Genomic DNA, 259,036 nt, shown 5'->3' with positions numbered 1-259,036 from the left:
ACCCGAAGTTAAAGGGAATCCCCCTTTGTGATTTTGTGGCCCGTCACAGCCCTGGTGGTAAGTGGGAATTCCTCGTACCTTGGTTTTCTTAGCCTGCTTTTTTTAATGAGCTAACATATTCTTCTTTTGCAGACTTCTCTTGCTGCCGTGAAGCTCCGAGCTTAGTACAAAGATTTTGAGGAGCAGCTTCAGTCGGGGAGCATGTCCCGTCAGGCCGAAATAGCAAAGCTTGAGGACGAGAAGAACACCCCAAAAGGCCGAAATAACGAAGCTTCTTGGACGAGAAGAAAGATCTCCAGGTCGAGCTCCTTGCCACTCAAAAGGAGGTGGAGGGTTGCTTGACGCGTCTGAGGATGGAGGTCCAGAAGAATAAAGATCTCGACGAGGAGCTTCGCAGGTCGAAGAACATGTGGGAGTAAGCCAACTCCGGGCTCACCGGTGAGCTAAATGGAGCGAAGGCGGAGGGCTGGGGAGCGACTCAGATCAACCGAGGCAGAGCTTAGGGCGGCAAAGGAGGAGCGGACACGGGCGGATGATCGTGTTGTCCGATGTGAGGAGCTTGCCAAGAGGACCATTGACGATATAAGGGCGGAGGTCGGAGAGCGGATGGACGCGGCGCGTAGGGAGACCAGATCCGACACCTACTCGGCATTTCTGTACACCCTTTGGGTGAACCATCCTGAGATGGATTTCTCCTTCTTTGGTGCGCAGGCTGTCGAGGAGGTGGCTCGGTACGCTGCCGAGGCGCGGAGGATGCTGATGATGCCAGTCCCCTCGACTCGTTTTTGGTCGCAACGCAAGCTCCTCAGGTCGGGGCCGAGCCATTCGGGGTCGCCGCGGCTCAGTCTGGTGAGACTGCAAAGGAGCCTCCTGTGGAGGTTGCCGAGGTTTGTCCAGCCGGGGCTGTCGAGGTCGATCTCCAGCCGACCCTATCTACTGAAGCTCGCCCTGTCGAGGTTGATCCTGTAGAACCAAACGCCCCTCTTAGCTAGGATTCCCATCTTGTATTTTTTATTTTTATTTTTATTTATTTTTTTTTTTGTAACGTGAGCTTCATCTAATAATAAAAATTGGCATTTTGTGCACGTTGCCTCAGATTTCTTCGCGAACTCAAGTTAACTCTGACGAGGTTTTGGCATGACGATTCTTGAATCAATTTGATGAGGTGACTTGAAAGTAACTTCTTCATGGTATAACTTGAAAACCATTTCAACAAAGTTCCCGTATTTTTGAAAGATTCACTGATAAGAAACTTTTGAGTATGTAATTTGATAACGAACTGTTCGAACATAGGTCCAGGTAGATCCGGAGTTTATCAGCTCGTAGACTAACGCTCTTTAACTAGCTCGTTGATGATAGTTGTAATAATCAGCGCGAACACTCATACTTAGGCAATTTCCAGGAAACCCCGTTCAGCATATTTTGACAAAATAACGAGAGCCTTCCCGAGATATTAAAAGTCGGATGGCCTTGTGATCTCGTCTAACATGTAGTGGCTGAGAAGCTCGTTATAGGGCGTGTGCCTGGTAGGTCGCGAATGGTCTTATTTAGCCAAGTTAAGACGGACCTCAGCTGATAGGGTCCAATACGCAAAATTTGCTAGGATATGAGATTATGCCATAGCCCTCGGCCGGCATGTTGAGGCTTTAATAAGTTTTCAATAAATTGGGAGCGAACACTCAGGTAGGTCGCAGACCATGGCTTTAAGCCAAGATAGGAGGACCCCAGCTAGTGAAAGCGCAGCCTGTACCACCAAGTTATATGTTCAGGCGGGTCATAGAGTGACCCCAGCTAACACACCATGGCTTGTTATCTCGTTTGACTTGTACGGCCAGGATATGTGTCCAGGTAGGTCGCGTTACGGCCTCAGCTAACACCCAGTGACTTCTACAAGTTTTATTTGAACTGAGAGGGAACACCCACCCAGGTAGGTTGCAGACCATGGCTTTTAGCCAAGATAAAAGGACCTTGGCTAGCGAACCTAAGCTCGGGGTTACTTGTGGAAGCGGTTGCTCAGTAGGTTCCAAACCATGACATAAAGTCAAGATGATTGGTTCTCAGCTCGCAAACCACGACCTGAGAGAGGGACCAAGGTGAATGCTCGTTTAAGCCGTTGACCGTAGCGCCGCGGCTAGGTTATTTAGGCCTCAGCTCGCAAACCATGACTTCTCGACCCCTCGTTACGGGGGCATTCAATCGAATACCAATAAGAATAAAGTGCAATGAAAGTTCATAAATTCTGACCAGAATCATGAAAGTCATTCGTAATGAAAAAGACGGAGCATAGGCAAGAACGATTACATTTATCTGAAGTAAGGACGAAGGTGTTCTGCGTTCCAAGCTCGTGGGAGAGGAGACCGTCCATGTTTGCCAGATGATATGCTCCGTTATTCAAATTTTCTTTGATGATAAATAGACCTTCCCAGTTAGGACCTAAGGTGCCATCGCTTGCCGCCCGTGCTCCTGGCAGTACTAGGCGTAGTACCGGATCTCCGACGTTGTAACGTCGGATTCGGACCTTCCTGTTATAGTATCGTGCCACCCTTTGTTGATAAATGGCTATCCTCACGTGAGCTACATCTCTTGATTCCTCGAGCAGGTCCAGATTAGCCGCCAGTAGCTCGTTATTGCGATCTAAGTTGAAGGTGGCCCTTCGGTGGCTGGCCATTTTATTCTCAGCGGGGATCATAGCCTCCGACCCATACGCCATTGAGAATGGGGTTTCTCCAGTGCTGCTTCGGGCTGTCGTTCGATAGGTCCATAGCACTATTTGCAGTTCATCCACCCAGGCCCCATTTCTAACCTCAAGCTTTGTCTTCAGGGTCTGCTTGATTATTTTGTTGACTGCTTCGACCTGCCCATTGGCCTGGGGGTGATCAACGGCGGTGAAACTCTTTTGAATCCCCATTGACTCGCAGAATTGGATGAATTGCTCGCTGGTGAATTGGGTTCCGTTGTCCGTTACTATTTGCTGTGGCACTCCAAATCTGCAGATTATGTTATCCCATGTAAAAGCTTGTGTCTTTGCACTGGTGATCTGTGCGAGCTCTTTAGCCTCTGCCCATTTGGTGAAGTAGTCAACTACCACTATGGCATGTTTGCATCCTCCGCGAGCCGTGGGCAGCGGGCCGATTAGATCCATGCCCCAAATGGTAAAGGGCCAAGGGCTGCTCATCTGCTGCAAGTAAGCCGGCGGAGCTCGCGGAACCTTAGCGAACCTTTGGCACTTCTCGCATTTCTTGACTGTCTCTATGGCATCTTGCTTCACGGTGGGCCAATAAAACCCTTGTCGGAGGGCCTTTTGTTCCAGAGAGAGTGCCCCTGCATGATTACCGCAGTGGCCTGCATGAATTTCTTCTAGCACAGCCTGGCAATCGGTGCCGTCAATGCATCTCAGGAGCGGGGTTGCGAACCCCCTCTTGTACAGTCTTTCATCGTAGATGCAATATCGGGCGGCTTGAGCTCGCAGGCGACGTGCTTACAGCTTGTCTTCCGGTAGTTTCCCGTCTTGCAGATACTCCAAGATGGGGGTCATCCATGAGTTTTGTGGCGCCGTGATCAGTAGGGTTTCATCTCGTTGTTCCGTGCTCGGGGTGGCCAAAAAATCGACAGGTATGTCCCCCAAGAATTCTGCGTCCCGGCAGTTGCTAGGAGAGCCAGAGCGTCCGCATGAGAGTTCTGGGAACGGGGGATTTGATGCATTTCATATTTTTCGAAAGTGGCTAAAAGTTCGCGTACCTTCTGCAAGTATGCTGCCATCTTCGTGTCTCTGGCCTGGTATTCTCCCCGCACCTGGTTGACAACTAGCTGAGAGTCGCTGAAGATCTCCAAGAATTCAGCTCGTATTTCCTTTGCCAGGCGGAGTCCTGCTAATAAGGGTTCATACTCGGATTCATTATTGGTGGCCAAAAAACTGAACCTCAGGGTGCAGAGGATTTGTGACCTTCGGGGCTTATTAGCATAACCCCGGCTCCCGCTCCTTGTTCATTCGATGATCCGTCGACGTATAGTTCCCAGGACGGTCCTTTCAGGTTTTCCGGCTCCTCGTCAATTGGCCCAGTAAACTCGACAATGAAGTCTGCCAACGCTTGACCCTTTATCGCCATCCTTGGTTTGTACTTTATGTCGAACTGAGCGAGCTCAATAGACCATTTTAGTAAGCGGCCTGAGGTATCTGGTTTTTGGAGGATTTGTTTCAATGGGTATTTGGTCAGGACTTCGATCTCATGAGCTTGAAAATAGGGTCGCAGCTTCCTTGATGCCACTATTAGACAGTAAGCCAATTTTTCGATTGGTGCGTACCTTGTTCTCTCTGCATCGATTAGGCTTTTGGAGACGTAATAAATGGGGTGCTGCACCCCTTCTTCCCCCCGAACGAGGGCCGCGCTGAGAGCCTGTTGGGATACTTCTAAGTACAAGGTCAACCTCTCTCCCTCCTTAGGTTTGGCGAGCAGTGGGGCCGTCCCATGTACTCCTTTAGTTGTTGGAATGCGAACTCGCATTCTTCTGTCCATCTGAAGTCTTTCTCCTTTTTTAGAAGCTCGAAGAACGGGGCACACTTGTCAGTTGCCTTTGAAATGAAACGGCTCAGAGCCGCAACCTGACCATTGAGGCTTTGCACCTCCTTCTTTCTTATGGGCGACCTCATGTCGAGCAGAGCCTTAATTTTGTCTGGGTTGGCTTCAATGCCTCTGTTGTTTACCATAAACCCAAGAAATTTTCCAGAGGCTACACCGAAGGCGCACTTGAGCGAGTTGAGCTTCATCTGATATTTCCTAAGAACTCCAAACGTTTCTCTTAGATCAGAAACGTGGTCCGTCACTTGCTCGAATTTTACTAGCATGTCGTCAACGTATACTTCCATGGTTTTTTTCCGATCAGTGTTTCGAACATCGTATTGACCAGCCTCTGGTAGGTCGCGCCAGCATTCTTCAATCCAAAGGGCATGACCTTGTAACAATAGAGCCCCCGGTCGGTTATGAACGAGGTGTGCTCTTGGTCCGTGGGGTTCATGGGGATCTAGTTGTAGCCTGAATAGGCATCCATGAAACTGAGGAGGCGGTGACCAGCCGTTGCATCCACGAGCTGATCGATTATGGGGAGATGAAAGCTGTCTTTAGGACAGGCCTTGTTCAAGTCGGTGAAGTCGATGCAGGTCCTCCACTTCCCGTTTTTCTTTTTTACTAGGACTGGGTTGGCCACCCAGATCGGATAGTGGGCTTCTTTGATGAAATTATTTGCCAAGAGTTTGTCCACTTCTTCTTTAAGAGCGGTATAACGCTCCGGAGTCATTGGCCTCCTCTTCTGGCGCACTGGCCTGTAGCTTGGATCTACGTTGAGCCTGTGTGACATGACTTCTGGGGCGATTCCCACCATATCTTCGTGGTTCCATGCGAATACATCAAGGTTAGCTTTAAGGAAATCTGTAAGTTGGGATTTTACCTCGGGGGCTAGACTCTTGCCTAGCTTGAGGTGCCTTTCCTCGTCTGCCTCGCTGACTGAGATATTTTCGAGCTCTTCCATGGGACCGGTGGGCTTTTCGCAGTCGACCTCGCGTGGATCCAGGTCCTCCCATCGGCCGGTTGATCACGGGCCGACTTTTGCGATGATATTTACTTTCTTTCCCCTTTGCTCCCATTTTCAGGGCGTCCTCATAGCAACGTCTTGCGACGTGCTGCTCGCCTCGTACACACCCTACACCGTCGGGGCGGAATTTCACCGTAAGCGACCTGGTTGAAGTGACTAGATCCAGGTCGTTCATCGCCGGCCTTCCGAGTACGACGTTGTATGCTGAGGGGCAGTCAATTATTAGGAATTCTGCCAAAGTAGTGGCCCGGCGGTTCGCATCCCCGATGGTGAGGGGAAGGCTGATCCGACCGACGGGAATCACTGCGTCTCCCGTGAACCCATAGAGTGGCTCTGGGGACGAGCTCAACTGTTCCGGCCCAAACCCATCTGATCGAAGCATCCTCTGTACATTACATTTACCGAGCTGCCCGTGTCCACCATTATCCTTCGCACTTCGGAGTTGCCGACCTGGGCTCGTATAACGAGTGCGTTGTTGTGCTGCCAATGGACGTCTCTGGCGTCTTCTTCCGAGAAAAACATCTTCTCTGGGATTGGGTTACCCTTAGGCCGCTTCGCGGGAACCGGCTGTTCGCCCGATCTTGCTAGCAAGACATGGTTGGCCTCTTGTATGTATTTGTCGCGGGATTTGTGGGAGGATCCAGCGAGGTGGGGCCCGCCATGGATCGTGTAGATGGTTCGTACAACCGGTGATTGGTCATCATCGGTGGGAGGCTGCTGCTGTACCGGCGGCTGGCTTGGTTGATTAGTCGGCCGCACCACGTAATCTTTCAAGCGACCTCTTCTTATCAGATCTTCGATGGCGTCCCTTAGGGCCCAGCATTCCGAGGTGTTGTGACCTGCCTCGTTGTAGTATGCGCAAAATTTTTCTCTGTTTCGAAATTTGTTTGGGGTTCTTAACGGGTTGGGCTTCCCGAATTCCTCTTTGTTCCTTTCGATGGCGAAGATCCTTTCTTGGGGGTCTGACAGGGCACAGTAGCTGTCAAAGCGCTGTGATCTACGAGGTCGCTCATCTCCCTCTGCCTTCCGAGCTCGCTTGAACACTTCATTGCTCGAGCGCTCCCCCCGAGCTTCTCTTCCGGCGTCTCCGTTGTGCCTTCTCTTATTCTGGCTGGAGCCCCCAGCTTCTTCTTCCGACCCGACGGGTTTCTTCGTCCCGAAGGCGTCTTACCATCGGATTTCCTTGGAAGCTCGTTCATAGAATTCCCCCAGGTCTTTAACCGGGGTTCGGTAGATGCTCTCGTAGAGCTTTCCGTCTTTTCGGAGGCCGGCGGAGATCACCGTTAGGATACTTTCATCCGAGGGATCCTCGACGTTGCTCACCTCGCGCCTGAACCTGGCGATGTAATCCCTTAGTGGCTTGTTTGCTTTCTGGAATACGGTGGTGAGGTGGCAAGGTGGCGCGAGCTGCCTCCTTAGAGCCCTGTATTGGTTAAGGAACCTATGTTGGCACTCTTCCCAACTATTGATGCTACGAGGAGGAAGGCTCCTGAACCAAGCTCGGGGGATGTCTCCTAGGATTGCTGAGAAGGCGCGACATTTAGCCAGCGAGCTGGTTGTCTGTAGATCCATTTGCACGTTGTACGCATCCAGGTAATCATAGGGGTCGCTGTCCCCATTATATTGTGGCATGCTCGGGACCTTAAACCTCCGGGGCAGGGGTTCGAGCTCAATCTCTCTGGTGAACGGCGTCCTATCCCCACGGCCATTATTCTGGCTGCGGACTCTTTGTCGTTCTTCCAGCTGTCGCACCCTTTGATATAGCTCTTCCACAGTTGAGTCCGGTCCTACTGATTGCTGGGTTTGCGATCGCCTGCTTCTTTCTCGGACTGGGGAGCGGTGAATTGGGGACGTATAGTTATCCCCGATATCCTCTTCCGCGGGTGGCGGACCCTGTGAGGCGACGCCGGTGGGTCATGGACAGCCTATGCTTGAGCTTGGGCCAGAATTCTGACCGCGTCAGCGAGTTGCATTACCGTATTCTCCAATGCTTCTTGGCGCTGCTGCCAGTCCCGGATCGTCCCTGTCCCAGTGATTTGGACAGTAGGCTGGACAGGACCCGTGGTGGTATGCCGGGAGCGTCTCCGGCTGGCGGCGGCAAAGGAGTATCGGCTGTCGGGGCAACGGGTCCTCCATTTGGTGGTAAGTCTCGTGGTCGGTCGTGGTGATTTTCAGGTGGGTCGACCGCCGCCTCGGAACTTCTAGTATTCCTTCCTCTAACCATGGCTATTGATCAGAGCGGCCCCTTCCTCTTGCGCCAAAATGTCGACGTTCGATTTCGGCCGACCGTGATTCGTTTTGGGCCGCGGTGAGTCAATCCAAAAATACCGAGAAGGAAGGAAAACCTCCCCCCAAAATTCCAAGCGTGTACACCAGAATCTTTTACGTGGTTCGGCCAGAACGATGCCTAGTCCACGGCCGCCGTCTGATTATTCTCTCAGAGTGGCGGTATCTGATTATTCTTTTCGTCATTGCCCCTCATGGTCTCTTTGATTCCCATTTATATTGAGGGCTTTTACAATTTAGATAATATATAAAAATACAGTGATTGTGTAATGGGGGACAAACAGTTCTTATCGCCTTCAGTGGGATTCTCATTACGAGGGGCATGAGCTGTTACAGATAAAGTGATCGGACCCTACCTCTGACTTCTCAGCAGTTTTGCCACTCATGCGAGCTGGAGGTTTTAGGCCAGCGACCTGGATGGGCCAGCGATCTGGAGGATATTTCAGGAGCTCGTTAGTCGATTACTTGGAGCTCGTTGGGGGATTACCGGGAGCTCGCCATATGCTCGCTTTACGAGTTCCGGATCTTTGATGGAGGCTGGACTTTCCTTGACGAGGTCGTCCGGGCCTTCTTGGCCTTGGGTGATTGGGCCGGTCTATCGGACCGAGTCTGGCCCATGCGGGGTGATGCGAGAAATACATATAACAGGTACAATAATGAAATTATTTAAAAATTTAATTATAAAGACTTTATAATTTCATACGCACTTTCTAAGATGGAATAATTTAAATTTTAAACATATGATCAATTTTTTAAGTTCGTGGGGTCAATATAATAATAACTTTGTTATTTGAGCAAGATTACATTACAAGTTCATCTAAATTGTACAATAATATTAGCTGTTATTTATTTTTGATAGTTATAGAATTAATAATATTTTTTACACCTTATATAATTAATTTTAGTCGATTGTGTTCCCTTGTGCTTCGGATTGATTGGTCATCAACAACAGCATGGATAAGGAGAATAAATGGAAGATTCTACAATTTTTAGCTATAGGAGGCTAAAATCTTTATCTATATAAAAGTAAAATACTTGAAAAAAAAATCCTCTCAAAATTTGCATTAATAATTTACATTTAATACTTATTGTATTAATAATTTGTATTTGATATTTTGCATTAATAATTTAAAATTTTCAATTATTTTGAAATAATAAGTATTAATTACTGTAAAATTAATAATAAATTTTAAATACATGATTTTTCAATGCTGATCATAGGTAGGGTTGGTAATGATTCGGTTTGATTTCGATTTTTTCCAAAATAATAAGCAAACCAAACTTAAACTACTAAAATCAAAATAAATCTATTACCCATTAATTTTAAAAATTAAAACCATAACCGAATGGTTCGGTTTCGGTTTTAATCATGATTTTTTTAGTTTGATCCATACCAACAAACAAAGACAAACTCTTACAAATAGTATTCATAAAAAATTTTGATAACTCCTTAACAAATAAAGACAAACTCTTAGAGCAATTTTAAGGAATATACCATTTTCAGCGCTAACTTCAATTTAGTGCTGAAGAGCTCTCAAATGAATACACCATTTTGGTGTTGGGCACAATTTTCAATCATCAAATTTGATGTTGAGTGAATAGTATATACTATTAACCAACACTAAATTTTATTTTTTATTTTATTTCAATTTTACCTCTCTTTGTATAACTTCAAAATAGCATATTCCCTATCCTTGATCACTTTTATTATATTTGTATATTTTGATTAATAATTTAAAATATAAATTAAATTGTTATAAAAAATATATACCGATGTAAATATTTTATTAATATTTATAAAATGAGTATAATATTGAATATATTTTAAAATATTTAATATATTTTATAAATACCATGTTAATATTAAATAAACTATTTTTGTTTATCTATATGAAAGTTTTTTATTTTAATAATTAATTAATATAAAAAATTCTTAATGTAAAAACTCAATAATATAATAAAAAGGATTAAAATTTTCATTAACTTAAATTAAAAATACATGATGAAAATAGAAAAAAAGTTTAAATAAAAACAACAACAACATGACTTCAAAAAAAATGCTTTCTATTCTTATATTATACTAAATGAATAAATATTTATTTATAGAATATTCTTTAAATATTATCTTTTACACCAATTTAGTATTACACATTGGAGACAACACCAATTTGGTGTTTAAAATTTTGGTATAAAACACTGTTGGACACCAAATTAGCGCGAATTTGATGTCCAACGTTGGAGTTACTCTAATAAAGTTACCTTATTCTTACATAAACTTACAAATTAACTTCAAACTTCTTGGATATAATTATTTGATTCATAAAAATAAAATAATTTAATATTAGGTTTTATTTTTATTTATTAATTATTTTATAAATGTTAAATATTTTATATATTTGTAATGCATTAGTTAAAATACTTCTAAAAAAATGCATTAGTCAATATATATATATTATGTGTATATATAATATATTAAATAAATAAATATCTATTATCTATATGTATATTCGGTTCGGTTTAGTTACCACACATTCGGTTCAGATTTTGATTTGAATTTAGTAAAAACTATAACTAAACCATACCCATTAAAATAGTATTCGATTTTTTTCCAAACCAAACCATTACCCAGTCAAACGATTTTTAATCGCGTTAACCAATTCGATTTCGATTCGATTCCCCATGATTTTGGTTGCAATTGCTATCCCTAATCATGCGTTTTTCAATACATTATTATATGAATATTAAATATTTAATTAATTCATCAATCAATCAAAAATAAATACTATTTATGAAGAATATGAATTGACACTTAAAATATTAATTAAGTTATAGAAAATTATTTATTAAATAAAATCTTATTTTTATATAATATAATAATATATAATATATTTATCTTTATATATATAAAAGTAGGATAGTCTGAAAAAAAATTCCCCCAAAACTTGCATTAATAATTTGTATTTAGTACTTATTGTATTAATAATTTGTATTTAGTAATTTGCATTAATAATTTAAAGTTTCCAATTACTTTGAAATAATAATTACTAATTACTATAAAATTAATAATATATTTTAAATACATAAATTTTTCAATACTAATCACGAGTTTTCTAATATGTTATTATGTGAATATTAAATATTTAATTAATCCATCAATCAATCAAAAATAAATATTATTTATGAGGAATATGAATAGACGCATAAAATATTAATTAAGTCACATAAAATTGTCCATTAAATAAAATTTTATCTTTATATAATATAATAACATATCATATCTTTATATATATATAAGTTGGATAGTCTAAAAAATATATATTTCCCTCAAAACTTGCATTAATAATTTGCATTTAGTACTTATTGTATTAATAATTTAAAATTTTCAATTACTTTGGAATAATAAGTATTAATTACTGTAAAATTAATAATGAATTTTAAATACATTAGTTTTTTAATAGATAACTTGAACTATTAATTAAGTCATAGAAAATTGTTCATTTATTTAAAATCTTATATTTATATCTTTATTCTATATATATAATAATAAAATATGATAGTCAAGAAGAGTATTTGCCAAGTGTCAATCAATGATGAATTTTTTCTCTCAAAAACTTGCATTAAATCATAGATAGTTATTAATTTTACTTTAATAATTATATTATAGTTGATATGCCCAGCAAACTTGGAGAATCACAAGACCTAAAAAAGTCGCGAGATATGGACATGAAACCCAAAGGCCCAACAGGTTGTAGGAGATTAAGGAAACAAGCCGAATGAGCAAGAGGTCGAGCCGAGACCAAGTGGGGAGGACCTACTCGCTTATGTTGAGTGGGTACGACACTACTTTGGTTTTTTAGGCATAACTCTCTCATACAAGCTCCGATTGAGCTAATTTAAAGTCTTGTGGAAAAATAAAAGAATTATCTACAACTTTCATGTTTTGAGTTTTGAGAGATTCAAGCTGAATCAATGTGAAAGTCGGGAATGAAGTTGAGGTACGGGAACCACTCAAAATCAAACCAAGGAAAACGGCAAAAGAAGGCATGACCGAGTGGCCCCCCACTCGATCATGGTCGAGTGGGCTTGGGCCAATCTCTCATCTTTTTCCTCTCGAATGGGTCGCGAAATCATCTAAATGGGCCGCGAGATTCTCGCCCCGATTCTTGCATGTCTTATCTCTCTCGTCCGTTATAAATAGGAGACCATGCCTTCATCACAAGGTACGTACTCTTGAGTTATTGAAGTACCATTTCGCATTTTCTCTCGAGATTTGACTTAACCATCAGATAGTTTGCGCGGGGACCCCCACCCGCATCCTAACAGTGCTCTCGTTTTGTAGGCCACTCGTCACCTCAGATCACTCGGTTATCCAAGGCCACTCATCACCTTAGGTCACTCGGTTATCCAAGGCCACTCGTCACCTCAGGTCACTCGGTTATCCAAGGCCATTCGTCACCTTAGGTCACTCAATTATCTTGGGCCACCTGATCATCAGCCCTATCAGACCATCAACTCTGTTGGATTACCATATCTGCACATCTACCAGATCCACTTGCTCGTTAAGATTCTCATCAGTGAAAGCACGACTCCCAAGACTTTTTGCCCACAAGTAAAAATAGATTGTTGTATTTTGGCAACAACAATAGTCTTGAAAACGTGATATCTTAACAAATTCATAAAAAAATATTTAAAGTTGTCAAATGTTTGAATTTTTTAATGTTAATTAATATTTAAGGTATCACTTTTTTAATACTATGAAAGAAATCAAAATTTATATTTTTAAAGTTTTGTTATTATTGAAAAACTTATTCTTACTCACATTTAACAATTTTAATTTATATTTATAATATAATAAATAGAAAATAATGAATGTCGAGTGGATATATTATAAATTTTATAATATTTATTTATAAATAAATATAATATAATAAATAAATACATTTATAAGTATTTTACCAAGTGACCTATTTAATGTGTTAATTATTTTTTAGCATATTAAATGGTGGTACATTGAATTAAGAGTGATATCTATTAGTATATTGAATAGCGAAAAATTAATTAAACTTAAATTTTGATAAAAGACGGAGTATTAAAAGAAAACAAAATGTAATTATCAATTCTATTAGAATTATTTAAAATAATGAATTTAATATTTTATTTTTAAATAAAACTTTCTTGTGCATCGCACGGGTTTACCACTAGTTGACCATTAGCAATCCTCAAGTATATGTGATTTCATGTGCAATGTTAATTGGACCAAGAAGTGTGTGATTGTTCAAAAATTGAAAGTTGAGATGTGTGATTGTTTTAAAATTAAAATTTCAGAAACATGATAAGATTACTTTAAAATTGAAAAGCCCAACTGTTATAAGTACTGCTATGTATATGTCTCGCACTACTTCTGATGGGCTGGGTTTGACCTAGTAGGCTAACCCAATCGTCTGGACCCAAATAGGTCCAAGCTCATTAGAACAAGCTCATACGTCGCTAAAACCTGAGCTCGGATTGTGGAACCAAGCAAACTCCCAACAAAGTTTTTGACGAGCTCTCAGCGACATACCCAACAAGCTTCCAACAATATTTCTAGCTCGCTAGTCTAATCGTTTAGTTCGCCGGTTAAACTATTCAGCTGGTATAACAACATTACTGTTGAATAATCAGAGGTAGGGACTCACCTATTTTATCTAATGCAAACCAAATTCTTAGGTAATACGAAACCCACGCCCGCTTTTATGGACTTTATAAAAATATATTGTCTCCATGATGTCATTATTATACTTTTATGTTTTATATAATTGTAAACATCACTCACTATAAATAGGGGTCAAAAACATAATTGTAAATGGAAGAACAATAAGAATAACATACTGTTATTCTGTCATAATACTCAGAGGACAGTCATGGAGTAGGCATTATTCTTGCCGAACCACGTAAAATTCTTTTGTCTTTGCTTCTACTTTGTCCTTCCCCTTTGTATTTGGGTTTATTTTCTCATCGTGAGCCTACGAATCACAGTCGACTAGTTTTGAATGTCAACAAGTGTAAAGTTAGAAGCCTTTTTATACCTTTCACCTTCAAACTAAATTATATAAGAAAGAGAGAGATCTTAATAAAGATTCATGCTTGTATGAGTAGGGTTGGACAAATTATAAAAAAAAAATTAAAAGTAATTTGTGAAAAATTATTTTTAATTAGGTAAATATTATATTTTTTTTTATGAAGCATATAATTATAAAAAAACATGATTAAAAATTAAATACTAACACGTGAACATGTTACTCTTAACACATACTATATTAAAGATGGTCACCTAATATTAAATAATCAAGCAAAAATTTTAAATTACGATAAATATATTTCTATTTTCCCTCATTCAATATTATAAAATAAAATGATTCACATCACATCTATAAAGGAATCTATAAAGGAGTATTACAAACCACATAAAAATCAAATCCGACTATATTGCCTTAAATATATAAAGACAAAAACTCCTAAAATATATTGCATCCAAACTTGTCATTTCACTGTAACAATTGGTACTCTATATTCACGCATTCACATACTTGCTCGGTATATTGTTCATATCCTCATATATTACAATGATTATATTCATTTTTTTGACAAATTCTAATTTAAGTGTAATGAAACTTTCTCAAGTGCACTCCAATATAACTTTTTGTTGCTATTTTAAGTCTTTCACAAGACACTAACTCTTTAACCATTAAGCTAAGTAAGTCACTATTATTTCATGTCCGTAATTGTTTACATCTTCACCAAGCTCCCCGTTGTTTTTCAAAGAGATCGCGAATCCGCAACTTACTTCCTAATTAAACGCGAAAATTTCATCTATTGTTCACATATCTGAAGAACTAGACAACTGCATATTCATTGTGCCTCAGACTTAGAACAATCAAAAGGAAAAAATTAAAACAAAATGTTGAGATAGAAGAAACAAAGCCGAATCCTTCAATCTCTTCTAAGCAACTTCATGCTCCAGGCTATTGTATCATTAGGGATTCAAGAAACATAACTGAAATCGATTCTTTCATATAATTGCAGTAAGTTCATCCTCTCTGCAACACTGAAGAGCAGGCAGAGGGAGGGAAAGAGGAGTGAGGAAAAAGAAGCCCCTAAATCACAACAAACCAAAAAAGTATTTTAACAGCAATGGCAGCACTCACCCATTCACCAGGGCAAAGGGGCCGACCGATAATACTTTGCGAATTTCTCGCACTCGCCATCTTCTTCTCCCTTTGCTGCCACACACCTGAAGTTTACAATTCAAGGATTGTAGAAGAAAGGGAGAAAGTTCTAAAACAAGCTGATAGAGTGTCAAAAACTCTTTAGATTATCATATGAAGCCCAGTACTCAGGAGTGAATGCCATAGAAAGTGCCTGTGAAACTCAAATGTAACTTGTGAAACAATGTCTAGTTTGATTTGTTGTAGGAAAACAAAAATCAGCTGGGGGCAGTCTTCTGTTCAATCTGAAAAGGGCAACATAAACAAGTTCACTATCTGGTTAAGTAAAAGACCAAGAAACAATCCCAACAAAATTTTTGGGAGATGTGAGAGGTTTTAGCTGCTGAAATTGACAGTATGACACTTAAACAACTCTTGTGCAAAGTTTCTCAGGGCATAATAGTAGATTGAGAGGAACATGTGAACTATATATATGCACAGCAAGAAATATATATAATGTGCGTGTAAAATCAAAATTGTCTTGAATTAATGAGTGGCACTGGAACGGTATTTCTTTTCTTCTGTGTTAAAAGCTCAAGCAACAAAGAGTCTTTCTCAGACATTTTCACCAAGCACCATGAGAATCTTAATAGCTCACGATTTTCCATCCTTGTCATTGAAATTTCACAAGCCACACGTAGCAGTAAAACACATATTTTCCTACTGAAATTCTCAATCCCATCACCAGAGGCATCCAGAAAGTGATGTCAATTAATATCCTACACTATTAGCATTCCCTAAATAGATTCTGACAATCACCAGTTGTGTAATGCCAATTAATGACTTCAGTGGACGCTAAATGCTGAGTCGTTTCCTGAACCTTGATTCACGTTGAACTGATTATATATATATATATATATATCTTGCAAGGCAGATGGTATTTGAGAAGGGGTGGATGGGATCAAAATGCAGAAGAGACAGAATGTTTCCAAATTAGAAAAGACGATGGGATAGAAGGATGATAAAAAATTAGGCCCGGTTTGACCGATCCGGCCCGCAAACCGTGACTCTCTGTTAGGGTTAGAGATGGTCGAACATTGATCGGGAGGGGTAAATCGCCTTTGATTGGAAACAGAGTTAGAAAGAAATTATTAATTTTTTTCTCACCTTATAATATATATTTATATAAAGTTGTATTTTTATTTTATAAGAATGTTAAATATATTTTTCATTTATAAAAATTATTTGTATATAAGTTTACTTGGCGCTCGCTAATCCAAATCCTCAAAATTCAAATTTTCAGAGAGAGAGAGAGAGAGAGGGGAAATGGGGCACTCGCATAATCGGCATAGTGTAGACAGCCAGCAGCAGCACCATGAAGCGGTGGACGGTTTGCTGAACTTGTTCACCAGGGCCAACCACGACCTCACCCTTGTCCAGCACAAGCTCCAAATGGAGTTCCAACATATCTACCCTGACCACGTAATCCGATCCATATCCGCATATCTTCTCTTTCTTTTCTTTACTATTGGAAAATTTCCGCTTATGTTGTTCACTGTAATTTGTTGATGTTTAGGGTTTGCTTTCGCAGGCAAACCCGATGAAGCTCGTGTCTCGGATAAAGAAAGTGCAAGAAGATTTGGCCTCTTTGAAAGAGCAGTGCCGAGAACTACTCGCAGCCAAACAGGTGAATTTTGCCCCCTTTGTTTGTTTGTTTGGTTGATCAGTAAGTGTTCGAAGAAATGACAGAGCGACGCAGATCGAACCATATTTCGCTTTAGGGCCTGTTTGGTGGTAGGAACATGATGAACCGGAACTAGGGACTTAAATAAAGGAAATAAGAATTGAGGGCCACAACACATAGAAAAATTGAGTAACAGACGAAACAACGCCACTCTCTTCACTTGCCTTGACAAACTGTGTGTTGAGAACATCGCTGCCCTCAATTCTCAAACACTCTTCTTAATCAATCTCCTTACCTTTCACATTCTCGTCCTCATAAATCATCATAAATGGACTCCAAACGCTCATCTATGTGCTCCTCCTGCTCTTACTCCTCGTTTACCATTTTTACTTGGCGTTTTGGACGATTGCAAGCAATATGACCAGCTTGTCAACACTTGAAACTGGTGGTTGGCTGGTTGGTATGGGTATTTTGCCTGCCAACTAGCTTACCATAGGTTGGTTTGGTTCTACATAATGCTGAATTTTGCAGGTTTTTATACTGATATTACCCCCATGACCAGATTCACCCTTAGAAGGAGAGTAGGGGGCATCACAACATTTACCATTTGATTCTATTGATGAAATCTATCTCTCCTTGCTGCCTTGGGAGAGAAGTGAAGTCAGACCAAGAGCACATGGAAAGCTATGATACCAAATGATGAAGTAAGGACTTCAGATAATAAGGGGAACGATTAGAAAAAGAGTGACAGGCACAACAAGAAGAGAAAAAGAGTAGTATCAGAGAAAAATATGCTGCAATTACATTCATCAACTGATTAGAAAAGAAGTTACCCCCTCTAGAATGCATTACTATATTTTCTGTAAACTCATCTTGCACAACTCTCAAAAGACATCAAGCACATTAACTTTGTGCAGTTATCAAGTAGGAATAGAAGTTACTATTTGACTCTTTGTAATTACTAGCTAACACATTTACTCCCCTTTCCTCCTCTTTGACTAATCTCTGGGCCGGCTATCAAAACTTTCTGGTTTACAGCTGCAAATTTCATTATGTTTGACCGCTGCACCACTTCAGAACAGTCACATTATCTGTTGAAATTTTGGGTTATGTATGGAAACCTTTCGTTTTTGGAAGATTATTGTTGTTAGGACTGCTCTGGCCACATGCTCTATGCCCCAGAAGATGCAAAAAACCAGACTTAACCAATCTATTGATGCAATTGCCAGCTGTCACACTGCCATCTTCTCAGCCTCTCTGCCTCTTCCTCTTCATTCCCCACCAGCTTTATGTATTCCTCTTCTTCTTCCTCCTCTGCCTCCTCTTTCTCTCTCTTTCCTTCCCCACCATAACCTACCCATTTCTGCATATACACCAAAATATAAGATGCATAGAAAAAGGTATTTGTGTGGTTGCATAAATTCTTTCACAGCAGGTCATTTTAGATATACGTTCTTTTTGGCTGGTTAATGCACGTCATGTGAGTTAATTTCATACATTTTTTGTTACGGAAGTGCTAAGGGGTATAATAAAAAATCACATGTAAAAAATGAAGGTAGTGTAAACATATTATTTTTTTTCAGTTTAGTGTAGATGTAAGTAAACTTATCTTTAATATGGAACAAAGGTTATAATTCTAACTAGGATGGTTGATTATTGGAATTTAACATATTCAGTTCATTCAATCTCAGGATTTGATTGACAAGGCCAGGATGACTCTAGTTGGGAATAGATCTTTACTACAACGTTTGCAAGTATCTGCTGGTGTTCATCTAACTAGTGATGTTGATGATCCTGCATACACAAACTTCAACCAGGTGATATCTTTTATGTTCCATTACATGAGAGTAGAAGACTTAAAACAATGTGAAAGTTAAGAGCGCCTCCAAATTAATAGTACCATAATGTCTAAACACTTCTGCTGCCGAAAGAAAATATTGTAAAAAGTAGTAATGGAAAAAGCAGAACACAAGGCAATTCAAATAGTGTGGTGATTTGTAACAGGTGAAGGACATGATTATTCAAATAGAATAAAAAGTTAACTTACACATGGTACCCTTGCCCCTCCTCAAATTGTTCAATTCTGAAAAATTACATTGATCCTTATTATTTCTAAGTTTTTGTAACGAGTTGCTCTTTCTCAGCAGAAGACTTTTAGTTGACTAATGGAAATTAGAAAATTGACCAAGTCAACTATTCACCCTTTTGAAATTCCTAACTTACCCTAATCAAGCGAATAACAAATGTAAAACTAATTAAAATCTAATTAAATATTTTTTTCACCTTGTCCCCCCCCAAACAAGTTTCCACCACTCTCAATTTTGTCCCCAAATTGAATTTAGAAGAATTCTTGTGACCAAATCAAGTTTTTTGGTGAAAACTTTTATTTCTAGTATTTCTAAAAATTTTATAGCTTTATGTAAGAAATTCTGGATAACTCTGTATAAAAATTTCCATATGGCTTTGTTTCTTCAGTTTATTTCTCCACACATTATTCTTAAAAAAGATTTGGTTTGCCGATACCCATAGTATTATACGTCTAGGTTTGATTGCTGTAGACCCAGATTACAATCTAAATACAAACCCAAACCCAAAAGACAAATTAGACACATACCCGAACTAGAAATCTTTGTCATGCCCTCTGGAGATGGCATGATTGTCAATGATAGAAAAAAAAGAGATATATTAACAATTGATTTGGGTATTGATGTGGCATTGCCCAAATTACCAAAATACCCCCTGTGCGTGAGTAGTCTCGCTCGCCACATGGATCGCCCGAGAGTTTGATACGTGGCAGGTCTACGAGGCAGAGCGAGGAATAGTCTTATATGACCAGTAAAAGGACACGTGGCAACGCTTGCAGAGCAATCTGGAGTGGAGTCCGAAAAATCCAGATTGGACCGCGAGACTTGTTCCAGCTTAACTGAGGTCCTCGGGAGCCGTGACTCCCCATCTTGGGTACCTTATAACGGACCTATCTATAAAAAGTAGGGTCCTCACCAAGTATGACAAGCTCTTACATTTTCTACTACTCGCATTTACTCTACTAACTTAAGCGTCGGAGTCTACCCCGGGGAATCCTAGCCTCGTCACTCCGTTGTCTTGCAGGTTGTATTCTCGAGGCCCGACATTGCCAACTCCTCAGTTCTATTCTCAAGGTCCATTTGTCAAGGCGGCACGAAGTAAAGTTGCTTTGCCTTTGTCTCTATGCTCCTATGGGGTAATGACTCCATGCAGACAACTTGGGAATTCTTGGGGAAGGAAGAAGCAACTATCCTTGAGAGAGCATCAGTCATTGCATTCTGTGCTCGTGGGGCATAATTGATTTTCACTGCCTGAAATGGTGCCATAAGATCTTTGGCTATTGCCAAGTACTGGGCCATGGCGTCTTCTTGGGCTTCGAACTCTCCTGTTACCTGCTGTACAATCAAATTCAAGTCAGAATATACCTCCATATCCTTGACTCCCATTTGCTCTGCTAGTATGAGCCCGGCAATGAGCGCCTCGTACTCGGCCTCATTGTTAGAGGCATTGAACTCGAAGTGGAGGGCATACGATCAAGCTTGCCATTGGGGCCCTGGAGTAGTAATCTAGCACCACTGCCCCTTATGCTAGAGCTCCCATCCATAGAGAGAGTCCAAGCCCGGGAAACCCCTTCGTTTTCTTCCTTCGGTAGGGTGCCCTCAACTATGAAGTCTGCCAGAGCCTGTGCCTTGATGGCCTGTCGAGGATGATAGTCGATTTCGAAAGTGCTTAGCTCCACTGCCCATTTGAGCATCCTTCTTGACAAGTTCGACTTTCCTAACACATGCCTTAACGGTTGACTAGATAGGACAATAATGTGGTGTGCGGTAAGGCCTCAACTTTCAAGCGGAGATGGTTAGGGCATAGGCTAACTACTTTGTTGGAGTGTAGTGAGTCTCGGCCGTGGCCAACCTCTTGCACATATAGTGGACCGGCTTCTAAACTTTGTCCACCTCCTGTACCAGAACCAAACTGAAAGCTTCATTCGAAGTAGCCAAATAAATATATAGTGACTCTCTTGGCTGTGGCTTAGCCAGGACTGGGGGAGAGACTAGATATTGTTTCAGCTGCTCAAACGCCTCCTGGCATTCTTTTGTCCATGCGAAATTCCGAACTCGATTCAAGGCCTTAAAAAATGGCAATTGCTTTTCCGCGGACCTAGACAAGAACCTCCCTAATGTCGCCATCCTCCCAATTAGTCTTTGCACCTCCTTGATACTTTGAGGAGGAGGCATCTCAAGGATGGCCTTAATCTTTGAGGGGTTGGCCTCAATTCCCTGGTAATGCACCATGAACCCCAAGAATTTACCAGCCGTAACCTCGAAAACACATTTGGCCGGGTTGAGCTTCATTTGATACTGGCACAAGGTTCGGAGGCACTCCTCCAAGTTGTCTGGATGCTGCTCAGCCAAGAGACTCTTGACTAACAGATCGTCCACGTAAGCTTCCATGTTTCGACCAAGTTGAGCTTTGAACAGGTTGTTGACCAACCTCTGATACGTAGCTTTGGCGTTCTTCAGCCCGAAAGGCATGATTCGGTAACAAAAGGTGGCCTTGTTTGTAATGAAGGCGGTTTTTTCTTGGTTGTCAGGGTGTAGTGGAATTTGGTGGTACCCCTAGAATACATCCAAGAAACTCATCAGCTGACACCCCATTGTTCCGTCAATCAATGCATCAATTTTGGGCAGAGGATAACTATCTTTCGGGCAAGCTTTATTGAGATCTTTAAAATTAATACAGAGCCTCCATTTTCCCAACCCCTTGGAGATAAGAACCACGTTAGCTAGCCACTCTGGGTAGTCGACTTCCCGGATGTGATTGGCCTCGATAAGTTTTTCTACCTCCGCCTCTATAGCTTTAGCCTGCTCCGGGGCAAACTTCCTCTGCCTTACCAGTACGCAATCCGGGTAGAGCCCTAAGCCATGGGTCATGATTGCCGGGTCTATCCCCAGCATATCCAGTGTAGACCATGCAAAAACATCACGATACCGACACATGAGTGAAATGACTTCAGATCGCAATGTCTCATGTAGCTTGGAACTGATTCGCACTGTTCGATCATGCTCTTCCCCCAACGGGACTTCCTCAAGCTCGTCCATCGGCTTTGAGGTCTTAGGCTCCTCCAAACCCTCTAAGATGAAATTGGTGACCACACCAGGAAGGGTGCTAGAACTTTGTTCCACCCCCCTTACCAGTCTCTGATCTGCTCCTATACTTGGGGCTCTCGCCTGTTCCAGCTCCATCTGGACATGACTGGCTTGAGGAACAACATTTTGATTTGGTCTTGAGTCTGACTTTGACCCCTTGGCAATAGTTGCATTCAAGGAGGCCACGTAGCATTCCCTAGCCTGCCATTGGTCTCCTCTTACCTTGCTAATCTCGCCCGGAGTAGGGAATTTCAACACCATGTGATACGTGCTTGGTACCGTCCTCAGAGCACTAGGCCCAGACCTACCAAGGATCGTATTGTATGCTGAGGGCACATTGGCAACCAAAAAATCTAGCGTCACTTGGGACTTGCGAGAGCCACTACTGACTGTCAGGGGTAGCCATATCAACCCCTACGAATGAATCACTATTCCATCAAAACCAACCAGTGGGACTCGAACTGGCCTAAGCTGATCGAGCGTAAATCCCATTCCCAGGAAAGCCCTTTTGTAGAGAATCTCCAAAGACCTACCAGGGTCCACGAGGATTTGCCTTATCTCCCACTCTCCTACCTGAGCAGTGATCATCAAGGGGTCTGAGTAGTTGGGATAGCTCGGAAGATCCTCCTCGGAGAAAGTGATGATCACCTTTTCTCCTTTACCGGACTCCTGGGAGTGGTGGAGTCTAACCTACTATGGACCCCTAACCAATTATCTTGAGGCCCGAGAATCGTTCTTGCTGCCAACGTGTACAAGATAAATTTTTGTCCTCCCTCCCCAGCGGGCTATTTTCCTTCTCTTCGGGGCAGTGTTCGACTTTGCTCTCGGAAGTGATCACAAGTAGGAGACTGTTGGGTTTCTTAGATCCAAATGCAGCGGAAATTTAAAAATTATTTGGATCAACCAAACTCTTTTGCTAATCTTGAAACCCAAAATGAACGGATCTAGTTTGCAAATATATAATCTTTTCAAAATGAAGAACATATAATAGAAAACCAAACCTTTGGTAATCTAATGTAGAATAGATGAATCTTTGTGCCACGAGGTGTTATCCACCCTCTATAAGTGATCCACACCAAAGAGAAACTTCAATCGATGTCCATGAGCATTACCCCTCGATCTTCTTGCATCAACCATGCAAGATCTAATCCAACACTTGAAAATCTCTTGGTTTTTCACAAAAACCACACTTTCTCTCTTTAGAAAGCAAAGGGGTTGAGATAAAAATGGAGAGCTTACACCAAACCCTAGTCAAACTAGGGATTTATAGAAAGTCCATGCATGTTATAAACATGTTGGGCCAAGGCCCAACCCATTTGTGGGTTTTTCACATTGTTTTACTTTTTGCTCATTTTGTTGACATGCCGTGGACTTTTCCGCGAGTGCTAGCTTGCCTAAAAAATCCATGAATTCTTTCGTGCCCAAAAGAATTTTCGGTTCCACTGAAATTTCATGAAACTCCTCTTTGTTTGTGTGTGACCTTATAGGTTCATTATGAAGATGGCAAAGAGCAATTTATGGAATCCTACTCCTAGTAAAACTCCTTGATTATGATCCTTAATTTATTTCATCTCATGACAAAAATTATTATCTTGCCCTTAGACCAAGATTGACGTTTAACAACGTATCATGGCCCCCATATCATAATGAAATGCAAATGACACTTTTAATGAACCTTTTCGTTGCGAGTTTCAGTGTTATTTGATCCCTCTATCATAATGCCTCGGTATAGTCTAGAAGTATGGTAAAATGTCAAACTTCTAATAACTAACTCTATGTGTATGAATGTTAAGTTCACAACTCATATAGTCGAATTAATAACTCTTATTAATTCTCAACTATCCGCATTGGCCAAGCACTTCTCGAGTTGTGACTTCATCATTCACATAGGGCATATGCCTTTTAAATCTTACTAAGGTCGATAGATTCCATCTTGCGTACTCACCTACCTTTCTATGAATCAGATCATACTCAATAACCACCCTATTAGGGATCCATCTTACTGGACCCCGTACAGTGGCATCAAAGTATGACACTTATCTTACAAGATAACTGTGGTACCTCAGAAAAAGAGATTACTAGCACTTGTCGCCGCATAGAATTCCCAATTGACATTTAGTAAGAATTACCATTTGGGTGTTCTCAAGTTAGGTCATTCAGTGAACTCATTCAACAATGAACACTTACACACTTGTATTAGTGTCACCACACAAGTAGTCAATGAGATCAACTACCCTCCTTACAAGCATGCATAGTGTGTACCAGTCTTGACGGTATTATAGAGGCCTCACTTTATAGTTCTATGACCAGGAATAGTTTAAGAATGAAGTATCAGTCATTCGATCTCATTAGTATGATCTTATCATAACTCGATTGACATTGCTATACTCTTTGGGATTCATCTAAATAGTAAAATACAAAGATGAACGTATATTGCCCCGTATTAAAAGAGAAATACTGATATTAATTAAAATATGTCCAAAATTAATTAGAAATGCAACCAACTCACAACTCTTATGATTGGCTCTAGGTTATAACTCTATCAGAGACCTCCCCCTATTCTCCAACTTGGACTCTACTCTGCTTGAGCTCGCGAGGCCCTTAGCCAATGAAATCCCGGAGGTAACCCCGGTTGATAAGCTCCTGAATCTCTTCTTTTAATTGGGTGCAGTCCTTTGTATCATGGTCGCGGTGGAATCGGCAATACTTCTTTTTGCTTCGAGTGTTGGGTGGAGACTTTAGCGGGGGAGGACGCCACAAATAATCCTTATCCTCCAGTGCCAGTAGAATCTCTGCTCGACTGGCGTTAAGGGGAGTATAACTCACCGGGCTTCCACGGGCACCCCCAAAACCCAGGTGATCTTGGGTTCAGGAGGGGCGATAGTCTGTCTTCTGTTCCACCACTGACTTTTTCTTCTCTTTTTCTCTTTCTTTCGTGTCAGGTTGTTCAACCCGTTTCACCTTCATCATCTCTTCAGCGTTGATGTACTTGTTAGCTTGAGTAAGGACTTCTGTGAAGGTACGAGGTGGAGTCTTGGCCAAGGACTAAGTGAATGGCCCAGCCCTCAAGCCATTCTGGAGAGCCACCATTGCAATTCGTTGATCAAACTCGTCGATGCTCAAAGCGTCCTCATTAAACCTAGCCACAAAATCCCTTAAGGACTCACCTTGGTTTTGCTTGACGTTAACGAAAGCTATAGAAGACTTCCGATGACGCTTCAAGCGAGCATAATGAGCTAGGAAACAGGTCTTCAATTCTCCCCAGCTGTTGATGGAACGATGGGGAAGGCAAGAGTACCAAGTCTGGGCATGACCTCCCAAAGTACCCAAAAAGGCCCGACACCACATCGCATTTAACCCCGATTGCACCAGCATGTGAGAGGAGAAAAGCTCTACATGATCATAGGGGTCTGTGCTTCCGTCATAGATCTTGATGGATGGGATGCGAAACCTCTTCGGAGGAACCTCTGCCATGATGTTCTTACTCAGGGGTTGGTTAGAACCAAAGTGGGGTAGCTATTCTTTTCCCTTCTTGAGTTCTTGGACTTGCCTCTCCAGAAAATGCAACCGCCTCTCCTGTGAGGTCCCTTTATCTCGTGAGGGGGAAGAAGTAGATCCCGTTGCCTAAGAGGGATGGATTTCTTGGCCTGACTGGTGGGTTGGACGGGGCTCCCAAGTACGAGGAGGTGACTGGTGTTCCTCCCGCTGATAGGGCACCTACGGACAACGCTGTTCATTCTGGTGTAGATAACTAGTCAACAACTCAGTTAATTATTGGACTTGATTTTCCAACTTGGTGAGTTGGTCCTCTAACATTGGATTGGCCGGAGGCGGTGGATTCCCCTTGCGTCGGGGCCTCTAAATTGGCACCAGCCTGGCTACGGGTCACGTCTCTTCGAGGAGCCATGCAGTTAGTTATGGCCAGGAGCAAAAATCGTTGACATTGGGTTAGAGGTGAGGAGACCGAGGTCCAAGGTGAAGAGGGGAGTTTGAAGTGCGAGATAAGGAAAGAAGAGGCTGACGAGTATGGACTTTGGCCCCACGGTGGGTGCCAAATGATGATGGTATTTGAGACCGACCACCACGTGCCGCCTCAACAAATGGACCTCGGGAATAGAACTTCGGACTTGGCAATGTCAGGCCTCGGGAATACAACTTGCAAGACAATGGAGTGACGGGGCTAGGATCCCCCGAGGTAGATTTCGATACTTAAGTCAGTAGAGTAAATGCGGGTAGTAGAAAATGTAAGAGTTAGAGAGCTTGTTATACTTGGTGAGTACCTCTACTTTTTATAGGCAGACCCATTATGGGGTACCTGAGATAAAACTCGAGATGGACGGGCACGACTCTTGACGACCCTTATCAAGTTGGAACGGGTCTCGCGGTCTGGCCTAGATTTTTTGGACTCCCCTTCAAATTGTGGACTTGCCATGTGTCAGTCTCTCGACCAATCCATGTGGCGAGCGAGACTACTAGCGCGTAGGGGTATTCTTGTAATTTAGGTAGTGCCACATCACTTGCCCCCCACTCCTTTAGCTAAGCTGAAAATCATGCTGGGTCGAGGAGTAGCTTAATTTCTAAGGTTATTTGACTGTAGATTTTTCTCGAGATGCACAAGAGTATTTTTAAGCATGAGGTTAACGTTTAATAACGTCATTTATTACCTTAAAATTATAAGGGTGGTTTGGTTGGAGGGCTTGGGTCCTTCTATATAAGCCCTAAGGCCCTACCCCTCAATTATCACTTCAAGGCAAACTCTGAACTTTTGAGGTTAGTCTTTCCTGTTAGAACAGTAGATTCTATGACACACACCAAGAGGGAGGGTGAATTGGTTATTTTAAAAACTTAATTGATAGAACTTTGAAATCCTTTTGATTGAAAATAAAAACTCAATGCAAGTGATAAACAAATAAAAAGAAACATAAGCAAGAGAGAACACAAAGATTTATAGTGGTTCGACTTAACCCAAGCCTAATCCACTACCTTAGCTCCTCACCAAAGATTTTTCAAACCATCCACTATCAACCCCCTACTCAACCCGAGTAGGTCCTCTAGTCCGAGACTAGGAATTACAACCTCCTACTCAACCCGAGTAGGTCCTCTAGTCTGAGACTAGGAATTACAACCTCCCACTCAAATGGGCTCTCTAGCTACACAAGTTAGGAAAATAACAACGATACAAATGAAAGAGAGAAGTTAAGAGTTAACACTCTTAGTTACAAGTTCTCTCACAATGAAAACTAGGCTTAAGAATAGATTTACAATGATAGAACAAAGCCTTGCATAGAAAAATATAACAATGAAAGCACAGAGAACACTGTAAGCACGAATAAAATGATTTGTAATATTTAGATCATCTCGTTTCCTTCCATTAGCCTTCTCTTGATCATCCATGACTTGTATTTATAGGCTTCCCAAAAGATTGAAGAGAAATGTAGCCGTTTGTGACCGTTGGAGTTGAAAAACTAGCCGTTGGAAGCTTTCTGCAAAACACATAATTGACAGAAGAAAATGCATAGTTGACTATTTTTACAAATAAAACAAAACATAGTAGACAGACAAAAACGCATAGTCGACTATCTTATAACACAGAAATCCCATAGTCGACAGATACATATGCACAGTCGACTATTGCAAAATTGTGAAGAAAATTTTGAATTTTGTGAACAAAAATAGTCGACAGATGAAAAGTCATAGTCGACTATCCTTATATGATAGTCGACAGATACAAAAATAGTCGACAGATGCCTTAAATAATCGACAGATCAAATCAGCATAGTCGACTATTTTTAGGCATAGTCAACAGCATTAAACCACATAGTCGACTATCCTTTTGAAAACATTGAAAACTTAATAAATCCTCATTTTGATCTTTTGAAAGCAAGTTGAGATTATCAAAAGTATATTTTGAAACAAAACCTCACTCAACCATACTCAATATTTCTTCCATTGGATTTCATACCTTGCTTCAAAAATCATATATTACAAATTTGTTTTTTCATTCATATAATCCATAGAGATTGATTTTCATATAGTCATTATCAAAACTATTTTATTACCAAGAGTAAAATATCATTTCCCTCTCTTCTTCTTTGCTTTTCTTTTCGTTTCTTCCTTTGCTTTTTTTTTTTTTTAATATTGTTTTTTTATTTTAATTATTTTTTTTCACCTTCTTCCTCGGTTACGCAGACCTCTGCTTGGTCAAGGGCGGCTTGGTTGAGCTCGGCCTCGCTAGATCTTGGCGGGGTCGAGGCCAGATCTTGGCCATGGCTGAAATTGGCCCCGCTGAGCTCCTCAGCCATAGCCCAGCGCTAAGCTTGGACTGGCTGAGGTCGACCTCGGTTGGGGTTGGCCATGGCCAAAAAAGAAAAAGGTAGCAGCAGTGGAAGGGCACCAAGGGTCTTTTTTTTTTTTTTTTTTTTTTAATAAAATAAGCATTGACTTGACTAACCTATTTCTTATGATTTTTTTGTCACAGGTGTGGTTTGAGATTTCTCAAGCTAAGCCGTGCCTCTTGAGCTCTTTTTGGCTCGTGCCTAGTTGTGATTTTTCTTTCTTGACCTTTGTCTTTCTTCTCCTGGTCAGTGATTCCTTTTTGGTTAATCTTACTCATTTTTAGCATGTCTTTTTCTTTCTCCTCGGATTCAAAAATCTCAAGTACTAGCTCTAGTAGTGAGGAATTGAATGTCGAATTATCCTGTCCTTCCCACGGCCCCCTTTGTAATCCCAAAAAAGGAGGTTTGAAAGAGTTTTCTCCTCATCCTTCCTTGGAGTCTCGTTTGAGTAGTGACCCCAACTTAGAGAACTTGCTTGAACATTTGACTATCGATCACTCAACTATAACTGAGAGAGAGTTTATTCCCTTCCTCAAGAAATGCCACCTCATTCTTGATGATTATTGGTATAAAGAACCCAGAGGTCTAAAAGCTCACCATGGTTGTATCACCGTATATGAGCAAACCCTTGCTGTCGGTCTTAAGTTTCCCCTCTCGGCCCCTATAGTCGAGGTGTTCTCTACTGTGAAGTTACATCCCTCTCAGTTGACTCCCAATGGATGGAGGTGCCTTGTTGCCTTCGTTTTCTATTGTCGAGCTCGAGATATTTAAGGTAATCCTTATTAGCAAGACTGAACCTCGATTCGCATTTTATCCCGTCAATCAAGGCCAGTTCATAGTCGATAATCCCACCTCAGTAAAACGATGGAAGGGTAGATTTTTTTTTGCTGACCTGAATGACAAGGATATTAGTTTCGGGGTGCCAGTTGAGTGGGTTTTCCAGCCCTCAAAGATTCGTAGTCGCGAGATCTCGCATGATGAGCTTCGCAATATTCAGATTTTGAGGGAGTTGAACCTTATTTGCGCCCGGGCATTGATATGTGACTGTACCTTTTACGTGAGGGGTCTATCCACTCACGCTTGCTCCGAGCCTGATGTCACTTTGGGTAGTCATTTCTTCCACTATTTTCGTACATTTGATTTGTTGTTTTCCACCATTTCAACTACAAAAGCAACAAATAGTTGAAGAAATGACTACGTAGAGTGATATCGGGCTTGGAGCAAGCGTGAGTGGATAGACCGCTCGGGTACAAGGTACAGTCACATATGAATGCCTGGGTGCTGATAGGGTTCAACTCCCTTAAAATCTGAGTATTACGAAGCTCATCATGTGAGATCTCGTGACTACGGATCTTTGAGGGTTGGAAAACCCACTCAATTGGCACCTTGAAATTGATATCTTTGTCCTTCAGGTCAGCAAAAAAAAAACTACCATTCAATTGTTTTACTGAGGTGGGATTATCGACTATGAACTGATGCCGATTGAGGGGAGAAAATGCGAACAGAGATTCGGTCTTGCTAACAGGGATTACCTTAAACATTCTAAAAACGGAGTTGGGTAGTGGATTCAATATCTCGAGCTCAACAACAGAGAACGAAGGCAACAAGGCACCTCTAGTCATTCGGAATCAACTGAGAGGGATGTAACCTCACAGCAGAGAACATCTCGACTATAGGGGCCGTGAGGGGAAACCTAAGGCTGACAGCAAGGGTTTGCTCATATACGGTGATACAACTATGGTGGGCTTTTAGACCTCTGGGTTCTTTATACCAATAATCATTAAGAATGAGGTGGTATTTCTTGAGGAGGGGAATCAACTCTCTCTCGGTTATAGTGGAGTGGTCGATAGTCAAATCTTCAGGTAAGTTCTCTATGTTGGGGTCACTACTCAAACCAGACTCTGAGGAAGGATGAGGAGAAAACTCTTTCAGGCCTCCTAAGCTTTTTTGGGCCTACAAAGGAGGCCGTGGGAGGGACAAGATAATTTGACGTTCAATTCCTCACAATTAGAGCTAGTACTTGAGGTTTTTGAATTCGAGGAAGAAGAAAAAGACATGCTAAAAATGAGTAAGATTAACTAAGAAGGAATCATTGACTAGGAAAAGGAAGACAGAGGTCAAGAAAGGAAAATCATAGTTAGGCACGAGCCAAAAGGAGCTCAACAGACGCGGCTTAGCTTGAGAAATCTCAAACCACACCTGCGACAAAAAAGTCATAAGAAACAGATTAGTTAAGTCAAGGCTTATTTTGTTGTTATTAATAAAAAATATATTTATACATTAAAAAAAAAGCAAATAAATAAAAAAGGAAAGGAGGGCAGCAGGGCAAGAGCCCCAAGGGGAGATCGGGCCAAGGCTGAGCTTGGCGCTTGCCCTAGGAGGTTGAGCCCTGACCTCGGCCAGGCTACCCTCGGCCCCTGGATCAGCCTGGCCATGGCTGACTTTGGCCTTGAGGGGGCTATAAAAAATATATATATATATACACAAAATAAAAGCAAAGAAGAAGAGAGAGAAAGACTAATCTTAAAAGTTTGGAGCTTGGCTTGAAGTGATAATTGATGGGTGGGGCCTTAGGCTTATATAGAGGGATCCAAGCCCTCTAACCAAACACCCTTTATAAGCCCTCCAACCAAACACTTCTTATAATTTCAAGGTAATAAATGATTTCCTCCAACCAAACACCCCTGGTAATTTTAAGGTGATAAATGACTCTGTTAAACATTAATGTCATACTTAAAAAAAAAAAAAAAACTCCTACGCATCTCGGGGAAAATCTACACTGAAAACAATTCAAAAATTAGGTTACTCCTCGACCCAGCATGATTTTCAGCTCGATTCAAGGAGTGGGGGGCAAGTGATGTGGCATTGCCCAAGTTACCAAAATACCCCCTTCGCGTAGTAGTCTCGCTCGCCACATGGATTGCCCGAGAGTCTAACACGTGGGGGTAGGTCTACGAGGCGGAGCGAGGAACAGTCCTATATGACCAGTAAAAGGACACGTGGCAACGCTAGCAGACTAATCTGGAGTGGAGTCCGAAAAATTCGGACCGAACTGCGAGATCCGTTCCAGCTTGACCGGGGTCCTCGGGAGCTGTGCCCGCCCATCTCGGGTACCTTATAACAGACCTACCTATAAAAAGCAGGGTTCTCATGAAATATGACAAACTCTCCAGCTCTTACATTTTTACTACTCACATTTATTCTATTGAATTGAGCGTCGGAGTCTACCCCGGGAGATCTTAGCCCCGTCACTCTATTGTCTTGCAGGTTGTATTCCCGAGACCCGACATTGCCAAGTCTGAAATTCTATTCTCGAGGTCCATTTGTCGAGGTGGCATGTGGTGGTCAATCTCAAATACCATCATTAGGTATAGAATGAAAAATACATATGAATAGTTGATTCTATGTAGATATGATATCATATAGTACATAATGATATACACGCATATCATTGGGTATATGTATTTGTAGAATTGAATATGGTGAATGTTGAAATTCGACAATAGTATAGATCATGGAAGCACCAAGTGAAGGTTATTTTTTGGGGGCTTTGGCAAGAGTATCGCCCAGTCCATGTGTGCGTCAGATGGGGGCCATACTTATCGGAGGAAGAAGAGTGAGAACTGGCGGGAGAAAATGGCTCGATTGGTGGCGAGAGAGACAGAAACGACGAGATCGGCGACGACAAGTTTGACCAGAGAGTGAACGAGAAAGCGAGAGAAAAGGGGAAAGCAGTGAGAGATAGAGAGTAACGACAAGAGAGAGAGGGAAGCTGAAACATAATTGGCCCAGGCCGCTCTAGGCCCAGGTGGCTAGGCGCCAATCGGGCCCGACGCCTAGGGGTGCCGACTAGGGCTTCATTGCGGCGGCCAAGGGCTACCTAGTGCCTAGGCGGCCACCTTGGCTGCCTTTTAGTTCACTCCGTAAGGGACTAGTCATGTGAAGCCTAGAGCCCCTGGATTACTAAAAAAGAAAAAAAGAGGAAATTAAGCAATAGAGGAATGCTTACGGCCGAATCTGGGGTAAACAGAGGTAGTGAGAGGAGGAACATGTATATATCTAGGCCATTGATTCATAAATATCAACAGGCTTCTGTTCATTCTTTTTTGTTTGGTTTTTATTTTTTCTTTCTTACACCTTGAGTCTGGAACCTTTTCTTTGTTGTTTCTATCTATTTTCTTTGATACTTCTCATCATTAATGGAAAAGTTAACTCTCGTTCCCCTTATTCTTAACCAATGCCAGTCATTTTTATAGAATTTGATCAGCTATTTTGCCAAATGGCTGGAGATCTATTAATGTAGCAGGCCACATCTAGTGGGATTAAGGCTTGGGTTGTTGTTTCCCAAATAATAAAAGAAAGGAATTGTGGAATTTTATTTTATTTTCTTGACCAACGTGCTAGTTCTTAAAATTACAATACCATCTCTCATTATTTTTTACTGTTCTATGAGGAAGGTTGTGTATTTTCCAAATGGTGTCTAAAGAATTTGCACCATTTGCCAGCAAGCAACCAAAATTAAACCAATGCAAGGTTTTTCACACTAGTGACTACTGATGCATCTGTAGGGCTCTGTGTGTGTTATGCCTATAAATTCGGCAGACAAAGGCTTGCAACATCTTCTTGTCATCATATATTCCCTGCACATTACGTTGTTATTATAAAATATGTTGATTTTTTTTACTTGTGATCTCCAGATTATAGATGAGTGGGCTGTTCAGGTGCGATCAAGGACAGGTAATGTATTCTGTACTACTTTTTTTTATCAGAAGTGGTACATATTAGTTGCAATGAAGGTGTTGGACACTGCAAATTGGCTTAAAACTTTGTATCCTCATTTCTACAAAAGAGGGACTGAATACCTGTATGCGCCCTATATGGAAAAATTGAGTTTTGTTATATCATCAAGTACTGAGTACATGTAAAGAGCTTTTAGTTGTATGAATGGTAATGAAGTAGGCCCAAACATGTCGTAGCACTAGCAAGAGGTCCACCTTTAGATGCCTGAGCAAGTATGAGGGAGTTACTTGAGCTTTCATTGGCCATGCCTACAGAACAATTTTAAATGGCAAAACCTAACGAAATAGTTTAACCCGCACACTTGTGATCCCATAAAATAGGTATGCGCCTTGGATATACGGTTATTTAGGCAGGATAGCTTTGTTTCATATGCAATTGAGGGAACCAGTTATACTAAGGTAGGGGAAAAAGGGTCATACATACAAGATTAAGATCATGGCTTATATTGCAAGATGGACCAAATATGATAATATTGCCTGCAATGTGGTGTGACTTTGAAACAGCGGATGGGAAGCAGGACTCAAGTTTTGAGGATATCAACCAGCTTCTCTTCTCAGCAGTTGTTCAGGGCAACTGAAGAATCAAAGAAATCATGGCAATCTATACAATCATTATCGAATCCTCCATTAGAACTGTCTTCAATAGTTTATGGCTTTGTCTCTTATTTTCTCTAGACTGAAAACAGAACCTTTCTGTTTGCCTTCTAGCAAGTACATCTTATTGATTTCAGTTCTCGTACCTCAATGTAATGCAAGGTTGACTATGGCAGATGTGATGCGTTAAACACAAGGGGTTTGATTTTTCTGGCTATCTAGGCCCCCAAAGCTTCAATGGGAGTCTTTTTTTTTCTTTTTTTGCCTTTTTCTTTATTTTTTTCTTTTTTTTTTTTGGCGGGGGGGGGGGGGGGGGGGGGGGTGTGTTAAATTTGAATGGTCTGCCTGCCAAAATCATTTACAGAATGCCATGAGAAATTGCATGGGTTCAAAAATGGCTAATTTCATCTCCATGCTGTGGAATGGGTTGTAAATTCATTAGCGTTATTTTTTTGCTTAAAAAATATTAGTAAATTTTCCTTTGCCATTAACGCGTGACAGCAAGCCTTTGATTTGGGCAGTGCGCCGAACAATAAAAAAAATATAAATGATATAAGATATATATTTTAAAAATAGTTTCAGTCTCAAAATAATTTTATTGGTTGAATTAAAATATTTTAAAATATAAGCTTTGAGTTAATTTATTTATAAAGAAAATAGATAGAATGATGAATGAAATGAACACAAATATCAGGGATATTTGTTGAATTCTGTGGGATGGTCGGGTTGGGTTGGATTAATAAAATTCATAGCCGGGTCAGAGTAGTTATCGCTTTGGAAAACCGACGGTGGATTCCGCCACAAGGAAACTCAGAAACGACTGGCTTCTCCTCCTCGTCTTTTTCTCCATTTCCCCTTTAAATTCATAATTTTTTGATCCCTCTCTGGAGATTTGAGATACCAGATAAAAAACTGTTCTAGTTCGAAACAAATGTCGAGCTGTGTATATTGCGGATGCAGGCCCATGATTTCCGTGAAATTGGTTGAGAAAAGTAGTGGGTTCGTGGTGCCACAGAGAGGGCTGGCAACTGGCGGCGCCCTGATGAATCAGCGGAGAAGTAGGGTTCTTCGGGCTTCAATGGTGGAGAGCTCCTCCAATTTCATTAAGCGCATGGAGACGGCTTGGTTAATCTCTCAGGTATGCGCTTCGCTCCTAGGGTTTGCTTGCGTTCCCCAGTCTGTTTGGTCGCGGTTGGCGACGGCGATATCACTATCGGGTAAAACAACAACAATAACATATCTAGCCTTAATTTATGATTTGATACAAAACTTTAATTCATGCACTTGGTTGCAAAAAATAATGTCATCGATTCGTCCTAAGGTCTTTAGAACCAAATGATCTTAAACGAGGGTTCTTTCTTTTGTTGATTTTGTTTTAATGATGATAATTTTTTGTTTCCCTGATGAATGTTCTGAAATGAACATATGGAAAAGCTCCATTGTTGCATTTGGTTCGTCATGTTGAGGATTGCCCACCAAGATTGTTTAAAATGTTGGAGGGATTGCTATTCGAACTCAGCTCAAATTCCTACTTTTGTAATTATTTGAAGCATTGCAAGAATTGCTAATCAAACTCAATCCCAGTCCCTACCTATAATTGTTTGAAGTGTTGCCGGAATTTCTATCCAGGACTCTACACTGTTACAATTGTTTACAGTGTTGAAGGAATTGCTAATCAAACTCATTCTCAAAGAATAAAAAATAAATAAATAAGAAAGAAAATCAGTGAGGAATGGTAATGGTTGCATGCTTGTCCTTGCCAAATGTTGCCATCTATCCATGTCTACCTTTTAAGATTCCTCTCAGTGTATTTAGCGGGTTGGTGTTATGGGATTAGTTTCTGTGTTGGTGTAGATTTCAGGAGCCTGCTTTGAGGCAAGTGTGTCAATATGTTGGTGACCGGTGGTAGCTCCTCTAGTTTGGTGAATTTAGTTTACTGTCAACTGTGTGGTAACTTCTCTAGTTTTTGTATCTTGGTTAAGCAAGAATGGTTTAGAGCCACAGTCAAGGGGACCTTGGTCTGAGTCACAATTGTACAAGACCAAGTTATGCCTGAATTAGGTTATCAAATAAAAAAAAAAAGAGTTATACTGAAATTAGAGCCGCTGGAGCATCTAATGAGTTGTAGGATTGGCAGAGTTTAGTTTGCTGCTTGGTCCCTCTTTATGCATGGGATAGGGACGTGGTGATAACTGGTTGTTTGCTCTGAATTGCTAAACCTGTTTCATACTCATTCTGTTGAGCTGAGGATAGAGGAAGCTAAGACATAGTTAGAGAAAAGTAAGACCGAAAAAAGAAAGGTGGAGTCTGCTGGTGGTGGTGAGAAACGCCTGTTATGGTTCATCTTCTTCTTCTTCCCTAGTGGAATTCTTTTTTTTTTTTTTTGTGGGTACTTGAAACTATTAATTAGAAAGATCTGGCAGTATTTATACTATGCTTCCTTTAAGGGGCCTTCAATTCATTCATGGTAGCGGTGTTGCTTCATGTAGAGGGTATCTCATCCTTTGTATATGTCTGTGATATACTTGTAGCAACCAAGGCCCATTGTTTGCACTACCTGTGACTCGAATGGGCATGTTGAGTGCAAATGGTGTGGCGGCACTGGCTTCTTCATTCTCGGTGATAACATGCTTTGCCAAGTCCCCTCCAGAAACACTAGCTGTGTTATTTGCGCTGGAAAGGTAATACATTCCCAGACGAAACCTCCAAACCCCTCCCCTCCCCTCCCCCCCAACTCTGTTTGTGATATAATAATAATAATAATAATAATAATGCTCTCTCCCAGGGGACGACATGCTGCGTGGATTGTAAGGGAACTGGCTATCGTGCTAGGTGGTTGGAACAGCCTCCCATTCCCAGGCGCTAGATCAGTAGTACCCTACTACTAGCTTCTAAGAAATGGTTATAGTTTCGCTAAGCTTGTACCATCCTGCTGCTTCTCTTGATCTACTACTACTAATTCACACTTTCCTTGTACCAACCATTCCGGCTCTCTTGAGTCTTCACCTACTAATTAATTTTTTTGGGGGTCCTGTATTTTCATTTCATGCTCAAGTTATCTTTTTCTTTTTTCCATTTTTTTTCTTTTTAAATTACGGATTACTTGTATTCATGGTTCTTCAATTGATATTTAAATACTGGGCATATGCTGCTTTCTTTTTTCGTCTGAAATTTTTTATGTTAATTCAGTACAGTATTAAACTATGGCCTATGGGTCAAATTAAACATCATCTTAGTCACTCTGACCAAAGCTGGCCTGTGCCATACCTGTGGAACCATCTTCGGAGACATGCCCATTAGATACTGCACTTCATACCAAATTGATCTATCATACGCCTAATTTTTGTCATCATGTTAACTAAATTTTAATTTCTTAGTCACTTATTTTATTTTTCATCAAAATTCTATTGACCAAATTAAGTTATTGTGACATAGATATATAAATTTTAAAATCAGAGTTTAAGTGGTTATAGTAATAACAGTTAAAATAGGAACTAATTTGTTATGATTCATAGAGACTTTAAAGATTAATAATATAATTTAGTTGATATTTTTATTTGATTTTAATTATATACTATAGAAAAATAGCTACAACCATCTTGGCCTTTTTAAAAAGAAGTTTCAACTTGAAGTTGTTAATCAAACAAGTAGGGAAAACATTTTTAAATTGAAAAAATTTGAGTTAAAAAATAAAATCAACATTTTAGGAGCTCATTTATAAAATAGCGTTTTATTGTGAAATTAGTTAAGACTCACTAATATTACATAACAAGTTGATAAACACCTCAAATCAAACATGTTATGTTCCCACTAGTTATTTAAATAAAACATTATATCAAAATAAAATTTATACAAAAGTAAAAAAATCTAATTCTCAATTTTAAATTATAAAACAAAAAAAGGAAAAAAAATAAAAATTTACACAAACCCACAAGCAAACACGGTTTAATTTACAAGCTGCCAACGTTTGTGATAACAAACTCCTCGTTTATATCACTCACTAATAATAACAATTTATTATTTAAATATAATAAAGTATTATTTAATTGTGATCTAAAAAATATTAAAATTTTCACAAATTTATTTGCAGTGAATAATCCCAAATAAATAATTAATCATTAACATTGAATCTCACGACAGATATCCAACACATGCCATCATCAATTCAATTCAATTCAAGGCAGGCACCTACTTTGGAATATTTCTTCTCTCCGCTAAATCCTCTCTCTGCGGCTGCAAACCCCCCTCGATTTTTCTTCCCTCTTTTTTGTCCCATCCTGCTCCAGCTGGTATTGTTTCTGTTTTGCCATGAAGAGAACACCCATTTGAGTAAGCCTGATAAAGACCTCTACCCATTGACGGATTCATGTCCTATCTCCTCTGCAAGATACATACTGCCATGCAAGTCCAACCTTCCAGCTTGACCCCTCTAGCAAGTGGCAATGTCTTCAGTTTTCTATCCAAATTGAGCGACTTTGCATTTGATTCTAGGTTTCACAACTCGAATTCAGATGGGTACTCTTTGCTTTTGTCTAATTACTTGTACTTTGACGGGCTTGGGGGTTGGGTTGGCGAGAAGAAGAAGAAGAAGAAGGGGAAGGCCAACGTTGTGGCTTCGCTGAGTTTGAGCGCGCGAAGTGCTTCCAGGATTCATAAACTGTTCAATGACTTCAATAGGTTTGTTAAGTTTAGTTGTATCAAAATCCCAATTGGATTCGCCTCGGTTCGGCTTGGTGATAGTGATAATAATGGATTTGGAGAAATTGTGAATGGAGTTTTGGAAGACGAAGGAATGAATGGAAATGGGGTTGAACCAATTAAGCCCAAGAAGGTTCTTATTTTGATGAGTGACACTGGCGGTGGTCACCGGGCTTCTGCAGAAGCCATTAAGGCAGCATTCAATGAAGAATTTGGTGATGAATATGAGGTCAGTTTTTGCGGTTTGGTTACCATGAATTAGGAAAAAGATCAGTGTGCATGTGATGATTTATTGGTTGCCCGTGTTCTGCGTGTTAAGAGTGTTTGTTGCAGGTTTTTGTTACTGATTTGTGGACAGATCATACTCCTTGGCCATTTAATCAATTGCCAAGGAGTTACAGCTTCCTGGTGAAACATGGGCCATTGTGGAAGATGACTTATTACGCATCTGCTCCGCGTGTGGTGCACCAATCCAATTTTGCTGCAACTTCGATGTTTATAGCTCGGTAGGACTAATTCCTTCTTCTCACATGAAAACCTTTAATAAAATTCATGTTAGATATGTGAAATGTGGAATAATTAGGTTACTTCATGATTGTAGCACATTATTCTATGCCTAGGGTTCTGCAATTCAATCAGCAAATTACTTGGATTGTTAGTGCCACGAAATCTTTTTGCTTTGTACTAAGATAGGTGACTTTCATACTTGGTTTTATTTTCATTTCATCATTCTTCTTAAATTACAGTATCTGCTCACTTCGGAAAATTTCACTTGGCTGCTTATGGTTTTTGTGTGTGAGAACAATTTTTCATTCATGTAGTCAATGCATGCCCCACGGTAACCATTTTATATGGTCTGTCCATAAGAATGCCTGTCACAATGCATTACCACTCCCCACCTTTCTGGAGTCGGAAGATGGTCATTTTGTACTGCAATATACTTAGGTAATATACTTGAATTAGAGCTGTGCATATAACATTTCATGTTTGGTGTACTAATTTTCAGACCCTAGAATACAAGATAGTTGTTTGTGCTTTTATACTTTCGCCCAATTTCCCCTAATCTTATCAATTGATGGTAAAAATAACCTAGAGCAGTAAGCCTCATTTGGACTTTGTGCTGTTAGTCATGGACAGTGAAGAAAGGTAAGAGACAAAGGTGGCTTAAGACATTTGTGAGGGGAAAACCTTCTTTTTTACTAACCTTTTCTCATAGATGAATTATGATATGAATTGCGCTTTTTGAAAGTTGAAATTCTTATTCTTTTAGTCCACATGAATAATCTCTCTTTGATCCTGTCACTCTTTCTATTAATATATACAATCTTTTGGTAAGAAAGATTTCTCATCATCTTGAGTTCCATGTTCTTGTTTGTTATAATCTTGGGAAATTGTCTTTGGCATATTTATCAGAGTCTTCCCGTTACTTATTTTCAATTTGGTCATTGTTTTTACTTCTGCTGTCCCAGACCCTATTTTTCCCGAGTCCCATGAAAGAAACGCAACTCTTAGAATGTTATAGTTATCTTTCTTAACCTTTTTTGTGGTGGGAGAATAGTCATTGTAAAGTAAGGTAGATGCTCTTTTTCTGTTGTTTGTTACTATTATCCAATTCGTTTATCTTATGTTTTCACAGTAAGGTTGCTAAAGGTTTGATGAAGTACCAACCAGATATTATTATCAGTGTGCATCCCCTGATGCAACATGTTCCACTTCGTATCTTGAGGACAAGAGGTCTTTTGAAGAAGATTGTGTTCACCACAGTAGTTACAGATTTAAGCACTTGCCATCCAACATGGTATTTTTTACACATTTTTTTTTACCTGAATTCACTCTTCCTAATGTCCACTTCATGCTCTATGTTTTTATTCCATGTTTAGGTTTCATAAGCTTGTGACAAGATGTTATTGCCCGACAGAAGACGTAGAAAAAAGGGCCCTGAGAGCTGGGCTTCATTCTTCTCAAATCAAGGTTTTTGGCCTACCTGTGCGACCTTCATTTGTTAAACCTGTTCCCCCAAAGGTTGGTCAAGTTTCTGGCTATTTAAATTAGATGCCCATATCTTCCTTGTGCATTTTTGTACCTTAGTGTTTCATGAGGAGAATAGTGCCTTTAAGTGAGATGGTTACGTTACAAAAATTTCACTCAGATGGTGTATCAGAATGCTATAAGCCAAAGCCTACCTCACAATTGATCAAAATATTTATACTGAATTGGCAAATAGGAGTAGAACATGATGAGGACATGGCAATTTATGGATTTTTTTCTATACATTAATTATATGAGTACGTAGCAGTATATAATTATAAAAGCGAATAATTTATACACTTTAAAATTTCTGTCTAAGTGCAGACATTGTCACATTGGTATTAAGGCAAAGTGTTTGCATTGACACGTTGGCCATTTGCTTAGATGTTGTCACATTACATCTTACTTGTCACACACTGTAAGTTTGAAGAGAATAAGGGTTTATAAATATTAGTAACTAAATATTACTTTCTAATTTTAGGAAGTATGAAGTCAGAACCTTCCTGTTTGTTTAGTAAAAGATTTTCCTTAAAAAGAGTTATTGGACTTATTTACAATTAATTTTTCAATATGCACCATGTCTATATTACTTTTTTGTTGGAATAAAATATAAAATATGCTTTTGCTATAAAGAGATACTTATTGTTTATAAATAAAGATGTACAGTTATTTGTTTGTGAGCCCCTGGCCATGTGGAATCTTCATTTACGAAGATGACCACACGATTAGAGTCAGCAAGTAGAGTGTAGAGATATCCTATCACAAAAGAGCTACTCGCTTCATGCCTCCTCTTTTCCGCCTGATGTGCCTAATTCCTTTTCTTTTACCTGAAGTTCCAGATTGGCAGTGGCTGGTCTCCCACTCTCTTATGCATCAGTTATTAGCTTACCCGGGTTTGGTGGATGGTGCAATAAGCCTCTCAACCCTCCATTTCTCGTGTCTCTATGAAAGCCTCACTTTAATTTTCAAGATCCAGATCATCACCACTTGTTTAGATCTTCTTGATTAAGAAAATTGTCATATTGGCAACTGCGCATCATGTAAATTTGTGTCCATGAAACATTTTCAGATTTCTACATTAAGACTTCTGGACCATTGCCGATGAATCTCAACTTCTTCATTTGGATTATCACACTGTGCATATCATTACTAACCCCCTACGGTTTACTTATAGTTGTGTTTACAGAAATGTTCATATTTCATGATTGGTTTATGACCGCCACGGGCATATTGGCAAATGTTCTTAGACAGTAGGAACTTGTAAACATTTCAAGCTGTTTGGAGGACCTTGAGATATGTGGGTTAATAATCCAAAATAACGAGACTTATTCAAACATTATGGACGCATCTGTTTGGGTATGGACATGCTTCTAGGAGCACAAGTGAGAGATTGTCAATCATGTGTTACACAGACTGCATCTTTATAGAAGTTTCAATACTTAGTTTCCAAGTCAACCTCGCAAAGGGACTCTGATATTATGAGCAATGCTTGCTTTTCATTAAAGGCCAGTCCTTTGTAAAAGGGAAGTATGACGGGGAAGGCATGGTATTTGATAACAATGAACTGAATAGGAAAAGTGTGGCATTTGATAATTGTATAGCTATCCACAATTTTGACAAAAAATTAGTAAATGTGCAATTTATTCCTTTATATCTTTAATTAATCTAGATTACTTTGCTTGATTGTTAGAATAATGTGATTCAAGTTATAACATTTGTTTTCATCATGTTTAATCCTCATAACTAGCATGAATTGAGGAGAGAGCTGGGCATGGATGAAGATCTTCCAGCTGTGCTATTGATGGGTGGTGGGGAAGGGATGGGTCCCATTGAGGCTACTGCACGGGCACTTGGAAACTCTCTATATGATGGTATTATGGGGGAGCCAATAGGCCAGGTCCTTGTAGTATGTGGCCGCAACAAAAAGCTTGCCAACAGATTACTTTCCATTGATTGGAAAATTCCTGTCCAGGTATGAAATCGACTGCACCTTCCAATCTAGAAATCGACTGCACCTTCCAATCTTTATCTTGCCAGTATTTTGGCCTTATAGATTTATTAAATACTTTTTTCTTCCACTAAATTAAATTGCCCGGTGATGATTTTGAGCTACTTTTGTTCCATTAAACCGGTCATTTTCTGAAAGTATTAACAAAAGTTCCTTTCAAATCACAATTTTATGAACCCTCCCCCTCTTTGCTCTTCTTGTCTAAGATGCAGGCTTCCTTCTCTGATTTCAATTTTCATATAGTTTTTAAACTAATGCTGAAGTCCGGCAGACATGCTAAAATTCCCCAAATCCTTAATTTGTTATTATGATCTTTGCTGAGTTTATGCTTCCTTTCCAAATAAAACGTGTCTATGGTGGACTGTCTATGAAATTACAGCATTTCCATAGAGAATAGTGATTAAGTGCCTTTGATTTTTGTATTGCATTTGGATAGAGGGATTTCAAATGATGTCATGTCAAATTCTTCTATTTCTTGAGTCCAAATCTAAATCCAAATGCAACCTAATATATACACATACGCATACACATACATATATATATATACATATATAGTTGACTTGTCGAAGATGCTTGTGAGTTAGGTGAAAGGCTTTGTCACTAAGATGGAGCAGTGCATGGGAGCTTGTGATTGCATTATTACGAAGGTGAATCTGTCATGGTGCTGAACTTGGTGATAAAAATCTTTATTCTTGGTTTTCCCTCTTTCTCCCAATATTAATCATCTAATAAAAATTCCGTATACTGATTCTGTAGGCTGGTCCTGGGACCATCGCAGAAGCTATGATCCGAGGACTCCCCATTATTCTTAATGATTATATTGCTGGGCAGGTAATTTATCTTTAGTTAATGTGCTTAGCCGCTCCCACCCCGCCCCCCACCCCCCCCCCCCAAAAAAAAAAAAAAAAAAAAGAGGGAGAGAGAGGAAGCGAAGAACAAAAGCAAGAAAGGATCTGTTTCTACGCCTATTTATTACATGAAACTCCTCATCAATGAATAAGTACTTGAAATTACATAAAATGTAATATATATGGATCTGCTTCTGATTAATTAGACGGGTTGTTACTGGACCTGATTTCAGAATGATGGAATATCCTGCACTAAATACTATGTTTTGCATGTGGCTATTATTACATTGCTTGGCGACCTAATTGTTGCTAGTAGTCAAGGTGAAAAGCTTGGCAAAGCCGGTCTTTCACTTTCTTGCAGCGGATCATGGTTTAAATACCACGTTCTGCAAGTCCGCAAAGGTAACAGCGTGCTTGAGAGTTTATTTTCCATTTATCAAGCGTCGAAGTGGTTAGAAAGAGGCCAAAAATCTTTAATCCGAGTTGTTAATGCACAGAAAGTCGTTACAGTCTCTTATTATCCAAACCCAAAAAGAAAATAATGGTAGAAGCTAAAAATTCTGAAAGCTATAATAGTTCTGAGTTTTCTTTCTGTTATCATGTTCAAGGAAGCTGGGAATGTACCATATGTGGTGGAAAACGGATTTGGTAAATTCTCAAAGTTGCCGAAAGAGATAGCCAAGATTGTCGCCCAGTGGTTTGGCCCGAAAGCTGATGAACTCAAGGCTATGTCAGAAAATGCATTGAGGCTGGCAAGGCCAGATGCTGTATTTAAGATTGTCCATGATCTCCATGAGTTGGTCAGACAGAAAAGCGTTGCACCCCAATATTGTTCAACTTGAACATAGTGGTTGAATCATTTTGTTCACAGCTTCAGCTTACTATGAAAACATACTGTTGTCCCAGTTGGGCATTTCTTTTTTCTTTTTTGGGTCATTTCATTCATTTCCATGTGCAAGGATAAGACCAGTTTTCATTATTTACCAGAATTTAACCTTTTGTTCTGTTGACATCTATGTAACTACCAAACAATCAAATTCATGCTCGAAATGGCATGTATATGAGACATTGTGGTATCATCCATCTCTCTTGTGGCATGGTTGGTGAGATGTGATGAGTGTTGCATATTTTGGAGTAGCGTAACACTGTTTGTGCCATCCTCGTTCACCCTCTATCCTCTCTCCTCCTCCCTCTTTTATTGCTTACAATAAACCAAATAATGTGCAACTCATCAATGGTTGGATTTACACTCTTTTCTCCAAAAAGAAGAAACTGAACTAATGGTAAAAGTAAACCCTAAAAATATTAATGTTTGAGAGACGTGGTAGATAGATGGTGGTCAACCGAGACCAATTGGCGGTCGCTTTTTTGTATAATTATAATTAAAAAATAAAATAAAGATTTTATCCTTTTTGGGAAATTCCTCGAGATTTCTCCAAATAGGGGAAGTCGCTTAAAGGGATTTTAGTATTTGTCTTCGTCTTCGTGAGTGAATGGGATTTTGCGGTCAACCAGAATGGCGCCACGTAGCCAACAACTGCACGAGCGTCTCCGTACGAGTCTGGCACCTGTCTTGGTCGTACAATTACTACGCTATGCTGCTGCTGACACCTTGTCTCTGCAAGCGAAAACCGACGCCGCTTTCGTTGCCGAAAAATTTTAGTCCTTGCGTTTCTTTTTCTTCGTCAAATTCCGGTCATTTTCTTCGGATCCATTGCCTAATTCACGTGACTGAAATTCTTGTGATTTTTTCTTTGGTCCAAGGAAGGAAAGTGAAAGAAGGAAGACATCCTCGATTTGCAAAGCGGGTGGTATTTGGGAGGTGTCGCTTCTGTTTTGGGCGGTGATGGGTTGGCGCTACAATGTTGGGTTGGTTTTGATTGGCACCGTTGTTTTCATTTGGGTCGCCTCTGCTGAAGTTACTCAGGTCAGACCTTTGATCTCCTTTCTCTGTGATTCTCTATCATCAGTTTTTCTGTTGAATCTTCCATTAGGTATATGTTTTAGGCAATCCAAGGCAATGTTAAGTTGAGTCGGTTGGCAATTGGGAGAAAATGAAACGAAACCCAGGTTCGGGAATTGCAGGTCTGGGACTATATGATGAATCTCACAGATACTTATATAAATTTGACATATATAGGCTAGCTATTCTGAAAATCCTACAAAGATAAATATGTTAGATTTTTCCCTTTTGTTTTTTTCTAGCATAATTGGGCTACCATTAATTGTTCTAAGCTCGGGAAGACTATCATACAATACAGTTTCAATGAGACACGGATTAAGCTAGCTATTCTAAAAATCCCATAAAGATAAGTACCCATATCCTAAAGGTATGATGTTGCTTCTAATTCATCTCTGTTAGCATGGACCTTGCCATGGAGCATTGGGTTAATATACATCATAAGGAAATGATTATCGGTGCTTAATTCTTCATAATCAAAGTTAACAACGTTATTTATGTGTTGCAGAGAATTTTTGAGGAGTATACACAACCATTTGGTCTGACATACCTGGGAGTGTCTCTAATGGCCATCTACCTACCGATAGCAATTCTTAAAGATTGGATATGCAGATTACTGAGTAAAACTTTGCTCAAGAGCCTTCAGAGTGACAGGCCTTTCTTGAGCTCTTCCATTGGAGTAAGCATTCCTCTTAGAGTCAATGATCTTAAACCAGGTGAAGATCTTAAGGGCTGCTTAATTACTGACACGGATTTCAGTCAAGCTGAAGAAGGACGATCTCGGATACACAAGGGCGGGGAAGATGAGTTGCCTTTTCTTATTGAGAAGTCAGAGCTCAGTTCATGGGAGATTGTAAAAACTAGCTGTTATCTTGCTCCTATATGGTTTATGACAGAGGTAATATTTTAGCTATTCTGTTCTTTTAGGGCCAATGACGCTAAAAAAAGAAATTCATTATAGTTTGGGAACTTAATTTGGTAGCTTACTTGGTATCTATTGATAGGCACCTTGTTGGTTCTAGATTTATTATGTCCAACACCGAATAGTCAAAGGCTTTATATGTCATTGTAAGAATCTAAACAACTTGGTCAGTAATATACTTGTACATAAATATACAAAATTTCCTAAATGATACTTCTCCATCAATTTCTGTGGCTCAGGATTTGATTTTCTGATATCTGATCTTTTGTTTTTTTGTTTTTCAAGTAAACCAGATGCACAAAAATCTCATATTGAAGTCCACCACATAGCCAAGCCAAAAAAGAAAAAAAGAAAAAAGAAAAAAGAAAAAAGAAAAAAGAAAAAAGAAAAAAAAAAGTTTCCTGTGAGTGGGCCTGATAGGATATGCTTGCATATGAGCCAGTGTTCTGAAGGGTTTTAGAATTAGGATATTTAAAATTGATAGGAAATTTGGTTGCCATCAGAATCAATTGTCATTATAGTCCACTTTTTGTCTTACATTTCACAATTTCTTTACTTATCATGTTAATTTACTCTTTGATTCCATGCAGTATTTTTCAAACTCTGCGCTGGCAAACACTAGTGTTGCTAGCACGACTGTTTTGACATCTACATCAGGACTCTTCACACTTTTCTTTGGAGTAGTTCTTGGTCAGGACTCCATAAACATTGCGAAGATTATAGCTGTCTGTATCAGTATGACTGGTGTTGCAATGACTACAATTGGAAAAACTTGGGCCCGTGATGAAGTACTGAGCGTCTCTGAGTATGCTTCTATACAACCTTGCTTTTATGTAGTAGGCTTTCTTCTAGGTCATTTTCCAATTTAAACAATATCTTCCTTGGATCACATTTAATATGAAATAGCTACCTGAAAAAGCTTCAAGAAAATGAAATATTATTTTATAATTGCATACTTACCTAGATGACAACAATTTTTGCTCTGTTAGGGCAGGTGGTGAGCAGTTATCTTTCTGCTTTTATACCAGTGACCCTACTCCTTTTGATAATAATTACCCATCTTGAAAGGACTAGCTGTGAGGTTCCCTGGTTGGTTTATGTTATTTCTTTTTAGCCACTTCAGTTTAGATTTTTGAAATGATCGATGCAGTGATAACTGTTCTGGGTTGCTGGCTAGTTGAAGGTGCTGACCGAAGAAATAAGCTACAAATGTGTTTTGCAATAAACCATTAAAAAGAAAAGCTCTAGGTACATGGATGGAAATTTGGCAGATTTTTATGATTATATAAGTTTAGAGTGTGAAATTTTTTAAATCTTTGCTTGATCAGGCATCATGCAACCAATAAGTTCGGAGGAGCATCTTCAAGCATATTTGGATGTGCTTCTCCAAAGTCATGGACATTGGCTTAACTTTAAGCTGATACAAAGTGTTAGAAGAAACCTTGCTCTGATACCATGTTGAAAAGGATGGAAGCTCTGATGTCAGGCTAGAAGAAACATGGCTCTGGTACCATGTTAGAAAAGGATGAAAGAAAACGGTAATAGAGAAAATATCAAAATGCATTTTATTGTTGTAATCAGCATTGCCTACAATGGATATATTTAACTTCTATGACTAACCTAGATAGGAAATAAACAAATATAGGAAGATTACAATGAATGTATAAAAGATCAGTAAGATAGAGAAAATATTGTCAAATATTCTAACTATGTTCTTGAAATATTCTAACAGAAAGGTTGCCCACACCTGGTGGAACTTATGCTGACATATTAGCAAATTGCAATTGGGTTTAGGCGGTAGCTGATGTTTCAGATTGTTGTGTTTAGAACTTTTACATAGTAATTTACTTTCTTCGTGCCGCTACCTTTTGTTTGTGCCTGTTTTTTCTCAAACTGAATCATATATATCCTGTCAAGGCATGCAAAGCATTCCATCATTGGCGACATTTTTGGTCTTCTCTCAGCATTGTCATATGCCTTATTTACAGGTAGTACAATTTAGAAAGCTCCACTGAATGTCTGTCCAATATAGATTTCCACATTACGAAACTAAGTCTAAAACTTCCTCCTGAAGAACATTTTTCCCACTTTCTGCAGTACTGCTAAGGAAATCTGCTGGTTCAGATGGAGAAAAGGTTGACGTGCAGAAGTTTTTCGGATACATTGGATTGTTTACCCTTGTTGGCCTTTGGTGGCTTGGTAAGATACCATTTCAGACTGGCCTTATGGCCATTGTTTCTTCTATCTGTTTTACTTCAAGATAAAGTCTATTATGAGTATTCTTAACCCATCACATTCTTTTGAATTTAACTAACAGTGGCAATGTGACTATCTTTGAACAGTCATATACCCAGTTTACTTCACTATTCTTTTTATCATATCAAAAAGTAAAACATTAGATTTGGTGAAATTAATTTACTATAATTGTTTGACTATATTTAGGTGCACTGTTTTTGTATTCCATCCCTTCAATCTCAACTGTTTAAACAAAGTGCAATGTTTACTATGACTGTTCAAAAAAGTCTAATCATTAGGCAGTTTTTTAGAACAATAAGTAATACACTGGACTGTTTACTTTTAGTGTAACTGAAGTTTATTTGCTTTTCATGGAAGTTGTTTTTGTCTCTGTTTTACCTTTTGTTCTATACATGGATGCCTTGGTTTTGTGAACTCTTTTTCATTTTGAAGCTTATTTCATAAATCAGAACAATTACCTTCACAATCTCACGTTGCTCCATGCAGTATGGCCGCTGAATGTTGTGGGGATGGAACCACATTTCAGGTTCCCAGAGTCCGTATCACTTGGTGAGGTGCTGCTGTTAAATGGCTTTATGGGGAGTGTTCTTTCAGATTATTTTTGGTAAGTAGTCTACCCTGGATTTTTTTGCACCCAAAGCATGAAACTTCTTTGCTCTTTAGTTGCGTTTCACTAAGATGGAGTTTTACTGGTTATATTGTCCCCCCCCCCCCCCCCCCCCCCCCTCTTCTTCATGGAAAGGAGTAAATAAATAAAGGGTGTCTCTAGTGCACGAGGCTCCCCCCAGTTCCCCACTTTGCAAGGATCGGGGAATTGCAAAGATACTGTTTTCACGACTTGAATATGTGACATTTTAGTCATAAAGGAGCAACTTTTCCCCTTGCTTCCAAGGTTTACCCTCAAAGCGTAAAGAAATAAAAGGAGAAAATAAATCACAGCTGTTGGGGAAGGGGAAGGTTGAGGATTTATTTTTTGGGAACTTCGGATGGGTTTATGAAACGGATGATAAGAACAAGATTTTTTTATACTTATTTGCACTTTTTCTAATCATAAGCAATTACTTTTTGTGTCAAATATATGGATCCTTCAAATTGCCTCCAGAAATATTCCAGCCATTCTCTCCATTCCCAATTTTATCCAGCCCCAGATATTCCATCAAGAAAATGGTTCAGCGGTCCATAGTTGGGAAGCGATTAGGCGGTGAATGTGAAGAGAAAGGAAAATACTCACCAATTAGTACTTTTGAACAGGGCCCTTTCTGTGGTATGGACAACTCCACTGGTTGCAACTCTAGGCATGTCGCTGACAATACCCCTCGCCATGCTAGCCGATATGGTGTTGCATGGTCGCCACTTCTCTGCTATCTACATCCTCGGGTGCATTCAGGTAGCACTCTACTCTTTGACTATATCCTGAACCCTTTTCAATTTTTTCAGGGGCAACTCCCTAACCAGTCCGGTTTCATTCAGGTTTTTGCGGGATTCGTTTTAGCAAACCTGTCCGACAAGCATTCTTGTGAAGAAGATGAACAGTTAGTAGCGTAGTCTTGGATGAGCCGATCTTCAACGCGTTGACTGACTAATACATTTTTGCTGCTTCTGCTGTTGTTATTGTTGCTGTTTGTTGTATTTCGAGTGAAAAGTGTAACCTTTTTCAAAGTTTTAGCCTGATTTAGAGCCTCTTTTGCTGTAGCATAAGCTCTCAAAACTTTCTTGTTGTATGATAAGAGCAGGGTGGTTAAAACTTAAAAGCCCCTAAATTGTGAAATGTCATTTCCATTTAGTTGGAGCAATGATTCCTTTGACCTTCCTCTTTCTCAAACACTCTTCCACCCTGTCGTAGAAGTTGGCTTTCCAATTCCCATACTTTATTCAGCATCAGAGAAACCAACGTATTACTAAGATAGCTTCTTGATTGTGATGTGTGGGAGCTGTTTTCTGGGGCTGGTTGGCATTAGGTCTTATTCTGGCATGAGGTGAGAAGTCAGTAAATGCTCTTCTTAGAATAAAAGGGTTTTTGTAGTGTTTGGTCAAAATTATAAAAAGTGTTTTTACTAATAATATTTTTTTTTTGTGCTCGTTATGAATCAGAAATATTACACTTATTAAATAGCTTTAATTAAAAAAATAAGTGACACGTAAACCCTTGTAATTATTTTTTTTGATTTAAAAATAACTTTGAGGGTCTTTATTTTTTACCTTTTTTTATATGAACGTCACTTTCGTTACTTTTTTTTTATAAAAAAAATAAGCCTCTTCTTTTATTTAAGTCTTAATTAAATTAAATTATATTATTTAACAATTAATTAAGTTAAATTTAATTATAAAAAAAACAAAGTTAGCATGTGTTGTAATATATCTTTTACAAGATTTTCTCTAGACAATCTTTGGGGGAGTTTTTTCAAAAAAATTCATCTAGACCCGGGAGAGTGCCTTCTCCTGAAAGGGTCTTCGGGAGTTTTATCTTCAAAGACCCGAGCAAACTTCTAGAGGCCTTTCGAGGACTAGCTTCCTTGAAGGCCTAGTAGTCTTTCAAAAATCTTTTGAGAGCTAACTTCCTCAAAGATTTGAGCAGTCTTTCGAAGACCCTTTGGGAACTAGTTTTCCAAAAGACTTGATCCTCCTGAAGCCTAACCAGTGATAGCCAAACACCCTTGCTAGAAGGGTAGTGCCATGTGCCATTGTGCATGTGTGTCACATGTCCAAGGTTGTCGCATGACCCCTCGTCTTTCAGATCTTTTGATTGAATTTGAAGACTTTTTTTTCAACTCTTTCCCACGTACCTTTTCGAAGGCCTTGCACTTTTTGAAAGATATCATTTGATACATCTGCATTACAATGCATCCTTTTGCACATTTGATTTAGGCATCGGAGGGTTGTGTGAAAGAGATTCCCACGTGTTTTTTAACTGTCTTCTGTCTTACAGATTTAAAGATTTTGAGACCCCTTTGAAATACCTTTCCTCATATTTCTTTCGAATGACCCTTCTGTAGTCTCTCGCATTCGAAAATCTTTCTCCCTTTAGGAGCCATCCTTTCGTAGGACCCCCTTTAGATGACCCCTTCCAGTTGTACCTTATTCTTTTGATTAGCCCTACCAACCTTCTATTAAGATTTCTCAAAACAAATGAGTCTTAATTATTATATTGTGACAACAATAGTATGACCTTCATTGGTAGGATATTTTTTTTCTTCTTATTGATTCTATGTTTGTTCTAAAATTCATATGTGATTTCAAACATTCAATTAGTGAACGAGGTTAATTGAATCTTATTATATATAAAATATTATTATTAAATAAATTTAAAATCATCTTAAAATGTATCACTCACAAGTGATATGTGTATTGAGGGTTTTTTTTTTTTTTGGTTGGTCAGAACTATTTCTGAAATATAACTAAAGTTAAAATGATGTATTTGTGTAAAAATTTTAAGTCAAATAGAATTTTAAAATTATTTTTAAATCACAAAATATCACTTTATAAATAATCTAAATCATCAAAAATTTAAATACAATTTAATTTTTTATTTTTTGTGCCAGTAATCTTTTTTGGCTGATCTTATTCTCAATTCCAATATATATATATTTTTTTTCAATTATTATGCGCAAACAGACACGGTCGTTGCTATTTTATTCTTAATTGCATTATTATTATTTTTTTGTTTTTTATTTCAATTAACAGTGGTTTCAGATTATGATGATGGGCCGTCCGATCGTCGTGAAAACCTAAACAAACCCATCAATATCAATAACATAAATCCAGTTCTCAGTTCAGGAGACGCCGGCTGATTTGTTTAGATACATACGTTTTCCGTATTTGGAATGGAGAAGGGGAAAGGAGTGGCGGCGATGGGCCGAAGATGGGCAGTCGAATTCACAGACAATTCAACCGCTCCTTCCTCTAGGGACGTCCCTGATCCCCCCGGTTTCTCGCGCGCCTCTTCCGATCAGGTCCTTTTTATACCAAGCAATCACGTTTTGCATTCTAGGTTAATCAAAATCTGACACGATTGGTGAATTGTTTCCAGGATGATTCGGCAGTGACTCGCCAGAAGAAGGATGCCGAAGCCAATTGGAAAACTCAGGTAATCCCGTTCTACCCAAAAAATGATTTTTTTTTTTTTAAAAGGCGTACGGGTTTTTGATTTGTGTCTTCGCCCTGTTTATGGGCTATATTTATAGTTAGTTCTTAGTTCTCAGTTGTTATGATCTGATATCCCTGCCGCATGTTTTGGGGTTTGCGTTTGAGCTTTGCATCAAACTTTGAATTTTGTTTTGGTGCTGACTCCGAGTTGGGGCAAAATATGAATGGGTTTGATGTGTTCAAGGCGTGATTATAATTGAATTCGCTGATTGCCTGTAATATCCAGTTTCTGGTGCCCTGGCTAATTTGTTACTGAAAGGTAAATACATATCATTAACTCAGAATTGTTTTCTATTTGAGCAGAAAGCATGGGAAGTGGCACAAGCCCCTTTCAAAAATTTGCTCATGATGGGCTTCATGATGTGGATGGCGGGAAATACAGTGCATTTGTTCAGCATTGGCATTACATTTTCAGCTCTTTGGCAACCTATAAGTGCTCTTCAAGGAGTTGGGAAAGGCAAGAAGATATTAATTATATCTGTAGCTATTATCTCTCTTCCAACTTCTTATGCTTTTCACAGTGCTGCTTATTTCTGTAGAAGAAGGGTTGTCTTTGTTGGTTTCTGGTGGGGCTTGTGTAGCTGGAGGTTACTGTTTTTGTTTAGGTTAGACTTAACCCAAGGCTCCTAAGTTCCCACCCACCCATTACTGAACAGACTAGGGTTTGGAACTGAACTACCTAGCTGAAGATAAATCTGATGACCTTGGCTGAAAAGCTCATAATTAGGCTATTGATGGGTACGATATTACACAATTAGTTTTGTTTTGTGGATGCTTTATTTTATTTATAATTAAATTACGTTTATTTTTTATTTTTTAGTATTGTTACTACTGTTATAATAGATGCCTTCTAAATCTATTTCATCAAGTGGAATTGGAAAACAAGATTCAACATAGAAATATAATATTTTACAAGATGCCAAAGTTGTTCGTTTAAACATTATCAATCTTTTTCCAAGATCAGATAGTTATTTGTGTGAACATTATTAAAAAAAAAATTGTATTTGAGTATTTTATTGTATATATATTATATGATTAGCTTGTATTTGAGGCTAGCTCTTTTTTGGACACCTAGTGCTTTAAGTCGCCTTTTGCCTTTAACTACCTGGGATCCCTCTCCTATGTCAATTTCTAATCGTTTATGTGATTCTCTTTTGCCTTTTGTTGGTTCTTTTTTCTTTTTGGAAGCAATAATTGTATTTTGTTTCCAAAGGGAATCAGAAATTCCAGAATTGTTCCCCTAATGTATCTCCAGGTATTTGATGAACCTGTATTTTGTTAGTAAATAAAGCTACTGCCGCATTGGTTGTATGAAATGGCATGTTGAGACATTCTGCTAACATACCATTTGTTTTCCATTCACTATATGAGATCTCCTGTTTGTATCAATTGCAATCTTCTGAACTTAAAGTGTTAAGGCAGCCTCTACCTTGCAATTTACATTCTTTTTCATTGACCTCATCTTATTTAATTTCTAATTTATTTCTGCTAGTTAGTTTATCTCTGCATTATCTTTTTCCTTGTGATCACGTCAGTCCATTAAACTCAATCTTGTTTAATGGTGGTTTTTTTGCCTACAGTTTTTGAGCCTTACAAGGACAATAAAGTGGACCTTCTTGCGCCCAAACTGCTGTTCATTGCCCTTAATCTAGGAGGCTTAGCACTAGGTGTATGGAAAGTAAGATGTATTTTCTTTCTCTTGTAACATATGTAGGGAAATTAAAAGTTTGCCTTTTGTGGTGTTTTTTTCACTTACGGAAATTGGCTAATGTTTGCAGCTTAACACGTTGGGTCTTCTTCCAACCCACGCTTCAGACTGGGTTTCATCCTTGCCCCCTGCTCAGGTTCAGTCCTACTACTTAATGGCATTCCTTCTTTTTTCTTAATAGGATTACTTAATGGCATTCCTTCTTTTTTCTTAATAGGATTACTTAATGGCCTTCAGTATTCATCATTTTGTTTTTTTAACCATTTCATAAGCTAGCAACCCTTTCCTCTTTTTAGAAACCTTCATACGATTGGAGTAATTTATTCTTCTCAGTTAGATCTTTCTGACTGTGGAAGTGGAATAAGTCATAGGAGGCTAAATCTGTAAAATAGCCATGACACGGACAAGATGGCCTCATCTAGGCCATTTTTTCAATGAAATTTTTCCAAAAAGTATGGATATAATCATTCATTGGAAGCAATGACACCGCAACTTTTACATAACAAAAAAACAATCATATATTTTGTCCACTATATCCTTGTTTCATATTATATCATTATTTTTCCCTGACATCATATTTGAAGTTCTGATTTCTTCTCCTACCAAACTTGCAAGCTACTGCTGAGCCATTGTTTCAGCAGATATGCAGCCTTATTGCAAAATGAAGTGTGCGTGCCTCAGTAGTCAGTACGAAGCACTAACATACTGAGCTTCCTATTCCACTACTGTTGTTGAACCTCCATATTCCACTGCAGGAATAGACTCGTTGGAGGCTTGTTACTGTTTTTGTCTTCATCTAGTTCTCTTCAAAATAGTAATAATAATGACATGGACAAGGATACAGGTAGTCTGAATGCATAATTGTCGACTAGAAGTAGAATGACAAGAAAAAACTGGAACTTGATGTGGACATGTTTATCCTACGAGCAAGAGACCATACCTCACACCAATAAAAGTTCACTTCTAGATTCTGATTTTTATTTTGTTGTTAACTTTCATGAATTAAAAATTTCCAGTGATAAATCTTTAGGATGCCCAAAACTTGTGTATCTGCTGCCCGATACTGTTCGTGCATGCATTTAACAGTTTAGGATTTATGTTTCTTCCTCTAATCTGAGGGCATTCCTAGACCTCACAGTTTTCGCTTATAACATGAAATATTTCCTTAAATTCCTTTCCATTTTCAGGAGGTCGAGTATTCAGGCGGTGGTGTGACTTTCATTTAAGGTGCTTTCTGCAAGGATTACCTTCAGAGAAGATTAAAGCTACCAATAATGGTAGGCAAAGGGAACTTCATAGACCAGAATGGCATTGCTTGCAGCTGATTGCCACCTGATAATGGGAAGCATCTTGGCATGGTTTTGGACATTTAGTTTGATGGACAATAGAACTCTTGTTATCATTCTGGTATTTATGAGCCTCAAGTGTCTTCAGTTGCCCACGGATTATTGTTTTGACTTATGTGTCGCACTGTTTCATTTAACAAAATATTCTATCTGGGTATTTAAACGAAGTTACTTGGAGACTATTTGGTACAAGATCTTCACCTGAGAATGTAGTGTTGTGCTTGAAATGATCTATGGTGTTCCCTTCACCCTTGTTTTGAGATCAATTTGTAAGAGAAGATATGGGTTTCTTTATAGTTTATACTTCATTTTTTCTCACACTATTTTTAGGGTGTAGGGAGGATAAAGTAATATAAGAAATAATTTTGTCTTGTCTTTACAATTTTTTGAATATTTAGTATTATTTACAGTCCTAATAAAACACCAATCCTCTTCTATATAGGGACTATCGAACTATCGAGTGTGGCATTTTGTAGACTTATTAGTGTGAAATGAATGTGTATTAAGTTTTTTAGGCTATCCAACCTTTTATTAAAATTCATAATATATTTTTAAACAAGCTTTATTTTTAACTACTTGGTAATGCACCATCAACCTTGTAATTAAATTCTCAAATTTTTGGAGCTAATAAACTTATAAATGCTTTTATCTTTTATCTTATTTTTATTATTACTTTTTCATTTCTAATGAAATTTTCATTACATTCTATTATCTATATAAAGTCTCCCTTTCCGAACAAAGGGACAATAACAAATTTTCCACATCACTTTCTTTTTTATGCTCCTTTCCATTACTTATTATTATGTGCCTTTTTTAACTCAAAAGCCAACCCGTCCTCAAATAAAGTGTCAAAAGTTTCAAATATTAGAATATGAAAAAAAAAATTTCACGTACTAATGTAAGTTATATTAAGTAGAAAAAATGATATAGCAATTGTACATGAATGTTAATACATGACTAAATAAAAACATCAAATTTTTAGGATTCAAGTGATAAAGTTCTAAGGTTTTTTAAGAGTGGTGGGAGATCAATTCTTAGTGGAGGTAAAAATGATAAATTTAAAAATGTATAAATTTACGATCGCATCTAATTTACCTAAATATCGAATCAGGAAAAATGCCAGTCTCCTCTAGAATTAGACTGACGAAGCCCGAACACTTGGATAATAAAAAAAATAAAATAAAAATTTAAATTAAATATAAGTCATGTTAAATTTGATCTGAGGGGTTGTAAAAAGAGAATGAAATTAAAATTATTTGTGAATTTTTTTCTCTTTCTCAACTATGAAGAGATTATTTCAACTTGAAGACTATTTACCATCCATATCCAACTTGGATTAGATTTGGCAGGGGAAATGGAAAGAAAAAGAAAGAGAGAATACGAAAATAAATAAAAAATGTAGGAGAAACCTGTGAGAAAAAACCTGTCAAAATGATTATTCTAAAATGATATGAAAAAATCTTTCTTTCTAAAACAAATGTTATGCATTCATAGCTTCAACAAGTTCCGATGTCGAAAATGGCAAATTTTGTCAAAACCCTCTCTTTTCCCAAAATAAAAAAACGCAATAATTGGCCATCAATGTTTTCAGGAAATGCTTGGCCTGGCCACTGTATATATGTATCTAAACCACAAATTGTTTGACCATGGATTCATATGATCGTCACTTTTCTGGTAGAGGGACTAGATTTATACGGTGGATCCCTTTCAAAATCACCGCAAGATGATCGAGATCACCTGGTGATGAAGATCAACGGCCCAGGCTACTAGAGAGAGAGAAACGACTTGGAAAGGTAGTGTTCTGCCCCACAGAGGAAACCATAAGTCGGTCTGCTACAGCAAAAGCTCCTCTTTCTTCTTCCCTTCTCCAAGACCTTTTCTCTCTTCTCTGCCTTTCATCAACTCAAGAGAGAACCCATCAAAATTTATCCATACCCATTTCAATTTATGCTGGAAGTCTACCCAATTTTTGATTTTTCTTACCATTGATAATATTAATTTTGTTATGCTATATTCTTATCTAACAAATTTTTCTGACATATAACAAATCAGAGGAAGCATCTTTTCAATCCCTGTCAAGGATGTGCTCAAGAAACCCCTTATATACAAACCCAAAACCCTGCAAGCACCTTGCTGATTACAAGCGTAATCATGGCCTCAACGGCTACAATCTGATCCAAGACTACTTCAAAACCAGCCCCCATGGTCGAACAATGATTGACAGGCCCAAATCAGAGGTGCCCATATGCAATTTTTGTTCTGGGTACCAAGGTAGACTCTATATTTGTTTGATCTGTTCGTCAGTCTCTTGTTGTTGGCCGCCTGATTCAAATCATGCCCTTTTGCATGCCCAATCTCAGGATGGCCATGAGATTGCGGTGGACATGGAAAGGGCCGAGCTTTATTGTTGCGTGTGTTGCGATCAGCTCTATGATCCTGATTTTGATAAGGCTGTGATGTGTAAACACATCATGGGATTGCCAAGAACTGGAAATGGGTTTGTGGGTTATGGGTTAAGATCGAGCAAGAGAAAAAGATTGGCTTTTGGGGTGGATTTGGATTCGAAGAACCCTAAACGGTTGGTTGCTTTGGTGGATCGCAGGTCCAAGTCCTGCTTTCCAATGGGTTTGAGGGGTTTGAACAATTTGGGCAACACTTGTTTTATGAATTCTGTGTTGCAAGCTTTGCTTCATGCTCCCCCACTGAGGAATTACTTCCTTAGTGATCGCCACAATCATGAAACTTGCCGGAAAAGGTCATCTGATCGTCTATGTTTGCCTTGTGACATTGATGTTATCTTCTCTGCCGTGTTTTCGGGCGACCGGACTCCTTACAGTCCAGCTCAGTTTCTTTACAGGTCTGCCATGTGTATCCTGCTTTTGTTTTTCCTTATTGTAAATTAACTTGGTTGCAATTGATTCTCGGATTTGATTATATATGCGATTGATCCATGTGGAATGTAAGACATTTAGCATTGGTTGGTTTGTCAAAATCATGATGACCCCCCCCCCCCCCATAAGCAATCTAAAATGGAATTAGCCCTTCAATAGCTCTGTGACCTACACATAGCCCAATGTTTACGATCTCCATGGAATGTCATGTACTGGCGAGTTATTCAGAGAGATTTCAGATCTGATTGTTGTACTGTTGGATTCATAGGATCGCCTTCTCAAATTCGATAGAAACTTTGTTAAATGCTTGAAACTGGTTTAGTAGAATTTAATCCCAGTTCAAAAATTATTTTGGGTGCTTAGTCCTTAAGTTGTCACACTTTTTCCTGTCTTCCTTGAAACAGATGAAAGGGAATGAAACTTCTGCCCACAGTAAATTGAACTCTTTGGGATTTCTGTCTTATTTGCAGTTGGTGGCAGCATTCCGAGGATCTTGCTTGTTATGAGCAGCAGGATGCACATGAATTTTTCATTTCAATCCTGGACAGGATTCATGAGAAAGAGGGAAAAGCAAGCAACTCTATCAAAGGTAATTAGATGCCCAAGTTTTGGTCTTATTTGTCTAAAATTTGTATGATGCTAACAAGGGCATCATATACGAACCTGATGCATGTTTTACTTCCTGTATGCTGTCCATATCTGAGAAACACTGGGATAAGCCCATAACATAGTGGCAAATCAGATTCTGGCATATTTATAACTCAGACCATTTGAATTTTTGGAAATCACTCAGTAGCGTCAATGATTAAGTAGTAGAAGATTCTTAATGGTGCCCAGTAGTGTTCTTTATTTTTTCTTGACGAGAATGGCATTTGTCACAGATAATGGAGATTGTCAGTGTATTGCTCATAGAGTGTTTTCTGGGCTGTTGAGATCTGATGTCACTTGTATGACCTGTGGATTTACTTCGACAACCTATGATCCTTGTGTGGATATATCTCTTGACTTGGGTACAAGTACCTCCTCTTTGACTGAACCAGCTAACAAGTTAACTAAACCAGCTGAGAACGGTGGTAACTCTACTCTTACCAGCTGCTTGGATCTCTTTACACGACCAGAAAAGTTGGGGTCAGACCAGAAATTATTTTGCCAAAATTGTCAAGAAAGGCGGGATTCCTTGAAGCAAATGTCTATAAGAAGGCTCCCATTGGTTTTGTGTTTGCATATAAAGCGATTTGAACACTCTCCAGTCAGAAAAATGTCAAGAAAGATTGACCGACATTTGCAGTTTCCTTTCTCCTTGGACATGTCCCCTTATTTGTCATCTTCAATTCTCAGGAAAAGGTTTGGGAATCGAATCTTTTCCTTTGAGGGTGATGAGTCCGATGTTTCCTCTGATTTTGAAGTTTTTGCAGTGGTTACGCACTCTGGGATGCTGGAATCTGGTCATTACGTGACATATCTTCGTTTGAACAATCAATGGTACAAATGCGATGATGCTTGGATTACTGAAGTCGACAAGGAGGTGGTGAGAGCCTCTCAGAGCTATCTGATATACTACGTGCAGAAAGTCCTCTGCCACAGAGCAAGCGAGGATCTAAGTTGCCTACCAGTCTCCCCGAGGGGGGACACGTTCCTTCCAATTGCTGGATGTTGCTAAATTGGACAAGAACATGTTATACACGAAACAATTGGCAAAATGTGGGATCAGTGACAAGATTCTCAGTTGTGGAGGGGCAGGATTTCTTGTGAACAGTGTGCTTCTGAATAAGGTCACCTGGCAGGAAGTTAATCATACATTAGCCTTCATCCAACATCTCCATTGATTCAAGAAAGACCTCTAGTTATGGTGTGGGAGGATTGAATTCAACTTTGAATGCCCGGTTGTTATCCAATAAAATTCCATAAGATCGATTGGTGAACTTGTTACAGAATTGGAACATCGGTTGCAGGCTGTTGGCTCTGCTTGTTCTTCTTCTTTTCTTTGGTGTCTGATCTTGAAGATTTGTGACTGCTGACTCATAATGTACAGCATAGAACCTTTTTTTTTTTTTCCCCCAAATGACTGGAGTGGTTTATTTGAGGATCTGGTCAATATTATGGTTTCAATAGCTGGCATGGTTTTAACCCATGATTTTCTTATTGTCAAAAAATTTGTGTAATCCTGCTTCATATATGGTTTGGAGGTCTGGGAAGAGAACTTGTTTTTGTCTTTTTCCTTTTCCTTCATGGCCTCTGTAATGGCCTCATTACTTGGTATTCAGATGGACCATCATCACTTTCCCTTCATTGCCTTTTTTCTCTGCAAGATTATAAAGTTGGCTTTAGACAAGAAGAGCTTCCTGGAATCAGCTGCTTCTTTGCTATGAATAAATAGTCGGGGATGATACATTGGTTTTGGCCACATTGTTGTAACTGTTGACTTGACTGAGGTTTCTTGACGTTTGTGAGGCAGATATATATAAATATAAATATAAGTGTGTGTGTGTGTGTGAGAGAGAGAGAGAGAGAGAGAGAGAGAATCTTGAGGAGTTATTTAAAGAAATGTCATAAATAACAAAAAAAACAAATGGTTTGGTACTCCTTTTGATCTTTTACCAAGAAATGTTCCAAACGCGTTTTAATTTACCAGACCCTTGAGATGTTAAGAGGAAAGGAAGAGGTCGAACAACGAATTCCAAACGCGTTTTAACAAAAACCAGCAAAACAACAACAATAATCACTACTTTCAATTTCCAAACAAGCAATTATTTTACTAAACCAGAAAAAGTCATCTCAAGGTGGTTCACCTAACCCTGCAACCTTCAGATTGATAATCATCAATGCCAATGTAAATAATAATAGAGTAATTTTTTTACAGCTACAAGTCAGTATATTAATTTATTTGAAGTGGGCATTCTTTATGTAACACTTACGTTCCGGAGTTGTTGGTATTCAAATTTGGACAGTCTCTCCTCATCTACATGACGTTTAAAGGGAACTGTCATTGGCCAAACACATGCGAGATTTGGCTGGTCAATCAAAGCTGTTCTGGCTTTGGAGGGCCATTCAGCGACAGTCGTTCGGAACTCTCTCTTTAATGGCCTTTCTTTTCTTGACACATAGTTTCATTGATGCTTGATGTCAGTCTCGATCCTTGAGAGAACACTTTCCTAGTTTCATGTATAGTGAACTCGCCAAGTTTTAATTTTTTAGTTTTGTTGGACCGGAACGTCCAACGAGATGACAGAGACAAAAAAGTCAACTGAGAAATTTCATATTTCCGACAAAGAAAGAAAGAAAGGGGTATAACCAGTTGACGAGACATGGGCATTTCAGATTCTTTTGAGATAGATTTGAGGGCGAGTCGAGCAAAACCCGGGTCGTAGATTTGAAAGCTCGGGTTTGGGAAAATCTTGATCTGTGAGATGGGTTATTGTTGTTGCCTTTGAGATCATTCCTGTTCAGCAGAGATTCAAATTTTTTACTCGAATTTCTGTCAATTTTTTGTGACCCAGTTCGAGGAACACTGATCTGTGTAACTGGGTCGTAGTTAGTTTCTGGAAATTTGCGCCAGAAAAGTGACCAATGGTGGAAGAAGAGCAGCTCCCAATTCATGTGGAGGGGAACCAAGAAAACGGACCCAATAGAGGGATCTCTGAGCCTGTATGGAATCCAGTCAAATGGTTCAAAATGCTTGCCATGGAAATGCATTGGAGCTTTGTTTTAGGGGTGGTGGTTGTCTATGGAGTAAGCCAGGGAATGGGTGGCGCTCTAGGTCGTGTTGGCACAGAGTACTACATGAAGGATATCCAGAAAGTACAGCCTTCTGAAGCCCAGATTTACTCTGGAATAACTTCCATTCCTTGGATTGTCAAGCCTATTTGGGGAATTCTGACAGATGTTGTTCCCATTCTTGGGTATCATCGAAGACCGTATTTCGTTTTAGCAGGTGACTATATGAAATAGCATTCTATTATCAATCCTCCTGGCATAGGTTCAGTTGCTTCCTAAGATTGGTGATTTTATATGTTGGAGTTGAATGCATACGTTTGTATTGAAACATCTAACTAAGATGGCTCAAATTCCAAATTTGAGGTACCAATTCAATGCAGCCAAATGCAACAGGTTTTTGTTGGTTAGAACAATTAGCACCTGCTTAACATTTTTATGGTTTCTCTGATTGTGCTGGAAAATAGAGCTTGTGCAATTAGGATATTTGCTGTCAGATTTACTTTGAAAATTTGATCTATGTGGAGCAGATGTTGCTTGAATGTAGATAACTTGGCAAAGATAGAATGTGTAGTAGTTTTAGTTGGTTTTTATATGTTATGTTAGGAAAGAAAATTCATATTCAGTTTACGGGTTTGGTGCCTCCTATGGACCCATTATAAACAATACTTGGAAATAAACACTAGGGAACAAGTTCTTGAAGAGATGAAGATGTTAACAAGTGGGTTTCATACCAATTAGGCGACCATGTAAGTCATTATTTTATCTCCCACTTAATGAGAATTAGATCTTTGTGACTGTCATTTGATTAGGAAAGCTATATAATATAATCAGAAGAAGAAATAAAATAATGTCAGTGTCCTTACGAAAAAAACAGAACACAAATGGAAACTTACAACGTAAAGACTTTACTAAATCAGCACAAAAAATCTTGGAAAAACACTTTGACTGCAAGAGAAAAGTTTCTGAAAAAACTTCAATGACTTTGTAACCTCTACAATTTGTTCCATTCCAAGTAATCTTTGTAATAAACGTTGTTATTCTTTAATTTCAAGACCGCGGGGGGGGGGGAGGGGGGGGAGGGGGAGAGGGCATTTCTTCAATTATCTTTCTTTTCAAAGTAGATCGTTGGCTTTTCTGATATACTCTGTTAGCTTCCTTGGCAAAGGGTTTTGTTCTATTTTACCTCTGCTTATCAACAAAAAGTTTAGGAGAACTGTATTGTCTGGGTAAATTGTCTTGAAGTGTAACTCTTTCTTCCGGTGCCTTTGGCTATGATGTTGGTATATATGTGTCTGTGCCTGTAGATATGAAAATTTTCAATTCATCCAATGCTGTTTATTGCTTGTCATGGTCTCCTTTCTGAATATGAATGAAAAGGTGATGCTAAAATGATGCTGAAATTGCTCATTTTGCTTTGTATACTATCTCACACATGGGTATCAGTATCTTTAGCAACTAGACAGCTTTAACCTCCAGGCCCAGGAGCATTATGATAAAACCTGTACTTTTATTGAGACTCCAAACCAATGTTACGTCAGATTATGTGCATAGGCTGAGGGAATTGCTGCAGTTTTTTAGATTAATTTTTCTAATACTTTCCTGGCTATGTAATGAAACAACCTGCAATGACCTGCTGTATTTTTGTTTCTTAGTTTCCACAAAATAAGCACCCAGAATATTCAGCGTCAGTTAAATAAGGTTCATACATATGTATATGTTACTTTCCCCTTTTCATGCAACGTGACAGGAACAGGAACTACATTCAGACTTGCCTTTGTTCTTAATCAGCATGTTAGATATCTGTGGAATTTGCCTTTGGATGTTCATTTATACTTGCATAGAGATGGAAATGCCACCAGTTCCTTGGTAATGAAAGTGATAGAGGAAATTAACTCCTTGAATCTCAATAGCAAGCTTGATGTAGAGTGATGCTTTAGGTGGTTTCTGTTGCTATTTTTAATTGGTTTAGTTGGATAAGCTATGTGGTGCTTATAGTCTTGGAAATGCTCTATGAGAAAATCCTTAAAGTCTTGTGGAGGGGTTTAGAGAATAAGGGAGTCAAGATTGTTTATATACAAGTTATTAAAGACATAAATCATAAAACAAAAACGTGTTGGGACTTGTGAATGACTGATGCTGAGATTTTTTTAATTATAATTGTATTATATCAAGCACAAATTGTTATCTCTTTTCTCTAATGATGGATAAACTCACTAAACATCTCTAAGAAAGGTGCCTTGGTTAAATGATATTGTCTTAGTAGATGAGAGATGTAGAATACTAAGCTTAAGTTATAAAGGAACACCTTAGAATCCGATGACTTCAAATTGAGCAGGTCAAAAACCGAACGCATAAAATGTAAGTTTAGTAACAACAAAAATATGTATGGCATTGTGGTGACTTGAATATCAGGTTGTTTGGAGAAAATATCAATTCAAATATCTTGGATCAATTATTCAAAAGGGTAGAATGATCAGTGAAAGTGTTCACATAATCAAGACAAGATAGTAAAAGTAAAAAAGTGCTGCTAACATTTTATGTGATTGTAAAATTCCTTTCAAGCTACAAAGAAAGTTTTATCAAACTATTTTAAGATCGGTTCTATTGTATGGCACGAAATATTAGACAATTAAATGGCAACATTTCCAAAATATAAGTAACTGAGATGAGGATGTTATAGTGAAAGTGAAGTCAAATAACAAAAGACAATTAAAATAAAGTTATTTGTGAAAGAAAAACAACTTGAATGTAGAATCTTTCTTAGATCGGAAGTTCAAGTTCTACAATGATTTAAATAGTAAAAGATAACAACTACTTCCTCCTAATCAGCAGAAAAATAGGAAGATAAAAAGCAACCAATCTGATCCCTAATATATCTCTAACTATGTAACAACCATAGCTAGACTTATTCAACAAGAGATAAAAACAAACTTTCTTAACAACTAGCCTTAATAATCTAACACTCCTCCTTAAGGTAGTTGTTGGTCACTCCCAGCTTCTTCCTCATATCTTCAAATTGATCACGTGAGAGTGCCTTTGTGAGAATATCAGCTAGTTGCTCTTCTGCTGGACAATATATCATTTCAATCTCCTCTGCCTTGACTGCCTCTCGAATGGCATGAAACTTGACAGAAATGTGTTTGGTTCTTCCATGCTGAACTGGATTCATTGTGATAGCAATAGCTGACTTGTTATCCACATGCATCCTAGTAGGAGAATTTTGAACCATTCCAAGGTCTGCAAGCATCTTCCTTAGCCATAAAGCATGATTGCTAGCTGATGCAGCTGAGATATATTCTGCTTCAGCTGTAGATTGAGCTACAACATCTTGTTTTTTTGAGTTCCAAGAAAACACTCCATTTCCAAAAGAAAAAACATATCCTGAGGTGCTTTTGAAATCATCCACACTACCAGCCCAGTCACTGTCACAGAAGCCTTCCAACTCTGGGTTTTCAAGCCTTGTGTATGTAATACCAAGGCTAGCAGTGCCTTTAATGTACCTTAGGACCCTTTTTGCTGCTGCAAGATGAGTTTTCCTTGGAGCATGCATAAATCTCGAGAGCAAACTAGCTGCAAACATTATTTCTGGCCTTGAGGCTGTTAAGTACAATAAAGAACCAACAATGCTCCTAAAAACTTTGGCATCAACATCCTCACTTTCATCCTCCTTAGATAGTTTAGCATTAACTACTAAGGGTGTAGGTACTTGCTTTGCTTCACTCACCTTGAACTTCTTCAATAGGTCCATGGCATACTTCTTTTGTGTTAAGAAGATGCCTTTTGATTCTTGATATACTTCCAGGCCTAGGAAATATTTCATCAGTCCCAAATCTGACATTTCAAATTCCTTGGCCATCATCAGCTTGAACTCTTTTGCAGCCCATACATCTCCTCCTGTAATCAACAAGTCATCTACATACAAAGACAGAATTAGTTGAACCTTGCCATCAACTATTTTGACATATAGTGTGGCTTCATTTTCACTCCTTTTGAATCCTTGTTGCATTAGAAAAGTATCTATTTTGCTGTACCAAGCACGTGGTGCTTGCTTCAATCCATAGAGTGCTTTATGCAATCTATAAACTTTATCCTCTTCTCCTGGAATACTAAAACCTTCTGGTTGATCTACATAAATGCATTCTTCCAGAACACCATTGAGGAACGCTGACTTTACATCCAAATGCCATATTTGCCAACCAAGTGCTGCTGCTAGTGCTATTAACATCCTGATAGTGTCATATCTTGCCACAGGAGCAAAAGTCTCATTAAAGTCTACTCCTGGCTGCTGAGAGTAGCCTTTAACCACCAATCTAGCTTTAAGTTTGTTCACAGAACCATCAGGATTTATTTTGGTTCTATAAACCCACTTAACTCTAATTACTTGTTTATCTGTTGGCCTTTCTACGAGTTCCCAGGTACTGTTTTTATAGATCATCCTTAGCTCTTCCTTCATTGCTTCAATCCATGCTAACTCAGCAGCTGCTTCTTCATAGGTTGTTGGATCTTTGATAGAGAGGCAGCACCTTTGATACACATCTTGCAAGGATCTAGTGCCTCTAACAGGAGCAACATCAAATTCAGCAACTTCTGATGCAGGCAACTCAGATAGATTAGGAAAGTTCTCCTCCTGAACAACAGGATCATTCCTCCATTCCCATTCTGCTCCTTCATCAAATGTCAAATCCCTACAGACAAAAAACCTATTTGCAGTAGGGTTATAAATCCTATACCCCTTAACATTGGAGGCATAACCAAGAAATATACATTTCTCAGCCCTATAGTCCAACTTATCCCTCAGCTGCTCATGCACATGGGTGTAACAAATACAACCAAACACCCTCAAATGATGAACTGAAGGTTTGAAGCCAAACCAGACTTCGGATGGTGTCTTTTCTGCCAGAACCCTTGTTGGCAATAAATTAAGCAAGTAGACTGCTGTATTGGCAGCTTCAGCCCAAAACCTTTTTGGTAGATGCTTCTCAAACATTAAACACCTTGCCATTTCCATTACTGTCCTATTTTTCCTCTCACTGACCCCATTTTGTTGAGGAGACCTAGGAACAGTGAACTGTTGCAAAATTCCAGCTTGCTCACAGAAGCTCTTGAAGGGACTGGATGTAAATTCTCCTCCATTGTCAGTCCTCAGTACCTTAATTTTGTACCCTGACTGATTTTCCACTAGTTGCTTAAACTTAACAAAAGAGCCGAACACTTCAGACTTCTTCTTTAAAAAATAAATCCAGCTGTATCTTGAGTAGTCATCTATGAACAGCAGGAAGTATTTTCTGCCACTCAGTGATTCAGTGGACATTGGTCCACATAAATCAGAGTGCACAAGCTGTAACTTCTGAGTAGGCCTCCAGCTTCTTTCCCCAAAAGGCAACCTTGTTTGCTTCCCAAATTCACAAACAGCACAGATACCTGGGTTTGTTACAGTAATAGGGAAATCCTCAACTAGACAGTTTTCATGCATCCTTTTGAGTGTGCCATAACTGAAGTGTCCAAACCTTTTATGCCAAAGGTTAGACTGATTGATACTAGCAGCAAAAGACCTCAGTTTAGACTTCAACTCTATTGGAAAACACTTTTCTCTCATAGGTACTTCTAGAATAAAAAATCCACCAGCATCACTTACTAGGCATTTCTTATTCTCAAAATGCACAACATAATTTTGTTCAAGTAATTGTCCCAAACTAAGCAGATTTTGACAAATGTCCGGTACTAAAAGAACATCAGCAATAAACTTGGTACCTGAAGAGGTGTCTATTGCAACCAACCCTTTTCCTTTGGTTTTCAGAAAGCTTCCATCTCCGATCTTCACTTGGGTTGAATGTAACTCATCCAACTGAGTGAAAAGCTTCTCATTTGGAGTCATATGTTGAGAACAAGCACTGTCAATGAGCCAAATATTTGACTCAAAGTCAGTACCACTTTTTGTGGCAGAGAACAATCTCTCCTCTTGACAATGATTTGCCTCAGTCACCTGAGCCTGCTGGTTGGCTTCTCCCTTTCTCTTACAGAATTTCTCACTATGTCCAGGCAGGTTACAAAGAGAACATTTGTATCCTGGCCTAAACCAGCAAAATGCTTCTGCATGAGTGTTTTTACTGCAATGAGAGCAGGGAGGATATTCCTTCTTTTGCTTGTAACTTTTCTTTTTTAACTTGCCCTTCTTCTCTCCATCTCCTTTCGTATACTCCTTCTGCTTCCCCTTGCTTTTAAAGCTAGAGAAAAATGCACCTTCCACCTGTTCTTCATGTCTAATAGCCCTCCTTTGTTCCAGTGCTTGGAGTGAACTCACCAACTCATCAAGTTTGAGCGTGGTTAAGTCCTTTGAGTCCTCCAAAGAGGAGATTTTAGATTCAAATCTCTCTGGAACACTCACAAGGACTTTTTCCACTATTCTTCTATCAGGGAGATCCTCTTGAAGCAACCTAATCTGATTGACCACCTTCATAAGTCGATCAACATAGTCCTTGATGCTTTCAGAGTCCTTCATCCTTGACAAATCGAACTCTCTCCATAGATTGAGAAGCCTCATCCTCTTGTTTGCTTCACTGCCCTGGAACATTTCTTCATGTCTAATAGCCCTCCTTTGTTCCAGTGCTTGGAGTGAACTCACCAACTCATCCAGTTTGAGCGTGGTTAAGTCCTTTGAGTCCTCCAAAGAGGAGATTTTAGATTCAAATCTCTCTGGAACACTCACAAGGACTTTTTCCACTATTCTTCTATCAGGGAGATCCTCTTGAAGCAACCTAATCTGATTGACCACCTTCATAAGTCGATCAACATAGTCCTTGATGCTTTCAGAGTCCTTCATCCTTGACAAATCGAACTCTCTCCATAGATTGAGAAGCCTCATCCTCTTGTTTGCTTCACTGCCCTGGAACATTTCTTTGAGCCTATCCCATGCCTCTTTTCCAGTTTGACAAGTTAAGATTCTAGCCAAAATTCCTTCTGAGACTGATGCATGAATAGCTGACAAGGCCTTATACGGCTTGACAGATTCTTCACTTTGTTGCCTCAGCTGGTTGATGGTGGGATTAGCCGGTAATGCTCTCTGCACATAGCCTTCCTCTACACAAGACCATAAATCCTGTGACTGCAAAAAGACTTTCATTTTGACAGCCCAAATTTGGTAGTTTTCACCATTGAAGAGCTGTGGTGATGGGACGATGAAGCTACTGTTGAATGATGACATTTAGGTTGGCTTTTGAGGGTTATTTTTCTGAGGTTGAAAAGGTAGGCAGATGGCAAGAAGAATGGAGATTTTTTTTTTGTTGAAGTTTTCACAGACCCTTAAGATCAAAAAAGGGCTCTGATACCATGAAAGAAAAACAACTTGAATGTAGAATCTTTCTTAGATCGGAAGTTCAAGTTCTACAATGATTTAAATAGTAAAAGATAACAACTACTTCCTCCTAATCAGCAGAAAAATAGGAAGATAAAAAGCAACCAATCTGATCCCTAATATATCTCTAACTATGTAACAACCATAGCTAGACTTATTCAACAAGAGATAAAAACAAACTTTCTTAACAACTAGCCTTAATAATCTAACAATTTGTAGGAAACCTGAATCTTGCCTAAGATAAGATGGTTTGCATATGTGAGAAAAATCCAATCCAACAATCACATATGAGAAGAGTGGATGGAATTGAAGAAATTTGTAATAAATGAGGTAGAGGGAAACCAAAAAAATCTGGTGAAAATGATAAGACTCCTTGGAATTGTAAGCTAACTCGATTCAATAGGGAAGAATTCCAATCCAATTACAGCCGAAAAAACAAAAAAAGGGCAATTGGAGAGGCTCTTAATCTCTCCTACTCTACTGGAAAATTCTTCACACACCCCCACCTGCCTTCACCTCTCTTTTATTCCTCCTCCTCTAACGGAATTGGAATCCGCACATGCAGGTTGTGTAACAACCTGCAATTCCTGTTCTACCCCCCCCCTCCTCCACCTGGCTGGCTGTTACAACCACCAGCCTAATTCCCAAACTATCCCCGATTCCTTGGATGCCTTTGATATGTCCAGTGAATCGGGGGTCTATCAGAAAAATTCTTAGGCATGGAATGGGAGATAATAACTTTACAAAAGATGGTTATGACTAGAGATGGTTGGCAAGTTAGGATCCATATAACCAACCCTATTATTAGTGGATGTTGAGGAGTTGAAATTTATCTAGGATATTTTGTGAAGATATTTTCTTTTTATTTTTATTTTTATCCTTCAGCTTTTCAAATTTAGTTTTATCCAGATACGGTTTGTTGGAAAGGGGGGTGAATCCTATCCTTGTTTTTAGGAATGCAGCTGGCTAAAGGTAAGTGTTAGTTGAGATTTGTTTTTGACTTATTTTTTTCTTTTGTTGCTGCTATATAAAGGCAGCCTCTGTTAATAAATTTCTGAGAGACATTTTTTCCATTTCTAACTTTCTCTTCATCCATTCTTTCTGTTATTCCCTGAGTGTTTTTACAATGGAATTAAGACTTGTGTTATTTTCATTGTTGTTATTTTAGTTGGCTAAATGTTGGTTTAGCATATGCGTTTTCAAGAGTTTGTAATTATGAATAAAGGGGTGGTGTGGTGTTTTTGGATGTGAGTTGGTCATTGACAAATTTTACATTCTTTGAGATTAACTTTTTGAACAAATATCTTTCTGCTCTATGGGTAGTTCCTCAGTAAACCCAGTACTCTCTTCTCCTTTCCTAAATCATCTCTAATTCAGAGGTACAAATTTAATCAACAACAGGAGTCATGAAAGATATACGAGTTTCTTGTTTTTGTTTTCAATGTAAGAAAATATTACCGAAAAAACAGCCATCAGCATGAAGAGTTGATCTTTTATTGACCTCAAGAAGGCATACCTCCCTTATATGCCACTTTTGGGATAACACAAATTAGCAAACCCAAGAAAAATGTTGGGTAATCCTAAGATTGCTAGAATATGATATTCTTGCATCCTGAGAGTGAGGTGAGAATGTTGGTCTCAGATTGGGATGATCACTGATTAGCATCCTAAGGATTACCAATGTGGAACGAACCATATATTATATGAAACAGACATCCAATCTGGTGGTTTTAATCCCATATTGAGCAGGGGTTAGTAGGAAGGAAAAGATATTTATCCTTACTATACGGCAATATATTCAGGAATAAGTGGGAACATCAGCATGAATGATATTGTCTTTTAGCACCAGTAGGTAGATGAAGGGAACCAGCATAATTCTAGGCTTTGCTTATTTTGCTCTTGATTTTTGTATGGCACTTTCATCAGCAGACTTGCTAACCACTTCAGTGAACTAATAAACATAGTAATCCAAGGTTCATAGGGGAATCTACCCAAATGATGCTCAAATATTTGATCATTTCAGCATAATATCTGGAAGAAAATCTACATTCAAGACCAACTGAAGAGAAAATTCTCACTTTCTGTGTATCTGTAGTGAACCATGTTTCGGATTAAATAATACGATACCTTTGTGTTATTGTGCTCGTTAGATCTCAAAATCTAAGTATGTGTGACAATACGCATTGAGGAGAAGACCATCCACTCTTGCTCCTATAAGTTTAGATGTCTAGTTTATACAATGTCTAAAACTTGTGCCCTCTTCTTGTCTGCTATTGTCTTATGAAAAGTATGTTGAAACCATATATGTGGTATTTAGATAGAATCATAGAAACTGTCCTTCACTTACATAAAACTTGGCTGATAATGACGACTTTCATGAACAATTTTGCAAAGTTTCCTCACCATGATTGTTATATGATTGTAGATGGCTTGCATTGGTGGCCAAATGAGCTGGGTTCTCCTTTACCTGGATTTTGAAGCTATAAAGAAAATTTGGGAATTGTGACAATGGGAGACTTTAAAGTTCTAGTATTAGGATAAAAGTTCAGAAGCATTTGTGTGACTTTGCTTTATTTCGATTATGGTCATTGAGGGATAAAGTTATTTTCTTGAAATTGTTCCTAGACCCATATGAAGTTTTGTGCTCTTAGGAGATAGGCAGCGTGTCCGTAGTGCCAGAAGTGTATCCTGTTTTAATGATAATAGGAAAGCGGTAGAGCAATTTTCAATGCATCAGTCACAAATGTAATGCAAGTGACAAATTTTTTCACAGAAATGCTTGTATCTCTTCTTAGCTATTACTTTCCAAGTTCAAGGATTGACTTAAGGAAAGGACTTCATAATAGCTAAACCATGTTGAGTATAAGAACCCAGTTTTTATTACATAAGCTGTTCTTGTTGATCCAGCTCCCTTTAGTTCCATAAGTTCATTGTCATCTAAGGAGCGAGGATTAGATATTCTTGCATGGGACGTTGAGGGCATCCTCTAGGGAGGGGGATGGCGGGAAGGGGAATGGTTCTGCCAGCACCAGTTAGTCCAAACACTACTTTATTTGTTCACAAATGGCACATTAAGTAACTGGCATTGCCATTCTCATATTCTACCTCCATGTTGACTGCAGTGGAAGAATATCTAATGGAAAACATTTATGTACTCAAAGCTTTAGGCGCTGTCCATTCATTGAAAGATGAACATGAGGTGACAGTTATCTTTTACTCTAACAAAGGACAAAAGAGAAAAAGGTAACAAAACAAGTTATACAGCTAATCTCCAATTTATTTTACCTTGTACTTGCATGTCCTGAAAGTGCATCTTTTCCATGTAATGGAGAATAATACATTCCTGCACGAAGCAGCATTGAGTCTCTCCACGTTGAAGTGGCTACCATTGAGAGAAAGTGATCCTTCTTCTTTTATTATGGTTATTGGTTGCCCTTTATTGAAAACTAAACACAAGCAAATAGTTGGTTGTTTGGTGGGATGGAAGAAATTTTGAATTTATTTTACTGATATCATTGTTTTCATTTCAGGTGTCCTTGGTGTTATCTCCATGCTCTTTCTATCACTGCACAGAGAGCTGCATCTCCTCTTTGCAGTGTTGTGTTTAACTGCCGGAAGTGCTGGGGTTGCAATAGCAGATGTGACCGTTGACGCATGTGTGGCACAAAACAGTGGTACTCATCCCTTGCTTGCTGCTGACATGCAAAGCTTATGTGCTCTGAGTTCGGCTATAGGAGCACTTGTAGGATTTTCTTTTAGTGGTATTCTGGTTCATTTAATCGGTCCAGTGGTTAGTTTCTGCCCCAGTTTTTTTTTTGGGCTAAAAATGCATCTTTCTTTTTGAGTATACTTTGAATATTAAAAAATATGATATTTGATCTCATGATATATTTCTTGCTCTCTTCAAAGGGTGTGTTAGGCTTGCTGACAATCCCAGCTGGGCTTGTATTACTACTTGGCTTCATACTTAAGGAATCCTACACGCCGAATTTTTCTTACAGACAGGTACTTCTGGCACTTTGTCTATCGTCTCCATTGCAATTAACCTCCCAAGTCTTATACTCCATCTGGGCATCAGGTAACTCAGAAGTTCATCAATGCTACTAAGGCTATGTGGGCAACCTTAAGCTGCCCGGAAGTGTGGAGGCCATGTGTATATATGTACTTATCCCTTTCACTGAGTTTAAATATCCATCAAGGGATGTTCTACTGGGTCACAGATTCTGATGCAGGGCCCTCTTTTTCCAAGGTATCTCAGTATTCCAGTTCAAAATTTGAGAACCACAAAATGAAAAAAAAAAAAAAAATTATCCATAGATAGAGCATAACAGTGGCCTTGATCTTTCAAACATAGCAATGCTTGCAAGACATCATATTCATATATAATGCCTTTGTGCAGGAGAGTATTGGCTACTTGTATTCAATCGGTTCAGTCGGCACCCTTTTGGGAGCTATACTGTATCAGTATGGTTTAAAAAACCACCCTTTCAGGGACCTATGCTTTTGGACTCAGTTGCTGTTTGGCCTATCTGGAATGCTGGATTTGGTGCTGGTGCTGCGCTTAAACTTGAAATTTGGTATCCCAGATTATCTCTTTCTGGTGATTGATGCAAGTGTTTCACACATGATTGGACGGCTCAAATGGATGCCTCTTAATGTCCTGAGTTCAAAGCTCTGCCCCCCTGGCATTGAAGGCACTCTGTTTGCCTTGCTAATGTCAATTGATAATGCTGGGCTTCTCACAGCTTCATGGGGAGGAGGCCTTCTGCTCCACATCTTGAAGGTCACGAGAACAGAATTTGATAAGCTCTGGCTGGCCATTTTGATTCGAAACCTGTTGAGAGTCTCCCCTCTCTGTCTGCTATTTCTGATACCACGAGGCGATCCCAACTCTTCTATTCTTCCAGCTGAGGTCCTAAATGCGGAAGAAGATGATGGGACCCTAGAAACCAAAAGGATAGAACTTGTCTCTCTTGTCGATAATGCTGATGGAAGATGAGTTTATTGAAGAGCTAAAATCGCATTCGTGCAATGGTCAAGGAAGACGAGCTGTTGCAGGAGGCTAAACTTGCGCAGCCGCAGGGCCTAGACTGTTTTTTGCCATAATAGCTTCCACATTCTATTTTCTGAAAATTTGGGTTGCAAATGTGTTTAGGAGTTTGAGAAATGAAAAAAAAAAAAAATAGGCCTCCCTGTCCAATGCATGAAAACTGATGGGTATTAGAGGCAGTGATTTTTACTAATCAAAAGGATAATGTCAAGGAAAACAAGCAGATCTGGCAACAAAGTCTCCACTTCTTCACTTCTACACTTGAATACACCCAACATCTACGAGAGTTCCCTAAACAAAATACAACCAGCTGGTAACGTTTCAGGTTAATGGTAACATTTCAGGTCATGCAACCTTTTGTAATATCGCAGATGTCATTCCTGGTCACATTACATTTTCCTATCCATCCCAGTTTCATCTTGGAGGAGGAAAAATACTGGCTGAACTGAGGTATCTTTTCGTCACCAGACCAGTTTCGGAAACATAATTCATGACAGGACTGCAGTCGCAGCATTAACGCATTGCCGTCAAGTTTGCTCTCTCATTTCACCCTTCTCCTCCTATCCCTGTCTCTCTCTTTGCCCCGCTCTCTGTCCTGCTCATCTCTCTCCCTGCTTCCACTCTTCTCCCGGTCCCTTGCTCTCCCAGTTTCAGGGTCGTGAACTCTATCTCGGTCTCTGTCCCGGTGCCTTTCTCGATCCCTGTCCCCTTCACCTTCCTTCTCCCTTTCTTTGCTAGATGATTTCCACTGCGGGCTCTCACTTCGACTCTGGCTCCGGTGCCGCTTCCTTGAAGATTCCCGAGAATCATTTTTTCTCTCCCTCCTCTCCAATGAGGATCTCTCTGCAATTTCGTGGTTTTGAATTAAGTCTCAGGTATTGTATCACATGCAATTCCAAGAAAAGCAACATGAAAGATATACATATAAAGATAAATCATCGTATCATTATCAACTACAATTTATCCTAATTTAGAGTCTGGCAGCACAACATTCATAATGTGATTTGACTTTTAAAAATTACATTGACAATACAAATTCATACAAAAAAAAAAATATAATGTGACAATTTTACATTGGATGCACATATAACCGTAAGATAACTTTCTATGATCATCTCTTCTTTCAGATATCAGACTAACAAACAATGCTATGTACTAAAAAATATAAGGCAAATAAATTCATCAGACAATAAAATGATCAAAATGTTCTATATAAAAACAACATATCAAGTATTTAACCAAATATGATTCTAACTCACAAATCATTTTTATTTATGACCTTATCTTCTATAAGGCTCTTATAACTCCAAAATGTCTTCTATATCAAATTATAAAAGAAACGGGAGAAAAAACCTAGTGCACGAGGCTTTCCTTATAGTGAGAGCAGTACTTGTATACAGCCACTCCCCTTACTTTTTTGCAAATAGGCTATTTTCATAACTTGAGCCCGTGACAGTCACAAAAGATCAACCTAACTATATGTACCAATAAACCTTAGGTCAGCAACTTCAATGATGTTTCTTTCAGTCGGACCACTCTACTCCAAGGTTGTTAAAATCGTAAAATCGTAAGAGGGTCTTTAACATGTAAAATCGTAAAATCGAGTGTAATTCAACTTCAAAATCGTAAAATCATAAGGGTTTTCAGTGCAAAAAATCGTAAAATCGTACCCGTAAAATCGAGAGTTTAACAACCATGCTCCACTCAATTCCAACCACAAATGGATCAAGGATTTAAGATCCTTTTTTCAAGGAATATTCAGCACAAACTCAACGACATAAATTGCTGAATAATACTATCCAAAAACTAAGCCATAGAGAGAGTAATAATGTAAAAGGAACACCATTATTTTTAGTACCAGAAGAAGAATGTGTAAATATCCAGATAGTAATAATGTAAAAGCAACAACATTAATTTAGGGACCGGAAGAAGAATATTTAAATATCCAGATAACGCCAATGCATGTACGTGCCATCAAGTGAAAACTTTTCAGGGTTGCATTTTTAAATATGATGCCTACAGAGTTGAATGCATTCTTTTTAGTAAACAGTAAATATTTTGCATGTGAAGCAAATCATGAAAAGTTGAATCCAACATGACAGGTTTAGCACTTACTGCTGGCTGAAACATCATCACCAGAATCTGATAGCCCATATTCAGATTGTAGCCGTTTTCTATAATTTGCAACTTTTCTCTCAATTTCCTCGAAATTTTTCACTCCTCGCTCTTCTAGAGATTCACGATATTCCATCAAAGCAACCTCAAGACGTCTCAATTTTTGTCTGTTCAACATGATTCAACACACAAATCAGGCACCTTATCATTGGAAGTCAAAAAACTTGATAAATTGAATATTTCAATTCAGAAAATTGGACAGCATTTCAGTTATTTATCTATTAGTTCTTTCATTTTGATAGTTAAAGAGAGTTAAGGCAAAAAATAAGAGACTGTGATGCAGAACTCCACCTTCAACCAGAAACCCCTTGCGCCAAAACAAAAAAAAAAAAAAACCAAAGAAATGAGTAAAAAATACCCAGTACTCTGCAAAAAAGGAGTAATTACCACAAAAAGTTGACAAATACTTAGATGATTCCAACTAAAGATATACCATAATTATCCTATTTTAACCAACAAAATTGGATTAATTCCAAATAAATACTGAAACAAGCATGCTTTGCAAGCAAAACTAACAAATAAAAATTTCACCAGGTCCAAATCCACCATCTCCTAAGAATAAACTATGGTATCTAGTAGCAGTGGCAGCATGCAATACCTTTGTTCCTCATTCATTCCATTATCAGGCTGTGCAGAAATGCTTGTATCAGTTGCAAGCTCCATCTCCTCTGCCCTTTTAAAAGCATCGCCAGCATTCTCACTCCCAGAAGATGAATAACTTAACCCCAGATTCCTAGGGCTTCTCCTTTGTTCATCATCACTTTCATCATCCTCTCTGGCCCATTTAGAAGCTGGCAAAACATTATCAGTTTTTCCTTTATTTGCAAAAGCTTTTAGTTCAGGCTGTGGAATAGCAATGGGTGAGGTAAATGGTATAGGTGCTTTGCCTTGTGGATGAATCCCATCCTCCCCATAATGATTCCATCCTGACAATCCCATGGGCTCCATGTCAATATGTGTTTCCTTTCGCCCGCTTGAGTATCTACCTGAAGTTGGTAGGCTTTGTGAATATTTCAAGTCATCATCTAGTTCATAGCCCCTCTGCTTCTCTGCCTCCTCCAAATAAAGCAATCTTGCAACCATCATCTCCCTACCACCAACAAGGGATAATCCATTGTGTCTACATCTTCTTTCCAGCTCACCAAGGGGCAGACTTAAAAGCTCCTTCATGGCTGCTCCTTTCCCCATTGCCAGCTCAGCATCTTGGTTTACCCCTCCATCACCTGTATCCTCAGAGCTATTCTTCTTTTCTATATCTGGTGCATCACCACATATAGCATGAAAAGAAACCACACCAGAGTTCCCAGATCGCAGAAATGTAGCTCGTAATCCATTCACATATGCATCAGAAAATAGAAACCAGTCAGCCCATACTTGGAGAACTTTCAGAACCCGTTCCTGCAGATTGTCAGAGCAAACAGATTAGGGCACTGATTATTAGCAAACAGCAGGAGGGGCAACCGCAACTTCAACATGATTTAAGCTGTAGAGTTACCTTAAGGGCCTCAGCAGTGATTCTTCCTGTTATACTGCAATACAAGTCATTAAAGCTTTCCATTATGTCAGGCAGAGTTGCTTCAAATTTGGTGCGGTAAGCAGAAGCATTCTTAACAGGGGCACTACTATTGTGAAGAATGTCTGAAACAAGCATGAGCCTTGCAACTTTAGTTGGTATTGGGGTTTCTTTAAGTGTCAAAGACTCAGTTAAAACTTCAACCACCTGCAGTGCAGTAGAGCATTTATAAGCACATCCAGAAAATCAACACAGGTTCCAGGCATTCTTATTTCTTTCATTTTGCCTTATTAGTTTGCTAGACTCAGACCATATTTTTGAAACTGAATAACATGTCAGAACAAGTATAGCATGACGTCACCTGGTTGATGATTCGTTATGGTACATTGATACAAATATGGAATAAGACATCTTCCTTTGTATGCAATTCAGAGAAGGTTAGGCTCGGTTGGAGAGCTGCGTGTAGCTTTGGAGCAAGTCGTGTGTGTGTGTGTACACCCATTTTAAAATATACTATACTGAGAGAAAATTGGTGAGTTTTTATTTCTCCGAAGGATCAATTTTCAGATACCTAATTTTAACTTCTTCTTTTTTATTTCCATGTCCTAAACTTCTCCCTTAGATTTTTCTTTAATTTCTCAACCATGCTTCCTCTAAATTAAGTTTGGTCTGTCCTGCAATCTGGTGCATTCATGAACAGGATCATGGCATCATCACAGTTCCATGGGGCCCCAGCAATTGAAGTATGATGTGGTCACTAATCGGTCCTAAAACTAGTTCAAGAGTCAGTCCAAACCGGCCCAAAAGTGGCCAGTCCGGCCCAACCCAGCCAGTCAAGAACCGGCCCAAATAAGGGCCGAAACTTCATATCTTCATATTCTTTTAGGACTTTTACTTCTATTTTACTTCATATGTTTTAGGATTTTAATTCTACTTCATATTTGTTAAGGTTTTATTTCTATTAGGATTTAGTTGGATTTTATTTAAAATATTAGATGGATTAACCGAACACTATATATACTTATTAGTTAGGGTTTGTAAACAGTTTTTTAATTGAACTTTCTGCAAGCCTATTCGGTTTTGTCAGCAAGCTAGATTCAGCTTTGCACCTACTTGAGGGACACATTCAGTGTTGAAACTTGATTCTTTTAAGGTTTCTTTCGTGTGTTTTCTCTACACACACGCTACACGCTGCGTTATTAGAGTCATTAATCAACCAATCAAATGGCCGATCTTGATGGTAACGGTAGCAACCAGCCTTGCGACGGTGATCAGGGGCTCCCGGCAGTTTGGAGAGCAATTGAAGAACAACGGGAAATAACTCGTAATATGCAACAACAATTGGAGTAGATCAACAACCAATTGGGTATTTTATTGCACGTTGATGATAACTGGAACCAAAATAATGGCGTGAATCAAGCCGGCGACGTTAACCTAGGAAGACCACCCATTAATCATGTCCTCGTTAATCCTAGAAGACCAATAATAGAGGATAGCGATGATGAAGATGATCTTGGTCATGTAATAGCTACCCCTGGTGATAGAGGGGTTAGGAGGAATGTGCAGCAGCACAATTATTGGAAAAACGATGAGTATAAACTAAAAGTTGATATTCCTACCTTTAGTGGAGATCTTGATATTGAGGGATTCCAGGATTGGATCACTGAGGTTGACCGTTTTTTCGAATACATGGAGATTCTAGAAGAAAGACGAGTCAAGCTAGTGGCCTATCGACTGAAGGGAAGCGCATCTGTTTGGTGGGAACAATTGAGAGAGACTTGATTGAGGGAAGGCCAACATCTAATTCAAACATGGAGACGAATGAAGCAGCTATTAAGAGGTAGGTTTTTATCCCTTGACTATGAACAATATATATTTGAGGCTTATCAAAGACGTGCACAAGAAATGAGGAGTGTGAATGAGTATACCTCTAAGTTTTTGAGATTGGCAAAGAGAAACCAATTGTCATAAAGTGACAATCAACAAGCAACTTGTTATTTGAATGGGTTGAAGTCTGTTATTTGTGATAAAATTGGGATTCAGATGGTTATGAGTGTGGCAGAAGCAAGAAACTTGTCTTTAAAGGCTGAGTTAATGTTGAGTGAGAAAACCCGTAGTGACAATTATTGCCGGTATAGTGGGAATGATCATAAACAAGCAGCTTTTGATAGAGGCAAATCAGTTCAAGGAATGCAACCTTCCAATCCACCTAATGTACTCAACCTTAATAAAGCTACAATGGGAGGAAACACTCAAGGAACTACTTCTAATCTTTCAAAATCCACTAATCCTTATGCAAAGCCTGTTCTCTTAAAAGTGTTTCAAGTGTAATGAGGTTGGGCATAGATCCGGTGATTGTCCAAGGAGAAAGACTATTAATATTGTAGAAAGTGAGGAGGAAAATGTTGTTGAAGAGGAAGCATATTGTGGGCCTAATGGGGAAGATGATAAAGGAGAGTATGGGCATGAAGAGTATACATGTGTAGCAAAAAAGCTTATACCGCTGAGTAGTATCTTCGTTCTTTTGAGACAGTATTAACTTCCTCACTACTTGCCTAATCATATGAGTATTTCCAAAACCTTTAATGTTGTTGATCTTTCTTTGTATTTGATGGATGTGGAGTTATCATACTCGAATCATAATTTGAGGATGATGCGGTCACTAATCGATCCTAAAACCGGTTCAAGAGACAAGATGAAAGGCAGTTCAAGAGTCGGTCCAAACCGGCCAAACCCGGCCAGTCAAGAACCAGCCCAAATAAGGGCCGAAACTTCATATCTTCATATTCTTTTAGGACTTTTACTTCTATTTTACTTCATATGTTTTAGGATTTTAATTCTATTTCATATTTGTTAGGGTTTTATTTCTATTAGGATTTTAGTTGGATTTTATTTACAATATTAGATGGATTAGCCGAACACTATATATACTTATTAGTTAGGGTTTGTAAACAGTTTTTTAACTGAACTTTCTGCAAGCCTATTCGGTTTTATCAGCAAGCTAGATTCAGCTTTGCGCCTACTTGAGGGACACGTTTTGATGTTGAAACTTGCTTCTTTCAAGGTTTCTTTCGTGTGTTTTCTCTACACGTGTGCTACACGTTGCGTCAAAGTATCACTGAGAGATATTGATAGCAGAGATAGGACCAAGAGATATTAATAGCAGACATAAGATCCAAAATAAATGAAAATGTTATTAATGATGAGCTCAACTAATCATTTGTCCATTTTAATTCTAAATCAATCAACAAGTAGCAAAATGCAAAAAGCCTAGAATACCAGATGCAGTAAAAGCAGAATTACCTCTCCAGCTGCATCAGCATTATCTAAAGCAAAACCCATAGCTTCCTTTATCTGACTCCTCTCTAATGTCAAGGCACGGAGCATATCTTCAAATTCATCTCTCTGTGCATCAGTGAGTGTTCGTTCTTGCTCCAAGCGCTGCAAAGTTATTGGGTAAAAGGGAATTATCAGAGAGGAAAAAGACCTTCACCAACAACCATAACATTCACGTGGAGGAAACTACTTTAATGATATTGGTGAAGATATAAGACCATGATTAAAGAATACCCTGCTTCTTCCTGCAGCATACGTAGTTCCAGACTCCTTTTCAAGCTCTGGGCTCTTTGCTGTTGGCAGTGATGGTGGTACCCATCTGGAAAAACAAAAGAGGCATAACAATCAGCTTATATAATGGTCTGTTGAACCAACTTATAGGACATTCAAATAATTGATTATAGGAGCAGACATTTAATGAAAAATATAATCTGAGTGCATTACCTCCCACTCCCAGTTATCATGATGAAAGGCTCAGTTCGCCACCGCTGAAGAGTGTCCCCCTGCATTTAAAATGCATCATGATTAGCTGGTTCTTTCCAGCCATTTAGATGAAACAAAACAATGAAATAAATCTTAATTCTGAAGTAATCACAACAGTGGAAGGACCTAGAAAGTAATCATCTAACTTGATAACCGTGCATTGCTATTATGCCTCCAACCAATAACCCATAACGTCATGAAGGTTAAATACTAAGCTGCGAAGAGTCACTCTTTTGGAATAAACGTTCATTTATATGGCATTGCTGAGATTAACATAGACTGCAGACATTATTAATAATATTATTTATTACGGCATTGCTGATATTAGTATAGTCATTAGATAATTTGATATTAGTAGTCCCTAGTTTAAATTAATTGTTATTTTGAACAGTAGTTGCAGTGTACATATACATTGTAGCTATAGTATATATATATATATACAGAGTAGATATAGTGTCCAAATATAAGGTGTTCTGTTCTGCTTTTCCTAATTGACGAAATACACATCCTGTTCTGTTTTTCACTCAAGCCTTTCTCATTTTGTATCTCTCTCTTTCTTTCTCTTAGTTTCTTCAGCGTATAAAAGTTAAAACAGTGAAAAAAACAATGCCTTTAATTGTATTCTTAGATAAGTTTGATAACAGCAAAGTCAAACCATAACAGTACCTAAGAACCTAAATTCTGAGGTCAGCAGATGCATAATCAATTAGTCCTGGAATAGACATACCTGAGCAAATGAATACAGCCTCCAAACATAATATGTATGTTCCTTTGAGCCAAGCTCAAACAAGAAGCTAAATAGAGGGTTCCCACGGCCTCTTTCCATTACAGCTTGTTCAAAAGCACAACCTCCATCAAGAACATACAGTGCCATTGTATCAATTACATGCCGAAGATGGCCATCTTCAGGAACAACAACCATAATATCAGGAACATTTGGAGTAAGAACCTAGGCAACCAAGTAAATCCATCAATAACAGCTTCTTAAGATGAATACAGTGCAAGTAAACCACAAGAATGCCTCATTATCGGGAAACAAAAATAAAATGAAATATGCAATAAGTGAAACGGAGAGAAGGCAGAAGTAGACAACCGACGTTATTCGCAATCTTCATTGCATGAAAGGTATGCAACATTCTACCGTTTTCATTCCATTCACTTGTCTCACAGGTGGCTTCTATAATCTATGTTTTCTTGTATGGTCACACATCTACCATAACATCCTCATCTTAGTGTCATGATCAATAAAAATTAGGAGATAGGAGAGAGCAAAAAGCAATTGAAGTTGTTTCAACTGCAATTATTACACTTGTAGTAGCTTGTTACAACTACTGCAACTATAATAAACAATCAGTAGAATCTGTTACAACTGTAATAAGTTGTTAGTAGAATTTGTTACAATGTAACCTATTAATTGCTGTGGATAGCAATATATAAGGCTATGCCACTTTGTACCAAGACATTATGAATGAATTGATTTCAAGTTCTCTCTCTCTCTCTCTTCTTCTTCTTCCACGACTGCCAACTAGAAACCCTAGATTAGAGACCTAGGGTCTTGACAATTAATTCCCAACTAATACTTTCACACACTTAAAGGAATTTTATAATCACAATCACATGAACATTTGGATGCAGTCTCCACTTTAATAATCTTGCCTTAATTTTGTGGTAACGTCCTCAATAATTGTTTCTTCCTCTCGGAAAAATAATTTAAAATATCTAAATTGATCTTTTAGAATAATAACTTAAGGCCTTCCCAAAATATGTTCCAAACGGTTGTATAAAACATGTTTTCAACTGTTATATAATGAAATATATTGCTATTAATAATATTATTATAATATTAAAATTAATATGTTCAATACAATATTTATGATACAGCTAATATTGTACTTATAATGATAATAATTTATTAGAAAATACTATTATATTAAATCATTAATAAATGAGATTGATAAGATTATAAAATTAATGTCCAATACACCGATTCATGATATTATTACTATTATGATATTAATGATAATTGAAATCAGTTACATTTTTTATTCTTATTAAAATTTTAAAATTTTCACAGTATTGATTTCATTGTTAATATTTTGAGTATTTATTGTTATTCAATTTTAATATTTACTAATATTTTCACTATTTATAATACTACTATTTTCATATTAGTAATATTATAAGATTATTAATTATTAATCATTTTTAAAATTAATAATATTATAGTATAATAAATTATCTATCATTAAGTAATTTTTCTATTTATTGATATTTCTATATTATAATGTCAATATTAGAAATTTTTAAAATTCACATTTTTACTATTTATATTGATATTCATGTAAATATAATTAATATTAATTTGCTGAGCTAAAACCTCAAGTTTCTATTGGAAGACAAGGGGAAAGCTCTCCCTATCTTTGTTAGAAAAGAATTGAAAAATCCTATAAATGTTTTCTAAAAGCAAATATAAATTTGCAAACTAAAGATATTTTCTAACAGTCTATATAAATTTGGAAATTGGAAACTGTGTGTTCTATTTTATATTTGGAAATTTTTCTTATTTGAATAAGCTTTCTAGTTTTCCATTATAGGTGAAAAAATTGTCCACAAAATTTGCGTTGTTTTCCACAACTGAACAACCCCTCAATTTCTCCACACGTTTTCCATATGTATCAACCTAATGATGTAATTTGGGCAAATACATGCCACATTTAGACCAGCGCTATGCTGTTGTATATCACTAGGGTATTAACCCTTTTTCATAGAACTGCCTGAAACCAACAAACTCTACCTATCATATGGTCAGTGGTCTGCAGTCAACAAGAGAAGGGCCTCTAGTGTCTACAAAAGGCAGGACAGCTTACTCAATTTTCATGAAGTGTTTAGTTGCACCGGAGGCACTGAACAATTTTAGATTTTTGTCACTGGATAGCACCTCAAGAATTGTTAACCCAAGAATTTGGCAATTTGAAAAAAAAAAAAAAAAGGCTGCCAAGAAATTCTATCACAACCAAAACAGTACCAGATCTCTGTGCATTAACCTCTTCTATCCATAACTCTTCTTTGAAAAACACTCCTTTGGAAGCCAATGAACCAACAATTGGGGTTCAGGTATTTATGGACCCTCAGCAAGCAAAGCAGTAATAACAGTCAGAAGGGACCAGCTATGGTTTCCGTATTCAAGCAAGGGCAAAGCAGAGATTACAAGTACAAGGGCATCCAAAGACGGGATATATTGCAACCAGAACTGTTCAGCTGGCTAAGCCAGGGACCCATAGATTTACACTGGAAGCCCAAGTATACCCATATGATGCCATTCTAATGTGGGTTTTGCAGTTAAGACAATGGTGAGTCTTGAATGATATTTAGTTCAAGATTACACAGTATAATTATGAGTAATGAATGAGTAAGATCCAAAGTTCTGACTATAGCCTGTTTGTGTCTGCTATAATGGTGCAGAGGGCAAGTTCTTCCAATGGTACTCACAACACAATCCACCGCATGAAGAACAACTTATAAACATGCCAATCCATATAGGCAAGGCCCAATAGCATGCTGTTTGGTTGGATTTTATATGAATTGACAAGCTTTGTGGAGTTCTGAACTTATAAAACGGTTATAGCTGCTGTTCTAAAAATACATCCAATACACTCAGACGCACCCTTGGGGGGCCTTTTTGGCCAAAAAAGATATTCAATATAATTAGAAAGGAATATGAAACGTGAAAGGCATAAAACTGCATGACTATAGGCATTAATCAAATAGACATCTGAGAATGAAAGACAGATTACATTAATTTAACCTACCAACTCGGAATTCTGGCTTGGGAGAGAAGTAACTGGTGGACCAGAGGGACCAGACAAGATTACAGTGCCTCCCTGCAATCACAAGATCACACACATGAAAGTAGTATCATTCTCTACTCAGAGTACAAGGGAATTTTTTTTTTTTTTTTTTTTTTTGATAAGCACAATTCAGTGAGACCCAAGGACTCAGTTTGATGATTTTGAGGGAGGGAGGAGGCAGAGAAACCAGAAGTACCAAGGAAATAATATTTTTTAAAGTTAAGAAATTAATCTTTAAGAATATAATAGTGAAAAAGAGAAGATACAAACATACACTTAATACATCTATACAGATACATCGTTTAACTGATCAAATATAACATACCTCCTTACTCCTGATGGCCATATGTCCTGGAGGAGGAGCAGGCAGTGCTTGTGATGGAAGAGCCACAGATTTACCCCACCCAATCTTCAACTCGTATTCATAAACAACAACACCTGGAGCAGACACATTATCATCAGTCCCATTTATGCCTTCCAGAAGTATGTGAAGTTCATATACGACAAACCGTCAGCTACAAAAACATCATACTAGTTCAGAAATTGACACAAAAACTCATCACCCCTGGTATCCTGAAAAGATTCATGTAATCCCAGTCTTCCGCCTCACACAATCAATCTCTCAATCCACAAGAACAATACGAAACACTCCACACACGAAAGAGAAAAACACAAAATATAGAAAAGAATAAAAACAGAACAAACACACACAACACATACTCAATCTCTTCCTGCTCAAGATAGAAAAATCAATGTCTCAACTGAGACCCCCCCCCCCCCCCCCGACCCCCTATTTATAATACATAAGGAGTTACAAGATAACAAACCAGCCGTTATAATAGTTGTTACAATACTAACCAACCTTCTAGAAACTAACCCTTGAAATACCGAATACATCCTTGACCAATATCCTCTCAAGCTTTTTAACTAATCTAAGACAAATGATTTAACAAATTCTCCACCCATTTGAGTTAGATTAGGCTTCCTCAGGACTGCTACCTGCACCCTCCCATACTGCCATGCTACTCCTTTTAATCAGCATCTAGAACAATCTGCAGTATCTTCATGCAATGCCTTAGCTTCACGATAGGTACAGCTTTAGTAAACATGTTAGCCACATTTCTTCACCTGAAACTTTGGTTAGTATAACATCTTGTTTTCCAATTATTTCCCTAATGAAGTGGAGCCTAACGTCTATATGCTTAGTCCTTTCATGGTGAGCCTGGTTTTTTGACAAATGTATGGCACTTTAACTATCACACATCAAAGTGGCTTTCACATCTGACCCTAGGAGCTCGCTAACTAGACCCTTAAGCCACATAGCTTCTTTTATGGCTTCCGATACAGCTATGTATTCAACTTCAGTTGTAGATAAAGCCACCACATGTTGGAGGCTTGATTTCCAAGTGATTATTGAGTTCCACAACTTAAATACATACCTGGTTGTGGATCTCCTCTTGTCTAAATCAACAACATAGTCTGCATTCGAGAACCCTATGATGCTAGTTGGTTCTCCTATGTTTACTCCATCATAAGACAAAACAATATTATATGAGCCCTTTAGATACCTAAATACCCATTTTACAGCATTTCGTGGGTTTTACCTGGGTTTGCCATAAACCGACTTACAACACTCATTGTATGAGCTAAGTCGGGCCGAGTACACACCATACTATACATTAAGCTTCTCACAGCACTCGAGAATGGAATATTTTCCATTTCCTTCATACTCTCTTCATCCTTGGGAGATTAATACGAGGACAACTTAAAATGAAAGGCAAATGGCACATTCATGACTTAGCATTTGCCATTCCAAACCTAGATATCATCTTTTCTAGATAGGATTTTTGAGATAGATAAATTTTCCTTTGTTGTTTGCTTTTAAAGATTTTTATCCCTAGAATTTTCTTTGCTTCACCTAGTTCCTTCATCTCAAATTCAGATTTTAGTCTCAGCTTTAGTTGCTGAATCTCTTGCTCGGATTGACTTGCTATGAGCATGTCATCAACATAGAGAAGCGAGTAGATTGAGATGTTAAGTGAGATATGTTTAAAGTAAACACAGCAACCATAAGAACTTCTAAGATACCCTTGTTTCATCATAATAATATCAAATTTTCTATACCATTGTCTTGGAAACTGCTTAAGCCCATAAAGGGATTTCTTAAGCAAACACGCCTTCTCCACCTTTCCTCTAGACTCAAAGCCTTTAGGCTGATCCATTAGAATTCTCTCATCTAAGTCTCCATGAAGAAAAGTTGTTGTTACATCCAATTGCTCCAATTTTAGGTTTAAGTGAGCAGTGATGACCAACAGCACTCTAATTGAGGTATGTCTCACAACAGGTGCGAAAACCTCATTGAAATCTATTCCTTGAACTTGGGTAAAGCCCTTAGCAACCAACCTAGCCTTATACCTAAGGTTTAGGGTTATCCATCACCTTCCTTTATTTTGTAAAGCCATTTACAGCCCACTATACGCTGTCCTTTTGGCTTATCAACCAGATCCCGGGTTTGGTTCTTCCTTAAGGATGCAATTTTTGACTTCATGGCTTCCATCCACTTTCTTGATTCTTTAGAGGCCATTGCCTCTTCATAGGTGAGGGGTTCATCTCCTACACTTTCCGATGCACTTGATAGTACATATGCCACCAAGTCTAAGAAACCATATCACTAGGGAGGCCTTTGGCTCCTTTGCTGCCTATCCCTAGCCACACTGTATCTAGATGTGTCTGGCTAATCTCCTAGGCTGGAGTCAGCATCACTACCTTCTTCATTCTCCTCCTATTGAGTTGAGTCCTGGTCCTGATTCTCTTCCTAGACCTAATCATCCAGATCCTAATCACTTTCAGATACTTCTTGGGTGTTTTCAAACACTACTCCTTTAATTTCCACATCTATGGACCTAGTATTTTCCCCTAAGTCTGGCTGTGTTTCCTTATTTCTCATGGCAAAACCTTCATCAAATGTCACATCTCTTGAAACTATTATTCTAGGCCTTTCTGGTTCAAGGTTCCATAATTTGTAGCCTTTTACACCAATGAGGTGTCCTATGAATAAGCATTTCTTGGCCCTAGGTTCCAGCTTGCCTTGCTTCACATGAGCATAGGCTAAGCATCCAAATACCCTAAGGTGACTTAGACTTGGCTTTTGCATTGTCCATCTTTCATGGGGGGTTTGAAATTCAATGGTAGCTGATGGTGACCTATTTATCACATGGGTTACAGTTGAAACTGTCTCTCCCCAAAATGACTTGGGCATATTTGCATGGAAGGGGCATGCATCTTGGGATTACCGCCCTTGCGCAGTCCCTTGTCGCTTGTGCCCTCGATTTCGACAGAGGAAGTAAATCGCAGGTGGAAGCTTTGTCTCATTGCGTAGAGTAAGGAGTCGAACCCATAATCTATTGGTACAAATCCCATCTTATCATGGCCCAACCACTTGACATGTGCCCTAGGGGTAGAAGAGCATGCATCTTACCCTTTCCAATAGGGTCCTATTCATTCTTTCAGCCAACCCATTTTATTTAGAGTTACCCAGGACAGTCAAGTGTCTCAATCCCACTATCCTTGCTGTTATAAATTGGGAGCACTGACAGCCTTTAAACCCTCTAAGAAACCGATCAAACAACCCTCCAAACACTTCTAACTCACCTACAACCCACAACCAACGCAACAGTCTATAGAAGAACAGAATTTAAGTGCAAGAACCGAACAAGAAAGAAAATATTCAAACCATATAAGAAGACAGAATTTATCCTGGTTCATGCCAATGAATTGGCACTACATCCAGCCTTCAAATCACCACCGAGCACAGCCTTCTTTATTGATGAAAACAGTACAAGACTTATCTCTTCTCTCTCTCACGATACAAGCATTCTCAAAAGAGTACAAAACTATAACTCACAGCTTTCTCACTCTCAAAGCTCTTGTGAAATCAGAAGAGAACATGCGGTTCTCTATCCCTCAGCCCCCCTACCCTATTTATAGAGAATAGGGTGATAATTCCTAGGGCTGGATATGATATTACCAGTTTTGCCCTTCATTAATAACTAATTATTACAAGAAAGCCCCCAGCCTATCAACTAATCAGAACCGCATACAAGACTGCATATTTAATCTATCACTAACTCTAGACAATCCTTAACACTTGCATATTTGGTTGAACTCCCTATTGCAGAATTCAAGCCCATTATCAGTTCTTATGGTTTTGATAGACCTGCCCTTTTGATTCTCTATCATCTTTTTCCATGTCCTAAACGCCTCAAAGGTATGATCCTTTGTTTTTAAGACATAAACCCATAACATTCCAGAGTGATTGATAGGAAATATCGAGAGCCACCATGGGTTAGGGTTTGAGCTGGCCCCCACAAATCCGAGTGAATATAATCTAGGGATGATTTAGACGAATGAATGGATGTCTTGCTAAACTTTACTTCGGCAGCTTTGCCATAGATACAGGACTCACATTTACTTAGTCTAATAACTTGACTATGCCCTAAAATACCTTGCTTGGCAAGTTCCTTGAGCCTTTGCTCACTTATGTGTGACATCCGTAGATGCCACAACCTTGCTTGTTTTTGGACATTGCTACTTGCCACTGCAGCTTCACCATTCAAGGTGGTTGCTTGCAGAAGGCATATGCCATTCTGCAACACTACCTTCATGCATAGTAGGGATCCCTATGATATTTTCAATAATACACCCTTGCCCTTAAATTTAAGGCCATTCCTATCCAACTCACCAAGAGAAATTAAGTTTCTCTTGAGTTTTGGAACGTGCCTCGTTGCAGTGAGGGTTTTATATAATCCATCATGAATTTTCAGCCCTACATCACCAATCCCTAATACTTTACACTCATGGTCATTGCCTAGCAAGACCTTTCCCCCATTTATCTCTTGATAATTAAGCAGCCAATGCTTCTTAGGGGTCATGTGGTAAGAGCAACCGGAGTCTATAACCCAATCATTAGACTCGGTTCTTTCTGAAACTACCAGTGCATCAACACTGTCATACCCAAATTCACACACATTTACACCCCCATCAGCATTCTCCTTATCGAGAAAGTCCTCCTTTTTCTTGGGGCAATGTCTCTTAATGTGGCCTTCTTCATGACAATGGTAATATCTTATAGGATTCTTTCATGTCCTAGACCTCAACCTAAATTTTCCCCTACCTCTAGGGTCTCTCTTAAAGCTTCTAAATCTTACAGTCAGGACATCCCCTGTGGAGGATTTTCCCTCCACCTTGCTCCTTAAATCCTTAGAATTCAGGGCACCTATCACATCTCTAGTGTTAAGGTGTCTACCATGTTTCAAGATATCAACAAAAGTCTCATAAGACCTAGATAAAGAATGGAGCAAGACTAATTCCTTGTCCTCATCATCATATTTGACATCTATGTTTTCAAGATCTAAATAGAGTTTATTAGACTCATCTATGTGATCTTGAAGTCTTTGATTATCATGCATTTTAAAAGCAAAGAACCTGGACTTTAGGTAGAGACGTCTAGAAAGGGACTTTGTCATGTAGAGACTCTCCAGCTTGAGCCAAATCTCCGTTGTTGTCTTCATTTTGGACACCTCCCTTAAAACCTTATCATCGAGACTTAGAATCAGTGTGTTGTAGGCCTTCTTGAGGATATCCTTCTTCTGTTCTTCCATGTAGGTTTTGGGCATTTTAGATTTTCCTTCCAATGCCTCCTCAAGGCCAAGATTGCCGAGGAGAGCACTTATATTCATCTTCCAGCAGGCAAAGTCGTTTTGCCCATCAAACTTCTCAATGTCATGCCTTGAGACGGATGAAGAAGAGGCCATGATCAACTGCCCTTATCAATTCCCTTTTCGTGAGTTTCTTGATTTCTTGAAAGGTGACGACACCTGCTCTGATACTGTAATCCCAGTCCTTCGCCTCATACAATCAATCTCTCAATTCGCAAAAACAATACGAAACACTCCACACACGAAAGAGAAAAACACAAAATATAGAAAAAAATAAAAACAGAACAAACACACACAAGAAGCCGGGATTTTATCCTAGCTCAATTCTCCAAATGAAGAACCAACGTCCAGACTGCCTTTGGCCTTTCTTCGACTATCTTGAAAACACAATAGATGATTACATGAACTACTCATAGTTCTCTCACAACCCTATACACGCAGGCTATACAGAATTTTGAGATTACAAAACCAGACTACTTTTCTCTCACACACAGCACATACTCAATCTCTTCCCACTCAAGATAAAAAAATCAATGACTCAAATGAGACCTCCCCGACCCCCAATTTATAATACATAAGGAGCGAACATTACAAGGTAACAAACCGACCGTGATAATAGTCGTTACAATACTAACCAACCTTCTAGAAACTAACCCTTGAAATACCAAATACATCCCTGACAAATATCCTCCCGAGCCTTTTAACTAATCTAAGACAAATGATTTAACAATTCAGACAAATCAATTCATTAAGGTTAATATTTTTGTAGGAAATAGTTATTTAGAGCTCATTGTAGTCACACATCATTCTCTTCCTTTTGGATGTGGTACACTTCTCAGTGATTGATGTTCATAGGACAAACAACAGCACTTAATTTGATCCTCTTTTTTTGTTTTTCTTCCAGCTTTTTTTTCTGATAAGTAATCTGACCCTCTTCTTTTGCATAGAGGTGGTAGCTCATTAGTCTCGTTGTGATTATACTCAATATTCACCGGAAATATGCACATACACCATTCCCTACCCTCCTTTGTTTCTGACCTCAGGTTTTGTTGCTCAAATTATGGACATTTCCAAACAGGAAGACTTGGGCCACGTCTTAACAAGCAAGCAACCACGTCTAACATATTAAACCAATGGTACACTGGGAGCAAATTCAAAACTAATTTAGAAACTTACTAAAAAAATAAAAGGCATATGAACTGGAGCTTGCAAATATTTGACAAAGTCTCAGATATTTGGGGAAAGAATGAAATAGAAGTTAGTACTTCCGCACATAAATGCATATGCAAAGTAGGAAGACTGACAGAGTAAGCTTTTTTTTCCAGAGTATACCTTTTTTTTTTTCAGAGAAAATAGACAAAACTAATTCAAACACGTATAGCAGTATATATATACACATATATATATATGCAGAAGACAATCATTTGATATTTTAAATGAAAATATAGAGAACTAGACCTTGCATTTCATCCTTTGCAGCCTGTGCATCAGCTCTGTTCATGAAAGCCACAAAGCCACAATTTCTTTGCCGCCTACGTTCCTCCTCAGTCCTAGGCCACATTATTTTCACACTAGCAATAGGCCCAAATCTTCCAAAAGTCCGCAAAAGAAAATTCTCATCCACCTAAAATATAGAGGGAAAACTTTAACCAAGCTAGCTTAGAGTTGCTTAGATAAATAAGAAGTCCGTAAGAGAGCCAAATGCATCAGAACCACAATCAAACCTGAGGGGACAAATTTCCAACATAAAGGTTTGTAGTTTGCGGATCTCCATCATCAAATGATCCAGGCTTCCCACTTGGATCAAAGTCATCAGGCAGTTCATCAAATCGGCTGGATGGCTGACAAAGTAACATTCATAAACACATGCTTCCAATACAAACATCAAAGGTGAGAAACAAAGATAGGCTATGTGAATAATATATGTGACATTCAATAAATTGGACAATAGATGATAAAGTTACTTTCCCCACATGATGTGAATAATCCAGGACCAAAAATATCCAGAAGTCCAATACATGGTGGTCATGGGCTCAAAGAACTGTGAAGCACAGATGCCATGGTCAAAACCATGTGCGACTACATAAACCAATTTCCACATAACCATGGAACTGTTTGAATTATACCTTTAAAAAGAAATAATGAAAAGAGAAAACTAGTATAGACAAAGCTTGAGAGAAATAATCTGTGTATGTAAACCAATCAAACTTAATGTTATTCAACACATAAGAAGCAGCTTGGTCAAGAAGCCACTTACGGCAGAATTTTCGCTGTGGTGCCCATCACGCCAGTGTTCACGCTCCTGGTTCCGCCTTTCCCTCATTTCTTGTTCATGCTTCAACTCCTCCATAAAATGATCAATGTTCCTTGACTTCCCTTTCTCTCTCTCTTTCGGCTTCTCCTCCTCCTTCTACAAGTAATTAAAATAAATAGAGAAGAAAAAACAAAATGCATTAACAAGACCAGCTAACTGAAGCAAAATCAAAAGGAGAGAATGACAAACTAGGCAGACTAACCTTCTTCTCATATTCTTTTCCCTTGGATGAAGGAGGTGGTAAGAAAGATGGAACGTACCTGCATATAATATATAATAACCCAAATCTTTATCCTAAATTTGTTGTAATTCAACGATAAAGTAGAAAAATAAGAATCACGATGAAATAAAATAACACAGAAATTTCAGTACACTGTACTAAATTTAAACCAAACTAGGTTCCCATCACTGAATAATGTGAACGGCAAGGGGCAACCAAACATTCTGAACCCAGTCTACATAAGAGACACATATGTTGCTTGAGTTAACATCAACCAAGCAGAAATTATATTGACCTATGTTTCATTTGCACGGAAAGGTATAAACTTGCTTTACAAAGTCCCATCATTGCCCAATTCCAAGCTTTCAAGGACAAGCAAGCATTCTGCACCTCAAGACCCATGATGATCTTGCAACACTACAAAATCCCTGGACTATATCCCTGGGCCCTGCAAACTTTTAACTTAAAGAAAATTTGGATGATATTTTGTATCATTTTACCGCCTTCCAACCACAACTCCCCACCCAAAAAAAAAAGAGTTAAATGGAATGCTTGAGGTAATGTAAACATGTCACAATTGAAGCAATGGGCTGTTTAGAATGGCTTCAGCAACAGATTAATTTAAGACACCAGGTCAGTCGACCTATTTGTTCAGGAGGACTGTGTCAGAAAACTACTTATGACTCTACTTACAATCACAATAAATTTAGAAAGGAAAAAAACCTATTACATTCATATTTTTCTTTACTTCCCTCATGGATGTCAAACAAATATCTTTCTACGTCCTTCCTGTTGAATATTCAAAAGATATAATAGGCATGAAACCCTAACACAATCATCTAGAAGCTCAATTAAAACAAGAAGAAACTGTAAGAACTTGTCCCATACAAGTATGAAGAGTAACAGTTATACTATACTTGTAAAAGGAAGGAGAAGAAAGAAGAGAAGAGAAAATCGAGAGAAAAATTTAGGATATAAGACTGAATCTCAAAAGATACAATGAGACCTGTTGAGTTTATATATTACTCAAGAGAATCTCTAAAAAACTAACTGTTACTGACAATTGGCGGTAAAAACGTGAGCAAACATTGCTGTTTGTTGAAACAGAATTAAAACTACCTAGCCACATCAACAACTGAATAAACTGCCTAATAGTAATCAAATCATTTTCTTTCCTGTCCTGTTTCCTTTATACATCCAGCATGAAGTGGATTTATCCTTAACAATACTACTCCAGATAAACTTTCATAGTTGACACATATGACTAAACATAGTGAAAGATACTGCATGATATTTTCTTCATCTTTCTTCATCTAAGCAAATATGATGTTATAGAATTGAAAATGCAAGATTACTGTTGTAACCCAAATTTGAAAGCAGGAAGCCTAAATAATTCAAATTATAAGATATTGTGATTGAAAATAATTTTGATAAATAAACAAATATTTACATCCAAAAACTGCATTAAGGAGACAAACCATTTAAAAGCAAAAGAAAGTAAATCATCCAAATATCGCACAACAGAAGACATAAAAAGCAGGAATTCATCCTCGGCCACAAATTAAAAAAAAAAAAAAAAAATGGAAATTGCACAAACTAACCATGTCTAAAAAAAAAATTCGTTTTTAGCCACTTTTCTGAAAAAAATCATTTTCAGCCACTCAAACAAACTAATTGCTGAAAACAGCCACTTTCCAGTTTTGACTCTGTCAATTATTTTTTAAGCCTGTCATTTTTTTATAGGTTTTAACCCATCCAGTTTTGATCCTGTCACATTTCCAGTTAAGTAGAGTTTTGAAAACAATGAAAAAAAAAAAAAAAGTGGCTATAGAGTGTAATTAGTTTGTTTGAGTGGCTATAAAATGTAATTAGTTTGTTTGAGTGGCTAAAAATAATTTTTTTCAGAAAAGTGGCTAAAAACAATTATGTGCATTTGTTTTGGGCTAGTTATGAATTCTTCTCAATTAAAAAATGGGTAAATTAACCATACAACCCCTGAGCTTTGGCTATTTGACTCAAGACACCCCCCTTTAAAATTGGCCCAATTAGTCCCTAAACTTTCCCAAAAATAGCCATACACCCCCATCGTTATTAATGACATTAAGTAATAAATTGACCGTACACCTCATGAACTTTTGGTATGTGCCTTTGACACCCCCTGAACTTCTATTTTTTGCCAAATCAGTCTTAGCCTTTTCGGGAAGTTTTGGGGATTGATTTGGTGAAAGGTGAGAGTACATGGGTGTCAAGGCCAAAGACCCAAAGTTCAGGAGGTGTGTGGTCAATTTACTTAACATTGTTAGTAACAAAGGAGGTGCTATGGCAAATTTTGGAATGTTTAGCGACTAATTGGATCAATTTTATAATTTAGGGGGTGTTTTGAGTCAAATAGCCAAAGTCCCCCCCCCCCCCCCCCCCGGCGGGCGGGGTGTGGTCAATGTACCCTTAAAAAATAATACAACCCTCTAGACACACAAACACACACACAAACGGCCCCTCCTCCCCTGGATTTGTTAGTCCCCAGATTTGCTAATGCTTTAATACATATAACAACCACGCAGCAGAACTTGTGCATGCCTTCTCAAGAGATCAATAGCCCCAAGGGCAGCTAACCATATGCAAAAGGCAACTCTAGGAAGCACTTGATCTCACACCAATTTACAAGGAAGAGCCATACAAACCTTTTTCACAGAGAGCACCAAAAAACAGTGAATAATGAACGTCCCCCTTGTGTTGGGCTCAAATTCAACAACCATCTATCCACCTTCACTCAATCACAGGACAACCCTAAAGTAAGCTAAAGAAAGCTAATGATGAGTCCCTTAAAAGGCCTCATCTAAAGCCTAAAAATTGTGCTCCACCATTAGAGGAAAACAACCCAGCCATGACCAGCTCTTTATTGACAAGTAGTGAAAATAAGTCAAGAAATTGATCTGACAATAGCCATTGCACCAACTCTTTGGTAAAGGCATACCCCAAAACCATCTCTCACCTTAACCACCAACACCAAATAGAGAAAAAACACCAATATGTATGCCAACCTTCCTACTAATTACCACATTTATATAATATCACTTCCCTCCACAACCCCTCCAGTTGTAAAGTGAACCTCTTAACCACTTACCAACAAGACTTTGTTGAATGGAACAAAATTTGTTATTCCTAGTTCACCCTCACTCCTAGAAAGACAAACTTGCTTCCACTTGACTAGGCTATACCATAGTTACTTTAGGTCGTGGTATGGGAACAATTACGAGGCATGAAAGAATGCTAATATTGTTGCACAAAGAGGATATTCTTAATTGGTTCGTTAATAGTTGTGGTATGTTTAATAGTTGTACCTAGGTCAAAATTAGTTGGATTAATACTTCACTATTATAGAAGTTGAGTAGTTTTGTTTTGTTTTATATTGAATTCTTTTTTATGTTCTTGTACAACTTATGGAATGAAAAATAAGTTAGGTTGGAATATAATTTAAGAAGGAATAGAATATATAAGAAAGTGAGGTAAGCAAACTTTCTTTGCTCTAATTTTCTTCGAAAATTGTTCTTCTGACTTTGAGTTTTGTCCCTAGTTTTTAATGATTTTTAACTACAAATGCATTGCATGTGATCCCCATTATTGGGGATTCAAATTGCATTCCTTGAAATCCTAGGATGCAAAAGAATCACAATCCTAAACATGTGGTCTAGATTGCGATTCCATTGGGTGAGAGGGGACCTAGTAACTATGGGTGGTACTATAATACTTAAAAAGTAACAAGCTCCAAACATGTTTGACTTGAGCTCGAGTAAATATAGAATAAGCACATGTAGCATAATATCACACTTCATATCTTGTACATAAATGAGGAAGCACAAAATTATACTTTTGTTCCAATAAGCTTGAGTAGCGCACACTCTAGAGATGGGTATAAATACTCATTAATGACTAGAAACATTATTTGCTTGTGGGATCCATCGATTAAGACATACATGGATGTGTGGTTGTATAAGAGAAAAAAATCTTGAACTCTCACCTTCATCATGGCTTGTGGGGACAAAGTGCATATATGTTTTTTACTAAGGAATGGAAGTTTCTAAACATATAGCTTAACTAAATTATTTTTTCTCTCACCCATGTAGGGGCAAGGAACTTGACTTCCCATGACATAACTAAACCCCTTTTTGGTTTAAGACATAATCCTTTCTTCAAAAACTTCTTCCTTTTCCTACAAAAATTTTCCATTTCTAAGTATAAACATGAGACCACATGACAGTGTAATAATATCAATGATCCATATAGTAGGAAAAAGTAATACTCTTGGGGAGAATAATACCTATCTACTATTGAGTTTATGGTAGGGTTAGCACTAGGGATCCTGGGATTAACAATTATGTGGAAAAGAAGATATGAGCAAGATTATCAAAGGGGAAATAACCTCAAATTTTCTCAGACCCAAAGGTTGAGTTAGGTGCCTTCGTGTACACAATTTGCATATGACATTGGCTCTGAAGATGAGACAAAAGAAATGAAAACTAAGCACGATATATGGGGACCCTTGAAAATCTACACGCCTTAAGTTTAGCAAATTGAAAAACAAATATATGAAACGTAAATTTTGTAAAAATATATGTTGAGTAGATTGGAACCCAAATACATAATGAGACTTTAAGATCAAATCATTTAAAAAAAAAAAAAAAATCAGTTTGACTATCATTGATCCATTTTTGAAAAAGATATGGATATTCTTGAGGATGTTACTCATAAAATTATGATGGAATGATTAAGATGGAGAAGTGTGGTGCATCTAGTAAGCTTGTTAATGGTCCAGGAACCCACCCTAGATCCACTAAATCCAAACCATCTCCAAATCCATTAAGATAGAGACTCAAACTAGATCTATTTAAAGAAGGGTTGGAACTCATTAAACTAGACCCAACATGCAAATGGTATTAATCTAGCCCAAAGAGCCAGTTTGGCCCAAAGTTAAAAACACGTAAAAATGAAAATAAAAAGGCTAAAAGGAAAAAAGAAGATCACAACAAAATCCCTCCAACCTCCACAACCTCCTCCACCCCACTGGAGATTAACCACAATCCAACATATGCAAGGTTGTCTTCATGCTCATCTCTATACTCTCTCTTCAATGCCAGTCTCTTCCTCTTCACCAAGTCACCTCCCCCACCCTCAATGAGATTGTTGGCCTTGTCATGGTTGACATGGAGTATGACCCTAGCAAGGCATTGTTGAATCCTCCTTTCTTTACCCTTTGCATCCAAACTGGTCAACATGGAGAAGATTGAGCATATCATCATCGTCAATGACGTCAATTGCATTCAAGTGGGGTTGTTGGATTTAAAGCGTCATCCCAATGTATTTATGGGACCTGAGGCATAAGGTGTGGGAGGTGATGAAGAAGGCAATGCAAAAGCAATGTCAAGAATGAATGGACAATCTCCAACTGAGGGTGTGCAGCAGAGTGTCTAGTGTGGTGGATATAGGGTTGTTTAGGAGCGCCTCTATGCAAGACAAACAAGTTTAAGAGGAGTTTGACTATGGAGACAAGGATTAAAAACACGACGATGGAAACTAGGGCTTCATTTCTCAACTAAGGAATGATAAGTTTTAGGAAAGCGTAACAAGTTAGGTGTGCACAATATTATTTAAGGCCCAAGACGGACAAGGGTGTTGGAGCCTGAGGCACAAGGACAAGGCAAGGCGTGTGCATTGGTGGAACTAGGCGCATGCTAACTAAAAATATATATATATATGTCCTAGTTGAAGAATAAGGTATAAAATAGGTCTTAACTCCAAAAAAAATATTTACAAGCATGTTATCAAGAAAATTAAAAAAATTCAACATATACTAATTAAAAAAAATATTAAAACAAGTTACATAGCAGTAAATTTAGTATTTATTTATAATTGGAATTGGAATCTGAAAAGTTTCTTTTCCTATTATTAAAAATTACAACAATAAACAAAATACCAATTCCAATTAGTATTTAGTTATAACTGGAATTGGAAACTGAAATGTTTCCTTTTCCTATTAGGATTCTATTAAAAATTACAGCAATAAACAAAATACCAATTCCAATAACTAAATACAAATTCCAATTAGTATTTAGTTATAATTGGAATTGGAATTTGAAAAGTTTTCTTTTCCTATTAGGATTCTATTAAAAATTATAGCAATAAATAAAGTACCAATTCCAATAACTAAATACCAATTCCAATGAGTATTTAGTTATAACTAGAATTGGAATCTGAAAATTTTCCTTTTCTATTATGATTCTATTAAAAATTGCAGCAATAAACACTTAAACAGTAAAAATAGTTGGAAGAAAGCCAAGCGCGCCTAGGCAGCCTTGGGCTTAGACGCGCCTAGCTGGTCTACGCCTGCCTGGGAGCATTCCAAGGGCCAAAGATGCACCTAGGTGCACCTTGCACCTAGGCACGCCTTTAATAACACGGAGCGTGCAACAAGCCTATGGGTTTAGCACCAGATACATTAGACTTGTTTAGATCTAGTAAATTTAAAATTTGGATCTAAAGGATCTAGCTAATTCGATTCTAGTTTGAGTTTATTATAAATGGACCTAGATCTCATGGATTTGGAATGAGCCAAATATGATCCATTGATAAGCCCAGCATCCAATGTGTTAGTATAGTAAAATCACATTAAAGATAAAAAGAAATTTTATCAACAACTAAAAGATTGGCTTTTGTTGTATTGTTTTGAATGCTAAGTAGTAAAGCACCAAGAGGTGCAAAATATGAGCACAACAAATATACAAATATTACAATGAATGCGCAACCATGCAAGAAAAGATAAATTTAAAACAAAGGTTGTATATCAAGAGGTCGAAGTAGCCCCTATTGGGAATAGATGTGTGAAACACAATTAAGATAGAGTGGTCATGTGTGAATAAAGTCGATAAGTGCTCTTGTGCTGGGAGTGAATAGAATAAAAGAAAAACTTTTTTTTTTTTTTTTTTTTTGGGGGGGGGGAGTGGGGGGGGGGGGGTTCTTGATGAAAAACTAGGTATAATCTGCTTCCAAAGGGCCTCACAAAAGATATGACCTCATTTGTGAGCTAGAATCCATAATTTGACACCCCCCCCCCCCCCCTAAAAAAATGAGATTAATATTTAATATGTTATCTCAAAAAGTGACAAGTTGTTAACAAAATACTAGCCCCATTAACCATCTTGAATGCAATAAATCAAGGAAGTTTAACTAATGAGGTCAAATACCTAAGAGTCTAAGACCACATGTATGATCATAACGCACATGACATAGGTAAAACTAGGGATAGCAAAAGAACCCGTAGTATTGGGTGGTACTAGTCCCACCCCTAAAGAAAGGGGGTTTGGCAACATCTAATTGGATAAAAGACAAGTTTGGGATCCTAAAAGTTTAAGGCACAAAGCTTAAGGTAACAAGGAGGGCGTTCGAAGGATCTCCTAAACCTAACATAGAGTTAGATGAGTATACATACACATAACATTCATCTTTATGATGCTCTATTTTTCACCCTAAGCCCTGATCCAAGATTGATAATCATAGCCTTGTTCAAAGACTTCTTCTTTAAAAGCTTATATAGGCCTCTTAATCTAGCTATTCAAAGGCTAGTATATGGATAACATATATATTTGAGGGGGAAAGAAATATAGGAAAAAGGCTCCTTTCATCGTTTTCCCACTAATACACCCCCCCCCCCCACACACACACACCAATAAAAAAAAGGAAGTCATTCTTATTTTAGCCATTTTTATAAAATTTTCAAATTGATGCCGCAAACTATGCTAGCACACATCACAGTTGGTAACAGGATGCATCATAAGAAGAGATGATTGAGAGATCCATCACTCCTACAGTTTCTTTCTCTCTAACATTAAGTTCTAACTCCCTTTTTTGGGTATTATTATATTCAAACAACTCCCTCCCACCAAGATTACATTTGCCTTTATTGTGCTCTTTTTTTAACAACTTGAGCCCCCATCCAAGACCAATAACTGTAGCACTCTTAGCCTTTAAAAGCTTATGAAAAACTCATTCCTTTAGTTTCCATTTTCATAATATTTTCAGATTCATGTTGCATGGTTGGCAACTTGGCAAATCTGATGCATTATTAGAAGATATGTGTCATGTTCCTAATAACTAAGGGGGGATGGATACATTCTCGGGTAGAAGGAATGGGCAGATGAAAGGTCATTCTTCTAGAAGCAAGTAGATAGTTGCAATATTTTGAAAATTGAACTTTGGAAAGTGGAGGCCCTTTTGGATCCAAAGCTAGCCACAATCTATAATTACTGATTGCATACAGTGTAAAAGGAAGAAAAGAAACTAATCAAAAACTTCTTATTTCTCTCTCTCTCTCTCTCTCTCTCTCTCAGATTTCCCTCCTATCTTTGTCTTCCCTCTCCCTCTGAAATTCTTCTCATTCCCTTCTAATTTCTTAACCGGATTCTCACCAATTCAATGAGAACTTCCTGTCAGATGCAAGGATCTGACAATATGATCAAGAGATCCATCACTCTTATGGTTCCTTTTTTTCTCTGACATTAACTTCTCATCACATTCATGTGACCAAAGCTTCTAGCCAGTAGCAAGTAGCAACATTAGAAACAAGCAAAACATCACCTTATAAGCATCCACGACTCGGTGCTTCTTAAAGATGAACCACCTATCTAAATATAAAAGCGCACCTTCATCTATAAATACCAAAAGTGGACTCCTACTGTTTCCATGTCAAGTACACAGTGGATTCCAACTACCATCCATGTCAAGCAAATCAAAGAATTCCAGTTTAAAAAATCAGCTGCTTTCCAAACAGTTTCATTGAACCAACATCAAATAACCAAAAGATAACATCAACAAGAATTTTGAGTAAATCATAAACTTACAATACGTACAAGACATGCGGGAGCCAGCTATTTTAAATTACAGAACTGATCTTTATGACTTAAGAATGAAATTCAACCCCCTTCAAATTTTACAATTCCTCTAGATCCATGTAAGTGGAAAACGAGAGGGGGGGGAAGGTGCCAGCCCTCTATCTTCTAGCCTAACCTTGTTGGCCCAATGCCCAAAGCTGCTTCCAACCCTAATTATATAGATGACATCGCAAAGATGATACTGACCAAAGTCTCTAATTCCTTCACCATAGTACAATTAAACGTATATGGTGTAGGTTTATATGCTTCCTTATAGAAGCACTGCCAATTGGTAATCAGTACACACCTTTTGATCAAATTATCAATAGTAAAAAGTTTTTTTTCTACGGCATGCTAAATATAGAAGGCAATTGTTAGCAAGCACACCGGAAAACCATATCCTCTTCAAGGGAACTCATCTTCCCTAACTTTCCAAGAGATGGAAGAATATTCTTCTCTGAACTTACATCATGTGACGCTGACCCACAAATGGTATCTTTCCCACCCCCGATTCCTGTGACTGCATAAAAAATTGCCAATCTGCAAAGGTCCAGACATATGTAGTCAATAGTGCTTACTTGTCCAGTTGTCCATAACCAACTGGAAAGCCTTCTACCTATCTCCATTCCTAATAATGACTCATTTTGGTAAGCAAAATCTTTAACACAAATTTCCTTCCTCAAACCTCACTAGTTGTTTAATCATCCTATAATGATCCATACTCGGCCGCCATTATCCCTGCTCCAAGATCAATTCAATTCGAAAGCAAATCTTTGAATCCACTTAGCCAGCAAAAGTTTATTAGATAGGAACTTCTAGATCTCCTAACCCCAAACTGCTTCCTCTAAATGCAAGGCCAAACTCAATTCCAGTCCATTGAAAAGAATTTAAATCCTTTGCTCACCGCCCCAAAGAAATTCAATTAGGGTTTCTCCAGCACTTTAACAATAGAAGCAGGGACCATGAACAACAATAAAAGCATGTTGCAAGGCCTGTTAGTGTGCCACTAAACCCGCGTCTTCCAGCCAACCAATCCTGTCTTAATCTCTGAATGAATATTATCAAGAGCTTTTGCTTAAAAAAACTTTAAAAAATTGTATATGCCTCCTGCCAGAAGCAGGAATTGTGAACAAGATATGCAGTATTTTATCAGGCTCGTAGTGTAAAATGGCACATTTGGATAAATGCTTTCTCCACCAGCCAGCCAATCTCATCTAAATTCTTCAAATGACTCCATCTTAAATAGTTTTCAACCTTAAAAAACCAAAAAGACAAGATCAAATACTTGGCGGGAAGAGAACCCGCACTAAAACCCCATAAATTCAACTGGCCCCTACACTTACCCCCTTCCCAACTCACAAAGATTCTGTTTCTATAAAAACTACTATTCAAGATTTTACACTGCACCTTCATTTGATCCAAATTACCTAATTTTCCCTCAACCCCACGCAGCGGGGAAAAGGCTTGGTATGTAACGTATGTTGTTGTTGTCTAATTTTCCCTCCACTTACTTCATCACTGTGTATATACTTGGTATCTGACATTGCTTGAGACTAGTTAGCTTAAAAACACCCATATACTGCCTAAGGTTGATATTTGGTTTATAAGAAAGTAAAGATTCAAGCATCTATATTTTCCAGTCCTGGTTTATGAATGTAGATGCTTCACAATTATGCAAGTTGAAAGATAATCTAGAGAATCTTTCATGAAAACCAGAAGAGCAAGAGCAATTCAGTAATGCACCTTGCATAACAGGAAGTAACATGCCACAAAAAAATATATATAATCTAGCAGAGAAGAATCATCCCATTTTTAATAAGATATTAAGATAACATGTAAAGTCACAAGGAGTAGAATATCTCTCAGCACATAAAATGATAAAAGTTATATGACTGCATTTATCGCATGTTGATATACATTTGGGATCAATTGGACAAAATATGGGATACAACCTTGAAGTCTCCTGGATAGTTAAAAGATGCTAATACTTGGCTACCGCAGCCAATAATCTGCCACTGTACTTTGTTTCCTCACCCATGCTCACAAACACACACGACGAGGAGGAGAAACCTTTCGAATAGTTAAAATATCTTCTTATAATAAAGACCAAGTGAGGAAGCATGTAATTCCTTGAGACGTGACACTATTAATGCTATTGGAGTCACGAATGACAACCCACATAAACAACAAGGTTGAGCTCAATTTAGGATAACAATCTGAATAAAATAAGATAGTGTAGGATGGAATTAAGCCTCATCATAGAATTGTCTTCAAATATACTAGATCAAATGACAAGCCATGAGAACAATCCTACTAGTTGTCCCCTAAGAGTTCAGAATCTATTTATTCCACCTGCAGCTTTCATGCACAAAAATCTACCAGAAAGCATGAGAAAAGAATAATATTTAATTGAATAAATTAATCACTTTCAAAAGTCTAATATGGAAGCACATTTTGCCCCACATAAACACATGTTAATTTAATAGATTACCACCAAAAAAAGGTACATATCACACTATAGGCATATTCCTTGTACTTTTCTAATACTAACAAGTTAAAGCAATAAGATCCGTATCTGAAGATATCATCATCACAGAGTTTCCTGCTCAAAATGCCTTACCACATAGCTAGCATTGTAACATTGTTAATCAAAGGCATTTATTTACCTACTCCCCTTCTTTGAACCAGATACCCCATCTTTGGAATTTCCACCTGCCATTCGTGAATGAATAAAAAGGCCCATATTTTTATTAATGTATTCATGTGAAAGAAATGATGTAGTATCCGTAATGCATAAAATATAATAAAATAAAAGCTGGTAATAGAGTATATAATGAATGAGTTCAAAAAAATTATTTAAGAAAGGAATTACGGGATGTACTTAGATGCACTAACCTTCAGAATCACTCTTCAGTTTTTCATTGGGATTGATTGTCCCTCCTCTAACAAATGCTTTAGAACCTGTCTCCCCTTGAAATGACTCTACAAACTCTTGATACAAACGGGCTGTTTCATCTTCCGCCCTCTAAGAAAAAAGAACCCAAGTAACATGACAACAAGAACCATTTCCCAACAGAACAAAAGGTTTGAGAAGTGCCAATAAGAAGGCAAACCTTTTTCTTTGCTTCCTCCTCTTCTCTATGCTTCTGGAAAGGAGTTTTTTTCCGTGTAACCGAGAATGAATTCATCTCTCATCAAATGCTGCAACAGCAAATCAAGGATCCACTTCAATTCAATAACCCATATTGCAAGTCTCCAGCACCACATATCATAATTCAGAAGCAATGTTGTAAATTTAAAGGATAATAATATTGCTGTATGGAAAAAGCTAAGTCCAAGGCACCAGGAATCTTCGTTGAGGCCATGGTGTAGCCTGAGACATACACTAAGATGCTAATATGTGAAACACACGAGCGAATTAAAATTTCAGCTACCATTATACATTCATTACTATGAATAATCAGCTCATTTTTTCTCCCTCACAAAGAGAGCAAGGAAAATTGACATGAACTTCATCAATTTATCATGTCAGAAAATGTAGAACGCATTAAGACATCATTGACCCTTCTGTGGAAACCAATGACAGTAGATACCTTAATAGCTCCAAAAAGTAGGGACCTAGTATTTCAAATGCAATTAGCTCCAGATGTATAATTGTCTGTGTTTAAAGAGCTATGCAACATCATGAGGTTTCAGGGCTGTTCCATATATTGTAAATTAACTTCAGAAGTCATCTTTAAGATCATTAAACTAAGAAATCCACAAATTTGGCTCTAACAAGCTCACCTTTTTAATCATTATGATTTAATGTGAGAATGGTTGGCAACAGAACTTGGTAGGAAACCCTTAAACATAACACAAGATCTATGGCCTCGCAAGGGATACGACCATGGATATAGATAGCTGGAGGTTTGCAATTCATGTAGCCAACCCCATCTAGTGGGATAAAGGCATGTATGTGGGGGTGGTTGTTGTTGTTTAGGATTTTATGTCAGGAGGCTTGGTCTTGTCACTAGTAGCTTGAGATATATATGTATTTCACCAGTTACATGCAAACCAAAATGTCATAACTACAGAAAATCCAATTAAATTAAAAACAATTAACAAAATACTATAACTTTTATCATTTATTTTTTCCTATTATATGGAACTTGGTGGATGAAAAGTTTCCAGGACCCTACCCATTTAGTGCAATTGGTCAAATCGTGTAACGATATATAACACGGAATAAATGCCGTACCCCTGTGCACCCCCTTAAATCACCATCTACGCGAAAAATAAAACTGAATTGAAATCACAAAACACGGTGAAACGACATCCCTCCGACATCAAAAACTCGTCTGCGTACGTAAAATCGCTCAAAGCGCACAACACAAATTGCAGAGACGACCCGGAGTACAAAAAAAGCGCAACCTAAAAGTTAATTAGCACAAATGTTAAAATGACGAAATCAATAATAAACCCTAAAATTTATCATCACTCAATCCGAAGACGACGAGACAGAGTTATAAATAACGATGAAAATGGGAGGCGGAGGCTGCGACAACATCTAACTTTCATACGTAAAAACGTAGATAGAGATTTGCATAGAGGCAAGAGAGATAGTACCTGGCGAGTGAATGGAGCCGAAGCTTTCGAGTTCCGATGGAGAGAATCGAACTGGGTATTCTAACCCTAGCAGCTATCAGTGCTCTTCTCTTTCCCGTCTCGGTGAAAAGGGGCCACGCCACCCTCTATCTTCCGTTTTAATGAATGGAATTTTATTTTTAAAAATAAATCTGCTTTACTGTTATATAGTTATTATCTAATTTTTATTAAAATAATTATGTAGACTTACTTAAAGTTGTGGTTATTTCACTTGGGTAAATTGGTGGGGCATTATTGAATTTTTTTTTCTTTCGATCAGAATATCGTTTAATTTTTCAAATTTATTTAATTAATTCTTAAATTTTATATTAATTAAATAAATGTTAAATTGCTTGGCTAAATAACTAAAGTTACATGGGCCCTTGTTTAATTTTGTTAATTTATTTTCATATTACAAGTGTTATAATATTACATGTACAATCATAACATATAATTATAAGGTTAATTACACCAATAATAATTTAACTTTACATTTATTATTGTTTGGTCACTGAACTTTAAAATATTACATGTTAGTCACTAATATTTCAAAACGGTTACTGTTTAGTCATTGAATTTTGAAATGTTACCTGTTAGTCATTGATATTTCAAAATTGTTACTATTTAGTCACTGAATTTTAAAATGTTACTTATTAGTTACTGATATTTCAAAACTGTTACTATTTAGTCACTGAACTTTAAAATATTACCTGCTAGTTATTGATATTTCAAAATCGTTTTTCACTCGTCACTCAATAGTCACTGAACTTTAAGTTTACGAGTGACAAATGAAAAACTGTTTTGAAATATTAGTGACTAATAAGTAATATTTTAAAATTCAGTGTAACAGTTTTGAAATATCAGTAATTAATATATAACATTTTAAAGTTCAGTAACTAAGTAGTAGCAGTTTTGAAATATCAGTGACCAACAGATAACATTTCAAAGTTCATGAACTAAGCAGTAACCGTTTTGAAATATCAGTGACTAACACGTAACATTTCAAAGTTCAATGACTAAATAATAATAGAATACAAAATTGAGTTATTATTGATATAATTAACTATATAATTATACATTATATTTATGAATCGAAAAACTCATTTAAATCAAATAATGCAATAAATAAATGTGTATCTATATCTATCAAAAATTAAATTGTAAATATAATTACCAAGACCAATACTAAAATACCAAAATTTAATTTCTCCCCCTTAACCTCAATTGCAAAGATATATATAAGTGTAATTACTTTTCTATATTAGGCAAGGAGATAACCAAATCCCTATTTATAATATAATAAGTAATTTTCCATCAACACTTTTTAGGAATTATCCAAAATTTATAAACCAAATAGAATATTAAAATAACTAATTATCTAATTAAATAATTTGATTATCTCATCAAATTAATACCATTATATATGGTATATGATCTTATTATTTCATCAAATAAATGCTATCACATCTGATAAAATATTAATATTAATGTTAATTATATTATAATATACCAAATAATTATTACTAAGCTATCTGATGAGATATTTTCTATTAATTATCACACGAGTCACAAAATAATTCTTACAACAATAACTTACTCAGATCAAGTTCAATAACAAATTTACTAAAATAGACGCAATAATTCACTATCCATGGACACTTAAAAATTGATGTTAAGACTGATTTCATTAAAATTTAAGCTCTTATTATATGAAACAAATTTAATTGGAAAATTGCATTGGTCTTTGTATCCTTTCACTAAATTTTATTTATTTACTTTAAAAACCCACACATATAAGAAATCAACGTGTTGTTGAGCGATTTAGAATATTTACTTGTACTTGTACGTTTGAATTTATTTATAATATCCACATTCGCACGTTTTTCTTAAAGAGAAACTTTTGTTTGAGAAAAGTTTTTAGTGCTAATGCAAGCATCCTTTCAATGACTTTATATAGAAACCTTTTTAAACCTTATTTATTACTCTAATGTGTTGCAACAAATTAGTGTCCTAAAAAGTAAAAACACCTAACTATACAAAATTGTTATAAGAATTTATTTCGTCAGTGACAGATTTATCATAAAATATAATTGGCAACAATAACAAGTTTTTTATTAATAACACCGAAAAAGGATTAGTCTCTGTTTGTGTATTTATAAAATAATAACAAATTTTTTATTAGTGACACTGTCCAGAAAGAAGTCTTAACGTTCTTATTTTCTTAAGTACATAGGACTAGGAAATTGCTGCTTCTCTTCTTCTACTTATTCTTCATCCTCTTTTTCTTCTTCTTCAAGCTCGACATTGCATTGCAACTATAATTCCAGAGCCCTGCGATGGAGGAAAACAAGACTGCTATGGAGCTGCCGTGTGGTTACAAGTTTTCGCCCGGCGACAAGGAGATTGTGAAGTATTTTCTGAAACAGAAGATACTGAACGAGCCGCTAGAACATGATACGATTCCCAGCGTCGATTTGGAATGCTACGATGATCCGGATCACCTTCCCCTCAGTACGATTTTGTTCCATTCATTCATTCATTTTTTCGTATGAACAGATATTAAGATGCAATGGCTGTTTTTGCGTATTCAGAGTTCAAATTACACATAATTTTGTGTGCCAATGCGTGTGACGGTAAGCTTGAAGTGTGTTTGGCAAATTTATGATTAAGACAAGATTAGAATACTTTTCGAATATTAAGATATAGAATCGTCAAGATAAGAGTAAGAAACATTATAAAATTTTGAATAATGCTATTGGTACACCTTTGTGTATCTTTTAAACTACATAAAGGTGTATCAATGACAAAAAAATCCCTCATGGGGCGCATAGATGCGCGTGAGGCGAGGAGTATTTTGGTCATAATACCTCTTTATGTAGCTCAAAATGTACAAAAGTAGTGTACATGTAACATGATTCTAAATTTTTTATCAAATTATTTGTTAAATTTTGTAGAGTATATTAGAGGACATATAGATACTTTTTTCTTTTTCTTATATGTAAAGTGTAAGATAAATTTATCTAGAGGAGAAAAAGATAAATTTATTTAAACAATCCCAAATACGAAGTCATGTAATTTATTTTTAATAAATTGTCAGATAAATTTAACAAATATAATAAAAAATATTTTTGTCTGAAATGCTTTTTATATTTAAGTTTTTTCAACTCATATATTGATTAACAAACACTGCAGATTTGAATTCTAGTTGCTATGGGTTCTCATCTACAGTTATCTAAATATGCAGGAGATTTCAAGAACAAAGCAGAGAACGAGTGGTTCTTCTATACAAGCAGGCCAAAGCGCAAGCCATTAACGAAAAATGGCTGCTGGAGGGAACACAAAGAGGAAGAAGTACTGGACGGCCAAGAATTAGTAGGCTTTGTGCAAAAGTTCGACTACTACTACAACCTTGCGAATCCTCCAGAAGAAAGGAAGTTTGAATGGTATATTAACGAGTACAGAATTGAACCCAGCGTTATGGAAGCCTACCAGCTTGACGAAACTACTAAACAGAAGGTAAATAGTTGCTTGATCTAATATATCATTAGAAGCTTGAATCTTTCAACAAGAGAGACACCAAAGCTCTACCAACTGTTGTATCTAAATTTCATTATCTCTCACTTTTCTCTTAAACTACTTGTCTTCATTTTCCTTTTAGGTGTTAAATCTCGTGGTTTGTAAGGTCTTTCGAGAAGAAATAGAAACAACTATGGACGAAGAAGCAGGGAACTGTCAAAGCTCTGATGAAGAAATCGGGCATGAGTAGCAATTTTGAGTTTACTTGACACGCATACTGTACAGCATAATAGTATAGTAAAGTGGAGTTTAATAGACGTTAGATTGGATATTATTTTCAGTTAGTACAAGGAAATACTGTGCACAGACAACTCAATTTTTTAGCATAATATTTACTTATGCTTTAGTTGATAAAAAGGATTAATTTTAGCCATTCGAAAGGTGTTCAGAATCTACATGTCTCTTTGTCTTGAAGGGCCCGGGGAGAATTATTTTGCTTACGACCATTCGAAATCTTTAGTATCGCTACTAAAGGTCACTGTCTAACTTCTTACAATTTACTCGAGCAAATTTCCTTTTTACCAAAGTGATTGGAGAATAGGTCATGCATGACGCAGCAGTAGTTTGTGATTAGATTCCCCTTGTTCTCATGCAATCAAACTAACAAGGAAAAACAAAAATAAGATAGACAGGAGGAAGAAATTTAAGCCATGACCAGGTCCAATATCGGTGCCAGAAGCCTATCAAATAGAAACCAACTAGGCCATTAAATTATATTGCTATGTACCAGCAATAATACAGATATCAACATTCAGGTAGAAATTCCAAAGTTCCAAGCCTCAAAATACATAAATTCCACAGCAATAGCACACTTTCACCTTGAACTAACCTGAGACATAACCACTCCAATATATGTGTTGAGGGAGGGAGACAACTTACAGATTCAGATCAGACAACTTCCATTGCAGAACAATGCCAAATTGAACGATCAGATTACAAGGTTGCAGAATCAATGAGCCAATTTCTTGAGATGTTGAAACATCCGCTGCTTAATCCACCGGCGGTCATATGGCAGATACGCCTGGATTGAGTGTTCATAACTGCAAGCCAGAACAATAAAAAGCAGGAGGTGTTAGGTACATCATCTTACCAACAGGGCAACGAACTTACTGTCCCTAGGCATACTCTTGAGTGTGCATAGCAGGGTGTGTGTGTGGAGTCAAAGATACTAAAGGAAGCAAACGGTGGCACTGAAAATAACAATAAGTTGACAATAAAGAAAGCATAGCAATATAGATCTCACAGTTCATAAAACAGAACAGGAAACCTTATGGACCTTCGGTGGACTCTTTGGCCAACCAAAACTAGGTCTCAGTATCTGAACTGAGATCACTGGTGCTACAATATCACTCTACACCCCCCCCCCCCACCACCAAACACACACACACCAACCCCGCCCAAAGAGAAAAAAAATCACTAACAAAAAAGTAGCACTTCAACTTAAAACAACGAATGCAAGAGAGAAGGGTACACTAATGTGCTCATGTCAGCAAGGCCATCAATGAAATTGTAAAGATCCCCAATATCATAGGTGATGTTTCTGATTGCTGGATTTAGCTCCTTCAGTTTCCTTTCATACAATCCACAAATACCTGCACACCCGCAATACATCACCTCTAAGGAAATGCATAATATTGCATTGGATACTAAGAAAACAGAGGTCACGTTCATAATAGTTATCATGGGAAGACATTTGTTGATTTGTAATTCATATCATCCATCAAAGAAAGAATCGGTCACAATTCTAAATAGGCTGTTTAATGAGAAAAAGAGAAAACAGAAAAATATTTAAGAGATAAAGATAAACCCAATAATTCAGGTGTCTTATTCTAGCTGAATAATTCAAGGAAACTCCAACACAGACCAAAACAAAACCAAAAGATGGCAAGGAGATGCTACAGGTATAAACAACATATCAAGCCTTAATCCCCCTAGGCTTAGGTGGGGTCAGCTAAATGGATTCTAGCCCACCGTTATCTCTATTTGTGGCCATATATTTTGCAAGGCCATTATAAAGCATATCATGATTAAGAGTTTCTTACCAAGTTTTCCTCGGTCTTCCTCTACCCATTTTACAAAAAGCTTCATCCACTCCATCTACTCTTTTCACAAGAGCATCTATCTTGTCAGTCTTCTTCTCGTGTGACAAAACAAACAAATCACTATTGGATATTGCACTGATTTATTTGGAAGTGCATCCAACAATTAAATACTTGCATAGTTACATAACTCATTGGATTGCTAAAGGGCATATCGGAGAACAAAAACCAGTGCTTGGGTTCTATTTTTCTTGGAAGTACGAAAATTACAATTAATTCCTTTCATTAGCATTGGCCAATTTGTTTGTTTTTTGTTTCAAATGTAATTTGTCTCCAATACATCACCCTGATGTGTAGTTTTCCATCCCTCCTTAAAATGTCTTCTCGTTCTAAACTTGACACCAGGCAGGTTTTTTCATATCAAATACAGGTACATTTCACATATGTTCTAATGAAATATTGATAAATTATATTTTAAAGAAAAGGACCAGAAAGGTGGCTGGACTCTTTACACCCATAGAATAACAATAAATAAGATAAACAAAAGGTAATAGACCTGTTGCACATATCTGAATGCACATACATATACGCCAAATTGATCAATTGACTGAGACATCCACACACACACACCACACCCCCCGCCCCCAACACAAACACACACACACACACACACACACACAAAAGATTGAAAAAGAAGATCGGCAACTTGTTTTCTGCATGACATAGAAGCTCTTGGTCACACTTGTTTTCTTGCTTTGGGGCTTCTTTCTTGGGAAACAAGGATAAAGCTAAAGGTGCACAGCTAGCAACACTATCAAAGAGAGACACAAAAGCAAAATTCTGTATATCCATATTAATGTGGATGTATAGACCAGAAATCTGCATTTGCTTTGGTATCTTCATTTCATTCATGTCTGATGCTGTAAGAAAAAGATTGTAGGAAGTGGCATGGGTTTTCAGCTCCCTTTTCCTCACTTCTGTCCATGGAACTTATGAGAAAATAAGTCAACACAGAAGCACATAAAGGCTGCAAGTTCATCCAGGGTAATCACCAGGATGCTATCACTGTGAACCATCAAGCAACCACATTTATAGGCTATAATGTAATTGGTGTAGATGATTATCAATTGCTAGCTCACAGGTAGCAATTAGAATTAGGTCAGATTGGATCATATTAGATTCAAGAGCTTTTTAAATCTCACATGTAATTGAAATCAACAGAGTCAAATCTTGCATCTATATCTATTAGAACCAGTATGAGAAAAAGAAAATTCACATTGTATCTATTTTGTTCAAAAGTAGACAGATCTTGTATTTATTTCTTAACATGAATTGGGATTATAAAGGCAAGTGGTGTCATGTTGGTTCGGATTGTTGCGACTGACAACTGCCTAGAGTCCAAGAATCTGGGTGTTTACAAGTTTTTGAGGTGAGCTTGGATGAGAAAAAACTCCATGGTTGTGATTAGTGGAACGCAAGATCATGTTGGATCTTTTAGGGTGGATGTCAGCATAAGTGACACTGAACCACTATATTTCTAGTGCTCTTTGAGCATGCTTTTGTGTTTGTTGAATGTGTTTGTGTTTATGTTCTTTGTTTATATTATATGAAAAAAATCACATAGCTAAAAGAAAATAAAAAGTGGACAAAATGTAATTTACTCAATTGCCCCCCTCCCCGAGTCAAGCCATCAATATAATTAAGGGACCAACACAATCCATGCTCATTTCTTATACCTACAAACTTTTAGGGATTCCTTTTTTATAAGTATAGGCTATGTGTAGAGGAAACCTCCAGGTAATTAGTAAACCAGCTAAAATTACTTAAAGCACCGAACCTATCACATCTGTGATAAGAAAATGGTTTCCATTTGGTAACAATCATAATGAAAAACATACCGTCCATTGCCTGACTTATTGAATCATAATCCATGAATGTTCTGGTAGCTCTGCTTTGAGAAGTCTGCATTAGAATAATGGTGTGCCTGTTAGCCTGCCAAGTGAGGATAAAACAGAAGGAATCAGCCATAATAATAAGGTAAAAACATATCAAAGATTATATGTCAAAAACAAAAATATGTGTATGTGTGGTGTGTGTGTGTGTGTGTGTGTGTGTGTGTGTGAAATACTACTATGTGATTAATCAAGAGTCAACTTGATTTGAAGCAGGAAAAACGTTGAGCTTCAACCGAGCGTAATCCTATTGCACACTTAATAACTAAAAGGAAAAGCCAGAGACATCATCCATGCTCGTCAACATGCCAAATTGCCAACATAACAGCAATCCACTTTCAGCTACGATGATATGCTAAATGTGACCATTAACTAGTAAATACATCTATGGCAACTTCAACAGAAACAAAGGGGTCCATGTACACAGACAGATCACACACAAAAGCCACAAACAAAAAAGGGAAAATAAAAGAAAGAAGATAACAAAATTTAAAATATTAAAAAAATAACAAGTTTGTTACTATCAGAGATAGAAAGCTCATTAGAAAATGGCAGACTCATACCAAGAGGAAACATGACCCTGTTGAATGCTGATCCTTTCAAAGAATTACTGGAAGTATGATTAACATTTCTAGGACACCCTAATTAATGCAACGACTTCTGCAGTTCTGCCTGTATCAGACCATGCAAAGGGTCAAGAAAACTTCAACTCTTGCCAATTTATTTAGTGAAGAACACCAAATTGTTGTAAGCGATAACCCTTGCGTACCTAAGGAAAAAGTAATGTAAACTATATACCAATCTATTTTCGTATACAAATATACAGTGCAGATATAAATTTGCCAATTTCAGCTACTTTAAACTAAGGACAAGAATATCCACAATTCAGTTAACCGATTGTCTTCCACATACAAATTCAAATAAAGCATGTGCTTCAGAGTTCTAATACCGGAAATTAGAACCCTATAAACGATTGGGGTCTGTCAATAATCTGTACTTACCCTCAATTCCACGGCAACTCGAATATCAGAAGTAAGAAACATGTACACATATAAGCCCAACAAAACGCTACTGAATTATAACTGTAAAATACAGACATTACCATGTTGAACGCGCGATGCAGGCCGAAGATCGATGCCGAAGCGACTTGCCCGTTGCGGATTTTAACGAGGGACGGAGACGACCCGAAGTCGCCGCGGAAGCCCAAATCGATGCTATTGCCAGGACAAAGGCGCGCCTTGCAATAGCAAAGTTCAATGCAGATGATGCGCTGTGGAATAAATTCTTTCCTGGCAATAGTCGTGGGTAGAACTTTTCATAATTTCACATGGCTGACAAGGAGCCTTTATTCTTTAAGCTTTTAGCTTTGGCTTTTTGATATTTCCTTTTACTTTAATTAAAAATATAAACAAAACGACTATAACATAATAAAAAAGGAGTTTTATTTTTTTATTACAAGTATAACAATTGACAATATCATAAATATTGTATTAATATATTGTTAACGACAATACAATGCCACTATAAACAACTAAACATGTGTTTTATATGGTAAAATATAATAATCATTTTGTTATTATTATGGTGTTATTTTAAAATTATAAAATAATTACATAAAAATAAAGTATTATTTAATATAAACAAGGAGAATAAAGTGAATCGTGAAGATATATACAAATTATAATAAATGCTCGCACATCTTATTTTAACTGTTAATTAAAATAAATGAAAATTACGAAATTCAATTTTTTTATGTTAAAATAAGAATAATTGACGATGATGATTTTTTCTTTGCATAAATTACTAAACGTACAGACATCTGAAATGATTTTTATGTTAGTTATTTGAAGGTCTCATCTAATAATTTAGGCTTTTCAAGGCTCTTCAATTACTTATTATTTGACCCAAATTTGATTGTTTCTCAAAGCTTATTAATGTTATTTTATTTCGCATCCATAACTCTTATATATACTGATATTATTATGCAACTGATACGTATTTTATCAGGCTCTTTTTTTCTTTAGCCGAATGTGATTGAATAGTCATAGGCCAGCCTTTTTCTAACTTAATTTATTTAATGGTATTATATTATTATTTTGTAATAGATGGGGCATGTAAAGATCGTATTATTCAGAGTGGCAATTTGGACTTAAAGTAATTGGCTGGCTTCTCTTAATTTGGACTTTCTGAGCTATTTTAGACCCATAAAACTTAGATCCACTTATAATAACTAAAAGCCTAAAACAACATTCGTTCAATCCACGTTCACTGGACCCTTTTAGGGGGTGTTTGCTTACCCTTTTTTTTTTTTTTAACTTTTAAATTACTTAGCTTTTAAGTTTGATAGCGCAGATAATTTGTTTAGATAAATATATTTTTTAATTATTAATTAATAATTATATATTTAGTTTAAAATACTTGATAATTAAACTTATAAAAATATACATATTGAATAATGTAAATTTTTACGATTAAATGTTAATAAATTATACACAATTATTAAAAAATATATTAGTACAATATATATATACACATTTTGTTCTTCTTCAAATATATTATCATTAGATTAATATATATATACAATACATATATGTACACACACTCATAGAAAGCTTCGCAAACAAGTAATAGAGGCAACGTAGGCGACAACAAGATGTGAACGACCAAAGTGACTAGCTAGGGCGACGATGACGGTGGTAGTTGGAGATAGGTTTGGCGATTCCAACAACAAGGGATCAATTAATGCAAATAATGAAGATGATATATAGTTGGAAATAACTTAAATCTACGAGGATAGAATCATCATTTAATCGATCAATACAAATATGACAAACACTTAGCAAAATAAGTTTAATAGCTTATAAACTAATGTAGCGTTTGTTAAAATGAATAAGATAAAGAAATATCAAAATAAGATCGAAATATTTTTCGAACTAAAACATGGAATGGTCAAAGATAAAATTGATAAGTATTCCAAAATTTTTATCAAATTATTTGTTCAAATTTTTGGAATTAACTGATAATTGTACTTTTTATTTTCATATGTTTGTTAATGCATATAATAAACATCAAGATAAAAGTTTTTTTTTTTATCAAAATATGCTTATTATCAAATTTATTCAAAATTATTTGTTAACATCAAAAATAAGTTTATGATTAAAATTAACTACATAACTATTTGTGACCCAGCTGGCAAACTAAAATTTGTTTTAAGAATAAATATTATACTCTATTATAATAATATAACAAAATCAACAATTTTAATCTTCTTTTTCATAGCAGATTAACAGTTAACAATTAACATTTAATCGCAGGTGAAGGAAGATTAATTTGCTATTACTGTTAACAGGAAAGGAAGATTAAAATAAAATTAGACCAATGTCAACAGTTAACAGATTAATAAATAAAATAGCAGAAAAAAGAACAAATAAAATAGAAGGAGATTTACAGAAAAAGAAGACGAACAGGAAAAGAAGATATACGGAAAAAAAAAAAAGATGAAAGAAAAAAAGGAAGATGTACCAAAAAAGAAAAAAGAAAAAAGAAGATGAAATAAAGATTAACAGTAAAGAAAAGAAAAGAAGATACCTTCCCTTTGCTGTTTCCGTGAAAGCGTGTGTGAAGGTGAAAGAAAATGAAGGGCAATGAAAATTAAATAAGAGAAGATGAAAGGTCAAGGATGTTTGGTGAGATTTTTATATAAGGATATATATAGGTAATTTAGATTTATTTATAAAATATTAGATGGATTTATTTGAAGAGAAATTTGTTATTTTTTTTTGTTCCCTAATAAGACCTAAGACAATGACGATTTTTTCGGGTGAGTCTTCATAGGCTTCAGCCCGGGATTGAATGACCCAATATCGTTATCGTTCTCTTTTGGCAGCCCATTTTAGAAGTCAGACCACAAGCCCACTCCCAATTTTAGAGAAGAAATGGGCCTCAGTCCATTTGCTCAAATGGGGTGAATCCCACTCAAGCTTAGCCCATTTTTAGCTCACATATAAAAGAGTCTTTTGGCTCTTCTGTTGGGTCTCTATCCATTTTTTCGGCCAAGCCCTAGTTTCTCTATCTCTTTCTCGTGTTTCCTATCTTGGCCGATTGCTTTATCGCTTCAGTCATTGTTCATCCAGTAGCGATGAAGGAACTCTTGCCTTCTGTGGATGCTATTTCCTTTTATGTATTCAGTCGCATTTCCTTGTGTGAGAAAGGCGTTTCCTCTATTATCGCTAGAAACAGCCTATTTATACAGATATGGGGATCCTTTTTTGGGGAAGTATTTCTCTTTGCTTTGAGTCTTGATCTTGCTATCTTTGTGACCGATCTACCTACTGTGTGTGTGGCTGTGATCGTTTGAGCGAGAGAAATGGTTCACTTTGCTGGTTTGGCCGAAAGGTGTTGGGGCTTTTTTGGGCTTATGGTTTGAGAGCTTCGTTTGTGGCTTGTGATTCCTATTCGTTGGTGTTACCAAAAGTAGTAACTGGTCTTTTAGATCTGAGGTTTGAACGGTTAAAACAGGAAGTTTGTATTTATTTACTTTACGTTTTTGTTTTTATCTATATTTTGATTCACTAATTTTTTCTGTTTTGAAGAGATTTTTCGCAACAAAATTAGATAAATTTATTTGAAAAAAATAAGATAAAGGGGTCACATGAATTTTTTTGTAAAAAATATTAAATAAATTTAATAAATATATTAAAAGAGACGAACATTTAAAATATTTTCTATATCTAATTTTTTCTCCACTTAATAAGACGAACACCAGAATAATTTATAAGCGTTAAAGGGGAAAGCCAAACACCCTCTTAATGCGACCAATCTGAACAAATCTGTTTAATTAAAAATTGGCCAGACCGATTGCCCGTACCCTCTCTCAACTCTCAAATTTCTCTCTCTTGACTGTCAAACTTCTCCAACGATTAGGGTTTCTAGACTCCAGGCCGCCGACCGCCTTGGACCACCGTCGACCGCCTCCTGGTTTCTCCACAATTTCATCCACAGAGCGACAACCGCCGTCATCTTCCCCCTCTCCATTATTTGCTCAACCCGGCGTCACGGTCTCCAACATCACTAACATCCGCCGGCCACTGCACGGTTCGCCCTCTCCGGCATCCGAGGTTCGCAGTTTCCTTTGCTTTTCACACACACATATATATATATTAATGTATATACATGAATCGTTTTTTTTTTCCTCCATCTCCTGAAGGAATCTAATTTCTGCTGTCAATGCCTCTTTTCTTCGAGACTATCACAGCCCTCTGATGTTGTCCAATTTCCATTTAGCGTTTGGCGAGGATGTTCCCTGTGCTTCTCCTACACAATGTTCTTTCATGTGATTCCACGAAATCGTAAATCCAATGTCAGATATTCAATTTGTTTAACTGGAATACATTATTTAAGCGTATGTTTGTTTGGTAGGATTGTAAATTTTTTCTCGTGAGAATATCTTTGATTAAGTAGTTTTGTTTAGAACATTATTATTAAGTTTGTGGTGGATTTGCATAGCTTTTAAATGAGCAGGTATGGTTTTTGGGTCAGACTCGTATCTATATGCATAGCGGGTTGGGTCTAATAAGACCCGATTCATTTTTAAATGGGTATGGGTCGGTTGGGTTTGATGGGTCTGATCCAGACCTGACCCATTTATAGGTAGAAGTATAGGAGTAGGACCTTACCTTTTTTTTTGGGTAGGTCCGAATTGGTCACTGATAACGTAATTTCTAAAATGATGATCTCTCCCTCTCTCTCTGTTTGAACATAGCATTTTGACGTCTGAGATCACGTTTTAACTCCGCAACACACTGGATGGTGTTTGGTCTGCGTGCATGATATAAATTTTAGGCGATTGTCCTAATTCTTGGTGGGTCACTTAAACTATGTGAACTTGCTGTAAATATGGACAGAAAGCAATATGTGGGCTTTAGGTGGGGTATACGGTGAGAATGGAATGCCCATGAAGGACCCACACACAGTTAATAACTTATCAGAAAATGGATTTCTTAGTATGGTTTTTGAATACTTCCATGATTTTTTTCCTTAAAGTATGATATAATATAGATCTCCCAAATAAAACAATCCATTTTGTATAGCACCAATACTTGTCACACTAATGTCATAATTGCATGGATCATTCAGAATTCCAACCATAGTTTGAGAACAAATATATTCCAAGGGAAGATTATACCAATGCTGACTATAGGGGTTTACTGCATCCTTTTGCTCAGTATTATAGCCTTCTTGCCCTGAATATTATGATTGTGCGAACAAAGTTTTCTCCCCCTCCTTTTGGGACTGGATCATAGTATCTAAATGAATGTGCTTGTATTAAGTTTCATGCAATTTTTTGCTTTTTTCTTTTCCTGTTTAGCGTTTGAGTTTTGGCACATGATGACTAATAGCAAGATGATACATAGATAGAGAATGCAAATGCTTAGATTTGGTGGTGCAGATGCATTGAACATAAATACATTATCCCCAATAGCCACTTAATTTGTAGTTGTAAGCATACATCTGCGTCATATAGTTTTAAGTTTGGACCTTCATAAAAAATTTCCCCTTTTGGTCCATTGTGATACAGTTTTAAGTTTGGACCTCCTGTTTGGGAAACAGGAACTTCATCTTATGCTTACTACTGTCAATAATTTTTTTCCTTATTGCTCCTGGATAGGTGGTTTTATTGGGTCAGAATTGGTAGATAGGTGACTGGAGTTAGATATCATTCAGTTCAAATATAAGTTTTAGAAGCAATTGCAAATGTGAAAGTCAGACAAAATAGGTTAAATTTTTTACTAGTAATTTCAAATGGAATGGAGCATCCTCGTACAGTGGCATGATCATATTTTCTTGTCTCAAAATCCAAACATTTCACTTTTGGCAGGTCAAAGCAAAGACTATAACTGAAATCCATTCAGACGCAAGGAATAATCTAGGGCTGCATCCTGGTGCAACTGAAATCATGAGATATGGTTGTAACATGGAAGTACTTGACGGACCTGTGTATGGAGGCATCATGCCTGATATGCCTGGGATCTCAAGATGCTTGGTGTTGGTGGAAGTCCTAGAACTCAATCAGTGGCAGGACGAAACTGACCCTGCTGGTTGTCTGCAGCCACCTCTGATTGGCAAATCAGGACCCTTTAATTTGAGATTGTAACCTCAAGAACATGCCAGTTTCAGAGTGCGATGAGCAGGAGATTGTCCACCTGAGAATTCTCAAAGGCTACAGATTATCACTGAAAAGCTATTCCCTTTTGTTGGAATATTTCAGTGCTTGTATTCTTGATATTGCAAATGTTTTGAATAACATAAATCTCCATTGTGATGTATGACCCCGAAGTCATCAAGGAACTGATTGTCCTCGCATTGGCAAAGCGCCCCCCTTGTGTGTCGACCCTTCGTAGAGCTCCTTGAGTTCTTGTTGATGTAAACGTCTTGATGGCTTCAGATACTGGTTGCCTTCTCAATGGCTTGAGTTTGGGTGATATTGACCTTGTAAATTTGGTATAGCCTGGGGGCAAACATCATCCCCAAGGAAATCCCAAGTAGTATAGGGAGATTGGTTCTTTTACCATCTATTTTTCCAAACTCATCCCACTCTAATTGGTTTCCTGACTTAAAAAAATTGTGCTGTTTCTCTATCACCATGGTTCTTTTTGGCCGTAAAGTATCAGGCGCTCGTGCTTCTTCCAATTACAGATTTGGCAGATTCCTGACATTATCAGCCCTGATTTGGGAAGAAGATAGGCCAAATGCTTTGCCAGCAAAAGCGGGGAAACACAACCCAGAAACAGCACGTTATTCCAATGGTAGCTGAAACATATCATCTCCCAATGGTTGATTGGCAGAGGATTTGCTGGGCTTGGAAATCATGGTTACTTGGCCAACCAGCTATGCGCTAAGCAGCTGCCCTTTCTTTATTAGCGTCGGACAGGGGCAGGGCAACGCTATCATATCATGCCTTCACATCTTTTGTCTAATTAATTAATTTATTGGGCGATCCCTGATTGGGTTCGGTGCATTGTGCTTCAAGATTTTATATTTTATTATGAACATGTTGGCAACATTAGGAGATAAATTAGTTTATAGTATATTGCGAGTTAGCTCTTTTGTGGATCAAGCAATGCCACGCACCACTAGGAGGACTGTTTGATTTCTTTATCGGGTATTACGTTTAAGTTTTCAAAACATTGTTTTGGGGAGAAATACAAGGTTAACGCAGCCCGTGGTTTTAGTCAGGGCATAAATAATCAGGGTGCATGATGCATATTTGTATGTCTGTCACAAACAAAGAGTGCAATCCCATCACAGATTCACAATTAAGTCATATATCCAATTGATTCACGCGTCCTTTGATTATGGCTGGGTGTGACCTGACCCACCCAGAGGTGGCCAACTTCACATGTGATTATGATTATATAAATTTTAATTTATCAATTATTTTTTCAATAAAAATTTACATGATACTAACATGTTATTTTACATTTGATTAAACAAAATAATTTTTTTAAAAAAATTGTATTCCAGTTTACTTGGCGTAACATGAAGGGTTGGATGAGTCCTTCGCCTTCGCCGGTTAGTTTGATTGAGGAAGACATGTGGGCCAACCCTAAAGCCTAGAATGCCGTCCGACCCAAACAAATCCAATCCCTTCTTCACCCTCTCCTCATGTTCATCCAAACAGGGTGTTAAAGCTTAGGGGAACACTGGAGAAAACCCTGAACTCTCTCTCTCTCTCTCTCTCTCTACCTATCAATCTATCAATCAAATCCTGCAAACCGCAGAGAAATCAGAATTAGTCATCTGAATTTTCTGACCCAGTCCAACAGATCACACAACTCTCTCTCTCTCTCTCTCTCTCTCTCTCTAAGCTTCTCGTCTATTACACTGCTATCTTCAATTCTCTCTTATTATCTATCCATTTTCTTGATTTCTTCTTCTGTCCCTCTCCAAATGAACTGAGAATTTTTCTGCTTTGCTTCTCGATTCGGCTGAAGATTCGGACCCTCCTGGTGTGATTTTTTTCGTTCTCGTTTGTCTCCGAGAATCAGGACGTTGTAAGGACGCCCAATTGGGCATGTAAGTACTTATATGTCAGTTTTATTTCTGTAGCCAGTCTTGATTGCTTGCCGTCAGAAGAAACTAAAGTGGAATTATGGTGTAAATGTTCATTTTTACACGCATATAAGTTTAGTTTCCTTCAATCTTAGTACCTCAGCGCCAGTGCTTCGTGATTTCATTGGATCTTTGTAATTGGACACTGGATGCGAAATTGAATTTAATTCAGTCTGGGTTGGGTATTGTTTCCACTGTTATCTGTACACAAGTATTCTCCTACTCAATTACCATCTGTCACAGGATCTTCTGGGCTGATTTAATTTTTTGTTTGAATTTAATTTGCGATTCACTCTTGGGACATGGAACGTTAGTTGGGTTATGCTTCAATATGCGTTGGATTTGTTTTGGCAATTTGAACTTCTGATCGGTGTCAATTTGCGTTTGTTATTGTCTATTTACTATAAGATCACCAGTCAGCACAGGTTAAGTTCATTTCAAACAACCTGTGAATAACCCTTTGTTTGGTGGGGGTGGTAGCTCAGAACCCAGAGGTTAAGAAAGGAAAATACAAACAATGACCTTAATTGAGCCTTTTATTTAAAAAAATAACTTAAGTTAAACCTTTTTTTCTTTCCGGTTTGTTTCAGGCTTGGTATTTAGTACCATTTTCCCATTTTTTTTGCATTTCCTGAGCAGTTACCAGTGATTTGGGCTTGTAAAATTTCTTATATTAAATGTGTGGTGATACCATAGGTATCAGTTCTTGGTTATTTGGGTTTGTCTGGTGGTCCTATTGAAATGTCAGTACACCTTTTCAGGGAAAATTCTCTTAGGAATTGATTAAAAATGCTAAGAAGACCAGGGATCCAATTGTCATTTCATAACCTTTGTTTTGGCTGAAAGCAATGGCTGCTTTTACCAGGGTCTTTTTCTTATTTCTCCCCCTTTTTAAAGTACACTTAAAATGTATAAGTTTGTTTAGTTTCCTTTCTTGACTTTTCTTGGAAACCATGGGGCAGTTAACTTTGCGTTAATATATTAAGAATACGCCTGAAATTTTCCGCGAGAAATTGCTGTCTTTGTTAAATGAACATCTTTTCTATTTTTCTTATTCTCTTGGTTTTATTATTATTATTATTATTAATTTTTCCCTGGGGGTGGGTAGGGAGGGTAGGACTTTAAGTGACTTTTGGTTGAGGGGTTTAATTCGAATGGTTTGTGACTGAGGGCTTCTTGGTTCCAGCTAGAGATGGGTATATATCTCAGTTCTCCCAAAACTGAAAAATTTTCTGAAGATGGTGATAGTGGTAGGCTCAGATATGGCTTGTCATCCATGCAAGGTTGGCGTGCCACCATGGAAGATGCTGTGAGTGAAAAAATGACTCTCCAATCTTTATTTATGTTCTTTCTCCCTCTCAATTACATAAGATTTGTTATGTGCAAGTTTAATTGTATGCTTATTTATTTATTGTTTGTTTGTTTACGCAATCGCTATCATGTAATGGACTAGGTTTCATTTCTTTTCTGTTTAAACCTGGAATAATTTGAATGTGAATTTTGGTACATAGTGGGAGGGGGTGCAGACAGTTATGGCGTGTTTTCTCATAGATGATAATTTTTGTTTGTTTAGTTTTCTGTGGTCTCAAGGCATTCTGCACTGAAAAAAGAGGACACCTTACTCAGAAAAAAACGAAAAAAAGGAGCACACCTTGTATGTGTCTGAGACTCATTTGACACTGTACGACACTTAAGCATAAAAATTAGAGATGAGTGTAAGACTTGTACCAATGAGAGAAGTGTTTATTGTTTAATAGACAAGAAAATATTACAAGCTTGAAGAAAATGATTGGAAAACCAGTAATGAAGTATAAATACTGTATCTTTTAACCTATTAATCCTTCTTCCTTTGGGCTTTCCTAGTTTTGGGAACTCTAAAAGGAAAAATACATGCTTTTCTTTTCAGTAGTTTGCATGTAAATATTGGGAGTTGTTTATCAAAATAAAATATAAATATTAGTATTTCTGTTTAACAGTTTTTTTCCCCAACATGTATAATTTTGAAAACGGAATTCACATAAAGATTTAACATTTTAACCAAAATAAAAATATTTAGATTTTTGTTAACACTTTTTCTAATACTATGATATAATGAAATATAACTTTTGTAATGCGAAAATGAAGAAACAATTATTCTTTGCCATTACTTGCAGTTGTGTCCTTGTCTTATGCTCATATTACATCGTACTTTTATTACGTGTGATGTGTCCAGTCATACATCTTGTAGTGTTAAAATTTTTTCTTGCTACTAAGATGCAATTGCATGAAATCTTAAATCTTAGACGTTTCAAAGAAGGGCTAAAAACTTTTAGTATAATCAAATGAATTATATTTCAAACTCACCACTGATTCCTATTTGTTTTTATTCATTGTGCAATTCAGGCTATGTTTTTGCAGTGGTCATTATTGGCATACTCCTTTTCATTTGTTTGTTGAGATAATATCTCTACCACTTAGTTTTAAGATTTTATTATTTATAGTGGTTATTCACCATGCGCTCTTAATGTTAATTTTTTAGCATGCCGCATATCCAGATCTGGACACTTCCACATCATTCTTTGGTGTTTATGATGGCCATGGAGGTAAGGATCAAAAGGTTCTCTTTTATACTTGTTGTTTTAATATGAATATACCTTCTGTCATAATAGAGTTTGGGTTATTTTGTTTAACTTGAAGTAGCAATATTGTTAGTCACTGCTATGAATATTATATGAATGGGTTTTTGTGCAGTTAGGATTTGCATTTTTCTTATTCATATTCTTTTGGCAGTTCATACTTTTACATGCTTTTGATGCATGTATCTTTATTTATTTAAAAAAATATTTTTATGCCTTTGCAATTCAATGGATTGATTCTTCAACCATATGGCATTTTAAGATGAAATTATATGTTTTATTTTGGAGAACAGATTGGTTATGAGTGCAAAATGGACAGCCTTAGGGACTACTAGCAGATACAATTTTGTCTATATTCTTTTTTGCCTTTACAATTATGGATGAAATTTTGTTGATAGAACAGGTCTTAATTATATGAACTAAGGCTTTGAATTCCAATAGGAGCCTGTAGTCAATGTTTTAATGGGAAAATAAAGTTTGCAATTCTAATTAGCTTTGAGAAGATTTAGGTTGACCATTCCCCAATGAAGTAAGCATATCTCCCCTATCATATTTTGCTATACATTTATTTTAATTGCATTTACCATGGTTGTATAATATGTAGGCTCCATTCAAAAGCAGTGTGTGTGTTTTTTCAAACAGTTTTTTGACGTGTACCTCGGGTTTTGATAGGAAATTGGAAGAATTTGAGGGGGAATTAGATTGAAAGGGAAGGGAATGCAGCAAGAAATGGGGAAGGATTATAGAGAGAACAGCAAGGAGGGGAGATTAGAGAGAAATCAGGGGGATCGGGAGAGAGTTCAGAGAGAAATTGAGAGAGAATTCATGAGAGGGAAATTAGAGAATTCAATTATCAATTCAAACATACATTCTCTAACTATCTTAGCCTATTTATAGGTTGTAAACTGAAGGTATAACACTACAGTAGCCTACAGTACAACCAAAAGAGAAATACACTACAATAATGTATTACTAATCTATCATTGGGGATCGTGGGGGTCGTGACAATTTTTCCCTCATTGAAAGAGTTATTGTCCCCAAGAACGTACATCGAGTAGCCATTGCTTTTCATCCAATCTCAATTTTCTCTATCTGGTTTATTCTTCTTTCTTTCTTTCTCCTTCTAGGCCTCTTCCTTTTCACTTTTATGTTCCTTCTATTCTGCCTTTCTTGCAAATGTAAAATGTATTCTTCAAGAGTCTTTATACAGAGATTATGCCAGTGAGTTGTAATGATAAGTAGTCCAGCAACAACCTCCTCTTCCATCCTCTCTCGGACCTTGTGGCAGTCCTTCTGTTCCGTTCGCTTAAGCTGTTCCTTCACTGCCAAAACCAACACTAGGGACTGTTTGATACCTACTTTAACCCATGCCAAGGATGACTCAGCTTGCTTCAGAACCAAAGGCAAAGGAACAATATCCTTAGGACCACCTTCCCCAAAACCATTCCTCCTAACAGAAGTCCCAGCGAAAGAATGTATTTTCTCAACCTCCAGCTTCTTCCTTTGATCCAAGTTCTCGTTGAATGCCTGTCCAAGTTCATTAGCCTTAGGATCAGTTTTTGTAGAGCTAATATAAGATTGTTCAGGCCTTAATTGTTTAATCAGACATTCTTTAACTGCATGTGGACCATCACAATCTTGACCTAGCCTAAGATAGATGTTATAGGCATTGCCACTCTTAGCTCCAGCCCGTTTCATAACCAGTTTATCTAATGGATCAATGTTTCATTCCAAATCAGATCGTTCCTCAGTTTTCGGTAAGTCCAAAATATGAGGACGGACTTCAGCAACAATATCCGCATAGATGGATGGTTCTTTAGTCAGATTTGCCTGATCCAATGCTATTCTATCAGCATCTTTTTCTTTATGTTTGCCAAAATATTCCTGAGGTTCACTCTCATCAACTCTCTCCTCCAAGAATTCTTTGTCATAGTCTTATTTATCTGACACCTCTCCTCTTGACTTATAGAAAAATTCAGCTGGAATATTGACTTGATACATCTGAAACAACATCACCCCAAAATTCTGCATCTCCTCGCACATTCTGTTGACTGCGTCCTCAAACTTCTTTTCCATTGCTCTTCAACAGTCAAACTTGAATTAGGAGCAAGCGAAGTCAATGGTCACAGAACAAGTAGAATCTGCTTTGGAACTTGCTTCTATGAGTTGGCAGAATTTTGCTAGAAGCTGTTGATCTAGATCACAGTTGGAATTCGCCTACCTTTGCTTGCTGCCGAGATAGCTAGATTAGATTCTCCTCTAAGATTGCTCTAGGAGTTGTCGAAATCACATCCAAGAAGTGTGGGCTAATGGACTGGAGTGACTGAACCTAGATCAACTCCAATTTTGCCTCCAATACTCGCCTAATCCAGTCGCTCAATCGCACCTCCAAAATTCGAGCCTAACCATTAAGAAATTGTTGGAATCACAATTAGAATCGCCACACCTTTTCGCCTTCAAAATTTGTACAAGAGCTTGTTGCTGAGATCGCCTGGCTTGTATTGTTCGGAAATAGTCAGAATTCACTAGTGATCTACTGTGACCTATTGCAATGATCACAATCGCTATCTGCTTCCCAACCCAATCGATCTGTCCTGCTGAAATTGCTGCAATGCCTCTGAAAGTGATTCTATACCTTGCCTTCGACAACCTAATCTAGCCTCCAAGATTCACTCACTTCATTTCACCTTCAAATTCGAACGAGAGGTGATCGGCATTACTGTATTGTTGAAGTCTCCTAGCCTTCTTTCGCCGCCGCGATCGCTGGAATTTTCAACTTCTTGTGATCTAATTGGCTTAGTTCAGCTTCTTACAAGGCGCCTCTCTTTGTGACGCCTTCAAATTCGGAATCGCTTGGCCTGCTTGTTTGCAATTTTTGACCAACGCTTACTGAATTTCACAACCGAGAGTCAATTGTCGACTTCGTCTTCAAGACTCGGTGCGAGAATTACTTGCTCGCTCGTATCTCTCGGAATCGCTGAAATCTGCAACTCAACCGCTTCCGCTAAGAGTTGCCTGAATTTGCTTCAATGACCGATTTGCTCTGCTTCGAATCTGACTTGATTACTTCAAAATCGGATCAGACAACTATTGAATTCCCGAACATGTGCGTAACCAGCTAACTTGCATGACCCTTCATTATATTATTTGCAGCTATTATTCTTAAGCTAACATTTTGGTGGCTGCCTTACTTGAAAAAGGAACTTACTGCGTTGCACCCATCAAGCCTTGATCCCTTGACCTCCTCCATACACTTGAGCACTCAACCGCTGGGCTGCCACTACTCTTGTTATAAATTAACTCATAGCCAATGAATGACTGCTCTAATACTAATTTGTCGTGTACTTAGGGTTTTGATAGGAAATCGGAAGAATTTGTTGGGGAATTAGACTGAAAGGGAAGGGAATGTAGCAAGAAATGGCGAAGGATTACAGAGAGAACAACAGAGAAGGGAGATTAGAGAGAAATCAGGGGGATTGGGAGAGAGTTCAGAGGGAAACTGAGAGAGAATTCATGAGGGGGAAATGAGAGAATTCAATTATCAATTCAAACATACATTCTCCAACTACCTTAGCCTATTTATAGGCTGTAAACTGAAGGTACAACACTACAACAGCCTACAGTACAAGCAAAAGAGAAATACACTAAATACACTACAACAACGTATTACTAATCTATCCTTGGGGATCCTTGGGTCGTGACACTTTTTTGCTCAAGTAAAAGTTAAAGGTGTTGCCAAGCAAAAAAGATAGAGGTGTTTGGTAGTTGGATTTTTTTGGTTTAAAAAAATACAAACAAGAAACAAGATATAATAATGGGTTTTTAAAACCTCCCAATTGTTTGAAAAGTATTAACATGCTACTACAAAAATGACTGGCTAGCAAATACTCCAGCTTAATCAGGATACTGCCTTCCCTGTTAACTTGTTAACTATTTGTGCTGTTCAAGAGGTTGAGTCACGCTTGTAAGTGCTCTGGTTACTGGAAAATTCTAGCATAAAGGTTGAAAAATTGCCCCCATGGGACATTCACAATGAGACTGCTTCTGAGAAGGCTGGTTTAGGTTTGAATTGACTGACTTAAATGGTACTTCATGCATCGGGCTTTTTAGTGTCACCTGGGTATACTTTGCAGGGGTAGTCCAAAGGCCCAGCCTTGGGAGGTCCCATATTATATGCACGAGAATTAAAATAGAATAGAATAAAGAATCTGAACAACTCGGCAATAAAAGGAGCAAAAATGGAATCTTGTGTTGTTTCTATGTATAGTTTATTGATATCCCCTGAATCTTCTACATTGCAGGTAAGGTTGTTGCCAAGTTTTGTGCTAAGTTTCTCCATCAACAAGTGTTAAAAGATAAAGCATATTCAGCTGGAGATATAGGAGCTTCAGTTCAGAAAGCCTTTTTAAGGTTATTTTCTTATTTTCTCTTTTTCAACAACAACAAAAACACACACAAACTCATGTGAAAGGGTGAGACAAGGAAAAATCCGACATCCACTACCCAAATGTACTAACTTTGGAAGGGATGAGGTGCCTTGATATCTCATGTGACTACAAGGTCACCCCACATGTGGCAAAGGAAAGCACAGGCACGCAAATGCATGGGTATGTTTGTGTCATGGAGAGCAAGAGATAAACACACAAGCATGAGTTCTTTATTTGAAACTTGACTTGTTGTCTTATTTGCCATCACACCAATAATGATGTGATATCTCGCTGGTAAATTTTTTTTTTTTAATTTCTTGGCTGGATGATCACATCTGGTATTTGTTGGGGAATTTCTTGTCCTTCCTGCACATTAAACATACGGAGCTTCTCTTATTGAGATAAACTTTATTTTTGTGAATTTTTGTATCATATTTCATTAGTTGTTCCATATCTTGACTGTTATTGTCAGGGAAGTTGATGATGTGTGATCTGTGTTGTGAAGTTGTGATCTTAAGATAGTTGAAACCAACAACAGAAAATACTACAATTTTTGCCTTCTGCCTTCAGGGGTCTCTTTGTACTTACGATAAATGTCTTGTTTGAGATCATACTTTTTTAACATTTAGGAACTATCTACTTGTCCAGTCTCATGGTTCAAAGATGATCTGAAAGGCAAGGTGCTTGGGGCTACATAAGAGAAGTGCAAGTGCTTCCCCTGAAGAGTGGTACTTGAGTGTAGTGAATGTTTGCTTCTCTGTTGTGCACTTCTGGACCAGATATTTACACTAAATTCCTTTTTTCTTTTTACATACAGCTCACTATGTATTATAACAGATATGTACTTGTACATATAAAAGGCTGATCCCTATTGTTTGTCTTGCCATTGCGGAATGCTGCAGATGTGGTTTAGTCCTAGTTCTTGCTGTCCTGTCACAAAGCAACTGCTCTTGGACTTTGTTCTTGTGCCATGCTTGTCAGCCCAAGCTTTTGCAATTGCATCATATGCCAGCACCTTAAGAAATTTGACTGTAATGGTTCGGTAATTGAGTTACTGGTTTAGCACTTTGTGAAGCTCAACTGTAGCCTAACATTTTGCTGAAGTCACCTGCATCATATGTGCTACTGCATGGGAGTATTTTATTCCCATTTTATTACTCCATCATGTATCTAAGAAAACCCAAAATTAAGAATAAATGAGCCAAAACTTGAAAGATATCAGTGCTGTTGCCTACTCTTGAAAACCTTCCACTATTCTAGGCATAATTCTGTATTCTAGGCTTTTCATATCAAATACAGACTGAGATGTATGTATATAAGAGCGTTTTGTTTTAATGCTTAAATTATTGTCAACTCTGGTATCCTTCATACATAAAGCCTATATTTGGACTTTACATGCTTTTGATGTCATTTTATGCTTGTTCAATAAATTTTAGTTCAATTTGGTTCTGCAGAATGGATGAGATGATGCGTGGACAAAGAGGATGGAGAGAATTAGCCATCCTGGGAGATAAAATAAACAAGTTTACTGGTATGATTGAGGGTTTGATATGGTCTCCAAGAAGTGGGGAGGGGAATGACCAACTGGATGATTGGGCTTTTGAAGAGGTACTTTCTTGCACTAAATGATGATATTAGAAATTGTTCTTCATATCTAAGATCCAAGCTGACATCTGAAATCCAATTTTCCCTTATATAATTGGTATGAGATTATCAACTTCATAATTGGGGATTTGTAGCTGGACGTAATTCATCTCAATGATATGAAAGGTGCAAAGCCATCACTTACTGTGGTTTGCAACATTCCACATGATTTTCACTAATGGGTGCTGAACATGTATCTTTCACTATTACTCTTGCCTTTTCATTCTATATGTGTGGTAGCATGATTTGTTAGCAGCTTACAGGCATTATGTTCTGATTCTTTCCTTCTTGCTCCATCTTCCTTACCTGATTACTGACATGAAAATATGTGTTTAGTCCATTTAGTTCTGCAGGATATTGTGTTCTCTAGTGAAACACATCAGATGGACCCTTTTTTGCTTATGGTTGTATGTCTAGTTTCCTCATTGCATTAGTGATTAGGTTCCTAAGGCTAGCCTAGCGTTTGTAATGGAAATTGGAAGGGATCAAGGGATTTAGAGTCAGAAATGGAGGGAGATTAGAAGAGAAAGGGTGGGATGACGAACAGAACTGAGGGGGAACAGGAGAGATCGAGAGAGAACAGAGAATTGGGAAGGAAATCTGAGATTCAGTTATCATCCAAAACATAACATTCTCTAAGTGGCACAATGTATTTATAGGCTGTTCCAACCTATTCAACTAAAAGGTTCAAACTGCTACAGCAAAGTACAACTAAAAAGAAATACATCTAATATCTATTACTGCTATACCCTTGGGTCATGACAATTTCCCCCTCCTTGAGAGAGTTCTTGTCTCCAAGAACTTGCACCAACTGGCCCATTGCTTCAGTCAATCCCGACTTGCTCTTCTTCTTCCTTTCCATCCTCCAGTCCCTCCATATATAATAGCTGTTTTTTGCACCGGTGGCCTGGGTTAAATTTTTCTCCACATTAGTAGCACTGCCCTGCCTCTCTTTTGTTCCACTTAGAGAGAGTTGGCTGAATTAGGGTTAGTATAAACCCTATGATTTGGATTTCCTTCCAGCTCTTGACTGTTTGAAGGATGAATTTTGGTTAGGAGCTGGTGCCTCTTCATAATGGCTTCTACGGTTATCTCCTGTAGTCTTGCACTTTCCGCAACCTGTTTGACAAACCTTGGCTGCAACATTTTGACCGTTGGCCTTAGCTCTTCGTTCAAGCAGCTGATAAAGCTTGGAACAAAGTAGGCTTCGCCTAAACTGGGATTGAGATTGATCATTAACAACTTAAGTTCCTCAAATTTCACCTGATATTGCTGGACGGTGCCTTCTTGTCTCAGCTTATTGAACTCCTCCACTACATGTACAAGGTTCCGATCACCAAATCTGGCACAGAAATCTTCCACGAAATCTGTCCAATTCTTGTCAGTTTTTAATCTGTTCCAGCCTTGGAACCAAGAATCCGCCACATCATTCAAACATGCCGATGCTAGAGTAACCTTCTGCTGCTCCAGTACTTGATATAACAAGAATAACTTCTCACAGCGTCTTATCCACCACCGTGGGTTCTGACCCTCAAACATCAGAAGATCGAGCTTAGGCATAGGGAATTGAGGCTGATTAGAAGTAACCATAATCCCTTGCCTTCTTTCCGGAGCTCTTTCCTCAAAGATCTCTCCGTTGGCAGCAGGCTCCACTTTCAGATCTAATGAATCTGCTGTCCTAGGAGCTGGCCCAAGTCCTGGAAGGATTGGATCAGTCCTTTCCCTAGGAGGAAAATCATGTGACAGCCTCACCTGATTCTGCTGAGCAAACATCATCATGAAGGATTGGATCTGTTCACGAATTTGATTACCATCGTCATCGCACATACTGCCTTCGCGTTTGCATTGCTTCTGCACGCATCTGGTTGGTCGCTGTATCAGCTTCTTCTCCATCGTCTCTTCCATCACTCCTACTCAATTCTGCAACTCTGACACGGAGGTGGTCACCTGCAGCAGCTGCCGCTTCATCTGCTTCATCCTGGTTCCATCTGCCATTATTGTCGCTGATCTAGTCTAGATCTAGGCCAAGGAGCGTTGCTTTGATACCAAATTGTTAGGTTCCTAAGGCTAGCCTAGGGTTTGTAATGGAAATTGGAAGGGATCAAGGGATTTAGAGTCAGAAATGGAGGGAGATTAGAAGAGAAAGGGAGGGATGACGAACAGAATTGAGGGGGAACAGGAGAGATCGAGAGAGAACAGAGAATTGAGAGGAAATCTGAGATTCAATTATCATCCAAAACGTAACATTCTCTAAGTGGTACAGTGTATTTATAGTCTGTTCCAACCTATTCAACTGAAAGGTACAAACTGCTACAGAAAAGTACAACTAAAAAGAAGTACATCTAATATCTATTACTACTATACCCTTATGACAGTGCATTCAGTTTTCCCTTTCTCACACCATCATGGTTGTGTTACTTTGTTATCAGGTGAGCAATTTGGTCAAATCATGTAGTCTGTAGCATTTATTATACCATGCCATATAGGGTAATTTCATCTTTTCCTTAATCAAAATAGCATTGCAAAGAGTAACCGTATGAAGCAGTTCATCATTGATTGCTGTGCTTATTGCCTTTTCTTTTATCCTTAGTATGTCACCTAGTTGGGAGTAGGGCTTGTTATTGTTGCTGTTCTTATGAATTATAGATAAATGCTTAGTTTAGGTTAGATATGTTTAACAGCCATGTATGCATTGAACATTTTCATGGCTTTCATATGTTTAACTGCATTGTATATTACTCAGATTTTCTGTCTCTGTTGTATGTTTCTCAGATTAACTATATTCCTATTACTGATTCATCAGATCATATGTTTAACATTATGGTACATGCTTCTCCTTAGATACTGAGTAACTTCTCCTTGTTGATTTCAGTATGCTGTGTGTAACACTTGCATGATGAGTTAGTTATTCTATTACTTTATTTTTCTCTTGCGTTGTATCTTTTTTATGCATTTGCTTGAGTCAATTTTATCAGGGGCCTCATTCTGATTTTTCTGGACCAACTTCTGGGAGTACTGCCTGTGTTGCAATCATTAGAAACAACCAACTTGTTGTTGCCAATGCTGGTGACTCTCGCTGTGTGATATCTAGGAAAGGCCAGGTAATGTTCAACATCTCATTTTGACTTGTAGGGCATAGACAGGCCATGGTATTTAAAGTCTTGTAGATGTATAACATATTTATTACAGGAAATATATCATATACTTATGATGCAAGATGAATTGCATGTTAATTGGTCTCAGTGTGGTCCCTTTTAAACAGGCATATAATCTTTCAAGAGATCACAAACCTGAACTTGAGGTTGAAAGGGAAAGGATCTTGAGAGCTGGCGGTTTTATTCATGCAGGACGAGTTAATGGAAGTTTAAATCTTGCTAGAGCTATAGGTACTATAATACCCTTTCTCTTTGCTATTTCCTCTTCAGTAGTTTGACTCTAAAACTTGTGTGTTTTGAAGTAAAATGTTTTCCTATAAAATATTTTACTTATTTTCCAATGTTTGGATAGCAAAAGCATTTTACTTAAAAACGTAAAAAAATACTTACCTCTCAAATTTTGGTAAGTCATTTGGTTTTAAGATAAATTAATATTGCACTGTTTTAACAAAAAATCACATATATACACACAAAATGTTATTAGATCTGGTAGTGTTTGGATTTTTTTACATAAAATATTTTACATGAAATTTTTTGTAAGCAAAACTTTTTTCCCACACAATGTGTAAATATATTGTTTCAGTATATATATTTTATATACAAATGCAAATCTAGCATTTCTATGCACTTGAGGGTAGATCTCATTTTTTATTGAAGTCTTTTAAAATACACGCCAAGCACCAGAACATAAAATGAAAATAATTTCTTGTCTAAAATCTTTTTATGGTAAAGGTATTTTCCAATGTGAAATATTTTATAGTGAAACACACGTAGCCTTGGTCTATAAGCCAATTTCATATATAGAGAGATTGTATAGCATGAAACCTTTCAGTCTAGTTTCTTTTCGTTGCAGGTGACATGGAATTTAAGCAGAATAAGTTTTTGCCTGCTGAAAAGCAAATTGTGACTGCCAATCCAGATATCAATACAGTTTGTATTTCTACTCCCCTTGCAGATGTTTTTTTTGACATTGTCTTTTTCTAAAGAGTAGATGTTGATTGTCCATGGGCTTAGAATTAAAAAGAAAAGTAGTAATGCACAGCATAAATCTGAGTCCATTTTTTGGAACTTTTTTTTTGATTGTATCCTTCATAAGTCTTGTATCATAATATCTATGTAGGGCACAGAGCAAATATGTATTGTGGTAAATTATTTGTTGGCAAGTATACTTTCCAGAATTTCTTCTATAGATGCATTTTTGCTTTTATTAGCACTAAATAGTTGTATAATGCAGAAAATTAGTTAGTGCTAACATGATAAGCTATAGTTGGTTTATGTATGGGCAAGATTTCCTCATTTTGAGAAGCTAGAAAAAAGAAAAAGATTTTGTTCTCATTACTATAGTTCTATTCTTGTGCAAGTGAATTTTTCAGGTATAAGAGAACTATCAAATTTCATGTTTCTATACTATATCTTGATAGCCTTTTGCCCACAATTTTCTGGGCTTGATGTTTAAGCTTAAAGATATTTCCTGGAGTAACTTTTTCTTCTTACACAGTTAGATTAGCCTTTCATATTCTTATATCTTTCTTTTTATCCATCTCTACTGCACTTTCAGTCAGATCTCAATTTTGCTCCACTGCTGCTGCATTTTGATTGCAATTTGAAAATTTGCATAAGTTGAACTTGACTCGCCCTTTTCCAGCTTGTATATTGATCAAATATATATATTTTTTTTTTGTGGAACTTTAAGCTGTTAAACATTTAAAGTTGCTTGTATGATTTTCTTTTTCTTTTTCTTTTTTTTCTCCACCTTCCCCTTCACTCTTGACCCAGAAAAAGAAGTAAATATATAAGCAGTTGATTTTGTTTCTTAACAAAATTTGTTTTCCTCAGTATTGATACCTATTTTATATATAGGTTGAGCTTTGTGACGAGGATGATTTTATGGTGCTGGCATGTGATGGCATCTGGTATGCATCCTTTTATAAGTTTTATTTTTTTAATATATTGTCCATTAAAATAATTAGTTGAAGAATGTATCTGAAATTGTCTACAAATAACGGCTATATCACAGTATAGAGTTTTCTTTCCTTTAATGCATTTCAGAATGGGTTCATTTCTATCCAAGGGAAGTCATTCAATCTATAAATAAAGTCAAATGTTAGATCTGCAATGACTGGTATCCTAGTAGCCCATATTATGCAGAACCAGTTGACAGTGTTTTAATTCTTCCTGCATTTTAATTAATTCCTGTTCTTATCCATATAGTAATTGTTTGGCATGAGAGGATGAAGGGTTTTCAGTCCATGCTTCTTTACTTCTGTATTGAGTTTTATATTAAAATTTTCTCATGCATTTTTAATTGATCTCTTCATATAAAGTGTGAAAACTAGTATTTTAAACCCCTTGTAATTTACATAACAGTGGAATTGTTGATCCATATGGTCAAATATCTGTTAACATTGGATTTCAAATTCTCCAGGGACTGCATGTCAAGCCAGCAGCTAGTAGATTTTGTGCACGAACAGTTGAAAGTGGTAAGTTTCTGAGACCATTATGTTATGTTTCTATTGATCTAACAAAATTTTGTGTAGTTCATGTTGATACTGCTATTTTGTTAGAGAAGAGAAGTTAAAAATCCTGCCCCATGAACTAAAGATTTTGATACTACTTTCTGGAGTCACATGACATGAGCAAGCTTATGCAAGATTCTGTTTCTTTTTTTTTTTTTCCCAGAAAAAGAAGTAAATAAGGACTCTTCATCAAATGATATGAAAATTGAATGATTAAAGAAGCCTGTGTTGTCTGTTGGAGTTGCTGGTGCTTATGCAGACTTGTGAATTTAGGTGCTTTTGTGGGCAGCGATATTACATTTATAGTATATGAGTTTTTCTTGTATTGATCTTCATAGTTTGGGCCGTTGTCGTTAACAGAGTGAAATGTTTCCTATGTGCTACCCACCTGATGTTGGAAGGTGTCGCTGGTTTGAACTCTGTTAAACATCTTGGGAGGGTTGAATACAAAAATAGCTCAAGTTTTGCAGTGCCTGATGTTCATCTTTCAATTCCTTGGCGCCTCCCCCCACCCCTCAACCAAAAAAAGAAAAAAAAAAAAAAAAGAAGGAAACAAGATCAAGCTGGTGCTGTATCTGTAAATTTTGGATGACTTTTACTGTTTGACAGACCCATTGAAATTGTGCAGGAAAGCAAGCTCTCACTGGTATGTGAAAGAGTACTTGATAGGTGTCTGGCACCATCAACTGCTGGTGGTGAAGGATGCGACAACATGACCATGATTCTAGTGCAGTTCAAAAAACCCATTCAGTCTTCTGCTGCTGCTGCGAACTCTTCAACTTCTGATGTAGCTGAGACTGAATCAAAACCAGGGGAGACTGAATCAATCTAGTGAATCGAAACAAATTACTGTTTTGAGCTGTACTCGGAGAAGATTGAAGGATCCCAGACAACTTGTACAGAATATGTGAAACAAAGTTTGTTTAATCTACTGTGTTCCATTCTCATCATTCCATGGTTGCTGGCTTTGATAATCCTTGTCTTTATATATAATCTCGTATCAGAGTATTACTTGCAGCACCACTCAAAATTGATATGAAGAGTTTGTTGGAAATGATTATATGGAATTCTGCATCTCAATGTTGCCTGGAAGATGAAAAATGCCTTTATAATGAATTCGTCTCTGCCTTTTGCTTGCCTTTATTTGTTACGCTGATTTCCTCACAATAAGGTAATGGCAATGTATCACTTATCTTTGTTATTGTCAACTAAAGGGATGCAGTTAGATTTTTAATAACCTCAACATCGATTGATTTGTATCATCAAACATACATGTGTATCACTTGCTGCTGTAGATGAGAATAGTCATGACTATATATATGCGATGGCTACAACTCTACTTGATGTAAAAAATAAGTGGAAGTAGTGTGCGTTTCCAGAAGAATGAAAACTAGATGGAAAAATAAAAGCTATAAAAATCTTTCTTGTCCATTCCCATAAAACACATCCCTTCTACTCACTCAATTCAGTTTTAAATTTGACTCCATTTAATGTCTCTTCATAATATACACAGCCAATAAGGAGGCAGTATTTTTATAATATTTTATTTTTTTCACCTTTTTGAATTCTTGATGAATATATATATTATATATATATCTTTGGATTTTTTTGTTCTATTTTTTACTGATTTTATAACAATGTATTTAATTTCTGTTTTTCCCAACTCAGATAGGAAGTTAGGAACAACACAAATGGACTTAAAAAAGTAATCTGAAAAGAAATATAAAACACTCATGACATTTTTAAACAGCCCTTTTGTAATCTTATTTTTGAAATTATCGTATCAGTTATTTCAAACACCAATTACTAAAGTACTAATTATTCCAACGAGTATAGTTACGAGTAGTTATAATTAATCAGTAGTAATGATTTTTGTTAATTAATTTTATTTTAACACAATTTTAAATTTATCATAAATATTGTGCTTTATCTCTTTACACTTTATAGATAAGGGGTACTTGCATATTTAGAAAGAGTAAGGGAGGAAATGGTGTTGGAATCACAAAGACAGCCAAGTCAAACCTCAAATTTCCATTAGTAATGAAAAAAAGGGGTGGAGGGGGTTTGTATATGTTGTTCAGGTCGTTTTCTTTTTTATTTTTAATTTGGATAGGATTTATGTTGGCTTCATTAGCAAGCTTGCGTAGTTTGTGAGTCAGCTCCAAAAGAATAAGTTGCATTGGAATCAAGAAACTCCTATAGAGTTGATAATTGCATAAAAGGTAACCAATGATTTGGTCTAAATAAGGTAAGGATATGATATCTTGCATTGCGAGAAATCATATCTTAATATATGATGTTATAAAGTACCTATTCTCGATAACTTCACATGAAGAAGTAGATCAAAGGGAAAGTACTTTCTTTGAAATAGAAAGAGAAATTCCCCAAATTCTTATACCCCTGAAAGAATTGATCTTGAAGCCTTTGGATCAACGTTTACTTCAAAGGAGACTCTTGGGAATGAATTCATGTGATTCTTATCCCATCAATTAATTAATCAAGCATGACGAGATGTTGACATTCCCCATGTTACGATTCCTTCTGGTCTATTCCCGAGTTGGGTTAGGGGAACATTCGAGCGACTGTCTTTGTGGATCCAAATACGCTTACAAAGTGCACGTCTAATAGAGACTTCACAAAGGACCCCACAAGCAAGAGCGGTGGAAATCTCAATAATTGGCTCAAGACTAAAGGAGAACTCTTTCGTAGCCTCAATTGTTTTATAAGAAATCTTTGTTTGGGTTGCATGTGAAAAGCACAATTAGACTTAAGCATTAAGGAAAAGAAAAAGAAAGATCAAATGCAAGACTAGGTTTCACAAATGAATGCCCTGTTGTCAGGATAAAGGCTACAAGCTAAGCTCAAGATGAGTGCATCGCAAGACCAAACAAGTTGCTCCCTCCCCTTGTAGTGGTGACATCAATATTTTAAGTTAAGTCATTTCCTAAGACGATTCCTCTTATTCTACAATAATCCAAGCTACAACTTCACGAGTATACTCGAAATCGATCGATTCCTAAGCCATTTGTTCTACCCTTTCGGTAGACATTTGCCACCCACTAGAGCAAGTAAGACAACATATAGTGAATTAACTTAAAAGTATTGCAGATTTTGACATAAAAACTAAGGTAATGAATCGCAAATGACTCGATATTTGGCTCGACAAAAACTCATTCAAATTTGTTTATTAAGGTAAATGATTTGAGGTTGGGCCTAACTTTGAAATTTGATTTATAAATAAGACGAGTTTAAACTCAGTAAAAGTCGACTCGTTAAAATTAATAAACATGTTCGATTAGAGATTAATAAGCATAATCAATTAAAAGTTCGTGAATAGCTTATGAACAATCTCATTTATAAATATATTTATTTATAATTATATAAATATATTATTTTACATAGAGTTATCAAATTTTAAATTATTATAATAATACAACTAAATTTAATGTGGTTAAACTAATTATATATATTAATTTAATCATTTAACATAATGTAATATATATATATATAAAATAAAGCAAAATAGCAAATTAAGTTTAACCAAACACCAAATAGATAGTTGCCTAAATTAAAAATCTTAAAAAGTGAAGAAGATTGAAGACTAAAGAGGAAACAAGCACCTGTAGCCACTGCCACCATTGCATGCCATTGCACACTGCCTTCAACTGCTTTGTCATCATCTGTTGTGCGTTGTCTTTGCTTGCTGTCGCTGCACACACCCATGCTGAGATGTCGTCTCCTACTAGCATCGCTTGTCACCACACACCCCCTATCTTCACTTGCCGCATCTCGTTGCCATCTTTTTGAAGCCCTCTCTACTGCCATGACTAGCCATTACACACCTTCCTCCCTCTTTATCGTTGTTGCACACCTTTTCCTTCTATGTCGTCGTCGCACAATCCCTCATTTTCTTGTGTCAAGCTTGAGTTTAGGCTCGGGTAGTAGACGTTAAAGCTCGATTTGTTAACCTTTTAATGAGCTAAGCCCCATGAACCAAGATCAAACTCGAGCTCAAGCTTAGAAACTAGCTCATCGAGTCGAGCCTGGGCTTAGTGAAGCTCAATTCGATTGCAACGCTACTAGAAACAAATCAATACTTTCATGCTCGTTGGCCAGTGATAGTATATAATAGGCTTCTTTCTTTTCGTAATTAAACATGAAGTTGTTGGTCAATCAAGCCCGTATCTTGTGATATCAATAATTGAAGGAGTTTCATGCTTGTTGATAGCCTGACTTTCTTATTTCTAGGACTTTCTCCTCTTCTCTTGCTTTTTGAAACAAAAGACACTACCCTTGCCATTGCTCAAATTGAATGTTATCTATTTTTTTTTTTTTCATTTTATAAAGGCTTCCTGATTAGTAATTAGGAATATTAGTAATCCTAAATCTTAGTAAAAAATAATTATTTACAACATTAATTTTTACTTTTATTTTTTATGTGGACTTGGAAATAGAGGGTTTTTTAGAGGAGATAAAGGTTCTAGGTTGGATTTTTTTTTTTTAGATCAAATAGGACTAGTTAGGTAGATAGAGATGGTGAAGTCTAATAGTTGCTTCGATGTTTAGCATGACGGATTGCTCAAGTGTCAAAACTAAGTGATGGTTATTTTTCCTTGGCTTATCCAACCAACGTTTCCTCCTTTGATGACTCCTAGTAGAGAAAGCCTAAACTTGCCATGTAGATTGAAAGGAAGTTGGGGATGGACATAGATCCTTTTGATAGAAATGAAATGATATGGTATACACTAAAAGGGGGATGAATTGGTATAATAAAAATAATTTTTATAAAATAGAGATGTCATCTGTGAAGACCACGGATTCGTTAAGTCTTAAAACCTTAAAATGGCACAATGAGGTATCAACCGTGTAAAAAAAATCTCTTCTTGTGAATGATGAATTAGAAATCTTTATGAATGAGATGTTAAATATACAATTTAAGTAGAGGATATAAATATGCTAATAATAGAAAACAAAAACAGAGAGCACAAACACACAAGAGACGCTGATTTATAATGATTCGACTTTCCAAGCCTAGTCCACTACCTTAGCTACCCACTGAGGATTTTGAAATAAATCCACTAACAACCCCCTACTCAATCTAAGTAGGTGCTCTAGTTCGTGACTAGAAAATGTACAAACTTCCCAATCTAATGGGCTCTCTAGCTTACGCTAGGTCAAATACAATAAATGTGAGAATGAGAATCTAAGAGTACAACTCTTAGTTACAGGTTCTTTCCAACAAAAATAAGAGGCTTAAGATGGATGCAACAGTGTAGATACAAAACCTCGAAAAGAAAATTATAGAGAGAATAAAATTTAAAGCTCAGAGAAAATTCAAATGCTCAGTAGTTGAAGATATTCAATGTGTTCAGCAGCTTTCAAACAATTCTTCCAACTTCTATTTATAGTTGATGGCAGATAAATACAAAAATCCAACCGTTGTGTTGATTGAGCGAGCATTAAATGCGTAAAAAATTAGCTGTTACAAGTTTCTGTAAAACAAACTGTCGACAGACTAAAGAGCTTAGTCTACTATATTTTCAAATAAAATTAAGGCATAGTCGACAGATATGTAAGCATAGTCGACAGATGAACAACCAAATCTATTGATAGTCGACAAATATCTTCACATAGTCGACACATCCAAAATATGAAGAAAATTTATAATATCATACACACACATAGTCGACAGAACTTGCACAATAGTCGACAGATGCTTAGGCATAGCTGACATATGCGAATCGCATAGTTGACAGTTGCCAGGCATAATCGATAGAACGTAAGTACATAGTCAACTATTCACTTAGAAAAACTGAATACTTATCATCTCCTAACTTTGTTTCTTTTGAAAATAAGTTGAGATTATCAAAATGATATTGAGTTTTGTTGCCCAGAAAAATACCCAAGAGGGGGGTGAATTGAGTTTTTCAAAAATTAATAATTTTATCTCTTTTGAAAACTCTTAAATTTGTGATCTTAATATATGGTGATTGTAGTATAATTGAAATCAGTAAAATCACACAACCACACAGAACAGGAGAAATTTATAGAGGTTCGACTCTAAAGAGCCTACTCCTCTCTCTCAAGACTTAGTTTGAGGCTCTCTCAAGACTTAGTTTGAGGTTCTACTAGGAAAAATCAACACTAGCTTTTAATTGGAGCTAGAACCAACATACAATCCTTACCTAAGTAAGAACCACTAGCATACTACTAGCAAATACAATCCCCTCACACAACAAGTGAGTAAAAATAACAAACTTACAATTAGAAACAATTACAAACAAGTTACCAATGATTGAGAATTCTACCAGCAGCACACTTTCAGCACTTCGAACCTTCTCACTTTTGTTTGAATGCTCTATCAAGTTTGTTCTATCTTGAGTCTCTATATTTACCCTATATATATATATATATATTCCAAACACACTAGCCATTAAAGAAAATGTTAATATGGAATTTGAAATTTAAAAAATGTTTAAACTTTCTCAAATAATTAAAAAACATGTATCACCTTCAATTCAAAATAAATTTACTTTTTGCATGAGAAATCAATATTTGAAAATTTAAATATAAGTTTTGAGACATAAATGATTAAAACAAGAAAATATGTCTAAAAATAATTCTCATTTAATTCAAAATAAATTTACTTTTTGCATGTGTAAAAGAAAACATGTCTAAAATAATTCCCCTTTAATTTAAGATTTGAAAATTCAAATATAAACTTTTGAAATATAAATGATTAAAACAAGAAAACATGTCTAAAAATAATTTTCCTTTAATTCAAAATAAATTTATTTTTTGCATAACTAAGAGAAAACATGTCTAAAACCAATTCTCTTTAATTTAAAATAAATTTATTTTTTGCATGAAAAAGAGAAAACATGTCTAAAAGTAATTCTCTTTTAATTCTAAATAAATATACTTTTTTCATAAATAAGAAATCCATTTATCAATAAATAAAAATTTAAACATAAACTTTTGAGACATAAATGATTAAAACAAGGAAACATGTCTAAAGATAATCCACTTTTAATTCAAAATAAATTTACTTTTTATTTGAAAAAATATATATTTATATCATAAAAATATTTTTGTTATCATCAAAATCGTATTTACTTACCCTTAAGCTTAACAAGTTTGAATTTAAATACTCAAACTTACTCATATAGATTTAAAAATTAATTTTCATAACAATGAGTCATTATCAAAACTATTTGAATTTTCAAGAGTAAAATATCACCTTTCGCCTATCTGGAGTGTTAGAAAAATAAAGGAATGATTTTTGTATTTATTATTTTTTGATCATTAAAAGCAATATTCGATAGCACAAGGATCTCCTTATAGCAACTTTCACTACGATAGAAGTCGACAATGATACGTGAGTTGAGTTTAGAGCATTGAGAGGACCTTTCCTTAGTACGAAAGGATCGAAAATGACGCACCTCTAATGTACCAGTTATCATGCCTATCGCATTTCGACCTCGAGGTAGCATGTTGGGGAGACACACTAGATGTAGCAACTCCCTTGATTAGGGGTTGTGACTCCTCTATCCCAACAATTGATGGATTCCTAATTCTCCTAACTCGGCCCACGAGAAAGGCTCTTCTTTCTGGTATACATCAAATACATTAAATGCCCCACAATCAGAATCAAAAGAGGATGGGTCAAGGGGGGGTTCGAGATGAATCCAAGAGTACACACACGACTGAATTTGATCATCTTATGATGGGTTGTGATATGATGGAGCCAAAAGAATAGACTATTACTTGTTACATTGGTGGGCTATGTCCAAGAAAGTCGGCCTCACATTTAATAAAAAAATAATAATAAAGAAAGAAAGAGGAAAAACCAAGGCTAGGCAATTTCATTAGAAAAGTTCTCACATGTGCATCGTAATAGATTGATCAAAAGAAAAGAAACGATAAATACGTTAACTTATAATTTTAATCAATTTCATACAAATAAAATTAAGTAAAATGCTCTTCCATCTCTTATAATTTTGGACATTTACGTGACGACTTGAAGTGGTCTAAAAATGTTCTTAAAAATTTCTATGGTTTATTTTTTTTTTCTTACACACTTATTGTGTTGCAAATAACATTAATTAAACCATTATTAAATTAAATTAATCAAATCCCAACAAAAAATAAAACTAAAAAAAAGAAGAGAAAAACTAGTTCTTCTTCGGCAATTCAATTAAAAAATCAGCACGGAGTCACTTTAGACGGGAAAATACGCGCCGTTTCATAATCTAAATGTTAAATCTGATGGAAGCTCAAGACTCAATAGAGAGGGAGAGAATGAAGAACATGCTGGTCGACGCGCCAAACCCCCAACATCAATTGAGAGATTGGCAGCGTCGCCTCCGCCACAAGATCAACACCATCGAACTCCAAATCAGAGGCAATCTTTTCTTCCCATCTTCGATATGTTTGCGTCTTGAATTTTTTGTTAACACCTTTTTTTTTATTTAGCTTTTGATTTTGTAAAAAATTACTGAACGCCGATTGTTGGATTCATTCTAGTTTATTTTGGGATGTTGCTTTGATTAGATGCACAAAGAGAAGTGAAATACATGGAAAAAGCAATTAGAGAAGTGAAAGGTACGGAAAAAGCCATCAGAGAAGCTGCCAAGAGGAAAGATATGGGCTCTGACATGGTAGGGCCCAACCTCTGATCCATTTTTCTTTGTTCAGTTGCAAGAGAATTTTGTCCTATTTGGGCAACTCTATACATTTTGAAAAGTTCAAGATATATATATATATATATGTGCTATCGTGTGTTCTGAATTTTGTTGTTTCGTTAGATGGTGGAAATGTTCCCGGCCGGAGGGAGGACGTCGAGGGGAAACCAGGAGTGGGGGATTGCGAGGGAAATGGAGGAGACGAGGAGGACATGGGAGGAAATCGTCATCGCCGAGATTTTGCGCCGGCGGGAGCTCGAGGAGGAGGTGATCCGGGAAATGATAGCGGAAAGGGAGATTTTCCCGTGGCGGGGCAGCGAAGGGCTGTTTCCGGAGGATTCCTTCTTTCCGGCGTCGAGTAGAAGGGGTGGGATTGGGATTTTTGAGGAAAGGTCGGCGGTAATTGACGGCAGGTTGCCGTTGATGGGGCGGCCGGAAATTGGGGTTCTTGAAGAGTTGCCCTTCCAGAGAGGGCCGGCAGCCATAAGAGCTCCTGCCAGCAAACCGATCGTTAAATTTAGCAAGGAACAAATACTCCAATCGGTGAGTGGTTACTGCATCTTCTCTAATTTTGCTGAATTTTTCGATTTCCTTGGCATGCTTGATCCCAATTGTATAAGATCTAAGGTTGGTGAACTCAATTTTTAAATGAATATTACTCCCATTTTCTTGTTGTATGCTTAGCCCTGTGGCAATTAAATTGATGCATTGACCCCTTTTAAGATCACGTAGCAATTTTTGGATGATGATGTTTCAGCCACCCTTAAGAGGAAAAGGATTTGGTCAAATCCTTCGTATTTGAATGGAAATGTAGCAATGCAGCCCAACAGCTATAATGTCCTCTCGAAAACAAAACTCCATATTAAGCTTCTATTTTTCCTCCATATCAGTATGGTCGTTGGTTGTGTAGATTATTGTCATCCCTTTCTTCGTAAGAACTTATAGCCAATAGAAAATAGTGAAACTCTCTCAGATCCAGAGGCGCATTAACACTACTAGAAGATAGTAGCCTCTGGCACTCTGCCATGAGCAAATAGAAGAAACAGTAGAAACACTATATATCTGGGATTCAACTAAGTCCACAATGAGTGTTCACGTTCAAGAGAAATTGTCCGACCTCAAGTAGGGGTCTACGATGACTAGGATTAGCGCTAACCTCGAGCCAGGCATCAGGCCTATGACAATGGGATTGACAAACTTTGTTGTAGATCTTATTGATGGATAGGATCAATCAGATGAATGAGAGACCAAATAAATCCCTACAAGAACGCCTCAAGCATCATGTGATGATTAACTGGAAGGCCTTAACAGTAGCTCTGAGTTTGTATGCCCTAGCATATGTACATTCCATGAAGTGCCTACAAAAGTAGAAGGAACGACTAACTGGTAGGTAGGGCATTCTCCCACAAATAACAAAAGGATCTAAAAAGAAACAGGATACATGACATGAGTCACATGAAAACAGTGAATAGATAGTGAACGCTACAACCTAGGGAGACAGGGCACGCAATGTAATAAAAATAGAATTCAATGCAACAAAATAAGATGCAATGATCAAAAGATAGAAATATCATCATAACTGGAAGGCACAAGCCCGAGTTTCAGTGTCGTTAAACTGACTACATATATACGATCATGCCACGTGTGCTGGCCCACACACGACCTTAGTAACTACTTGCTAACAAGGGTAAATGCACTACACATGATGTTAGTAATCACTTGCTAACTAGAGTAAACGCAGTGCACCACAACGAACAATCCTGATCTCAGCATCAATGCTCTATATGGTTCGACTCTCAAGTATAAGCATGAGTCATGACAATCTCAAGTTAACAAATATATGAACATGTACCCGCAGTAAAGCACCATTGTCATGTCATTAGTGCATTGCTTGAATAGATCAAGTCTCAACCTCTACACGTCAATTATGTATGTTCCATATGTATCATATCTTATGTCAGAAATGAACTTTTGTTATTGAGTTTTCTGATATATTCTGGATTAGGTGAATATGCTTTCTTTTTTCATCTTAATTGATAGACAGCATTTGTTTTATTTTTTTGATTAGCTGGTGTCACATTCAGTTATAGTCTATATGATATTTATGTCACACTTCCATTTTACTTCTCAAGGTTTGTGCCATAAGCTTTAATGACTAAGCTTGAGAGTTACGGAATTACTTACAGAAAAAAAAGTTTACGGAATTAGGAATGGCAGGGGGTCCGGTACAAGGCAGGTTTGCCTTAATCCTACCACAATTCAAACAGGAAAACTCTCCATGCCTGAACCATACGAGCATCATGTTTTGTTTGTAAAAGAAAATTCCACACCATTTATTTATTTATTTTTCTATTAAATCCATTTCCATACTCATCTATTTGAGTTAAATTGGTCTGATTGTACTTGTTTAGTTAGGTATTTGACACCAATAAGAAACTAATACGATTATATGAAAATTATATACTTAAATGATATTTTTGTTTTCCTAATAAAATCTTGAGAATAATTATTATAAATAACTTTATAAATAAACATTTAACTGGGTCGGGTTCAGGGAAAATTATATTATACCCAAATCCTACCCTTAACTCATATCTGATTTTATTGAGCACTCTCATACCTTATTTCAGGTCCCGTCTAGAATTGATATCACCAGTGGATTTTATGGTTCATGCCAAAAGTGTTTTGGACATTTTTGTCCTTGTCTGTCTTGTAAATTTTATTTGATCTACCAAAGTTAATGTTTTGCTAAGCTCATATCTTAAAAGTTATGGATTACTCTTATGGAGGCAAACTTAAATACTATAGGCCCTTTACCTAACCTCCTGTAATGTATTAGAAGACGAGTCCCACTCTGCACGTTCAAAGATTTGAGGTTTTTGTTTGCATCACGTTAACAGGGTTCTGGTTTTCTCTGCTCACCAAGGGTAGACCTCACATCCTACTTTAAGGTTAGATGTTTCTGGTACCATGATATCAGATAATGACCTCATATAAACTTGTGAAAACTATATAACGAGTACACGGATCCTATTGGATTCAAGCGATTACAGACGTGTAAACGTCCAACGCTTCATTGAAGGCAGCCCTTATGATGGTCCCACAAGTACATATTGCGGGCTCTGCCATTGTCTTATTTAAGTTATTGTAAGTTATCGTAATCCTTCTCATATCTATTAGGAGAAGGGGGAAGAAAAAAAAAAGATGTCATTATCATGTGGTCTTCTTGTCATCATCACTGTGATACTATGATTTTGATGCAGGCCAAGTCTACAAACTCAAGCTTTGTTGGGGTAAGGAGGAAATTTGAACCACCAATAACTGAAGGTGGGAATGGTACTCCCTCAGTTAATTTGAGCAAAAAGTCTAAAAAGGAATGGTATTGCGCTGTTTGTCAGGTGATTGCCACCTCTGAGCAGGGTCTAAACAATCACCTAAATGGAACGAAGCACAAGGGAAAGCATCAGAAATTATCAACAGTGAGCGATAATGACAACTCTGATGCATTGGCTGAGGAAACTAGAAGTTCTAATGAACTGGTATTGTCCATAGGCAATATGAAGCCAAACAAAGGCAACTGTAGAGATGGAAATCTGGTAGAAGTGAATGATTTTGATGCTATGAAGGAGCATAAAGTGCAGCACAACACGGATTTGAAGATGAGAGGAAAGCAAGCTGAAATGCAGTTGAACACCAATTTCAAATGCTGGTGTACAATGTGTCAGGTTGGGACTACAAGTGAAGCGTTGATGACTGCTCACCGGGCAGGCAAGAAGCACATGACTTTGTTGCAGAAACTTGGTGGTGCTGTCATAGCTATAAAAAACATGCCAGGTAACATTCACATTCAATACTTTGACAAAATCAGGGGTACAGCAGTGAAGGGAGTGGAAGAATCACTTGTCAATGAAAATGAAGAAGCAGATAGAGCGGTTGCTGCTCAGAAATAGGGTGCTGCTGGTATTCAGTGCCTGTCAGCATGCACTAAAGAGCTCAAAGACCTCTCTTAAAGATCATAGTTCAAGTGTTTCAACAATTCTGTTACTCTTCCCATCTGAAAGGTGCCCTCTGCAAAGCTTGGATAGCAAGAATTAAAACCTTCACCGAATTCTGTTGATGTCTTTTTCTATTGACTCCTCTGTTGTGAGGCCTTGTTACTTGTTCCTTATAGATGCTGTTTTGTTTCTGTAGTTTAATCTTTCTGTACATGGAGTGTTATTTTGGTTTTGCCCATAGGACTGGTTCAAAGGAAAGATCTGAATATTATGGTTTAAGAATCCTATTTTACCGTGACAAGTGCTAGTTACTTGTGCTGGATCTCTATGGACCATGGCAAAGTTTTGAAACATCAGGATTACCAGGAAAGGGAGTATAAAGGAGGATTGACTTCAAAGCGTAAAAGAAACTGGTGCCAGTAACCTCCCCATGATAGCAGGTTTTGCTTCCCAGCTGCCTCTGGGGTTAAGGTATTGGACAATTTATGTTGCATTCTTTCCATTTCAGTTTGTTATTTTAAGAATATGATTACATCAAACCCTTCAGCCTATTCTTTTTCTGTTTTTGCATTGTGATCTGTTAGTTCCACTCCAGTTGCAATGAATAACAATCTTTATCTTCCTGGAGCTAGATAGCCAAATGATGCTCGGGTTGATATTTCTTTCTTAGTTGCTCCATAAATCAAGCTTTTAGGCTAGGCCCCATCTCAATTAATCTTTCCACCATCTCTGGCTTCCAACCAGATAGCTGAGTTTGATGTTTCTACCAATTCAGTTCAGAGTAAGCATAACTCTCAATCAAATTAAGTTTCACTTGCTGTACAGAATGAATATCATGCAACGATAACTAATCCCTCTAGTTAGCTGAGTGATCTTTCACCACACATTTTTGTATACAGGGTTATGCGAGAGATAATTACCATTGGACTTACAGAAAATAATATAATCAAATTCACTGCTACATTTTGCATCAACAATAAGGAAATAATCAGGAAGCAGAGGATGGTACATAGAAACAAATCATTCCAGATCTTCTAAGATCAACACATTTATCAAGAATGAAATAAGAGTACCCGCAAAAGAGGGTAATAAATACTACACATAAATTTTGGTAATGCAAAAGGATTCCCAATTCATATCAGAATAGCTGGAAACAAAAATCCAAGAACTTAATAAGAAACACACTGCTCAGAATTACAAAAACAGTAACCAAACAAGCACTTTCAGTTTTCACCCCCCTTAATCTCTGGAAGCAAATATATTAGGAAATATCTTAAAAGGACATTAAGTTTTCAGTGAAAAGAGAACTAAGCTTGAACTACTGCTCCCAGCTCTGGCAGTTCAAAAATCTATCATTCAGCCAAGCTCATGCCTACCTAGGCTATCACTTTACACAGGAAAAGGTGTGGTCATGTTCAATGAATAGGCAAAAGGTAGGGCAGATTTGCACACAAAAGAAATCATCAAGCTAAGAACACCAGGAATTTATCGACGAGTTTTGTAGTCTATCAATTGGCTTTGGCAACAAAGGCATGAAAGATCAACCATCCAAAATAGAAAAGGAAAGAAAGAAAGAAAACACAAGCATGAAGGTGAAACCTAAACCTTAGAATTTGATTGAAGCAGTTTCAAAAATGGTCATGTGATATTAATAAACTTATAATATTTTCTCTTTACAGTTTACCCTAAGAGAAATGGAGGGCATCCAAGAACAAACAAATTGAACTACAAAAATAGAAGAAAAATGATTTAAAAAAAAAAAGAAAGAATTATTGCTGTGCCAAAATGGAACCATTTTTTTGGTTCACAACAATGAGTATTTAGATTTAGACCTTCAAAGAAATCTCATCGTGCCATGAGATTTTCTTCTTGCCCACTCTTTTCTCATGAGCCAACCAATTCCTCAAGTTGTGATCTATCGTCAATGACTCCCCACCAAACTGTTCTCGTTCTTTTCTTTCCTTCTCTTCAACTCTCTGCAATACAAAGACTAGTCAATACAAATAACAAACCACAGATTTCTATATAATTTTTTATATTTTCAACACGGTTACCATATCTGGACTTGACTTGAAACCAAGCCTAAATAAGGGTGTCCCAGTGCAGCTGCTTTGATAATACCTTTCCTATTCTTTTCGAGAATTTTACTCGGTGTATCTGAATTTTGTGGTTGGGGATGATCTTCAAGTTTGAGATTCAAAGATTGGGTTTTCAATAAATATTGACGCCTTCGTGCCAAAAATCTGAAATTTATTCAAAATTAATAATCCCGAATCACTAACACTTCCCAAAATTTATTCCTTCTAACAATATTTCAAGCTTAATCAAAGTAAGATGACAAGTGTTCATACCGGACTTCAGCAACAAGGGTATCTCTCCTTTTCATCACTGTCTTCAACTTTCTCTTCATCGAAACAAACTCCTACATACATGATGGAGATGAAAGAAAGTTGGAACGAGGCCATGAATTGAAAGTTGAAACTAAATTCACTCTATAACCCTAAAGCCACCAAAAACTCCAATTCTCGCCGATGTAAATATGAGATTACATAACACTTCATAAGACATCGCATAATTGGGTTTCATCAGAGCAACAACATTCAGAAAACAACCTATGATTTCGTTAGTAACAAATAACATAAGCAATTTAACATAACAACAGCCAAAATTTTATACAGAAGACATAAAATTGAGAAACCCTAGGTTTTGAATACTGTGGAATAAATTGACCTTTTGTAATTGCAAGTACTCTTCCAATAGCGTCTGATGCTTGAGTCTAGTCCTGGCTTCTTCATCGACGGCGCGAGAGTGATGAAGACCCACAAAAGACCTTTTCATCGCTTTCCGTCAGTGTCTCTCAAACCCACAAAGAAAAAATCGCAGAATATTCCCAGAAAACAAAAACCCAGATAGAAAAGGCAGAAAAAGTTCGGGGTTTGAGATATATATGGGCGTGTGTATATATATATATATATCTCTACAGAGAGAGAGAGAGAGAGAGGATGGCTATTTGAAGAGCATGAATGTTGAAACTGAAGGAAACCCATACGGGTGCGGAGTGGGAGACCTATAGAGAGAAGGATATTAGTGGCGGTTGAAGGGCAATAGAAGAGACCACCTTTCCTTCTCCTCTGTCTTTCCATCTTTCTTTTTTTTCTTTTTCTTTTTTGGATATTTTTCTCCTAAATAAATTTTGATCCAACTGGGCCATCGGAGAGGTAGAAGAAGAAGGTTGTGTTTGTTTTCGTAGAAGGGTTCAGAGAGAGAGAGAGAGAGAGTGCAGAAAAAGCAGACTGATTAATGGCCACTGTTTCCTTATCGGTTGTTGCAGTGTAGCTGTGAAAACCTTCTTCTTGCCACGTCGGATGCCAGTTTGGTTTCGAAAATTTCTATTTGCACCACTTTCTTTCGCTCTCAACAGTTGAATTGAATTCTACAATTATATAATTATTTTTTAAAAAATATATTTATACATAGTCATTGGCGGACCCTACATATGATTCATATACTACGATGTCTAAAAGGTAGGGATTGTAAACGTCAAATTAAATTACTAAAAATGGTGTTAACAAATAACGAATGTTATTTTCCAGTAAGTGTGGACTGGCCTTTTTTCCTTTGATGGATGAGATGCATATTGCAAAGTTACGATCAATTAAATTATTCAAATTTAACACATCCAAGTTAAAAAGTACACTAATAGTAATCGAGAAGCAAATAAATCTAATAATTACAATTTTTTTATTGGTTAACTAGTGCCATTATTACCATACATACATGGGCTTATGGAGAAGGATAATAATTATTCCGGCGAATTTGTACACAGAAAGCACGCGTCGAAGCGATAAACTGTCTCTCTTTTGCCCATGTAAAGTCTGAACCAACCATCTAATGCATGGACTAAAGAGATAATTTTCTTGTCTGGCCATGCATTTGGTGCACTTGATTGCATGGATTATCATAATCCTATTGAGAGAGAATATCATCGTTGATCCATATGATTGGAAGTTTAAAATTTGCATCCCAATATCTTTTAACGAAATTATTATAATATTTATTCAACGCGAACAAAATTAAAATGAGAGGAATGAGAGTCGAGATCTGGTGTCTCTGTTGACTGTTTGCTTCTCTATTCATTCAATGAAAATCAGCCATATTGATGTGTCATTTACAATTTTTTTTTGTTTGATTTTATAATTTTTTTAAAATAATTACTGTTGAATAATGGGTGACGTGGCTAATTTTGATTGGATGAATAAGGAAGGGGATAGCTAACTGAAACAGCAGATGTCGGCTCAGGAGAGAGGGCATAAACCCAAGCGTGGCCCCCCAACCCACCCCCGCATGCCCGCGTCTGGCAAAGCAACAGAACGAAACCTCATCTGTTAAAGGATAACACTGTACAGATAAGGATTTCTGCAGAGCATGACCAACTCGATAATGAACCATATATTAAAAAATAAAACACCTACTAAAATGATATATAATTACGAAAATGTTGCTAAATTTTTCGTTTTGACATGTAGGGTAAGAATTTCCAGAGCAGTTAGAATCTTAAAACAGGTTATAATATTATTAATACACTAATACAAATTCTGGAATCCAAACATGATCAACATTCGGGATCCCCTCCCGAACAGGGTAAAAAGCATTTGAATTAATCAGAGCCACTGGCACATGCTGGTTTATGAATTAATCGAAGTATTCATGCAGAGTATTTCAACTTGGTAATATTCATCGTCCAAATACAAAGTTGGATAGCTCCATCCACTCTAGAGATTTCATGGATATTGAGTTATTTAAATCCGGGAAGCAGCAGCAGAATCAAGTTTTAAGAGCTGCACCAACTTTTCCAAGGTCCTCCAGTGCTTTCAAGATCTGAGCCTCTGTCATTCCTTCCAGACGTATCCCTCTCTCAACTCCCATATCTGTTTTCAAATCAGACGTAGCATAACAAAATTCAGAATGTAAACCAACTTCATGTTACATGTGGGTTCCATAAACTATCAAAGGAAAGTATTGCTTGAAATAGACAATCATCATACACAAATATGGAGTCAGATCATGTTTTCAGATGTGATGTGATGCATACGCATGGTACCTGGTAACCTAAACCTAATAATCAGTAGCTATCACACAACGCATTTCAAATTGTATATGAGACTAATCAATTTCATTGAATGGTTACAACTGGATACCAAAATAAGAAAAGCTGAACTACTTTGTTTAGGAAGAATGACATCGAAGTTTACAGGGAGCACTGTGGAAGTGAAAGATCTGCAAACAAAAAGACAGAGTTACCAGGTATCATGAGCATCATCTAACACGTAATGAATTAGAGGAGCCGTTTAAAAATAGTCAAAATAAAGTGTTCTTCCCAACAAAGTCAATGCCACAATAATTTGATTGGACTCCCCTTCATGTCCAACTATGTGGTTGAAATAATAGGAAAAACATATATAACAAGACCTGAACTAGACATCCTAGATGGCCCAACAATGTATACAAACTTTTCTAATATATCAGCCCATGTGCCTTCCATGTAGACAAATTTTAATCTCAATAACATCTTATACATAGCATCTAACACAAAAAGACTTTGATAAATAACTTTGAGCATATAGTGATTAATGGGAAAGTGCCTTGGTGTGGAAATAAGATTGCTCTGGTTCAAACCGGATACCGTGGGTCCTCCAAGCCTTGAGATGTGGGAACATTGCCACCTTAACAATGCTTTTGGAAGAGGGGATGGAATGAAAATGGATGGAAGAGTGTTCTTCTCATTGAGAGAAACAACAGTAATGGAATGAAAATCAATAGAAAATATATCCATTTCCATCCAACGCCCAGCTTTTTGTCTTCCCCAAATGGGAGAATGGATGGAAAACTTACTTTTGTGTTTTGACAACATTAACCTTAATAGGTTTGTAAAAGCTCAAAGTTTCCCTAGACTTAATCACACTCTATCTTTTCACTAAAGGGTATAATGGTTATTTGTTGTTTAATATCCTTGCATTCCATTCCATCCATTTCCATTATGCTCCCAAACAAGGAGAAACATTTTCCATTAGTTTCCATCCTTACTCTCCCAAACAAGAAGGAAAATATTTTGGATTCCACTCCATTAGTAAATCTCTCCTATAAACAAAGCCTAAATCCTGCATTAGTCTCATGTACTGGTCTGCCAACACAGCAATTAATAAGGAAATCTAAAAATTTACTATATCATGTTGCTAGCTCAAACTTTACCTAGCAATCCTCACTTACTATCCCTTTTTCCAAAACAATACAGTATTGTAGCATGAACCCATGGTTGTAACTTTTAAGGGAAAAACAACTTATGGATCCAATACCATAAATGATAAAAAAAAAAAATTATCTTCTTACTTCCTAAATAAAAGAGCTTACTTAGTTGCACTAACCACATACAAGCAATGCCCATAGAATCACAAAAAAGTTGTTTATTTAGGTGGGAAGTTTTATTTGACAGCTTAATAAGCCCAAGTGCCCTGCCAGCCTATATAGAGATCTACCCCAAACAACTCTGCATCACCATATGCACAAATTCACACAGAGATTTCTTGTTTTCTTTTTCTTTTTGAAGCAGAGAGAGACAAGTAGAAATTTTATTTCAGGAAGAAATTTGAAAAAAAAAAAAAAAAAAGGAATTCTAGCTTTTCAATAGACAAAAAGGTAGACCATCAGCCATGAAATGAACTAGGTGATCAACAGAATTTCTTCTCTGCTTATACAAGTAGCCTAGCGAATAACAAATTGTGTCGTTTCCTCAAGTTATGACAATTGAGATGCAGCAACAAACAAGGCATTGTCTGCTAAAAAAAAAAGCCACCTTTGGGAAGCACTGGTTTCCACACACATCTTCTAGAGGGAAGGACCCCCCAGTCAAAAGGATATTATAGAACAAGCGTCTAGAGAGGTCCTACTCCGAATGGCTGCTAAACCTAGATGTCCCTGGCCTGTTAAAAGGTGACAGATGGAGCAAACCAGAAAATGCAATGAAGGAATCTACTTCCAAGGGTTGAAGATTTCTTCTAATAGAGGAAACAAAATAATGCATTCCTGAGTGGAGGGATAATCATCTAACACCACAACTTCCTTATTGCAACCAACTTGAAGAGATCAAGGAAAAAAAAGACCCATACAACAGTCTGCAGCCACACTAACACAAGCATGCTTGATCTTACACTTGCCAATTGAAGTTTTATTTCAATCTCGTATACATACATCAATCAGGAAAAACATCTGAGACATTCTTCCACTTAGTCCATCTTGCCTTAATTTGATAGATCACATCAACCCGATCTCTCAGTACCTATATAAAATATAACTTAGATACCAAAATTGCTTAACCTTCAATATTATTTGTCACATCATTCCTAGTCTTTTTTTAAAGTTGCATTCTACATTTCTAACTTTAGTTATATCTGCCTTGGAACTCCTTGGGATGACTGCCCGCTGCTCGTGTCCTCAATTTCAGCAGAAGAGGTAAATTGCAGGTGTGATGCTTTGCCTCACTGTGCAGGGACAAGAATCGAACTCACGACCCACTGGTGCAAAGCCGGCATATCGCTTGCCCAACTGCTCGACCTATGCCCTGGGGGCTGCCTTAGAACTCCTTAATTCTAGAGCTACTGTCTGATGTTGAAATTTAGGATTCACCTTCTTTAATTTCATTCACTAAAATAACATCAGCAAGTAATGTGGAGATCTGAAAACAGCATGGGATTGCCCGGGTACACATTAAATAAACCCCTAAGAACATGGACACAAGGTTTTTTGGTACTGCTACAAAGGAGGGCAGGTAATTTGCAATTTTCCTTGGGTGTGCAAGAAGCAAAAATTCCTATCTGGGACAAGCACTTGTTTTCCAGTGACAAAATTTGATAATAATAGCAAAACTTAAAGTTATACAAGCATTTATCTTTCAGACCACATACACAGGGCAGAAATAATTCATCATGAACTCCTGCAGATGGAAGTGGTTAAATCTTATGGCATTGCAATCCCTGTTCTCTGATATACCAATTTACTGCATGCATTTTTCTTTTTCTCTTTTTAATATTTTGATATTTTGTGTGTTTTGCAGATCATTCTTTTCCTTTTTATTTTACTATTAATATTATTATCTCTAACGGTCCATTTATTTCCTTTCAAATATAACTAAAGATTCACATATCTACCAAAAAACAAATAATCCTATGGTGGATCTTGGATTTATGGAGGGGAAATCAGCAAGGAAAAAGTTATAAAATGGAGAAAAAGAGTAGGCACCCGTCACAAAAATTCCTCTTTTTTCGTATGGTGCGCAGATAAATACTCATAAGTTCGTTCCCCTTCCGTTTCCCCCTTCTCTTGCTAAATCCAAGACGCAAACATAGCATAGAAACTTCTTACCAGTGCAGAAACATCGAAATTCTTAAGGCAACATAAGGCAAGTAAGAGAGAAAGATACGTAATTTCATACCATATCTCGCCCAAAGCTGAGGCTCAACCCCGTTGCATTCGCGGATCAATATTGGGAGCTTAGGGTTCAACTTCTTCAGATCCTTGTAATTGTTCTCTATGAAATTTCTGCACAAGAGAGATTTGAAAGATCAAATAGGAATCTAAATGCCTCATCAAAATCAATAAGATAACACGAGGACAATTGAAGAGAGAGAGAGAAAGAGAGAACCTAGCTGATGAACTGGCAGGCGAAGCAGGGCAAAAGAGGACTCGAAGCTCCTTCAGATTGCGAGATAGGTTGGCTCTCCACGCCATTCTTCTCTCTCCGATTGCTATTTGCCACACTCTTGCAAACCCTCAGCCACTCTCAATCCCCGCCCGCTTTATATTATTTATACCAACAACAAAACTCACTAATTTCTAATTTCTTCCATTTTCAATCTTCAACTCATTTTATTTATTCTTACCTATACTATTCATTCTTTCATATTTATTTATTTATTTATATTCATTTATACATAATTTTACGTGACATTACAATGACAACAAAGTTCATCTTATCTTTACAACTAAAATTTACCTAATGTATATTAAATTTAGAGATATTTTAAATAATTATAATAAATTGGTAATATAAGTTTTAAGAAACTATTAGTAATATTTCTTGTGTTAATGTCGAATTCATTAACAATTATTTTAATAAAAAATAAGTGCCAATTTTTGTCACCAACCCTAATAAAATTTACTCTATTTTTTAATTAAAAATAACTAGTGTAACCTCGAGGAGTGACCTAAATTAATTTTATTAGATAGTATTTTTATTAGTAAGTAAAAAGGGAACAAAGGATCAGAAAAGAAGGGATACACGATCTATGTGGCTCTATATAAACTATATGCCCAAGACAGTAAGAAGCAATACAGGATTCAGATGTAAAATTTATATGGTTCTGATTCAAGAAGCAAGTTATTCCAAAGAAAAAATTCACTGCACATGGGATCAAATTATGCCAGAAGAGATTAATAAGGCCTAACAAAGCATTTACATGTTAGATATTATGTTACAATCAGAACCCAAGGAGGATATATATACAATAAATATGTGAATCTTCACAAATTCTTCTTGTGCAGCAGTTTGAAGGGCCTTAGAATGCACCTCAAGGCTCAAACTAATGGAACATTCAGAACTCTCATTGCCAACCTTGCAGGTGCAAGTAGGCCCAGAGTGCCAAAATGAGCTGCCTCAAAACTTAAATCCGATTTCACTTCTTTGCCCCAAAATGACCCAAGTACAATCAAGCTGGACCACCCCTGGAGTGAAACAAATTTAGCAAAATTTCAGTTAAGGAAACAGGTAGTGTGTGTTAGAAAAATTGACTGACAGAAGTATACCTAGGGTTCATTGAGTCAGCATCAGAAACTGGAATCCCGAGAGGCTTTGGAGTAACCTTAAAAGTCCCCAGCTTAGTTAGGAAGCTGAGCAAATGTCCCAGTGTTAGGGCTGCAGCCTCCAGCCATCATCTTCTCATAGACTGAATATGCACGAGCAGTATTACCACACGTGCTATATCCACGGATGAGAGCATTATATGTAAAGACAGTAGGTTCAAGGCCCTTAAGTAGGAGCTCTTCGTACATCTTCCCTGCTTCCTCTATCATTCCAGCAACCCCAAGATTGAATATTAAGGAATTGTAGGTATAAAGGTTAGGAATAACCCCTCTATCCTGCATCTCATTGAACAGCAAGAGAGCTTCTTCCAGTCTTCTTGATTTCCCAAGGCCATTGATCATCAGGTTGTAGGAAATTATGTCAGGATCAATGCCAGATGACTTTAATTCCTTGAAGAAGTGCAAAGCATCCTGCACTTCCCCCACTATGCAGTGGCAATCCACAAGAATGGTGTACGACTTCAAATCCGGTCTTATTCCCTCTTTAATCATCCTATTAAACAACTCGCGAGCAGTTTCCAGATCCCCTGCTTTGCCATACCCATTTATAAGAATATTGTAGATGGCACAGTTAGGTTTACATCCATAATCCCCCATCTCCTCCAAGAAATTCTTAGCTTCATCCAATTTTCCTAGCTTTAGAAGACCATCTATGAGAGGGCCATATGTACAAGGAGTGGGATTGAAATCTCCACTTATAAGATCGTAGTATAAATCTATTGCTTCTTCTAATCTATCAGACTTTACAAGACCAGAAATAACTATATTGTGAGTTATGGTGTTAGACTTACATCCCCTGTGGAGCATCTCTTCATACAATTCAAAAATTTTGTCAACACTCCCAGACTTCCCAAGGTTATCAAGCAACAAGTTGTAGGTGCCAACATCTGGAGCACAACCAGAAGTCTTCATCTCCTTGAAGAGACCCCAAGCCAATCCAGTAGCATCAACATCTAGAAGCCCTTCAATGAGTACATAATAAGCTTCCGATGATGGTTGAATTCCAAAACCTTTGGTAAATTTCATAAAAAGTTCATGGGCATCAAGGGCTTTCTTATGCTTGCACATACTCTTCAAAAGAGGTAAGACTACTGAGTCATTTCTGCAAAGCCCCTCAAGCACCAACCTTTCAATGAATGAAATTGATTGATCTAATTCAGCTAGGCTAAGAATTCCTTGCAGCAAATCTCCCCAAGAAGAGTCATCTGTCTGGACTATTTACCTGGTGAACAAAGCTCTCGGTGATCTTAAAAGCATCCTCAATCCGCCCAGCCTTCACAATACCTGGGAGAAGTGTGCACAAAGTTACAGTATCAGGATATAGCATCTTCCTCATTTGATGGAAGAGCAAGAATGCATCATTAACTTTGTTCTCTCTGATTAAACCATAAATGACAGTGTTGTAAGTAAAGACATCAGGAGTGCAATTCATCTTTCTCATCTCGTAAAGCAATTTCAAGGCCATATCAATCTCATCATTTTTACAAAGGCAATCCAAAAGTGTATTGAAAGTAATTGTGTTTGGGTGGCATCCTTGTGCAGTAATGCTCTCAAATAATTCAATGGCCTCTTGAACCCTCCCCTCCCTCCCTAATCCAGCCAATAATGTATTGTAGGTCACAATAGTAGGAGCAAGTCTCATCTGCTTCATTCTGTAAAACATTGCCCATGCCTCATCTACTCGGCCAGCCTTGTAAAGAGAGTCAATCAAAGAATTCACATTGACCACATCAAGTTCACAGCCATATTCCATCATCTCAGAGAGTAATTGAACGGCATCATCTATTTTCCCAGCCCTACTGTAACACTTGATCATTGAGTTGTAGGTTATAGCATCCGGAGCAAGCCCAATCTTCTTAAGTCCAGTAAACATTTGTCTTGCCTCTCCAAGCCTACCCATTACTGCTAGACTGTCCAAAGATGCATTGCAAGCAACAATATTAGGAACAACTCCACTAGTTTTCATCTTTTCAAAAGTTTCAAGAGCTTTTTCAGGTTCTCTTGACTTTCCATAGTAGTCAATGAAAAGTATGTATGTGTAAGCTGTAGGTTTAATGCCTAAAGATTCCATACCACCAAAAAATTCCAGCGCTTCATTCAATCTATTAACTCTCAAAAGCCTGCCAATTATTGTATTATACGTGTGAAGATTTGGCACGATTCCCATCTTTCTCATGTTATCTAAGGTATCAAATGCCTCATCAAAATTCCCAGATTTGCACAAAGAATCAACAAGTATTGTGAAAGTAACAACATCTGCAGCATAACCATCAGCTTCCATCTCACTCCAAAATTCTCTTACAGCATCCACATCTCCACAATCACTGAACTTATCCAACAGAGTGATGTAAGTTACTCGATCAGGTTTATGATGGCTGGATTTCATCTTTGCAAACACTTCTCTTGCCTTATCAAGTTTTCCTGCATTACAGAGAGCATCAATGAGAACCGTATAAGTAATTACATCAGGTCCACAGCCCTCATCATCCATTTTTTTAAGAATACGATATGCCTCATCAATTTTCCCAGACCTCCCAAGAACTCTAATGCATATAGTAAAAGTATAAACATTTGGCCTCAACCCCAATCTTTCCATTTCTTTGAGTAAGCCCATGACTGTTTCGGTATCTCTTCTCTTCCCAGAAGCTACCATAAGGGCAGAGTAGGTCTTGAGACTAGGCTTAATCCCTTCAGATATGGCTCTTCTGTAAACCCCTAGAGCCTCTTTACAGTACCCAGAACGAAGAAGTACATGGATCAACCCATTGTAGGAATAAGCATTCAAAATAAACCCATATAATCTCATTCTTTCGAGTGCAAATGGGGCAGCCCTAATCCCACCTCTTACACCAACACCCTTAAATATGGTCAAATAAGTATTCAAACTCCTGTAGATAATTTGCTTTTGCATCAAATCAAACACGATCACCATATCATCTACCCTCCTATGAACCCTCAAGAGCTCAAGCATGTAATTACAGGTCTCAGTCGTGTGAACAACATTGGGCAGCTCAGCAACCGACATGAAGAAAGAAAATACCTCATCTGGGTCTGAAATTGACTTCAAAGCCCCAAATGCCTCATCCGAAGACATGCTAATTCTAGCCCCATTTGAACTTCTCATCATGAACCCACAAAGACCCGCCTTCTTTCTCCTGTGTTTCTTCCAATTCGCCGTAGACCCACGAGGAAAAACCTTCAAACTTCCAGAACCTCTTCGTTCTACTAACCCGATGTGCTTTGAACCGTACTGCTTGTCAGTCTTAGCAGTGTAGTCGACATTACTGAAGCAAATTCTTGAGGAGCAGAGCACACTCGCAGCCATAGATAAATTACCAGAAACAATTCAAACTTGCATAACCGGTGTTCGTGGAAGTGCCAAAGAGAAAGCAAAATACATCGATACGAATTGGGTCTCCCTGCGACCAAAGATAATTGTCGAGAGAGGGAGAGAGACAGGTTATCGGTTAATTGGGAACTTGGTAGCCGTAAGAAACGTCGATGGTTGGGTACATCAAATATCGTTTCTTTTGTAGCCATGTCCTTTTCCTCTCTTGCATTATCCACAATCGTCACCGTTATAAATTTATTTGTGTTTTGGGTATAACTTTTGAATTAAAATTTCATTTAAAATATTATTTATTATTATTAAAATATGATATTTACCATAATAACTAATGTAATATAAAAAGATTATAATTTATTTTTATTAAAGTATAGTGACAGATTTGTCATTATCATTTAAGATTGTCTCCATCGCATTGTCAAACTATTTAGATAATAAGCAATATTAATTTGAAAGCTTTCAACACTACTTGTTCTCAACAAGTTCGCTTGTTAAAGTCTTAACGAAATTCAATTCCCTCATCAAATTTGGCAATCGATTTTGGGCCAAACCATAATCGCTATCTCTCCCTACAACGACCATCTCAATGTTAAAAGAGACCATCGATTACAATAAATCCACAAATTAGAGGTTTAGTTGATCGTTTGGAATAGGAAATTCGCAAAATAATACAATTGATAGATGTGGCAGAACATATATAAATCATGACACGACAAACAATAAACCAAGTGAGGCGACAACCATTAGATTTGGCAACTATGGCGACAAGCGGATGTAGTGGTAGTGAATCGGTGACGAGCAGCAAATCCGTCAACAACGACCACAACGAGAACATATATGGGTTTGTGAAATCATTGATTTTGAAGATTTTTTTTATTTATATATTTGATGAGTTATATTGTATATTTGTGTGTTTGATTATTGATTTTGTGTATATATGCATTTGATTAATTTGTATATTTGATTATTGATTTTGTGTATGCATGTATTTGATTATTTTGTGTATTAAGTGTTAAAAGATAATCCTACAATTATATTAATTGAATTTTTAAACAAAATATGACTAGTTATCTAAATTAGAGAGAATTATGTTAAATATATTTATAATTTTTAATACAAAATTATACATTAGTGAATTATCTCATTGCGGAGCCAAATAGCATAAAATTTGTATCATATTTTTTCAAAAGTTTTCAATGTAATGTTTCAATTTGATTCTAAAAGTGGCTGTAAAAGTTACTCAATAAGATTATTAAATTTATTATTATGGAATTATTTCAAACAATTTTGTTAAATAATTTTATTTAAAAATATTAGTAAATTGATTTAAAAATATGTTAAATATGATTATATTATAAAATAAATAATAAATTTTGTTAGCAGTGAAAATTATACGTAAGATAAAATAAATAGAATTAAAATTTATTAATAAATAAATAAAATAAAGAGTCAAATACAAAAAAATAAAAAATATAACTAGAGCAAACATATTTTTTAAGATAAAATTAGAATAGAAAATAAATTATTTATAATATAGTAGGTAAAAAAATATAAAGCATAATTTGAGTTAGTCTAACAACATATATCACAATAATTAATTTAATTTAATTTAAAAAATATAATAATTTATTTAACATTTTCTAATATATACTAATCATTTTGACACTTAATTATTTTTTTTCATCTATTTAAATTTGATCATACATCATTCCCTCGAAAATAATGGTTGTTTGCGGGGAAATCAAGCAATATTATCAAAGTGGAGGGGTCTGTCTCCTATTATCTCAAAAAGCAGAAAGGTACATCAGATACCATGTATAGGGTTCGCGACATTGTATCTTTTTCTGTCGCTCACCGACCGAACCCGAACCCTAATCAGTTGCCTAAACCCTCTTTCTTCTCCGAGGTAACCCCTAGCCAAAATCAATTTTGACCCGCCGCAACAACGAAAAACTCTTCGTCATCGCAGCGCGAAACCTATTCAAAACCCTAGATTCCCGAGGGAGAAGGCGCTATATACGATAATTAACACATAGCTGTGCGTATAGAGAGGGCGATAGAACAATGGACGGAGGAGGGGAGGAGAGTGGAGCAGTGCCGGAGTCGGTAATGGAAGCGGTGAAGAGAACATCTCGCAACATTAAAGAATTCAGAACTCATTTTCTAGAGTTTTTATCTCTCTGCGACACTGAAGTTCTCGGCGAATTGCAACCTCTGCAACGGGCTCAGTCTCTCCTGTTGCTAGCCAAGGCCACCACGACTCTGTTCACCTGTAATTTCTTACGATTCATTACTCAATCTTCGTCTTATCGGGGTCCGTATTCTGTATTTGAATTTAATTCGAGTTGAATTCACGGTTTCAGTGAGGTTGAGGTGTAATGGTGTTCACCCGGATGATCACCCCGTGAAATCAGAGCTTGTATGGCTTCCTATTCTCTTCTATGTCTTGTTTTCAATTTGTCTTATGTCATATGCGCGTTTCTCAATTGAGCTTGATGTGTGTTGTTAGCTTTGTTGAATTTTGTGTTGCTTAATTTGTGGATTTTGGTTGATTGGGTTTTTGGAATTGGGGATTTAATATAAGGGTTCTGCTTGCTGTTTTTGGTTTGTACACAGGAGAGATTAAGCTTGTACCAAGACAAACTGCAGCGATTCATTGACCTGAGTAAAGGTAATATTCATTATTCATTCCTTCAATTTTCCTTGTGTTTTTGTTAATTGAAATTGCCTCAATTTTGTTGTCAAACCATTTTACAGACAAGGAGGGGAAGGGGATGGGAGGAGATCCATCCCTCCTTCCCCTCAAAACCTCCGAAGTTTCTTCCCTCCCAAATTGGAAGGTATTTAAATTCATCAAGTAATGTGCTATTACATTAAAAAAAAATCCATATCCATACAACAACATGAAGTTAACACTGTGTTGACCATTCAAATCAACAATCACATAACATTGACCCCATGTATCAGCAATTACAAAAATGTCCATAAAAGCAACAATCAGGGGAAAATGTCCATCCATCCACAGTAATATACAAATTACGAATCATCATAAGGATGTTTATCCCAAATTTCCAAAAATATTGGTATCGTCTCTATCATCTAAAAAGGGGGAAAAAAGTAAAACAAAGAATAAGACATTAAGAATGCGTGATTACAAATTCTATTAACATTTTTTTATTTTTTCTTATAAAAGTTGTATAAAATTGCTTATACCTTGATCAAAAAGCTCTGAATCTTCATTACTAACTTGAAATGCATTCTCTTCATAAATCACATTTTCAAGTTCTTTATAATAAAAAATTACTGGTCGTTCTTCGTCCTCAATCTAAAAGTCCATCAATCGATGCATTTATAATCAATGGGGTCATATGACATCTTGGAATAAGCTCTAAATAATAATAATAAAAAATTGCTACAAGAAAACTTAGAAACAATGGAAGATAATTAAAGTAAAAAAAAGAAATGAAATGCTACTCGTTTTGAAAGATCAACAATTATATTAATTCAATGTAGATCATTTAACCTCTTGTGTTCCAATTTATTTCTTTTCTTGGTATGAATGCATTCAATGACACTTCAATTTCGTTCACAACCACCCAAAGTAGAGATTGTTTGCGTAAGAATTCAAATAGCTATTCCTTGCAAAAGTGGAGTACTATGTCCAAACAATAATCTCTACCACTCATCTAAAGATTATAAAGGGTGTCCCTAGTGTATGAGGGTCTTTGAAAAAGTTCTTTTTTTTTTGGTCTCTCGTTGTCTTTGTTTTGACGAAGAATGTTGAATCCCTCTCACCTCCCCTCCCCCCCCCCCCCCCCCCCCCAAAAAAAAAAAAAAAAAAAAAGAAGTATGCAAGTGACTACCCTCAAATGGAAGGAGTTTTTTTTATTAAATCAACATTATTATTACTAATTGTAAAATGAAACTAGCATTGGATTGACAATGTTTACCAAAGTAGCATGTCATCCTACCTGGGCCTTGATTGAGAGAGACCCAGTTGATGTAGTAGCATCTGCTGCTACCTTGCAGGTCTCAGCCAACACTTTGAAAAATCGATCTTTGAATGAATCCATTTCAACTTCACAAGAAGTTTATATCACCTCTGTTTTTGAGTTCCCATGTTTGCTCAAGAAGCTAGCTATGGAGAGTCCCAAATTCCCTTGTAGTCTTATTATGGAGGAATCCAATGCAAATGTAATCAGGTTTGTATATAATTAAAAATGCATTTGAATAGATAAGAAAAGGCGGTAGGAAGCTTTCTTTTCTTTTTTTTTTTTAACCTGATTTTACTTGAAAAATATTCCAACATTAATTTTCTTCCCCAATTTGAAATTGTTTTAACTTTAGTTCATACACAGTTTGGGATCCCATTCTTGGGATTCAAATTGCATTCCTCACAATCCATGGCTGCAAAAGAACTGTGATTTTGATTGCGGTTCCAACCTAGTCCAGTCAAGAAATCACATACAATACAACAATCAGCAATGTTGTCAATTAAGGAATCTTTTAGAGAAAAAAATGTAACAATTCAACAAATCAGTGAAAGTGAAAACCCAAATTAATGTACACGAAGAAATTACAATATTACTGAAGGTTGTGAAGCACATACAAGTTGGGAAGCCAGAATTTTCTAAGCAAATAAAAAAAGGCTGGATTTTACCCCACCGGAGCTGAAAAAAGAAGACTTTGGCATTGATGAATGACAATTGAAGGCGGTTAGGTTCAAGGGGTATTTTTGAAGAAAATAAAAGAAAGATGAAGAATTAAAGAGGAGAAATGCGGAATAACATGCCCTAATCAAAGTGTGGTTTTTTTAGCTTTTTTGAGTCTCTAACCAAAACGAGAGAAAGAATGGAGGGGGAGAAGTCAGTTTGATCTTCAAAGATTCAAAGAGAGATTAGTTTGAAGAGTAAGAGAGATCGTGTTTGAACCAGAAAGAATCAAGAGAAATCGAAGAGGAAAGAACCCTAACCAAATCAATACAACACGGTTGCACTATAGATTAAATAAAAAATTATAACACAGATAGTTGAGCCAGGCTTGTTCAACCGGCTGTTCTTCCCCCCCCCCCTTAACATTGAGCTATATAGTTATGTAACCCCCCCACCCCACCCCACCTGACCACCCACAAAAACAAAAAAAGCCCCCTCGCTTCAATTCCTATCTTAAATGACAACGGCAACAATAGTGTCTGGATTGTCTAAGGATACAACAACATATCCAGCCTTTATCCCACTATGTGGGGTCGGCTACATGAATTCTAGACTTCCATGTATTTCTGTCTTTTGTCATATCCTCATTTAGATCCATATATTTCATATCAAATTTTAATGTCTCTCCCAAAGTCTTCTTGGGTCTATATCTACCTCTTTTTGTGACTAATTGTTCCATTTCATCAACTCTCCTCACAGGAGCGTCTCTTAGTCTCCTTCTCATATGACCAAACCATCTTAATCTAGTCTCTCTCATCTTCTCCTCGATTGGCACTACTCCTACCTTATCACGAATAACTTCATTTCTAATTTTATCATTTTTTATATGTCCGCACATCCATCTTAACATCCTCATCTCCGCTACACTTGTCTTTTGCTCATGCTGGTATTTGACTGCCCAACAGTCTGGATTGTCTAAGGATAAGCCATCTAATTTAGTACATAAAAAACTGATGTGGCATCTGTATGATCTGGAATTCAGATTTGCTTAGAGATTTCTTTATTGGTTACTTTTCGTTTAAAAGTTTAGTGGTTTTTATTTATGTCACTGATTGCAATTTCTCCTTCTTCTTAAGCACCACTTCGACCATCAACTACCTTGAATTACCAGGCAGCAACGCGTTTTATTGAGCACTCATTGCCTGATCTAACCCAAGGTAGCTAATCTCACTTTCTTATCAGTGGCAGTGAATATCTTTACGTTTCCGTAATGTTTTGCTGAAATAGAATTTTATTTTTGCAGAACAGAGGCAGAGTTTGAGGGATATCAGGAGAGGAGAAGGACCGAAAATTAAGTACGTGGACAGAAGTGCCCATAAAAAACGGAAACACCGGTCATCTGAGAAGCAATCTATTTCTACTGCAGCCCAGGAATTTCTTGAAAAAGCAGCCCGTGAGCTTCTTGGTGATAATAAAAGTGGTTTTAAAGGTCCTTTACAGCCGGAGGCTTTCAATGAAGATGACCAACCCATGGATTGATGGTACTTTTTGATTTATATCCCTATCTATTTTGTGGCCAATTTTGTTTCATTTTTATTTTGTTTCATATTTCTTGAAAGCCTTTTGCTTTTAAGAAATATGAAAGCCTTTCTTGATATTTGTGTTGCTTTCAATTTTTTTTCTACCTTAAACATTTGAAGGCCTTTTGCTTGGTTGGTGCTCATGCTGCACTGTTCAGTGCTTAAGTTTTATGCCTTTCAATATGCCTAATTAGTTTCATTTAATGGAGGAGGTCTAATAACAGACTTATTTCTGTTGGCAAATCCCTGTATCTGAAGTAAAAAGGATGTTGTTGTGCCTTCCCCACGGGTAGAATGACCAGCTGTGAGCCCGTGAACCCCAAAATAAACTTCAGAAACACAGAGCCTAAAATCCAGCTATCACAATAATTCTTGAAAACTGAATTATAATTTATGAAGGGCATAATATCAGTACAAAATCCTTAAAATTGGGGGACTTTTCATCGCTTTCTAAAACTTGACGGTTGAGAGTGAATGAATAATTGATACCTAGGTGCCAAAGTATAATTAATAGAAATTCTCCTTTAAAATGGGTTAGGTTAAATATCTGTTTGGTTCAGACTTAGTGGGTCTGGGTTGACCCATGCTTGGGTCTGGTTGGGGCCTTCTAGGCCCCTACATCTATTCAGGGCTTTAAGCCGTGTGTTTATTTCAATAAAGCCTTTGAGCCTCCTCTTTTTTCCCCCAGCGGGTTCAGCCGGTTCTGTACTTGAGGCTTCCTAAGGTCTAACAGGGCAAGAAATCGAAAGAAACGAGTAAAAGTGAGATTTTACCTTTGTTCTAATTATCAACGATGCTCTGGTAAGTCTTTATCCTTCTCTTCCTCTTTCCTTCTCAGCTCCCTTTCTTCATTGATTGTCAAAAGCCTCCTCCAAAATATCTTTACACCTTTCTCCTCCAAATGTCGCAAGACCTCTTCTCAGCTCACTTGGAAAATTTTCCTAGCAACAATTTTGGAGATGAGAAACCTTTAAGTACCATGCTTTGATACCATTTTTGGAAACTAGGTTCTCAAGGCCAGTGTTGAAGCAAGTTTGCGCATAATTAAAACACAAAGCGCAATTCTGGTGCCTTTTCATGTCGAAGCAAAGCACAAATGGGAAACCCTGGCTTCAGCGGTAAAAGCTGAGCACAAGGCGTGGTTATTTATTTGATCTTTTGCTACTTGTAAAAGAGTTGTATACCTTATACACTAGGAACACACCTATCTATTATATAATTATCTTAAGAGGTTGACTACGATAAATGAAGGGAAATAATGGTAATATAGAGAGTGATTCAGTGTTGGGTAATGTTTTTTGACATAGGGTGGTGGTGATGATTCAGTATTGGATTTTGTAGCTGGAGACGTTGGGCATAAGCATTCATCCAGATTAGCTTGAATCCCATTATAGATATAGTTTTTCAGCAGCTATCCGGCAAGAGCTAATGCCATTACAGTAATTGAATGGCATTTCAGTGGCTATGTCACATTCGGCTTGATTCAACCACATTCGTGCCAGCTTTTTAGCTTTGCTTGAGCAGCCATTTAACTTAGCTTGTACTAGTTTATAAATTCAACCCGTCTTGGCTTGCATCTTTGATAGCAGCTTTAAACTTTATGATCCATTATCATTTGGCTTGATTCAACCTAAATACGCAATTCTATTTTGCCCATTAGATTTGTCAACATTAGGTGGAAGATTTTAGATGAAGGATAAACGCTAACCACCTTGAGGTTTGGCATAATTTAATTATGAGAAATTACATAAACTTCCCTTGAGATTTGAAACTTGAATCATCCAATACCCTTACCGTTAAATCACAGAAGTTAAACTTTCTAAAGTGTCAAAAATGCCTCCCTATTTAAATCTCTCTGGCTGAATCGATCCGAGGGTTCGCAAATCCCATAATCAAACCTGGGATTTATTGTTCGTGATGAACCCTTCTTCTCCGGTATCTTCTGTTCTTTGTCTCTCGCTCTCTCTTTCCCCTCTTTCTTCAAATCGAAGAACCCTGGCCTGGGTTCTTTGATTTTGAAGAACCAAGCGATTGGGTTCTTCGCGAAGAACCCAACTTCACCCACAGATGCGACGGCCGTTGGCGGTACTTTTTTTTTCCTTATAAATTTTACTGCACAGAAGAAAAAAAAATTATGGAAGTAAGATGTTGATTTTTAATAATAGAGAAGGTCTTTGTAATTGCATCAGGGTGATTGATGTATTATAATTTTAAATAAATGTCTTTAAAGTGGTCACTCAGTTCAGTTTGACAAAATTATTCATTTTAATTTTGTGTCCAATTTTCGTTTTTATTTTAGAAAATGAAAATTTGACATGTTGTATAACCATTTTGTTTCGTTTGCGATTTTGGGTTTGATATCTTTTTCCATTTATTATATTCTTTTGTCCCCGCCTGGTGGAGGTCTCTGAAGGCCACTGAAGCGACTCAGGCCCCTTGGGCTGGGAGTCATCAGCAAGTGGCGTGAAAACGAAATATGCCCTCGACTTATTTAATAAAATATCCTTCATTAACTATGTAAAAAGATAATATATAAATATTAACATTAATTTTGGCCATATTACAAAATCAAAACATTTGTCTTTATTTTCATTCAATTCGATCTTTACAAAGTGCAACTTATTAAAAAAAATTCCACTCAATCCCAATCCCATTCCATTATTAATATCCCTCCAAAATAAATAATGACAATCTCCTTTTATCTAATTCCATCAGAACTCTCTCAAACACACCTTGAGGGTAAAATTAGGATGCTCATGTTCTGTATCGTGTTTTTTTCTCATTTTTCTCTTCTCCGAACGCTCCTGTACCGTAAGTTCTAAAGTTATTTCCTCTTTCATTTTCCTTTTTTCCATCTGATATTTACTTCGATAGCAAATAGGGACAAGCATAGGGACTTGTGCAATCTGTCGCAGTGAAGTGGCAATGTTCCGGTACAATTAAGAAGTGAAGTTCCCCTGAGAGTTTTGGAATTGTACTAATTAGGCTGAGGGCTTTGACACTTAGTCCTAGAAGCCTTTGCCTTTGGGAACGCATAATAGGATATGCAGCTTCAAAGGTTTGGAATTACTAAACAGTAACATACATTTGAGGCATGGAGTTATTAGGTGGTTATGTAAGCTTCCCTGCTGAAAAGGATGCAAGAATTTGCTTTTGTTGTTGCAAAGTGAACATCCTTGTGTGCTAGAGAGATCAAATAGAAGTTAGTCCAGAAATCAAAATGGCAACAAGGAAGCTGCTGCCTGGCTTTTTCTTTATTCGAATTATACATGTTTAGCTAAATCTTTATCAAGGGTGAGAATAGAAAACAATTCCTCAAACAAAAAGGTAAACACGTAAAGCAATGTCCTTGGATTATTGTTACTGCCACAGAGAACATGACAAAAATGTACCTCGTGCTTTAATTTGTCAGGATCCAGTTGCGAGAGGAACGCATCTGCCAGAATGATATACACAGTTGACGGTTTTCATGATTTCGACATGCATTTATATAATTAAAGCGACAGGTATGTGCTTGTCTTCAAAAGCTAAGCTAGCTCGTATGACTTGCTTTAGATTTTGCGGGGCATTGGCATTTTTTATTGTTGTTACCTAGAACCCGTCATCTCGCCGAAGCTGATTCAAAGAAAAGAAATTCTGGTGAAATCTTTGTATGATCCTTTGATGCCTCTGTGTGTGTGTGTGAGTTATACTATGTCTTGCTTTCCCGCATGTCTGGATGAGCAAAGTTCTACTCATAAAGTTGCAACGTATTTGTTGAAAGTTAACGTTAGTTACTGCTGCTTAGTGAAGAAAACAGAGAAATATGCCTGCCGTATACAATTTACAACCTACATCAACAGATTACTTGCGGGGATGGGTGTCCTCCGGCCCGGCGACGCCGGTGGCCACCTTGGCGACGTCGCCGGCCGAGGCCTCGGGCTTTTTCTTGGAGTACAGTATAAAGTAGCCGATGGTGGCGGCGATGAGGAAGCCGCCGAGGGCCATGGTGGTGGGGCTGCGGGGAAGCTTCCGGCGCTGGTGGAGCACCTCCCCTGGATGGTGGCCTGGAGGCCGCTTGGAGGCCTCCACTCCGGCCCTCTTCACCTCCTCAGGGCTCATCTTGTGCGTGTCTGCATTCTTCCTCCACGCTTCATCTCCGGACATTTTCCTAAGCTTTCACCAATTCGCAAAACAGAAAGGAGTTCTCTCTCTCTCTCTCTTGTCTCTTCTCTTCCCCCTGGGTGGCATTGATAAGGCTGAGAAGGTGGGTTGCCACGTTGCTGAAACGTAGCAAGTGGTGGCACATGAAGAAGATGGACGCGTGGCAGTTGGCTGCTTTGCATGGTGTTGAAAGATGATGGTCAAGTCTAGTCGGGTATGGCTACGTGGGTAAAATTCTTATAACTTAAATCTTTATATTAATTTAAAATGGAAAAAGAAAAGTTAGGATGAATTATTAAATTATAATTGTCAAAATATTACTCTCTTAGTTTTCCTTTTTATTATTTTAGAAATCAGTCGGATTGGATTGATAACCCATCTGGTCAGGTAGACTGGTACAAAATTAGCCATAAAAAAATGGGAGCCAAACTTTTAGTAAATATCGCTCAGGCGGATGAAGTGCCTGAATTGTGCTAGTTCAACCAATTGAACCAGCAAAGGGATTTAATTTCTCCCATGGATTAATTTCTTTAATATTGGTTAATTTTGTTGAGAAATTAAGAATAAGAACTTGGCAAGCCCAAGACCTGGCCAAATATCTCACAGTTTGGAGGACTTGCATGAAAGGTGTCAATTTCTTATCAATAAATTGCACACAATCAGCATCCTCATAGTGTTAAAAGTCACGAGTGTCATAAGTGCGGGCAGGGTAAGAAGAGAGGAATTTTAGTTTTGAATTGCTTAATGAAATCATTGACTGACTAGTAGTAGTAATGGCAGCAGCAACGAATGGGTGGTGGTGGTGTGTTTCGGTTAAGAGTCGATTTGGCTGCTAGAAGCAATTCATGGCCAAAAACGTTGGTAGGGTAGGAAGATTATGAATAATTTAAAGACTGAACTTGACTAAATATGTCATCATATTACGAATAATTTAAAAAATAAAATAAAATAAAGAAATCCTATTCTAATACCATAAATGATGAAAAGGAAAGAAGCAATGAAGGTTCAACAAGAACGACTTGTTAAGTGGATGCAAATGTTGCATTTAACAGTGAACTGAATTGGCCCAGTGTTTTTTTGCAAGGGCGGACCAACCATCAGCATTCATTCCACATGTAATGTTAAATCACATAATACATAAAATCCTCTCGTACTGCCGGCCCTTCCATTCCAAGAGTTTAGATCAGGGTTTCACACGTAATGTTTTAAGGTTAAAGGCATACTCAGCCCTTCACCTTTCACCATTTAACCATTTTGCCCCCTCAAGTTAAACAAGGACCTATTAGCCCCCTCATATTCCAATTTTAAATCTATCATGTATCTCAACTACTAATTTTGTAATAGCTACATACCTTAGTGCAGCAAGCATTACTGCGTGAGTTGCACATGCTGTCTGATGTGGGCCCCACATTGACAAAGCCAATAGAAGTGTGTCACTTGTCTCGATCTGCAAGAGAGGAAGAGGGCTAGCGGTCGCCGTTGATGGATAGTCGCCTGAAACGACAAAGAGAGAGTGAGAGCGAGAGATACAGACAGAGAGAGAGAGCGATAGCGAGAGAGAGCGACAGAGAGAAAGCGAGAGAGACCGATAGAGAGAATGAGAGTGAGAGAGAGGCAGAGAGAGGAAGAAGACGACCGCAAAAGAAGAAGATGCCACCGCCGCCCCTCGACCCCAATCGACGCCCAACGCCTAAATCTACTCGTGACCCACCTCCTACGCTGCCCCTCGACCCCAATTGACACCATTGCCCAGATCTGCCCGCCCACGCTTGGTCGTTGCTATCAACGGACCCCCAACCTCGGTCGACGCCTCCAATGTTGCTGGCGACCACTGACAGAGAGAGCGAGAGAGAGGCAGCGAGCAAGAGGTCGCCGGAGACAATGAAGTCTGGGAAGGAGGAAGAAGGAAGAAGGAGAAGATGTGCTGCACACACCTCAATTGCGTGTGTAATACACGCGTTGACCCAAGTGTTTATAAGATTCAAATTGAAAGTTGATGGGTTAATAGGTGCTTGTTTAAGTTAAGAGAATAAAATGATTAAATGGTAAAAGGTGAGAGGATTCAGTATGCTTTTAGCCAATGTTTTAAGGGTGCATGCCAATATATTACATCAGAGAGAGAGAGAGAGAGTTGCAGGATAGAATATTTGGGAACGAACTCAAATAGAATAATAATTATCATGATTTAATTAGATCGTCCCTTAAATCTTAAATTTCATTTATAAAATTTTTATTTTGGTTGACATTCATAATAGTAATATATTTAATTTCTTTCTTGATTTTTAATATTGTACGCTAAAGGATGCTACCACTCCTAAAGTACTTTTTGGGCTTTGATATATTTTATTTGTGAACCAATAAATAATAAAACATTTTTGGGCGTTGGGTGACCTCACTCCGAACTATACAAATATTTTTTGGGCATATATAATTTTATCATGAATACCAATCTTATTTAGTATCAACGACACTCTTACTATGTATAATGTTAATTGACAATATATATATATATATAATGTTAATTGACACTCTTACTATGTACACTCTTACTATGTACAATTTATATATATATATATATAAATTTATGCAAAGGAGTGATGAATGATGAGAAAAAGTTATATCACTGTTTTTACGTGAAAATATTTTATGAAAATGATTGCTACGGTGAGCTGTGAAACCATAACTAAAGGTGTATATTTTTTAGTTTTTATTTTGGCTGCATGTTTTTTATTTTTATTTTTTATAATACATTTATAGTTATATTCGGGATGGTTGTTAATAATTAATGAATTATTAAATGATATCTTGAAATTAACGGTTAAATCTTAAATATATATTGTCGACGTTCAATTTCGGCCGACCTGTGATTCGTTTTGGGCCGCGGTGAATCAATCCAAAAATACCGAGAAGGAAGGAACCCCCCCCACAAAATTCCAAACGTGTACATTAGACTCTTTTATGTGGTTCGGCCAGAATGATGCCTAGTCCACGGTCGCCGTCTGATTATTCTCTCAGAGTGGCGATATCTGATTATTCTTTCCGTCCCTTGCCCCTCATGATTTTTTTGATTCTCATTTATACTGAGGGGCTTTTACAATTCAGATAACATATAAAAATACAGTAATTATATAATGGGGGACAAACAGTTCTTATCGCCTTCACAAGACCGGGAGTGGGATTCTCATTACGAGGGGCATGGGCTGTTACAGATAAAGTGATCGGACCTTACCTCTGTCTTCTCAGCAGCTTTGCCGCTCATGCGAGCTGGAGGTTTCAGGCTGGCGACCTGGATGGTCCAGCGATCTGGAGGATATTTCAGGAGCTCGTTAGTCGATTGTTTGGAGCTCGTTGGGGGATTATCGCGAGCTCGCTGTATGCTTGCTTTACAAGTTCCGGATTTTTGGTGGAGGCTGGGCTTTTTTTGACGAGGTCGTCCGGGCCTTCTTGGCCTTGGGTGATTGGGCCAGTCTATCGGACCGAGTCTGGTCCATGCGGGGTGATGCGGAAAATACATATAACATATATATATTACATATATATATATTACATATATATATATATTACGTTTAGAAATTTTTTAGTTTTTAAAAGACAATCTTCTATCAATTTTTGACCAAAAATTAAAAATGCTTTTAGGTCTCGTAGGTCCGTTAACTGATTGCCATCCCTTAAACGTACAACAAAACCATTCCTTCTTTTGAGGCCTAGCACTATTTTATTTATTATTTCCGACCGTTTCCGCCTTTTCATGCTTCCTCCGTAGACGTTAAATATTTTTAAACGTTTAAATGTTATTATTATTATTATTTTTTACCGTTGAAGTAACGGGCAGAAAACACAGTACGAAGTAGGAACCGCTACGTGTCACAACAAACAGCTTCGGCAACCTCCGAACCTATATCCCTACCAGAACCTGCTTCAACGGCTACTTATCTCTTCTCTCTCCTCATACATATATATTCACATGCCCTCCTCCTACATATATATTCACATGCCCTCCTCCGCCTTATCATATAGCAGCTGTGTTTGTCTTTCTCTCTCTTTAATTTTCCCTTTGTCTTCATTTAGCGCGACACAGAGAGAGAGAGAGAGAGAGGATTTGTAAGGAAGCTATAGAATATAGCCAAGTGTTCATTCATGGCTGCCGCGGGTTGTTTTTCATCAAGGGCTCTGTGCTGCGCGGCAGTTCTCCTGCTGGTGGCGGTGAGGTTATCGGAAGGTAGAGAGTACTTGGTCGGCGGCAAGACGGACAGCTGGAAGATCCCTTCCTCCGAATCCGACTCTCTCAATCACTGGGCCGAAAGCTCCCGGTTCCTCATCGGCGACTCCCTCGGTAATTTTTTAGATCAATAAATTAATAATAGATTCCATCTGTTCTGAACGATTTGATCGATTCTCTCTCTCTCTCCTGGAATTTTATTTTTTATTGATGGTAGTTTGTGATGTGTTGTTGTGTATGCGTGGCAGTGTGGAAGTACGACGGCAGCAAGGATTCGGTGGTGGAGGTGAGCAAGAAGGACTACGAGAAGTGCAACACATCGAGCCCCATATCAGAGTACAAGGACGGCAACACCAAGGTGACGCTGGACAGGTCGGGCCCCTTCTACTTCATCAGCGGCGCCGCCGGCCACTGCGAGAAGGGGCAGAAGCTGGCGGTGGTGGTCATCTCCCCAAGGCACAGAAGCATAGCTCCGGCGCCTGCTCCGGTGGAGGGTCCGGCCGTTGCTCCGACCAGTGCCGCCGTCAGCTCAGAGGGCGGGTTGTTGGTGGGTCTGGGAGTTTTGGCCAGCTTCTTGGCCTTGTACATGTGAGAGAGAGTGAAATTTTGTGGGGGGGGAAGGCATCTGGTTTTCCTGCGTGTGGGTGTGTTGTGGTGTGGGGTAGAGTGAGTGAGTGTGATGTTCTTGGGAGTGCTATTATTATTATTATTATAGTAAAATTCAATATAAATTAATTTATTTGTTCGTTAAAAGAAAAGGTGTTGAATTTCTGAATTTGTTAGTAATAGCAGCAGCAGCAGCAGTGTAGTCAATTTGTTTTTAATTTTTGTTGGTTGGGTGAATGGGGGGACCATACCAAATGTAATTAATGTGAGAAATATCATTTAGAATGATGGGTATTATTAAACTCCAAATCAAATGTGATATTTTATATTATAAATATAATGTAATCTGTATTTTATATAAAATATAGTAATATAACAGATGATATAGTATAATTAAAAATATAATAATATATTTAGTCAATTAATCTCACCGTCAAGAGATGATATTGGGAAGAGGCCTTTTATGATTAAATTAAATTAAAATTTTTAATATTACATAACAATGATATGTAATATTATTGGAAGACTAATCCACATAACAATGATAGCTGTGCTAACTTATTCGAATTTTAAGATTACACCTACCAATGCGTCTCATGTAATGAATGTTTGATAACTTTGAATTGAAATTTGACATGTAATATTATTATAGTAGATATCAATAATAATAATAATAATAGCTGGTGAATTGAAATGGACGGCTGGAAAAATATTGTTAAAAATTAATAAAACTCATTCTTATTAAAACATTTAAAAAAAAAAATCATCATACCAACTAATTATCTATTTTTTCTCTTTCTTCTTCTTCCCCCTTCCCTCTCACCAACCAAACCAACCCTTTTGACCCTCTTCCAAGGTAACCACTGATTTCTCACTAGAGACTCACCCCTTTCTCTTTCTCTCGCTAACATAACAATAGGGGTAGAAATGCCTGCATGGGTAGCCCAGTTGATTAAGAAAGGGGGCACAAAGTGCCTTTTGTGGTGAATCTTAGACTAAGATCGAGAATTGAATCTCGCAAGCGGCAGTATGGGGGTACCTTTCTCCAAAGTGAGGGGGCTTCTTATGCGCGGTGAGTCCGAGTCTAGTCACTGTGTCCGGCTGGGTCACAATGATTAATCTCCCCCCACGTCCTATCGGACCGGGTGTGGGGACGCTCGAGGTGAACGATTTCATCTTTAAAGTTGGACCAACAATAGGGGTAGAAATCCCATTGCAATACATCACCGACGACTAAGTGAGAGGGAGAAGGAGATGGGCGGAACAAAAAGTCCCACTTGCCATGGCAAATGTTGTCTCCAAGAGAGATGACGGATGCAAAAATTAATGATGAAAGCGAGAGAAAAAGATTAAGGGGGAGAGAGAGGAGGAGTCTTGATAGTAATTAAAAAAATATTACAATCAATTTGTATCTGTAAGGGAAAAGTTGATATGCATAATATAGTTTTATGAGTCAAGTAGTAGGGTTAGTGATCGATATTCTAATTAAACAAAGAGAGAGAGAGAGACGAAGGGATAGTTGCTTTTTTTTTTTTTTTTTGTGCTATTAATCTCAAATACAAATAACACTGGAAATTTTGTTATACATTTAAGGGATTTTTTCTTGAAAAAAAATTATATTGTGTCGACGTTCGGAATTGGTTGATCGTGATTTATTAGCCCATACTGATCAAATGAACGAGGAAAGAGAGAAAGGAAAAGACACACCGATGAGTGTTGTATGATTTGATCAACGTTCCTTCGGCTGGTTGGACCTTTACAAGAACTCCGGTGTTCAAATGATTAAGGGAAAAATATGCAATGCATCAGTAGGCTACTAGGAAAAGGCATATCTTGGCTCTGGAAAGAGCTTACTGATATAGGAGGAAGAGATATTCTCATGTGCACATGTATCGTGGGTCTATAGGTGATGAAATTAAATATTCGACGTCGGCGGAGGTACTCAGATGGCAGTATGGTGTCGATGAGATCTGTCATTAATGAGGATGAGATTTAAAGTGGGCGTACGGATATCCAGAGATGACTGCAATGATGCTGCTTGCAGGCACCAATAAGACTAGGATGGAACTGACATGGGCCAATAATTGGGCTAAAGGATGGAGTCAGATTGGACCTGAATGGCCTATTCAAAATAATACCCATTCTATCGTTGCTCTTTGGTTATTCTGCGGTCTCCTTATCATGCGAACTGAACAGCTTGGTCAGCGGGTTGGGAGTGCACTTGGCTAGGTTAGCGAACTGAAAATGTCACTCGGAGCTCACTAGAAGTATCGTTGGGAGCTCATTTAAAGCCTGCTTGGTCCCACGATCTGAGTTCGGATTTCAGCGATGTGTAAGTTTGCTCTGACGAGTTTGGTTTGATGCCTATTGGGTCGAGTCTAGCCCATAAAATATAGTGCGAGAAATATGTATAACATCATGTTTTTACATTTGACACAAATTTTAATTTTTTTTAATAATGATATGAAACTTTTAGTTTTATTTAAATTATATAAGAAGTTGTTTAGTTTCATTAATAACTACTGATGATGATGTAAATAAATTAAAGAGAAAAATTGGAGGTGGCTGTTAAAAAGAGAAAAAAAGGTGGATCTAATTAAATAAATTAAAGAAATTTGGGAGTTTTGCATGCACGTTTTAGGTCCATCCGTTGGAAAAGGGAAATTAGCTAGCTAGCTAGCTATGCTAGGCCAGGCCATGCCGTGCCGTGCCGTGGCCATGCCATCATAACTCAATCATCATTTTACAAAATGATCATAAAATTTCATGCTAAAATCAATTTAAATTATTTAACAAAATGAAAGCCCAATTATTATTATTATAAACACAACCCATTCATTAAATGGGGGGTTAGTAGTATACAAAAAGGGTTATTATTATATCCATCCAACAAATTAAAATGATATTTTTTTTTATTCAGATACTTATTCCATTTGATTGGATTGGATTGGATGAGAGGGGGGGGGTTTCCTTCTCCTTTTGGGAATGTAGGGGGGACCATAGGGCCCAACTTTATGCCAAATTTCGCTTTTAGCAATTTAAGAATGAATGGAATGGTGGGGCTGTTCCTGTTGTTTGGCTCTCACACTACACACCCCCACAGATTGCTCTCTCCAGGTTTTACGTTCTTAAAAAAGCTTCCTCCCAAATCCCTTCATCATCATCATCATACTCTATTATTATTATTATTAATGCTTTAGATATTTTATTATTATCTTCTTGTGGCTGGCTGGCCATGGATTGCTGGGCTTCCCTCTTTAACATTAAACTAAGTTTGTTTTTGGATATATTGTAAGTTCATTATTATAAAATAATAGCATAATTATATATAATGATGAGATGGGAACATTTATTTTATTTGACTGGGTGGGGTTGGAACTTGGGTTGGGTTGGGTTGGGAATTTCAAATTTTCAATTCGTGGATGCAACCACATGGGAATAATGGTGAAAGGAGAAAGAAGAAGTTAATAAAAATATCATCCTCTCTGCAACTTAAGTGTGTCGGATTCAGATAATATGTTGGATTGTCAGGACTCGATCGGGAGATTGATCTGATCTGATCTGATCTGCCTCGACGAATCACAACCGTTCGTGTTTCCCATGGCCTTCTCGATGATGATCACTATGGCTCACGGATCGTCCCGTATCATTAAATGAAATGGGTCCTGTTGGCATCCATAAAATGACGTTATATTACGTTACGTGACGTACGTGGATTATGAAAAAACATGCTTTTATATTTCCAATCACCTCCAGTTCGATCGAGCATCTATCTATCTATATATATATATTAGAGAGATAATTGAGGTATCATAAAATGGGTCAGTTTGATTTTGGTGGTATTGGTGGATCCTTAGCAAGAAATTTTGGATGAAAGGGTATCGCATTCGAACCAAGTCTTTAGATTTTTGTGTCGTGGATGTGAGTTGCGTGTACCGTTTGGGTAGAGAGAAAAAAAAAAAGGAGGAGGAAAGAAAAGAAAAGGATAGAAAGGAATTCGGAATTGCAATGGCAAGTCTTTAAGAAGAGGAGAAAGGGAATTGCGACTTGCGAATTGCAGAGGAAATCCGTTGGGGGGGGGAGAAAGTCAAAAGCAAGGGATAAGACCAAACGGATCGCCGACAAAGGGGAAAAGCGAGAATAAAGGGAATCAAGAGGGGCAAAATGGTCCTTGGTAGGGTGGCGTGCATTAACGGCATAAAGCTTCCTTCAAAAGGCCTCCTCCTCTCAGTCCTCTATGTAAATCTGCACAGTCCCCTACTGTGTCTGTGTTGCGCTTCTACTCTCTCTCTCTCTGTCTGTATATATATATATATATATGCTTTCTCTCACTCTAAAAGGAGACAACTTGAGCAGAGAGGGAGGGACAGTCAGGGATTATCATTCACCAGGGTACGTGTATCTTCAGAGGAAAGAGAAAGGAACGAAGAGAGAAGAGAGGGAAAAAGGGTCTCGAGATTTGCACCTCTCACGAGAAAGAGAGAGAGAGAGATCTTGGGGGATCAGAGATTGTTTTAAGCAAAGGCGGCGACGAAATTAAGGGTCTTAGGGTGTTGTTAGCTATGGCATCATCAATGTCATCATAAATGTGGGATTGAATTCCCACCGCTCTGTTTAGCCCCATGTGTTAGATGCCCTCTCCTTCTTCTTCTTCTTCTTCTTCTTCTCTGTTTCTTTCTTTCTTCGTTGCATTGTGGGCTGCAGCTTTTCTCTTCTTTCTAGTGGGGTTTCCGCGTTTGTTTTTGGGAGGAACATGAAGTTTATGAAATTGGGGTCCAAGCCTGATGCCTTCGTAGCCGATGGCAATTCTATAATAAGGTCAGTGGATTTTTGTAGCTGTCCTTGAATTTTCTTTTACTCTATTTGTTCTTTTCTTTTGCACCTTGATTCTATCAGGGAAGTGGGTTTCCATTTTGCTGTTTTGTTCTTCAAAAATCTGGTTTGCTTCCTCGCCTCTTTTCTGCATTTATGTATGGAAATGTGTATTATTTGCTTGGACAAAACTTTCATGTTTGGTCTTGGGATGATATTTGTTATATGTAGATGGAATGGACATATATATTAGTTTAAGAATCTTTTCTTGCTTGGTCTTACTTTGATCTTTGTTCTGTAAAAATCCTTTTTTTTTTCACTCTCATTAATGCATATATATCATCCCAAGCCTCCTTTCAGAATATGGGTTTTTTTTTTTCTTATGTTAATTTAGCCTGAAAGTGGTAAAATTTTGTCAAACTGTGCTTAATTTGTAGCTTGTTTATCCATTCGGTGATTATATTGTTTCCCTCTAATAATATAATTATATCTTTTCTTGGGTTGAATGAGGCACTCATTAGGTGGTCCAGATGTTGAACTGTACTGATTTTGATGAGTTTGTGGTCCAATTGTAGAAAAGTCATATGTGATGGGCCTCATGCCAAGCCCTTTCAGTATGAGAAATATACAACTGTTACCATAATGAATAGCATTCACTCTTCCCCTTATTATTGTACTCTGTTGCATCCAATTTTGGGCCTAAATGGACTGGTAAGAGTCAAGTTTGTAGGACATATTATGGTTTATAAGTCAATTGACTACGAATTACTTGCTTCAATCATTTATATTTTTTGTCTGGCGGTCCCCATCTGTTATCGAGGTTTTCAGTCTTGCATTTATATCCACAAATTCAAACGCCAGTCTGGAACAGGTTTCACATGATTGTTTAATTTATATATCGAGCAATTGATATCTGTCTCTGTTGGTTAACCCATCTCAATTGGGTGCAGCAACCGTGTGGGGTTTGAAACACTAGGGTGGTACTACTGTAGGAGACGAAGTAGCGCAAGAAGATATGCTGTGATATTAATACAGAGTTGAACTCCCCAAGGAGGGGTGTTGAACCTTCCTTCCGTTTTTGCTTCCTAGCTAAAGTCTATGCTTTTATCACATGGCAGTTCAGTTTACATCGTTTGGGCCTTTTTTTTTTTTTTTCTTTTATGTTGAATTTGCACCATTTAATGGATTTTTTCTACTGGTATAAAACATTAAAACTTGGCCATAAAAGGTTATTGAAGGTAGCTTTCATGGTGCTAGGCTTAATCCATCATTATCTTGAGCACTTGATGATGACATGGTTACCAGCATCAGTCTTAGGGTCTTACTGACTCTGAACTAGAACTTTTGCAAATCCCTTCATTGGATGGTTTATGAATGCATGGTTGTTTTTAGTTCTCTGTATGTTGTACAACTTCAGTATTTTAACAAGTTGCAGACAAATGACTATAACTGAATAATGTATGATGTTAAGCAGTGATACCATTATATAATCATATTTATTATCAAAAAGCATGTAAATTTCAGCGATCCCATTACAGGAGCTTTTATTTCATGCAGGTATGTGTCATCTGAACTGGCAACAGATGTTATCATACATGTAGGTGCAGTAGAGTTTTGCCTTCACAAGGTATGTTCTTGTTGTTGCAGGTTTTTATGAGGTGAACTGAGCCATATGATTGATCGATCTCCTTTTCTTTTCCTTGCTCTGCTTAGATGTTGTAATACGCTCTATTTAGCTTAGAACTTGTCTGAATTTATTGAAATCTTCATGGCTGAATAAATTAGGCGTAGGTGGATTGTGGACTTTGCTGATTTTACATCGACTCAGAAATGAATAACTTGGTCTCAGATTTTTTAATGTTAGGATGAAATTTCAGTAGTGACAAACCAACCAATAAACGTGTTTGGTGACATTCCAATCTAATGTTTGCCTGCAGTTCCCTCTCTTATCCAAAAGCAACCGCTTACAGAAACTTGTACAGAAAGCTAATGAGGAAAGCTCTGATGAAATCCATTTGGCTGACTTTCCTGGTGGGCCAAAAGCCTTTGAAATTTGCGCCAAATTCTGCTATGGAGTGACCGTCACTCTCAATGCGTATAATGTTGTGGCTGCCCGTTGTGCAGCTGAATACCTTGAGATGACTGAGGATGTTGAGCGGGGAAACCTGGTTTTCAAAATTGAGGTATTTCTTAGTTCTAGTGTTTTCCGCAGCTGGAAAGACTCAATTATTGTTCTTCAAACTACCAAGTCTCTTCTGCCATGGTCTGAAGATCTGAAGATAGTTGGGAGATGTATGGATTCCATTGCATCTAAAACTTCTGTGGATCCATCGAAAATCAATTGGTCTTACACTTATAATCGGAAGTTACTGATCTTGGAGAAAAATGTTGACCATGTGGTGAAATTCCAGGAAAAAGTTGACTCTGTTCCAAAGGATTGGTGGGTCGAAGATATATGTGAATTGGATATTGACCTCTACAAGCGCGTTATGGTTGCCATAAGATCAAAGGGAAGAATGGATGGGAACGTGACGGTGGAAGCGGTAAAGACGTATGCAATGAGATGGTTGCCAGACTCTGTCGATGCTCGACCTTTTGAAGGTGGTCATAACAGGAGGAACAGATATTTGGTCGAGACATTAATTTACTTGTTGCCATCTGACATAGGACTGCATTGTTCCTGTAGTTTCTTGCTCAAATTATTGAAGTTTTCCATTCTGGTGGGAGCAGATGATACACTGACGGAAGATTTGATAAAGAGGATAAGCTTGAAGTTGGATGAGGCCTCCATAAACGATCTATTAATCCCGGCAAGGCCCCCGCAAACTACTAAATACGATGTTGAGCTTGTGCAGTCTCTTATAAGCCAATTTGTGCTCCGTGAGAAACGTCTCTGGGATTTGGATATTTCTGAGAGGACTAACGAGTTCACCGATGATTTAATCTTAGGACACGGGGCCTTGCTAAACATTGGTAAACTCGTCGATGGGTATCTTGACAAAATTGCTTCCGATCCAAATCTCACTCTCTCCACTTTCATTCTCTTGTCACTGTCCATTCCGGATTCAGCTAGACCAGTTCATGATGGATTGTACAAGGCTATCGACACCTATCTGAAGGTACGTAAGGCATTTTGGAAGTGTTTCATAGGTGTTATATTTGTTGTACCTATTTTGTTTCAATACTCTGCATTTCGATTTTATCTCTCAATTTCATTCTTTCATCTTTTCTAATAGTACTGACCAGATGATTCTGTTCAGGAGCATCCAAACTTGTCAAAAGCCGAAAGAAAGAAGATTTGCGGGCTGATGGACGTCAAGAAGTTGACGATGGATGCATCGATGCACGCAACGCAGAACGAGCTCCTTCCACTCCGGGTTGTAGTCCAAGTCCTCTTCTTCGAGCAGGTTAGAGCAGGAGCCGGGGCTCAAGCCGTCCACCACCCCCGCGACCAATCACATTCGGTGACGACAACCGAGGAAGACTGGGAGAAAACGGTTCAAGAAGAGGGCAAATCCCTTCAGGAACAGATGAGTGAAATGCAGATAACGAAGAAGACCAAAACTGGCAAGTTGGTGAAGAAAGGCAGCACAAACAGAAGAAGTGGCATTCAGTTGCTGCCATCTAAGTCGAGGAGGATCTTCAGCAAGCTATGGATGGCGGGCGGCAAAGGGCGCGAGCGCAGGGAGAACAGGAGCTCGGAGACGTCTGGCAGTTCGCAGAGCCCGACATCGATGGTTCCTGTGGAGACCAAGTCGTCTGGTTCGTCGTCAAGGGGGAGGCGGCATTCGATCTCATGAACTGCTGGTAATGTTAAGTATTAGCTTGGTTCAAGACAGGGGACAGGAGGAGGAGGAGGAGTAGATTCAGAGCCTCTGAAAATGTAAAAAGTTGCAGTTAGTAAAAGTGGTCGAGGTTTTTGTAATCAGTTTTATGGGTGTCTTTTTTTTTTTTTTTTTTTTTTTCTTTTTGGGGGTACATTTTCGTCTTTCTCTATTGTACCGTTCGATCATGCATGCATATACACACATATATGTTGATATCGGTTAGTGCTCTAGAACTAGAAGCCTTGGTCGTTTCACTTGTGGCAGGCAGGAAGATGGAAGAAAACCCAGACTTGAGACGAGATGAAATTTATAAGATAAGAAGAAAATTTGTTCATCCATTAAAGCTAACATGTTCATCAACAACATGGTAAGGAAAAGCTCAGTCCTTTGCCAAAAAGAAAATATTACTTCACATACGCAATTAAGGGCCATAAAGAGGCCCCAACACCAAGAATTTGCTTTTTTAAGAGATAAATTAACGGATAAACTCGGTTCTTCTGATTTTTATTCTTCCCATGAGTTATTTTTAATTATTATGGATTTAAATTACAAAAAAAATAAAATAATTCATAGAAACCTAAAATACCAAGATATTTAACTATAGAAACCTAATAGGGGCAATTGACTTTGGCCAAGAAAAAAAGGTAAATTACAAGGATCTTTAAATGCTACAAATTAAAACAGAGTCTTGAGTCAAGAAAGCCAAAACCTCGAAGGGTGATCCTTAAATAAGATCTCACCAATAAGCTCATGCAGACAGAAACAGGTAAGCAAGGCCTAACAATTAATCCATCGTGACAGAGAGATCATAAAAGAATCAACGTTAGGCAGTTGGAATGGCAAGCAATAATCACGGAAAACACCAATAAACAGAGAACATATCTAGGTTAACTGTTCATTCACTGGTCTGGAGGGCAACATATAGAGATGGTCTGGCTTCCCCCTCATGGTTCACACTGATATTACCAAAAGCTATAAAACATTCAGCGGCTGGTATATATACAAAAATATTTGACCTGCATCATCAAAACAAGGTAACACAAACTAAGGTGCTAGGTTGCTCAGCCAAGCTCAGTTTCAAACTTAAGAGATATGCCCATGCTGAAAAGCTCCTGGCACAACAACTTGGCTCCATAGGGCACATTCACCCTAACAATCTCTTCAGCAGATTCACAGAACCGACAATATGGACCCCTAATCTTCTTCCCACCAGGCACGGCCCGTTGTATGACATTTGCTATGTTCTTGCATTTGCGGCATATATGCATCTGGGAGGAGTCGCTGAGCGTGAATAGTCGTTCATGTAGATTGGCTGAGGCACCGTGGGCTATGAGACAGTCGCGTTCCATTTCACCAAATTTGATCCCACCAAACCGCTTCCTGTCTGCCACGGGCTGTCTGGTGAGCGGATGAACTGGGCCAGTATTGCGGAATTTCACTTTGTCTTCAGCCATATGGGTCAGACGCTGGTAGAAGGTCGGGCCCATAAATATGAGAGAATGAATCATCTCACCAGTTCGGCCATTGTAAACTCGCTCATTTCCCCACCTTGAGAATCCAGCCCTGCCATTTATGCGTGTAAAATATGCCAATTAGGGCCACACCATATATAGTAACAAATTTAAATGATAAATTGTAAAACAATGGTACAATTATGATATCGCTACCTATGAAGCTGATCTGTTATGGCATCAACAGAAAGAGTGGAGAAAGGAGTTGCGTATCTTTGGGATCCACCACAAGCAATCCCCTTACCCAAAGCAGCCTCTAGCAATTGACCCGGGGTCTGCCTCGAAGGAAATGCATGCGGGTTTATGACAATATCTGGAACAATCCCTTGAACTGTGAATGGAAAATTCTCTTGAGCTTCCAGATAGCCCAGAACACCCTTCTGCCCATGCATGCTTGAGAACTTGTCCCCAAGACATGGCATGCGAACCTGCAACAAACAGCCAAAAAGTTCAATTGATTATATAACGAAATGAATTTTACTGAAAATAAATGTCTCGTGGAGGAAAGACAAGACCACAGTAACCTGTCAATAGTATATTTTGCCCACAGCCAAAAGATAACAAATAAAATTACAAGCATTCAGCCAAAAGCTTTAAGATGTTACATGTATATATACTCAACTTTGCATCATCTAACTTGTTCTCCACAAACACAGGTTATGTATAAAAAGTACATCCAACTATAGTGAATAAATTCATAGAGAAATTCAACTGCAACAATATAGGTGACATTACCTGTCTCAAAGATACCACACCAAAGTTTTTTCCATCATCATTTGCAGATAGTATGACTTTCTGAACCATACCCCTTTCAGTGTGCTTCAATTTTATACTATGGTCAGCCCCCGACTCTGCACATCTCCCAATGATAATATCACCATTCTGCAAGTTTGCACCAATCCAAGGAAAACCATCATCATCAAGGCTATCAACCCGTCCGATTCTGCTTTGTATTTTTCCAAAATTTACAGAGTCCTCAGACTTGGGCTTCTTCCCTGTAGCATCTTTGTTATCGACCTCAGCTTTATAACTTCTGATGTGTTCTGATCGAAACATACCACGCTCCAAAGAAGCCCGATTCATTACCAGAGAATCCTCCTGATTGTAGCCCAGGTGAACATTAACTGCCACAATAGCACATTGACCATTGAAGTACTCGGGCTTTGGCAGTATTCCATTATGACCTAGCGGATATCCTGGCTTCCCCAGACTATCAGATAGCATTGTCCGAAAAAGTGGCCTTTGGGGGTAGTATAGCTGATGACAATTAGTATCTACTCTGATATTTGGGTTGGTTGAGGAAAAGCCAATAGCCTGTTGAGAATGCTTCTCAGACTGGTAGAGGACCCTCCTTGCATGGTCATGATTTGCAAAAGGGATAATTCCACAGCTCAAACCTAATAAAAATGACATGTCAAGTTCACAATGCGTGTACCCAACAGGTGCATTGCCCTCTTTTTCTCTCAAGAGGTATTGAATTCCCCAAGCAGTCCGGCAATCTTCTTCTTCTTCAGTCCCAATAAGCTCAATTACTCCATTATCCAGAAGAGACTGGAAGCTGAAATCTCCTCCTTTCAGATATTTTATCTTTCTTAAATTCTCAACAACTAGTAGAGGACGTAAAATCCTTCCAGGATCTGAAAATATGCGCACTTCTCTTTGCTGCTCATCTCTTTTGATCTCAACCTACAAGAGAACAAAAACTAGAGAGCTTCAGACAACAATACAAATTCAATCATACTACATGCCAGAGCAAAACCCCAGAGCAAACATGATTTTCACTTCCATAGAATATTTCCCCCCAAAGTAACTTACTTAGAACATACAAGGGAAAGTAATCAACGATGCTTCAAAATGGTTAGCAAAAAAGGTTTTTTTGTTTGGAACCTTCGTGAATTATCAGAGAGATACAACTTCCATTAGAACATGATTGACCATGTTAAAAAATAAACTGCACAAGTAGGACATCTAAGACCAGATCAAATGTTTAATTAACTTCAACCTAACTGAGGAATTACATAGTTTGTCATCTTCCAGACTGAAGAGAGTCCCAAAATCCTGCCCTACCAAGCTTGTGATAGATCATACAATAATAACAACATACCAAGCCTTTATCCCGGTATTTGGGGCCAGCTCTTGTGACAGATAAAACAATAACAGAAAATAGAAAAAAACCGCAAGTTTGATTTTTTAAACCATAGGTCTTATTTTGAAGTTCTAACGTGAATGTAGAACTAATGCAAACTGTTAACCAAAATGCCATACATGCAATGAGTTGGGTCATAGTTAGTATTACAATTGATATTAAGTCATTAACTATTACACATAATAATTCAAACAGGATTTAATCTTCATTACATGCAATCCTCCAACTATTTCCTTCTTTCTTCTTTTTGCAGAGGAAAAGTCCAAGTGGACAATTCTCCGACTCTTTTCCGATCCAATATCTAACTCAACTCCAGAAGAAGCCTAACAAAGCAGAAAGGGAGATTTTTCTAAATTAGTTAGAAGTTCAAACAGGACTGTGCCCTCAGCAGGTGCATGTTAACTCAATTCTTTCTAATTCCCCTTTCACCCCTCCTTGCATTTTAATGTTAAAAAAACAGGGAGGGCCAAAAGGGAATTGCACCCCATCAGGCCACCTAATCAGACAATCTGAGAGGAAAAAATATCATTTTCTTTTCCTGAAATATTAGCTTTAGGCCCAAGTCAAATTTGTAAGGTAGGTAGGTCTGTCAAACAGACAAAAAGCAACAAAAGTTGCACATATATTTGAGTACAAAAGTTGTTGCTAATCATAGAAAGAGGTATTAACCTGGGGTGCCAATTCCTTCTGGCGCCGCTTGTTTCGCAGCTCTACAACAAATGAAACAGAATTTTCACATACTCCAACCCAATCCCCATCAAGGAAAACTTTGTGCTTTCCAGAAAGCAAAGTTGAAGTATCATCAACCAGTTTCTCCATCCCGCATTCAAGCAAGTTGTCGAGAGAAGGTTGCTCAATCTTGGCGCTAACAAGACCTGTGACAGCTAAATTTTTCACAAGCCCACAATTTTCACCATCCGGGGTAGAGAGAAAGCAAATCTTTCCCCAGTGGGAAGGGTGTCTGCATCAAACACATTCTATAGGCATTAGCTTATTACCATCATTGTCAGACATCTCAAACCCCTAATTATCCATGACTTGACCTTCTCAGGAATTAGGATACATGCAGAGGAGAATAAATGTTGTAACTTCAATGGTCTGATGCAAAGAAATATAGAGCACAGAAATTAATATAAAAATTTTAAAGAGGTAGACTGAGAAACATTAAACTCATCTGGCTTAACAAGGAACAGGCACATCACTTTTTCCAAACAACCAATTCATCAGTTGTATATTGCAAACTAATTTTGGACAGAATGGAAGACATACACTAGTCTGATGCATTTATCTCTGTGTTTCTATAAGTAGACATACTAGAATATGAAATACAATAAAAAAGGAGCTAGCCAGATGCGCCAGTAATACTCATAACTGAAAGAAAAAGGCAAGAAAATTCCAAAAGTGATTCTCTAACAGAATTATAGAATAGTTTGTTATCTAACCATGCTGTATCAATGTGCCAAAAATCCTAAACAACCAAACATGCACTAAGTTTTTTATTCACTGGCTAACAGGAACCCAACTTTAAATTCTCCCTCATGCTGCTTTAGATTCATAATAACATTATCTGGAATGACTAGAAAAGAAAAGAAAATGAGTATCAAGTGAAAAATGTTTTTTCCCATTTCGTGCAAGGGAGTTGAGTTATCAAATTAGCTCAGTTCACTGCAAATGCTTGCATGCTTAATGCATACAAATTCTTTTTACCAGCTCTGCAAGAGTGAAGGAAGAAAGTCTCAATAATAAAGAACAGAATGGATTAGCTACTCTTGGACTTTTCTTAAAACAAACAAGAAGCAAAGGAATCTGCCAGAATTGCCAAAAGCCTACCAACAAGACACAAACCAAACAGATCTACAATGTTCCTAATGCTCTAAGGTACAATCTGGCCATAAAAATGTAGTGACATCATTACTTTCTGAGGAACATGCTATGATAAAGCTAAGATAAGAGCATTCAAGATATGAGGATAACCAAAGCTAGGTTCAAACTTCTTACGGGTATCTGGCATCTCCAACTTTCCCTGTGTATAGAACCTGCTGGCGTGTTTTCCTCATATCAGCTATTGTCTGCAATGGATTTGTCCGCCTAAGTGTTGCTACTATACCGGAGATCCTCTCCATCCTCTTGTAAGGATGTGTCCATGCTCCAGTTGAGAATGCCCTTGAAAGACCATTAGTTATAATTGATGCATCCAGATAGTGCTCAATTGGATGCAGGTTGCGATCTCCATAAAGATCTCTCTGCATAGCCTTCACCATACGCCTCTCAGCATGTTTGACATGAACTCTCAGCTCTCGCTCAAGCAGCTCACCAGCAAGTTCCAACCTCTTGTTTCTGAAATCATCCCTGTTATCTATTTTTCTACGCCCAGTATAGGCCTGCAAGAGACATTTGACCATGTAGGCAAGAAAGCGAGCCTTTTGTTTGAAGCCACTAAGATTTGGGAACAAATATTTGCTAAAACAATCTTCGATTGATTCTTCAGGTGGATATCTGCATTTCTTTATAAGCTTCTCAACATGACTAAGAGCTTTGCCACCTCTACGGAAACCCTCACATGTACTGTCAGCATCATGAATTGATGCAGTAAGTACATTAACAATGGCAGAATCTTTCGTATCACAGTCAATCAAATTAACCACTTCCTTATCAGATGATACACCAAGGGCAAAAAATAAAATCCAGATTGGAATCTCTGTTACAGAGAAATACACAGTAAGGATTTTGACCCCTCCTCTAACCTGTTCACTTCTAGAAGCTTCTACTAGCTTTATATACACTCTTTTTCTTTTAGTAACTTCACGATATGCTACCGTCCAAGCTGGATTATTAGACACCCAAAGTCTTTTTAAGCAAATTTGCTCCTGTGCAATGAATATCTGCAGTAAACAGAACAAGGAAATCACCACTAAAGCATACCTGACAAATCAAAATCTTAACCATATTTATATGGTGAACAACAAACATCTAATAACTGGATATGAAGATTTGCTCTCATTTTTATGGTTTCACTTCATCTATGTGCATGTATATTTAAAAAGGTCCTTGTTAGGGTGTTTGGGAAATTCTATCTTCATCAACTAGGGCAATCATTGCAAGTCCTACAAATCCAAAATACATGGAGAAAATGAATGGGACAAGAATGCTTAGGAACTCCAAAAAAAAACAAGTAAACATATACAACCAATAATCTAATTCAAATCACTACGGTTGCAGACTATTCAAGTCATGTTCAACAAGCATAACAAGAATGATACATCACTATAGCTCTCTTCAAAGCAATACTGAAGTGGAGAGAAGCAGGTAGCAACTTGATAATCTTTCTTTTCGATACCCAGACCAAAAGCCCATAATGAACATAAATGCCCCTTGCTTAACTATGAAAATGCTGATGAAACATACACCAACACAATGGCATATCATGAGTAGAACACCAAATGCCCCTTGCTTAGGTTTTTAATTAACACAAGAACTGACAAGAAAGGCATGACCATAGAGGTTATGCACCTTTCACATTCTTTCTTATACCAACCCCAATAAAAACTGCCTTTTAACATAATTAAGCCATACAAAAATGATTGATATAGTTCAGAACTAAAGTTGCAGTTCACTAAAATTTACAGAAAAGAAGTGTGGTGGCTTTACATTACAGCATTGCAACCAACTAAGAATGAAAAAGTAGCATGTAGCTACTAGCAATCTGTCACATGATGGCCAAACCCATATTTTTGCCCCCCTATACTTTCACATTTTTTTGTGTGGCTATCCAAACTTTTCGTTGTTTTGATTATACCCTTGAACCTGCATTTTTTAATCAATTTAACCCTTATACTTTGATATTTTTCTCGTGTAACAACCTGAACTTTTTGTTGTTTCGATTACACCCTTGTATCTGCATTTTCGAATCAAGTTAACCTATGTATTTTGATGTGTAAAAAAAAAAGTAAAGTGAGATGAGATGAGTCAATTTAACCTCCATTTTTTTATATGTCAAAATATAAGGGTTAAATTGACTGAAAAATGCAGATACAAACATGTAATCAAAACAACAAAAAAATTGGATTGCCACACGAAAAAAAGGTCAAAGTACAAGAGTTAAATTGACTTGAAAATGCAAGTGCAAGAGTATAATTGAAACAACAAAAAGTTCAAGTAGCCATACCAAAAAAAAAAAAATGTAAAAGTACAAGGGTAAAAATATGGATTTGGCCATCACATGATAGATAGTGGTCAGCAACCTATGCAAATGTAGCATATAGCTTTCAACACACAATGCTTCGCCAAAACAATAAGCAAATAGAAAAATGCCTCTTGAGGCAACATGCATCTGAAAACCTCCCTAAATCACCAAATACCCTCAAAATCAAGAACAGCATAAAACATAAGCAACAGCAAAATCAATTACAATTGCTAGTGACTAGGAGAAAACAGCATGGTTTATGCACCAATTTTTTCTTTCTTTCTTCTTTTAGAAAAGAAAGAATATATATAAATATATAATGAACCACCTTAAGATGCACCCTGTTCAAAAGAACTTGACAATCATTTTTTGCAACAGATGCTCATGGGAAGAATCTTAATTTAGATAATCAGGATCAGGAATGGGAAAAAATACCCTGATTACTGTTAGTTGACGACTGAGAGAAGCAGAAAGAGTGTTGCTTACTTTTGAGGGAAGAATAAGCTGGTTAAATATAACAGCAGGTTTCCAGCAGAGCATTCTTCAGTCAGATGAAAAGGACACCTCCAAGGATTCCTAGAGGCTTCTTTTCACCTAGAAATCTCCATCTAGACAGATGTGAAATAAGGCAGTTGGGTGTGTGTGTGTGTGGGGGGGGGGGGGGGGGGGGGGGGAAGGCAAAGGAGGGATGTCACATTAGAAAGGGTCAGGAAGGGCAGTCTTTTCTTCCTCTTTTTTGGTTAGATTAAAGAATATAAACAAAGGGATGCCATAAACTAGAAAGAACAGAGACTCTATTTTGGGTTCTGTAAGCATATGCAACATGTATCAGTTAACAGATACTCAGCAGAAAATAGGGGATATTTTTGCCAAACATACCAAATGAAATGTCCTAATCTTTTACTGTGGCTTTCATATATGGACACATTTAGGCTACACGTGATGGACACGTATGTCTATGGGTTGGAAAAGTAACATGCATGCTCGAGAACACAATATGGCTTATAGTAAACTAAATGATTCCCTGAGCAAAATACATTAATTTTTTTATAAATAATAGAAACACAAAATTGAGCCTAATTACAACTCCTACAAAATAGTTACTTTCATTTTGTTCTTCCTTTCACATGCTACATAAGGTTTCTGCTTAGTGAAATTAAGGTTTGAAATTGTTGTTGGTATTGTTGAAATGTTGAATAACATTATATTAACTCTATTATGGATTTAATCATATTTGAATTAATGGTGGTACCTTATGAATACTTCCAAATATTATCGTTATTCTTAATGATATTTTTATATTAGATTGGTGGTACTTTTTGAATAATTTTAGTGTTTCTTGGTTATTATACATATATATATATACACAAACAAAAACTATACAAATAATATTTTTCTGTATTTTTGCCATTTCCACTTTTTTCTTTTTCTTTTCAAATCATTGTATCCCATGTTAATTTTGTCTGTATCCATTTTATATATGTATCATATCCATGATTCTTAGTGCAGGATTTATATATAGGACATAAATTAATCTTCCAGTTACCTTTTAAAAAAATGAGATATAAATGGTTTATAATATCTGAAAAACTAACATTTTACTGCTCCATTTCCTCACAATTCTGAAGGGGGAAGGTCTAAATGTGGGCCTACTCTCTCTTCCTAACCTCTCCATTCACTCTCATTCCCCTCCTAAAAGCTACTCAAACAAATGAACATAAACTTTTCTGAATTAAAAGCCCTCAATTCAAACAGTATTAGCTTATCCAGGTGTATAGGGGTTTTGGCATATGATGCAACCATGAGTTGGACTCGCTCTAGGTGCCAATTAGTTGAGGTTTTGTGCAAAATCATATTTCCATTTTTTTTATTCAAATAAATAAGTAGAATCTATATTTCAAGAAAATTTTACATCATCTTTGCAAATATTTGACCAATTTCTATCACAACTAAATTTTGTCTTTGTTCAAGTCATCAACATCAAATCCAATACTGAAATATTTATAAGAAGTTTTGACAAATTCGCATACACAATAAGTTGAAGGTCTAAATATTTATAAGAAGGTTAAAATGATCGACCTACAAAATGAGCCTATGGCAGCCCATTTTTACCATAGCTTATAGCAACTTGCAAACTAATGCAATTACCTGAACATAATTTCATTAGAACATTAATAGAAAAATTCTTTCTAGCCTCAGAACAGATACTAATGCATCACTAAATGGATAGTTATTCTGGTCTACCAAACAGGCAAATTTAATATCAGAGAACAAAATTTTGAAGGGGGGATTGGTTCAGTGGACAAAAGTATAATAACATCATAATGGATAGTTATTTTTGTACTATTAGGGTACCCAAAAAATGGGAATAATGATTACCAGGACTAAAGATGTAAGCAGGGATAAAAAATAGAAACAAAGATAGAGATGCATAGAGGGGTGAGATGAAGTTTTTTGTCCTTCTCTGTACTACCTTGTCATACTAATATTACTTCTTTACAATTTTATTTATATCTGTAAGAAAAATATTCAGAGATAACTTCCAGAATAAATCACTCACATTATATAAGTGCTGTACAAGACAAATGTAAACCATCAGATTTTCCAAAATTAACCCCCAAATGTCCAGGAGAGGTAAAGTAAAAAGTATAAGCAGGGTATATTATTTGATGGATTAGATATGCAAAAGTCACCTATATTCTTATTAGCTGATATTTTTATGCAGAGACTTTACCAAGAATCTGATTTACCAGCTTAAAAATGGGAACTTCAGTGCAAAATTTTAATAGAGTATTTTACAGGGCTGTTTTTAAGTATTTATTCTTTTCTTGGATTATACTACAAACCATTGTCTAGTGACATCTAGTCCCAAAATAACCCCAAGCTTGTAAGGTTGACCAAGCACCTCATTTTATGCAATATAAAGCTGTCTCTTTTTTCTACAAGTACCACGAAAAGCCCCTTTAACACACCAAAACAATTATTAATATTTGGTTGTTCTTGTTAAAGAGATGACAAAGAGTGAATCATATAATATATATATATACATATATATATATATAAAGAGTGATACCAACCACTGCACAAATTTGAAACCCAGTTATTTGAACTTTTCTTTGCACGGTATTTGAAGATACTTTCCCACCTAATTGATCATGAAAATCCTCTCCCATACCCACATCACAAAGCTCTCAGATACTAGTTTATCATTGGCAGATCAGGATTAATGAGACAGCATAAAAAGAGGTAGCACTGCTTGCACTTCTATTCTCATAATTATAACTTCCAATGAGGTGGAAATTTTAAATCAGAATTATCACTGGAATGTTCCAGCATTGTGGAACCTTCCAAACAATGAATCCTGCTGGTTAACATCAGAGATTAGCACATTACTACACATGCAATTATGTGATATTAATCTTCTTGACTCAACAAACACTTGAACCTGCCAATAAACCAACAAAATAATCTGAAAGAACTGAAAATAAACCGTAATGGTCGTAAGCAATATACTGGAAGGAAAAGTACAGATCTCTCACCTTCTCAGCGCCCTTGATTAAGAAATAGCCTCCATGGTCAAAGTCACAATCACCTTTCTCAACCCCATTCATCCAGCACAAGTCAGACTTAACCATTACTGGAATGCGGCCAATAATAACTTCCCTATTATCTTCCCCTAGAACCTCCTTCTCAACATACTGCTCTTTGCCTGTTTTAAATTTGTCACTTCTAACAAGCTTCTGAGTATATACCTGGAACACATTTCATGTAAAAATTAAACCAGGGACAAAGGGAATGAAAGGTACAATATAGTACTTCTGATCACAGCATCACATAAAAGGAATCCATCTAGATGGCAAAGGGTTGCGGTTCACTCCTTATTTCTTAACTAAAACAGAAAAGGCTGATTGATCTTGCATCCTGTTGTGAATGAAGAAATTGCAAAGTAAAAGGGAACAGAAAAAAAAAAAAAAAAAAGACAAGGACAATCATAATTCATAAACTAATTCAGTGCATTGTTCAGTTTGGGATTTTCCTATAAATCTCTCCATAGATTACTAGAAGCATGAAAATAAAGAAAAGGATATAAAACAAGAAATCAATTACAAGAATATGAAGGTACAGCACAGTTGTATTTGCAAGGATCCATCTAAATTTGATTGCAGAAGAACAAGTAGATGAAGACCAGAAGTCAACATAACCCTTTACAGAAGGGACCTTGAGTAAGTAAAAAAACTAAAAACAGAATTATATGGTCTTTCTGAATTAAAACGATAGCCCATTTGCAAATGTAGGAAGCTCTGTCTCCAAAAAGATCTACTGGTTCCAAATCATTATTCTCAATAACAGTGACTATTCAGGACAAGCCACTTTGTCATAAAATAAGTTCCCAAGTACTAGCAGAGCACTTGCATGTCATCCTGTCAATAATGATATTGACAATTTGCATCATTTTACCATTTTAAATTATCAGAGAACCATGAAGTTCCTGATAACTATCACTAAACACAACTTCTATATGTTATATAAATCCAAACTGCAAAATGAACGGCATTCAATACCTCAAATGTGACATCTAGGAAACTTCATTGATTGTTGGCGAAGCCAAAACAACAACAAGAATCAGTTTTTTTTTTATTAACCCATTTCAAGTGCTACGCATGAAATAGGTTAGAAGCAAAGTCAAATTTTTACTCACCTGATAATCAATCTGAAGTTTCATCCGAGATGAATATGTCATATTCTGAAGGCGAGCATGTCTGGGCAACAAATTCAGGAACTCTTTGCCACTATCAGCTGCAAACTTATCCCCCGTCCAAAACCTTGGCTGCTCAAGAGTGACCTTCCCAAACTTCACTGAAGCATGCCTCCATTCATTATCCCGCTTCTTTGATGGATCATATCCAGAGTCCACAATTATCTCACCGATGGAATCAAATACATTCTGTATTCCACTTTTGATGAAATCATTGTAAGAGTTAATCTGGTGACTAATTAGTCCATATTGTTCAAAAAATGACATTGAAGCCTTCCTACATAAATTTTTCAGAGTAGCTTCTCCAATGTCTTGTAATGCCACCAAGTCCCTGAAATCATCATCATCAAAACCAACATGGATGTCCCCATTTGATAACTTCACACCCAAACTGCTTGTTTCTGGTTCTTCAAAAAGATCATCTATGTCCATATCTGCCACCCCATTCAATTTCTTCTCCTCGTTAGCACTTTCTTCATGGTTTTCCATGGCATCCGACACAACCAATATCTGTAATGGAACAATTACATTATAAACCACCAATATGGTCAAACAATTATTAGCAAACAAACTTAAAATCCAAACTCCAGAAGGAAGTTGAGTTACAATTCCAAGTGTACTTCTCAGACTTATAGCTCCAAAATGCTAACAAAATCAAACTTAAATCACATACTATTTAGAAATTATGGTTAATATATTTTTCTTCTTTATTCGCTTCATTTTTACATATTTTTTGGTTTGCCATACAGGAGATTTAGCAGTAACATGGTGACTAAGATTAATCAACTGTGACCTCCACAATCAGGTATTGTTCCAAGACCAATAATAGTGTCAAGATTTATTCATAATCCAGATATTCTTACTCAGACATCTGAGAAGAGAAGCTTCAATGCAAGAAATGTGAAAATCAACTCTTGAGTCTTGTCAATTGATCCCTTTATCCCAATGCTAACAAAATATTTTAACAAATATTTCAGTAATTTAGTATCCTCGGACAGTTCCAGAAATAACCTAAACCCTAAACTACATCCAAAAACCATCATGCAATACGGTTTAAGAGTATTTTGAAATTTTTCCTTTTATGAAAAGCACCATTTGGAAATTGGAAATGTAGTAATTTAAGTCCCCATGTCACATCGAATTGAAGAACAGACCCAAATGGCCAAATATGTAAAGATATAAAAAGGACTTATATCATACTTCAATTAAATGATTCTACACAAAAGTGAGGTACAGGTTAAGGGAATCCGTTGAACATTCTTCTCGATAATCAACAGAAATTACCCAAATTAGAAGCCAACAAAGTTATCTGTGTAAGCCTCCGGTGTGTGCGTCCGAATGCATGCGCGAAAAAGAGGGACAGAAAGAGAGAATCAAAGTAGGCTTTCTAAAGCAAACATTTTCACCGGAAGTACACACGATCTCTGATGGGCATTCCAGAGAATGCGCACTGCAGGTAGATATATGTGTATATATAGGAATAGCGAGAGAGAGAGAGAGAGAGAGTTACATTGAATCACAAAGTGTGGGATTTTTTCGGGCGTCAATGTCGCAGGAGGAATTCTAGGGTTTTGACTGTCCTTACAGGAAGGGGGTCGGGAGAAGGAGATTCGCCGAACAAGGCAAGGAAAGAGAGCAATGCTTTCAACATGTCCGTCCTATCGGCTCTCTCTCTCTCTGTCTCTCGAAACCCACAGCCCCTGGACAGCAGTCCCTTCAGTCACCACTGTGGAGCTTCTTTCCTTTCCCCACATTTCAATGGCTTATTTATGATTTTTCTCTTAATACGTTACACTTTAAACATCCACATCCCTCCCAATAAGATTTTTTTGTTTCTTTTGGTGCGACCACATAGCATACGTCCAATGATTTAATTAAGAATATATTAATATTAATTTTATAGATTGCGAGTTCGATTCTCACTCTATGCAAGAACTAAATGCTCAATTTGTAATTTACCTCTTCTAACTTAATTAAAGACATAACCACACAACAAGAATAATCATTCCAAATTCTTTCTTTTGACACCTAATTCTAATTGTGTCAATAATTAGATGGAACATCATTTTCTTTTTACATCTACTATTATTATTATTATTATTATTATTATTATGTATTGTGTGCTATATCATAAGACAAGCTAGGCTAAGCTAAGGGTAATAACATTTTAATAATAATTTCAACAAATAACTTCCATTAAAATATAAATAATTTCTCATAACTTCCTACATATATAAATGATTTATCATTAAATTATAACTAATTTCTAATTACTATATTTTAAAAATCTGTTGAAATTAAAAAAACATATATATAATTCATTAGATGATTTTTTAATCAGGAGATGTCTCATTCTAAATTGGCCAAATCATGTGAGTTTTTGTGCAATTTACTTTTACGTATAAACTCAAAATATATATAAACGTATTTTTTATTTTCTAAAAATATAATTCATTAGCAATGCAAATTTTGTAAAGTGAAAAATGTGAACTTAATTTCTCTAGAATGTAAAGACAATTATTTGTAATTAAACTAAACTGTCACCTTATAATTTATACTTATTTTTTAATAAAAAATCAAGAAAGAAAACACTCGTATCCTTAACAAGTCTCACCCTTAGATTTCATAGAAGTTTAAGCCCAACTATTGTTAGCCATTTTAGGGGCAATATTAATTATTTTTAGCACCACCTATTTTGTCACATGTTTAAGGATAACTACATGCTCATAATTTAGATAAAAGGAATAAATTATCCCAAATATTATGTAGGTGAGGTCATTTGTTAAAAAATAATACGAAATCTATTTTTATAAAAGTCTCCCTGTGTTTATCTTTCCTATTCAAAATGTGTTGACAAAAACCATGTTAATTAAACTCAAGTTTTAGTTAAGTTTAATCAATATCTACTAATCTCTCTAATAAAAAAAAAAGAAGATCATATGGGAGAATAGAATCGAAGTGGGTGGCAGTGGCACCATAAAGAAGAAAATCCACTAAAATCATAACATAGGGTGTGATTTATGGCTAGTGGGTTGATGGGAATCTGTGGATTCTCTTCGATTCATTATTTCATTTATGGCTAAAGATTTGATCAAATGGTTGCTTTCTTTTTGAAGACTGAACCCACCCTGTACATGGCAGAGAGAAAGGCCTTCGTCTCAGCTCTTTAAATATTGAATTCATAAGAGCTTGAGCAGCTAGGGTTTAAATTGGTCCCAATTTCTAGCGTTGCCCGTTGGCTTGGATTAAAGATTTAATTGATATAAGGTCTGATCAATTGCATCCTTCCTCGATTGTACGTTTGCTTTATCTTGTGGAGTCGTGATGATGTTCTGTACCAATGGCGGGGGTGATGACACATTTTAGGGTAAATTATTAAAAAATATTGAATTTGTAGTTTTTCAACTAATTTTTATTTACTTTTTTAACACTATATCATATCGAATTTTGTGCTTAATTTTAATTTTATAACAAAATTTCAAGTTTTTCATTATATATTAAATTTTCTCTTAAATTGCTTTTAAATCTTTTTGGACATACACGTGGTTTATTCTTTTTCTTCAAACACTTTTTCTTAAATTAAGTAATTTTAATTAAATTATGTGCCAAAAAAAAAAAAAGTGAGTGAGAAACAAACGCAGGTACAAATTGAAGTGGTATAAAAAATCTTAACAAACCTGAAGCAAAATAATAAGTTATGGGCACCATCCAAACTCAAGTTTGAGAGATTTGGACTTGATGAGTTTGATTTGAATCTAAATTTAAATGACATAGATCTAATGAATGTCGTTTAGAACTAAACAAGTCTAGTTCAAACTGAAAATCACTAGAAGTTCATAAATAATAACTTCTAACCTTCAACCCAATATGACTTATTTTTTTCTACTGCACCGGCCGAAGGCATTGGTTTTTCCATCTCTCTCTAGATTCGCGGCTTTAAGTCAACTTTCTACTCTTAAGGAGGGAAAAAAAAAAAGAATAGAATTGGTAAGTGGGTACTTCCATTTCAATCCACATTTCATAAACTGGATCAAAGCTCCAACTCTAATTGCCACATGAAGCAGTAGCTGAAGGCACATGGCTAACTTTTGAAGAAAAAGCATAGCTCTATTGCTCCAAGAATCAAGAATCACAAGACTTATTGTGTGTTAAAATTACAGCAATGACTTGTAGAATAATTTTAATCACCTGATCAATTTTCTGTGAACAGGTTCTAATCAAGTCTGCGGAGAAGGTACTCCACTTGAACATGCTTGGTGAGAGGCATCACCCATTCTCCATAGAGGCGCGAAACCACAGAGGGTTCGACCGTATATTTTCCCTTCTCGTCAGCCTCGCATTTCTTCTCTTCGTTTTCATCGAGGCACAGCTCATTCCCAAACACCATGGCTTTCTTTTCCACTCTTCTCTTCACCCCTTCTTCAACGCTCTTGAATGTCAACAGGTTCATCAAGGCATCCCTATCCTGCAAGAAGGAAGTCACATATAAACTCACAACATAGTAGAGGATAATCTTATTCATATCATGGCCAAGAAAAAAGGAAGCTCCACATGAAGTTGGATGGATTATTACTCATATCTTCAAAGCTATTATCATGTCATAATCCAGGTAGAGAGCTACTGCAGTATGTTGTGTTGGAAGTCAGTTCCTTGAGACATGTCCTAAGTTTAATGAAGGACAGAACATGTGTCTTAGAGTACTCTTTCATGGATTACGCACTTGAAGGCAATTGCCACGTTTATGTTCAATGAAACATTTCTATGCCGAGATATTGAAACAAGGGGAAAAAACACTCCTAAACACCACTGACCCTTCACCAGAGCTTCCAGTTTTCAGTTTTTAATTTTTTGCATTTAGTTTACATTTTCATTTAAAAAATTAACACGCTGTGTACCAACTATGTTTTGAGGCTGTGGGAGTTACTAGTGAGTGGCGACTACTGGTGGACTGGGGGGAGAGGAAGAAAATGAAAATGAAAATGAAATGAAAACTGAGAAAATACTTTCTATTCTGATTTCAAGATGATGAAAACCAAAAATGAAAGCCCTGCCAAATATGCCCTAGCGTTTATTTATTTCTTACAAATCAATCAATTGTATACATAACATTATTCATTAATTTGTAATGCCCAAATATGTAAAGACACACCATCTTCACCTATCAATTCTCTGCCAGAAAAAAAGGAAAGAGGAGGAAAGATAAAAGACTAATGGTGAAGTGAAGTGTCAATGTTCCAAGCTTCGGGGTGTGCAATAATTTTGGCCCAAAAAGAAGATAAGACTTTCTTTTGTTTGTTTAGTGCAGTGCGACTAGAGAAGCCACTGTAACAGAGTAGCCTATATTAATTTTCTTCTATTTTACTAGTGATATACAACAAGCCAAACAGCAGTAATCTATAAGTTTATATTGCATAGCAGTACCTGAGCCTGGATTGCCGGTCTGTACTCACCGGGTGCTTCCAAGAATTTTACCTCAGCGACAAATTTCCCATAATGAATCCTTCTAGAGAGGGCCTACAGATAACCATTTCATATTCATAGTTAAAACAAACAAACCATTTATGCCAATTAGCCAAGAAGATCAGTATTTTACTTTTTTACCTGCAAACACTGGAGATCACTAGCTGCAGTCGGTACATAGTTACCGTCATCCCCTTTGGAAACAAACAGTGGAAGTAACTTGTTGAAGAACACATCCCATATGTCCTTATTTATGTTAATGGACGCCCCTGCAGGATGCAAAATCTATCGGCCACTATTAGTAGTGAAAGAAATAGGATCTTTGAGGAACATGAAAATGTACATGGGGAAGATAAAGCTAAAGTTTTTGGTGAATGCTTACTTGAGGATAATCACGCGGTGGCACCAGCAAAGGCGGTAAATGATCCGGGAAGAAGGGGGTTTCTTCTGGGCTTTCATATCTACCAATCTGTAACATACTGAGACATGAATTCTGTAGAATTCAAAAGTTTGGGCATAACAAAATTTGCAGTTTGACATCACATGTTGTAATTCAAGTATCAAGAACATAACATGGTTAGGAGTCTATTCCTGCACCCTCCATTCAGATTGTCCACAATTTAAGAACGTTTGAACCCATAATTACACATGAAGAGTTACATATTTATGGTGGAAGATGATGCTCTTAGTGATGCTACAAGCAGTTCAGTTTTTTATCGAGACAGATATCCTAACTATAACAAAAAAATATGGCTATAGAAAGAGAAAGGAATAAAGAAGAAAAGTCCACAACTGCCATCGGGGCAGAGTTTGAAAATCACTCTCCAAACAACCAAAAAGTTGGGAAAAGGAAGACGAAGAATGGGGTAACATTTTCCTTTATTAACAAGAAAGATATATATATATATATATAATAAAGGTCTTGCAGTGGCGGGCCATTTCTGAGTTGTCTTCTCCGTTAAATTAGCTAAATTTGTATTCTGAAACCGTGAAACGTGCAATTGAGTCATTGGGCAAACAATGTAAAAGCAAGGTAACATCAAAGATGTTTCAGTTTTAATTTAATCATTTAAGAGAATATAAGCTCATATCTCTATCTCTGTCAATTGAAATAAAATATTAATAATCTCATTCACACAACAAGATACCAACAAAAATAACGGACATTTTCCAGGAAACAAACACACACACACACACACGCGAGAAGAAATAAACATAAAATAAAAAAAAAAGGACAAAGAAAGCGATTTCTCAATTAATCTGGAAGTCCAAAAACCAGAGAATTGCAGGAATTTTTGCAGTTTAAATAAAAAAAAAAAAAAAGAAAAAGAAAATAACAGCACGGACCTTGGCTTGAATAGCTTCGGACTCCTTAACGAAGAACTCCGCCATGGAGCAGGCAAGGCCGCCGGCGCCGGAGGCCTGGTCGTAGAGGGCAGGGTTGGAGGGGTACTTGGCCCGCTCAATGAGGGAGAAAATGATGGTATCTTCCTGGCGAATTAGAGAGTTTCTCACCGATTCCAGCGTCAAGTTGGATGAACCCGAAGGCCGAGAGTCGGAACCGCCGTTGCTGTCAGCAGCCCCCGCCGTAGAAGCCATGGAAAGGAATGCGCAGAGCTCGAGACAGAGAGAGAAGAGAGAGGGAAGCGGAGAGATGGAGAGAGGGAGGGAATGAATCATTCATGTGTATGGTCCGGTGAAGGTGGAAATCGACAAGACATTGGAGTCAATTTTTTGACATCGATTCGTCAGAGTATTATGTCGTGAAACGCACTACGCAATTGTAGACGGCGAGCGCAGGATCGGCTGTGGCCGGGTCTATCGAAAGGGACCAATAGTGTTCTGGCAGTGCGAAGTGGGGCCCGATTTAGGAAAAAAAAAAAAATCAATACAGTGACGCAACGTTAATCGGCTGGGCGTTTTGAGGTTCGAAAGGGGGGCTGCACTGAAAAATTATGGGAAGGTGCTATAGCGGATTATGTCTGGAATTAAAAGCGTTGTAACGGAAGTAAGATGTTTGGGGGACACGGAGTGTACACGGTTTCGCTTGACGTCGGCGTCTTTTTCACGCATCGTTCTCTCCCACTCGCTTCCTTAACCTTGTCGAAACTTAAATTCACACTTTTTTTTTTTTTTTTTTCATAAACGTAATATCAAATTCCAAAGTTTTTATTAAACTTCGGATGATTCCACAAATCATTTATATAAATAAATTTTATATTTTGAATAAAATTAATAAATCTACAATTAAATAAACAAATAAAAAAGGTAATTAATGAGAACACATAAAAATCTATAATTAAGTTCACCCTTGAAAAATTCCAACCTTGTTCACATTAATTGGTGTGACTTTGAAATGGAATGAAAATAGATGAAATAATAATTATTAAATTAATAAATTATAATAATTATATTATATTCAATAGGAAGATCTTAATAAAAAATAAAATCTACCCTCAATTTTATACAAAATGTTTGTTTTACATTTTTACGTAAGAAAATATGCATTGAGATAATATGCTTTATACATCATTTCAAAAAATAATTTTGTTTACAAATATCTCGTGTATAAAATTTTAACTAAAAACATTATCTTATTTTTTAAATAAAAGTATATTAAGATTATTGTGAAAAAAAAGTCAAATATCTTTTTTTATATGTTCCTGTCAAAACAATGAAGTTTCAATTTTAAAATGAAATATGGATTGAGTGATCAAAATTTTATTGACAAGTCATTTTCTACCCCTTGACGGATTAATTTTTCTATTCAGACATTGAAGAGTTAATGTTATCAACATTTAAGGGTGCGTTCTCTTTGTTGTTTTCAAGTCATTTTTAGTTTTTAATTTTTTAAAATAATAAAAACGCGTTCTCTTTGTTATTTTTAAAAATACATTTTTTACAACAAAAAAAAATTATAAAGAAAACTTAAAACAACAAAAATTCAAAATAAACTCTAAACTTAAAATACATTTATTTATGTATTTATTCATATTTTACTATTGTAATGGAAAAAAATATTACAAAATTCATTAATTTTAAAATGTATATATTTTTTTAATAATATATTAATATTAAATATTTCTAATTTACTGAGTAATCAAATTTTTTTGTATAAAACATTATTAAAAATTTATTTTCAAAATTTCAAAAAGAACGTGTTTTCTAATTGTCTATTTTCATAAATAGTTTTTCAAAATAACAAAGAAAACGTGTTTTCAATTTTCTAAAAATAGACAATCAAAATAGAAAACTGAAAATGAATTCAAAAGTCAAAACTGAAAATTGAAAATCAAAGAGAACGCAGTCTAATATTTTCGTGGTATTTTAGTTTAGAATTTATTTTTAATTTTATATTTTAAATATCTATTTTTGAAATTTTTTAAAACACATTTTTTTTATTATTTTAAAAAACTATTTCTTAGAATACAAAACTAGAAAATGCATTCATTTTGAAATTTTTAAAAACTATTTTGTATTTTTTTTTCTCCTTTCTTCTTCTATTCTTCGGCACCCTACATCTTCATTTTTGAAGACTACCGCTAGCCGAAAATTCACACAATCAAAATCTACCATTAGAAGCTTCAAGCCAAAGGAGTTAACATACACAAAAATGGGTCAGGTTTAATAGTTGGATTTTCGTGAATCTAATTTTTAATTTCGGCCAACACCTATATACACACTTCTGTTCGCCACCATGGCCAGTGATTTCCTGCAATCAAAAGGCAATCACTCGACACTCAAGGGTCTATTGATCAACAGACTCAAAAACTAACGAGGTTCAATAGTCAAATCTCCTTAGATCTAAAAGCAACTAGCAAAATTGAATCGCAATCGAGATAAGAGAGAAGAGAACAAACAACCAACAAGATTAAATGGCGAGTAGCGATTGAGGCCCACTCATGACAATGACAAAGATGGCGAGCGTAGTCAACAATAACTCATGACGGTACTGAAGATGGTTGGTGCAGTTGATAGGCGTGGAATGTACGAAAAACACTATTAGTTAAAAAGGACAAGGGGTAGTCAATGGTTGTTCGCACGGCTAGTGATGGGAGCAATCGAAGGTGATAGTCACGATAGCAATGGTGAGTGCGATTGACGAACAAAAGAAAAGAAGAGGGAAGAAATGAGAGAAAAGAAGAGAGATGCGAGTATTCAAGATTGGGGTTGGGTTGGGTTGGGTTGGGTTGGGGGGGAGGGTGGGGAGTTTCCACATTTTGGATGTTTTGAGTGTTTGGCCTTAAAACATCCAAAACAACAAAATATTATTATTAATTTTTTATTTTTAAAAATAATAAAATAAACACATTTTTAGTATTTTAAAAATTAAAAACTCAAAGCAGGATAAAAATAACAAAGAGCTCCAAGTTTCTAAGGCTAAAGTTTCTAACAATGGTTTCCAAATTGAGGGAGAGACTAACTAGAATCAGAGAATTGAAACAAAAATAACAAATTTCTTGCACCCATTTCTATTCCATTATTATTCTCTCAAGTCCCGTAACTATCATTTTCCATTCCATTCCCGACTCAAAAGTAAAATTACTTTAGATTTGATATCAATGCATAAAACATAGCATGTATGCCTCCCATTTTAAGGGCAATCTATTTGCCCTTTACGATAAGGTCCTAGGAAATACCGTTCATGGTAGTATGAACCAAAAATAATTGTCAACGGCCTCCCAGGAGAAATCGAACTCATGATGACATAACATCACAACCCGATCAGCGATGACTCAACCCAAAGAGCATTATGACTCGGTACCATGCATTCAATTTTCTTCTTAACAAAGGCTCCTTAAGAACCAACTTGCCTAACCAAAAAACTAAAAAAGACTGCCAGAGAACACAGTCCCCCACTTGTCAGTTACTGAACCAGTGAACCTTCTCTCAGAACAAAACCGAGCAACAGCAGCAGCAACCATTCCTGTCTCAAACTAGAGCCCCCTCTGAAGGACTAGTAAAACTGTTATTTGATATTGTGTTCATGTCCACCCTTCAAATTCACATTCATCAATCCTATTGACAACCACAAACAGCACTGACATAAAAGCAATTTAATTTAACAACCCACCCCCTCAAAAATAAAAGCAAAAAGATATTAGGACACAACATAGTAATTAGGTGATGTTTAGACAATCATATCGTCTGATAATTAAAGATCACAGAGCTGCCATGGAACTCTCATTCGAGGTGAGGGCTTGTCCCATGCATGCTGCGGGTAGATATTGTACAACACCCCAAGAGTTTAGTTCTTGGGGCCAATATCCTTGAGGGCACAGATCTGTTCTTCCCCCATAGCTGACATAACGGTCACCACAAGGTCTTTCCCTTCGGCAAACCCATCTTTAATCTGAGCACACAAAAGCAAGAATTGTGTAAAGGGGTCAATAGCAGTCATCATCTAAAGCAAACATGATGATCACATTATTCACAAAAAGGAATTCCTTTTACCATCAGAACACAAGATGAGATTGCCGCATAAAATCTCAAAATTGGATCCAAATCTGAAACTTATTAAATATATTATTTTACCCATGCGTCATATAAACATGAGTAATATTGGTTTTCAAGAAGGAAACGTAAAATTATTTACTGGGTACGCTCCTTGTTTAATCCACACACTACCTAAAAATACAGAAGACCGTCTATTAAGTTCCTATAATATCAAGTAAGATTAAGGAGCACGTTGAGGTGCAGTAGCTCAAGAATTTCAGAACAACATTCCAGTGCATATACAAAATGTGCAGTGGCATAGAGAACTGATCGCATGCTTACCGGAGCCAGCAGATTTTCATCAGTAGGAAGCCTCAGATCATCCTTGGTGTTACCGTTCTCGGTCAAAAGACTCACCTGCGCATCAAAATTTACTTGGATTACAGTTTACACCAGAAACTTGTGATGATTGTGCCACAAAGAAGATTTGGAGGTAGAGAACTACATTATCATCCCTATCCACACTGAATCCTTTATCATCTAATAGATCTGGGAACCTTAACAAGAACCAAACTAGCATCATTTTACCAATTAATGGAATTTTCTATATCTCAACTTCTAAGTAATAACCCAAAATTCAATCGGTCCAGACCAATCGGTCCAGACACAGGCCCAGTTGTTGACTTGACATAGAGTACAAAGTAAAACAAGAAAAAACAAACATGGCAGAGTCATATGCTAACTTCTTGTTGACATGCTAACAGCCTACCACCAATCCAAAACAAGGCAAAAAACAAGGAAAGAAAATCTCTTACAATAATAACCTATCAAGTCTAATTTCCAAAATGCCTACAGAACACAATAAAATAACACACTTCTTCACTACCAAGAATTATGGTGGTGTGTTCATTCCTTCTAACACACATTTGACAATATAAACCAGTTAAAAAGTGTTCACAAAGAAACGCTTACAAAACCATCTTCAGATATATCGATAAGCTGATAATCAGTGCGGTTAACATGAGGAACCTGCAAAAGAAACAGAATTTCAACATACAAGTACGCATTTCAACTGCTTCAATGGCATTGCATAAGGAGAAGAGAAGAATCCAAAGAAAGGAATCCATTACATCACAATTGTGTGATGATGGGACAATATCTTCGAGCTTCTTGCCATTGAATATATCAATGCCCACAAAGTGACACTTGGCATGCCCATGCTTGCCTGTTTTTGAGGTAGAAACCTCAACAACCTGTTCAACAATAAACCCAAAAAGGTCAAACAACAGAATGCATGTTAGATTTTGTGCTTGATATGACCAACATAAAATTGATGTTATCAACAACACCTCCACCATCAACTAGACATTTCTTTCAATGCCCACAAAATAACGCTTGGCATGCTCATGCTTGCCTGTTTTTGAGGTAGAACCTCAACAACCTGTTTACAAATAAACCTAAAGAGGCCCAAACAATTAAATATATCTTAGACCTCACACTTGATATGGCCATCAGCTTACATTTTCTAATTTATACACACACACACAATTGGTGTCATCAATGACACCCGAAACCTCAACTAAACATTATTTTCAACACCAACTCAAATCCAAAATTCTCTTTGAAGCTATCTAGACAAAATTAGAAATTTCAACCAGAGTTAGAACAGAATTTAAGCACCACCTGCCAGCCAAACAGACAAAAATGGAAATAATAAAAAAGCAGAAAGTTTCTGAAAAAGATGAGCAATTGCATCTCATTGTTTTGGACAACAAAAATCCCAACACATTCTCTTGATTTTATTCAAAAATGTCAACACATTGCCTCACAAATAAAAAGAAAGCAGAGTTGAACTGATCTAAATTTCTCAAAAAGCATAAACAGCACATCAGCAATGAAAAAGACAACAATATGCATTTGCCTATACACCAAGAAAGTTCATAGTTGCAAAGAAAAGCATGAACAAATAAAATGAGGCAAAAGCATTTCAAGCATTGCCAATAGCAAAAGTTACATGAATACATTGCAACAAAATAAACAGGAGTTCAAAAATTTAACTGGAAAGGACAGCCCAAACCGTCACTGGGAAGCCGGAAGCAAAACAGTGGATAAAACCTATATGCTTAATGTTGATGCTTCTAGGCACAAAATACAATATGCCACTTGCTACCCAAAGTCTACCACTGCACGGTGCAACAACAAAACCTTGCAATATTGCTTTTTCAATCATTAAGTACCAAGCATTCCCACAAACCTGAGCTCATGTCCAAGAAGTGTCCTATTTTTTATGAGCTACAAATTGCAAATTTACAACTTCCTGGGGATATTCAACAGTCAATTCATATGCTTTCTTAAATGAACAGAAAATGGAGTGGATGGGAGTCTAACGCCATTCTATCTCCCTCAGACAACAAAAGGAAGCTATCTGATTACAACATCTAAATCCAACCTTTCTAACAAGTCAAAACTGTACTTCAAAAAGGTGATATATCAATGTTAGTTATTTTCCACAGGAAGAAATTGGGGCAGCCAGCAGGTGTCATGACCCTGTTTTTTCTCCGGGTCATCATTCATGAAGAGGTGTAATATGTGACAGGCTGGCTGGCCTACCTCCTGGAACATGGAGTGAACCTACACCCTACCTCATCCTGGAATATTGAAACCATACAACAGTTTGACATCCTCAATCAGCTTCCACAGTGCATTTGTCAAGTGCAACTTCACACAACATAGGTACCATATAGTGGAGTGCTTGGGTCAAGAAATTCCAGTAGTTGAACCATGATGGTGCAACATGCATCCCTGATGAAAAGAACCCTTGCAACTGACCTTAGTGGCTTGCACGGAGTTCCATCAACAAACTAAAGAATCTACTGTGACTACGTGCAATAAACATGTGATATGGAGCACTGGGGCAAATAATTGGTTGATCTCGTCGATGTGCAGTGAGTGTCCGTTGCATTGCCTTGCTCAATTAGTCTGAACCCATCAAGGGAGAGATTCTGAACATCATTGTGCCACCTCATAGAGCAGAACTCAAGGAGAAGACGAAGAATTGAATATATGGAGAGAAACTGAAAATTTGAGCACAGCTTTATAATGTTGTGACATGGAAAAACATCACGGACAACTTAATTAATGAAGGTAGAGATTGTAGATTCAAATAATGACTTGGATGAGACCTAGCATGCCATCTCAAAGCCCATCATGCAAGTATTGAAACTGCTAAAAATGGGTGGTACACCTTCCGACCTCTCTAACACATCTTTACTTACAGGAAATAAAATAAAATTTATAAAATATAACAGCCACACACTGATTACGTTTATATACACTCATTATGAAATTGTTTTATTAGAGAAAAAAGAACGAGTAAAGCAGAAGAAGAAAAAATTCATCATCCTTCTTACATTAAATAAGTTGAATTGAAATTTTCCAGCAAGTAGTATTAAAAAGAGAGTGAAATTTAAATAAAACTCTCCTAGATCCTTTCATTATATTTACTTTTCTCTTTGTACAGAACGGCAATTAAGTACTGTTAATTGTGCTTGTCTTTTACCATTTACCTGAGAAAATAAATAAACCAAACCGATAATCTGAAAAAGACAGTCACAGGGGTCCAATAATAACAAATGACACCAAGCAAATCCAAAAAGAACAAGATGTAGTCCTGCCGATACTACACAACTGAATCTAGTCAATCTATAAAAGAACAAAAATCGCAAAAGAATGAGAATGAAATCAACACAAGCTTCAAACGAAATGCATAATTTTAAAAGGCATAATTACAGTAATGTTTCCTTCATCCCTTAATAAGAACGGTATCCACCAAACATTATACACTTACCGGTGAAGGGATAAAACCAAAAATCAACCTCAGAAACAATTTGATAGCCCATTCATATAAATCGCTATAATCGATATCGTAATTAAAGCTTTAATGCAATGTGCTAAATACGAAAAGGAAGATCCAAACGAACAAACACAAAATAACGATAACGATCAGTAAAATGTAACGATCAGTTTATGTAACACGTAAATTCCTCATATGTAGGGACGGATACCTTGCAGGGACGGTTCTTGATGACGATGTAGCCGTTCTTGCGGATGGCGCCGGCTTGTTGAGGGTAGGTTTTGGAGGCTCCGGCGTCAGCCTTGGATTCGAACTGATGCTCTTCGTCCGACATGACTTGGGAGTTGAGAGTTCGCGGAGCCCCTTCTCTTCAAGTTCTAGGGTTTGGGGGAGGAGAAGAGTAAAAAGAGAGGACAGTGACGCATTTTATAGTGAGGAGTAAACGGACGTCACAGCTAGGGTTTCCGAGTTCGCGTGCCGCTTAACCCCAATAGTGAATTGCCTAATCTTGGCTGTCGAAGCTTTGGTTGGTCTATTTTTGGCCGTTGAGATCTGATTTTTATTTTGTCACGTGGGGCTATGCTCGATTTGGATTTCGGGTCGGGAGAGGATATTTTCCAAATTTTTGGGTGAAAAGGTGAAATTCTTCACCTTAAGGGTCTCACACACTGCTTAATTCATGTGGGAGGAGTTAATCACGGTACACGACGGTTCCTAAGGTAAGAGACACAGTATATGATACCCACATGAAGTCATCTTACAAGAGGGTGAAACTCTCACACTGCGACTGCTATGACTCGAATGTACACCTTTAAGTGCAACCTACTATCTTAGGAACCATATATGCTACGTCTGTGGGGCGAATATTTTCCAAATTCTGGCTTGCCTTTGGGACAGGCCATGAAAAGAAAAAATATAATAAAAACTAAATAAAAGGGTAAAACACATCCTAACAACTCTTTTTACATAAATTTAAGGATTATTTCTTAATTTTTTAAAAATTACAAGTCACAACTGATAAAGATTAAAAATTCATAATGATTTATCATTCCCTGTCATATACTAATTGATAAAATATCCAAATTTGAAAAAATATTTCTAATATTTATTTATTGTTTTGAGTTTTTTATCAATTAATTATATTCCCAATAGTATTCTCTTTTAAAATTCAAAGGGTCTTCACTATTCACAAGGAAATAATTTTCTGATTTTATTTTTAAATTAAATTTATTTTTCCTATCTCACTCTTTAAATTTATTTAGATAAAATTTTATTTGAGTTATTTATCCAAAAATAATTATAATAAAATTTATCCAAATAAATTAAGATTTATCTAAATTTTGAAAATTGCGAGGCTTGTTTTAAATGGATCAGTCCCTACATACACCCTTGCAATATTAGCCTCAATTTCCATAACATATTAGCCTCAATTTCCATAACCATCAGCCTCGTCCATAGATGGTCGTCGCTGCATGAGCTGCTCTCTGGGTTTCTGGCAACAGTCGAATTTATGAGCCTCAATCGCCTTTCCCTTCTTCGATTTGGGGAGTAATTCATTTTCCAAGTAGTAATCATTTTGTATCAAATCAACTGTCTTTGCAGGCAAGCGCGGATCTAGAAATTTAGGTTGGGGGCTGAAATTTTAAAAAGTTAATGTAATAATTGACAATTGTATTCCAAATTCTGACTGAATGCAGCAGTCACAAAATTAGCAAAAAAATCACTTATAGCTTGCTCAAAAAAAATAGCAGCTTTAACGAATCAATCAACAATAAATCAAGCATAAACAAGTAAAAAAAAATTATGGCAAAAATAAATAAATAAAAAAGTTACCTAGCTCTCAATCGAATGAAGCAGAAGCAGTGAGCAAGGGCGAGGTCGAGAGGCAGAGCAGAGGGCGTTGGGGCGAGCAAGAAGGCAAAAGCTGAGACCCGAGAGGCAGCATTGCAGCCTCGCAGCAGCTAGGGCCGGCGAGAGCGAGAGAAAAAGGCGAGGGCAAGCGAGAGCAAGAGAGACAGAGAGCGAAGGCAATTGGGCAAGCGAGAGGCGAGAGAGAGGGGCCATTGGCCGAGGGCGAGCGAGAGCAAGAGAGATGAAGAGAGCGAGGGGCCGAGGGCGAGCGCGAGCAAGAGGTCTAGTGAGGGCAAGTGAGAGCAAGAGGGGCCGAAGGCGAGCGCGAGCAAGAGCAAGAGCAAGAGGGGCCGAAGGCGAGCACGAGCGAGAGAGATGCAGAGAGCGAGGGGCTGAGGGCGAGCGCGAGCAAGAGAGAGGCAAAGAGCGAGTGCTAGCGCAAGCGGACGCCGGACGAGAAAGAGAGAGAAGGCAGAGAGCGAGAGGCGACGAGGATAAGAGAGAGGTCGAGAAAGGAAGAAGAAATGGAGAAGATAAGGGTTTCCAGAGGGAAAGTGGGGTGGACTGGGGTGGGTTAGGGTGAATTTGGGGTAGGCTATTACCAAACAATTAAAAATTTTAGCCTATCTAATTAATTTTTCTTGTAGGCTGCCCTAGGCTTCAGCCCAGGGCAGCTTACATGTAGATCCACCCCTGTTTGCAAGGAGCTTTGGTTTTCACGCACGATGTAACGACCCATCGTCGTGTCACCATTCTATGATTTATATATATATATATACATATATTATCACTTCTCATAATATCGTATTTAAGAATTCCTAACTTAAATACATTTAATATTTTAAATGATAAGTTAAAGAATGATAAATTGATTGAAGAAGCAAAATCGAAACGTAAAAAATTATTGTAATTCAAAAAAAAAAAATTGTACAAAATTATCTTCAATTATCACAAAAATTACAATATCTGACAGACAAATTTAACATAAAAATAGCTGAAACATGCCTTCTAACAAAATTCTCACAACTTGTCCTAACACGAGCATAGGATTTTATTACACGACTACCGATATAATTACATTTCAGCAATCTCTTTTCATTTTTCATTGCTCATCTCGCCTGCAACGTTGAATATCCCAGAGACAATGTCCAAATTAGAAGATGAAACCTCTAAACGAGGATTAAAACAATTTTATTATCCTGGAGTAACTTTTGTTAGCATTCTAGCCTCTGCATGAAATTCTAGGCAATCATCCCGATAAGTAAAACACGGTATGGGACACTCTTATGATCATTTCAACAATCACACTTAGAGAAATGTAGGCCAAACTATTAGGGTAATATCTCACCCTATCATATTTAACATGGTTGACATAAATAATGATATACCAATAATATCATATTCAATGCAATATCACATTTACCGAGTCATTATAAAATGAACATGCATATGTATGATAAGATACACAATGTCACATAAACTTAGTGAATCCCTCGCAATTTCATACTAATTTAAGCAAACTATACAACGTATAAAATTTTCTCATGAACTATTCACCTTGATTTAGCTTCTTAGGTTTTCTTGATATGTGTGTCTTGACCTTGAAACTCGTGCTTTGACAAATTTTCTAGTCAAATTTTTTGAAAAATTAATAAAACTGAATTTCTCAATTTTTCTATATTGTTTTCCCTTTTTTGTCCCCATATTTTTCTTTTTTTCTTACCTTTTCACGCACTCGCAACCACTCGCCTAGCATGTGTTCCTATGCGCCCAAAGTCGGTCGTTTTTTTCGGGCTTCTCCTTGCTATCAGCGACTAATCTTAGCTAGATTTCTTGCACTTCTATTCCTCTCCTAGCTCAATTTTTCCTCTTGAACTCAAGGGTACCCCTATTGCACTATAACTTCGGTTAGAACACATTCAATTTGGCCATTAAACCTCGGCTCTGACAATTTCCCAATTTTTGGCAAAGCTTAAAACCACCTCAAATCGAGACCACACACGCTCAAACTTTCCAGAAATAATCTCCACAACTTGGAGAACAAAAACCTCTTAACAAAACTTTTAAACTTTCCCTCGATTACTCAGATTACACAACTCAATTTTTGTAAAACACTTGACCTATTCCCCTACTATTTATAACATTTTTGACCGATTTTTTAGCTTATCACAACTGTGCCTTGCACCGGAAGGCCTAGATCTAGGCCATGATGGCCTAAAAGGCCCTCAAACAGTCGGGATTTGACCTCAAATCGACGGTTAGTGCGATCGCTAACTGCATTTGCAGTGTTCACATTACCTTTACAAACTGATTGTTATTCTTTCAAATTCTTGAACTTTGGCCCTTTCTCAAATTCTCAAGTTTCCAAAATTTTCACTAAATCTTCACAACTTTTGAAAATTACACTTTAATCTTAAATTTTTGAAAAATTTCACTTATGCCCCAAAATAATTATACTTGAGTCATTAAGAAATTTTCGGGTATAACACATGAAGCCCAGCTTTTTGGTCAACTTCTTTTTCTCGGCAGTAACCCTTCTTATATCTTGCCAAAAAACACTCACCTAGTTTGTTTACCAGAAAATTAACGTTAGATTCAAGCAAAATTAGCGACACACCGCTGGACTGGGGTATGTATAAATATAGTTAATGGGTAGTTTAATTGGTAAATTTCTATTAAGTATCAATTATCATATGATATGATGATTTACTCTCCTCCTTTATAATTAAATTAATGATTAAAAAAATAAATGAATTACATAAAAACAGGCAAAACTATTCCCAAATTATAAACTAAGTCGGAATTCGAAACCCTATCCCAAGGTCGAGGGCATATCAAAACCTTTTTAAATTGATTTATTTCTCAAAATATTTAAAATAAATTTCACAAGTCAACACTTTGCTGGCAAAAGCAGTATATACGAAGTGTTAGTGATGCATCAAATGTTGATCCATAAACTAAACTGTTAGATTAAATGTCTCATGTGATAGGCATGTGACTTACTTTAATTAGTTTAATAAGTAAATAACTATGAAATAAAGTGTTAACTGCAACAAGATGGATGTGGTAGTTTTGGGAGTGGTTTCTCAACTAATCACGTAATAACTGTTTCCCTTATTTTGGTCATTTTCTTGGTCATAAAATCTCTCCTTATCTTTATCCATCATTAAGAAAAATAGGAGGGAGAATTGAAAGGCAAAAGAATAGAATATCAAGTTTGGGGTTATCTTCACTCTCCAGTCTTGTCATGGATCAAGGTAAGTTCCCAAATTAATATTTTTATAATGTGAGAATCATGAATTTTAAGATCCTATTATTATTCATAGAAATCTATGAATTCAGGTTTCAATTATAATTATGATGGTTTTATGTGATTGGAGTTATTAGAAAACAATACATTTAACATGTGGTATCAGAGACAGATTGTGAAATTTGTGATTCTCCATTGATTAATCATACTCTATATGTATGGGTTGTACATGTTTTTACTGTATGCATTGTACACGATTTTACTTTGATTTTAAGTTTTCGGGTACATTGTTTTGCCATATGGTGTATGTGCATGTTGACTGAGTTTATTTTTCTGTAACTCTTCATTATTGTTCTGTTCAGATCAAGACCGATTATTAAATACGCTAGCCAAATTAAATTGCAATAGTCAATTTAAAAATGTTGGATTTAATTATTATTTTATTTGAGGGGTGTGATTGTGCCACCATGAATGTACTACCATACTTCATGTCCCTGTCTCCATGTCACGATGTCTTGGTAATACTCCACGTTTGGCAGTGATAAGAATAATAAAAAGTCCCAGTGTAAGTGTATGTGTATGTTAATCATATTATATTTTGGCAGCATATATTTTTGTTTTGATGATTCGTATTTGGAACAATATTATGTTAAATTTGTTAATCACCAAAGTGATCAAATCTTTAAGTTAATTAGTTCCAAATTATATGAAAATTGTTCATCAATCGCTCATACAATTGATGCTATAACTGATGTTTGTTTATGGGTAGATTGAAATGAATTATTATGAGGCATTTATGAATTGCCCAAAAGATAATAATATTTCTAATCAGTGCATGCATCATTACCTCATAATGTTAAATTTTAGTGCATATATGCATCATTATGATTGTTTTCGTGCATTGATGTATCACCCGAAGGAGAACATTGATGTGCATTAATTGTTAAAATAATCTATAGTCTGAATCTTTATAACATGTTAGTTTATGACTCAAAGCATTAATGTTAGGCATGTGTTTATTGTAGTTTCCATCCCTATTTCTTTACATTCGCATGCTTCGTCTGTTCCAGTCTTTAATGGGCTAATTTTTTTTTGATTGGAGTGAGCAAATCCAATTTCACCTTGGTGTATTGGATCTTGATTTGGCACTCCAAGTTGAAAAGCCTGCTGATATTACTGATGCTAACGATAATGAAGAAAAGCCTTATTATGAGGCTTGGGTAAGGTTAAACAGACTAAGCTTGATGTTTATGTGAGTGAGCATAGCAAACAACATCAAGTCAGCTCTTCCCAAAACTGAAAGTGTTAAAGAATTTTTGAGTTTTGTGGAAAAGCGCACCCAAACTGCTGACAAGTCTCTTGCTAGGACATTAATGGGTACTTTGACCACCATGAAATTTGATGATTCTTGTACTATGCATGAACATGTCATTGAGATGACAAATATTGCAGCAAGACTTGAGTCTTTGGGAATGGAAGTGGATGAGAATTTCCTTGTGCAATTCATTATCGTCTGAGTATGGCCTATTTCAAATGAGTTATAACACCATGAAAGATAAATGGAATATGCATGAATTGCATAGTATGTTGGCTCAGGAGGAAACGTGGATTAAAAATCAAGGAAATCACTCCATCCATTATGTGAAACATCAAGGAGCTAGTAAGAAAGCTGATAAGAAACATGGAAATGGGAAAGGACCACTAAAGACCATTGAGTCCTCCACTTGAATCCAGAAGAAGACAAACAATGACAAATGTCATTTTTGTGGGAAATCTGGACACTTCTAGAAGGACTACCTGCGACGTAAGGCTTGGTTCGAAAAGAAATGTAAGCTTAATGCTTATGTATGTTTTGAATTAAATTTAACTGAAGTTTTCTATAATACTTGGTGGATTGATTCTGAATGTACAACTCATGTTTCTAATACGATGCAGAGATCCCTTACAATCCCAACCATAAGCCCAAATGAGAAGTTCGTCTTCATGGGGAATAGAGTGAAGGTTCTAGTGGAAGCAGTCGAGACTTACTGTTTAATCCTAGACACTGGACATCATTTAGATTTGTTTTAAACTCTTTATGTACCTAGTATTTATAGGAATTTGGTTTCTTTATCTAAACTTGATGGTACTAGATATTCTTTTCGATTTGGTAATGGATGTTTCAGGTTGTTTAAACATACTAGCATGATTGGATCTAGTATACTTTGTGATGGTTTATATAAATTGAATCTTGACAATTTATATGCTGAAACTCTTATGACCTTACATCATAATGTTGGCACTAAACGTGATTTAGTGAATGAACGTTCTGCTTACTTGTGGCATAAGCGTCCGGGTCACATTTCCAAAGAAAGACTAGATAGGTTAATAAAGAATGGAATTCTTCCAGATTTGGATTTCATTGATCTCAATATTTGTGTGGATTGCATTAAGGGAAAGCAAACGAAACAAGCAAAGAAAGGTCCACGAGAGACACTCCGTTTCTTGAAATTGTATACACCGATATATGTGGACCTTTTGATGTTAATTCTTTCGGTAAAGAAAAATATTTTATCACATTTATTGATGATTATTCACGTTATGGATATGTCTATTTACTGCATGAGAAATCTCAAGCAGTGAATGCCTTAGAAATTTATATAAATGAAGTTGAAAGGTAATTGGACAGGAAGGTGAAAATCGTTAGGTATGATAGAGATGGTGAGTATTACGGAAGGTATGATGAAACTAAACAACACCCTAGTCCATTTGCTAAGTTCCTAGAAAAGCATGGCATATGTGCTCAATACATAATGCCGGGTACACCATAACAAAATGGCGTATCAGAAAGGCGTAACCAGACTTTAATGGACATGGTTAGGAGTATGTTAAGTAATGCGTCTTTACCCTTATCTTTGTGGATGTATGCCTTAAAGACTGTCATGTATTTGTTAAACAGGGTTCCTAGTAAGGCAGTTCCAAATACACCATTTGAACTGTAGACTAGTAGGAAACCTAGTTTAAGGCACCTGCATGTCTGGGGTTGCTAAGAAGAAATAAGGATTTATAATCCACAAGAAAAGAAACTGGATGCAAGAACAATTAGTTGATATTTCATTGGTTATCCAGAAAAATCTAAAAGGTATAGATTTTATTGTCCTAACCATACTACAAGAATTGTTGAAATTGGGAATGCTAGGTTCATCAAGAATGGTGAAACCAGTGGGAGTAAAGTTTCACGAAATGTGAAAATTAAGGAAGTTAGAATACAAGAAGAACCGCATAACAATCAAGAAGAACAACAAATGAATACTCCTGAAATTCAAAATGAACATGTTGATTAGTGGTTAATTTTATAAAAATTTTGTTATAATTATACCCTTCTTTTGATCTTAAAAATAGTTTAAATTAGATATTAATATATATTTTATGGTTATATGCAAGTTTAAATTGAAAAATGAATGAAATGAAATTTTAAAGTAAAATTTAATAATAATAATAATAATATATAAAATTATATATAATACATATACATCATTATATGCATTCATGTAATATATATAATATAATATAATATATATATATATGTGCCATGTGTAATACATATATATAATATATAATTTATTAATAATATTAAATTATTTTTATTTTTTTTTAGGCATGAAGAATTAAAGCCCATGAAGACTTAAAGTCCATGAAGAATTCAAATCCATGAAGAAATCAAGCCCATGAAGAAATCAAGCCCATGAAAAATTAAAGTCCATGAAGAAATCAAGTCCATGAAGAAATCAAATCCATGAAGAAATCAAGTCCATGAAGAATTCAAGCCCATGAAGAATTAAGGCCCAATTTGAGCAACCCATGGAGAATATTATTTGGAGAAGGCCCAAGGATTATTTTTAATTCTAATGAAGATTAAAAACCAATTTATAGAAATCTATTTTTATTTTGTATGTGAGAGCTTTATTAGGTGTGTTTTTTAGCTAAAATCCATTTAACTATTAGGTGGATATTATAGCTAAAATCCATTTAACTTTATGAGTGCTTTATTAGGTATGTATTTTAGCTAAAATCCATTTAATATTAGGTGTGTATTATAGCTAAAATCCATTTAACTTTAAGTGTGTGAGTGCCCATTAGATATAATTATGTCTAGTTGAATAATTGAAATTGTGTGGTTTGTATTGCATCTTGTGGCCTATAAATAGATCACTTGATTGCATTTGTAAGTGTGATTATTATTCTTGAATCAAAGTTTAGTTGTTTCCTTATAATTCTCTCTTTGAGAATTGTTCTTGTTCTTTCCCCTTTTCTTTAGTATTCTCTCTTGTGATCTTACTTCCTTCCTTTCTTCTTTTAAATTCTTATGTCATTTATTATTACTTTATTATTCACCGCCTAAATGGCCGGTTAATTTGTGCCTTTAAATTTCTGCAATTTTCATTCTTGTCATTTAATTGTTCACCGCCTAAATGGACGGTTAGTTTCTTGCCTTTAAATTCTTGCAATTTTAATTCTTGTATTTTAATTATCTACCGCCTAAATGGCCGGTTAGTTTCTTCTATTTTAATTCCTGTCATTTAAATTTTGTTATTTAAATTATGTCATTTAAATTGTTGTCAATTAATTTAATAGAGATGAGTAGCTAAATCTAATCTTGGGTTAAGGCAAGGACAGTGTCTAACGCCAATGATTCCCAAAGAAAGCTACGCTTTAAATGAGTAACATTGGTTTAAACTTCAATATGAGTGTGTTTTGATTATTGAAAAATCACTAGGTTTGGATTGGAGCGTAAGCCTAACTTAGAGCTTTCATGTCACGCATGAGAGTTACTAGAACTGGAAACGCTATCATACCCAAACCCGGATGATTAATTTAGTTGTTTTGTGTATTAATTGTAATTGAATTTATAATAGTTTCTTAAATTAGAATCCCGCATATCATGTATGGGGATTGCTTAAACTAGAGCTATCATTATCTTTAATTGCATTTAATAACAAATCCTCATATCTGAAATTAAATTAATGTTGCTAATCTTTTATGCTAATATTTGGGAATCAACGGGTTGGCACTGAAATTGTCTTAACTCAAGTACTTTCCAATTTCATATTCTCACGTTTAGTATTTATTTCAACTTCTGTCTTGCTTTATTTTCTAGTATTTGTTATCTAAAAAAATCATAAAAAATCATGTTATCAATCCATCTAAATGCGTGTGCGTGTGTGTGACATTCTTTTTTTTCTTTTGCCATAAATAAATCTCTCAGTGGACGACCTGGACTTATCCAGAAAGTATAAATTTAAATTTGAACTACAACTGCACTCGTACACTGACGAGTATAAACCTCTCGCCTAAATAAATAAATAAAATATAAAATTTTTATTGTGTTTTGTTTTGTGTTTTAATTGCAGGGTGAGAGTGCAGTCAAATTTTGGCGCCGTTGCCGGGGAGATTGAGGCAAAAACAAAAAGGAAAAAAAAATATAAGAATAAGCATCTCCTGATAAATTCGGTAACTCTGTTTCTTTTTACTTTATTTTTGCATAGTGTATGATACTTAGGTCAGGTAAAACTGTAGAAAATCAGTCACTCATGTCTCAACATAATGAGAACATGCCACTTCCACAGAACATGTCTGCACGTGGTAGTGACCACGGTGACCCTGATCCCATTGATCAGGAGATGATCAGACCCCTTAGGGAGTATCTTCATCCTCCTAGGCAGACAACCCCCTCATGCATTATTCTTCCCATCAACCATCATAGGTTTAACTTCAAACCTGGCACAATCCAATTGTTACCAACTTTTCATGGCATGGATTCTGAAAATCCATATACTCATATGAAAGAATTTGAGGAAGTATGTAGCACTTGCATGGACCATACAGCAAATGAGGATGTCATAAGATTAAAACTCTTTCCATTCTCACTGAAAGATAAGGCAAAAATATGGTTAAGCACTCTCCCACCTAGATCTATAGGAACTTGGAGAGAAATGCAAACAACTTTCTTAAAAAAATACTTCCCTGCCAACAGAACTGCTACTCTTCAAAGACAAATCATGAACTTTGCCTGTAAATCAAATGAGAATTTTACGCAAGCGTGGGAAAGGTTTAAAGACCTTCTTCACACTTGTCCGCACCATGCTTTTGAGCAATGGAGAGTGGTCAGTTTCTTTCATGATTCACTCACTCCCCAATTGAAAATGCTAGTTTCTACAATGTGCAATGGAGAATTCTATGAGAAGACTCCAGAAGAAGCTTTCCACTTCTTTGACACATTGGCTGAGAATACAAGGAACTGTGAAGTTGGTCCAACATCTGCTCTTGATTCAAGAGAAAATCCACAACCTAGAGGGAGATACCAACTGAGTGAGAGTGACGATTTAAATGCAAGACTAACTGCTTTAACAAAGAAAGTTGAAAACATGCAACCCAAAAAGGTGCAATCTGTTAATCAAGTGGAAGTAAAGTGTGCTGTGTGTGATGCAACAGATCATTCAACTGAAGAATGTCCTACCCTACCTGCTTTCAAGGAGGTATTGTATGGGCAGACTAATAACAATCATTCACACAACTTTGAGGGGAGACAAAATCAAAATCAGAGTGGAGCCTATTATGGGAATAATCAGAACTACAATTCATACCATCCCAATAATAGAAATCACCCCAATTTTTCTTGGAGAAATGATTCTGGAAATCATTCTCAACCTCCCTTCCCTACACAACAACATACCTTCCAACAAAATCAAGGTTCTTCATCCAATACTTACCAACCTCCTCATAGGAGATCTTTGGAAGATACCTTGCACCAGTTCATCCAAAGTCAAACAGGTATCAATAATCAGGTTGCTCAGCTTGTCAAAAATCAAGACCAAACAAACAGAGCCATAGAAGACATTAGGAGCCAGTTGACCAAGATAACACAAACATTGAGTGTGAGAGAACCCGGGAGGTTTCCATCCCAAACTAATCCTAACCCAATTAGGCAAACCAACCAGGTAGAAGCTTCAAATAGTGAAACCAACACTCATGAACAAGTGCAAGCAGTGACTGCCCTAAGAAGTGGAAGAATAATTGAGAAACCAACTGATCCTAGGATAAACCAACATGTTGATGAAGAAAAAGAACCAAAAGATCATGAATCCACCGTGGAAAAAAATGAAAAAAATGAGAAAAATGAGACAAATGAAAAAAATAAAAAAAATGAAAAACAAAAAGAAGATGAGAAAGAAATTCAATACAGGCCCAAACCACCTTTTCCACAAAAGTTGAATCATTTGAAAAAAGAGCAACAAAATGCAGATATATATGAAGTGTTTAAGCAAGTGAGAATCAACATCCCGCTGTTGGATGCAATCGAACAAACACCTTCATATGCAAAGTTTTTGAAAGATCTGTGCACTGTAAAAAGGAAAACAAATGTGCATGAAAAGGCATTCTTAACTGAACAAGTCAGCGCCATTCTCCAATTGAAAACTCCTCCCAAATACAAAGATCCAGGCTGTCCAACCATTACATGCATCATAGGAAGTCAAAAGGTTGATCGGGCACTCTTGGATTTAGGAGCTAGTGTCAATTTGTTGCCATACAGTGTGTATCAACAGTTGGGATTAGGTGAGCTTAAACCCACTAGAGTGACCCTTCAGCTGGCTGATCGATCAGTCAAAGTTCCACGAGGAATTGTGGAGGATGTTCTGGTACAAATCGATAAGTTCTACTTTCCAGTGGACTTCATCGTTTTGGACACCCAGCCGCATCAGGGGCCTCAACCTCCTGTGCCAGTCATCTTAGGTCGACCATTCCTTGCCACATCAAATGCCATCATCAACTGTAGGAATGGTGTGTTAAAGCTATCTTTTGGGAACATGACTGTAGAAATGAATATCTTTAGGGTAGCCAAACATCAGGACACTGAGAGTGAAGTGGAGGAGGTAGACTTGATCCAAACACTGACCAATGACTGTTTTGAAGAGTTCATGAGAAGACCCAAAGAAGGAAATCAAGATCTTGAAGAAATAAAAGAAGTGGAAGTCATAAGCAAAGAAAGTGAGAAGCCTACATGGATGCCTGGTTTAGAGCCATTAAGGAACTTGGACAGTAAGCTCATGGCTCCTGATAGCCATCAGTCCACGCCTGAGAGAAAGCCATTGCCCAGTGATTTGAAATATGTCTTTCTAGGAGAAGGGGAAGCATTCCCAGTGGTGATCTCTTCAAGTTTGACACCTCAACAAGAGCAACAACTGATAGAAGTTCTAAAAGCACACAGGAAGTCATTAGGATGGACCATTTCAGATTTGCAAGGTATTAGCCCTTTGATCTGTACTCATAAGATATTCTTGGAAGAAGGAGCAAAACCAGTTAGGCAAATGCAAAGGAGATTAAATCCCAACATGAAAGAAGTTGTCAGAAAAGAAGTGCTTAAGCTATTGGATGCTGAAATAATTTACCCAATCTCTGATTCTAAGTGGGTAAGTCCAACACAGGTAGTACCCAAAAAGTCTGGAGTCACTGTTGTAAAAAATGAGAACAATGAACTGATTCCCACGCGCATCCAGACAGGATGGCGTATGTGCATTGATTATAGAAAGCTCAATTCTGTGACAAGGAAAGATCATTTTCCTTTGCCTTTCTTGGATCAAGTTCTGGAGAGAATAGCAGGCCAAGCCTACTATTGTTTCTTAGATGGGTACTCAGGGTACAATCAGATAGAAATTGCACTAGAAGATCAAGAGAAGACAACTTTCACATGTCCATTTGGGACATTTGCATACAGGCGCATGCCATTTGGGTTATGCAATGCTCCAGCCACCTTTCAAAGGTGTATGATGAGCATTTTCAGTGAAATGGTTGAGCAAATTGTTGAAGTGTTTATGGATGACTTTTCTGTTTATGGAAGTAACTTTGAGGCCTGTTTGGAGAATCTGAAAAAGGTTTTAGCAAGATGTGAGGAAACAAATCTGATACTCAATTGGGAAAAATGTCACTTCATGGTGAAACAGGGCATAGTCTTGGGGCATATCGTTTCATCTAGGGGGATGGAGGTAGACAGGTCAAAAATTGAAACAATTCAAAAACTCCCCATCCCTAGGAATGTGAAAGACATCAGAAGTTTTTTGGGACATGCAGGGTTTTATAGGAGATTCATTGCTTCCTTTAGCACCATAACAAGACCCTTGTGCCATTTGTTGTCTCAAGATGTTCCGTTTGAATGGAGTCCTGCCTGTCAAAATGCTTTTGATAAATTGAAAGATGCACTCATTTCAGCACCTATCATTCAGTCCCCTGATTGGTCCCTCCCGTTTGAACTTATGTGCGATGCTAGTGATTATGCGGTAGGAGCTGTGTTAGGGCAGAGGAAGGATAAGAAACCTCATGTGATATATTATGCTAGCAAAACTCTTAATGAGGCACAAAAGAATTACACCACTACAGAGAAAGAGTTACTAGCAGTTGTCTTTGCCCTGGACAAGTTTCGATCTTACCTCGTAGGGTCACTAGTGGTCATTTTTACTGATCACGCTGCTCTGAAGTATTTGTTCACAAAGCAAGATGCAAAACCCCGTCTGCTCCGATGGATCTTACTCCTGCAAGAGTTCAACATTGAAATCAGAGACAAGAAGGGAGTAGAAAATGTGGTGGCTGACCATTTGTCAAGGATTCCAAGTCAAGATCTCACACAATTTGATGAACCAATTCATGACAATTTCCCTGATGAGCAACTGTTTAAAGTAAATGTTATTCGTGCATCATCTGTTGTCCCTTGGTATGCCGACATTGCGAACTACCTGGCAACTGGTCTGATCCCAGACCATTGGAGTAAGCAAGATAGGCATAAATTCTTCAGAAAAGTCAGAACCTTCTTTTGGGATGAGCCCTACCTCTTCAAGTATTGTCCTGACCAAATCATCCGTAGATGCATACCCGATCATGAGCAACAAAGTGTTATCAATTTCAGTCATACTCTTGCATGTGGAGGCCATTTTTCTGTCAAGAAAACAGTTGCAAAAATTTTTCAGAGTGGATTTTATTGGCCGACACTGTTCAAGGATGTGTACAAGTTCTGTTCAAATTGTGATCGATGTCAAAGGTTAGGAAGTCTGTCAAGGAGAAACATGATGCCATTACATCCGATCCAAGTGTTAGAAGTTTTTGACTGTTGGGGTATGGATTTTATGGGCCCATTTGTCAATTCATTTGGTCATGAATACATCTTACTTGCTGTTGACTATGTGTCCAAATGGGTAGAAGCAATCCCGGCCAGAACAAATGACCATAGGACTGTCGTGAAATTTTTGAAAGAAAATATATTCAGTCGATTTGGGATGCCACGAGCAATCATCAGTGATGGGGGTTCCCATTTTTGTAATAAAGTTGTGGCAGGATTAATGAAGAAATATGGTGTACTGCATAAGGTTGCAACACCATACCATCCCCAAACCAATGGTCAAGCCGAGCTAGCCAATAGGGAGATTAAGCGCATATTGGAAAAGACTGTTGCTGCTAATCGTAAGGATTGGTCCTTAAGACTAGTAGACGCTCTTTGGGCGTACAGGACAGCTTACAAAACAATTTTGGGAATGTCTCCCTATAGGCTAGTATACGGTAAATCTTGTCATTTGCCGGTGGAAATTGAGCATAAAGCATATTGGGCAATTCATAAGATCAACAAGAGTCTAACTGAAGCAGGCTTATCCAGGAAGCTCCAATTGAATGAACTTGAAGAAATTCGGAATGAAGCATTTGAAAATGCAAGATTGGCCAAGGTTCGCATGAAAGAGTTACATGATCGGCACATCATTCGAAAAAGCTTTCAGGTAGGGCAACGGGTACTCTTGTATGATTCTCGATTGCATCTATTCCCAGGAAAATTGAAGTCTCGATGGGTCGGCCCCTTTGTAATCAAGTCCATCTAAGGATATGGGGCATTTGAGATAGAAAATCTGGAGTCAGGACAGCTTCTAACAGTCAATGGTCATAGGTTGAAACCATACCAGGGTAGTGTTGAGGAGAATGAAGGAGTTGTAGATTTAGATGATCCATCATCATTTGATGAGTAGGGAAAGTCTCCTATCGTCTGGGAATCTGACGTTAAAAGACCACTTTTCCATTTAGGTTAAATGGATGTTTATAGATCTGAAAAAAAAAAATAAAAAAAAAATAATAAAAAAAAAATAAATAAAAAAAGAAAAAAATAAAATAAAATAAAATAATAAAGAATTATATATATAAGTTGTTCATTTTCTGCATTACTTAATTAACTTTGATTCAAAGAGTGTTTCTCTGTGTGCAGTCTAAATAAAATTTTTTTGCATACAAGTTCATGCATTGAAGACCACCAGGTATGCCTATCTTCTATCCTTTTATTGTCGATTGAGGACAATGCGCAATTTAAGTTGGGGGGTAAGGTGTACTTGATTTTATTGGTGTTTGAAACTGATCCATTGTGCAAAAAAAAAAAAAAAAAAATCAAAAAAAAAAATAATTAATAATAATAATAAGAATAAGAATAAAAAAATTAAAAAAAAAACAATAAAATAATAATATAAAAAAAAAAATTTTGAATTGAGAGACAGAATTGACGCTGGTGATAGCTATCTTTTCTTGGGCAGTGCAATCACACTGCCCTATAAAGGATAAGGCACACTGCCAAATGTTGAAAAATGAGGCACCAAGCGTTGAAAAAGAGACACCAAGCATAACCCTGTAATTATGGCATGCCTCGAGCCGAGTGTAAAATAGTGATGGTCATTGCTCTATAAGAGACTCCATATCTGTATAAGGCAAGCCACCCTTCTTGAGCTCAGTCTTCTCTCTTTTGTGTTATTCTCCGATCAGGTACTCTCATCCCTTTTGTAAAGTTTATAGTTCTTTACCTTTTTTTTTTTCTTAGTATAGTTAAAAAAAAAAAAAAAAATGGATCTTTATCTCTCAAAAATTCACAAGTACTATCCATCTCTGCCGCAGAATGATTTGAAAAAAATTTATGTTGCTAGGTGTGAAAGACTTAGGTTGTTGATGCTTAATAACATCCCTGAAGATATTCGTTGGCTGATCGAAGCAAAAGTTCGATTAGCTGGTGAAACTTCACCTAGTTTTAAGCATTTTCCAGGCTTAGGGAAGAGTAGTTTTGCGAAGAAAAGAAGAGCGAAAAGAGTGAATGGTTGTTACAAATGTGCTCGATGGACCTGTAACACACGATGCAAATCTGTGGGGTTTACGTCCATAAATCGAGAAGATAAAATTAGTTTCATAAAGGATGGACTGAGTAAGGAGTCTCTGGATGATATCCGATTGACTCTTGAGACGCATCCGTGTGGAATAGTGCAAAGAGAACTTCTTGCTTTATGGACCCAGTTCAGAAGTGACCACCAACGCTATAGTCTTGGGAATCTGACTAAAAACGACCCTGTTTGCCAATCTATAAGAAAATTGGATGGGAAGCTTATCCCCACTTCATAGAAAGTGTTTAAGCCGTTTCTGGACGTAAAACCAGAGGAAGATGTGAGCCACAATCACAACTACTTATATATACGCAAGATTTTTGTTTGTATTTATTTCTTGTTGAATTGTTGTATAGCTACTTTTGATCTCCAAACTTCTTTTCAGGACATACAAAAGAAACAAACATGGAAGGGCAGTTCGTTCGTCAAATTAAAACCATATGTGTACTTTGTGGCTCTCAACTTGGGAGTGATATTTGTTACGCACTTGCAGCGAACGAACTTGGTAAAAAATTAGGAGAGAAAAAAATTAATTTGGTATATGGAGGGGGAAGTCGTGGATTGAATGGTTATGTTTCACAAGCTGTACATCTTGGAAATTCATCTGTGGTAGGTATAATGCCAATCCCTTTAGCTGAACCACATATTTCCGGGATTACACGCGGTCAACTTATAGAAACGACTTCTATGTCTGAGCGCATGGCTTGTAAGATTTATCAGTCAGATGCCTTCATTGCTTTACCAGGAGGTTTTGGAACACTTGAAGAAATCTTTTGTATAATCTCCTGGGCCAAGAGTAATCTCCATACCAAACCCATTGGACTTTTAAATGTTAACCATTTTTTCGATGGGTTACTCTCTTTTCTTGATCAGGCTGTGGACCAACAGTTCATTTCTCGTTCAGCAAGAAAGATTCTCATTTCTGCATCCACCATTGATAAGCTGTTAGAGAAATTACATGCTTATGTTCCACAGTACGATCCTCATGAGCCTCGGATAGACTGGTCTAAGGCAATTAGTAACAAGCGCCCAAGGGGTCCGATTAATTTAAATTTATCACTGTGAGAAATGCTCTTTAATAAGATGGCTGAGTAAGGAGTACTTTTTGTACTCTTGAGACGCATCTAGTTATTGTACAACTTGCAGGATTTTTTTGGTTGTGTTCTTGAAAAAAAAAAAAACAAAAAAACAAAAAAAACAAAACTGTGGAATGTTGTTAGCAAAGTCTTTGATAAGATGGCTGAGTAAGGAGTACTTTTTGTACTCTTGAGACGCATTTTGCTTATCTTATGACTTGCATGAAATTTTTATTTTGGTGTGAAAATATAAATATATATCTATATGGTGTGCTCATTTGTTGTTTAAGTTTTAGCAGTTCACAGCAAAATGGACTTGTGGAGTTACAGGTATTCTTAACAACCCTAATTTATTACTGCAATTCAAGTTGGGGGGTGTAAGGTTTAGTTATGAATTATTTGGTTCATATTTAACTGTGAGTTTGCTATTGGTAGTTTGTAGTCTTGTGTGAATTGATTATCTTTATCTGCTCTTATTAAAAAAAAAAAAATTGTGTTTTAAATAACGCTATTCCTAAAGTTTTGAAGTTATGCACTGATAGCCAGTTAAGTTTGCAATACGAAACATGAATGCATTGATTTCTCATTTGAAAACGTTTATGCATGAGAATAAGTAATTTACATTCATCAGGGATTTAAAATTTAGAAATTGGTTATCGGTCATAAAGTCAAAGGTAATAGTAATTAGCTGATTAGTACATTGTATGATCCCTCAACAGAAGTGGAGACTATTACCCAAGCAAGTGTTTGAGCCTAATAACCGTTAATTCTGAGTGAAATAACACTTACTCTAAATATGCTCTCTTGTTTATCTTATCTTTTCAATGGCTTCAAAATATCAATTCGCTTTGAATGTCTAGTATGATAGCGGATGAATTTGACTGGTTTCAAACTATGAATTAGATGACTGAGAAGCATGATAGGGGGATCAATTTCTTTCATTTTGAGCCTATTTTTTTTTTCTTTAAATCAACCTCTTGTTAGCCCATTTGAGCCATTTGTAGTACAACTTCTTTCGTTACCCTTGTTTAACCCATAACCATATGAATTTTATCCAACCTGGTGTGACTTTGGGAATTAGTCTGTTTATCTATTTTCATATTTCAAAAAAAGAAGAAAAAAAAAAGAGAAAAAAAAAAGAAAAAAAAAAGTGAAAAAATGGGGCAAATTCTCTTAGTTATTCAGCATAACTGTTTCAAAATAAATGCTAAAAAAAAAAAAAAAAAATCCCGACACACCCTTTGCACACTCTACCTTTTCTTTGACAACCCGTATTAACCTTATAGCCCCATTACAACCCAGTCTGGTCCCTTTTGATGCTATAAATCATGTGATCTCAGAATTCGAGTTTGAAGTAGGGAATCATGTTTAAATTCAGAAGTTACTCGTCTAGAGCATTATTCCAATCATGAAGCTATGTCAATTTCCCTGTTCTTTCATGAAAATACGTTCCTTGTATTTGGGATGGCACCGAGTTTTGAACTTGTTCTGCATTTACTCTTATAACGGTGCACCCCCTTGTGTGTACACTTGAGGAATCCTTTTTATTGGAGAGAAAATCCATAGTAAGATTTGAAGTCAAAACTTCGAGGGAGTAAGTCTGTGTGTTGGTTATCCTAATTTCCATTCCTGAGATTGTATGACCTTTAACCAAAAATCTGATTTAGAATGCTAAATTATTTATTTAATTTTATGCATTTCGATTTCGAATTTGAAATTTTTACATTCATACAGTTATTGTGAATAAAGTTTGGCAGGTGTATAATCTGATTGCTAAGGGACTAGCAATGTTTAAGTTGGGGGTATGATTAGTGGTTAATTTTATAAAAATTTTGTTATAATTATACCCTTCTTTTGATCTTAAAAATAGTTTAAATTAGATATTAATATATATTTTATGGTTATATGCAAGTTTAAATTGAAAAATGAATGAAATGAAATTTTAAAGTAAAATTTAATAATAATAATAATAATATATAAAATTATATATAATACATATACATCATTATATGCATTCATGTAATATATATAATATAATATAATATATATATATGTGCCATGTGTAATACATATATATAATATATAATTTATTAATAATATTAAATTATTTTTATTTTTTTTTTAGGCATGAAGAATTAAAGCCCATGAAGACTTAAAGTCCATGAAGAATTCAAATCCATGAAGAAATCAAGCCCATGAAGAAATCAAGCCCATGAAAAATTAAAGTCCATGAAGAAATCAAATCCATGAAGAAATCAAGTCCATGAAGAATTCAAGCCCATGAAGAATTAAGGCCCAATTTGAGCAACCCATGGAGAATATTATTTGGAGAAGGCCCAAGGATTATTTTTAATTCTAATGAAGATTAAAAACCAATTTATAGAAATCTATTTTTATTTTGTATGTGAGAGCTTTATTAGGTGTGTTTTTTAGCTAAAATCCATTTAACTATTAGGTGGATATTATAGCTAAAATCCATTTAACTTTATGAGTGCTTTATTAGGTATGTATTTTAGCTAAAATCCATTTAATATTAGGTGTGTATTATAGCTAAAATCCATTTAACTTTAAGTGTGTGAGTGCCCATTAGATATAATTATGTCTAGTTGAATAATTGAAATTGTGTGGTTTGTATTGCATCTTGTGGCCTATAAATAGATCACTTGATTGCATTTGTAAGTGTGATTATTATTCTTGAATCAAAGTTTAGTTGTTTCCTTATAATTCTCTCTTTGAGAATTGTTCTTGTTCTTTCCCCTTTTCTTTAGTATTCTCTCTTGTGATCTTACTTCCTTCCTTTCTTCTTTTAAATTCTTATGTCATTTATTATTACTTTATTATTCACCGCCTAAATGGCCGGTTAATTTGTGCCTTTAAATTTCTGCAATTTTCATTCTTGTCATTTAATTGTTCACCGCCTAAATGGACGGTTAGTTTCTTGCCTTTAAATTCTTGCAATTTTAATTCTTGTATTTTAATTATCTACCGCCTAAATGGCCGGTTAGTTTCTTCTATTTTAATTCCTGTCATTTAAATTCTGTTATTTAAATTATGTCATTTAAATTGTTGTCAATTAATTTAATAGAGATGAGTAGCTAAATCTAATCTTGGGTTAAGGCAAGGACAGTGTCTAACGCCAATGATTCCCAAAGAAAGCTACGCTTTAAATGAGTAACATTGGTTTAAACTTCAATATGAGTGTGTTTTGATTATTGAAAAATCACTAGGTTTGGATTGGAGCGTAAGCCTAACTTAGAGCTTTCATGTCACGCATGAGAGTTACTAGAACTGGAAACGCTATCATACCCAAACCCGGATGATTAATTTAGTTGTTTTGTGTATTAATTGTAATTGAATTTATGATAGTTTCTTAAATTAGAATCCCGCATATCATGTATGGGGATTGCTTAAACTAGAGCTATCATTATCTTTAATTGCATTTAATAACAAATCCTCATATCTGAAATTAAATTAATGTTGCTAATCTTTTATGCTAATATTTGGGAATCAACGGGTTGGCACTGAAATTGTCTTAACTCAAGTACTTTCCAATTTCATATTCTCACGTTTAGTATTTATTTCAACTTCTGTCTTGCTTTATTTTCTAGTATTTGTTATCTAAAAAAATCATAAAAAATCATGTTATCAATCCATCTAAATGCGTGTGCGTGTGTGTGACATTCTTTTTTTTCTTTTGCCATAAATAAATCTCTCAGTGGACGACCTGGACTTATCCAGAAAGTATAAATTTAAATTTGAACTACAACTGCACTCGTACACTGACGAGTATAAACCTCTCGCCTAAATAAATAAATAAAATATAAAATTTTTATTGTGTTTTGTTTTGTGTTTTAATTGCAGGGTGAGAGTACAGTCACATGTAATAGAAGAACCACGGGAAATAGCATTAAGAAGATCCCAAAGAGAAATGAGATCTGCTCTTCCGAATGATTATGTCGTATATTTATAAGAGTTGAAAAATAATTTAGGAATAGATAAAGATCTAGTTTCATTTTCATAAGACATTAATGGTGATAATGTTGATAAATGGTTAGATGCAATGAGAGATGAGCTTAAATCCATGGAACATAATGGTGTTTGGGACCTTGTGGAATTACCTGAAGGATGCAAGAGAGTTGGGTGTAAATGGGTCTTTAAGACTAAGCGTGACTCTCATGGTAATCTTGAACGTTACAAGGCCAGACTTGTTGCTAAAGAGTTTACTAAAAATAATGGCATTGACTATAAGGAAACGTTCTCACCAATTTTCAAGAAAGATTCTCTCAGAATTATCATGGCACTGGTGGCTCTTTATGATTTAGAGTTACATCATATGGATGTAAAAACTACTTTTCTAAATTAGAATTTAGAGGAAAATGTGTATATGGATCAACCAGTGGGTTTTTCACTTGAAGGGAAAGAACACATAGTGTGTAAACTGAAAAAGTCAATATATGGACTCAAGCAAGCTTCTCGCCAATGGTATCTTAAGTTTAATGATACTGTTGTTTCCTTTGGTTTTAAAGAAAACAGTGTTGATCGGTGTATATATCTAAAAGTTAGTTGGAGTAAGTTTATCTTTCTGATTCTGTATGTTGATGACATCTTGCTTGCAACTAATGATCTCGATCTATTAAGTGAGACTAAGAAATTTCTCTCTAACAACTTTGAAATGAAAGATATGGGAGAGGCACATTATGTGATCGGAATAGAAATATTCCAAGATAAATCCCAAGGACTATTGGGTTTGTCTCATAAAGCATATATTAATAAAGTTTTAGAGAGATTCAGAATGGATAAATGCTTGGCATCTCCGGTTCCAATTTAGAAAAGAGACAAATTCAGTCTCATGCAATGTCCAAAGAATGATATGGAATGAAAATAAATGGAAGGAATTCCTTATGCATCTGTTGTTGGGATTTTGATGTATGTTAAAACGTGTACAAGGCCGGACATTAGCTTTGCAATTGGTATGCTTGGTAGATACCAAAGTAACCCATGATTGAATCATTGGAAAGCTGCAAAGAAAGTCTTAAGATATTTGCAAGGGACAAAAGATCACATGCTTACTTATAAGAAGGCTGATCATCTTGAAGTGATTGGATACTCTGATTCAAATTTTGTTGGTTGTGTGGATACAAGAAAATCCACATTTGGCTATATATATCGTTTAGTCGGAGGAGCGATATCATGGAAGAGTGCGAAGTAGTCAGTCATTGTTGCATCCACCATGGAAGCTGAATTTGTGACATGCTTTGAGGCCATGGTTTAGTCTAAGTGGTTGCAGAACTTTATTTCAGGACTTGGAATAATTGACAACATTGAAAATTTATTGTGATAATTTCATAGCTGTTTTCTTTTCTAAAAACGACAAGTATTCTAAGGTTGCTAAATATATGGAATTGAAATATTTTGCCGTAAAAGAAGAGGTTCAGAAACATAGAGTGTTGATTGAACATATTAGCACTAATTTTATGATTGCTAAACCTTTGACGAAAGGGTTACCGCCCAAGACATTTAGCACATGATGATGACATTTATGTTTTATTGTAATTGACATACTAAGCTCATTAATGAAGTTGTTTCTGATTTACCTGTTTTTCGGATTTGTATACTTGATTGAATAGAATGATGATAACAGGTTTTGTCTTGCATGTATAGACATTATTATTGGACCAATTATGTGTTTCCCATTTATTGATCATGTTGAGGAGAAGGCCAACTTTGTAGTACATGGAAGGAATTAGTAAATAATTATGAAATAAAGTGTTAACTGCAACATGATAGATGTGGCAATTTTGAGAGTGGTTTCTCAACTAACCACGTAGTAACTGTTTCCCCTATTTTGGTCTTTTTCTTGGCCATAAAGTCTCTCCTTATCTTTATCCATCACTAAGAAAAATAAGAGGGAGAATTGAAAGGCAAAAAAATAGAATATCAAGTTTAGAGTTCTCTTTGCTCTCCAATCTCATCATGGATCATGGTAAGTTCCCAAATTAATATTTTTATAATGTGAGAATCATGAATTTTAAAATCCTGTTATTATTTATAAAAATCTATGAATTCAAGTTTCAATTATAGTTATAATGGTTTTCTGTTAATTGTTTGATTATCCAAAAAACAACATAACCCATAAATAATTATGATATATTTTGTGTTATTGGGTCAAAGTTTTAATTGGTCATTTTATACCCTAATTATAATTATAATATGTGCTAATATTATCTCATGGGGCTGGAGAAGACTTCATCTTCCAAGTCAATCAAAGTCAAAGCCTACTTAGAACTAAAGAGGGTGCCCCTTTTGAAGTATTAGCCCAATCCATTTGGAGGCCCCGTGACTGTGTTGGGCCCCAAGATTTTTGGGCCGTAACAAGCACCACAAACCATAGGCATCATCATATGTGCTGGCTGGCTGGCTGGCTGGCTGGGCGAGGTTAGATTTGTTGAGGAGATTGCCAATGGATTGAAAACGACGACGTCTCTCAATCCCTTGAATCTAACAAGTCCCGAAACTTCACCATGCTTCGACAATAGGCAATGGGCAGTGGGCAGTGACCAAACTGACCGGACAGGTTGAAAATTAACCCAGCCCTAGTCTTTTAGGCCTACGTGTGCTTTCTCGATCTCTAAAGTGTTTGAAAGCCGACTTTCTCCATACACAGGAAACGAAAGCGACCCTTCGGGTCGGGTCTTTAAATAATAATATATATACAAACACAAATTATTATTATTATTATTATCATTAAAATAATATTTTTGAATAAGGCAAAGTCATCAATAAATCATATTTTTATAATTTGTAAATTATGAATGGACCTGTAATTATTAGTGTGAAGAAGGGGGCCACATTTGATAGATGCTCGGGTTTCTTGCAGGAGAAGCAACGCCATCATTGAAAGGTATATATAATAACTTTTCTATTTTTTTTATTTTTTTTTTAGTAACGATGTGATTCATTTACATATTTAGAAACACGCATACACGTGGAGGACAATTAACATAGATTGAAATGGGTGACATCGTTACCACATGTTTTTTCTTCTAATCCGTTAGTATGCCATCAAGTCCCATCGAGGGGTACTTCTTTTCTCTTAATATATATATTTTTTGGGGTATTTGAGAAATAAAAAATAAACTAATTCTAAACACGAACGGTCACTTTAAAATCAGTTTTAAATAAAATTATAATAATAATAATATCAGAAAAGCAAACCAACAAATGAAGATCTAATGAAAAAGAGTGTGTTGGTCGTATTAGACCATTGGTAACAACTTAGATTCTCTACTAAATGAAAAATTAAATATTTTCAAGGTCGTTAAAGTGTAGCATGTGGACAGATAACTACTAATAACGATTATCGTTAAACGGTTAGTTTTTAACAAAATTATAAGATTATTTAAAGAACAATTCAATAAAAAAGACCTAACGGATACAAAAATGACCCAATCGAGTTAGGTCATTGACAATAAAATTAAATTTTCTATAAAAATAAAAAATTAAATATTATCGACATATATATGTCATTCATTAAATTAACTGAACATAACAAATAATTCAATTTATTATAGTTGGTAGCTGCTTGCTTAAAAACCGTTCATCTTTTGTTAGTAACACCTAATTAAAGACAACATTGTGTTTGTATATAGGTAACATTAGGCTTGTTATTTTACACAAAATTAGCTATTTCTATAATTTCACTTGACATCTTGTCTCAAAATTATTTCTTTTAATGGGTATATCTAAAAATCACATAATTTGTTTTAAATAATTTGAATAGGGCCTGCCCCTTTTATTTTTTTTTAATATAACATATTTTGTTAAACATGAATGGTCACTTTAAAATTAATTTTTAATGAAGTCATAATAATGTCAAGAAAACAAACCAACAAATAAAGACTTAATAAAAAAGGATGTCTTGATCGTATTAGATCATTAGTAACCAAAGTTATATTTTTGACTAAATGAAAATTGAATACTTCCAAAGTCGTTGAAAAAGCACGTGAACAAACTAACTACTAAAAATGACTATCGTTAAGCGGTTAACTTTTAGCAAAATTATAAAATTATTTAGAGAAAGACCTAACGAAAAAAATAATGACCCAATTGTATTGGGCCATTGACAATAAAATTAGATTCTTTATAACATTTAAAAATTGAATATTATCGATATATGCATGCCGTTCGTTAAACTATCTCAACATAACAAATAACTTAATTTATGTTAGTTGGTAGTTGCACACTTTAATATTGTTCACCTGTTTAAAGACAACATTGTGTTCGCATATATGTAACATTATTCTAGATTTTTTTACACAAAATTAGCTATTTCTATAATTTCACTGACATCTTGTCTCAAAATTATTTCTTTTAATGGGTGTATCTAAAAATCACATAATTTGTTTTAAATAATTTGAATAGGAGCCCTGCCCCTTTTATTTTTTTTAAATATAACATATTTTGTTAAACATGAATAGCCACTTTAAAATTGATTTTTAATAAAATTATAATAATATTGAAAAAATAAACCAACAAATAAAGATCAAATAAAAAAGGGTGTCTTAGTCGTATTAGATCATTAGTAACGAAGTTATATTTTTTATTAAATAAAAATTGAATACTTCCAAAGTCGTTAGAGAAGCTTGTGAACAAACTAACTATTAATAACGATTATCGTTAAGTGGTTAATTTTTAACGAAATTATAAAATTATTTAGAGAAAAAGACCTAACGAAAAAAAAGACGACCCAATCGCATTGGGTCATTGAAAATAAAATTAGATTCTCTATGAAATTTAAAAATTGAATATTGTCGATATATGCATGCCATTCATTAAACTATCTCGACATAACAAACAACTTAGTTTATATTAGTTGATAGTTACACACTTAAAAATTGTTCATATTTAAGGATAATTTTATTTTATTTTATTTTTATAACATAAAAATAAAAAAAAAATATAACATATATTTATTTAATCTCATTTTTAAACCTTAAAAAAAATACTTGTGTTGGGTAGTGATATTTAAAAACAAGTATACTTATTACACTTAATGGCATTGGGGGCCATTTGACACCTTTGGATCAATTAATAAAATAGTTGGCCAAATATAGACCAACTGACAAAGAAGGAGAAATTATTAAAATATTATTTTTTAGACCCTTAAATTTTGTGTTTGAATTTTGGTTAAAAAATAATTCAAAATAAAATATGCTTGATGCTGGCACATTTGTGATTGTACTAAGTGTTAAAATCTGTCCGCTGAATGTCACATTTGTGATTGTACTAAGTGTTAAAATCTGTCTGCTGAATTTTCTAACTAGCGGTCGCTCGTGCTGATACGTTAATAAAAAAAAAAATTATTAAAATAGTTGACTCAGCTGAATTGTTGAACATATCCATCACAATTAATTTAATTTGATCACACATCATTTACTTACAACTTCACTGAACACTAAAGCAAAACCTCAAAAGTATCACAGCCAAGAAAACAAAAAAAACGAAAAAACTCACAGTAGGTACATCCCAATGTTATAAACAAAACCCCCAAAAACACCGTACCCCGAGGGGTGTTGATTATGGGCTCTGATCTGTTTCTGCTCCGACGACATTACCGTCAAAATTGTCACCTTGCCAAGTCCACACTATGTCTTTCAGGGCCGGCCGAATGTCTTCCTCACAGAATTTGGCATATTCGAGCGTGTCGCCGGAGGACTTGCAGAACTCAACCACCGCCAGCTCCGGCGCCACCTCGAACACCTCCGCCGTCACGGACAGGCACCCCTTCCGCCCCTCCGACGAGCTCCGCAGCCTCAGCTTGAAGTCCTTCACCTTCCCCACCTTAAAGCTCAGCCCTTTCCCCACAGCCTCGATCTTCGCTATGATCGCCGCCGCCGGACACCGCGACGTGAACATGGGCCTCGCCGTCTTCTTGCTCTCGAACAAACCGGAGAGATCGAAACCGGCCGACATCGAAGTTATGAACTCGAACGCGTTGTAAAACGGCGGCGATGACTTCTTCGACTCCGCCAGCGGTTGCTTCCCCGGTTCCTCTTCTTTTTTTTCCTCTTCTTCTTCTTCTTCAGTCTTCTGTTCAGCTTGTGGCGTTGTTAATCCTCGTCGGAACCAGGGCACTCGAGTGATCGCCGGCACGGTGATTCGCCTCTGTGGGTCGGCGACCAAGAGCCGAGAAATCAGCCTCCTTGCTTCGGTGGAAATCCATGGCGGAAACTCGAATTCAGCCTTGAAAACCTTCGTGTACATTTTCATGAGATTCTCATCTTGAAAGGGTAAAAACCCAGCGAGAAGAACATAGAGAATCACTCCGCAGGACCAGAGATCAGCTTTAGCCCCATCGTATCTGTAATTTCAATCCCATGTTAGAAGAAACAGGAAATTCTAAATAATGAATTTGGTATTGCTTCGCATGAATTAAGATAATGATAATCGTACCCCTTCCTCCGGAGGACCTCCGGCGCGACGTACGCCGGAGTTCCACACTGGGTGTGGAGCAGGCCATCGTTGCGGAGCTGCTCCGGCAAGGCGGAGAGCCCGAAGTCGGAGACCTTAAGGTCTTCGTTCTCGTCGAGAAGCAGATTCTCCGGCTTCAAGTCCCGGTGAGAGACGCCGCGGCTGTGGCAGTAATCGACGGCGCTGATCAGTTGCTGGAAGTACTTACGGGCCACGTCTTCTCGAAGCCTCCCCTTCGCCACTCTAGCAAAGAGCTCGCCGCCCTTCACATACTCCATCACGAAGAAAATCCTGGACCTGGTCGCCATAACCTCCTTCAGCTGCACCACATTCGGGTGTCGAACCAGTCGCATCACGGAAATCTCCCTCAGAATCTGCTCCATCATCGCTTCCCTCTTTACCTGATCCTTGCAGATCACCTTGATAGCTACGCTCTCGCCGGAAACCATCTCCTTCGCGTAATAAACCTTCGCGAACGTGCCTTTTCCGAGAACCTTCCCCAACTCGTACTTCCCGAACAGAACACCCCTCTCCTCCATTTTCTCCGACAACCCCCTTAACTAATTAACACAAAACCGAAGAGGGGAGCGGAATCCAGGACAAAATTGAGGAAATAGCGATCATCTGTGTAGAATCCATGGACAAGTGAGTGGAATTAATGGTGTTGGAAAGGAGAGAGAAACGTGGGGTGCCTTGGAGCCATGGGATTGGAGCAGCTGGTTTTGCCTAGAATTGGAGAGCAGGGGATTGAAGCAGAGGCTGGATCGAAGCCGCACACAGAATGATAAAGTATATACTCGTTGTCGTCAGATTGGGAAGAAGACAAGGATTTGCTAATTAGAATTAGCCACGTTAGGGCGAGTCTTCCAAAACTCACGTCATAAGACTTGAGCCTGCGTCCTGGCTTTCCTTTGAGGCCTGAGCCAGCTGTTCTTCGAGAGTGGTGACCGAAAATGTTAAAAGTTACACGCTACCAAAACTAAACAAGCGGTCGGGTGCGGTAGGATCGAGTGACATTTTGTTTTTTGATTATCTTACGTTAGTAGGTTTTAATTTTTTTTTTTTTGCCCTTTTGGAGCAAATTGGTCTGTTTATTTAATGCTGTAATTTGTAACTTATATTTTATATATGCAGGTAAGATCATGTCATGTGATGTGCTACCCATTTAAGTAACATTTCTCATTTATAGTAAAAAGAAATGAAAAAGGTCGGTCATCGTCGTCGGTCTCTTTTTTTTTTTTTCATGTTATTATTCATCTAATGTAGACGGTAGTTATTTGGGCCATCCAAGACAAGTGATGGCTAGAAGGATAGTTCGATATCACAATGGTCCTTGGGTGTTTGGTCCTGCAAGGAGAAGCTTGGCATTGGAACAACCGACGAATGTTGGTGGAGCTTTTTGTTGTACACAAGAGTCTATTTCAGTGCCTATGAAAAGTATTTGTAATCTTAAGATCCATTTAGATTAAGTATCTGTTTGATAGAGTGAAAAATGAGGGTGATATTTATTTTTTATTTAAATTTTAAAAAATTTTATTAAATAATTTTTTAATTTCATAAAATTTGAATTCTATTTTAAGTTAAAATAAAAGGGTAAATTATAGAAACATCACATGAAAGAGAACGGCCCTTAAATTTTTAGAAAATTCTCTTCATTTCAAAATATTGCAATGACTATCCTTATCGTTAAAGAAATGAGTAAATTAATTATTTTATCTTTGTATTTTTTTTCATTAAAATATTGATTTTTGCAAGGCATAGGGAAGGACATTGTTGGGTATGAAAGTGAGGGACTAGGTGTGACAACCAGTTGAAAATTGGGAATTTTTTTTTGAAATAAATAATTAATTAAACTTTTATTATTAAATTAATTCTTTCCCTTCTCATCCGTCTACTAAATTTCCTAACCCATTGTTTCTTTCGATTAAGTAATTTCACCCAATCATTACTATAGCTTTCACTCTTAATTCATTTAAAAACGTAATAATTTATTTTAAAATTATGATTAATGGTTGGTAATAATCAGACCATCTAAATGTGTTTAGATTGAATATTGATGATATTATCACTTTATATTTTTTTTAAATACCTTCAACTTCAATCCGTCCTTACACTTAAAAAGATATACTCAAAAAGTTTTTCTTTAACAGGATCGTAACTAAATATTTTATAGAAATTAAATATCTAAAATACTTGAAAGATCATTAAAATTTGTGAATTTTTTTCAAAAAAAAAAAAAAAACTAAAATGTTCATAAAACTAAAAATGTGTGAAAATATCATCTTCAAAGGATTTCATTCAACCCTTCAATTTTTTTTAAAAAAAATTGACTGTTCATAATTTTTTTTATTATGATATTTCTATATCTCGACTATTTAACTAATCAAATCTCAATTTTTTCATGTGAACATATTGTTGACAAGTTTACCCCATATGCTAGATATGACTCTATCCAATACTCATTTAACTTTATCATAATTTGACTTTTCTTGATATGATGTAAAATTAAGATTAATAGAAACTAAATTTTCTCTCCTATTAGTTAGAATTTTCTTATAATTTAGAAAACGTTATATTTTTTTTAAATGAAATTATTTAAACAACTTAATTTTTTATAATATTTTATTTTAGACTGTCTGGACAGAGTTTAAAAGAGAGAAAATTGAATCAAAAATTTTAAACTCACTTATCTTCGAATTAATTACAAAAATTATATGTATTTCTAGATTTCAGTTCAAAACAACTCGACTTAATTATTTTTTAGTAAATAAATATGAATAATTCTTAATTTTAAATTTTATTTCATTCTTGAGTCTTCTTTCGTAATTTGTACCATCTAGATAGACATGATCAAGAGGGTGTGGATGCCACACTACCTGCAAATAAGCATGAACCAAAGAGGGAATGGCCAAATAGAAATAATAATGCCACCGATTAACCAATTTTTAATTAGTTGTAACCATATATTATAATTATTATATTTGATAATTAATACATTTTTGTAAGTATGCATGCTTTAGCCTTATTTATTTGGCTTCATCCAAAGATATTTTCAGGAGGTCGACTGTTAGTTTGCTGAATACTCGATATCAGCCGACCAACCGCCAATGTTCATTCATGCAAGGTGCTGCTATAAATTTGATCATTAACAATAATCTAGACTAGATTTTTGTAAACAACGCGTGTGGTGGGTCCTAACAAAATAAGTTTAATCCACACCATCAGTCCGCCCGATGAACTTACAATTCCACCATCTGTCACGCACTGTTCCACCCGATGATAATGCGTTTCGGTCCCACCAATGTTCTTATATATATATATATATATGTATAATTCAAAGATAGCATATCATCATCATCATATATATATATATATATATATTGTTTTATTTGAGTGGGTGAGATACGATGCGACTACTCAACTCTTATTATGAGGACATGTGGCATGTCGCGCTGGCACCAGCGCCCCCATCATGATTCATCTCGAAGATTATTTGGATAACTCATTTACTTAGTGACTTTTTAATTTATTTAATAAATATTAAAAAGTAATTAATTACTAAAATTGAATTAAAAATGCCCAACTTTTGGCAAAAGATAAGTCATCTTTCTCCTCCTCCTCCTCTTCTTCTTCTTCTTTCATTATTGAAAGAAAAGAAAGAGTGATCCATTATGTGGTGTTCTTCCAAGTACCCAATCCCTCCATGTTTTGTGTCCGTGTGAGTGGAGGGAGGGACCTCCCATCCCATCAAAATACCCGAATTTGGAATTATTGACCGACAAAAATAATATTTTTACAGAAATTTTGTTGGGGGTTTGTTTTAGAGGTGGCAATTCGTGTTGGCGGGTCGTAATCGTGTCGTGTCGAGACACACGTATAACATGTGTCAGGTTAACCCGAACACGACCCGTTTAATAATCGTGTCAAATTCCTTAAACTCAAACACAACACGTTTATTAAACGTATAACACGACACAACCCATTTAACCCGTTTAACTAAACGTGTCGTATCGTGTTATGTTACCTGTTAACCTGTTTAACCCGTTTAATTTAAATGAGTCGTGTTGTGTCACCTGTTAAACGTGTTATTTAGTTTTAAACGTGTTATTTCGTGTATAATCGTGTTTACGTATTCAGATCAACCCACTAACCCTTTTAATTAAACGTGTCATTTCGTATATAATCGTGTTAACGTGTTCAGGTCAACCCGTTAACAGGTTTAATTAAACGTGTCATTTCGTGTCTAAACGGGTTAGGCGGGTTGACCCGCCTAAGACACGAAAATAATTGTATCATAAACGGTTGACCCGTTTATGACCCGAACCCAATTAACCCCAACCCTAACCCACTTAACTCTGTGTCGTGTCGTGTAATCGGGTCGTGTCCAAAATTGCCGACTCTAGTTTCTTTCCTTTCAAAACCCTAAGATATATTTTTGGATCACTTTTATAATTTAAAAAATATTTTCTGACTGTTTTGTAATATTAAAAAAATATCAATTTACGAATAGAAATATTTTTTTTTTGTCCCTAACATAAAATTTATTCATGAAATTTATGTTTATTTTTAAATTAAATAATTTTTAATTTATAAAATAACGATTGCATTTTGGACGAGATGTTAAATATGATTCGGCCATTGAACTTCTTTTTTATTTTTTATTTGGATTGGCGTCCATGGGCCAACCTGACGGTCCAAATCCTTTCCATGGCTGTAGGTCCAGGCCTGACCCACGTCAACCCTCAGCCCAACAGGGCCCACCTTAAATCGGCGCTCCACCAAGATTATATATTTATATTTTTACACTCTTTTATCTTTTTTTTTCGTTTTCTTTTTCTTGAACAGACAGAAACTGAATATTTTAATTAAAAAGGCTATTATTTCTTAAATTTATTTAAAAAATATGATTTAAAATAAAATCTCAGGTGTTTTATATACAGTTTGTTTAAAATACCATTAGTGTTAAAAAAATATATATTTTACCATTAAATATTGTAGCTCTTATTTTTGGGCCCATCACCTTTTAATAGGCCCATCCCAACCCCTCAAACCTCTCGTCTTATTATTAGTCTTATTATATTAAATAACTTATTCAACCAAACCATCAATCATCAATGCGCTCATAATGCATGGTTCCCAAGATCAATTCGTTTTCCGGCTGAGCCGATCCTCCTCAATCGGGTGGGGCTGGGGAGATTCAGTACTTCGGGGAGACTTGGTTTTTTGGAAGAGCTGGCACCTCTTTGATGGCGTCCAACGGGAGGAGCAAGGTCACCTATACCCACAGTAGAAGACCACCAAAAAAAAAAAAAAGTTTAAAGAGAATGGCGCTACTGTAAATGAACAGATGATGAATCATACTTTTATCTGTCGAAATACTTACCGTAAGATCTTTCTTGTCTATTTAGATAACTTTCTTCTTTCCATCCTGTGAAGAAGCACACAAGCAAGCAAGGACGAATCGATTCTCTTTATATACGTTACGTAATGGAACCGACGAATCAACAGCCCACCTTAATGGCTCCAATCAACAGCCCACCATTTTCACTCATAATGAATTCTTAAAAACTTGTCCTAGCTTACTGTAGCTGTATAGTGATTAAATCTCTGCCCCTTAATTTGCAGCGCCAAGTAGAGCATTATGCCTTGGTTCTATTCTAATATATACTGATCCCGATGTGGATGTTACCCTATTAGGTGATCTAATACATATCAAGCTCTGGTGGAATTAATGGTAGCCAGGAATTCAAAAAGTAAGGTTATTGGTCCGAATGCAGTTGCTTGCGCCCTTAGTTATATCTTCAGTGACTTTTGACAATTTTTTTATATGTAACAAAAAACAGTACACATACTGACTGATGAATCTGCAGGGAAAAAATATCAGAGGCAAAGGCACATATATATTGAGTGATTAAATCAAAGGATTAAGCAATTTAATTTCGTGTAGAGCTTGTCCTAGACATTCGGCATCTCATCTCGGTCAAGAAGCACAAACTGGGTTATAAATACCTCCCACTAACTTTTACCTCTCGATAAACGCCCTGGCCCTGCTGGCTGCTGTTGATTTGTTTGTTTTGTAAGCAGGTTGTTTTGAGGAAGCCTTGCAGGTCCAAGAGTCTTTTTATTCTAGCTCGAGTCCTCCTTGGCTTCTGCATTGTATAAGGCGATCCAACAAGTATATTATATAATATTGGGGTTTCCTTCATCAACAAAACGGCATATATGACATTGACCTAAGCAAGCACGCCATGGATTCAGCATTAAGCTACTTTTGGTGATAAGTGAATTGCAACTGTTCTGCATGTATAATGTAGGAGGAGGAGGGGACAAGCAAGTTAGGCCATGAAAAGGGAAAGGGAAGGAAAAATTAAAATAGCCTTTTGATGTAACATTTTCAATACACAAAAGAAGAAAGAAATTATGGAAGGGGCGGGGCAGTTCTGATAAGTTTTTGAAGGTCATCTCACAAAACCACTAACATACATATAAATTTCCCAAGAATAGTTAAAAGTAGATTTTGTTCGAGAGTTTACTTCTGCATCTTGGTTTGTTGAATGGTATTGTTGAATGCATCAAGATCGTCATTTAACACTGTTTAATATGCCAAATGGCTCTAAAAATAAGGGAAAATGGAAAAACAACATAGACTAAACACCAATGACAACAAAACCTAATTAGTTTTCCCCAGCAAGCAATATATGCCTCTAATCAGAAAACCATCATCCTTTCATTTGAATAACCAAGACTTTATGAACAGATTTTTGTAAAAAAAAAAAAAAAATCAATAATGGGTACAATGTCCAAAGATTTCACGAGACACCCAAGACTGCACAGTAAACATGCAATGTGGCACTAACACATGCCCATCTCGGTAGAAGCATATGTATTGTCCTCATCTCTTCCTCTCGAGGGTTACAAAGGTAGGATGTCTCGTCCTTGCGATATCTTCCTCTTGAGGATTACAAAGGTAGTAACTTCCTTTCTTTATCTCCCTGCTCCTATTCTTCAAACCCCCTCAACCTTCAATTCCCCTGGTTGTGTTTTAGATTTGGTAAATTGGCCTTGGGATCCCAATATAAAATCTACAAGCCCTGGTTTCGTCAACCCCAAATCCATTCAACAGAACAACCACACATGTGAACTCAACAACAACTATATGTCTCTTGTTACCTCCCATATGTTTCTCACACCTTTCCTTCCCTCCCCTCTGCCTCACTTAGTAAGGTTTTGCCCCCTTTATGTTGTGTTGTGTCTTGGGTGCTATGTTTTTGGTCTATTGTGGTGTTGATTTAGTTTAGGTGGTTTGAATCAAGCTTGTTAGCTTTGTCAGCCTTTAACTATCTGGCTTGACTTTCTCTCGGTGAATCCCTTACGCACTTGGCCTTGTCTCATGCTTGTACTCTTCTTGTTTCTTAGCAAGTACATTACTTGGGAAAAAAAGAAGAGGTTGATAACCTGATATAGTAGGCAAACTAAGACCACTTCCAACACGAGGAGGTTTCATGTACTTGTATTGGTTAATGTGCCTAGGGTTCCACTATATAAGAGCCAGAGAGCCCAGGCTTTAAATCATGTGTCATTGAGCTGCACATGGGCACATCCAGGGTAGGGGCTCTGAGGAATGTGTCCCCCATCTTGCATCCTAAAAATTTACTTCTAATATGGGAAGAAGGCAATCAAGCCCATGAATAAAGTAATTTTTATCGAATTTTAGGGTAGGCAAGTGCCCCCACATGATCCAGTGAGACTTTGTACAACTTTCTAGAAATTCAACTTTTCGTGGAAGTTATTTGGTATAAAAATCTCCTTTTTATGTATGTTCTACAAATAGTATCTATCCAATTTGGATGATTATCTAAAATTTTAATCCTTGATTAAGAATTTATACTCTTTAAGTTCATCTTAATTCAACAAGTTTTTGAAATCTTTTTTTATTATCTTTACTACCGGATAATTAAATATATGATCGTTGATTTAATATAAGGTGGCATGAAAGCTTTCTTCAGCCCATCAATGTTGCTTATGTTCTAGCTCCATGGGTATTGGAGCCACTGGATTTCAACCAACAATTGACTCAGAGGCTTACCAGAAAAATTCTTGGGAGTGATTCTTATCTTTTAAAACTCCACATGAAGCCAGTAATCTTTTTGTGGGCTTCTTAAGAGCCTGTTTTGTATCTCAAGTTTTCATCTCTGTTTCTGTATTTTCTTTTCAACAAAAAATTAGAGAAAAATAAAAAAGATATTTATTTTTGTTTTCTAATTTTTAGAGAAGGACTCCAGTTTTCTGTAAATGAACAGCCCCTGAAGTTCTCATAATTAATGTTCTATTTACTTAACAAAAACACACACCCAAAAAAAAAAAAAACGAAAATACATTATATCCCATCAAAAGGAATGTGTGAATCGTCAAAAGTAAACCATAAAAATAAAAATATAACTTTGTCTAGCCATTTCTTTTATACCTCTGCTCAAGGTTATTCGTAAACCAACTCTTTCAGCGAAGCACCACAAAACCAAACTCGCAGATAGGCCCCAATCGTTTTATGCAACACAAGTACCATAATCACAAATAATTTCATTATGAACCTTAAAATCCAATTTATAAAGATGGTGTACGGATTAAATTAAATTTTGGTCAATGGATTTTTATATGCTAACTCTGCCGGAGAATGTTATTCATTGTCGGTCCCAAGGCTGGATAAAGGAGGAGGATTGTATTAGGTAACCGACAACCAACGTAAAATCTAGTCGGATCCAAAACATGAACTCTAGACAAACTATGAAAAATCGTTGGGGCGTAACCCTTCATAGCGACGTGCTATACTGTCCACATGTAGTGTCAAGTGAACTAAGGCCACTGCATTGGCGCCCGAATGTAGTGACAAATGAGCAAGGGTCCCCACATTTACTTGGACGAATGTGGGTAAAGAAGTTAGTCCAAAACCAAAAATAAAATAAAATTCAAAGTCAATGCCAAAACCAAAATCATAGATTAAAGATTGGGTCATATATAGAACATAGGAACATTAACAGACAAATCTATGGAAGTGATAGATGTGATGATTAGGAGAGAGATTAATATTATGTGTCTTCAAGAGACGAGATGGGTAAGGAAAAAAATAAAAACTTTATCTGATACTAGATATAAAATATGGTACATAAGAAATGATCGACTGAAAAATAGAGTGGAGATTATTATGGATAAAAACTTAGTAGATATAAAAAGAATAGAGGATATGATTATTATGATGAAGGTTGGTCTAGAAAGAATGACTATGAATATCTTTAGTATATATGCATCACAAGCGGGGTTAGGTGAGGAGATAAAAACAAAATTCTAGAAGAACCTAGAGGGACTCATACAAATGATACCAAGAGGAGAGAAAATGATTATAAGAGGTGACTTAAATGATCACGTGAGTAGAGATGGAAACGGCTATAGAGAGGCACATAGAGGGTATAGATTAGGAAAAATTAATAATGAGAGTAAATCTATTCTAGATTTTGCTATGGCATATAGGCTCATCATAACCAATACTAGGTTCAAAAAATGGGACAAACACTTAATCACATATAAAAATGTCACATCAAGTACCTAAATAAATTACTACCTCATGAGACAAGAGGATTGGTTATGTTGTAGGGATTGTAAGGTGATACCTGGAGAGTGTTTGACTACTCAACATAGACTTTTGGTACTTGAAGTCCAAGTAAGAAATTGGAAGAGAAAAAATCACATAAAACAAAATCCAAGAATTAGGTAGTGGGATTTAAAAAGGGAGAAACAACTAATCTTCAAAGAAAAATTAAGAGGTAGAAGGGAATGGAATAGAGAAAGACAGGCAAACCAAATGTGAAAGGACATGGCTATTGCCCTGAGAAGTATGACAAATGTAGTCTTTGGAAAGACAAATGGTAGAACTCCAAACTTTAAGGAGTCTTGGTGGTGAAATGAAGAGGTATAATTGAAAATTAGAAATAAGAAAACTTGTTATAAGGCTGTATATCAGTGCAACAATGAAGAAAACTTAAAAAATTATAAAGAAGCAAAAAAGGTAACAAAAAGAGCTATTAGTGAAGCAAGGTCAAAAGCATATGAGAATCTATATAAACGACTTGATATAAAAGATGGAGAAATGAATATATATATATATATATATAAATTAGCTAAAGAAAGAGAAAGAAAAACAAGGGATCTAAACCAAGTGAAATGTATAAAAGATGAAAACCAAAATATGTTAGTGAACGAGGGAGTGATGAAGGAGAGATAAAATGAGTATTTCATAAAATTATTCAATGATGACGAGGATACACGAGTTAGGTTGGGACACATTAGTAACTCCGAAGGGAAAGTGAGCTATATATTTTATCGACGCATAAGTTCAAATGAAATAAGGCAAGCATTATAAAAGATGAAAAATCATAAGGCGGTGGGACCTGATAATATACCAATAGAATCATGGAAATGCATGGGAGAAGATGACATCTCTTGGCTAACAAAATTATTTAACGTGATCCTTAAATCAAAAAAGATGTTAGATGAGTGGAAGAATAGTACTTTGATTCCTATATACAAGAATAAAAGAGATGTTCAAAATTATGAAAATTACAAAGGAATTAAGTTAATGAGTCATATCATGAAATTTTGAGAGAGAGTAATAGAGCATAGGCTCAGAAAAGAAACAGATGTCTCGAAAAATCAATTTGGTTTCATGTCTGGTATATCAACAATGAAAGCCATATGCCTATTGAGGCGCCTAATGGAAAGGTAACATGATCAGCAAAAGAACCTGCATATGGTGTTTATAGATTTAGAAAATGCCTATGATATGGTCCTTAGAGAAATATTATGGAGGGTTGTAGAGAAGAAATGAGTCCGAATAGCCTATATACAAGCCCTTAAGGATATGTATCAGGGTGCAGAGACAAGGGTCAGAACATGTGGAGGGAATATTGAACCGTTTAAAATTACAATGGGACTGCACCAAGGTTCTGCACTAAGTCCACACTTATTTGCTTTAGTAATGGATGAACTACTGAACACATTCAGCCAGAGCTGTCATGGTATATGCTATTTGTAGATGGCATAGTATTGGTGGATGAAACAAAAGATGGAGTGAACACTAAGCTTGAGTTGTGGAGAAACAATTTAGAATATAAGAGATTTAAATTAAGTAGAAGGAAAACAAAATATATGGAATGTAAATTTAGTAAGAATACAAGAGTGAAGGATGTTGTAATAAAATTGGAAGACCAAATCTTATAAAGAAAAGACCATTTTCGATATTTGGGATCAGTGATTCAAAAAGATGGAGAAATTCACAAAGATGTCACACATAGAATTAAGGCAGGTTGGCTAAAATGGAAAAATACATCGGGAGTGTTATGTGATGGTAAAATCCCATTAAAACTGAAAGAAAAATTCTATAGGACAACTATAAGATCAGTCTTGTTATATAATTCAGAATGTTGGACAGTCAAATATCAGCATGAGCAAAAGACGAGCATAGTAGAGATAATAATACTAAGATTGATGTGCGACCATATAAGAAAATATAAAATTAGAAATAAGGTCATTTGTAATAAAGTAAGAGTAGTGACAATTGAGCAAAAGAAGAGAGAGACTAGACTAAGATGGTTTGGTCATGTGAGAAGGAGACTAGGAGACGCTTATATAAGGAGAGTTGATGAAATTGAACAATTAGTCAAAAAAAGATGTAAAAGCAGACTCAAGAAAATTTTGGGAAAGACATTAAAATTTGATATGAAGTGTATGGGTCTAAATGAAGATATAACAAAAGATAGAAATATATGAAATTTTAGAAGTCATGTAGCCGATCTCACGTAGTGGAAAAAAAACTAGATATGTTGTTGAATTTTTATATAGTTTTTAAGATATTTTTCGATCCTTTTGTTGGGAAAATTGTGAAGAGTTCATAAGCCACGCGCCTCAAGTTCTACGGACAACTTATTCTGGAGTCAAAGAATAAGCATGTACACTATAGTCTTCTCTTGTATGTTGTAAGTTATCCCAAAAAATAATAAACTAGTGTTGACCAAGTAAATCTGCAAATTACCCTTATTAAATAAGCTCTTTACACAAACACTTAAATTTGTTAGCAAATAAGCTCTTAGAGCTAAGCTCTATAAACTATAAAGAGCTTATATGACTTTATTTACTAAGAGTTTATTTGCTGATAAGCTATAAAATCATATATAGGAGCTATGATTTTATTTGCTAATAAACTATCTATAAAATCACAGTAGCTTATAGCTTTTCATTGAGCTTCTTTGCTAACAAATTGTTAGTGCATGGATAAAGTGCTTATTTTAATGAGGGTAATTTAGATATTTAATTGGGCAATATTAGCTTATTTGGAGGTAACTTATAAGCTATCAAAAAAACATCCTCTTTATAAATTGGATTTATCACATGGAGGCTCTCCAACAAGCTACTCTCTTGGAAAAGGAAAATCTAAAGTTGAAAGTGCTTTATGAATCACATGCTAGCTTTCTCACCTCGACCATTCAAGACAACGCTCAAGAGGTTCATTGGTCAATCTCAACCCACGACGGACTTATACATCCTTTGTAAGAACTTCCCTTGATGTTCAATCAATCATCTTCTAAGCAATTGATAGGCCCCGGTCCACTGGACGTATCAAAGACGATCCAAGGGGTAGGGGTAGGAGAGTAAATTGGTTGGCTAGCATAATAACTAGTCATGTGTGGAGGGGTAGATTGGGAAAATCGCTAGGTTGACAACCCAACAGGTGCGAATCCGAATTCTGTTAAAGGAGAGGGGAAGTGAATATAAGAGGAGAAATTTGTAAGAAGATGGAGAGAACTTTGAGATTTAGTTTTTTTGGAGAGTTAAGGGCCTCTCGAATGCCCAGTTTTTCTTATAGATTATTGAACCCAAGTTTTAGTGATTTCTTTTTTGGTTCCCATCAATTTTGGTATCAGAGCATTGAAACGTTAGAAGAGGCGATAGTTGAGGGAGAAACGTTGAAAGAGGTAGAAGAAGAGCTGGAGGCAAGATGGGCATTGAAAGCTAATGTGGAGATTCCTCAACGGCTTAATAAAGACCTTGAGATGTTGGTGGAACCGAAGACAGTGTTTGGAGTTCGACTGAGAATTGGAAAGAACTTACGAGAATTAGAAGTGCTCATACAATGGTAGGGCTTACCCCCATTAGAAGCTACTTGGGAGCCTTACCACTTGATTTAGCAACAATTTTCATTTTTTCACCTTAAGGACAAGGTGACGTACCAAAGACGATTCGAGGGGCAGGGGTAGGAGAGTAAATTGGTTGGCTAGCATTACAACCAGCCATGTCGAATTCAAATTCTGATTAGAAGGGGGGGGGGGAGGGGGGAAGAGAATATAGGGGGAGTAATTTGTAGGAGAGGGGAGAAAATTTTTGAATTTAATTTTTATAGAGAGTTAAAGGCCTCTCGAATGCCCAATTTTCCTTGTAATTTTGGTTGGAGTTAGTGAATTGAACCCAAGTTTAAGTGATTTCTTTTGTGGTTCCATCAACACCATAATGCTCTTGACCATGAGTATGCAGCGAGGAGCAAAAGAACTATGCCTTGACTAGGACATTCTCCCCACACCCCGCCCCTTCTAAAATACCCCATGGTATTAGCCTCTTTAGTGATGAAGAAAAGATAGATACTCGTCTTAAGACAACCGCTCGTAGTTAATGCATTTTGAATCATTTTACCAAGCCAAAAGAGAAAAAAAAGAAAAGAAAAGAAAATTGAAATCAAAAGCTTAATCTCATCAAAGACCAAACAGCTATTGCCATAGATGGCCCTTAAGGTGAGGGATTTCACCTTTGCACCCAAGCTATTGCCATAGATAGCTTTCTTTTGGGTGTAAAAGTTCAACTGGTGTATTGGATATCCCTAGTGGGTATTCTACACTGGTAGGTAGCTTTCTTCTATTCCACCATTGCCCCCATTCATTTAGCCCAAAGAACCTTTACTGCTCCCCATGCAGCATTAGCCTCTCACAAAGAGTTCAACGAACTCTCATGGTATAGCCCCATTGCAGCCCTTTAGAGATATCTAGAATAGCTCTCTCATGGATTCCAACCCATGTTGTTAGGATTGGCTTGCCCACGGCCGATAGGGTTGGGTTGGTGAATAAGAGTAGGATTGTTCTTGGTGGAACAGCTCTACCCACATTTTGGATGCTCAATCTTATATATTTTGTTGTTGAAGGATTATTTTATCTTTGTCCTTTTGGTGTGTAATTGTGTATTAGTTGGATTGGTTTTGAATTATTGCTACTTGAGTATCATTTGTT

The 259,036-nt window shown here is 36.9% G+C and overlaps 22 protein-coding genes, 1 long non-coding RNA gene and 1 other non-coding gene across 36 annotated transcripts in view; 13 read left to right on the top strand and 11 right to left on the bottom strand.

The window, feature by feature from the left end:
* Positions 1–16,041: 16,041 nt before the first annotated feature.
* LOC127809421 (uncharacterized) lies at positions 16,042–33,854 on the top strand. 3 transcript variants are annotated; one of them, XM_052348196.1, is made up of 6 exons: positions 16,042–16,166; positions 16,360–16,538; positions 16,633–16,743; positions 18,432–18,557; positions 32,944–32,983; positions 33,550–33,854. In XM_052348196.1, the coding sequence occupies exons 2-6, from the start codon at positions 16,383–16,385 to the stop codon at positions 33,621–33,623; spliced, it is 507 nt and encodes a 168-aa protein (XP_052204156.1). In that variant the 5' UTR covers positions 16,042–16,166; positions 16,360–16,382; the 3' UTR covers positions 33,624–33,854. The 3 variants fall into 3 exon arrangements, with proteins under 3 accessions (XP_052204156.1, XP_052204146.1, XP_052204165.1); XM_052348186.1 differs by lacking the exon at positions 16,042–16,166 and having other exon boundaries at positions 16,310–16,538; XM_052348205.1 differs by lacking the exon at positions 16,042–16,166 and having other exon boundaries at positions 16,323–16,538; positions 16,648–16,743.
* Positions 33,855–34,337: 483 nt separating this feature from the next.
* LOC127809435 (uncharacterized) lies at positions 34,338–36,801 on the top strand. The gene is made up of 3 exons (XM_052348216.1): positions 34,338–34,777; positions 36,171–36,320; positions 36,425–36,801. Exons 1-3 carry the CDS (start codon positions 34,571–34,573, stop codon positions 36,503–36,505), a joined length of 438 nt encoding a protein of 145 aa, XP_052204176.1. The 5' UTR covers positions 34,338–34,570; the 3' UTR covers positions 36,506–36,801.
* A 985-nt stretch (positions 36,802–37,786) lies between these two features.
* On the top strand, positions 37,787–44,225 carry LOC127809361 (probable monogalactosyldiacylglycerol synthase, chloroplastic). The gene is made up of 8 exons (XM_052348127.1): positions 37,787–38,566; positions 38,671–38,843; positions 39,974–40,135; positions 40,218–40,359; positions 42,113–42,337; positions 42,958–43,020; positions 43,130–43,204; positions 43,830–44,225. Exons 1-8 carry the CDS (start codon positions 38,006–38,008, stop codon positions 44,061–44,063), a joined length of 1,635 nt encoding a protein of 544 aa, XP_052204087.1. The 5' UTR covers positions 37,787–38,005; the 3' UTR covers positions 44,064–44,225.
* A 426-nt stretch (positions 44,226–44,651) lies between these two features.
* Positions 44,652–50,344, top strand: LOC127809380 (thiamine-repressible mitochondrial transport protein THI74-like). Of its 2 annotated transcripts, XM_052348143.1 has the most exons (8): positions 44,658–45,148; positions 45,690–46,079; positions 46,694–46,908; positions 48,021–48,091; positions 48,201–48,302; positions 48,846–48,963; positions 49,611–49,746; positions 49,830–50,344. In XM_052348143.1, exons 1-8 carry the CDS (start codon positions 45,068–45,070, stop codon positions 49,902–49,904), a joined length of 1,188 nt encoding a protein of 395 aa, XP_052204103.1. In that variant the 5' UTR covers positions 44,658–45,067; the 3' UTR covers positions 49,905–50,344. The 2 variants fall into 2 exon arrangements, with proteins under 2 accessions (XP_052204109.1, XP_052204103.1); XM_052348149.1 differs by lacking the exons at positions 49,611–49,746; positions 49,830–50,344 and adding an exon at positions 49,462–49,604 and having other exon boundaries at positions 44,652–45,148.
* Positions 50,345–52,083: 1,739 nt separating this feature from the next.
* Positions 52,084–55,748, top strand: LOC127809410 (uncharacterized). The gene is made up of 6 exons (XM_052348174.1): positions 52,084–52,309; positions 52,387–52,443; positions 52,806–52,959; positions 54,083–54,180; positions 54,281–54,346; positions 55,398–55,748. The coding sequence occupies exons 1-6, from the start codon at positions 52,181–52,183 to the stop codon at positions 55,434–55,436; spliced, it is 543 nt and encodes a 180-aa protein (XP_052204134.1). The 5' UTR covers positions 52,084–52,180; the 3' UTR covers positions 55,437–55,748.
* A 1,504-nt stretch (positions 55,749–57,252) lies between these two features.
* LOC127809355 (ubiquitin C-terminal hydrolase 22) lies at positions 57,253–60,659 on the top strand. Of its 2 annotated transcripts, XM_052348122.1 has the most exons (4): positions 57,253–58,413; positions 58,918–59,036; positions 59,329–59,791; positions 59,863–60,086. In XM_052348122.1, exons 1-4 carry the CDS (start codon positions 57,638–57,640, stop codon positions 59,942–59,944), a joined length of 1,440 nt encoding a protein of 479 aa, XP_052204082.1. In that variant the 5' UTR covers positions 57,253–57,637; the 3' UTR covers positions 59,945–60,086. The 2 variants fall into 2 exon arrangements, with proteins under 2 accessions (XP_052204082.1, XP_052204078.1); XM_052348118.1 differs by having other exon boundaries at positions 57,260–58,413; positions 59,329–60,659.
* Positions 60,660–61,391: 732 nt separating this feature from the next.
* Positions 61,392–74,822, top strand: LOC127809373 (probable folate-biopterin transporter 2). Its single transcript, XM_052348135.1, has 5 exons — positions 61,392–62,378; positions 73,043–73,302; positions 73,422–73,517; positions 73,591–73,761; positions 73,912–74,822. The coding sequence occupies exons 1-5, from the start codon at positions 62,015–62,017 to the stop codon at positions 74,509–74,511; spliced, it is 1,491 nt and encodes a 496-aa protein (XP_052204095.1). The 5' UTR covers positions 61,392–62,014; the 3' UTR covers positions 74,512–74,822.
* LOC127809344 (protein RRC1) lies at positions 74,711–107,851 on the bottom strand. Of its 2 annotated transcripts, XM_052348110.1 has the most exons (18): positions 107,698–107,851; positions 106,203–106,290; positions 105,985–106,114; positions 105,756–105,801; positions 94,151–94,208; positions 93,892–94,044; positions 93,359–93,475; positions 93,093–93,258; positions 86,243–86,355; positions 85,879–85,950; positions 82,797–83,018; positions 82,031–82,089; positions 81,821–81,905; positions 81,554–81,691; positions 78,233–78,457; positions 77,336–78,135; positions 76,678–76,844; positions 74,711–75,405 (listed from the first exon to the last, which is right to left on the bottom strand). In XM_052348110.1, the coding sequence occupies exons 2-18, from the start codon at positions 106,275–106,277 to the stop codon at positions 75,104–75,106; spliced, it is 2,928 nt and encodes a 975-aa protein (XP_052204070.1). In that variant the 5' UTR covers positions 106,278–106,290; positions 107,698–107,851; the 3' UTR covers positions 74,711–75,103. The 2 variants fall into 2 exon arrangements, with proteins under 2 accessions (XP_052204070.1, XP_052204072.1); XM_052348112.1 differs by lacking the exons at positions 105,756–105,801; positions 107,698–107,851 and having other exon boundaries at positions 106,203–106,221.
* Positions 107,852–110,051: 2,200 nt separating this feature from the next.
* Positions 110,052–111,481, top strand: LOC127793483 (NAC domain-containing protein 26-like). The gene is made up of 3 exons (XM_052324259.1): positions 110,052–110,226; positions 110,960–111,231; positions 111,374–111,481. The coding sequence occupies exons 1-3, from the start codon at positions 110,052–110,054 to the stop codon at positions 111,479–111,481; spliced, it is 555 nt and encodes a 184-aa protein (XP_052180219.1).
* A 476-nt stretch (positions 111,482–111,957) lies between these two features.
* Positions 111,958–116,593, bottom strand: LOC127793235 (enhancer of rudimentary homolog). Its single transcript, XM_052324059.1, has 4 exons — positions 116,385–116,593; positions 115,229–115,322; positions 112,763–112,883; positions 111,958–112,331 (listed from the first exon to the last, which is right to left on the bottom strand). The coding sequence occupies exons 1-4, from the start codon at positions 116,385–116,387 to the stop codon at positions 112,241–112,243; spliced, it is 309 nt and encodes a 102-aa protein (XP_052180019.1). The 5' UTR covers positions 116,388–116,593; the 3' UTR covers positions 111,958–112,240.
* A 4,558-nt stretch (positions 116,594–121,151) lies between these two features.
* Positions 121,152–121,256, top strand: LOC127793641 (small nucleolar RNA snoR103). The gene has a single exon (XR_008021477.1). It is a non-coding gene; the product is annotated as a small nucleolar RNA snoR103 (small nucleolar RNA).
* A 2,673-nt stretch (positions 121,257–123,929) lies between these two features.
* On the top strand, positions 123,930–151,260 carry LOC127800008 (probable protein phosphatase 2C 60). Of its 4 annotated transcripts, none has more exons than XM_052334386.1 (11): positions 123,930–124,357; positions 125,580–125,702; positions 126,912–126,975; positions 131,310–131,418; positions 132,890–133,043; positions 136,055–136,180; positions 136,342–136,465; positions 137,088–137,164; positions 138,095–138,147; positions 138,660–138,714; positions 151,101–151,260. In XM_052334386.1, the coding sequence occupies exons 2-11, from the start codon at positions 125,586–125,588 to the stop codon at positions 151,122–151,124; spliced, it is 903 nt and encodes a 300-aa protein (XP_052190346.1). In that variant the 5' UTR covers positions 123,930–124,357; positions 125,580–125,585; the 3' UTR covers positions 151,125–151,260. The 4 variants fall into 4 exon arrangements, with proteins under 4 accessions (XP_052190346.1, XP_052190339.1, XP_052190354.1 ...); XM_052334379.1 differs by lacking the exon at positions 151,101–151,260 and adding an exon at positions 139,379–139,866 and having other exon boundaries at positions 123,931–124,357; positions 125,584–125,702; XM_052334394.1 differs by lacking the exon at positions 151,101–151,260 and adding an exon at positions 138,914–139,298 and having other exon boundaries at positions 123,931–124,357.
* A 1,795-nt stretch (positions 151,261–153,055) lies between these two features.
* Positions 153,056–154,745, bottom strand: LOC127800027 (uncharacterized). Of its 3 annotated transcripts, none has more exons than XM_052334426.1 (4): positions 154,160–154,745; positions 153,781–153,851; positions 153,551–153,672; positions 153,056–153,405 (listed from the first exon to the last, which is right to left on the bottom strand). In XM_052334426.1, exons 1-4 carry the CDS (start codon positions 154,265–154,267, stop codon positions 153,398–153,400), a joined length of 309 nt encoding a protein of 102 aa, XP_052190386.1. In that variant the 5' UTR covers positions 154,268–154,745; the 3' UTR covers positions 153,056–153,397. The 3 variants fall into 3 exon arrangements, with proteins under 3 accessions (XP_052190386.1, XP_052190378.1, XP_052190368.1); XM_052334418.1 differs by having other exon boundaries at positions 153,484–153,672; positions 154,160–154,742; XM_052334408.1 differs by having other exon boundaries at positions 153,056–153,672; positions 154,160–154,744.
* Positions 154,746–155,975: 1,230 nt separating this feature from the next.
* Positions 155,976–160,291, bottom strand: LOC127800001 (NADH dehydrogenase [ubiquinone] 1 alpha subcomplex subunit 2). Its single transcript, XM_052334357.1, has 3 exons — positions 160,125–160,291; positions 159,915–160,021; positions 155,976–156,357 (listed from the first exon to the last, which is right to left on the bottom strand). The coding sequence occupies exons 1-3, from the start codon at positions 160,208–160,210 to the stop codon at positions 156,254–156,256; spliced, it is 297 nt and encodes a 98-aa protein (XP_052190317.1). The 5' UTR covers positions 160,211–160,291; the 3' UTR covers positions 155,976–156,253.
* Positions 160,292–160,818: 527 nt separating this feature from the next.
* Positions 160,819–164,869, bottom strand: LOC127799994 (pentatricopeptide repeat-containing protein At4g31850, chloroplastic). Its single transcript, XM_052334344.1, is given in 3 exon segments — positions 160,819–161,203; positions 161,285–162,535; positions 162,537–164,869. Coding segments are annotated over 2 exon segments (3,309 nt in total). The 5' UTR covers positions 164,667–164,869; the 3' UTR covers positions 160,819–161,203; positions 161,285–161,356.
* Positions 164,870–166,522: 1,653 nt separating this feature from the next.
* LOC127799975 (uncharacterized) lies at positions 166,523–175,043 on the top strand. 2 transcript variants are annotated; one of them, XR_008022695.1, is made up of 7 exons: positions 166,523–166,959; positions 167,051–167,106; positions 167,304–167,358; positions 170,476–170,556; positions 170,643–170,880; positions 174,332–174,425; positions 174,762–175,043. XR_008022695.1 is itself a non-coding variant. In XM_052334308.1 (6 exons), the coding sequence occupies exons 1-5, from the start codon at positions 166,752–166,754 to the stop codon at positions 170,876–170,878; spliced, it is 636 nt and encodes a 211-aa protein (XP_052190268.1). In that variant the 5' UTR covers positions 166,523–166,751; the 3' UTR covers positions 170,879–170,880; positions 174,332–174,630. The 2 variants fall into 2 exon arrangements, 1 of the variants encoding a protein (XP_052190268.1); XM_052334308.1 differs by lacking the exon at positions 174,762–175,043 and having other exon boundaries at positions 174,332–174,630.
* Positions 174,682–175,065, bottom strand: LOC127799990 (uncharacterized). The gene has a single exon (XM_052334338.1). The coding sequence runs from the start codon at positions 175,063–175,065 to the stop codon at positions 174,763–174,765; it is 303 nt and encodes a 100-aa protein (XP_052190298.1). The 3' UTR covers positions 174,682–174,762.
* Positions 175,066–177,564: 2,499 nt separating this feature from the next.
* On the top strand, positions 177,565–180,166 carry LOC127799983 (early nodulin-like protein 1). Its single transcript, XM_052334325.1, has 2 exons — positions 177,565–179,395; positions 179,530–180,166. The coding sequence occupies exons 1-2, from the start codon at positions 179,200–179,202 to the stop codon at positions 179,871–179,873; spliced, it is 540 nt and encodes a 179-aa protein (XP_052190285.1). The 5' UTR covers positions 177,565–179,199; the 3' UTR covers positions 179,874–180,166.
* A 3,650-nt stretch (positions 180,167–183,816) lies between these two features.
* On the top strand, positions 183,817–188,830 carry LOC127800607 (BTB/POZ domain-containing protein NPY1). Its single transcript, XM_052335321.1, has 4 exons — positions 183,817–184,705; positions 186,257–186,326; positions 186,637–187,818; positions 187,960–188,830. The coding sequence occupies exons 1-4, from the start codon at positions 184,641–184,643 to the stop codon at positions 188,497–188,499; spliced, it is 1,857 nt and encodes a 618-aa protein (XP_052191281.1). The 5' UTR covers positions 183,817–184,640; the 3' UTR covers positions 188,500–188,830.
* Positions 188,831–189,394: 564 nt separating this feature from the next.
* Positions 189,395–202,885, bottom strand: LOC127800592 (DNA-directed RNA polymerases IV and V subunit 2-like). 2 transcript variants are annotated; one of them, XM_052335301.1, is made up of 8 exons: positions 202,633–202,885; positions 201,066–201,632; positions 199,906–200,118; positions 194,182–195,065; positions 192,853–193,144; positions 190,773–191,723; positions 190,194–190,465; positions 189,395–190,089 (listed from the first exon to the last, which is right to left on the bottom strand). In XM_052335301.1, the coding sequence occupies exons 2-8, from the start codon at positions 201,609–201,611 to the stop codon at positions 189,588–189,590; spliced, it is 3,660 nt and encodes a 1,219-aa protein (XP_052191261.1). In that variant the 5' UTR covers positions 201,612–201,632; positions 202,633–202,885; the 3' UTR covers positions 189,395–189,587. The 2 variants fall into 2 exon arrangements, with proteins under 2 accessions (XP_052191261.1, XP_052191270.1); XM_052335310.1 differs by lacking the exon at positions 202,633–202,885 and adding an exon at positions 202,407–202,621.
* A 2,323-nt stretch (positions 202,886–205,208) lies between these two features.
* On the bottom strand, positions 205,209–208,342 carry LOC127797827 (chorismate mutase 2). The gene is made up of 5 exons (XM_052330985.1): positions 207,930–208,342; positions 206,965–207,051; positions 206,724–206,867; positions 206,544–206,636; positions 205,209–205,587 (listed from the first exon to the last, which is right to left on the bottom strand). The coding sequence occupies exons 1-5, from the start codon at positions 208,260–208,262 to the stop codon at positions 205,336–205,338; spliced, it is 909 nt and encodes a 302-aa protein (XP_052186945.1). The 5' UTR covers positions 208,263–208,342; the 3' UTR covers positions 205,209–205,335.
* A 3,168-nt stretch (positions 208,343–211,510) lies between these two features.
* LOC127786493 (eukaryotic translation initiation factor 5A-like) lies at positions 211,511–216,279 on the bottom strand. The gene is made up of 5 exons (XM_052313933.1): positions 216,083–216,279; positions 213,149–213,271; positions 212,991–213,047; positions 212,361–212,435; positions 211,511–211,935 (listed from the first exon to the last, which is right to left on the bottom strand). Exons 1-5 carry the CDS (start codon positions 216,203–216,205, stop codon positions 211,831–211,833), a joined length of 483 nt encoding a protein of 160 aa, XP_052169893.1. The 5' UTR covers positions 216,206–216,279; the 3' UTR covers positions 211,511–211,830.
* A 27,354-nt stretch (positions 216,280–243,633) lies between these two features.
* On the bottom strand, positions 243,634–245,647 carry LOC127791467 (CBL-interacting serine/threonine-protein kinase 25-like). The gene is made up of 2 exons (XM_052321368.1): positions 244,701–245,647; positions 243,634–244,608 (listed from the first exon to the last, which is right to left on the bottom strand). The coding sequence occupies exons 1-2, from the start codon at positions 245,255–245,257 to the stop codon at positions 243,825–243,827; spliced, it is 1,341 nt and encodes a 446-aa protein (XP_052177328.1). The 5' UTR covers positions 245,258–245,647; the 3' UTR covers positions 243,634–243,824.
* A 4,004-nt stretch (positions 245,648–249,651) lies between these two features.
* Positions 249,652–259,036, bottom strand: part of LOC127798244 (uncharacterized) — a 12,405-nt gene continuing 3,020 nt past the window's right edge. The window contains exons 3-4 of the long non-coding RNA XR_008022358.1: positions 250,102–251,015; positions 249,652–249,993 (exon numbers count right to left, since the gene is read on the bottom strand). This is a non-coding gene — a long non-coding RNA (uncharacterized LOC127798244). The remainder of the gene's footprint in view (positions 249,994–250,101; positions 251,016–259,036) is intronic.

This window comes from Diospyros lotus, chromosome 1, assembly GCF_014633365.1.
Source record: "Diospyros lotus cultivar Yz01 chromosome 1, ASM1463336v1, whole genome shotgun sequence".
Taxonomy (NCBI): Eukaryota; Viridiplantae; Streptophyta; class Magnoliopsida; order Ericales; family Ebenaceae; genus Diospyros; species Diospyros lotus.
The sequence above is the reverse complement of the archived record's forward strand: the minus strand, read 5'-3'. Positions and strand labels throughout refer to the sequence as shown.

Coding starts and splice junctions, on each gene's coding strand:
- LOC127786493 (XM_052313933.1), bottom strand. CDS start 216,205: ATGTCGGACGAAGAGCATCAGTTCGAATCCAAGGCTGACGCCGGAGCC. Junction 213,048..213,148: donor CATCATCACACAATTGTGAT/GTAATGGATTCC, acceptor TTTCTTTTGCAG/GTTCCTCATGTTAACCGCAC. Junction 211,936..212,360: donor ATGAAAATCTGCTGGCTCCG/GTAAGCATGCGA, acceptor TTGTGTGCTCAG/ATTAAAGATGGGTTTGCCGA.
- LOC127793483 (XM_052324259.1), top strand. CDS start 110,052: ATGGAGGAAAACAAGACTGCTATGGAGCTGCCGTGTGGTTACAAGTTT. Junction 110,227..110,959: donor TCCGGATCACCTTCCCCTCA/GTACGATTTTGT, acceptor CTAAATATGCAG/GAGATTTCAAGAACAAAGCA. Junction 111,232..111,373: donor ACGAAACTACTAAACAGAAG/GTAAATAGTTGC, acceptor TTTTCCTTTTAG/GTGTTAAATCTCGTGGTTTG.
- LOC127809380 (XM_052348143.1), top strand. CDS start 45,068: ATGGGTTGGCGCTACAATGTTGGGTTGGTTTTGATTGGCACCGTTGTT. Junction 45,149..45,689: donor CCTCTGCTGAAGTTACTCAG/GTCAGACCTTTG, acceptor TATGTGTTGCAG/AGAATTTTTGAGGAGTATAC. Junction 48,303..48,845: donor TGTTGGCCTTTGGTGGCTTG/GTAAGATACCAT, acceptor TGCTCCATGCAG/TATGGCCGCTGAATGTTGTG.
- LOC127799983 (XM_052334325.1), top strand. CDS start 179,200: ATGGCTGCCGCGGGTTGTTTTTCATCAAGGGCTCTGTGCTGCGCGGCA. Junction 179,396..179,529: donor CCTCATCGGCGACTCCCTCG/GTAATTTTTTAG, acceptor TATGCGTGGCAG/TGTGGAAGTACGACGGCAGC.
- LOC127809373 (XM_052348135.1), top strand. CDS start 62,015: ATGGTGGAAGAAGAGCAGCTCCCAATTCATGTGGAGGGGAACCAAGAA. Junction 62,379..73,042: donor ACCGTATTTCGTTTTAGCAG/GTGACTATATGA, acceptor TTTTCATTTCAG/GTGTCCTTGGTGTTATCTCC. Junction 73,762..73,911: donor CAGGGCCCTCTTTTTCCAAG/GTATCTCAGTAT, acceptor GCCTTTGTGCAG/GAGAGTATTGGCTACTTGTA.
- LOC127791467 (XM_052321368.1), bottom strand. CDS start 245,257: ATGGAGGAGAGGGGTGTTCTGTTCGGGAAGTACGAGTTGGGGAAGGTT. Junction 244,609..244,700: donor GAGGTCCTCCGGAGGAAGGG/GTACGATTATCA, acceptor TTGAAATTACAG/ATACGATGGGGCTAAAGCTG.
- LOC127799990 (XM_052334338.1), bottom strand. CDS start 175,065: ATGTCCGGAGATGAAGCGTGGAGGAAGAATGCAGACACGCACAAGATG.
- LOC127800592 (XM_052335301.1), bottom strand. CDS start 201,611: ATGGAAAACCATGAAGAAAGTGCTAACGAGGAGAAGAAATTGAATGGG. Junction 190,466..190,772: donor GTGTGGTATCTTTGAGACAG/GTAATGTCACCT, acceptor TGTTTGTTGCAG/GTTCGCATGCCATGTCTTGG. Junction 190,090..190,193: donor ATAACAGATCAGCTTCATAG/GTAGCGATATCA, acceptor CATAAATGGCAG/GGCTGGATTCTCAAGGTGGG.
- LOC127809410 (XM_052348174.1), top strand. CDS start 52,181: ATGGAGAAGGGGAAAGGAGTGGCGGCGATGGGCCGAAGATGGGCAGTC. Junction 52,444..52,805: donor AAGCCAATTGGAAAACTCAG/GTAATCCCGTTC, acceptor CTATTTGAGCAG/AAAGCATGGGAAGTGGCACA. Junction 52,960..54,082: donor TCTTCAAGGAGTTGGGAAAG/GCAAGAAGATAT, acceptor TTTTGCCTACAG/TTTTTGAGCCTTACAAGGAC.
- LOC127809355 (XM_052348118.1), top strand. CDS start 57,638: ATGTGCTCAAGAAACCCCTTATATACAAACCCAAAACCCTGCAAGCAC. Junction 58,414..58,917: donor CCAGCTCAGTTTCTTTACAG/GTCTGCCATGTG, acceptor TCTTATTTGCAG/TTGGTGGCAGCATTCCGAGG. Junction 59,037..59,328: donor AGCAAGCAACTCTATCAAAG/GTAATTAGATGC, acceptor CATTTGTCACAG/ATAATGGAGATTGTCAGTGT.
- LOC127800027 (XM_052334408.1), bottom strand. CDS start 154,267: ATGAAAAGGTCTTTTGTGGGTCTTCATCACTCTCGCGCCGTCGATGAA. Junction 153,852..154,159: donor AGTACTTGCAATTACAAAAG/GTCAATTTATTC, acceptor TCATGTATGTAG/GAGTTTGTTTCGATGAAGAG. Junction 153,673..153,780: donor ACCCTTGTTGCTGAAGTCCG/GTATGAACACTT, acceptor AATAAATTTCAG/ATTTTTGGCACGAAGGCGTC.
- LOC127809361 (XM_052348127.1), top strand. CDS start 38,006: ATGTCCTATCTCCTCTGCAAGATACATACTGCCATGCAAGTCCAACCT. Junction 40,136..40,217: donor AGCACTTGCCATCCAACATG/GTATTTTTTACA, acceptor TTCCATGTTTAG/GTTTCATAAGCTTGTGACAA. Junction 43,021..43,129: donor GTGATTGCATTATTACGAAG/GTGAATCTGTCA, acceptor CTGATTCTGTAG/GCTGGTCCTGGGACCATCGC.
- LOC127809421 (XM_052348196.1), top strand. CDS start 16,383: ATGGGGCACTCGCATAATCGGCATAGTGTAGACAGCCAGCAGCAGCAC. Junction 16,744..18,431: donor AACTACTCGCAGCCAAACAG/GTGAATTTTGCC, acceptor ATTCAATCTCAG/GATTTGATTGACAAGGCCAG. Junction 32,984..33,549: donor TCAGGTGCGATCAAGGACAG/GTAATGTATTCT, acceptor ACTTTGAAACAG/CGGATGGGAAGCAGGACTCA.
- LOC127800008 (XM_052334379.1), top strand. CDS start 125,586: ATGGGTATATATCTCAGTTCTCCCAAAACTGAAAAATTTTCTGAAGAT. Junction 125,703..126,911: donor GTGCCACCATGGAAGATGCT/GTGAGTGAAAAA, acceptor TTAATTTTTTAG/CATGCCGCATATCCAGATCT. Junction 138,148..138,659: donor CTGGCATGTGATGGCATCTG/GTATGCATCCTT, acceptor CAAATTCTCCAG/GGACTGCATGTCAAGCCAGC.
- LOC127797827 (XM_052330985.1), bottom strand. CDS start 208,262: ATGATTCATTCCCTCCCTCTCTCCATCTCTCCGCTTCCCTCTCTCTTC. Junction 207,052..207,929: donor CCGAAGCTATTCAAGCCAAG/GTCCGTGCTGTT, acceptor AGTATGTTACAG/ATTGGTAGATATGAAAGCCC. Junction 206,868..206,964: donor CACCGCGTGATTATCCTCAA/GTAAGCATTCAC, acceptor AGTGGCCGATAG/ATTTTGCATCCTGCAGGGGC.
- LOC127800607 (XM_052335321.1), top strand. CDS start 184,641: ATGAAGTTTATGAAATTGGGGTCCAAGCCTGATGCCTTCGTAGCCGAT. Junction 186,327..186,636: donor TAGAGTTTTGCCTTCACAAG/GTATGTTCTTGT, acceptor GTTTGCCTGCAG/TTCCCTCTCTTATCCAAAAG. Junction 187,819..187,959: donor CTATCGACACCTATCTGAAG/GTACGTAAGGCA, acceptor GATTCTGTTCAG/GAGCATCCAAACTTGTCAAA.
- LOC127793235 (XM_052324059.1), bottom strand. Junction 112,884..115,228: donor AATAAGTCAGGCAATGGACG/GTATGTTTTTCA, acceptor GCGGGTGTGCAG/GTATTTGTGGATTGTATGAA. Junction 112,332..112,762: donor GCTGACATGAGCACATTAGT/GTACCCTTCTCT, acceptor TCTGGCTTGCAG/TTATGAACACTCAATCCAGG.
- LOC127799975 (XM_052334308.1), top strand. CDS start 166,752: ATGGACGGAGGAGGGGAGGAGAGTGGAGCAGTGCCGGAGTCGGTAATG. Junction 166,960..167,050: donor CACCACGACTCTGTTCACCT/GTAATTTCTTAC, acceptor TCACGGTTTCAG/TGAGGTTGAGGTGTAATGGT. Junction 167,107..167,303: donor ACCCCGTGAAATCAGAGCTT/GTATGGCTTCCT, acceptor GTTTGTACACAG/GAGAGATTAAGCTTGTACCA.
- LOC127809435 (XM_052348216.1), top strand. CDS start 34,571: ATGTCGAGCTGTGTATATTGCGGATGCAGGCCCATGATTTCCGTGAAA. Junction 34,778..36,170: donor CGGCTTGGTTAATCTCTCAG/GTATGCGCTTCG, acceptor ATATACTTGTAG/CAACCAAGGCCCATTGTTTG. Junction 36,321..36,424: donor GTGTTATTTGCGCTGGAAAG/GTAATACATTCC, acceptor GCTCTCTCCCAG/GGGACGACATGCTGCGTGGA.
- LOC127800001 (XM_052334357.1), bottom strand. CDS start 160,210: ATGGCGTGGAGAGCCAACCTATCTCGCAATCTGAAGGAGCTTCGAGTC. Junction 160,022..160,124: donor CCTGCCAGTTCATCAGCTAG/GTTCTCTCTTTC, acceptor TCTCTTGTGCAG/AAATTTCATAGAGAACAATT. Junction 156,358..159,914: donor TCAGCTTTGGGCGAGATATG/GTATGAAATTAC, acceptor ATTTGAAAACAG/ATATGGGAGTTGAGAGAGGG.
- LOC127809344 (XM_052348110.1), bottom strand. CDS start 106,277: ATGAATTCATTCTCGGTTACACGGAAAAAAACTCCTTTCCAGAAGCAT. Junction 85,951..86,242: donor TGGCCATCAGGAGTAAGGAG/GTATGTTATATT, acceptor TTGTGATTGCAG/GGAGGCACTGTAATCTTGTC. Junction 78,136..78,232: donor TCACTGCTGAGGCCCTTAAG/GTAACTCTACAG, acceptor GACAATCTGCAG/GAACGGGTTCTGAAAGTTCT.